Source organism: Lutjanus erythropterus, chromosome 20 (genome assembly GCF_056507025.1).
Source record: "Lutjanus erythropterus isolate fLutEry1 chromosome 20, fLutEry1.hap2, whole genome shotgun sequence".
Classification (NCBI taxonomy): domain Eukaryota; kingdom Metazoa; phylum Chordata; class Actinopteri; order Lutjaniformes; family Lutjanidae; genus Lutjanus; species Lutjanus erythropterus.
Genome location: NC_139336.1, coordinates 29,935,516 through 30,223,873, shown reverse-complemented (window position 1 = coordinate 30,223,873; position 288,358 = coordinate 29,935,516). Strand labels below are relative to the sequence as shown.

At 39.2% G+C, this 288,358-nt stretch overlaps 1 protein-coding gene across 1 annotated transcript; it reads right to left on the bottom strand.

Moving 5' to 3' along the window:
• Positions 1-107,813: 107,813 nt before the first annotated feature.
• brinp1 (bone morphogenetic protein/retinoic acid inducible neural-specific 1) lies at positions 107,814-266,957 on the bottom strand. The gene is made up of 8 exons (XM_084745831.1): positions 266,575-266,957; positions 229,113-229,380; positions 192,387-192,577; positions 175,614-175,783; positions 150,634-150,739; positions 129,419-129,655; positions 122,737-122,959; positions 107,814-110,319 (listed from the first exon to the last, which is right to left on the bottom strand). Exons 2-8 carry the CDS (start codon positions 229,328-229,330, stop codon positions 109,179-109,181), a joined length of 2,286 nt encoding a protein of 761 aa, XP_084601957.1. The 5' UTR covers positions 229,331-229,380; positions 266,575-266,957; the 3' UTR covers positions 107,814-109,178.
• Between the last annotated feature and the right edge of the window lie 21,401 nt (positions 266,958-288,358).

Genomic DNA, 288,358 nt, shown 5'->3' with positions numbered 1-288,358 from the left:
CTCCACTGCCGCTTGCAATTTAGAGTTTCCAAATCACCTAACACGCATTTTTGTGTGGGAGAAAACCCATGCAGGCACAAAGAGAACCTGCAAAAGCCCAGCATTTATGGCAGGAAATTATGGGTGCAAAATGTGAGATTTCTTTCAAAAACTGATCACCGAACCTTAGTTACTGGCTATCCATTGTTCAAATGCCTACTGTGCAAGAGGCATGCCAGAGCAGCACTCACGTCACTGCAGCTGTGATCCATGGGTGACTGGAGTTGTGTGTGTGTGTGTGTGTGTGTGTGTGTGTGTGTGTGTGGGGGGGGGGGGGGGGGGGGGGGTTAAACTGCTTTTGATAGCGCTAACATGAGCTCTCAACAGTGTGTCATACAAAGACTTATGTCTGTATTCCCTCTGTACTTGTTAACTTGTTCAGGCTGTTATGTGTCTCTGCGGCTCTGTGTGATGTGTGCTTGTGGCTCCAGCCATCCGAGTGTCTGACACCACGGCATTTAAAAAATTATGCTGTTGAAATAATTTCTAAAAGGATGAGATGCATTTGGGGTTCCACTGAAAAGACTCCGCTTCGGCTGACTGTAAAGTCTTGGACGTCAGAATATGAATGAGCCCAGGTGTCAGGGATGTGTTTTGTGTACTCTTGAAAGGGTTTGCAGGGCAGGGGGTGTTGCACCCTGTACAGACTGTAAAGCCCTCTGAGGCAAATTGTGATTTGGGAGTTTGGGCTATATAAATAAAATTTGATTGCTTGATTTTTATTTATTGAAGTGACAAATCACCACAAATTCAAAAAGGAGAACCTTTCAAAACATTCAGTTTCCATGTGTTCTCGGTCTTAATTGCGATGCATTTTCGAACCAACTCGACATATCACCTTCAGACAACCAAAGCAAATCAGGGTGGGCTGTTTTTTCTTCAAAGGAATGGTCACTTTATACAGGGCAGCGAAACAGAAAATGAAATTCATCCTCAACAACGCCGATATCACCAAGAACACATATACTTTGCTCTTCAGGGACACCTTTATATCTGCCTGAATAGCCAGCGGCAAGGTGCCAGTTCTTAACTGGGCACATAGAGACCTCTGTCTTCTCTTTAGATGAAAAGTTGGGTAAGATTCAGTGCAGGAATCTCCTTCAATTTGAATGCAGTTTCTGTTATATACAAGTTTTATTTATTCACTTTAGTAATGATGCAAAAGAAATTCTTGAAATCTTTTTACTTTAAATGATAAACTGAAAAAAGAAGTACTGTACAGAGTTCAATCAACTTAGTAACTAAAGTTTCTAAAGAAATATGATCATATTAGCAGACTTCCCAGCACTCTCTGATTGAGAGTTGAAGGTCTCTTGACATCCGTCTTCGTTACAGCTTGAAGAAATATGATGGAAACTTCCTGTGTGTCTCTAATAGACTTTAAGATAAGCCAGGTTTGCTTGTTTCCACGACTGAACCATGATGAAATTTGAAAGTATTGAATTCAGTTGACTTAAAATTTAATAAATTCAGTGGGTTCAGTTTCTCATATTTTCTTTGTGCCAGTGCTGGAACAAAGCGGCTCCAACAGGAGCAGCTGCAAGTTCATTGTGCGAAATGAAGAACTGACTTTTCAAACAGGAGGGAGAAAAAAAAGGAAATCAAATGTGTTTGAAGTGTTTGTCAGTGGGACTGAAAAGCTCTTGATTCAACTTAATATCTTAAGCTTCTTGAACATAATTTTTCAAGAATAAGTGAATTAATATCAAGTGTTTACTTTCTTCCAAAATGTTTTTTTGTTTTGAATCATTACAAAGTTACCTCAACTTTTTTTTTACAGTGTGCTATACCAATGCTCTGTGCCCCTAAACTACCCAGCAGCCATTGCTTGCATTGCTTACATAGACAGGGCTGCAAGTTGATACATTCACTTTCCATTTCTGTAGATGCAAATGCACAAATAATTTGCCGGATTTACTCAGGAAATGCAGGAGGAGCATTTTTCTTTTTGCTGATGATTTATTTTTTAATTCAGTCTTCAATCTTTCATGCCTACTCTATCTTTGAGGATTTCAAGCTATAAATTTAACGGAAACTAATCAGTCCTCCTGCCCTTTTCCAAGAAGGAGATGGACATTATAAATGTCACAAAGATAAAACACTTTAATTATCTAAGACTTAAATTAATTGCTTCATCTGTGCCAAAGAATTGCAATGTCTTCTGTTGGGATGTAGCATTGAATTTTGATAGTAGGTTAATCTGCCAGTGTCACATCAGGCCAAAGTCTTCATAATTAAAAATTAATGTGCTTCCTTGTCTACATTTCCTGTGCTCAATGCCCGCATTGGCATTTTTGAAGAAACCGGACTCATTCTTGTTCAGGTTTACTTGGCATAACACAACACCCACCATTAAAGTGTCATCTTTATAAAGATCAAGAAACTCTGTGTGCGAAGGCATATCCATCATTTGCCCTCCGGCCCCTTACAGAACTGCCCTGGTTTGCCCAGGACACACATACTTGTCCTGCGTGACATATTTTTTTTAGAAGACTGGAATTCTGTTTTAAAGTATAGTACATTAAAAAAAATTGAAAAAGGAAAGTATGTGAATGTATTCTGTGCACAATCAAGTGAGAGTAAATAAACTGCAACAGTAGTTAATATACATATTTAGAGTAAACATCAATACTGAGTTTTGAATCAATTTAGTCCTGCTGTCAGCGTGTTAGTTTTCACTGTGTTGTTTGCTAACAGGTTTGCTGCAGGTCGAAAGGATTATGTTCATAGGTCAACTTCATACATGTAAACAGCAAGCCTCTAGGCACAATTACACAAGGATAAATATTTGTATCATCTATTCATTTACAGTAGCAAATCAGCTCCCAGTATCTGCTTCATTAACTTACCAGAAAGTCACCTGTCCTTTAGAAATGATCACGGGTGGAAATGCGGTTTTTCCAACATCAAGAGTTACTATAAATGCATGTAGCTCTCTTTTAGTGGACAGTTTCAGAGTGAAACCACAAACATTAAACGTGCAGCATGTAAAATTTAAAGGGTTTTATTGGCAGAATATGCAGAAATTTAATGTAATGTTCATGAGTATATAATCACCTGAAAGACTTGAGTCCACCGCCATGTTTTTATATTTATTGTGTGAACAAAAATCCAAACGCTACTTCTGGCTATGGACTCTCACCTGTGGCGTGAGTTTTGCAGCCGCCATTAGGTTTTCCAACATGCTTGGAAAGGAGTTGGATGAGGCGTTTGCAATCTGCAAGCTCACCACTAGATGTCACTAAAACATCCAACATACTGGTCATTTGAGGCCGAACCAAGAAATACAATCCAGATGTTTAGAAACCTAAATCAAATTATTATCTCAACTGCAGTTTGTTTAAACTTTTGAGTTCTTTGTCATATTTTGTCACTGTTAATCATTTTGGTGGCTGCATTTACATAGTGTTTTAATCTATAGCGTGTACGACTTTGCAACTGTCATTCACCAGTTCACACACACTCATGGCAATGTGCGCCACTGCTAATTGCTAGCTAGTTAGCTCAGTTAGCAGTCCTGGGACACAGACACAGAGACTGACGGAGGCCAGTTTGACTACTGGGGATAGGGAACAGAGGTCTTTCAACACGACTTTGACTCCGAGGACGATGAGCTTGAGTTTGTTTTTGTTTTAAGTTATTTTTTCCTGTGTTTTGAACAACAAAACTTGTCTGACATTATATGTATATATGTATATATATATATATATATATATATATATATTCTCCTTGCTGGTTGTTTTCGTCACTTTCAGAATCATAAAAACCAGAAACATAAAATGGGAGATGACTAGTCAATTAATGACTTGAACTGATGACCACTAGTCGACTAGAAAAATCTTTAGTCAGGGGCAGCCCTGGTTGGCATACATTTTCTGTTTCCTGTATACCTTTGAGGGTCTCATCCACTTGACAAAAACATTGTGAAATAGTTTGAAAGTAGACTCTTTATTTGGCTCCTTACCATTGGATGTGTATATAACCAAAGGAGATTGAATGTGGCACAGGTTAGACAAATGTCTCCTGGATGCTCACTCTAAATCAGTTTACTCTGGTTTTCATACCCCAACAACAAAGACACTTGCAGTTATCCAGCATCTCAGCACATGTACAAAACAAATTTAGTACATGACAAGATATACAAGTCAGATAAAGTGGAAAGGCAAAACAAAACAAACCGGATGAACAAATGTGCGCGGTGCTGACAGGGCCTTTCATTTTTGGCAGGCTCTCACGCTATATCAATCGCTTAAAGTGTGAGATTTTTATTGAACTAAATGGTATGCACGAGTAACAGCTGGGGCCACTGCATCAAAATGTAATGAGTGCATAAATAAGGACAGAGATGATGATGAGAAATGCAGAGGACTGCTGGGATATTACACCTCTCCAAGGTAGCATGGCTGGATACTAACTAATGCCTGCCAAGCGTGTGTGTTGTGATTATGTAGGAGAAAGAATCATCATGTCTTTAAATCATATGGTCAACAATTCTGCTGTGAACATATAATCAGTGCAACTGTAGCTCAGGCTAAGAATGCTATTATTCAGTCCACTGGTCATGACTCATTTCAGTGGCCGTCATCCCAGTGTTTTGCATTGTGAGAGGACAAATTATATACCTTCCTCCTTAATTGAAGACAGCTGAGCCTAATCAGCAGGTGAGGACAAGGCTCGGTGCAAGGAGTGGATTGGACTGAAGTGTCATGAATACATGCACACGTGTAAGAGGTGAGCAAGTCTGAGAAACTTCCACAAACGTTCACACAAGGACCATCTGCCTTTCTTAATGCCTGCTTGGAACCTGGTGAAACAAGCCTCTGTTTACATTTTCACCGGCAAAGTCACAGTGACTAGTACATTAGACAGTCAAAATTAAGCAGGGGGAGATTTTTATTTACATCTTTTTTATTTTTAATGTTATGTTCATGTGTTTATTGTGGTGGAAGCATTTCTGCTTTCGTCCAGAGGGACCTCTAACATCGACAAAATATTTTTCCAAAAATGTACCAGTCTCTGTAATAACTTGTAGGGCTAAAAAATATTGAATATCAGATGTAGCCTATATTCTTCTGTCGTGGTTTCATTAAAAAGGTTTTTCTGGGTTTTTCAAAAATTGTGCATCACAGAGATCCTTCAGCATACAGTCATGGATATGCACAAAAAATTAAGTTGACTGATCATGCCCATGTTGTTCAGTCTTTCCTCTTCATTCAGACTTTCTGGAAGGAAACGGCAGTCATCGTCTCAAAGTCATGCGTCTTAATATTTGCACAACATTCACAACCCTTTATCTTGAAGATGTCCCAGATGGACTGAGTAAGAATGGTGCTTACCTGCTAAAGATCTTGCTGGCAGCCAACAAAAAGACCATCACAGAACACTGGATCCAGGAAAACTGCCCCAGTATAGACATTTTCAGCAACAAATGACTTACGCCATTCGACTCCCAAAAAGATCTGGGAGAAAAACAGTGGCAAAAGTGGTGTCCTTATTTAGCAAAAGAGACAGATTATTCCTAATTATTGCATGTATCAGGTTGAATTAGGCAAATTTGCCTTGATTTCCAGATCACCCCAAGGCCTCATATTGTTTGCTTCTTTTTTTTCTGTCCTTTATTTTTTTACTTTTTTGTTTTGTTCTTAGCGGGTCCTGTACTTAAAACTTGAAAATTGTTCCAAAATAAAAAGTTTTTAAAAAATTAAGTTGATGGATCCAGTAGTTGGTGAGGTTACCTGCCGACAAGCTCCGGGTCACGCCTTACACCTGGCAGAGATAATGATACACTCCTGAGTGTGGCCCTCTCTTCTCTATGTCAGTACATGTAAAAATCACTCACGCATTTATCTAGAATCTCTCTCTCTCCAAATTCATACAATACAGTGATAAACTGAGGCGGGTGTACCAGAAGAAGAGAGATGTGCATATACATGTAGAAAATGCATCTTGTATGAAAGGGCAAATAAGGATATCTTTGGTCGAAAGGAGGATGTGCGTAAATAGGGTGTTAAATATAGAGTCTGAACTGTGTAGTCACTGCTTTTACAGCTGGGTCACACTGTGTTTTTCAATGCTTTTCATTTTTCCCCTTCTTTCTCCACTCTGCCAATGATAAAATGTCTTCGAAACATCAAGAAAAGACATTATTATTATTCCCTCCAGAGTTTCCTTCCCTCCATATATAAAGCACAAAATGCATGTGATAAAAGTGGCATGATGTCTCCCTTTTGAACCATCTGGGAGATGTTTTTATATGCTTCTGAGGATACCTGATGAGGTTTGTTTGGCAGTCTTGCCCTGCTGTGGGGATATCTTGCGCGGCGGAACCTGGCCGCGGCCTTCGGGGGTGTCAAATTTGTAGCAATAATCATTAAGATTGACAGGGAGGATGGTGGGAAAGGATAAGCTGCACTCAATCTTGGTCTCACACCGACTGGAAGGCAGCACGTAATTTAATAAATTCTTCAGAGAGACTCAGGGAAAACGCGACCAGGTGTGTCCCTACAGGAGATCCGTCCCAGTCTTTTGGCAAGGTCTGGAATCCACACCTTCTGTGCAGAATAATGTAGTTTGTTTAATATAGGGTGAAGACACTCCACACTATTTGGTCTGGGAGCTCACTTTTATGATCCCTGGGGATAAAAACTTTAGTATCTCCAGAGAAAACTATAAAACTGGCGGGATTGGCTCCGCCGCCACCTTCAACAGCTCTGGTAATTTTAAGATTCTGCTGCGGACTCCCACAGTAACAGTCATTGCCATTAACAGAATATGACCATGCTGTGCCCTGCTGCAAAATACACAAACACCACCCCTCCACCACATACAGTTTTATGGATATATAACAGCGCACACACCAAACATACCCCCTCATATTGGTGACTATAGGCTTTGTGGCCCACATGGTTAGCATTGTGAAATACTTGCACGGCTCAGCAGCAATTTAGAGCACTCTGGAATTTATTTCAATAAATAAGCGCCAGAGCAAAGCACCTACCGTAAATATTTTTAATGATATGCTTGGGTGAAATGGTTTGGCAGGACATCTGTGACAGCATCCTTTAATTTCAAGTTCAAGCTGAAATAAATTTGACATTTTACATAAAAAGAGGATATGAATTGGAGTGTGCAGAGATTTTTAAAAGCGATAATAGACTCTAGAATGCAGACATTACAAAGAGCTCCAATGCTGCACACTCACACCCACACAAAACTAAATTTCAAAAAGGCTATTGATAGACTGATAGACATCCTCCACGGCCACGACAAAAGCTTAAAGAATGGGTGGCAATAGTTACGTAATGGGGGTTGCATACTTTTTTTTTTTTTTTCCGGATGCCTTTCTTGCATAATGTAATTTGAAGTGTTTATATGAACACTAAAAAAATGGAACCATCTGATTAGCCAGTGTCTGGTTTTTCAAGTGGTCTTGTACAGAGCATTTTATGAGATCCGTTATACATAAATCATCAAAAAGAGAAGGTCGCACTTTATTTTACTGATGTAACAGGCTGTACTTTGGATCAAAGCAAAAAACTGGGCATATTCTTTATTCGACCCATCCAGGTACTTTGCTCCTGCATCGTGCTTCCGCCCCTTTTTGAGCAAAAACAACCGCTCCAATTCGGCGGTCAATACAAATTCCAAGGTCTTTGCCATTTTGAACACATAAAATAAGAAAACTGTGTCACTGCTGAGCTTTGAGCAGATGAACAGCCCCTTACTTGTGTCTAAGAAAAGCTGAGCCCCCCCAGCCGATACGCACACCAAGAGAATAGTAGTTCATTTAAAAGCTTTACTGTCAAAAATTAACATCAACTGTAATTGTTTCCATTCTCAGAACCTTTACCTTTGGCAAATGTCTCCTTTCTAGTGTTTTTTTCTTTCAACAACCCTGTGTAGCTTCTACACACTCATGAGGGCTCAACAACAAGGATTGTTTGCTTGCCAGGGGCAAGTAAAATGCCATGTAGGGCAAGTATATCTATCACCTATTACAACAGAACTGAACTGTAAACTAAAGTGCATTATTTTAAACTTTTGGTAACTGCACAGACGTATTATAATAACATGATTTCATCAAAGAAGTAGCTATCAGTCTTGGCTACTCTGCCATTATATGGGACCAGACAAAGAAGGTGTGTAGCAGATATGTCAGTTCACTTTAGTTTACAGAACATACTGGAAAAAGAAATTCTTAGCGCCCTGTGTTCCTGTCCTTGTGCATATATATGAGCAATATCAATACCACTCTGGTGCTAATGTTATGACCACGTCCTTCAAGAAGGCAGCTGATGTCCTATGTAGTACATCACATCGGCTCCCCTCTTAAAGGCACTACATCAGCTGCTTTCATACAGGCTACAGCTGAAACTGAATGTTTACCTGATTGCTGCAGCCTACGCGGACCTTGCTCTTCAGGGTAAACATCTCAACTCTATAGGTGGGCTTTGTACAAAACAGGCCATTGGCAACCTTGGTAACAAAACACCCACTTTCTGTGCAGGAGTAAGGCTGATAAACACAGCAGTAAGCAGATAGAAATTATTCAGACACCGATTTATTTATTTTTCATTAATATTTTTTATATAGAAGTACAGAGCAACCACTGTTTGCACATAGCAATCGATCTTCCTTTCAGATATGGAGGAAAAAAAGTACATTCCAGGCACTGTGTGAGAAGCCAGGCTTTCCAGGACGTTATTGTTTTATAGACATGCATTAAATATTTGTTATAGTCTGACATTTGATTTGTGCAATGCATTCAGTCCAGTGTTTATACCCATTTTTTTTGTGTGATGGATAAGTTGCTGGCCATGAATTCTATGAAGGATACTTCCTGCATACTGTAATCTCTCTAAAGTTTTTGGTATTTTGTTTTAACTCAGAGTTGAGAGTCTTTTCTCTCATAGATTGTGTAGAACACAGCAAGCAACATACAGTGAAGAGGTGAAGTGGAAGTCGCTCTGATTGAGAGGAACCCACCTTGATTCTTGATTTTAACTTCCCAAAGGCAGCCTCCACTCTTGCTGTGTAGTGCAGAAGGTTGAAAAGGTTGACAAGTGTTTCACTGATGTTTCAGAGGCTTTGTTCAGACTGCAGGCAAACCACACTTCATTCTCAAATCACATCTTTAAAGCAGACTATCCGCGCTGTTATTTGCAAGCAGAGGTGTGGAAACGAGTCACATGACTTGGACTTGAGTCACAAATTTGATGACTTAACAAAATCAAAAAAGACACAACAATGACTTCTGACCTCACTCGACTTGAGCCTTTTGCATAAAAATGCTTGATACCTTACACCAAGCCTAAAGATTAAAACCATATTATTTAAAAAAGTGTGCCATAAATCAATTCATTGCCTTCATTTCCTGAATCAACTTGCATTAACATTATTCAGTCCCAACAAGTTGAGGACTTTAGTTTAGTAGAGTTTAGGACTCAAAACTCAAAGTGTAGGACTTGGGATTTGACCTGGGACTTGTCAGTGCAAAGACTTGCAGCTTGTAAAATAAGGTCTTGGTCCCACCTCTGTTTACAAGTGATCAGATCAGATTGGTGCGTCCAGACTTCTCTGATGTGGGTTTCTGTGGTATCGGCGTAGGCTCCGGTAACTATGTACGCCGACGACGTAGCTTTTCAACGTGGAAGCACGAGAAATGGAGAAGCCCTGTACTGAAGCCTCCCACAAAGCACCAGCAGGCAATTAATTTCAGGATCTGTCCACAGACTGTGTTGTCTCTGTGCTGCTTTATAGTAGCAGCAGGATTTAGGATTCTGCTCAGCAGCTCTCATACACTTCCTTCACTTTGAATTTGACAGTGTCGGTGTTGCATTGTGAGTAGGGTTGGGTATTGTTTGGTTTTTTTTTCTGACACCTGTGCTACAACAATGCTTTTAAATGTGATACCAATGCCTCAACAGTGCCTGAAGCAATTCTTGCTAAAGCAAATGGCACAACAGAACACCTCATTTCATTGCTAAGGTAAATTTGGACTTAAAATAAACAAAATGTTATCTGTTAAAATGTTTTAAGTTTAATTACATGTATAAATAAATACAAAAAACCATTAGCTAATAGCTAATGAAGGCAACTAATCAATAGACAGAAATAAGGCAATTTCTATTGGGATTCGATCTGGTAGGTCGATACTGGTCATATTGGAACTGTTGCCACTTTGGCATCACATTTTGGTACTCAACCCTAGTAACTAGTGATGCAAAAGACAATTTAAAATTTTATTTGAGCGGATGGTATATCAATCCCCTCCAAATGTGGCTTAAATCTAATATGCAAAAATCTAATTTCATGTTTTTTTTGTTGCTGTCCAGACTTTTTAAAATCAATCTGGATACAATCTGGACACGCCAAAATGGACAGCATGGGCTGGCATTCTGATCAAAGCCAAAGATGCTGGACAGTATGGCACAGAGACATAGCACAGTCAGGCATGCATGCTAGTTTCACATAGTGATACTTTTCATGTCACTCGTAAGACAGGAACAACATTCGGATTGTCTCTAACTGAGAACCTGCGGCAGCTTCAAATCTCCAGTGTGGAATAATACCTGGGCTCTACACATGAGACCTGCACTTTCCTCTTCACAACTAGGTCACGACGTGAGGACGGTAGAAATGGTAGAACTTTAACTGTTTCTGATGGTTAGTGCTTTCAAACTGGGCTCACAGGGAGCACATTTGGGTTTTTTAAATCACAACTTGGGTGCATTCATGCCAACATGATGCAATTAACACCTGGCAAAATGACCCAGACATTTGTCACAATATTTCCATGCGGGAAGACGGCATAGGAAATAGGGGGAAGACAGACAAAATGGCAGGAACAAAATGTCGGCGGTGTACCAGTGCGATGCATGAGGGAACCACTGACAGAAGAAGGCAGAGGTAGACTTTTATCACAGAGTGAAATGGTTGTCACAGTTTTACTCCATCATCTTCAGAGATAGAAATCCTCTCGGTGTTGGCACGTTTATGTGCAACACGTTGCTTCTGCAGCTGCACGTGGCACTCACACTCGCCATCCATCTGCAGCTTTCAGGGAGCTTCCATTCATGTTGAGGTGAAGAGCTCATTGTGTCATCGCCATTTTCTCTGACGAAAAAACACAATTACAGGAAACAATTACCAGAAAATTACTAAAGCAGGGGGCACCATCTCACGTTGCAACAACTGGCTGCACATGATTATGGGTTGATTTGCTCCTCAGGGGGAAGTTATAACAATTAATTCATAATTTCGAGCTCAGAGAATGGCTGCTTGGCAGGCACTTTGTGCTGCTGATGCTCAGACTGATGTGTTGATGGGTCTCAAGTAATGTGACATAACAGTGCTTCAGCCTTTAGCACATGACTCGGAGTCTGAGCAAGCCTGATTAAGCAAAAAAAGCTGGGAACTGGGTCTTCTTTTTACTATTTTTCTTCAAATCAGCATTAATCTAATGGCCGTAGCTGAGTGATGCCAATGCGGAGGTGCCTTCAGCTGCAGTCACAACATTTTTGCAACAAGAAGTTAGGCTTTCAATATTTAATTTCACTTCTTTTAATGTGTGTCTTGGGGTGCTTTGGAGAATTATTGTTTCATTAACAAGGTGTTAAAGGGAAATTCTGCTATATTTCAAAGTGGCATATTACCCATAAACGTGGCCAATGGGACTCTGTTGGTTGTGCTAACTTTGCACTCACGAGCTCCACTATAGAGAATCGAGGACATGGGAACTCTCACAAAACAACGCAAGCCTGCTTCAGCTCCCTAAATACCTGGTAGTTTGACTTTTCATATTCAAAACTAAGCAAAACTGTTCTATCTTGTGTCATGTGTGTTATATTATTTCTACTCATTCAAGGTCACGTTACTACTATTAATAATCATAATAATAATAGTCATAATAATAGGTTTTCTTAGTCTATCACACTGGACAGGAAGCAGATTGTAATGATGAGGCAGGGAAACATGACTGCTCTTCACCTTGTCCTCCTGGATAATGCTATTTTTATTAAAACATTTTCAGCTGCATTGTGTTTTTGTCTTCCTCTTCCATCCTTGTTTTTTCAATGTCCTTTTGAGTCCTTCTAAATATAGACAAGAGCATCCACTCCATCAGTGAACAGATTCATAGCGCATACTCTGAGTTTACGCTTACAAATGATGCTTATTAATAGCCCATATATGCATGTAGTCTTTTGGTTGGACTGTTCTTTAAACTGCACAGTAGAATCCCCTTATCTCTTTAATGTATTATTACCGTACCAATTTATACCTTTGTACCCAGCTGCGCCACAAAATGTCAACAGGAACAGTAATTTAGCTAGTGAGGCCTTTCTGTTATTGCAGTCGATGGGTTTAACTCAGGGTTTTGTTTATTGTGATGTGCTGTGAATTGCTCCCAAGCACAGTCGCGTTCCTTGTGTCGGGCAGAAGTTTACAAGAAGTTCCTTCACTACAGGTTCTGTTCTGGGTGTTTTCATGTAGTCTGGATACAGGAAGATGGTGACGGTCTTAGAGAAATGTTGGATGATGGTGGTGGTTGGTCCTCGCACGCGTGCAGACGTAGTCTTTTGCGATCTGGACATTTTAAACTCTTCTGGCAGTTCCTCCATTGCATAAAATTGCCCCTCAAGGAGATAACAGCACACACTCTGACATGAAACACGCCAAAAAAACTCTGTCCACACGACAACACTGAAGTCTGCAGTTTTTAAATATCGTCATCTTGGCTGGTGTTTTCCAAAAGCTTAGTTTTCAGTGATCTGAAACGCTGTTTGTGTGTTGATGAATGGCCAAAGGCCAAAATGCATAAAGAACCTGTTTAAACCACCTCCTTGTCCCTACTATGGTGCACCTATGCTGTCACAACTTCGCTCAAATATGGATTTTATATCATCAGAAATGGAAAAAGATAACAGCAAACTGTAGGCCTAATCCCAAATCCAGTCTTGAATACATTCCTTCAAAAATATATGGCTGCTATATCCATATTTTTACTCTAGTTGATGCCATAACCTAAAAACATTTATCCCAATAAACTTAACTTTTGCACAACAGTTAGGCAGTGTGTGTGTATCTGTGTGTTGTTCTCTCAGAGTGGATTCATCCTCTGACTCACTACAGCCTGTGGTGTTTTGTGTTAATGAGTCGGGTTGAGCGTGAGGTTCCTAACTTCCATGCATGCTAATAGTAGCTGAATATTTCTACTGATATGAAATCTCACTGACATGGTGCAATAATTTATGCTGTGACAGTTTTGTTTTAAATATATTCCAGGCAAGTTTTAAAAGATTGATATTTTAGTCAAAGTTTGCTTTGAGACATTAATAATCAAATAAAGATATTTTGATCTACAGGCCTATAACCCTAAATGATGTCAGCCTACTCTAAAGTGACTGGCACCTAATTAAAAAGTTATGTTGTACTTACCCCCTGTAGGACTGTCACATATTTCATCTGTCTTCACAATGCCATCTTGTGGTTATATCCTATGCAAAACATGGGCAGCATTAGAGCATTTGCTACAGCAGCTTATCCTACGATTCACCTTGTAAATTAAACCAAATTTTAATTATAACACATTACAACCAGTGTATTCCAAGGGCATTTGCCCTTGTAACATTACCTTATTGGAAATGATAGTAACATCACAGAAGGAAATGAGGGAAAAAGCTTAAATAGCCACTGTAATCCTGTGTACGGGAGGTGAGGGGGGGGGTCGTTTTTCTCTTGGAGATGTGTTATCAGCACTTAAACCTCTTTATTCCACTTTGTGTGCTCCCCTGCTGCCTATTTATAAACATTAAAGGTACAAGAGCAAAATGCCAGTTTGCATTCTGCGGTCCACAGAGAATAATCACCGCTGCTTATCAAGAAAGTCAAATAAATGAATTACAATAAAAGTAACCAAACCAAAAGAGTAAATGTCCAACTTTTTTAATACATTCTCTCGTTCTTGCACATTTTTTTTCTGTGAACTACCACAAAAGTTGTTCTTATCAAAACACTTTCTTTTTCTGTCATTTGGGCAAAAAAAAAGATTCAGTACTGTGCATACTGCTGTGCACATAAGATGGCACATATGGCAATTTCCCCGTTCACGTTTTAATAATGTAGTGATACTGTGAACAGATGATGATGCACATGAATTTTGCACCTCACTGCCATTTTTCCCTGCATATGGTGCCATCATGCTGGAGCTAACATCTGACAGCTGGTAATATGCTGGATTTTTATAGTCTACAATGTTTTTTGTCATGATTCTTCCTGTAAGTTGTTTTTTAGTAACTGAATATTAAATGCAACCAGTACTGATGAGCACAAACAGCAAAGGTACAAAGCATCTGTCAAATATACATCGGGGGGAGAAAAAAATTAATAAGGGATGAAACCCTGCATGGGACTTTTCATGCCCTGAAGTGAATTTCTCAGACAGAACTTCTTCTGAGGGGACATGGAAATCCTGCCTTCTTTGTGAGGACTGGCAGGCGCCAATGGGATCGGTATGCTCAAAGGCTTATCCAATCATTGAATACCATCTAACCCCCACCCCACCCCGACTAAAGCCTCATTCAGACCATTGCATTCTCATCCTGACTCATCACATACCAATGAAATGTCAGCTAAAGGTATCCATTGGCTGCAGTGTCTGACACAGCCAGAAAGGTGTTTTTTAAAATGTGTTAAATGCATTGAAACAGTCTTTTAACACATAATTGACACTGCTAAAGGATTGCAGTTCTGTTAGATTTAGGCACTAAAACTACATGTTTAGGTCAAGAAAAAGACCATGTTTGGGGTTACTATGACTATGAAAGTCAGGTGATGACAGTGAGGCAACTCACAACATGCAACACGTGACACGTGACACGAATCCCGGTCTCCTGGGTGAACGTCATAGATGGGTTTAGATTCAAGTCAACTGAAAAGCCTAATGCATTGGTTACAGCCACAAACAGATACCGTCCATGTCTGTATGAGTCACTAAGGGGTGGTGACATTTCATCAGTGTGGGAGTGAGACTGGGCTGTTCAAACAGAATCAGGCTTTGCGGCAGAAATGCATTTAGGCTACAGTGGTTTGGGCCACGGGGGATGCCAAAAATTTTTTAAAAAGTAGCCCGCAGTTGAAAAGCTGAGAAACAACTTTTGGAGAAATGGAACCCAGTGTCACACTGTGGGGGCCAGTCAGCTAAGCCAGCAATTAGACTGCTCCACAGCCTGAAATATCTTTGAAACCACAAGCTATCCAGGCAGTTCATGGACTAAACAATGATACTGTCCCAGCTGTGTCCTTGCTTGTTTTTTTTCATGTACCGTGCGTCAACATCTGGGTCTGGTTTGCAGATTATGTTGCAAAATAGCGACACCAAGAAGCTTCCTTTAAGTTTTTGGAGAGAGAGAGAGAGAGAGCGCAGATGTGGTTGTGAATGAAGAGAGAGACCACTGGTAGCGAGAAAGACGGTGCATTAGAAAAATAAAACGTTGTTTCACCGCAGTTATGTTCTGAGCACAAATGAACCAAACTGCTGCACAATCCTGTGGATATTCATCGCAACCCCTGATTGTGTCTGAGGACAGCCTGACACACGTACGCACATTTCTGAATTTTTAAAACTTTCCACAGCCGCTACTCCGACAAGCACCTAATGCAACCACTGGCTTGGTGTGAAGAGGCAATCGCCCTGCAGTAAACACTTTTGCCTTGGTTAGACGACACGCTGTACGAACTAGGATGTTTCCCTGGCCTTCGCCCTGACCATGGACCCGACCTCAAGCATCTGTAATCTAAAGTGTTTGATTAGTGGAGCTTATCAGATGCTGTGACAGCCCAGAAGGACAAAGAGTGTCTTTTTCCTTATTTAATCAAGTGGCATGTCCCAGAGGTTTGCGACTTTACCCACAAGACCTTGAACTGATCGTGGTTATTGGCTTATAGGCCCTGTCAACATTTACTGTGTATGCCGCATTCCTCCCAATCAAGTCTGACTGCCTGCCAAAGCTCAGTGTGACCTTTATATCATTCACATATATAATTGTGTTAATAGATACAGTATATTTGTTGCATTTCTCAGTGTGCAGATATCCTCCTCTCTTCTTTTATAACCAACCTTCTCACCTCCACCTCTTGCTGCAGGAGCTGCACGTCTCTGCTGCCTACGCCCGTCCTCCTTTTTTTTTTCCATTCACTCGACATTTCACCTTTTTTCTCGCTGCTTATAATTGCACAGCTACTGCAACAGTTTGCTGCAGGTCTAGCTCCAGAGTCTGTGTCTGGAAATGAGAATTTAGACTGCACAATTTTCTGACAGCAAAAACTCCTACACGTGTACATACATACTTGATGTGAAAGACAGGGCGAGACTACAGACTCAAGTCTGCTGTGTCCACTTCTTTTGCAAGGTGTGTTTAAAAAGGAAGAGAAATGCATCTTCACCTTATGGCAACTTTGACAAATGGGTAATAGGCTGGGAGAATCAATCAGGACCACTACTTTTTGCTTGCATTTACTGCAGCCAGCGATAGGAAGCAGAGGTTAAGAGACAAACTTGTGATGGAACAATGGGAGTGTGTCTGTACGTGTGTTCGGCTCTGACTGATCTCTGAACTCATCAGGAACTTTAGTTCTTCCTATTGATTCCAGCAGTCAAGAAGTTTTTCCTCTGATCTCTGTCGGTGTATGAAGTTGATTAATAGTCACTTTTTTTTGGTTGAGTTTGAAACATTTTAAACTTGCTCTCTCCATCGACCTCGCATGCAACTGCACTGCTTCTAAAATTCACCCCTTGTTCTACAACATACATCAACTCCACGCACACTGATTTTTTTTTTATTTGCAGTTTCATAGTCTTTCAACCCCAGTGGGACTCCATAAAAACTTGGTATTTTGCCTGGAGGGGCGTTCCTTACATCCTGCGTGACACAGAGTCTTGTGTATAGTCTTGCATTCTTGTCAGCTCGCTTTGAGTCATCTCATCACTTTCTGGATAAACTTGAAAAAATGTAGCTCGGAAAGTTGCTTTTTAACCTAGTCTTTGCCTTAATCCCAAGATTAAACTAGACGATGATACACACATTTTGGCTGCTCACTGCTGGGATGGCTGAAACAGGGAATAACATTAGACGGCCCTGATTTCAAATTGCCTTTACCTGACTGTAGATAAATTCTCAAACTGTTCATTAAAAAATATACTGGCAAATATAACTAAATCAGGGATATAGTGGTAAATGCAGTCACTTTCCCTCACTGATTAGTGCAGTTCATTTAAAATAGACAAGTAAACTCTCAGCCTCATGTCAAAGACATAGATAAACTGAGTTTACTTGGGTTTACCCCCCACTACACTCCTGAACTAAATACTTCTAAAATGTATTGACGATAGACTAAATGATGTCTAATAACAGCAATATACTAAGATGTGGGGTCTATATTCTGATAACACTGTAGTATCTTGCCCAAACAGGTTTAAAAGGCGCACAAATTTCAAATAAACTTATCTCATGCATCCATATTATTAGAAATTAAATTAATGCATACTTTGCCCATCAATCCAACTTTTTGTCGTGCACTCAGAGCACGGCCTGAGATGGTCAAAGAGCTCGCCCAAGCGCGCTGCACCTCCTGCAAATCCCGGCCCATCCGGGTGAAATACCAAGTGGTTTAGGGATTCCCCAAGTCCAACAGTCTGGTGTCACTTCCAACTTGTCACATACCGACGATTTGTCACCACCCGTCTGTGACTCATAGACACAAACACGGTACCTTTGTGCCGCTGAAAGAGACACATGTGGCTTTCAAGTGCCTTGAGATGCACTGGGCTGTCAATGTGGTATGAAAAAGGAGAAAGTCCACTGTGTAGGAGGCGGGGTGGATGGAAACACAGGACTTTCACCCGGGAGACTGGGGATGGTCTCCCATGTAAAACCAAAACATTATTAAAAGTTGTGAGGTACATAACCTTACATGCCAACAAGTTGCTTCAGTGACGTACTTATTATAACCCCCAAAATGGTCCCAATCTAAACCCATCTATATAGTTTTTGCGTCTAACCCAACCCAAACCATTTAACATTTTGGTTAAAAGGTTTTCTAGCTGAATGGTCTCATGCAGCCACTAAAGGGTACTTTTTGCATCAGTATGAGGTTCCAACGATGGCTTCAGCAGTTGATGAGCTGGATGAGAAGGGGTCGGTTCAGCTCAGCCTCTGACTGATCTCAGAACTGACCAGCAACTTTAATTCTTTCTGTTCACTCCCTTCAGTCTCTCCCTCATTTTTCATCTCTTCTCTGTATGTTTATAAAGTTGATTAACGAAGCCTTGGAGCAAGCTGACACATTTCACAGTCCTCAACCAACATTGCCTCAAGTTACACATCTTGAGACAATTCATCACACTTCACATACCTCACCCTGGAACCACAAAAGGGTTCATACAAATTTTATTCACATATGCGACACTCCCAAAGACCTGTAAACACAATCTGACTTGTAAAATCGGCACAATTCCCCTTTAGGAGACACAGCTGGGACTTTCTCCTTTTCAGGTGTAAATTTGAAAAAAAAAAGCGTTTAAAGAGTTAGATTACACATTAATTTGATACGTTAATTTTAGGCGAGGAGGTGGAAGAATTTTCAAGAACCGTGAGTGCAAGGAGACAGTCAACATGCCATATGTGTTTAAGAGAAACACACAATGCCACAATATGTTAAGATTGTTTATTGCTAACGTCTGAAGGCAGAGTCTGGCAATGCAAGCTACATAAAAATAGCATGACCAGGGCATCCTAAGACAACGAGACAAAGGATTTGCTCAAGTATGCAGTACATGTTAAATGCTTACAAAAACAACAAAGGCTAGAATGAGTATTTGAAGCCGATCCTGCCTCTCAAGAGATAGCTGTTGGCATATACTGTCATCATACATCAATATCCCACATCTCATTATTAGATGGATTGCATCGGTTTGAACAGATGAACCATGAACAGGTGGTAACTCAATACTTATAGAAGTAGAGGAATATTTTATGTGACTGCACAGACTTATTGTAATACTGCAAACAGATAATATGATTTGATCACCACTTTAGTTTACAGTACGGTTCTGCTGTAATGTGTCCCTAATTACCCTGTAATAAAGTCTAATAAGGCATTTATTACTGTGTAATAAGATCATCGTGATGGCTTGTCATGTCTTATTAGTCTATCATTTGGTGTATGGTTTCTAATTATATTATAGCCATGTTTCTTTAGTGGCTAATAAAGGACATATTATTTCTAGTTTTTGTCTAATTTAATTAAAAGTACAGCTTGTTACACCCTGTTAGTGTACAGTAAAAGAAAGTGCAACCAACATTTTAGTTCGATAGTTGTGAGAATGAGCTGCACAATGCAGAAAGAAAGAAACAAAGTAACAAAAAACATAAAGTAAATAGAAATGTCAAACATCCCAAAATCCATTTTCAACTCATGACCTCTACAACACACCATTCTCTGACATCACAGGGCCACATCTTCTGGTGTCCACAAACTGACGGTCGTGATTCTAGGAACTGCTCTGTCATTTGTAATTCTGTGGTCGAGATGTTGACAGCCAGTGCCTGGAGGTAAAATACGAGCCTGCCATGCAGCTCACGTAGCTGTTCCACTTGCAGCGCCTGATTCTCTGTAGGGAGATAGTAATACTAAAATGCTTTGTGTTGATGTGTGCACAAGGATAGACAGATTTAACTGGTGAAGTAGCTTAGCTAGTGTACTGCTCAGGGACATCATTGTGAACAGATATATAACCTATGAAAATGTCCAAGCGTGACCTCAGTTACCAAGCAACCGGTACAACTGAATTGATTACTCTCTTCCCTTAAGCCTTGAACAGATCTGGCATTTTCAGAGCTCCCACATCTATTTCTGTTTGACAAAAGGCTGGTCTCCTAGAATTTCTAAGAATGCAAAAAATGTTTTTTCATGTACAAAAAGTGTCTTCCACAATAACATGGTAATGTGAAAATGGAAACAGGCAATAGTTTGACACTGACATAGGAAAAAAGAAGTCTTGTGGTTGGAGAGGTGGGTGGCACATTTGTCCCTACATTGTGACCCGTGTTCCAGCCTCCACTCGTTACAACTTTCATGAAGGTGAACTTTTTCTTCCACAACAATGACAAAAAGCATACTCCAACACACTGATTTTTAGCCATCTATCCCTTCAATTATAAAACAATCAAGTAAAAACAGCATGCCTAATTCATGCTATTGTGATACAGTGGTCGCCAATTTGGCGTATTGTCACAAAACGCTTTTGTAGTAGAGGAGTATAATTATCACATTATATCTTATTCACAACCGCAACACACGGTCTCGCGTTTGTGAATGGGATTTGAAAAGTTCTGTGCAAATAATGTTGATTTTTATTATTGTAACGTAAGCACACAATAGTCAAATCTGAATAGAATTAAAACAAAGACAAAAATATCAAAGAGCACAAAAATTGAAAGGCGCTTTCTTACAATGCATTGTGCAGAGCAGGCAAGGAGCCATTTTCCCCATTTTTGCCTGTTAGATGATTTGGTGACTTGCTAAATAATCGAGAGGCCCAGGAGGGAGTGTCACTGGCAATCCAGTGGGGGACTTCATCTACCACCATCTTGGTGCAAGTCAACACCTCATTGCGCGTTATGTCCCTGAGTGCTGGGGTATTTTCTGCACTTAACTTGAGATTACCAGGAAAAAGACAGCATCAGTCTTTTCTTTAACTGCATATTGTGTCCTTGACAAGTGAATAATGACAGTTTTTTCTCTTAATAGCAGTCAGGACAGTTGACTGTATAAGATGTTCTGCAGGATTTTAACCCTGTCCACACCGGTTGCATTTCAGCTGCATTTTTTGATCTTCTATTTCATGGTTTTCTGACAGAGCAGAAAGACAACAAGGTTGGACAATATGTTAAAATTTCCAGCTGGTCACCGTCAGCTCAACAACCATACAGCTTCTAGATGTAAGCACAGGTAGGTTTACCTGCAGGGCATTTCTGTGTGACACACCTCCGATGGTAACATTGTGCCAGCTGCAGGGTCATCAGCCGGGAGCGACCCTTGATCTTTTGACCCTTGATTTTTTGCTCTTTTAAACCTAGAACATCTTGAGGTGGTGGAGCAGTGGCAGGGATGTCTCCCTACCATGGTAGAAGCACAAAGAGCAAGGAAAGAGGACCTAATCAACAAAATCTGAGTAAGTAAACATAATCAGGTGGGCAAAATGCTCCACTGCTGAAATGCTTCTGAAACACTGCTGGTGGGACTTGGAGCCGTGCGGAGGATGGATCAGATGTGCCACGCTCAGTGGAATCAACCGGTTAGGATCCTCATTTTTTCCACGCCTTCTCCTTTCTTTGGAGCCATAGCCAGAAGCTCCCTTGTTCTGCCTCCTCCACCAGGTCTTTCAGGGCTTTCCCTCTTCACCAGATAGAAAAATTAAACTTGGCAAAACCATCTTGATCAGTCTTTCTAGTAAATAACAATCAACAACTCTGATTTCGTCGAAATAAACCCTTCTTTTATTGTGTTTGATGTGAAAATAGTCTGGCTCTACGGGCCTCCCACTCGTCCTCCGGCTCAGTGAACTCATCCTTTGTTGTACTGTGCTGTGATCTCACCCATAAACCATTAAATTAGTTAAATAAAAGGACAGAAATCGCCCTTAAACGTCACCCCCCAAAAAAAACAACTGGGGACGGCAAAGGACGATGTATTCTTCCAGCCCCCAGCCCTAAAAAACATTAGTTCTGTTTCTGTTTATTTTCTGTATCCAACCACAAGTCAACATTTTTTTTAAGCAGGACTCTGATGATGAAGCTCCCCTAACCACAGCGAACAAGTCATTTTAATCCAAACCACAATGTTTCTCTAATTTTTTAAAGTACTTATTTTAATCTAAACAAAGCTGTTTTTGTGCCTAAACCAAACCAACCTCAAACACAGGGTTTTCACAAGATGAAACAGGTTCATTTTTCAACAGTGACTTGTAACATTTATGTGAGGCGCAAGCAAATTAAATTCAGCCGATGGGGACGTCACATCAGGAAATGTTTCTATGTGTTTTGATTTAATATACCTGTGACTATTAACTGCAAATATGGTTGTAATATAATGTTGTTCAAAGTAAAATTTCACTATATCACTCGCGGAAAACTTTTGATCTCTAAACTGTCATTACATTTCTGAAATGTGAATTTAAATTTTTGCTGTTTGTATCATATTTGGACTGATGTACCTTCAGACCTGCAACTCTGTATGTCCAGAGCGAGAATATTAGATTCCTCTCAAGAGAAGCAGCTCTGAACTCTCCGTTCCATTACCAAACTGTCAGTGCATCACGGTGGGAGAGCACTGCTTTTAAAGAGGATGAGAGGAGCCTGTTATGAAAGACAGGCTGACCCAAGCTCCTCGCTCTGGGAACCACCAGACCCTGAAAACAGCTAGCCACAAAGTACTTCAAACTCGCACACACTGTCCAACATACAGGTCAATTTACACTGGGTTTGTTTATTTGTGTTCGGACCAAGTTCGATTGTCCCCGCCTCCCCCTGCTGCTCTGCTTTCACGGCTCTTTACTGCTGTTCCAGTCTGTGGTTCATTTGCAAAGTGCTTTCATCATTAAAGCTCGGCCTAATCGTTTTTATCAAACCCTATTTTATTAAGGTGCCTGCAAACATTTCGAGATAAGTTTGTCTTTTCAGCTGCACATGTCGAAAACAATGTCGATATCTTCATAGCAAATTCTTCCCCCTGAGTAAGAAGATTTTGTGCTCCCACTATTTGTTGGCCAACTGGCCGACAGTTCTGTTTATCTTACTAATTGGACTGCAAGCTAATCTGATTTCACTGCTGTCTCCTAAGATGGTAAATGTAAGATGTGAGGTGTGAAGCATGAATTTAAACTTTAAACGAAGCACCATGAATTTTACTTTAAAGAGAGTGCAGCTGAATTTTATGGGATTTGAATTGTTGAAAATAAAAGTATAAGTAAGTCTGGAACAGAGAGGTTAATTGTAATTTTTTCTGTATATTAATACAGTGCCATAAGGTAGTTATGACAGGCCCTAGAGCATGTTAATTAGTACTAATGAAGCACACACACACACACAGCATCAGGCCAAACAATGAATGAGTTACTGGTGGCCAGGTTACTCACCAGGTAACCACGTAACTCAGGTACCCACCCAAACAAACAAACAACAACAACAAAAATGAACAAATTAGGGTATTGTATTGGGAAAGTAGCATTGGACAGCATCAACATACATATTACTCCCCAGTCGTCACTGGTTAGAGTTCAATTATAGGTTTTATAGTTTATGTAAAATAAACTTGCATTTTTGTTCTTTACTGAGAAGGACACAAGGTCCTCTTTGAGCGCAGGAGTACATCTGAAGTGAAAATCTGAATCACTCGCGAGGATCTGCTCTCCACCCACCACATTGCTGAAGGGCCATCGCTCACTATGGGACCCCCCCACTCCATGGGCTCCAGTGCAACCACACTTTCTTCGCTGACTTTTAAACCACAGTTTATATAACAGAAATGAGATAAATTTAATCCTTTCGATAAATGTGAAGCAGAGAATTGAAACTTTAAAATAACTGCGACTTGTTGTTAAAGACTTGGACCTCTAAACTACTATTTGTCCATATAGGACACAAAAACAGGACCAAAGTTCAAATGAGGAATGCAGATAAAACAGCATTGCCTTGGAATTACCTGAAGAAAGCATGCATTCCATATCATGAAACATTATGCATATGCAGGATCATAATTGCAATTGACTACATTAATATAATTCAGTTTCATAATCTAAACTTCAATAGAGCTTCATTCAAACGTCCAAAAATTGCTAATGAAGGAAAAATATCCAGTGATTGCGACACAGTGTTAAAAGTAATGATGTGGGTGGAAAAGTGCACATCATTATGTGAAAGCAATCGCTGCTGTATTTTCAAAAACCTGACCTGTGCTACCCAGAAATCTGTGACTCACTCTGAGAGATAAGCTGTACCCAAAGGAGGGTGTGCAGGACTGGCTGAAACTGATGCAACCGAGAGGTAAGCATGTGAGATAAAACGATATAACAACTGGCCATCAGATCAATCTGATTGCAGGCAATATAAAAATGACCCCAAATAAATTGAGGGCTATTTAAGTCCATGAACTTGCCAAGAAAAAACAATTTGTCTTGAGATGATAACTCATAATTTCATAATTAGTTAAATGCCCAGATGTAAAATTCTGTTTTCAAATGAGCAGATATTGTGACATTTTGCTACTGAGTGTGCCCTCTCATTTCATCACTGTCCATGTGTTAGATTTACATGTGAAATTTTTTTCTCAGAATACTCTTACAAACACACACGTCCACACAGTAACACCTGTAACATATCCAAAAAACAAAGAGTCATACAATGTACTGGTGCAGCCAAAAAATCTACATTAGCACTGAATGGAGCCATGACCATAGCTGGTGTTGCACTATTGTATGCACAAAATTAGCAACATGCATCACTTTACTTTAGGGGACACAAAAATAGCAAGTAATCATAAGGTAACAAGGTACTAATTAGTAACTGCTCAGTATTATGTATGATTTTACTTGCAGGGACACAGAAAGGGCCATAAATCATAAAGAAATTAACGACTACTTAGTAACTACTTAGTATTAGGGGACACAAGAAGGGTAAGTAATCATAAGGTAATGAGGGACTGCTCAGTATTGTGTATGACTTTACTTTAGGGGACACAAAAACAGTAAGTAATCACAAGGTAACGAGGGACTACATACAACTACTCAGAATTATGTATCACTATACACTGGCAGACACAAAAAGGTTAAGTGATCATAAAGTAATGAGGTATTACTCAGTAAGTACTCAGTATTATGCGTGTCTATACTTTAGATGACATAAAAACACTAAGTAATCACAAAGTAATGAGGGACTACATAGTAACTACTCAGTATTATGTATGACCTTACTTGCAGGGACACAAAAAGTACGTAATCACAAAGTAACGAGGGACTACTTAGTAACTACACAGTATTATGTATCGCTGTAACATAGGGGACACAAGAAGGGTAAGTAATCAAGAGTAATCAAGAGTTAGTAATCAGAAGATAATGATGGATTAATGAAGATGTAATGTAAAAGTGGTCAGTATAATATATTCACAGATATGCATTATTATATGCATTGCCTAATGATGACATAGGACACAGGATTGCCCAGTCTAGTCTAGTAGCTCATCATTATCTGCTATATAGTCCTCCATTAGGGACTATTATGGAAATATTTCATGATTCATCAATTATCACTTTGTTCCTCACCCATTTGTGTAGTCATGAGAAACTATACATTTTGATCATGAGTTACTCATTGATTAATAGTTTGTTAGCATTCAGTCCTGCATTTCCTCATCAGCTGTTGCCTGGTAACTACTCAAAATGTTGTGTGGCTTACTGTAAAGTGTTGCCCACACATATAACACTAGAACCATTTTAGGTATGCAGAAAACCTTGGCCGTTCTAGTTATAAACATGGCCATGTGTCTTATGCACTGCTTTTGTAAAGAAATTCACCAGATGCAAGGATATGGCCATTATCAAGTTTTTGGTGTAACTCTGAACCGGTTAACTTTATCAACTCCAGAATCTCAAGCTCCACTCCTTTCCCAGTCTTTTTTAAAGTGGATACTGGCCATCCCTCTCTGCCCCTGCACAGAGAGGTGAAGTTGTCCGTTCATCTAATGCTGACATGTTCGTTTTGTCTGAGGAAGGAGTTTTCATCCTGTGTGACAAGAAGCCTGATCAAGCAGATGTCTTGATGGATTAGGAGTGGCTTGCTTAATTTGGCTATCTTGCAGACATATTCACTGAAGCAAACAAGATATGCAGAACAAGGCAGGATGCACAAACAAACAGCATAACCCAGCAGGAATGAAACCTGTGCCTCATCTAGGATATCAGAGTCAAGTTGGGTCAAGTTTATGCGCATACCCTGTTCCTGACTCAGACAGGAGGAAAAACTCCAAAAACAGTAATCTCTGCTGAGATTTTTCTCTATTGGGAGACCAGTGGGGGATCATGCTGTAGTCCCAGTCATGACTATGGGTTGGATGGAGAATTTTTGTGCAGCACGGTGGCAAATGCTGCTTGACACTTTAAACTGTCTGACAAGCTCGTGAGCTTCTTTGCAATATGCTTATAGGAAAAAGGAGAAGTGAATACTGTACATTTTTACACAGCTTTGTTAAATGCTCTATCATAATTGGTCAATTGGTATCGGCCTGTAGTTTCTCGGTAGCAGACCATTGCCATGAGTAACAAACTATTGCTATGGATGCAATCGTAATCCTTTTTGTCTTTTGTGTCAAATGATTGATTTCCTTTATTAAGTAGCCATGCAATAAATAGCATAATGTACAGTAAGTGAGTCATTATTACAAAATAAACCCCTGCACCACCCTCTACATTATCCCTTACCTGTGGCTTGGTTTCTATCCAATTAATGTAATGAAGCATAATAATATTTTCTCCTGTAACACTGAAAAATAAACATTTCATGAAACAATTAACAGATGATAAGCTCTGTCTTCTTAACACCATTTTCTGAACTTTAAGAGCATCTAAATTTGTTTTACTTGTAGGAAAAAGCTTCTGATTTCAAATACCAACAACTGGCTTTTGATAAGGATTTCCTTGTGACAAAATATTACAGTCCTACAGTTTATTTTTGCCCATTTGTAATAACAAAGCAAAAGTTTAAAATGTGTGAATTTGTTTCCATTTCAAAATTATCAATTGCAGTATGTCGACATGGACGAGCTACACTTAACCTTCAGAAAAGGATTATAGCCAGAAAAGGCAGAGAACTTGGAGAAAGAGGGGATTTGCATAAAAGTGGAAAAGCTACAGTACGTCACACAGAGAAAACCAAGACATCACGGATACATATTCAAAAGCTCAGCAAGATTCAGTGCCCCCACCAACAACTGTGCTGGGTGCATGATCTGAGCAGAAGTACAACATACTGCATTTTCCACTTCTTTGACGATAAGGACATCCTGCGGGACGAAAAAATACAATATCTGTGAAAATGTATGGCCTATCTTCACCACAGAGGGCCTAACTTGTCCATTCAGGTGTGACAAATGTGGCAGGGAACAACAGGCGGCGTTAGAACCATGGGTTTCGCCTTATTACCTTCACAAAGTAGGTTTTTTAGCCATGCTTTTTGTCTGCTGGATATCGCCAAACCTTGTCAGCAGATTCCAGTAACATGTGATGTTAAGCGAGACAAACAAACAAAATATTTGTTTTTGATTGGGACGTGGATCGCACAGCATCACCTTGTAGGCTCATGTGAAAACACTGGATCACTATTCCCATTTCCGATTGCAAAATATTCCATTTTGAGTAAAAATAATATATAATCTTCCCCAAACAGTATTGGGGATGAGCACATGTAGTGACAGATTGGCCATCTGAAAACTGGGCAAATGCCAGAAGGGCTGCCCGACTACGAGCCACTTGAGCCGCTCAGGATAGATCTTCATTGCACTGATGATAACAATAATAATAATTTACACTCAGCACATTTGATTATGTAAAATTATTCATTTCCATGATATACCATAATTGTTGCTGAGTTGTTATAGGCACGATCTGTCTTAGATAAATTCTGTACTCTTGAACAAACTGTAAAATTGCAACCAGGTTTAGGGGAAAAGTGCACAAACCTCCTCCTCTGAGTGATTCTGCAAAATGTGATGACACTACAGCTTCCACAGCAACTCAAATAGTTAAATCATCTCTGTACGAAACCTCATATTCCTGACAATAATTTGAGCATTTTCCAAAAATCATGGTGGCCATCAGGTCAGCAGCATGATTACAGAGTAATATTAAGGAAGATTAAAATTCTATTAACATTTTGTGTTATGAAAACAGAATGAACGTACTGAATCACTTGTTTCCTGTCTTATGGCTGAACTCCCTACTGAATCTCAAAGAAATCTGTTAACACATTTTTGAGATATTTACAGACAAACTTCTGGGACAACAAACATAACCTGTTTGGCAGAAGGTAATATATACACTAGCAGAACGCTAGAAGGGGTGAGGAGGACTTTACTGATGGGAGGCAGGAGTTGTTGCCAATAGAAGAGGGACGCCACGCTGCAGTGAGGTTCACTGGACTGTTTATTTTTATTGGATTCTGTTCTGGATGACGGCGCCGAGTGAGCTCTTATGTGTGACAAACAAGGGACTTGAAACTCTCTTCTAAGCTTAACAAAATGAGACAAACAAGGCCAACAGAAACAGAGGAGCAGCTAAAATTTCTGAAATCAAAAACACAGTACAAAGATTATGACCTTGTTTGATAAATTTGTAGTAGACAGGCGCCTGATGATTTTGTCAAATTGATTCTTACTGTAGGAACTGAAGATTGACGGCTGACACAAGGTGGCGGATTCTCTTTGACAAAATCATGTCTCATAACACATTTTTATAGATTCACTTTAGAAATTGCTGTTCTTTTCTTTTATGCACAACTCTGAAGCAGTGTGCAACATTGATTTTTAAAGTACTGCAGCTGCTACCAGCACCGCTACAGCGACAACGACAGCAGCTACCAACAAAATTACTTGTCCCCATACCTGAATTTGGATTGAAGATGAGAAGTGGGTGTGGTTTATACAGGAAGTCACTTTAAAATGGGCAAATGTTGTATTTTCTAATCCAACATTCATTGCAGATGCAGTTGTTGCACTTTTCAAAGCTTCAGATATGAAATATATTTCCACAGTATTTTTATTTTTTAACTAAACTAAGTTTTATTAACTCTTTTTGAGTTTGTGCTTTAGTGCAGGTAACATTTTGTTTTCTCAACAAAGATGGGAAATATGAGCTCAAATGCAGAAGAATTATTAAATAACATATGCAAGTTTGCCAGACGTATTGAATAAATAGTGGGTTTTAAATGATGCATTTTAAAATGAACAAACTGATGTTATTTTGTCTTACCCAGTGAATGCTGCTATGAAGCTAATTCTCTGCCTGCTACATTTTTCTGATGACTGTCTCAGTTGGTGGTTGTGTTCATTTTTTTTGCCTGCAGGAATCAGCAGTTAAGTGCTTATGTCTCCACACTCTGTGACACTGGTGTGGCCCAACACATTTTCCACCATAGCTGTCGGTCTGGACAGATCAGCTTCTATGAATCCCAGTGCCATTTGAGTCCCGTTCCCAGCGCAGCGGTTCAATGTGGCAGACTATACCAGTGCTGCTTTTACCTCTGTGGGTGATCGTGCTAATTCCAACTTCATTTTACCTCAGTGCCGCATCTCTTTTTTCCTGTGTGGCTGCTCATGTGAATGTCATGTCCACATTACTTTGCATTGCACTGTTTTGTCTGACGCTGTTTGCTGCAGATTAGCCAGGTTTGACTGGCTGCTGTCTGTTGTATTTTGCCCAGAGGTGTTGCGCTAAGTACCTATGGCAATTCAGTCAGACGACTCACGTTTAAGAACGTTTATTGCAGCAGCAGAACATAGTTAGAGTTTGGCGTCTAGGCTCCGACTTCATCACTCCTCACAGATTATGTTTACATAGAGATATTGAGGAGTGATGAACACATATCTTTGGCCCCTCTGTCGGAGTCTGCAGGTGGATGCTGGGGTGGCGGTGGGGCCGAATGAGCAGACAGCGACGCAGTTGCAAGACAGCGATCGCACTGACAGGTGAAGGGAGAGATGGGAGGTTTTGGAAGTTAAAATAGACCACCAGATTGGAAGGGTGCGTTAGGTATATACTACAGTGTGAGGCGTGTCACATGTGTTTGCAGCCCGAGTTGACTGCCTAAACTAGCTTGCAAGCGTCGCTACATTTGTGCCTCATTTCAGGTTTAACCACAGTTCCCATGGTGGCAAGTTTACATACATGCATTAGTCAACTAGAACTGACCACACCAACAAATATTACACTGACTTAATGAGTAACTCACTAACTACTTGATAATTAATGAATCATTAATAAGTACTCCCCTAATAATTCCTAATGGAGACATATGAAGTAGATAATGATGATATATGAGAGAACAAACTTGGAGATCCTATATTAATGAATCACAAGGTAATGATTAGTACATGAATATCTGTGAATTGATTATGATGACCATTTTCTTTATGAATAGTCCCTGTTTAACCAGTTAATGGCATGAAACTAGTAATGGCTCTTAATTACTTTACTTAAAGATTACTTAACTCCTCCCTAAAGTAGAGTGATACATCATACTAAGTAGCTGCTAAGTTAGTCCTCATTAATTCACTATCAGCTTATGAATACTTTCTCTTTTTGTGGTTCCTAAAGTAAAGTGATGCAGTAATTCTGAGTAGATACTAAGCGGATACTCATTATCTTATGGTTACTTACCCTTTTTGTGTCCCTTCAAGTAAAGTTCTGCATAATACTGAGTAGTTACTGAGTACTGAATCATTACTTCAGCATCAACTAGGAATTAGTTCCTCATTTGACCTGGGTAACTCCTCAAAATGTTGTGCATCATATTGCAAACTGTTACCTGCAAAACCGTTATTCTATTTTTTCTCACTTGGACAAAATTTTGACACTAAGTAATCAATCCTAACCAGTTTAACTAACACTTTAGTTATTTTAATGCTTAATATACCTTGTGTCAAATTGTATGTATTGTAAAATAAATAAAGAAGAAAATAGTGATTTATTTCAGGTTAATTAGAAAAAGTGTCACCTTTGCAGCCTTTAATCTGAGAAGTTATACTATAGCTTAACTAATGCCCTCTAATGCTATTTAATGCGATAAAACAAAACAAATTACCTCTAGTCCTTCTCCTCAGATAAGATGTAACCTCGACACCACCAACACCACGATTAGGGTTGTGAGTGTACAAATCTTTGACAGCAGGGAGGTCTGAGGCCTCTTGGCCCCAGCAGCAGCAAGCTGTTCAAGTGCTTTGTGTGATGTTTTAAAAGGGCTGACAATGCATGCAAATCATCTCGAGTGTCTGGGATGTTAATGCGGCTGAATTACCAGAGAGCAGTATCCTGCCAAGCTGAACTTTAACCAGTGCTATACCTGTAATCACAGGGTTTACTCCCCCGGCCGTCTCATTGGAGAGAAATTAAATGCCTTGTGGGGCCTCAGCAGTCAGATTGAATGTTTGTGTTGTTACCACTGAACACACACTGTCAATCATGACAGATTGCCCAAGGTGGAAGGGCAGATTAGGAGACACTTTACGGGTTTAAATCAGCTTCTTGTCAGAAACCAGGCATCTGTGAATTAGTCTGGGGCTTTTTAATGTGTTTCTTAAGCCCTTTATTTAAAAGTGTCTCATACCTTGATTAGCAAACTTTCCACAGGGAGGACGGTTGTAATTATAAGCAGTATCTGATTGTTGCTAAAAATACCAAAAGAATTTTCTCATGCATGTAATGGCCAGTTATGCGAGTGAATCATACTGAAGCTGGGAAAATGTCACAGTTTTAAAAATTTATTGCGCTCCCAATACAGTGCAGTCTCCTTGTTCTTACTAAAAAAGTCACAAAACAAAGTTATAGCTTCTGACATGTATTGAATTGATTAAAATATGATGTTAGCATGCTGAGTGGAGACATTTTTCTCTTGCCCTTCTCTATCAAGCCCTAGTCAATATCACCTTGGGGGGATGCAGGGGTGCGGAGGTGGGCTGTATGAAGTATTTGGTTGATATATGACCGGTCTGCATCATTTGTGACTGCCTTATCGCTCAATCACTCAGCAAGATGGAGATGCACAGGCAGACTATTTTAATGACCCCAACCTCTACCCAAGTCTGAGGCAGGTTATCTCGGCCGCGTTGTATTTGCTCTCCCCTATGTCTCGCATGACGTCACAGCTATGTATGCCTGCTCTTTTTTTAATGTGTTTTCTGTGGTTTTCGAGATGATAAAACGACACATGATGTGTTTTAAAATAGGCGAGCATGTGCAAAAACGGTCACACTTTATTTTACAGTACACTGATAAAATGTAAGAAGCCGCACAATGTATCAAATTAGACAAAAACTATGAATAATGTTTTTTATTAGACCCTTTATTGCATCCTTTTGAGACTTTATTAGAGGGTAATAAGGGGCACATTACAACAAAACTCTACAGTAAACTAAAGTGTATAGTTTCCCACTGTTGAGACCCTTATTAGCCTTTTTAGAGAGTAATTAGGGATAAATTAAATAATACACACAATACTGTATATGTGACGTAAATCTACCAAGTTAAGGCCAACATTCTAGAGGTAGATAGATATTTTGTCTCAGAGTGGCTGCAATCATGTAATACTGCAGGCAGATAATGTGTTGTCTGATCAGACAAGTAGTTGTCAGTCAGTGGAAGATGTGTCTCAAGTCTCAAGCAGATATGTGATTCACAGTCACACTAAGAAATGATTCATGGCGTTCGTTAGGAGCTTTTTCAACATAAGAAATTAAGTTTGTGATGTTTTAATGAGTTAACTTATTTTAAGAAGCCTGTCAAAATCAAAATTAAGAAAATTCTTAACTCAATAATGTTTTGAGTTTGAACAAACATTTCTTAATTTACTTACCAACAGAAAGAATTAAGTTAGAGGACCTTGAATATGTCGTGAGCAAACTTAAAAAAACAAAGCACAAGGATTTGAATTTGTCTGGACTTGTTTTGCTGCCACAAGAGAAACGAGGGTGAAAGACAGGAGTTTGATTCGAAATAATAACTCATTTGTAATATATTTATTTATATTTTAGTGCTGATATGTTTATTATGGGCACAGATGATGGTCTAAAACTTGTTTTACACTGCTTTTAAAATAACAGTTTGATCATATGTGTTCTAATGTGTTCTACATTTTAACTGTTTTTCATTAATAATTCATAGTTTGTTTGTTTTTTTGTTTTTTTACATTTTTAATTGTGGCTTTATTGCTTTTTAATTCTTGTTGCCACTTTTATGTTAGTTTCTCTTTGTTTTTTTCTGTCTAAGTACTTTCATTTTTTATTGTATTACTCAGCTACATTGTAAACGAGTTAAAATAAAAGTTTAATGACTGAATGAAAAACAATGGAATTGTTATGTGTAATTTATTCTGACTGAAATGAAATAAGTTGCTAATACTCAAATAAATTAAGGTAACAATTTAAGCTGATTCAAATTAATTAAACTTGTAGACGACAAAACAAATCACGTTGGTTGTAATAAACTAGTTGAGTTGGTCGCATGGGATTTACTCAATTATGGCTGATGTTTTAATTCTGCTTGTCCTTTACTTGAATGCTCACCACAAAAATCTTTCTTCTAAAGATTAAGAAATATATATATTGCCGATCTGTTCATGACCCCAAATCATCTGCTAAATATAGTAGCTACAGTGTGCGTCAAAGTGATCGAGGCTGGGGTTTTAAATGGTGCAGTCTTTGCATGTTAAGCTTAAATCCAAAGTGTATGCCAGTCAGGTGCACCGAGCCTTATCCCTAATGCGGTTTTGAACCTCCGAATAGATATATCTGTGCATGTGTGTCTAAGCAATTTTGCTGCCTCCTCAGTATTTTTTCGTCCATAATTGCCTCCTGTCAAAATGTCTGAGTGAGCTGATTGCAGGAAATAGGACAGGACATGCATGCCCCTCATTAACCCATCAGTTGGTGCAGCAGATGTGGCAGATTGAAAGATAGGGTAACACGGGCAGATATCACCTCTGTAGCTCTTTTTTTTTTTCTAACAGTCTGTCATTATTTTTATACGTATTAAGTGAGGAGTTAAATCATGTGCTGATATGATACTTTGCTTAATTAGTGTGTTATGGAAGTTATGACATCTGTCTTTAAATACATACATATACATGTACACTCCAACCTTAGCAGTAAAATCAATGCTACTTATACTATAATTACTGTAATAGCAGAAACAGTTCTCCCTCATTTATTACAGAGAAGTTCTGGCATCCACAGCTGCTGCTTTTTTTTCTGCATACAATATATTAAGACTTTCTTTTTCACATTCAGCATGCATGTTTTCATTTGGCCTGTGGAGGAAAGCCAGATTATCCAGAGGAAACCCACAGACATGGGGGCAACACAAAGATTTCACATAAATGTATGAGGCAACCTTCAGATGAAAACCCGGGACCTTCTCTCTTCGAGGCCGAAGTTCTAACCACAGAACCGCTGTGAGATCCATGCCGAAATGTAAAGGGTTCTGTGCATGGCAGCGTTCCCTAAATGGATCTGAGCATCATATGAGATTCTAGGGGAGTACATTAAAACTACAAGGAACATACAGAGGAGAACCCAGAGGGTACATATCACCGAGATGTGGGATATACATAATGCACAAGGCAGGAGATGCCGTCGCAAGTATGGTAATAAGACGGTTGAACAGCAGGTGGAGGAGAGAGAAAGCAGCACATACACTACAGGAGGATTAAGCAGCAAAACTAGTAGACATCGAGGCAGCATAAATGATCAGACGAGTCGGAGCGAGAGAGTAAGCTTGTTAGATTATTGGGGCTGTCTTACTGACTTGTTTGAATATGACCGGTGATTGTAAGAGTCGGCAAGTACTTATCAGCTAATGGTGTGAACGACTTCAGCGCGCCGCCTGAACTCGCACAGTTCCAGTCAGACGTGTCAAAGGATGTAGAAACACTCATTTGAGCCAGACAACACTCGACTGAATGTGGCATCAGGGGCTTTGTGCTTCTGTGTACTCCCCGAATAAAACCAAGCAGCATGTGAGATTATGAGCGGAGGAAATTAAAAACCACAAATCGCAATATTGATCCTCTTTTAAGACTCGTTTTAGCAAACAAATACCCCAAAATAAAAGATCCAGCTATTATCCTAATGATACAATCATGATGCATGTTGCATTTCAGTGGAATTATACACTTTTTTGTTGATACATACAAAAAACTGTAAAAATAAATCACACAGGAATTAACTAATCTTTCCATTAACTTAATATAAATATACTTGTAGAATCGCTGAACTTGAAAAGATGAATTGAATGAATGCAAAAAAAGATCAGCATATTAGCAGACATCCCAGCATGCATTGTTGCACACTTTAAGAGCTTCATGATTCATGGTTGGAGATTCATGGTTGCTTGTTTTCACAATGATAAAAGTACAACCAAATTGATATCGAGTTTAATTGACTAGTTTATTTGTTTCGATTCAGTTCAACTCAAACTCCAAACAAAAATGTATTTCAAAAACTGTTGAGAAATTAAAGTGAATAATAATAGGAGCCAAATAATGATAGCTTACTGTGAACAAGTTTTTTGAAACCCAAAGATTGAAGTTTAACTAAAGAAGGAAGGTAAATTATTTAAACAGAAGATCATAAGCTGCCCAAACTGTGTTTAGTTTATTTCAAAACACAAGACTTTGAGTTTGATTCAAAACTCCAAAATCCAGTGAAGTCAGTTGCGTTGAAATGATGAGTTTTCTCAACTTTTTTTTTAACAGTGTGTAAGATTCTACACAGAGTTTCTTTCCCATTGTGGGCAAGTCAATCAGTCAGTCAGTCATTTGCTGACTGGCAGCCCAGACTGCAGTGTTCCAGAGGATGACAGTCCGCAGGCATACAGACAGAAATCAAATGAATTTTTAATATCAATTATTACTGTACAATGAATATTAAAGATTAAAATGAATGTTAAATCGAATATTAATACCCTCCAGTTGAATCAGCAGTATTTTTCCTGGATGCTGTGGCTTAAATTTCTAATGGCTATTCAGACTGAAACCATTTAAAAGTCATCCTCCATCGTCTCTCCAAACACACCCATTTACTCCTGCAACTGCAGCAGCCTTTTGGCCTACACAGACTTTTTGGCCTGTGGAAATCTATCCTCTCAGTCTGGAGGTAAACACTGCCAACCGGGCTTGGATGGCCTCCTTCTGCAGCCTGACAGCCTCCCTCACTGCTGGTGTCCGTGCTGCAGGGTTTGAACTACGTTCAAATGTCCCCAACCTCTGCAGTCAAACGAAAAAAAAGTTTGCTCAGAGGTGAAAGTTGAAATAATTCTCGGACGGACATGCTCTCATCAAATCCACACTGCGCACACGGTAACGCACGCTACCGTTTCCGCCGTCTGATCCAAATCACTAGCAGGTGGTGATCGGTTGACAGCTCAGCCCCTCGCTTTGCCCAGGACGTAACACCTCAAGCCTAATGAGACAGCTACAAAGTCAGTCATTGATCTTTGGCCCAGAGTGCTTCGCTTCTGCCAAACAAACCCGTTTGAGAGCTGGGCAGAGTGGCCCAGCTGATTTTGTGTTTATGCAGATCAGAGGCACAGTGCGATATTTGGTGCACATTTTGGCAAGACATTTTGTTTGCATTTCTGCCTCCTCAGACCACTTCTAATCACAAGCGCAAAGAACAGTTTCTGTGGCGGCAGTCGAAAGCGAGAACAAACAGTTCTGCTGGTCTCACATTGAAGCCAGCGAGTTAATCCTGTTTTTGTACTTTGAATTTGAGTAGTCTTGTGTTTGGATTATTGTAACGCTCACATGCCCGAGCCTCTGAGTTCTTGTGACCCAGCCACAATTCATCCATAACGATGCTACCTGATTGGACTAGGACAAATTTGCAGGCTCATTTGAGGCATAGTAAATTAAAACCTGTGTCACACTAAGTGATAATTAACAACAAGTTGATACTGATTATCAGCTGGCCATTATAAATTTATACAGTATACAGTATATTATATTTATACTGACATCATTAGTACATTTTATCCTCATCAGCAGAGCAATGTCAAAGTCAAAGGCAATGTCAGTGACTAAGGAGGATTAACCTGTTGTGTTCATCGTAAATTACTTTAAATTATTGTGTAAACAAAATACTAAATGAGTTGAATATAAATAGTGTACTGCAGTGTGTTTCTATCACTCTTCTCCTCTTCCGTCACAGTTAGTTTTTTGTGATTTAGAGACTCTGTTTGTAAAGTTTACAGCCTGTCATGCTGCTGCATTTCTCTGTGTACAATGATGCAGATAAAAAAAACACGAGCTGAAACTTGTTTGCCAGCCACTCCTTTCTCCATGTGGTCCCGAGGATATTTTTTAATAAGTGCACCAGCTAATATAAAAACATATTAATGATTTAATTCCTCACGGAAATGTTCTCCCAGTGCATTTTTGTAAGCCCCTATCTGTTTTTTTTCCCTGTAACTGATAAAGGAAAACAAAAAACGAGAAGAATCTGAGTTGACTGACAGGGGCTTCAGCTAATTCTAATGCTAATACTACTTCTGTGTTTTAAAAGGTTAGTTCGGATTCACCAAAGTCGCAAAATAACACAAACAAACTGCCAGATCAAGGCACCAGCAGACCAACATCTTCCTGAAGGTACTGATTTAGATTTAGACAGAACAAAACTTGGTTATATAACGGAGTTTTCCCTTCAGAAAAAGCTGTCTGGTGGCAAAGTAAAGCTGTAAAACGTTCTAAATATTGCATACACTTAAACTGATATTAAGTCTTGGTGCTGGTGGTGTGCTGAATGTCTGAATGCTGAACATCAGTAAGCACCTCATAGAACCCCAGTTCAGATAATCCAAAATCCCTTTAAGACAGTATGGCTTTTTTATAATCCACTGAAACTGCACAGTAACTGTGGTCATAGTAATTTTCATAGTCAACCATGTAACTGTTCACATCGAATAAGTTTCCTGTAAAACATTTAAAACTCCCAAGGAACACAATAAAGTTAATTAGGTTAAATTAACTAGCCTTAACATTTTAGAGAGAAATGTGTGAGTATAAATCACGTATATTCAAATATTCAGAGAACAAAGTGCTCTCAGCTTGCCTAATGTACCTGTCATACATCTATTTTTTTGACAAGAATGTGTGATTTGTTTATTAAGATAAAAATGCTGTCAAAAAAAGCACACGACATGTAAGTGTAACTGCACTTTATTAGCTGTTGAGGCCAGACACCTTTCCCCTATACGGTGGCAGCTAGTCAGCCAACACAAACGCACACACTGACACACCAGAGGGAGACAGACACTCGCCCAGTCTTGTCAGAACCGCCTCCAAAGCTTTGTTACCAAATGATTCAGACGTTATGGGTGCATGGGCTCAAAAACAAACACACACGCACACACACAAAAAAAACAAGGCCCCTCAGATACACGAGCCAGCTCCAATCACTCACCTCAAAGAGCCAGCTTGTTTGTGAACAAACACGCGCAATATGTGATCTAAATATTCGGAGGTTGAGGGCTGTGTTGCGCAGGATGTCACAGCTTGTCACAAAGCTTGTCCTGTTTTTAGTCAGCCCTTTATTATTTCTCTTATATATATATATATCAGTGTTTATTATATAGACTAATAACAGCCCTCGAATTAACAGATTCACCTCACACAATTAAAACACAGCCAAGAGCTGAGGATGAATATTTATGTGTTAAAGCAGAGAATCAATATGCTACAGTATTCCATTTCACAAATCCCTTCTCACCTCTACTGAGCAGATGGCTTGTAAAAGAAAAAAAAAAAGTATGCCAACCAGTAATCATATGTGCAATAAATGGTGCTGGTTATGTTCCTGTGGAGTGACTACAGATGGCGTGGTGATAGTCTTGCTTCCGAGTGCATGTGCACATTTTAGACACACCCTTTATACTGCCCCAGTGGGGACTTTTAGCACAGACCATGTCACTACCTATTGCCAAGGCAACTATCCAAAAGAGCGGTAAATCAGACGGGGAAATGACTTTTATGGACATCTCATTTTATTGGTCTTTACCAGGCCAGATGCTAACCAGTAAGTAGGGCTCATTATCTTTGGTTTATAATAAAAGTAAATAATAATAAGTTGTGGATTTATCTGTGTTTGTTTTGATAACAAGTGCAAATCCATGAAATAGACCCAGGTGAATATCAGGTAATAAATTATTTTCACATTTACATACACTTATAGTGTAGCGCACTGGGAATACTGGGAGTGCACGTAATACAGTGCAGATCTACATCAGGCAGGTGAGGTGAAGCACCTACTGCAATGCCACCACAACAGCAGAGATTTGTGAAATTTTGTCATAATTAGCATATTATTTTTTTAGTTATAACCAAAAATGTGGTCACAGTGGCCTTTTTGCCTTGACCAACAATGCTGAAGCAATTTTCCATGTTTGCCTTATTGATTCATGATCAAGTTGAGACATCATGAGTTTTCTGTGGCTAATTATGCAGATCATGTTGGGATCTTCTGTAGTGAGGTTTTTGTTGTTTGCTGTCTTGTTTGTTGTTCTTACGGTGATGGTTATTATAATCTGGTGTTGGACATTGTGATGTGATATGTAGGTCTGCCATGATAATTAATTTAGAACAGGTGAACGGCTGATCAGTGGAGTGGAAGGGCGAAGAATTTTCATCTGAACATGTGCAAACCTACAGAGTATTGCTTTATTTGCTTTGTTTCAAGTTGATTATTTTATCAGTCATCTGCTGTCCTGCATTAAAGACCTCATTATGATGTTCAGAAAGTGAGAATGCATGTTGATTTACTGACCGCTCCAAACAATCTAAGCAGGTCATTCTTGAGTCTAAGTGGACAGCTGTGCCAAGGTTGATAAAAAAAAATCCCTCCAAGCATTCCTGAGAACTCCCATTCACGGGAAAGTGACCTTTGACCTTTGGCCACCAAAATCTGATCAGATCATCCTGGAGTCCAAGTGGTCACTGAGCCATAGTTCCCTCAAGGCATTCCTTAAATATTGCATGGACGAGAACGGGACAAGACATGAGGTTGCACTGACCTTGATCTTTAACCTTTGACCACCAAAATCTTATCACTTCATCCTTTAGTTGAAGTGGTCATATGTGCCAAATTTGAAGAAATTCCCTCAAGACATTCTTGAGATATTGCATTCATAAAGAATGGGTTTTTCAGTGTTTTTCAAAACTTGTGACTCACAAAAGTCCTTGAGCATATAAAGCAATAAAATTAGGCTCCAGTGGAATGAAACATTAGCTGTGGAAAAAGGATCACAGACTCAGTCACACAGTAATGTGCACACACAACAGATCGCACCATCTTCTCCCGATCTCCTCACCACTACGCCTGGCAGAGATGATAAATGTGAAAATCTGCTGCCTCATCAGCAGCATATTTTGCTTTCTTCTGATTTGTCTGTTTACTCTTTACTTGTTTACTTGTCGCGGTAAACGCTGCAAAGTGTGCACGCAGACATAAAATCTGTCCGAATATCAGTTTACAGCTGTCTGTTGAATGCCCCTTGTTGTCTTCTGTGATTCAGACTGATTTGGGGCTCAGTTTTAAATTAGGTGACGGAAACAGGCAGCTATGGCACACTCAAGAAAGCATCCGTGCATTTAAGACGAGACAACCCACAATCACCATCTCTCACCATCAAATAAACATTTGTGTCGGGGTTATGGAACACATAGATCTCTTAAAGTGGAAAGTTTTACTGATGCTAATTTTGCTTGTATTTTCTGTGCTATTTTCTAAGTACAGTTTCCTGTAAATGTTGCCATTAATCAACATAAGTCATAATCAAACTTAAACACGATGACCTACCGACCACTTCCCTAAATGAGACATTAGTTTAGCATTTATATATTAAAATGGCAAGCAGAGCAGTTCTTGGAACTGAAAATAAATTGAGCATAGCATTAGTTTAGGGAGAGCACTGAGGTCGCACTTTTGCATTAGCTGATTAATAATAATAATGATACACTTTATTTATACAGCGCTTTAAAGTTAAGAGTTTTTGCATGGTTGAACCAGGATTAAAACCGGTTGGCATCAGCCGTTGTATTCATTCTTCACAATCACTGGCACATTCTTCAGCTGCTAACTAATCACACCCTGCTCTGCTACATAACATTCCCATAACATTCCTGGAACATTCTTATAGGTCTTTCTATTTGGCAACTTATCTACCCTCTGTGCTGGTGCCATAACATTCCCAAACCTGTCTAACAACTAGATGAAATAAATGTTTTGGGGGATCTTTTTAATAACATTCCCCTGAGGTTTCTGCTGGCAGCCTTTTCGGTAACCCTCCCGCAATGTTGTGTAAAAATGTTGCGCAAATGTACAGACTGTTAGGAATGCAACCTTTACATTAGATTTACAACATAAGGAACATCAACATTTTATGCAGGGGGAAAAACATCCTTTTAACATTCAGGCAATGTTAAGGGGGGATGTTTACGTAACCCTTCCTGAACATTCAGCTTCAGTCCTTCAAAAAATGGTCTAATAACAATAGCGTTGATTTTACATTAGAAAAAATTGGCATTTTAACATCTTGGTAACATTAATCAGAAATGTTTAATTGACATAAGTGGAACATTCAACCAACCTTTCCAGAATAGTCTGTAATGTTTTCAAGTAGCAAAAACTTGACATTATGACATTGAGGGAATGCTGAAGACAAGTAACCTTCCAGGAACATTCAACTAATCTTTCTTGAACATTCTGGAAAAGTAATAATAACTGTTTTACATCAGAAAAATGTTCCAAACATTCCCAGAATGTTTTGGAAACTAAGTTTTGCTAGTTGGGAATCATATATGTATTAACTTGACATGTGATGCACTCATGTTCATGCCATTTGCTCCAACCTCAGACATGTGCTAAATTTTTGGTATTGTTGATTTAAACAAGCAGGTGCATGTGTTCATTAGGGGGATTAGTTCCAGCAGAATCCTCTTTTCTGCCAGGTATCTGTGAAAACTCCCTTACACAGCTGACAGTTTTCCAAATCAAATCTAACTGTATGATCATTTGTTACGTACAGCCGATTCTTTGACATAAATGTCTCTGACTGAACTACATAAAGTTGCCCTCTGCTTCTTCGTAATGCTGCTCTTGTGATCAGACCTCTGCACATTACATCACAGTTCTTTTCTTTTCACTAATAATGCTCTGCACCGCTGAGCGGGTTAATGTTTGCTCTTGTCAGCTGCCTACTATGGAAAAGCTGCATGATAGCAAGGTGAACAAGAGGGCATAAAGAATTGCTGCCTCGGTACTCGGTAGCCCGGCACATCATCACCATCTGGTGCTGTTCGCTATGCTATGGAAATCTATGGACTGTCCTCCCACAACTGCTACTGCCTGGCACAGCCAATTTACTCTTAATGCTGTCTGCACAACACTGCACGTCTTCGGGTGTGTGCATAAGTCTTCGCTCAATACGCCGCAGTAGCGACGGGAACGACTGCATGTCAATGTTACTTAAGGGTAAGACCTTGATCCATGCATTTTCATCCAACCCAATACAGCTGTACTGTCTAAAGCCAGAGATGGCAACTTTCCATGTCAGGTTTGATTTGCAGCTTGTCTCTTGTGGACTTGAGAGTTGACTCACACACACTGATACATTTTTAATATTGATATGACACTGTGGGCATTCACTGTGATTTTCAAAACCCTTCCTTTATCCTCCGACACATCACATTGTGTTGCCTGCCAGCCACGAGCGTGTGACACAAAAGAATCAATATAGACAGCAAGCTGTGTCGGTCACATGTTCCTTACCCTTCTGCATGTGGATTGAGGAACTTAACATCCCTTAAGCTAAAAAAAAACATGTCTTGTACCATCTGTGGGTAAAAATAGTTGCATCCTGGTGTCTCAGCACCTGAGATGCAGGTCATCATCCTGCGACGTCTGTGATTCAGGTCCAGGCAAGGACCCTTTACCCTCTTTCATTCTCACTGTTCCCTGCTCCTCTCTGCTGTTAAATCAAAGCAGAATGAAAAGCAAATAAATAAATAAATAAACACACCAGCAACATTCTCCGACTTCTTAAGACACCTGCAATCACCTGCCAGGCGGGTCAGTTTATTGCTAATGTTAGCGCAATCCTTGATCCGCGACCAGTGCTGTTCTGGCTTTAAAGTCAGATTTGGCTTCTGTCTTGTTAACTTTATTCAAGTAGTGCTTCATTGTATGTTTGATTTTACCGTTTCAAGTGTATCTTTAGGGAGGTGCCACATCTCTTCTTTTTATTTCAGTCGTCTACTGAGACTGATGACACTGATCGTTAATCCTTTCCATTGTTGCTTCACATGGTGGTGAGATGTGAGGTGCCACAGTGCCACAGACTGATAAGGAATGATAACAGGGGTCTTTCAGTTCACAGTGATTTGACTGCTAGTTTTAGTGGAGCCGTTTCCACTCTGTGCTTTTGTAGTTTCCAATGCAGGTACAATGCTTTCAGACAGGGAGTAGTTTTGTCGCCACTTCCACTGTCTTCAATGGAAACACAGCGGGAATGTGCTGATCTTAGTTCCCTGAATGACACACCTCTTCACTGTCAGACAACAGACAGATCAGTACAGAGAAACATTCCTTGAGCAGCATCAGCTTGAAAGTTTGGGATAGATATATTAATCTATTACATAATCTTTTTCCCTGCATGGTGAGATTATACAGGAGTAATTCTATAGGTGATTATATAGGTGGATAGCAGCAGACTGTGATGTTGAGGCTGGTAGTCAGTGGCCAGTGTTGTAGTACTTCAGACTGGTCTTGTGACTGGTCTGAAGGTTACTGTTTGCAGGTCTTGGTCTTGTCTCAGAGTTAACAGCATTTTACCCAAACTCGTCTCAGCCTCAGACAAAAAGGACTCCGGACTTTCTTTCAAGACTCGTCAAAGCCAACACTGTATTGCTTATGCATTGTCTGATTTATTTGTTAACATCATGACTGTGACTGGATGTGTCAAATAGTTGTTTTTAAATGTTAAAATGTAAATTCTATGATGCTACAGTTACTGAGATGGTTGGGACCACGTCAAACTGGCGTCTGCACTTAGAAATGAAGCGTAAAAAAGTAAGCTGTAAATGTAAGTGATGCTAGCATAGCTAGCTAGCTAAGTTACGTTTTTGCTTCTGATAAACAATGACGAGACAGGCTACATAAAGCTATACCTCAATGTTAGCTAATGTCAGCTCCAGCATGTATGCTACATGCCACGGCACTGCTCCCTGACAGGACATGGTCTTGACTCGGACTTTGGTCTTTGGTCTTTCCCCGCTTCAGTACACTGTGGTCTTGACACTGTGGTCATGACTCAGTCCTGGTTTAGGCGGTCTCGCCGGGACCCACAGCACTCACTGTCTTCACTCATATGGGCTCAAAGAAGTCAACCTGGGGAAATAGTTTGCATCCATATATTTTCAGCTCTGTATCATTTTAATTACGGAGCACACAGCACATCATTTGTAAGTGCTAAGTGTTGGCTCATCAGTTCTAACTAACTGTCGGGGAGTTTGCAAGCATTTAGACCTGTGAGGGGCGTTCACTCATTAAGGTGAAATGAGGACTGCTGCTGCTGCCGCTGAATCACGTGTGACTTCTCAAGGTCGCGTGGCAGTCATGGACGTCATCATAGGCACATGAACTTAAGTGTGAATCGGCGAGAAACTGCCGAGCAAGAGACGTCAGGATGGCATCGTAAGTAGCTGATAAGTGCTGCTGCAGGCCCTCTCCTCTGTTCAGGGATGGCTGTTCATGTCTGACACAGATTTTCTCCTTCACTCCTCTTTCAAACTATCTGTCTCATCATCACCTGTCATCGGTCTCTTCCCTTCCCAGGCAGTCTGAAGCTGCCTGGGAAAAAGATGAGAGCGTGTTGTGAGCTCCAGCCCAGACAAGACGTTCTAATGCCGTTCAGCACCAGGGACAGCGCCCACTCCCATACTGCCCATCTGGGGTGAGTGTGGGAGGATCGATAGTGGATCAATACTCTCTGGATAATTTGACAAGTGCTTTCAACTCTATGTGCCCCAACCTGTGCTTTGTATCTTGATTGCTGATTAAGTGGATGTCCCCCAGGACCTGACCTGACCTGCAGGGAGGATTCAACTGCAACTTGGACTTCAGACTCAAGCCCTTGTAAGCCTGGCTATTGCCCTATTACCCTCTTGTCTCTCAGCCCATCACTTTCCCCTGAATATCATAAACGGGGTAATTCCTATCTCATTTCAAACAAAGATTCTTCTATTCATAAGTTTGTAATTGTGCATCGACCAGGCACATTGGGGCCACTGGTTTCTGCTTCACTAGGGACTTTTGAGTCATAAAATGTGACCAACCTGTGTTCCTTGTGGACTGTAGGTAATCTGGCATGCAGTGGGTGAAGACAAGGATCAGACTGAGCCAGAGGAAGAAGAAAAATGTCACTTCAAGTGTCAGTCATCTAAAATTATAACTACAACTCTCACTCATACAATATCAAGGTAGTTTATTGTCATTATGCAACACAGGGCTGCACAATGAAATGAGAGTTGTAGTTCCTTTATGCTATACACATACCTGCTTTTGCAGAAAAAAGATGGTGATGATAGTACGGTTGACATCATCACATAAAAAGTTTGACACATGGGAAACATTTTGCATCAACTTTGACTGAGTTTGAGCACCAGTTAGTATCATTGTAAACACAGAGTCCATCTCCCCTCGTCAGCCGGAGTCTTGCACGTTGCATCCTGTCAGCTCGGAACTGGTCCGGATGTGGTAGAGCAGCAACTGTCTTTGATTTCTCATTGCTTGGCCAGCCAAGGAGTCGTCTTAAGTCCAAGATGGATTAACATAGCTCTCCTCCACTGCTGCTGGGGTGGTCACACATGGCTCGGTCCAGTGATTTGGCTGGATGGTTGAAAGATGCCGTGTGCATTGTTCATCATCTCAAGGTCCGTTGCCCTTTAATCCAAATCCCACACTTCCTTTTCATGTTTCAGCAATAAAGCAGAGAAAATAAGAGAAAAGTACATTTTAAGGCGGTTCTTGGCATCTGCATGTTCCGCTCTCTGTATTTTATCTAATATAGTATCCTGATGAGATAGAAATTTATCCCTGTGCATAGAGTCCAAGAGTGGGTGTAAAATCTGTGATGATTAAATAGACATAAATCTGTAATTTTTGTAAAATATATCCAGGATGGACAGTGGCCTCACTGGGGTGCAGTCCAATAGAACATCGGATTAGGAGAACATTCTGAGAGAATAAAACTAAGACTAATATGCAGCCAAAATATATTGGATGAGACACTTTGGAATGTCCTGAGGTGGGACAACATCTGACACTTCAGTCTGAATGACATTTTATGGGTTCAGAATTTCTCTGTGTGATATTAAACGGTTTTTATTACTCACCTGTTTCAGGAATGAAAAAACTCATACAACATGTTGTTGCTATCTGAATGCTTAATCAACCCACCATGGCACTGTGACCTTTACATATTCCCATGACAACAGGAGTGTTGCCTCATGTCAGAATTCGTCATGTGCCTAATGTTGCAGCTTAGCAGCAAAGAATTGCAATACTTGCTTTTTCAGTATGACCTATACCTACCGGAGCATAAAGAATCGTCCTGCATGCCAGAAATATCACCCTGCCTCTGGCGAAATGACCTGCCTCCTTGCCATCGTTTCCATTATCTATTTTCTCATTCATTGTGTGTCCTTACAACAGGGACTGCGGGTGTCCCAAGGTCAGTCTTGAGGTGACTAAGCTTTTGCTGCCGTTCCTGCTAGTCAGCCTTCCGCAGTGAAGAAGCTAAAATGTTTTTGGAGAATGCCTTAAATCTTTCTTTTTGTCTTTTTCTTGCTCATGTGCTTTGCGCCACATACGCCCGTGTTTTAAACACATGCATCGTTTCTCTCTTCAAACTTTTCGTTTTATTTTCTTACTGCTGTAAAGTACGACTGTTTTGAGAAGAGCTATAAATAAAATCTTGTTCCGTACTTTTTAGATGGCTCTAAATCTTTTTCCTCTTTTGTTTGACCATTCAAATTTTCTGGTGTGATGGTTTGCTGCTCGGAGATATTACTGAAACTTGACGGGTGTTTCATCAAATCCTACATGTGTTTCTTTAATATGATTGCCTTTGTAGAAATGCATTTGCCTTATTCCAATGACTCAGGCTTTTGGAGACTTATATTTTATGCATGACACAGTCTCTAAAAAGGACACTATGCTATGTGCCGATCTAATTCCATTATGATCCAATTCAGATATCTGAATCTGGATGTCTACCAATACCATTACCATACCGATAACAGCATTTTTTTTCTTGATGTTCAGTCTGGAAAGCTTGTGTAGTTCATGTAATGTAAGCTGTATAATGGCATTCTTCAACCATTGTGAGACATTTCAGGCTTGCGACTTTGTGCTGAGAGAGACAGTCCACATTTGCATAATTCCCCATGATGCATTGCTGAAACAAAATGTAAATATTAGGTTTTTTTAGTATTTATGATGTATTTGTTCAGAAGCCGGTCATTTATGTTGATAATTGTCATTCTGGTGCTAGTTTATTTCTACACCATGAGTGAGGTGGCTAGTACATTTCTATACTCCAGCTGTATCGTAGCACGGCCTCTTGGACTGCTTCTCCTCTATATTACATGTGAATAAAAGTGTGGAAGTGAAAAATGCTATCCAGCTCTCATTTCATTCTGCTGAGAGTAGTGTCAACCACATGGCGTTGTGAAAATTAGATTGGAATGCAGAACTGCGATACAAGTCTGATAACTAATGGATGCCTTACACCAATATCAGGCCCTGCCAATATTGTATTGATCCCATTTCTATTTTAAATTGCAGTTGAATATTCCTTCCTTGTTTAGTATTTAATTCAGGTTCTTAAGTAAGAGGTGATATACTTCGTTCTCCAAGTCGTAGGAGCATTTTGGCATGATTTTATTTTCTCATTGAACAGTAATCCTCTGAAATCCAGAATGTCTCATTCTGTCATCCAATGCCTGTTAGTCATTGGTCTAATGATTTCAGTGCTTCTAATGTTTCTTGTTGCTGGTGCAGTTATGAGGCAAGATCAGATTAATTTTTCTGTGCAGCAATTTATTGTTTTAATGCTGTGGAGTATCTGCAAATTAGACTGCATCGATCGATCCAAAAGCTGCAGAAACTCTTGCAAATCACCTGCACAGTCACACATTTTTACAGAGATGCCGTCTCTTAAACTGTTACATTTTAATTCCACTTGCAATACATCCTGTGCTTCTATCATATTTAGTCTATCATATTTTCAAACCCTCATGTCCTGTTACCTGAATAGGAGTTTTAATCTGGATTCTCGTCAGGGGCTTGGAAAGTGTCTGATTTGGCTATTATTAAACACATTTCTTCTTATCACACTCATATTCTCCTCTTCCTCTGCCCCAGTCTTCTCATTCATACACCCTGTTTTTTTTCTTCCTACTTGCTGCCCATTTTTCTCTCCTTAATTTAATCTTATTTCAGTTTTCTCTGTAATTCTACGCCTCTGTGTGCCCTATCTGATGTGCTTGCACTCTCAGTTCAATTCCTTCATTTAAACCCATTTCATTCTCTCTTTGTAATTCTCTTCCTATCTCTTCTGCACCTTCATGTAGTTGATCACAAACCCCTCCTCCCTCCGCCGTGTAATCGGGCTATCGGCTGTGGTGTGTGACTGTGTCTCGGTGTCATTTTGTGAAATGCTCAAACAGCTTTCTATTTAATGCCTTCAATCTGTATTCATATTCTAAGTGTATTCATTGTTGGAGCTGACAAGAAGAGGGGAGGGAATAGAAGTTGTAGGTGGGGTTAGGGGTGTGGAAATAGGCGGGGCACTCATCAAAGTCTTTAGAGCTACTGATGAAAGTGGAGCCTTATTTCTCTCTAAGGAGAATTCTGACACTCAAACACTGTTTGATCAGCAGCCGATAAACTTTCCAAGTAACACCCACTGCTGTTTAACTTTCTGCCCCCACCACTGCTGCTACAAAAAGGAGCATACTGTGAAGGCCAAATGGAGCACATCCATCCCACAAAAGACGGGGGTCACATTTTTCCTCCCCAGCAGCTGTGACAAAAACTTTGTCAGAAAGATGACTAAATTATTTTGAACTGGTAACCCTGGGCAGAGAGCAAGTCTGATAAAATAACTAAAACATCTGTGTGGGCAACACAGTCCAACATCTGCAGAGACTATTCACTACATGCAAGGCACACTAATTAGAATAGTTTGAAATTTTATCAATTTGACCATGACATGCAAAAATTCAAAATTCACAGTGTATGAGTGCAACAGGCCAACTGTGTGTCCTGCTGCCTTGTCAGTAAACTGAGCAATTATTGTTCTCTACAGTAACAGATAATGTGGATAAATCTAGCCGTGTTTGATGGATAGTCATGTCACCAAACTGTCTGATAAGTTATGTGTGGAAACTTTTTGGATTCTACACCACTGATGGACAAATTATGCATAAAGATAAGACTTTTTCCTGTCTCTTATAAATGCAAGTGCTTTACAGTAACATTACAGCAACAACAAAACTGAGGTCACCTGTCAGCCTGTCACTCAAGTGAAGCAGCGGAGGCACTGCGAATGAACAGAGCTACATCAATTGCACAAGACAGTTTAGAATTACACTATGTGGGTTGTGTTTGAATTAATTTTAATAATTAAACGTTAGCTCTCTTTGGTTCAGCTTAAGAGACTTTAAAAAGTCTCTTGAAAATGTATCCAGACATGTCAGGCCTATTCAAACCCATTAATATGTTTTTCTTTCTTTTTTTTCTAATATTGATCATTTTATTTTATGTGTCAAGCATGTTCTTCTGATGTCATTTCTCACAAAAGCAGCATAACAGTTGGACCAACTGATTGTACCCACTGGATAACCTGTGCGTAATTTTGAGCACGGGTTAACAAACTCCAGAAACACTTTGTGATTCTGTTTCCGTAGGACGGAGGAGGTGAGGATGGCGTCAAAGAGGAGAAGGAGATGTAGAACGGGCGCCTGCAAAGCTGTGCCTTAAGACTGTCATTTTTCAATAACCATAACAACACAAATAAATGACAAGGAAACCTCAAGATAAATATATAATACGAACCCTAATATAAAGTGGCCGATGACACCGCAAAAAGTGCTTTGATGAAGTTTTAAAATAGTCTTTAAATATACATGTCATATTGCAGAAAATTGCATCATTATTTTTTGGGAAAGGACCCCCATGACCCCCAGAATTTAGTCATGCATGACACCCCTGAATCTACTTCCGACTCGGAATCAAGGAACCCTTTCATGAATTATACCCTATAAAAATGTGAAAATTAAAAGTGAAAAAGACAAACATATATCAAACAAATATTCAAACTATGAAACTGTCAGCATGGGACACATATACCTGATCGTCTTGATAATATACCTCGCAATGACCAGCTCTTTAATTGAATGATTAAATTGAAGTGACACTTGGATATGGCATGGATGGATATGATCCCCTGGGAAATCATTAACTTCTAACACCATTCCCAGCATCCCCAGGGAGAACAGGATGACCTCACATGATTATAACACCTGCAAACATTAACTAGTCCCCAGCATGTAATGTGTTGCCTTAAATCGCGGTCATTTAATTATCATGACCCTGGACCCCGGACATGCACAGTTATCTCCTAAAGTGAAGGAAATGGAAAAGAGACACATACTGTGATTAAAGTGTTAGAGCCAAAGTACCTTGCATGGTGAATAATTTATTCACATTTTCATAGTAAGATGGAACCAAAATGAAGTCTTTCAGATTATTCGGTTTTACTTTGGGAGGAAAACCATTTTCACATGTGTTGAGAGGAGATTATTTTAGTTCAATAAATAACATCATGTTCCCATTAGCTCAGGTCAGAGCAAATCCTTCAATTCTATCTGAACAAATCCATCCAAATATAAAGCAAGAAATCTCTCTGTCTGTCTGTCTGTCTGTCTGTCTGTCTGTCTGTATGTATGTATGTATGTATGTATGTATGTAAGTAATTTCGCTTTTCTCAAGAACCGTCCATCCAATCTACTTCAGACTTGCTGTGTGTGTTGATGGGGATTGATTGTCATTGATTACAACAATACTGCAGCTCAAACATGGCTGCACTCGGTCAAAGCATGATTGCTCTGGAGAACAAGCTGCAGCTAAAAAAAAATCCTCTAAAATCTTCTAAAGTGTGGGATTATTGTAGACAGAAGCCAAACGATGCGTTTCTCTGTAAATTCTGCAAATTGGAAAGGGCTTTTCACAGTGGCACAATCGTCCCGCATGAGCACTTGAAGGGAAAACACTGGGGTGCTTTGTCAGAGCAGCAGCGTCCTGTTTACTTTTTGTCAGCACCTAAAGCACGATATTTTAGGATTATCGCCTCGTGGAATGTGTTTCTGTCAGTATAGGCACATAAAATTGATTTTCCATGTGTCTTTGTATCGCCTCCATATTAAAAGTAATTTCCACACTGCTGCTGTGAACATAATGATCATAGCATTATCTAAAGTTGTTATTTGACCATTTGTATTTCCTGTTTACATTTATGGCCGCATATTACATTTACCTGTGAATAACTAACCGCATATTATTTCAATGACGAAATAAATCCATGTAATGAACATTTTAAGTTTAAGTAAGTATTTAAAGGGATAGTTCACCCAAATTGAAAACTCAGTCATTTTCTACTCACCCTCATGCCGATTGAGGGTCGGGTTTATTTTGTAAGTCCACAAAATACTGCCGGAGTTTCACAGGAAAACACAGGATTCAGGCTAAAAACATGGTCAACTTGGCATGCTGGGGCTTTAGGAGACTTGGATTACATCAAATCAGCAGTATGGAGGCATTTTATGTTTTTATTCTGTTGTTTCTTTACTTTTGAAAACTGGTCACTGTTCACTTCCATTGTTTGGGAGATTTTCCAGGACTGTTTTCTGTTTTGTGGACTAACCCCGACCTTCAATTAGCATGAGGGTGAGTAGACAGTGACTGAATTTGCTGAACTGTCCCTTTAAGTAAAAATACTGATTCCCAGATTCAGGGAAAGTGTTGCTATCGACTTACAGTTACTTTATCCATCTGTGTGTCTGAGTCGCCCTGGTAGTTTTACAGCATGTTGTCCCCTCTCTCCTGCCTTTTCTGTCTACCTTCAGCTTCATTCTCAAATAAAGGAACAATAATAGGAATAACAATAAAAAAAAGCAATAATAATAATGATAATAAACATCTATGTGTCAAAGCAACCCTTTTAAATTTCAGGTCCAGCATTTTTCTGATCCACCATGATGATTGGAACTTTAAGAACTTTAATAATTTATAAATTAGTGGATAGATTAAGTGACTAATCCAATAAGATTTGTTAGATTAATGCAAAAAAAGTGCAGCTCCAAACTTTATACCCAGAGGGTTCGGATTAACCTCTCCAAACAAGGTGTCGGTTAATTTTGGTTTAAAGGTTAATGTTGCGATAACGGTACGCAGTCAGCGTTGAGTGTGTTTGGATGAGCGGTTCTTGAGAAAACTGCAAGCATTAACACCAGAGGCCATGCATGTTTTTGAACAGGCAATGGACTGGTATTGCAACAAGCCAAACCAGTGCTCATTTCTAGTACAAGTATAGGAAAGCCTGCATCTTAATCTACAGTGAAAACATTAACTTTAATGCGGAGAGAAATAGCTGATAACTGATTGCCTAACACAGAGATAGAGGCATGATTTCTTCTTCTCATTTAGTCTCGCAATACTGTCCTTTTATATTTGGAGCTACCTTTAACCACAGGAGATTCCTACTTCTAAGCATAATGCCTGAGGTTGCACCACTTTTTCATCTTTTTCTAGAGGACCAGATGTGGTGCTTGAAGTTTCTTTGATGTACTCCACTCGGGGTACCAGAAGGTGAAACCCAAGGTCACACAAAGGAATTGGTGATTATAACTCCAGCAGGTTAAAAAAAGAAGCTGCTTTAAAAAGCTGAGGCTTTTTGATATACCACCATGCATGGATTTATTGTGCTGCTCTGGAGTTCTCCAGACTAATTGAAGCAAAGAAGTTTTTTTTTTTTTTTTTAGACCGGTCAGTCAGCTCTTAAATATGTGCTTTTTATTGCGGTATGCAGTGACGCCATGAATGCTAATACGCTTGATAGGCCCAAGAAATCAAAAACAGCAGCATAACAAGCAACATGTCCAATCCACCAAGCAAAACACAGCTGTCAGTTTCATTGTTAATTCACATTCTGATATTTCCAGCAACCAAAACAGCACGAAAGCAAATCTATAAATAATGTGAAAAAAATACAGATTAGTTGAGGTTCTGTTTACTTGATATTTTTTTTTTTTTTGCTAAATTCATTTGATGAAGCTTTCAGTCTATGCCAACGATATTTGTCTGCCTCTCACGGCTGGCATCAAAGCAACAACCCTTATCATCATGTCATACACTCACTGTCATTATTCATTCACATAACTGACAGCTTGCCATTTTGTTTCCATAACAATGGGAAGGGCACAGACAGACTACTTCATAGCGTGACATCTCTTACCCAATTAGATGCTGTGTCTCACCATTTGTAGTATACACTGGCCAGCAGCTTTGAAAAAAAGTGCGCATGGTATACTTGGATACAGTACATGCATATGAAGTACACTTCACACAGTTTTTACCCTTTGAAATGTGGTTTAAGCCCTTGTGATCCAGTCCGCGCAATTCCCACTCGAGCAGGGGATGCTGTTGGAAAGTTGTTATGGAAATAACGTTGCAGATCCGTTGTAGGAGGCTGCATGGAGGAATTTTTCTTTTCTTTCAATTAGCCGCATTGAAATTGTACTTGCCAACCCTCTCGATTCTCCCGGGAGGCTGTTTTCATCGCTGTCTCACGATTTCCTCATGGGGGCACAATTCTCTTATACTTCTCCCAATTTATGACACTTTATTTCTTATGGAGTTTTAAAGTTCAGCCTAATTAATATACCCTCGGGAAAAAAAAAAACATTTGTAAAATAGTCTGTTATTGTCATCAAATTTGAAACTGAACCACTAAGAAAGGCTGTATTTCCCAGCTTGTCAGATACAAGTTAGGTGCAGGCATGTTTGTAAAATAAAAAAAAAGGTATGTTAATTTTTTTTATCTGCCAATAGACAAACACCTCTTATCAATAATGCAGTAAGATAAATGTTTAAAAAGTAGTTTTTGAGAAGTTTACTTTGTACTTTTACTATTTTAACACCAGTAGTTTAACTTATAGTTGAGTATCGTTTCAGTAATGTAACAATACTTCTACCTGAGTACAGATTTTCAGTACTCTTTCCGCATCAGGCTGTACGTTTGCTCTTTAATCTGGTGCAGCTGAGCAGATAATTACCTTTCTATCCTGCAAACTAGCACGCTGCTGTCTGGCTCAGTGTGACTGTCTGCTGTCTGTTCAAATGAGGTCTCTATTTATGTAGACAGTGAATTAATGGTATTTCACTGAATTAATGCAAAACCAGGGGGCATCATGATGAAACCAAAATTCATAAAATATAAATTCTTCCTTTTGGTTTCTGATTTTTTTTCCTGAATAAAAATATGCTGTTTAATTTCTGTTAGGCTTTGAAGGAAAAGGTGGAGGTAAATCATGTGCTGGTTGGATACAATAAATCGCACAGAAATCAGGGAAATGTTAAAAGTCAAAACATTTTACATTACACGATGATAACAGAAATATTCTGTTTCTGTTTTGTGATGCATTTGCTGGATGGAATATTCACACAGTTTTATGACTGTATCATTAAAAACAAATAGATTTTTTTCTAGATGTCTTGTGCATCATTTTCACACAGTGCTTATCACAATAAATCAGTTTTTCATACATAATTTGCCAATAGCTGCATGCCTCTCACATCTGTCTGTCTGTCTGTCTGTCACCCTCCCTATCCATCAGACCCTTCCTCTTTCTGTCTGGCGCCCCTCTCGCCTGTCTGCCTATGTCCGTCTGTCTGTATGACACAGCCTGTCAGCCGGTCAGTGCCTTAATGGCGGCCCCTGTCACATCAGTCTTGGTTTAAGTTACTGGGTCCCTCTCCATCTGTCAACTGGTTGTTGTCATCAGCAACTGCCTTCTGGGAGTCTTGACCATTTTCTTGACCTGCCTTTGAATAACACACACACACACACTGCCGCGCTTTCTCCCGAGGACAGCTGTGACATGTGATGGCGATGTTCACGAAGATTGTCTTATAGCATTGTCTGGAACGGTGAAAAAATAGCAAAATGAATAGTAATGCATCTCATAGGGAAACAGGGTCTCAGTGGAAATAAAGAAGTTAAACAAACACATTGTTTCTTATGAGATGCTGATGCTGAAAAATGAAATGATCGCTGTTCTGTGATATTTTCATCATCGTATGGTGGAAGCACACCAATACAAACCTGTTAAAAATCACAGAGATCCTTTTTATGTCTGCTTTGCTTGTCCGTCTTACTTACATTATACATTCTTCAAACAGTAGACGCATCCAAATGCCCATAACAAATACAGTTTTAATCTGATTATGACGATAATGCTGGAAGGCAGAGAATGGATTATGTGAGTCTTACAGCATATGTCGTCCCCAACAGCTTGCATGTATGAGGGCCTTCCCGTTCAGTTGATTAACTCCCTTTACAGCCATCTGAAGTCAGCAGGTATGCTCCATCTGCAGCCTCTAATTTCAGTGGCGCACGTTACGCACGCCAGTTCCTCTGTGGTCACCTTAATTAAATCTCACAAACGCCACCAGGTTGTTGCAAAATAAAACCACACAAACGTCCGTGTTCTTGTGAACGTCACGCTGGTTTGTTCAGAGAAAAGTAAAAACTGTGCGTACGATTTAAGGTTCTCTCTCATCACTGCATAAATGAACTCCCTTTAGACTTGTTCCACTAATTCTCTCCCAGTTGTGTAACAGAACACTGGGTAAGTGGGGTGCCACAGCTGAGTGTGTCATCTACATTGTTCCAACGGGGCTGATAAAAGTATCTGCTGAAGAATTTCATTTTTATACACATATTAGAGGGAAGACTTGTGGCAGCCGTCAACAACATGATCATGGCTGTTCATACTGAGCCAGACAACAGTCTCATCCTAAGTTTGACAGTAGTATTCTTGGATTTAGGCACTTGCAAATATAATTGAACAGAACCTCAATTAGTTAGGTAAAAAAAAAAAACAGGTAAAATCATTCTTCATCATGAATATCGTACTTTCCTGTCGGCCTCTGTGTTGCCAGGTTTTAAGTGAGTAATTAACATATTAATTTCACAGTTTCTCTTCTTCACTCGTGCATTTTTAATAACATATTTAAACAGCATACTGGTATTTTTGCACGCTTCATTCCACTCCACTGGCACATTATCAGATGCGTAATGGTGAGTTTCTGTCCAAAAATTCAGATTAGATTCAGACTACCTTTAATAATAAGAAACACATTTCTTTTGAAATGAAAATAAACACGGAAGGTAAAAGGGCAGGGGTCAGAAATTAGCCACAACCAGGAGACAGTTTTTTTTTCAGCACTGTTTTAACAGGCTGTCAACATAGTTTTGCAGACATGATTAAGATGCAGTCCCAAATCTTATCATCTTTTCCCCTTAGAGTATGTTATTTTAGAGTTTTATTTCTTTTAAGAATAAAATTGAAATATAAAACTTGTTTTGGAGTTTAATCTGAGGGAAGATGTCATTTTTTTCCCATTAGATAGTGAGTGCTAGTGAGTATGTTACTGTAAAACTCAGTTGATGGTCGGATATCGGAAATATGTAAATTCTGCCACTAGGGTTCTCTCTCATATTAAAACAATAAGAAAAGATGACATCGTGAAGTGGTGTGGGATCATGGGAATAGTTTTCTTCACTTTTAAACAACCACCATAGCTGATGAAAATCTGTCTGACCTGACTCAGGCAGAAATCATGTTCATGCATGAGTTTTATTCACATTATGTTTACTCACTGTGATTTCCTTCCTCACTTTCTGATATATCCGACGCATCCTGTGTTTCCCCAAAAATTATAGGAGGAGGAAGTGGAAGGTTTGGCACAGGTTTCACCAACGGCAGCTTTAATTGATTTGTTTCTGCTGTGTATTAAGTGTTGCACTGCTGAGACTTTTAAATGAAACTGATGTGTTATCTACACTCAATAAACTGACAGTGGTAGAATGAAAATACTATTATTATTTTGTTGTGTTTTTGAGACATGCAGTAGATTTCAGATAAATTCAGCATGAGTTTTCAGGAAAATTATTAAAGGGAAAACTGCAGTTATTGTTTGGTGGGCCAGATATTTTTGTAGGAGGGCCAGATTTGGCCCATGGGCCCCCATTTGCCTCCCGCTGGTAAAAGGTTTCTCCATTGTTCTATTGTTTCTCACCTGTTTTTTCCTGTAAGCACCCCTGCTCTCTTTTCACTTCCTTCTTTGTCCTGATCGTTTTTGCCTTTTCTCTTTACCTCTCCTATTTCACCTTGTGTGCGGACTGTGTTGCAAAGTATATAATGATGTTGCCGTTGAATTATGAGCACGAATTAAGCTATAAAGCATGCACTTGCCAGTAAATAGACCCCCTAAATCATCAGAAGAAATGCTAACTGCCGTGCATTCTGTTGCGCTGACTTCAAGACCTTAATTTCATGAATGCAGTCGCTTGCCCCTCATCAATATCACATAGGCCAAGATGCGATAACCTATGTGAAACCATAATATGAAACGCTCTGCAATCCTCATTAAGACCTGAGAGGGAAATTGTTTTTGTCAGCATGAGAGGAAATAACGTAAGCTCTCCACTAAATGTGCTGTAATAATGTAATGGAGTGTATGCGGCAAGAGTTCATTTCTGGTGTGCGGCAGAAGAGATGGATGCGACGTACGTAGTGGGAATGAAAGAAACACCATGCTGACCTTGATCAGCCTGTGTAGTGATCAATAAATGAATTTATAAGAACCAAAGCATTCAGAATCACAGTGGCTCAGCAGTTAGCAGAGTCACCTCACATGGAGAAGGTCCCTGGGTTTGAAACGTGGCTGGGGCAAGGCCTTTCTGTATGGAGTTAGCCATCAAGATATAAATCATTAGATCCCATTAAGGTTCTGCAAAAGGTCCTGTAATGTTACTAAAGGTTCTGAAAATGTAGATAAATGGGAACGTAGTGTAGAGACCTACACTCTTAGAATTAAAGGTGCTAACTACAATCATAAAGGGGTCTTTGGCTTAACTGTTTAGGACAACCTTTTCTGATTCCTGGTAGTATTTTTTCTTAAGGTTCCACTTAGAACACTTTCAGAGAGGCCCCTTTCTACTTAATAAATTCTGGTTCTTCCACCAACTCTTGAATCAGTTCTGTTCAAGATCATTGGAGCCTTGGTTCTATCTAGTGGTTCTAACTAGCGTTGCCACCAGTTTTGAGCAGACAAAGACGTCATCAACCGAGGGTGTTGCACAATGCGCAACAACCTGTAGAATATGACATATCCAATTTGATCCCCGAGGAAAACCTGCTGTTTTCTGGTTCAAACTGGGAATTTGGGTGAAGATGCTCAGAGCGGTTTGAAATTAGGTGCTTGAGTCTTTGCATAACCAAACTGAGAGCTGCAGTGTCCATATTCTTGGCATGAAGTCCAGTAAATTTCAGTAGGTGTTCAGTGTCAAGGAGCAGCTGGGGTACGGCGAGTGCCTGGTTTGGGAACCTCAGAATCGCGCCTTTGCTTTTTTGCAGATGCTGTGGTTCTTTTGGCATCACCAGACTGTGACCTCCAGCACGCACTGGGGTGGTTTGCAACTGAGTGTGAAGCGGCTGGGATAAAAGTCGGCACCCCCGAGTCCGAGGCCATGGTTCTCTACCAGAGAGAATAGTCTGGTTCACATGGTATAATGAAGTGTGAGATCAGCGGGTGGATTGGTGTGGTGTCAGCAGTAAAGCTGGATTGCCGTGGTGAAGAGGGAGCTAAGCGAAGCCAGTCAGTCTGAACTCCAGTTCTCACCTGTTGTCATGACCTTTGGGTGGTGAGTGAAAGAAAGAGATCATGAACACAAGCGTCCAAAATCAGTTTCCTTTGTAGCCTATCTGGGCTCAGCCACAGAGATAGGCTAGAGATACACTTGCTTTTACCTTCATGTACACACGCACCTCTACACGTACGCTTCATTGCGTATCCTGCATCCATTCGGAGCGTTGGTTGTTTGCACCCTCAGAAATTAATGCTCTGCATATGCAAATGCAACCATGTGGGTACACAGCAAGTATATCTCTAGCAAGTGTGAGAAAGTCAGACGTCTGGGTGCAGCTCGGATTAGAGCCCCTACTCCTTTGCATCAAAAGAAGCCAGCTGAGGTGGCTGGATGCATGGACGGATAAGATGGACGGACAGGTGGACATCGTCACCATCCACAGGGTTACTGTACTGAGCGCACATGAGATACTGTTTTGAAACCACCACCTGTTTCAATGTCAGAACGTATAACCGTGCAGAGTGAGGATCAATGGAATTGATTTTGCACATTTTTTCTTCTGTAAATTAACTGACAAATGAAAGCATTTAACAACTTCATTGTACGAATATATATATTTATGCTGCATACCAGCATTGACATTGAATTCCTGCCCTTTTGTGAATGAGCTGGTGGCTAATTTAAATCTTTAAAGCACATATAGAAGAGAATCCAACAATTTTCATTCATTCTGTGTGTCAGTGGTTGTATGAATTTCAAACCGTTGCTGCATTATGGCAGAGACAACAGCAATGAAGGACACTCTAACACCTCCATAAATGTTTCTTTTCATAGATCAGTCACTGATTGGTTGCCAAGTTAGATTACACCTTCCCACTAGTGTTAACTGAAAGCACATGAGACGAGCACATTGTGATCTTATACACCTACTCATCATAGAGAAAACTGTTTGACAACACCAGTATGGGAAAGCATGTTTTATTCATTGTCCCCTGACATCTTCGAATGATTATTTATTGAAACAATTTGTAGGGAACATGGAAACTGGCCACAACAGGCTGAGGCCACAAATCTATAGGGGCAAAGAATTTATCCACTCACTCAGATATCCATTCATCAAGCTGTCTCGCGAGGAGTAAACGACAAAGCTGCACACCTCCCCGAGCAGGCCTCGATGAGGTCTGCTGGGTGGTTGCAGCTGACAGTGGGGGCAAACCATTAGGTCCTCGCATGCTCCCTGTCACGGTGAAAGTGACAGCACCCCCCCCGGTTTCCTCGCCATCAGCTCACCCCTATAAAACCTGGGTGAGGCAGCTGGCATGAGCCAGAGCACCTTCAGCTTCTTTTTTTCCATTCATTTTTCTCAAATCTGTGAATAAGTGCATTGTCTGTCCTTTATCACCTGCTGGCCAGCTAAAAATACAGCTTTCCCTAAAAGTTTTGCATGTGCCTTTCTCTCCAGTCTCTCAGCTATGTGAGATCAAAGCTGGGTGGCTGCATGACTGACCATTTATAAAATGTGTCTGATAATAAAATTATTAAATAGTGACAGGTGGATCATATTTCAGATCATATTTAAGATGTTCTGGACTGTTGATCACTTACAAAGTGTGTCCCTTTAGGTCTACCTTTATAAAATTCTTATCATTGTGTCTTGGACTATCCATTCTTTGTAAATTTTTATGTGCGATTTGAAGATTTTCAGCACCCATAACAATGTTGAAATACTTAAACCTATAATATGTAACATTTCTGCATTAAAATGTTATGTCATATAATTGTAGACTTGTACTTACATAATCCCAAATGTTTCCAATAATTTTCAAACGCAGAGGAAATTTATTCAAGGTAACTGCATGTGTCCTGCTAGCCGTTGCTAGTTGCTGTAACTTCTGAGAAAACGCTGAATACATGCAGATACATCTGTATGTGTCAGATACGTTGTGGGGAAGGAATTTGGTAAACGTAACTTAACATAAAGTGAACAAAACTTCAATATTAACGCATCCATGAACATGATTTTTGCCTGAGAGATGCCAGATAGATTTTCATCATTAATGGTGGTTGTTTAAAAAGTAATTTAATTTTATATAAAAAGTTCTCAAAAACTAAAAGTTTTCTTGAATGAGAAGAAAAGATGATGCATGATCAGGGGAGCTTTCACACAGGCAGTTTAGTCCCACGCATGGTAAGAGCAGTTTGCAGAGAAATTTGGAAATAATGTGGCCTTTTTTCAGTTGAGATGGAATGAAATGCACTTTCAACCCTTCTATCCCTTTTCCCCAGCCATATTTAACAATACGTGCCAAAACGCAGGCTTGAATCGACCAATAATATCATGACATCCACCAAATTAATCAATCCTAAACTTTTAGCAGCACAAAGATTTGATAGTTATTCCTCCAAACATTATGTCCTACCTGCCCATTCGGATTTCACTCTAAAATATGTCACAATACAGAAGTTAGGTGCTCTCAAAATACCATTTCATCTGGACTGCAGTTCCAGGTGTTATAACCTAAATTGTACCCAGGTGTGCTAAGATCACCTCACAATGTACTCCCATGGGGCAAAGATTCATGTGCATATGTTGTGATGTGATCAGTGGCATGTCAGTCATGAGTGGCTGAGGTTTGTTGTGAGAAAAGATATAAAACACTTTTGAATACTGCTTTTGTTGTTTGAATAGAGAATAACACCTGATACCATGTTTATGAATTCCTTTTATATGTCAAAACTTTTTTTTCTGCTTTGTTTTGTTTCCCTAGCAGTGGCAAAAACCTGCAATTTGATGACAAAAGTATCACACAAATATCAGGGATCGTAAACAACGGTAAACAAGTGTGACAGCAGAGCAGCTCTGTCTCTGTTACTGTCCCTTCAGTTCAATTTGCATTTTTTGTGTGTCTGTATTTCTGTTTTTTTAAGCCCATCAGGTCCACAAAATGAAAATAAGCTTATACTATAATTGGTATTTGTGTCAGGAACACTGGACTCTTTACTCTTGTCTGGACATTTAAGTAAATGTTTAATGAATAATAAATGAAATTACATTTTATGTCACAGTTGATAAACTTTGATATGAATGCTTTTTGAAATTTAAAAACATTTTGCCAAGTAAAACATTTTTTTCTAGTAAGCCATTGCTAGCATTGGTCTACCTGAAAAGCCTTTAGTGGTGAGTATCTTCCCTGGCATTTCAATCTGCTTATTTTTCTTTGTGCAGGAAGAAATGCACTTCAAGGAAACAAATTCCAATTCATGAAGAACCCAAGGACAGGAGCAAATATAAAAGCAATAAAAGATATCCAGGAGATAGGTCCTATCTGCAGTCATCACACTGCAAAGCATGCATCATGCTTTTGTCCTTGAGACATTTTCCTCTCTCCACCCTCCCTCTAATACTTACCCTATCATATGAAAAATGTGATTAAACTGTTCCGCAGCTGAAAAACTATAGTGATTTTCCCAGAGCCATTATTTTTTTTTGAAGCTGCAGATGTAGCTGCCTTGCTATCTACACATGGATTACACCTTCTCCCCACAGTATTTTATGTTTTTTTTATTCCTCGTTTCCACCACGTTTTCAGAAACCCAGAAGTCTTGTTCATGGTTTGAATTTCTCTGCATTTCAAACGCAAACATGTCATTATCGAATATAATCTAATATAAATGGAAGTTGTATTTAGATTAAATTCAGGCAGAAAGCTCGGAAAGGCGAGACAAACAAAGCACCCATAACAAGTAGCCCAGTGTTCAGAGCATGCCAAACAGAAAGAGAGAGCCTCTCGCATAATATTTCATTTTTGTGGGCTTATAATATAAATTACAAGATTCTAGGAATGTGAAAAATGGATTGGATCCAGTTTGTGCTCAGCTCCTCAGTTTCACTAACTCTGATGGTGCTGCAGTCTGTCAGGAGAGATGTGGAGGAGTTTTGTTTTGTGCACCTGTGGAGTTCATGAACTCTAATATTGAAATCATATAAAGAGTTGTAGTCTTGTCTTCATCATGTCAGCGCTTCTAATTCTTCTGATCTGTGCCCAACGTGAGTGATACTTAGCAAGGATCTGCCATAGTGAACAGAAAAGGTTTAGAGTCTGACGACACAAATTACAGAATTTATGAATTATGTAATGACACAAGCTGATACTAGCAAGCAAGATATTAAAATATAATTTTGATTAGTCTCAAATTTGTCTTAAACTCATATGTTTCCACTGACACATTTTCTATACTACCTTTGTTATTTGTGATGCATCTGAATCCAAATCTGTTATATGGGAAAACACATGGAAATGCATATTTCTCCTATCTGATGTTTCTAATCATTATTTGGAAAAAAAATATTCAGAAAATATAATGCAGTAAGATACTGCTGTTTATTTTCATCTAAGTACACATATTATGACATTATTATAATATATTAAACCAATATAACATGAGAGGATGAAATGATTAGCACGACCATTATGTACTATGTTTATTAATTTAATTCTTGGCATGTAATTGCTGCATAATAAACAGTAGAATCATCAGAATACATTGTCATATCTCCATTATTTACAACAGAGGACAAGACATAAATAAATATTGAAAACAGGAGTGGCCCCAGACAGCTTCCCTGAGGTACACCAGGTACTACACTACTAAAATACCCTCTGTGTTCAAGAGGAAAGATAGCTCTTCATTAGTGTAGTCGCTGAGGGACTAGAACCATAACGCTGAAGGTTTTCAATTAAAATGACATGATTGATAATACGGCACTGAAATCTAACATAATTGCTCCGGCTACTTTTGAGTTATCAGTCTCCCTTAACTAATCACCAGTCATTTGCACGAGCGCTGTACAGGTGGAGTAGCCCTTTGTCTGTGCATGTTGATATCTGGTGTTTAAGTTGTTATTGGTAAAGCAGTCTTTAAACTGAAAAGGAATAATCTACAGCTTGGCAAAGTGAAAGGTGACTTAATCGATGGAAAGGTTTGTCCCTCCGTCCACAGCCTAGGATGCACCCCAAGCAGCAGACATCTATTTAATATGTGACTTAAGGGACTGGAAATATAATCAGCAGCTATGTTTAGCTGCTTGATTTCAAGATTGTCTATGCTCTCTATCCAAATACAAATACAGAGATGGATGATTTTGTCGGTTGAACAGATACAGATACACATGGCCATGTAGATTTGAAGCCACTGCCTGGGGAAATTACATTAAAGAAACATCTGCTTGCTGGTCAACTAGCCAGAAAAAAAAGTCAGTGTTGCATTTTTCGAAATCATATTTTCCTGGTGAGCAGCAAGCAAGATGCTTCTGAGGATTTTCATGTTTCAAAGCAACTGTAAACATTCGGACAAAACTGTCACGACAGAGACTGGAAGTTGGAGGGAAAGGAGAAGTGGATGAAAGCAAAATGGGATTAAGTAAAAGGATGGAGCGAGGGAGTGATGGATGGAGGGAGGAGGGATAAAATGGAGGGAAACGGTGAGGAAGGAGGGATCGGCGGGAGACAGAAATGGATGGAGGGAGGTGTGGAATCAGGGACAGAAAGAGGCAGGAGGAATGAAAAAGCAAGAGATGAATGGCGTGATGGTGCTGTTGCCTTCCTGGCCTTAAGCTTTTATGATTGATGACATGTTTTTCTCTTCCCTTCTTGTGCGCCATGTCTGACCATCCACTGTAGGGCTGTGTTCAGGGACCACTCCAGGACACTACAGATGGCTGGGCAGTGGCCAAGAGCAGGAAAAGAAGAATCACTTTTGACCAAATGGCAATTAAACCTAGGACAAAAAGCAGAATAATAAATAACTCACCACTGAGTTAGTCCCACTGAGCTAGTCCTACTGTCATTGTTGGACTTTTATATACAAATGTGTGTGTGCGTGCTCAGATTTGAACCGCAAACCTAAGCAAAGTGTTGACTCAACACCACTTAGGGGAAATTGGGAAATTTGCCTGTCACGTTAGGTAACGTTACAAAGTGGATTATTGCTCCTGCTGCACCAGAGGAGAAAATCCTATTTAAGCCACTATCTGTTTATAGAATGCAGAAGCTGAGACAATAGGGAGAGTCACAGTGTCATCAAAGTCAAATCCTGTAAGGTCAGTTTCTTTTTTTTTTTTTTTAACAGCAAAATACACCAACACCAAAAGGATAAGAAACCATGATCCATATATTTAAATCCTTGCTAAAGAGCCATTTAGTGAGGAGAGATTATAATATAACTCTGTAAAGACCTTTTATACAGCAACCATATTGATATGAAATACTGGCGTGAGCACAGGAGTTGCCACGGATATAATTAAAGTTCCCATGACACGGCTGGTAGAGTGATTATTGCATGTTTCCTGTAAAATACATAGCCAGGGATGGATTTTTCGCAGACACTGATTGGTGTTTATGGATTCGAATAGCCCCGTGCATTAGCGTGCAGCTAAAGTGGTCTATGGAGGAGGAGTGATCCTATTAATCGAGTCGACCATGGGTACACGGACGGGACCAGAACAGCAACAGAGACCAGTTGGTTGGTTGGCAAAGGTGTTTTTTCTTACTGGGTTTGGCTTCCAGCACCCTGGGGCTGAGTCATGGCTAACCAAGCTAACAGCAGTTAGCGGTTAGTGAACTCAGTTTAGCAGGAAGAAAAGTTATCTTCGATCAGGAAGCTCTGTAAACAACCTCGGTATAGCATTCTTTGTCGGTCTGTGTTTGATCTGGTGACCAGTTGTGTTTACTTGGAGGCTGCTAGCAGGAATGGTTAGCTACTGTGGTAACAAGTTAGAAAAAGCCATCTGTGCATCAAGGAAAGCTCTGTGATTAAAATATCCAAGAGCTGAAGCCAAGCAGCTGCAGGATATCAGAGGGGAAGCCAGAAAATATTTTCTCCATAAAATATGATCCAGTTTCACCAAAATCAGCGAATAAACTTTTAAAATTGAGCTTTTACACAGCGAGGCCTGCTCCGGCGAACAGATGTATTCTCCTCCCATGCTCTGCTGCATCATAAGCAAAACAGCATGGATGCTAATTTAGTGTACGGGATCGAGTGCAGGATGAGTCATCAAGACAGTCACCACCAGAGAATATCTACAAAACAACTTTTCTGTCAACACATACAGGCATATGGGTGACATACAGCACAACACATATTTGTTTTAAAACCATTTAAACATTGATATTGACTTAATGGGAACCTTAAGGTCCTGTTCCATTAAGTGTAGCAGAGCCATTCCAGTGAGCAAACATCCACAATAGCAGCACCTTGACCTGTTACCCCACTATTTAATGTCAATATGGCTGCTTTCATTGCCATCTATTTTCTGAGGCAATTGAGTCATGATACTTCCCATGTTTCTACTGACAACCATGATTTTTTTTTTCCTACTTGTTTTTCAAGTCAGCCCCTTCTCATCATGGAACCTGGTTATACTATGAATATTTACAATGCTGTCATCTTCCGCATCAGGCTAATAAAAATGTCCAGCAGGTCTGTTCCTCCCCACAGCCACGTCCGGCCTCAGGTAAGCTCAAACCATGACAGGATCCGAATAGAAACGTATCTTTTGTCAACCTCATGATGCGGCTGTCTAGGATCTGCTGAGTGCGCATGCTGTCATCACCAATAGGGTGGCTGATTTAAGATGTCAAACTCGCTGCTCATTTCCTGCTGCTGCTACTTATGCATGTCATGCCCCACCATTGCTCAATTATCCACCTGCTGGCTCTATTTCTTCATTGTTCTCCATAGGTGGGTAACATCGATCACCTCAGTTTTCAGTTTTCTTGGCTGTAAATTATTTCTCACTTATGAACCTGGGAAAAAAACAGATAGCCTGGTTACATTTACTGTATTCACTATTAAAATGTTCATGTCCTGTTCACGAGTTGACTGACAGAACCTCCAAAAAAGAAAAGCGGATGGAAGATTTGTAATAGCTCTGGGCAAAAAAATAAGTAGAAGTGACAGGAGGACCCTGCATCAACTTTGCTTCAGTAAGTTATGAGGTTATCCCACTGAACATGTCTCCACTTCCTCCCACTATACAGAATGAAGCCAAAAAATCCTGGATACCAGTGCTGCTGTCTTGCACTGGTGATTTTTTTTTAGAGCCAGAGTGTGCACGGTAGTGATCAGGTTTGGAGCAGCGGTCAAGGTCCCACCCATGCAGCCAGCTGACTGATTTGCATGTGGAGCTCAGCTGTCAATCATGATGTGAAACCCCCTCCCCCCTTTTTTTAGCATTAGATAACAAATTAAAAGCAAAGTTATCAGAAAAATGCACTTGAACATACATGTGCGTGATAAAGGATGACACAGGAGAGGAAAATGCCTCCGGTGCTCCCTAAAATGCTAGTATTTGTATTGGCAAGTATGCAATTCTATGTACCAATCTGGAACTGCATAATTTATTAACCCAGAAATGGGACCCTGTACTTCCCAGCAGCGTCCTGTACCACATCAGATCGATGTTTTGGCTTCACTTTTGGAGAGCTGTCCATTTTTATATTAAACCCAGCTATGCATAAACAGTTCAATTAACATCCTTTTGCCACTGCATCTTGATTCTGCCTGTTACACACATTTCTTGGTTGTCATCATTCCACACTTTATATATAATCTCATATACCTTCTATAAATATTAGCCTTGTCAGACCAGACAGACCAGTCTAATACCTGCACCATTTCCACATGCACACAAGTTTGACTTGGCTAACTTAAAATAACTTGAATTTGTGTCTGGTCACTCAGACAACAAAGAGTCCAGTCCTGTCTGGATTTTTAAGGACACCCTTAAAGTGGTGACATTTTCTCTGCTCCGGATATTCAAGCAAAATCCTCAGATAGATAAAAAGCTATTCACAAAGCATCTTTGACCAAAAGACGCCACCGAAGGTGAAGAGCTGTTGAGGGAATGCATCTTGGGAGTTTCTTTTTTTTTTTTTGGTGGAGGGAGAAGTTCCCAAATGCTGAATCACGGGGATTTAGTCAAGTGCTGCGGATTAGATTGTCCCTGCACAATGTTCCTTTAGCACAGACTGTTTGCATTTCTCACTCGTTGAAGTAAAGCTTTTAGGCAATTACATGAAGCTGTTTCAGGGCTGTAATTGATTTTATTTCCATCAGACGTATGTGGCTTACGAGCCAGCAACAGCATTAATGGATATAAGAGATTTTCCCAGTGTTGTTGGACTCATTGTTGGTACACAGGTTCATGTCAGTCTTGTTCATCAAGCTTGGCAACATAGGTGAGAAATAACACTAATTAGCCAATGTCTTGAGACAATTTAAACTGCTCTTAATGTCAGATCGATCTAAATGTAATTTTTCTGCTTGTGAGTGCTGCATAATTCTTACAGTTAACCTTTTTCACTTTCAAAACTTTTACATTGCAGTACATATATATTAAAAAAGGAAGTATTTCTTTGGAAAGTATCAGTGGAGCTTATGGATTGTGTCATTACAGAGGGTGGTTTCCTGTGCACGCTGAAGACATAATTAGATATAACTAGATTGGCCAAATTTTTGAAATGGGACTGCAGGAAAGTAAAAGGCTCCAGGTCAGCACATTTCACCCAAGACTGCACCTGAAGTATCACACATATCACTGAGCAAATAATTTCAAAAGACTTATGCTAATGCTATGTTTTAAACGAGGCCATCTCAGTTTTTCAGATGTCTTTTCACTTGATTTGTCCTGGGACGTTTTGGGCTGTGCTACCTTTTTTTCAGGAACGCCTTGCTCACACTCACACAATTACACGTATCCACATCTGTTCGACAAAACAGAGCAGCTTCACTGGAGCAGAGGTGCGGCACTTCAGAGGGAGCTGCAAGTGATGCCCTTTCACTTTCCTCACCCAGATTTATTTGTATTTCACAGCTTTGCGTTGCTTTAAAGTTCTTGTGCCTTGTGTCAAATGTCATTAAAGGGTTGTCGTCAATGTGAACTGCTTTTATTTATCATGTGTGAGTGAGTGAGTGAGTGAATGAGTGAGTGAGTGATCAGCTAACACTACTGGACCAATCAGCCTAATTGTTTTGCGCAAAATCATTTTTTATACTTAATTTTAATTGCTTATAAAAAGTCACATACACACTGAAAAAAACACACCAAACAAACAACAACAACAACAAAATCTGGATTGCCTTGTCTCCACAGTTTGTTCCTGTCATCCATTTCTCCCATTTCTCTGGCCATTATTCCTCTTTATTTCTTGTGCTGAGTCAGCTGTTCCGTGACATTTTATTCACTCACCATTTTCAACCAATCATCTTGTGTTGGTGATTCAAGTTTGTACCTTCTCTTTGTGACGGTTTGTTTACAAGCTGCTAACAAGATTTTCAGCAAACATCTGTCTTCTCTTAGCACTCCATTTCCTGACGTATCGCCAAAATAAAGCACCATACATGTCCTTTGTATATAATAGCCCAGAATTTTGACAATAACCAAATATACATTTTCCCCAAACTGTACAATTTCAGGACAGAACCAAAATACATGAGAACGGTCTACATTTACGGCTCCACATTGTCTCCAACAAGCATTTGCTCTTAATTTGGGGTGTAATAAAGAATCTGACTAAATTCTTCCAACAGTAGTAGAAGACTGTTGTGTTCTCCAAATATGCAACCGTCCATCTTCAGAAATATTCACACCTAGTTCTTTCTCCCATTTGACTTTTAATGTTGTATTTTCTCTTTTCTCCACTGGGTGCTGATATAATGTAGATATGACTCTACATTTCTTTGAATTGTAGATTCCAATTACTATTCCATTTTTGTCCAAATTCACATTGTACTTTATTTCTCTGTCATAAAAGTCTCTGAAGTGGTCCTGGTTACTTAATGTATAGTTTAGTTTTATCTCCTGGAAATTTATGATATTTCCATCTTTTATCACTGTGCACAGTGCTGTTATTCCACTTGTAATCCACTGTTTAAACCTCTGGTCAAGAGCGTTTGTCATAAGCCCAAATTCATTCATTCATTCATTCATGCTGAAGGAGCTCTGTGATTCAGAATTTTTTGAAAGACCTTGAACAACACTTTTATGGATTTTATGCCTTTATGTTTATTATGGCTGGAGGGATTATGTTTCCAGGTCATCCCATCCTTGTGAAAGCGATATCTCAAGTGCGCCTTGAGGGAATTTCTTGACACAAATGTTTGCTTAAACTACAGAGAACCGATTAGATTTCGGTGGTCAAAGGTCACTTTCACCTCACTAAATACATTCTTTGCCCTAACTCAATATTTCGTAAGTTAATTATGACAAAATCACACACAAATATCTAACAGGATAAAATGATGACTGATGATTTTGATTCCAAAAGGTCAAAGGTGAACCTCACAATGACATCATAATGTTCAACTCCCCTGTAAAAATAGTGAAGAGAACATGTTTCTCACTTATTCACATAGGTGAATATCGTGGTAACATACATACATTATATGAGTCTGGGCAGACAGGCAACCTGACTGGTTCATTGAGGCTATGGAGGTAAATTAGGGTAATTTAATAAACCAGCCTCATCGCGTCTGAGACACATCCTATGTCTCCTGCTTGGCATGTAAAGCCAACTTTGTCCTGGAAATCCATTGTTAAATGTCTCACTTTCCATAAATAGACAGATGGGTATTTGCATGCTTGCAGGGTGGATGAAAGTGGGAGCGATGTGCGAGGCAAAGAGCATAAAGAGCCAGGAATCTGTAGGCACTTGTGAGATTGCTTTAGACATTCTAAAATCAGAGGGAAAATAGACAAATTGTGTTCCCGCAGAGGTTAAAGCCACGGGCTTCTGAATCAATCTAATTGAGGGAAAGGGTCTTTGCTTTAGAGTCCTGGAGCACTTTCAAACATCGCTCCAGTGCCAGCATTAAGAAGAGTGCTTCCTGCGGACTCCTCTCAAACCAATCCACTCCACCCCCTACCAAATCCCTGAGCTATGGTGATGAACTGGATTCACAGGGGCTTTAAAATGAAAGGTCACAATATTGTCAGACCGGGGGAAGAGGTAAGACTCCGTTATGTCAAATTACCTTGTGGCCTGTGGCGGGCCAAAACAAAATTACATGGAGGATGGGAGTCAGCCGAAGCCTTGGCTGCTGCAGGGCCCGTGCTTTAAAATCTAGATAAATCTGAGCAAAGGATAGAGTATGCTCAGGAAAGCAAAGAGGATGAAAACTACAGAAAATACATCTGATGGCAAAACACTACGCAATTATCCCTCTAAAACAGGTCAGCGGCTTTATTTTTTTTCAGGAAAACACAAAGTGGTAAATGCTATTTACGATATCTTATCAGTTATCACTTAATGTCAGTCAGTGTATTATCTCTGTGCACAATACGTTCACATAATTCCTGAGTACCTGAGCTAAGCAGCTATCAAGAGAAGATAAAAAAAAATTATCAAGATATCTTAAGTCTCTTTGAAGCTGTGTGGGCGATATCCACAGTCTATTGCGTTAACATTCTGTGGAAGGTCCGTACCGATTCCCAAGATTGATGCCAAAGTAAAAGATATGATCCTCAAAGGGCAACCTTCAAAGGGCGAACCTTACATGTAATTGCCCATCTCCCTCAGAGTGGGACTGAGAGGAAGATGGTCCGCGAGGTTGCTTTATCTGATTTTGCAACAGCCCGAGATTGCAGGGAACCCATTTCACTGGTTCTTGGCCTTTTTAATCATTCGATGCTAAATTATACATTACATATGGCACGGATTCATCCATGTTGAATCATGTTTCTCTTAGAGGTTCAACAAATGTTCTTGGAAATTGCATTCCTTGAACAGAATCTTGAGTTAAAATTTGCATTACAGGCACATTTTAAAGCAATCCCAGTATGTTCCCCTTGTCTCTCAGTACTTGATAGTGTACACTGATGTCCAAATGTATGTTTCAAAAGGGAAATATAGATTAAAGCACATGGACATGAATAATTGAAACATCTGAACTACTGCATGTACTTTATGGCACACCAGAAAGACGCGTTGTTAATATTTTATATCAACACTTATTTTTTAAAGTTGAAATGGCAATACCTTTAAACTTGCCATTGCAAATTTTAGGAGTAAATTAGGTTGAACTGAAATTCGTGCTATTAAAGAGACAGTCCAATCCAAAATAAAAAAAAATATGTATTTCCCCCCCCTCACCTGTAGCACTATTTATACACTTAGATTTTTCTGGTCTGAGTTACCTAGTTTTGGAGATTTTGGCTGTAGAGGTGTCTGCCTTTTCTCCAGTATAATGGAACTAGATGCCACTTAGCTTGTGATGCTCAAAGTATCAAAAACATTCATTTGAGAAAATTCAAAACTGACGTCTCTTTCCAAAAAAAAAATGTTGTGGGCAGTTTTATGTAGGAATCACTTTCTTTCTGCAGTAGAATCTACCTGAACTACTCTCAGACTGGAGCCAAGACACAAAGGACTCAGAACATAAGGTCTTTTAATGAAAAAGGGTTTGGTACACAAGTTGTCAGTCCAGGGAGAAACTAGGTAGGCTGAAACAGAGTCGGGTAAACAAAAATCAGGTCAACTCCTCTAAGAAAATCCAAGGAATAACAGCCAGAACAAACACTCAAGTAACTGAGACAATGGCGACAGACAAAGGGCAGCACAAGGACTATATACACAAGGGAGGAGGGGTAATGAGGGACAGGTGAAACCAATTAAGGCGGGGCAGGTAATCACAAAGGCAGGAGACACCAGGGGCAGGAAGTAAAGTATCTGAAACAAGAGACAAAGGTGAGTATCAAAATAAAACAGGAAATACTGACAGAAAAGTGGAAACAAGGAATACATGACCTTAACTGGGACATCAGGATGTAACAACTACTTTAGAATCGATGGGAACAACTTTCTTTTCTATCGGTATCTCCAAAACTTTGCAACTTACACATACACACACACACACAGACACACACACAAAAAGATGGATAAACAGCACTACAGGCCAGAGAGAAAATATGTATTTTTGATTTTGGGGTGAACTGTCCCTTTAAAGCTTGTCGGGACCAAATTTGTTGCATTGTTTTGTCATCCATCTTCCTGAACAGATGCTGTCCTTTCAAGCCAACACTCCTGTGCAGACAACTTCCCCACCAACTTCTACCAAAGTCTGTAAAAAACAGATGCCAGAACACTGTCGGCTTTCTCTACTTTTCTACGGACAAAAGCAACCAAACAAAAGAAAACACACCGACAACTCAACCTGTTCTGACTGTACTTTGAAATACACAACAGAAAACTAACTGAATGAAAACAGTGAGCTAGATTAACTCAGAGAGAACAACATTCATGTGCTTATCCCAACCTAACCTTGAGACGAAGGTCTTGAACAGGGAGTCCATTTTGTAATTTCCCAAGTAAGAGACTGTAAGAACAACTCTCCACCTCAGAAACCACAGGCAGACAGTGAGGCTAATGCAGGCGTTCTGACTTAGCAGCTACTAGGGAGCATCCATTAGAGAAGACACAAAAATATTCAACACAATATGAGTAGTTGTGGGGTCCCCGCTCCGTCTCTCTATCAGTGAAGGTGTCCATTACTCAAAATACATTGAAGACCCCTTCCTAAAAATCTTAAAACTTTTGCTCTTCACTTCCAAGTGATTCTTCTCTATAGTCATACCAGGGGGAAAAATGCAACCACATAGACGGTGCAGGTGGACAGAATCCACACCTGCCCTGTTTTAGTGCTGACGTCCCAGAAAATCAGCATTCTTTATTTTCTTTCTGTGACTCTCTTCCGATTTTGGCATATCCTGCTGCACCTCAGCTTCTTCTCTTGTCAGGTGACATCCGTTTGTAATCTCGCCGTTGTCACCATGCACAAGCAAAACTTTGAAAATGAAAATAATACCTAGACCTTTTATGACCCGTCGTCCCGGCACTGCAAAGCTCATACTAAAAATGTCATTGACTGGCGAGGGATAGCTGAGAGATTGACTCTGCAGGTGAGTAACGCACAATAGATTTCTGAATAGGCTGTGCAGGGCTGTTTGTACCAGAGGCGTCAAATGACGGGCAGCATATCTGGCGAAGCCGGCATTCTTTCATTCTTTCTCATTTCTTTCTTCCACTCTGACATCTCCCAGGGGAAAATAATACTATACACCGCATGCATTAGCTTTTGTATGAAACAGCCTCTGCCTCCTATAACCTTTAGAAGTTATGCGATTAGCCAACTTTCTGTCCACATTTTTTTTTTTTTTTTTTTGTAGTGATGCTAATTAAATAGGAACGTGGAAACTTTTTTTATAGCCTGATTGTTCGTAGCGTAACTTCGGTGATTCTTACTGCCTTTGATTAATTGTGATGTTAGCAGAAGTAATTCAGTCCTAAAGTTACGGACAGAATTTTAATAGAGGATAAAAGTTACTTGGAGTTACTGTATGTCTGAGTCGGGTGTACACTGAGCGATTTCAGACTGGCCTAGACAAAAGAAGACCAACGTGAAAGAGACATGACAATAACTTTGGCTGCGGCTCCAAAATGGTGGTCCTACTTACCTACCTACCAGAGACAGCCGTTCTCACAGTCATATGACCGAAACTCAGGCCCGTTCCATTTAGTGTCGCACAACCTTTCCAGTGAATCGACATGCACAATAGCAGCACACTGACTCTGACCTGAATGGAACACCTGCCTTTGCCCTACTACACACACAAACTTTTTGTTGTTCTCCCACTACACCATTTTTCCACTAAAAAACACACAGAACATTAAAAAAAAACTTAAGAAACTGCAAGGCCCAACCTTGGATTGCATTACATTGCACAGAGGCTTTTATCCTGCTTAGCCCCTACATGAGAATCTAAGAACCTGACAAAAGCTGTTGTTGACTTTGTTTTTAGAATATTCTTCCCTTTATTCATTGACCTATTTATCTCACCGGTCATGCTGTCTCTGTACCACTACAAAGTCAGCGTGGATTTTGACAAGCTGACTCCTTATCAAAGTCGGACCTGGTGATTGTTGATGTGAGACTTTATTAATTCATTTAATATAAAACAAAGAATGTGCAGGAGGTGCAAAACAGCTGCTTAAGTAGTTGCAGAGAGAAATAGGCCGTGTCGTGCAAAATGGATTGCACAGAGTCTACGACAGTATGTTTGGCGTGAGAATGCTCGATCCATACCACATTTTATGCTACCTTACCTTTTTTACACACTAAGGAACATCCCCTCACCCTGGAAATGTCGCCCCACATCTCACTGACTATCAAGAAGAAGGATGCATCATCGTGAGCCTGTATGTAAAAAGAGAGTACAAACATTTCACTGTCTGGCAGAACAAGCTTTACCCTGGTTTGTGTAAGATTCAAAACACTGAATGTTTTTTTCGGCTCAACCTCTAGTACACAACAAAACACGAATCATCACTTTGCCTTTATTATGTTTTATGCACGAACTTAAGAGGTGTTTGACTTTCCTCATTTTTCCCATGATAGCTAAGCGAGATGCAGATTGCTTTGGACATGATATGCGCTGCATTATTCTTTTTAATTAGGGGGCTGATGTTTATAAGCCCCAAACAGTAACTCTAGATAATAGTGTATTCATGTCCAGTTAATCAAAATCCTGTTGGCAGATAATGGCTGCCAGGGGCTCCACCAGGTTTGCAAAAATTTAATTAGCAAAGCCATGAATCTCCACTCTACAATGCTTGCTCAAGGGTGAAAAAGGACTGAACGCAACATTGAGTTTGTGCTTGACTGGTTTAAAAAGTTAAAAGGTCTTCTTTTATACAGATTGGTGAGACGTAATGTCTTTATTTTTAAGTGAAAAAGCAGGCACAGGAATGTAATTGCCATGTGTGCACCAGAGCTTGATTTTGTTTTTCTGTCATCATCAGATAATTAGCTCAGCTGCAGTGGCTCTGGTCGTAGATGTTTGGACTCTGAAGCAGAACTAGGAGACACGGCGGGTTGTTTCGGAAGCAGAGGTCAGCAGCGGGCAGTCAATCAGCAAAAGGGAGCAAATTCAAAGGGAGAGAAAAACACAGAACTATGAATTATGAACAGAAGCTCAGGTTGGGAAGCTACATGGCTACAGGGCCACAATAAACAGTCCGGCAGCTTATTTTGTGGGTGTTTCTACACTAAGGCACTGATGAGGGAATGAGGAGCAGGTGAGCATGCTGGTGTAGAGCTTAGGGAATGTGGAAAAAGCTGGGACACACTGGGGACAACTGCAGGACAGGGAGGAAACAGCAGTTTTGCAAAGTTACACACACACACACACAAAAAAAAAAAGCCTGGAGGGAATGAGAATCTGAGGCTGAAGGGATTGTCGAAGAGACAGAGAATGTGTCCTCCTAACATTAACTTCAAAGAGTAGGGTGGAAATTCTAAGCCAAGGCCAAACAGAAGACAGGTGTTCGACTTCAGCTGTTTGAAGACACAGAGACAGCAAAGTGTCTTTTTCAGAAAAATCATGTCCAACTGGAAATAAAATACCGAAAATACACTTGTAGATAAGCTACATCCAGTGTAAACAATTTGTATATTTGGTATGAATATTATGTCTGAAATTTTACTAAAAATGACATATATAGTGTTATAAGGCTAAAGGGCTGTGTCCACCAAAGTTTTTTGAATTATTTCCAACGGGAGCACGGCATATTTACACTCTGCTGCAAATGGCCACAGCGTAACGAACGCTGCGCTGAGTGTTTTTATTCTGGTTGCCAAGAGCAGAAAAATGTTCAACTTTACATAAAACGTGTGGCTGTCGCTGTCATTTTTCACCCTGCTGTCCAATCACAGTGGAGAAGGGGACAAATACCACAAACAAAGCAACTCCACTCAAAAAACACTCCACTCCCAGCTGAGTATTTTCAGTATTTACTGCAATATATAGTTGCATGAATATGAGTTGTAGAATAAGCTGAATAAACGGTGAATAGCCAATTAAATATAATGTACAGTATAGTCTTGATGCTCATTAAACCCAAATTTACAGTGCCTATGTAAGCACTGTGCAAGTCTGGTAAGTCCAGTGCAAGGAGAGGATTTTTTCTACCTTTTAAGATTTATATTCCCTTTTTACCTTTATCACCCATTATTGTATATACGGCCCTATACAACTATACATTACAGGGTCGATTTTGGAGCATGGTGCTCATGGGTCTTTATGTTTCTGTAGAAAAGGGAGGGTGCATACAGTTCTTTATAGGTACTGGACAGAGAGCACATAAAAAAAGGCTTCACATAAGAAAAATAATAACATCACCACAGTAATAGTATTTTGGAACACTTTGGTGCTGTTTACATCTTCTGGTTTCTATAACTCAAATTTCCTACTAACATTATTGTCTCGTAGATGTCCTCTTGAAACCTTTATTAAACTAATAATGCAATAATTCCTTGAGAATGGAGGGGAAGATTTGGCGATTTTCTGACCGCATGCTGCAAGAGATCAAATGAGTTTTGGATTCACATCTCTGCTCTCACCCAGCTGCCATCCAGACAAACAAATGGAACCATAGTCCAAGCAAAGCCTAATGCACCACGGAGAGGACATTAGAAACACATATCCTGTTTTATTAATGTGGTCAATACAGTCCATTAGGCCAGGGATTTAAAAGGCACAGAGCTCTTCCACCTCCATTAATATCTTCCTCTGACCCGTGGTAATCTTGTTTTTTAGTCGAAGAGGACCGAGTCGCTTTCCGTATTCCCCAAACAGCACTAACATAAAATTGTTCTGTTGACTGCACGTGCAGTTTGTATGGCAATGGTATGTTTTATGTTTTGGTCATGACACCTGAGATATAAATAAGGGCAGTTTTAGAGATCTGGTAAAATTTTGATGGCATCCCGCAGTCTCTAAAGTTTTATTTCCTTTTGTGGTCTGATTTGTAAAGATTTTCCTCGGTAAACAAATTCCATGTATCAGCTGAGGCTGGGGTATGCTTAAGCTTGAAGCTTTATATGCTTGAGAGGAGCAACTCTGTCCAGAAATGTAGGTTTAGTCACTGACTTTGACTAGAACGGAGCGTGCCAGATAGTTGGTGATGATGGAGAAGGTGATGTCAACACAATCAATGATCAGTGACCCCATATCTTTAAAGAACTCATTGCTCAAAGTGATACCATATGACAAGAGCAACAGTGTTATCCTTACGTGGTTAGGCTCAGTAGCAGCAGTGTGGTAGTTTTATAGCGCCCAAGATCATTCTTAGTCTCAAGACCAGTCTCAAGACCATTCTTTGAAGGTTTCGGTCTTCTGTTGACCACATTTGTCTGGTCTCGATCTCGAACAAAGAGGGCTGAGGCTTCACTAAATACCTCTGCATGATCCAAACTGTGGTACGGGGAGGAATGTCAGACATTAAAATGACATTAATCAATTTAAAAACATAATGCTATCAAAATTCCACAATATTATTGTTTCCATATCAGCTTGCAACATATCCACAGTTACTGGTGGTTACAAGGTAAACTCTGATGGCAAGATAGTAAGTGGAGCTTAAATGAAAACTGAAAATGAATGCGACAAAAACACTGCAACATTGGCTCCAAACAGGAACTATTATGAAGAGAAAATATTTTGAGCAGTTGTCTTTTAGATATTTAGATCAATGTTAGCTCATGTCAGCTCCAACATAAATGCGCTCTCCTGGGTGACAGACTCAGAGATGTAACAGCGTTTGGCCTTGCCTCTGTCTCAATGCACTCTATGGTCACCCCTCCAAGAAGAGATATTATTATGATTTTCAGCATTATCCCTCTCTGTAGTTTAGAAGGCTTCTTCCCAGACTTCATTGTTCTCAAAGGGCAGTGGCCATCGACAGCCTGAACTCATGTTGTGCTTGTGTGTTGCTGTAAAAACTATTCATTGCGTATGTAAGATTTACTAAAGACTTAAACCTTTTTGTCACAAATTGCTGAAAAGGGTTTATTCCTGATAATGTCAGAGGGCTGAAATCCTACAGAGGTACAGATGAGGGTGTGAAGAATGAAACATGGAGTCGTACTTCTGTCAGAATGCTACATAGTTACATAAGCTATGAAATCTTAATTTTAAGACTTGTATGTCCTGATCAGACAGGATTTATTCCTGAGAAACAGGCTTATTCTAATATTAGAAGATTGTCTGGTGTCATGTAATACATTAAAAATAAAGCCAAAGATGCATGTTGAGCTTAGATCAAGAGAAAGTTCTCAAAGTGAATTTATGTATCTCATCAAGTTTCCTCACAGATTTTCTTTTCCTGAAACATTTATACTTTTTTTTTAAGCTTCACAGACCCAAAAGCAGCAGTTTTAGAGAATTGTATGCTCTCGCCTGCTTTCTCTATGAACAGATGTACAGGACAAGAGTGACCACTTGTTGCAGAACCACTGAAGCTATCAGAGGTAATGAAAAAACCTCTGAGAGAAATATGCTCAAAATTGTCTTGTATGCAGATGATGTCTTGTTGTTTTTAAAATAACCCAAGCACTTCTCTACCAGAACTTATTTAAGTTATCAATATGTTTAATAGTTTTTCAAGTTATAAGATTAACTTTGGGAAGTCAGTGGCCTGACCAACGGGCAGATTAAATGAGGTTATGGTATCACATTGGTATTTTTGTCCCATATGACCTGATGCGATTAACAAAACATGTATTGTACAGGTTAGAGCCCAGATCGAAAACACTTTACAAAGATACCCTGTGCATCATATTTGTGTAGTTGTCATGACTGAATTAATTACACATAATTTCTGTTTGTATCCAGGTGCAAATGGGCACATGGCAGCTATTCAGCTATTCCCACCATATTCCCATATTTTACCTTTACACATTTACTGCATGTCAGTGGTGCCTGTTATTTCTATATTTTTTTAATTATTATTTTCATTTGTCAGTTGCAGCTTGGTTAGGTTTGGGCAACATAAGTACTTGGTTACGTCTAGGAAACAAAACTACATGGTTATATTAAGGCAACAGAATTACTTGGTGAGATTCAGGGAAAGATCATGGTTTGTCTCTACCATGTGAATGTAAATAGCCACATTGGCTATCATTTCTGATTTTAACTTATATGAGATAATATAAGTCCAAGATTTAAAAGAGTAAAACTGCAGCTGTATGTGACTGTAAGCAAATTAGATTGGAAAATATTGAACAAGACATCCAAGTTCATCTTTGATTTGTTTTCTGTGAAAATAAGTAGTTTCTCTTTTTTTTCTCTTTTTCTTTTTATCTGCCTGGAGATTACTGACACGGCACCAAGTATTTTCTGGCACCATTAGAGCATATCTGTGTCTGTGCACTATAAAGCCAAGGTTGTCGAGTTATTTCCCTCTGTAGTCCCATTCATAGCTTGTGTCAGACCACTCCCTATGACAGTAATGGTTCTTTAAAAGCTTGGCAGAGGTGTGTTCCCTTTGCTGTTTGACAAGGTTGAGCAGCGATGGTCAAAGCCCACCTCGTCCCGCACCTGCCCTCTCACAAGAACACCATTTCAGGTGTGTGTGGACGTGGAGTCTGTCCTGATTCACAGAGACACTATTCTGCACAAAGAGATTCATGGGTGCAGTGTCATGCCCTCATTCCAAGGATCTGTAGTGATCAGTCGAGAATGTTCCTCTTTTCTTTACTTCTGTATTGTATCCTGATTCCCAGGGCAGAGAGGGACAAGGCAGATAGCACAGAGAGATAAGACACAAAACCCTTTTATTCACCGGCTTGGTTTGAAACAGGGAAATTAATTCAGTCTTATTATCCGACTCTTTCAGGAGCCAGAGGGCTGAAACTTGAATGTCGTCTGCAGAGATTTTCCAGAATTGTGTTTTAATGCAGGTGCTGTGTATCATTCAATTTCCATATAAAATATGAAATTATGACTTCATTGAAATGTAACAAACTTGAAGATCTCTAAACTGGTGAAATAATGGTTTGATTTGATCTATCGGCTGCATTGATTTATTCGTTTTGGGACGGAAAGCAGCAAACGAAATGGAATTTAGGTTAAAAAATATCTCAGCATAAGCAATGTTTTGCTCTTCAGAAAGAATACAATACAATTTTGCATGCCTTCCTCAGCGCAGCTTCTGAGATGGGTAAGGTTTGACCCCAAACAGTTTCCCACAAGGTTAGCATGCCCTCCCTACCATGTTCATCTAGTAGCCCCATATATCAGCGGTGACACGGGGAAAATTAATGTCACCGAGATCCAGAGCCCAGCGATGCCACTGATGGCATCCTGCTCAGTAGCCAGATATTCAAGAGATCAGCTGAGTTCATCCTCAACTGAGCATTACATGTTAAAGTTAAAATTAAAGGAAATTATTCCAGGCTTTTATCTCTCTCTGCTTCTGTCTGAGCAGAATTTATCTTAAAAATACATGCTGATAATGAATTAAACATCAGATAAGACATATTTTCCACGATGTTAAACAGCACAAGTATGATCTTGGCTCTTTTCTATATTCAGAAAATAACTTTTTAAGGCAGGTTAAGATGTTAATATCTTCAGAGCAAAGCTGTATTTTTCATATAAAAACCGTTTGGTATGAGGTTAGAATAACTGGAGTGATAAGATGAACAGTGATCAGTGAGAGGCCCCCTGTTTTAATTATGCTATCATTAATAACGCATTATAGATCAGTCTTAGGGAGAAACAATCCATCATGTTAGTGGAAGGGTCACAAACATGATGAAGTGATTAAAAGCTAATGTTTAGTTAATGATCATTGGATTACTTTGAATTCAACAGAATCCAAGCTCTCCTTGGATATTTTGGCAGAATATTATGAAGAAGAGTGAAATGTTTAATATCTTAGTTTTCATGATAACACAAATACCTTAGCTTGCATTGATTAATATTTGGCTTGTGTGCTATGATGTGGTGTCCATTCATTCATGATAATGAATCTGCATGAATTATAAATTACTATTTGGAGTGCAGTGTCTTCAATTATATTCTAATCATCAGTACAGGTGATAACTGTGTAATCCGTGAACTTGTAATTACAGTTAACCTAAAAAAAAGAGAAAAAACAAAAATACCTTGTAATTGCTCGCAATACACTTATGTTTTACTGCATTTATTTACTACCTATTGCATATTCACCCATCTAAATAACTGCAACAATATCTAATGATATTAAAAACAAATAACAAGTAAGTGTTTGGAGTGATAACATGCCATTGGCAGCACTGGGAGTATTATTTTTGGGTGTAACTAATTACTTTTTCAAATTAAAAACGCAATGAAATATCTGAAATTTAAAAGGGCTTGTTACTTATTACTCTTATCTTACCTGAAGATAGGGCTCATAAGGATTTTATTATGTATGTGGTGGTGTGTTCTGTATACTGTGACAATTTTTCCAAAATTAAATTAAACAAGAAAAACATAAACTTGCTTACAGTATTGCAGTATACTGCAATATACTGAACCGGAACCCCTGTATCGTGACTCATCTTATTGCCAGATTCTTGTCAATATACGCAGCACTACTATAGCAATGCTTAACAATCAGAACTATCTGTGATCTTCTTCTACTACATCCTACTGTCTAAACAGGCAGTAAAAGTGTAGCTTACATGTAGGAACGCTAGTCTTTGCCGCCCTCTGTTGGACGGGAGTATTAATAACTCCTCTTAGTCATAATGGGTACAATGATAGATAAAAAACTGACATTTATCACTAAAATAATATGGATACACAAAAATAATAATGATAGCTACAAGTGCATTAATAAGATAATTGAAGACATACATTTAAAAGTAATGCAAAGTTAGCCAGTAATGAATTACTTTTAAGTGCTGTACTTGGTAAAGTAGGTGGTGACTAGTAACTATAACTAATTACTACATTTCAGTAACTTGCCCAACACTGATGTTCACTGCTTAGTTACCTGGAAATTAATGGTTCCTAATCTAATAATATTAAATATAGGTAATAACATTTTTAAATTAACAATTACTGAAGCCCCTGCAGTACGAGCTCTAACTTTTGAATCAATAACTCGAAATACAATGGTAGATTGAAAGTATACAGCAAATATCTAGTTGACTCCTGCCTTGCATTCAGAATCAAAAGAATGCAATTTGTGCTTCAAACTAATTTAAGGGGTGTCTGGTGCTACCAAGTTGATGGATGCCACTAAGTGAAACTAACCCCCTGAAAAAAAACGCATAATGATTAGCAACGACTGGCGTCTTACACAGACAGACAATATGTGCTACAAGAGACAGGGATGAGGGATACAGGGGCAGGGAGAAAGAGGGAGGAGGAGGAGGAGCAGGCAACATTCCAGCCTGCAGTAACCTTGATGACACCCTTCATTACTATGTGCAGGCTGACACCCTGACAGAGGCATGCGGCACCAGATGGAGGGGAGGGACACAGCGCCATTCCCACCCTCCGCTCGTCCTTTGTAGAGGGGCAGCGAGAAGGAAGTTGCGGGTGTGGGGAAGAAAAAGGAAGGCAGAGAAGTTGGGTTGGTGCACAGCTTGACTGACACTGCACTGGCTCAGCTCTGCAAGGCTGCCCTTGTCCTTGTGCTTTGACGGCAGGTGGCCTCAACTCTGGCCCGACCTTGCCACATCAAAAACCTCAGCCTACTACTCTGCATGAATCAGGAGGACCCCTCACTCCAACCCCTGTACGCTTCCCGAACATCCCCCATAGAGATGTCAACGCCAGTATGCCTCATCACAAATTTAAAATCACAGCAGGGGTTGAAAAGTTCCCCAACTTAAAGACGCTGCACAGCAAATTATGAGAGTGTTAAAAACTTCTTGAACAAAACACTCATTTCATATTTATGATGCTAACAGTCAGTATGAAAATCTTCATCTATGGATTAAGTGGATATTCTTGCTTTAGTCATTTAATCCAGATTTCCTCTGTGGAAACCAGCGTGCTAATGAATAATCCTAAACCAAATATCTTTGTACAGGAGGATGCTTAAAATACAATGCTCCGTTATATAAAATCACTTACACTTTTCCCTTAAATTTTCATCTAAGGCTGCTTTTGGGAAAATGAGTTGCATAAAATCACCCTAAAGAAAGAGAAAAGGTCCTCAGTGACCGTTTTCCTTCAAAAAATTTAAGGGACCCATGACATTCCCATAAAAGTGAAATAATTTGTGGAACATAAGACAATGGCTGAATTGTGGTGATTGAAGAGAAGGAGGAGATAGTAAGACACGTTTTTCAGAGCAGGGAAAACTCACTGGACATCACGAGCAATGCACCGCTTGCTAGGGAGCATAGATTCAACGTCAGCATTAGCAACTTTGCTACCTAGCTAAACTTAACACGACTCCGCCTCGTATTTTAACTTAAGCTTTTATTGAAAAATTGTAGATGTTTGGATATCTCCTCTTGCTGTCACTGTAATATTTTCATATTTCTTCATTACTTCATCAATGTTTCACTTCCTGCACTTTATATAATGACGCTGCTAAAACATCACAATATCTCAAAAAAGCAACACTTTGGAATTTCACTTGGCATGTTGCCACAGTGCCACAAGTTGCAAAAGTTGCGCTGCAGCAACTACGTTACTGGAATGATTTTATGTTAGCTGAGTGAATGCTGTGTTATGACTGTAGGTACCATGGAAGCCTTAGTTTAAACACTTAGGTAAGGAGACAACCTAAGAGGCTTTATACAACAGTCCCATGTGAACCCTTTAGCTTGGGGAAATATGTTGCTAAGAGGGCAAACCGATGTTTGAAACTTAAGGTGGTTTATCCAGCCAAGCACAGAATAATAGTGGGCAGTAAACGCAGTGGATATAAGGTGTTTTTGATGAGGGGCTACTTAAACCGACACTGTTGGTTTGAATGCCATGCTATGACACAGAAAGCTATCTAACAGTCCCAGAGCTGTGGAAAATACAGTCATGGTGGACTGATCAAAGGTGGCATTGCCAGCAAGTCCCCTTTAAGGACATTGGCAGTTAGCACAGGGCTGCCCAGCCTCTTTGTCTTCCTGGCAGCCCTTTGATGAGAGCCCCCTGGGTGATTCACTCTTACTTACAGAAGTGCACACGGCTGTTAAGAATTGGATCAAAACAGATTGAGAGGGGCTTGGATGCACAGAGAGGAAGAGTGGAGCAAAGGATTAAAAATGGGAGATAGATGGGAAGGATAGAGAAACGCTGTGTAAAAAGTAAGAGACGGAGCGCAGGCCAGACAGAGGGTGACTTAAAAGGGGGAGGATTAAAATGTTGAAATATTCAGTCCTATTCATCTGCTCATTGTTGTCAGATCGAAAGACAAAAGGTCACTGTATTTAATGGCCTTCCTGTCCTGGGGTGGGCAACATGGCTTGTGCAATCAACTCATCAATTTGAACAGTGAATCAGTCACGCTCATCTTTGCACGGTTACAAATCTGATGTAAATTTAGATGAATCCCTGCCCTACTTAACTCATCAGGCTTGACAGTTTTGCACGGACTTCGCCAGTCTTCATTAGTGTGTGTTGCCTGAGTCCTGGGGTGAATCAGAAGGGTTTTCTGTTTTATCTGTTAAATGGAGATCCCTGCAAACAATGATGTGCGGACAAAGTAGACAGGGTGCATTTCAGAATATTTCAGAATTTCAGGCTATTTAACTGGCAGCAGTGGGGCCATTTTGACATCTTTGTGTGATTCCCACAGTTCACTTCATGATATCTGACAGTAAGTTGGTGGTTACTGTACAATAACAATGGGTCAGACTGTCAATCCAGTAATGAAATTAATGCACTTTTTCAAACCTTGTCCCTTTCTCAGCGTCATCTGACCAGGACCCACCCACCAAATAAAATGTACATGTTGTTCAGTCAACATGCCTTTATACTAACTATGAAAGTACAGAATAGGTAGACTCTCAAAACGAGTGTATAAGTCACATGACATAACAGGTGATTGATGTTGTGAAACAGTTGCAGTTTGGTCAGGTTTAGGCAAAGATCATGGTTTGGGTTAAAACAATTATTTACATTATGTAAGACACATGACACGACATAAATTAAGCAACTTAAAACTTTAAATAAGTCAACATTGACTTTCGTATTCACGCCGGACACAAACACAGGACTCCATCCACCCCGACCTCCTCCCTCTGCAGACCTTCTTGCTTTTTATACCTCTCCTGTCATAATTACTATGGCTAGGGGTCGCCACCTAATGATGAATGTAAATATGGGTCGTAAAAAGCAAACAACCTACATGGTTGTTTTTCTTTTCTTCCTTTGTTCTGCTTTTCTTTTGAGGACTGACGAGTTCAGTGATAATGACCTGGTGAATTTAGTGATTCCAGGTTGCAGCAGAAAATAAAGTTGCTCAGCATTCAGCCCTATGGAGTCTTTACTTTGTGTACATTGCCACTATGTCTATTTTAAAGTTCATTGATTTCTTTGGTCAACATGGGGCAGAAAAGCATCAATATATGCTGTCAGGCACACACCACATATGATGAGATTTTATTGATTATATGTTAGCAAAAAGTATGTACTTGACAAAAGCCTCTTATAGGGATTTATGAGAGCTGCTTAGATTCACCCATACAGTAAACATACTAGGATCAAACTAAAACAATGAGCTTAAAAAGCTCTGTGGAAATTGGGTGGTTAATTCTCTGCCATCGCTACATTATGAAGGAACCTTTCTCATTCCCCGATCATATACAACATGGAACATATCTGTTTTTATGTGTATACGAAAATGCAGAACAGCCTGTCTCCTCTGCTTCTGTTTGTCAGCAGTGTAATATTTCATCCTATCATTGATTGGCAGCAGCAATGGTTCCTGGCTGTTACTGCAGCGGCAAGAGGCACATATTAGACCTGCTAAATTTTGGTGGCAGATGGCAAAACTGTGTGCTCTCCCATGGGGTGGCAGCCAGCTGGCCTCTCTTTGCCACTGTGACTAGGGTGAGCAGTAAAGTTGCAGCTTTATGTATATTGAAATATGAAACATTTTTCTGCCTCTTGCTGTGTAAGTATTGCACATTTAGGCATGTCATGGGAAGTGATTCAATATGCTTTTATTTGTCATGTGTTATTATTGTTTAATGAGGAGCACGGTTCAGTTTTATGGAGGATTAAGGGTGCCTGTGGGGGTCTTAGCATTGAAGAAGATCTATTATCATTGATACTGTTGAATCTGCATGAACAAAGGAGCTTCAAATTTCAAAATCCATCATTTTTACTCTCATTTACATAATCTCAGAATGGTAGCTCTTGTTAGAAGTGAGCCCTGACAATCCTTCCAGCCCAATAAGCCCTCGCCTTATTTGTTGTGACTGAAGAGGGTCATGCGGTAATTTCAGTTTCTATAGAATGCAAATGAAACCAAGACGGCTTCATAAATAATGCAAACATCCTAAAGACATAACACCAAAACAAATGCACATGGCTGAGGTTGCTAGGCGACAGGCTCTTTAACTATGGTGTACAGCGTGAAGGTAACACAGTAATCCCGCAGCCATTTACTGTATGGTTCAGCCGGAGAGCTTTAATAGCTGCAACAGTGTGGAGGAGCTGATGAAATTATTGCAGAGCCGCCTAAGTTTGTTTGCTGGCGCGCGAGTAAACTAAATACAACAACACGAATGGCAGAACGAGCCCTGTATTTTAGTAGGATGTGTTTGTACTTCGAGGCAGAGAGAGGGAGACGGATGCAAGAAATTTGTGATGCCAAAAAGCATCAAGTCCAAACAGAGCTACCTTAAAACGTGCTGTATCGTCTAATTGGAATAGGCCTACTACTGCAATCAATTCTCATTTCACTTGGAAAAAATTCCTTTACCAGGTTTGACAAATAAATGACCACAAACAATCTGTCGTTTGAATTTAAAGCTGGCTGAAGCATACATGACATTTGGAATAAGTTACTTTAAATTGTTTATGATAAAAAATAAAAAATAAAACAAGTATTCAAATATCAGGTGGCTTGGATTATATTCCTTTCACACAGATTAGCATAGCATCTTTCTTGCAAATTTTACTTTACTGACCTGCATAACAAATTTAAAGCTATAATATATAACATTTCCACATTAAAATGTCCATAATGCTTGAGCTTTGTTATATATTTTGCTGAGTTGTACATACATTATCACAAATGTCTCCAACTACTATTCAAATCATCAAAAACATGGGATACATTGAATACGTCAAAGAATGAGGAAGGAAGTCTGCAAACATGACTAAATGTACTGTGAAAAAAACAGAATTATTATCTCGTCCATGGAGACGATTTTTGCCCGAGTCACGTCAGACAGATTTTTATCAGCTTGTTGGGTGTTAAACTGTGAAGATAACAGCTCCCATGATTCAACACCACTTCACGACATCATCACACCACGTCTTTTATTGTTGTTCAAAAAGGGAAATTCAGTCATTATTTAGAACATTTGCATTACACCAGAAAAGCAGCATGGAGGCATTATATGTTTTTTTGTTGTCGTTTTGTCCATTTGAAAACTCATTCGCTTACATCGATTGGGACATTCTGCAATGCTGTTGTCCTGCAGCAGTGTTTTGTGGAGAAAAAAATAAACTTGGCCTTCAATCAGAAAATAATGACTACATTTTCATTTTTGGGGAAACTATCCCTTTAATGTGAGAAAAATCTCTTATGGCAAAATTTATGGATTGTGCTTTTAACTTGAGAATTAATGATCTACCCTGAAGGCTGGAAACTTTGGATCTTGATCAGACTGAATTTACATTTTGTTAAGAATTATGTAAGTCATTTTTTCTCCACACCAAAGCAGTTAGCAGTACAACTGAACAAGTGGTTAACTCAATATTTATCGCTTAGCTTTTGTTTTAGAACAGTGCTATTTGTTGTACACATGGGATGCATGTGACAAAAAGAGAGCCCTCCTGCTGATTTTGACAAATTTTTGTTCAAGTTAAAAAATCGTTAGCACTCAGCCAGTGCCATATTCTTATGCGAGTCCTCTGATGTATTCGTTGATTTTGAAACTGTAGCCTCATGTTGTTGTTATTTAGTCTTTCTGAAGCTCTTGCACGATTAAATCAACGAATTTATTTTCTGAATAGTTGTTCAGTTCATTGCATTCTGCTGCCTCACTAAAATCCTACACACTGGTCCTTTAAGTAATTTGCAACTCATCAAAAACATGATGGAAGCACTGAACACTAGTTAATGACCTGATGAGAGCTGATGGCCACCAACACATACACAAATCTACACTTCCAATGATCAGTTTCACTGTGTTATTTATAATTTAATCTTAATAGTACTGAAGAAATAGAAGTATCAACATGTAGAGCCCTGCAAAATATATAATTGGATTTTTTAAATCGTCAATTATATACATTTGTATGCCTGTGTATATTCTTTAGATATATCCATCTGCAGAAAAAATGCTTTCAAAATGACACATTTTCTCAATGGCTCGCTAGTGTGGTATCAGCGGAGACTAATTACTTGTCCTACAAATCATAATTTGTTTTGCCAAAGATTCCTCTCACTAGCATGCAAAATAAGGCCAAAGGTAATCCCATTGATTAGTGTCGTGTGAACTCCGCACCTTTCAACAATGAGGTGAGCATGCCGTCCCATTAAAATTAATTAATTACCTTTTGCCATTTGGGAACCATTTAAATTTGTAAAAATGTGCCTGGGCCAGGCAAGGTTAATTGGGCATTTAGCTCTCAGAGCTCCCCTCAACACCCAGGAGGAGCTTGTCCCTAAAACAGAAGCAGGTCCTTAATAAAAGTAGCACAGTGACCCCTCCAATAGGCAATCACTGGTTTCTTGTCTTTGACCCCACCCATCCTGATACTGATAAATGGATGCACACAAATGTGTCTACATAAGCTTACTCCACTCTACTACAATCCCTAGAAAGTATGTGGGGGAGACTAGAAAAGGTGTCCCTGGCTTGTGTTGTGAGACTGTGATCATGGTGTGTGTGTGTGTGTGTGTGTATGTCTCCCCCCCTGACAGAGACAGATGGAGTGGGAGCCACCAGATTTACCAGAGGAAGCAGTTTATAGAATATTGTCAGGGGAGAGTAGGCAGTTTCTGAAATACAGCTTTCAAGTCACAGCCATCAATCTCGCCGGTGCCTGTCTAGATCAAGCAGGCTGGGGAGCTAGTTTGTTAGTGCTCACAAAAGATGAGTGTGTTACGCTACACTATTCCGAGGCCTCAGAGACAAAACAACCGCCAGCAGCTTCATGCAAAGAACTGAGTAGTAAAGGTGAAGCTGTCGGTCATCAGTATGTAAATAAATTGCCCCATTCTGTCAATCAGACAGTGAAACTAGGGCAGTGAGACTGTAGGTCCTGTGTTAATGAACAGCCTCTCAGGACTATTTGCAGGCACATATTTGGGAGTAGCATTGGGGAGTAGCAACATGTTAAACAAATCTGACCGTCCATATTTTGACCCCGTTTTTAATCCGATGACCCTGTTAAAGGACCAGTGTCTAGGATGTGGTGGCATCTAGCAATGAAGTTGCAGATTACAACCATCTCCTTCCAAGCATGTAGTATGCACAATGGCTGCAAAACTTGCAAAACAAGGAAAAAGCTCTATCTAGAGCCAGTGTTTGGTTTGTCTGTTCGGGGCTACTGTAGAAACAATCACAGTGCAACATGGCAGACTCCATGGAAGAGGATACACACCTTGGTCTTAAGTGATGAAAAATTCTTCTTTTCATGTGACTTTACACTAATGAAAACATACTGATGAATATTATATTCAATTTCTGCCATATTCTGCCATTGGATCTACCTAAATCTTATACACTGGTCCTACACCTTCCCTGTAAAACAGACAGAGAGGGAAATTGATTGCCATTTATAGCCAATTGTGCTAAATGTACATTATGTCTCCACCATGCAGTTGAGGAGATGTAAGGGGACTGGTCATACTACCTGACTCTTCCTGGACTGAAAGCACCCACTGAACACGGCGGGACAGGGACCAAAACAGTGTCAGAGACCAACAGACGCGAGTTTGACAACAGGGAATACAGTACCGAGGTGGCTTTCTTGCCAGGTTTGGCCCCTGGCACCTCAGGGCTGAGTCATAGCTAACTAAGCTAACGTTAGCAACAAGTAAAGCTATCTTTCCATCAGGAAACGCCATAAACAACCTTGGAACTGTACTCCCCGTTAGTCACAGAGGCTGTGCTTGCGTGCTGATGAGCCTGACACTGTTATCCACTAAAGGCAGCTTCTAGTCATGGTTAGTTACTTTAGCAACTAGTAAGCTGCTAAATCTATCTGTCCATAAAGAAACTCTGTAATTAAATCACCAAAAGCTGAAGCCAAGGAACTGGAGGACATCAGAGTGAGATTCAGAAAATACTCTCTCCATAAAATATGATCCAGTTATAAAGTTATGCTTTTGTAGAGCGAGCCCCGACCCCCAGAAGCACTCAGGTCCACTCCGGTGACTGGATGTAATATTCTCCTTTCATGCTCTGGTGGTATCATCAGCGAGAGAGCGTTTCACTGGATCCAAAATTAGTAATGCCCATGAGTGTTTGATGAGTCATCAACAGTTTTTAATCATTTTCCAGGAAAAGACAAACTCTGAAGCACGATACTTGCATTTTGGGAATGTATCATAACGGACATGACGATAGCAGTTTTCTTTCAAATTTTTAACATTTCCTTATTTCACTGACAAATCACTTGAACATCAGAAGAAAAACAATATACCAGTTATTAAAATAACTAATTAATTATTAATATTTAATTGGTGAATAATGAAATAATTAATTACAAACATACCCGGGGAAGGAGGACTCATTAATTTTCTGCCACAAGGAGGAGCGCTATGACTGTTAAACTGGTTAATAGTGGGATTAACAAAGTCATAAAAATATCACATAATTAACAACACTGCAGTGAAAAACTCCAGCTCAAAAATAACAGTGACATTTTTCATGTGAATGGAAAACTGAGTATTTTATTCACTGCTGTTGTATGACTCAAAGTATGAGTCAGACTTGCATATGGAGGCACATTACAGAAAACAACATATTGCGCCATTCATTTTTCAGCAAACAAGACTCAAGGCCGCTAAAAAAAAAGAGAGAGAGTCTGATTCCTTATTAACACCAAGCTGCAAAACAGTGATCCTGGAAACACCCTCCGTGTCTCTGTTTCTTTACCACCAATGAGCTGTTAATAGATTAAACCTCAGAGTTCAATATAAAAGAAAGGTGACAGCGTTCCCTTCCAAAAAAAAAGAAGGTTTCAAATTTCATTACCACCATTACTGTTCATGTTCCTGCTGTGCAATGTCTCACTTTTGTGGGCCTCCAAATCTGATTGGACCATATGGCTTGCAAGGCTACGATGATAGAAGCTATATTGGAAATGAATGTTCGGTATATAGAATAAATGTACACTGGGGTCACAATGACATTAATAGTTCTAATACAGGAATCATGTGTTAGTAGCACTGTGTGTTTGCACAAGTGTCCAAACCTACAAAAAAGTGTATTTTCCAGCAGCACTGAGGAGCCTAGGAGCACCTTGAAAATGAGAGAAATAATATATTTTGACAAAAAGAGGAGGCGAATCAATCATAGGGAGCAAAAAAAACAAAAAACAAGAAGAACTTGAACTTGTTGAACTGAAAGAAAAGTATCCTTGCAGACAAGAAATAAAATGTTCAGAATCCCAAACATAACAGGCTGTATTGTGTACACAATAAAAAAATGTCCAAAAGCATCAATTTATCAGCACCCAATCCTAACATTTACCTCACTGTCATTGCAGTTAGCAAACGTATCATTAGTGCTACAGCTTTATGTATAGTGCTCATTACCTGGCAGGTGATAATTCAATTTTACGGAACAGGGTTCTGTCACAATTGTGAATTTGTTTCTTAAATTTGAATCCAAATAAAAAAAGAGGATGAGGTGAAAACTGATGCCTGAATCTGGCACACATGGCATCACCTTTATAAGTACCCAGGACACAGGGGAGACCGGGGAGTACTGTAACCTCAGGGGCAGCCATCTACAGCCGTGACAGTGAATGAACCCTTGTGTGTTACATGCATTTTCAGGAATACAGTCCACAGGTCACTTTAAATTGTTCACTTTATTCAAAACTGTTTATTCCTTTCATAAACTGACAGTGTTGATCTTGAATATACAAATTACGTGTCACGGTTACATCTATCCCCAGCTAGTGCGACAATTCACCCCAGTATTGGGGTAGGTTGTAACAACAGAGCTCTTCATATTTGTTATTAACTCACATTCTCTCATGCTCAAACAAAACCTGTTACTATCAACCCCAGTCTCCCCTACATATTGATATTCCACATAAGGTGCATAACAATAACAGGATTTTTTTTTTTTTTTTTCAGCAAAAGCATGATAAAACCAATTGCAGAAGAACAGACGCTGAGATATTGTGGTTACTTGTGGCTAGCTACTTACACTATATTAGCTTTAGTATGGGGCACAGCATGATATAGATAATGCTACATTTCTTTTTGTTCAGCCACAGCCATATAATAGTATATAGTAATAAAGCAGGATATTAAAACATTACTTTTCACAATATGTAAATTCTACCCCTACGGGCTTCTCACATTAAAACAATAACAGAAGATGTAGTTCCATCACACTGTCACAAGTGTTGTGGGATTATAGGAGTTGTTTTCTTCACTTTTAAAACAACCACCATAAGTGATGAAAATCTATTTGTCATAACTCGGGCAGAAATCATATTCATGGACGAGGTTATATTAAAGTTTTATTCATGTTATGTCTAGTCACGTTTGCTGACATATCCTGTTTTTCCTATAATTGTAGCAACTAGCTAGCAAGGACTAGGTTGCCTTGAATAAATTACAGATTCCTCTGCACTTGATAATGCAGGTTCACAACTCAACAAAATATGCAACTTCTGGTGTGGGAGAGGCTCTTGCGCACCAAAACAAAAGATTTGTTGAGATTAAACTGATCACAATGGAGGCTGATTTTATCGCACGCTGTGGTTTTGTTTCATGACCATTTGTTTTCTGACTTCTCAGACTTTTGGTGCAACTTTGTGCCTCGTGATTAATTGTTTTAGCCTCATGCCTTTGTATTGTCCACAAAACTGCCATGTAAGTCTCTGATTTATTGGGCTGCTGTGCTATTTTGTGCTTTTAAAGGCTGCTTTGACTCATTATTTCATGTTTTCTTTGCAAATTTGTGACTTTTTTTTTTGCTCTGCACCTTAGGGCCATCATAAATAACAGCACCGCTGAACCCAAAACATCATAATATCAAGACAGCAAGCCATGCACGAAACTGCATTAAGGTGTTTCAAGTCATTTTCCTCTAGCTGTGAGCCATATGACAACATTTCGCACCTAAAATACTTTATGCTGTTTTTTTTTTTAGTGCGTGCCTTGTCACAAATTTCACCGTGTAGAATGCCCTTAACATCGGCACTCACACATTTCTGTCATCCACAGCTGTTAACAAGATTCTAGAATAACAACAGCCTTGAGGTGTTTACGGTGTAGTGTCTTCAATTATCAGGAGAGCTACCTGCCAGGTTGTGTCTAATTCCTTGCAAGGCGAGAGTGTACACTAACAAGTGTGTTTATTCCTGTCAGCTGTTTTTCTGCCCAGAGGAAAGCACAAACTTAACAATAAGTTCACCTGTGCCTTGTTAATGGGCTTTATTTAGTTGACTTTTTTTTTTTTTAACCACGACCGGATTGTTTCCCACATTTCTCTATTATATAAGGGTATGTGTTTTCATTGTCCCACTTTTTTTTTTTATCATTCTAGTCTGCTCTCTTGTTGTTTGGGGGCTCTGAGCTTTGTGAACTTTAAGAAATATGTTTCTTTTGTCTTTTTCTCTGCTTCAAAAAATAATCAGTTCCTGTGAACCATGAGGGAGTAAGTGAAATGAAGTATGTGGGGAAAAAAAAAAAAGGAAATCAAAATCTTTTGCACTTCACATGTAAATTTCAAGTGTCTTTTTTTTTTCTCTCTCTCTCTCTTAAACCTTTTGACATACGTTGTTGCCTCCTTGTTCTGTTAAAATGAGTCACGGAGCATTGATTTTTTGCCAGACCCCCTAATGGATGCAGCGTTGTTGATAGAAGGCATCTGTTTCCTCTAGTCTTCCTGGTCCTCCTGTTCTGGTGCCAGGTATCGGCTGCTTCAGACACTGCACCCTTAAAAAAATATGTTTTAAAGACTCTAATTTAAGAATGATTTGCTTAAAATTGCAATTTGCTTTAATGTAATAAAATCAAAGACATTTTTTTTGCTGGTTTGATTAAAAGCAAAGATTTCTGTGTACTAAAGGGAGATTATTAAAAATTGTTAGTTGTAATTATGTAGTTTACATATTCAAAGGTGAGTGGATTTATTATAGAATAAATACAACTAATTAAATTCCTCTTGAGACATTACTTTAATCTTAAAGAATAAGTAATGTGCACTTGCTTTTACATGAATGTCTACACATTTAGAATATTTACAACTGGAAGCTGGATGGTTTATTATTCAATGTGGGTGGCTATTCTATATGAGTGCACAATCTGGTGTCCTGATTTTTTATTTTAAAGGACCGCTGTAAAGGATTCAGTGGCATCTTGTGGAGAGTGTGCAGATTGCAAACACCGCATTTCACAAGCCTGCTGAGGCCACAAATCTCATGTGTGTGGCAGTGTTTGGTTTTTCTGTTCTGGGCTACTGTAGAAACATGGCGGTGCAACATGGCAGCCTCTGTGGAACAGGACTTGCTCCTTCAGTAGAAAATGAAAACACAGCAATTATTATTTTCAGGTGCATACTAACATTTTAAACATCCATTTCTGCCGGTAAATCTGCACAGGTCTTACACACTGGACCTTTAAATCATGCATCATAACAAATTATTACTGAGCTAGCTGGAAAGGTAATGCAAGATTGACAAGGATGCTCACTTGAAATCATGTTACTGTAGCTGTTGCATGCAATGCACTAATTAAGATGGTAAATCATTCACTATAGACATGGAGAATATATGAGATAATTCTGAACACATTAAATTATCAGAAGAGACTTTTAACAACATTATTCCAGCAAAGAATTACACATTTAAACAGTATAACACACACACACACACACACACACACACACTCACCAAAAGAATAAATGATTCATTCCAAAGCTTTACTGTCCAAAATAAACATAAAAAAACAAGAAAAAAAACATTATTCATTAATCAGTTGTAAGCATTTTCAACTATCACCTAAGGAAAATGCACAAAATTCGCAGCTGAAAAAGGAAGTCAAGTGGACAAACTTTCTCATGTTTTCCTTTAATTTGTCACCCATAGACTTCTATCACAAAACATAATTGTGGTTGATAACAGCACAATAATATCTGATTTAATTCAAGAGAAGAAGAGGTGAAATCATCATTTTGTGAGTAAATATGTAATTTACCACAGCTTTATGGTGCTGGAAAAGCTTGATTATGCACCATGAAAATCCTTGAAAAGCGCTTGAATGTCTTTAAAAAAAAAGTGTACAAACCCTGAAATTTAGATTTTTAGTTGACATGCGCAAATCTGATTCAATAATAATGGCACCCCCATAAGAGGGGCCCGGACCTCAGGTTGGGAACCAGTGATTTAAACTACAGAGGAATGATTGATTCATATTGGCGAGTACGCCTGTATTTAATTTGTTAATATTTAACCAATATTGAGTATTAAACAGAGCTTGTCATTGTTACAGTTCAAAAGGCAACTAAGAGGAGGACCCAAATGCAGACCACAGAGAGCAGAGCGGATCCAAGAAATTTAATGATTAACAAAAAGATACAAAAACTTACACCAAATTAAGGGAGCGAGTCGCAAATAAGGCAGGCAAAAACAAACACAAAAAACTTACAAGGCAACTAGAACTGAAGGAGATGCAATAATAGAAATCCAGGGAAGAAAAACCCAAACAAATCCATCCAAGAGAAGAAACACGTGCAACCAGAATCAGACAAGAAACAAGTATGAACCAACAACTAAGGAGGACAAGACACAGGATTAAATACACTAGGGAGGGGGAGGAAAACAAGACACAGGTGAGGGCAGTCAACGACAGGTGAAAATAATTACTGATCACAAAGGGCGGGAAAACAGACAAAGACAGGAAGTAAAGCTAAAACACATGAGGGAGGAACAGAAACTACCAAAATAAAACAGGAAATAACCAACAAAATCCAACACTGTGACAGTCGTAACTTCACTGGACCCTCAAACTTTGAGAAAAACTTCATAGCTCCACCCTGACTCCATCTAAATAAATACTGTAAAAAAAAAATCTAAACTAAATTGTCAAAAACAACCATATACTGTCAGTTTTTTAATCTATCTGCACATCTATGCATCTATTGGTATCTTCCTGTACTTTTGTTCATCTGTTCTTGGTATACATGTCTATATGTATATAAAGAACTGCAGTCAAAAACTGTGAGACACTGGCAGCATCCTAAAATGAAGGCCTCCAGAGGGTTAGCTTTTTCATTAATTTGCAAAACATATAATGCTGCTCTGATGCAGTCTAGTTCGATGGACATTCCCTCAAGTTTATATGAATCCCATTATTAATGTCAGAGGTCTGAAATAAGCTTGTAATGTATGATTTAGTTAACGCCGTGGTTCAGTCACCACCTGCAAGGGAGTTCCTAACATATGAAGGAGCTCTTAATTGAATCTGGCAGGGAGTGAGCTGAACAGGTAAGACGCTGGTTTATAGCAGCATGTTCTGATGGAGAACGTGAGCCCGACTCTCACTGAGAGAACATGCTGGCGGGCACCAAAGCAGTAGGTGTGCACTCTTAGAGACCAGAGACCTCATTAAGTAAATTGGTAATTTCATGTCTGATTAGGTCAATTATTTGCGATTTGTGATCAAATGTGTTAACAAATCATTTGCGGTAAACAGGGATATGAGGACAGCAGGTGGTCACTGAGAAGACTTTAAAAAAGCCATCCTGTCAAAAATAAAGTAATGATTATCTTTATTAGCATTGACGAGTTCTGAGATACGGTGGGGAGATTATATTAGCTCTCACCCAATAGTGAAGTAATTATCATGAGTCAGTTTGTTGAGATTGTAATATTGCAAAGGAAATTAGCTTTAGGAAGCTTTAGGCAGATATACAAAACTTTCCACTTCACGAGTGTCAATGCTGTAAGAGTCGACCAGGTGTGATGTTACAGCAGTTCAAATCAGAATTAATGTTATGGGGATCAGAGGGAGGCCAGTGAGGCAAAAGTGTTACATCAGAAACAGCGATACTCCAAGCGAGGAGCAGATCCAGGGCGTTACAATAGGTCTTTTCATGAACAAAGCAAATCATGTGACAAGGAACCTTACCTCAGGGCCCATGCCAGCATCTTCTTTTGATGAGGTGACGGCGTCTGCAGCTACACACGACCGCCTAGAGAAACAGCACTGCACTCCCAGAGAAATAAATACCAAACAAATACTGTAGATACCGACGAGGCGATGCTAAACTGTGCAACAATGCAATGCAACTATGCAATGCACGGTTGTCATAGAAACACACGTGCAGTGTTTTTTTCAAGCTATGTGGACACAGGACCTAAGACACCAGGCAGAATGTATATTCTTTAAATTGGGAGTCCTCTAGTCTGCTGAAACCTTCATCAGTATCAAAGCTCTTTGTATTTTAAATTTCACTGATGCTGTGGTCTGTTTTTTTTTCCACAAGCACCCACAATTTTTAAACAATCCTTTCCATTGTACTCAAGTTCTGAATGTTCACGAGTTTTGACTGAAAATTCTGATTTAGGGGAATTGAAAGGGTTGCATAGTTCACATTCTTTGCAAAGTGGAATAAGTCAGACGTAGGCATGAGTATGAACTTGTGTAGCAACATCTTTGAATAATTAATAAATTCTCTGCATGTCTGGCTGACACACACTCAGTGGATTGCGGCACACCATGTACAACTCAACCTTGACTAAACTGAGGTGCTTTTTCTTCCAGGGAAGGCATCTTCTATTGATAACCTTCACTACCATTGAGAACTCAGTGGCGTCCGCAGCTCAGCAAGGAACCTGTGTGTGACACTAGATGACCAGCTGTCCTTCACTGACAAAACAGCTGTGATAAACCAGATTCATTCTCCATAACATCAGGAGGATATTTCCCAGAAGGCAGAGTAGTGTAGTACTGAAGTTCTCCCATGCTACATTGCTCCTCGGCACCCTGCACTAGCTAACTGCAGCTGCTCGATTCCAATTCCTGGTGTGCTGGTGCTTTCCTCCTCTGCTGCGAATGGCACAGGTTCATCCAACATCCAGGACGTGGTAAAATCATCACACCAGCCAGTCTGCTATGCTCTGCTTCTGCCAACTGGCTTGCCACTCTCTCATAACAAGGGAGGTACAGCTACCCTTCAACAAAATCACAAGTGCTGTTCTCTTGTATCCACAATTGTAAATGAATAGGGATGTGATCTTTTGTGTTTGGTGTCCTCTCTAATAATTGAGGAGATGTCAATGTTCCTGTTCGCTGCTCCGTTTTGCCGTGGATTTAATTTTGGACTGGAAACGTTTGGTCTGGCTGTGAGCATATTTTCATTTCATCCATTGCTTTTGTTGTGAAATTTTGTTTACCCAAAAACTGCTTTCCCTTTGATGGGACATCTGGATGTTGCACCAAGCAACAAAAAGTAAAGTAAAGCAAAAGTAAAGTTCACCCAAAAATGACAAATTCAGTCATTATCTACTTACCCTCAGGAAAACAATATTGCAGAATCTCCCACACAGTTTTCAAATGGACATAAATAACACAACACAAAAACTCCCTCCAAGTCTCCTAAAGCCCCGACATGCTGTTCACTTGTACGAGGTCCAATGCTTTTAAGAAGTAATTTCATTCGGTAATAAAAGTGCACAAAATGTGGGATCACTAACCACCCAACAAATACTGTAACCCCAAATAATTTTTATTCTAAAATACAAAGATCAGAAGTTACAATGTGAAATGAAAGAAATGTGATTTGCATCCAAAGTAACAGATTCAGCATTATTGTGTTGCTTGTTTCTTTGTTTGTGTTTCTTATATTTGGCTCACAGATTTCATTTGTGCCTCTTAGATTTCATTTGTTCTTCTCAGTTTTCCTTTGTGCTTCAGTTGTTCTTTATATTTCTGACTTTGGTCTTTAGCAGCTGTGCTGCTCCTCTCTTGGCCCAATAAACTGCCAGTCATATCTTTCCAGGAACTCTGAAATGTGAGCACAGAGCTCCGATGCTACTAGCATTGGGTCAGTGGCACTCCCTAAGAGTTAAAGTTAAAATTGTTTCCACTGTCGGGTTTCAATACTTTATAAAACCTCACTGCTACTGATGGACGTCCCTGTACTGTAAGATCAAGCTCAGAAACTCTCAGTTATGCTGCGAGTGCAACATATAGTGCCACTGTACTCCAACATGAGAGAGACGGCAAATGTACTAATCCTTTCGTGTCTTTCATGAGATGCTGGATTACAATAACTATTCAGTTATTCAATTAGCTAGATGGAAATGAAGAGGAGGGGACCCCGATATATTGCTCAGTGTCCATTGATTCATGGAGGACAAAAGAGCAGCCAATTGTCATGCAGTTTAGTCATAAAATTGACTTGTTCCTGGATCGTGACTTTTCTTTCTTCTTCTCTTTTGTTCAGTCTTAGAATCTCGGTTTGCCGACCGTCTCTAATGCAAAGCTCCGTGCAGCATGGTATAGAGATGGAAATATCAGTATGTGATGTAGTTATTTGAACAGCTGCTTCGCTTCTGTTGCATTTAAATCAAATTATCTTAAAAGCTTTCCTTCACTTTCTTTTCGCAAAAACCTCTCCCTTTAGTTCAAATCACAGCTTGGGACGACAGACGCATTTTCTTTGAAAAGAAAGAAGATCGGGGGAACGAAGCAATCAGTTATGCATATCAAATAAATCATTTCTCTCTTTAAAAGTATATTTACTCCTGTTTTGATTCATCTTTTGAAATTCTTACACTTATTTATCAGAAATGTACAAAAAACAAAGTGAATCTCTGTAGATTCTTCACATAATGTGATAATATAGTGTAAGACATGTTGTTAATAATAACTGCAACAAGCTCTTGGATTATTAAATCTAGCATTTTTTACTGGTGGCAGTATTTTATGTAAACAAATGTAATAACTTGACATATATCAAGTATTAATCATATTTGCCTTTGTACTTTTTGAGTTTTCATGTATTCACTTTTGAGCCTGTGCTAAAACAAAAATACCCAGAGACAAACATGGGTTTATATTCGTGAAACATGGCAGAGGAGTGTCCAGGTGGCAAACCAAGACAGAAACCTGCAGGTTCAGTTCCTGGCAGAGATTACTTTGGCTTAACCAAATCATTTTAACCAACACAACTGGCAGAGACGACCGGTGTGAAGCCAGCGAGGGAGCGTGCCCAGGTTTTAGACCAAAACATATTTTTGTAAAAATGTAGAAATGTAGACAAAATGGCGCACGAACCCAAAATCTGCTTCCCTGTGTGTCTGACAAAATCCTGAGTGTCTGAGCAGGGAAAGGTGTCTGGTAACTAGCAGCAGTTATGGTTAACCCAGTCTCACATGATCATTCTGCTATGGGATGGAGAAACACTCTGGCTTGTTTGTATTTCTTTAAACCAATCACAGTCATCTTGGGCGGAGCTAAGCCCAGGATGCACTGATAGTGCATCTGCAACATCTGCACATCAACAGTTGCTAGCTTGTTTATGTTCGTACCATTAGCAGCTCATGAGCTTATTTGCAGTTTTTAGCGAACAAGTCGCTAGTTGAAAGTTTTTAATGTTCATTCTAAACTGCAAGAATGTTTAAATTTCATTTTAACCTCTTTTTCTTTAAATCTGAAACATCTAATTTCCCATGCACCACAGCTTTTGTGATTTATCCAACTGCCATACAAGGCATTTACTAACTGTTTTCTATGAAGTAGCACTACAATGAGAAACTGACAATATGTAATCATATGAACCTTATAGTAGTAGACATTTCAGCATGAATGTAGTGATCTCTGTCTTAATGATTTTTTTTTTTTTTTTTTTTGTTAAAAACAGCTCTTCAGGAAACATATTGTGGCATTAGTGTGTTACAAGCTACAATCAGTAATTTCCAAGGCTAAATACAGTAAAATAAAAAGATTATGATGTATTAAATACTGGTGCATTAAAACAAATAGGAAAAATAAAAAATACTGGCATGACTGTCAGAATTTTTCCCTGTCCTCCACAAGCAGCATTGCCATAATCTTCATTAATAATTATTGATATAATTGTGCTAATCATTGTGAGAGTGTGCAGCAGGGGGCACTGCAGCGTTTACCAAACTAGAATGTCTGTACAGACAACTTGTGCCATTACCTGGCCCACGCAGTATTAAAAACTTAAGTGTTTTGCTGGTGCAGTTTCAACAGAGACACTGTCTTAACAGATTTACAATCAATAGATAGTCCTGTGTCTCCTCACTGAAGCCTGGAGCCTCTTGCCTCTTTGCTCCTCTGAGAATCCTTAAAACAACTGAGATGTTTTTAATGATCCATAAAACACTTGAAATGCATTCAAACATTTGATTGTTGTTTTTTACAGTATGTCAGGTCGATACATTTGGCTACAAAAGTCATAATGCTGACCTGGAAACCTTCTGCAACCCCTTCAAGTTGCTGTTTCAGCTGTCAGGTAGTTGCTCACATAATAACCCTGACATTATGGGGGGATATTTTATTGTATACATGTTAAAGACAGAAAACACTTCTGCTCTGATGCTCATACCCGTACAGCTTTTAGCCGGCGCAGTGCTGCAAAGACAAGAGCAGGGAAAGATTAAGTGGATGAATGGATTGACAGAACTATTTGGTCTGTATGTTAGGGAAATAAATACTGAATCTGGTGGTGATGAATGCTACAGCCTTACTGGATGTGGATCCTTGAGCACGAGCACCGTTTCTTTCACTGCATTCAGCAAACAATAAAATGTGAAGCTATACAAAGAACTGGTTGGCCAAGGAAGAAATCTCTGTTATCAGCAAACTTCAGAGACAGGATAATGTCTGTGCTGAGGATCTCCTATAGAACGTAAGCCTGTAGTTAAGAGAAAGTATTCTGGCAATGTTTTCTCTGTGCAGTGCACACTAAAATTAGCTGGCTCTTAGGATTTGGAAAAAACTCTACATAGACCATGTGCTGAATTGTGTGTGAACAGGTTGGGAGGGTTGCTTTAAAAATACATTCTGATACAGTTACAGTTAAATACAAGTATTACAATATTAAAATAATGTACCTTGATACCAAATATGGTGAAATTCTTTAGCCTAATATAATATACCGTGTTATGTTTACAGTTTATTAATTGTTTGTCCTTTGTTATGTGGGAATGCACATTTAGATTAATAGCGATAACCACACTTAAATGAACTTCCTATTCATACTTCACACTCAAAATTAAAGTAAACAGCCATGAATTTATTCATAGGGTTGTGTATTTATACACACACCATCCCGGTCACCAGCATCCCAACCTCCAGTCCCAACATATTTTTTTTCAGCAGCAGCATAGTTGTATATTGACAGTGTGATAAGTGTGATAATCACACTTAAATTTACTTCCTTAAGTATGCTATTCATACCTCAAACTCAAAATTACAGTAAACAGCCATAAATTTATTCATAGAGTTCATATTCATAGGGTTGTGTTTTCATGCACACACCATCCTGGTCACCAGCATCCATACCTCCAGTCCCGACATATTTTTTTTCAGCAGCAACATAGTGGTATTGACAGGTTGGCTAGCAAACTGGATTTCTGTGTCAGTAACATTGGTGGCTGGTCTTACCTTTAAATGTTTCTTGGAGTAGTAGTAGCATCGAAGTAGCATTGACAGGTCAGCTAGCTAACTATATTTCTGTGTAGACATTAGCGGTTTTCTCTTACGTGTAAATGTTTCCTGTAGCAGTGGTAGTAGTACCCTACTAGTAGTAGCAGCAGTAGTTGTAACCTAATAATGACAGGTTAGCTAGCTAACTGGATTTTTGTGAAGCTAACACTGGCGGTTGGTCTTACCTTCAAATGTAATAGCATAGTTGTAGTAGTTTTGACAGGTTAGTTACCTGGATTTTTTGTATAGCTAATGTTAGTGGTTGGTCTGTGTAGCTAACATGAGCAGTTGGTTTTACCTATAAATGTTTCTTGTAGTTGCAGCAGTAGCAGAAGCCTGACATCACTGACAGGTCAGCTAGTTAATTGTATTTCTGTGTAGCTAACATAAGCGGTTTTCTCTTACCTTGTAAATGTTTCTTGTAGCAGCAGTAGCAGTAACAGTAGGCCTAGTAGCAGTAGTAGCATAGTTGCAGTAGTAGCAATTTACAGGTTAGCTAACTAATGTTAGCAGTTGATGTGTGTAGCCAATGTTAGCTGTTGGTCTTACCTGTAAATGTTTCTCGTAGCAGTGGCAGTAGTAGCCTTGTAGTAATAGCAGCAGTAGTAGTAGTAGGCTAGTGGTAACAGGTTAGCTAGCTAAATGGATATTTGTGTAGCTAATTTTGGCAGTTGGTCTATGTAGCTACCTTAGGGGTTGACTGAATAATTACAAATATTTTCTTTAAATTATATTTCTTCACAGCTAAAGGCAGAACGTGCACTGGACTGTGGTGCTGTTCCTCTTTGCTGATTTAAAGATAAAATAATGTTGAAACTTCCACCCATGTGAAAGCAATTTTCATGAGAGGATGAATTGACTGTAAAACCGTAGCAAATAGATGTAATCCATTACTCCCCAAGCCTGTGTGCTGAATACTAATAATAGGTCGGGAAAGGGTACAAACAAGCCTTGCTCTTCTTATTAAATATAGCCTTTTAATGAGAAATAGATTATTATATGAAACATTCATTTGAAATAAGCTGATATAATGATCTCAACAGAACAGCAAAAAAGTACATAGGCAAGGTATTAGGTGTAAAAATCTTCAGACATATCCATGGATACATGTAAGCAACACTGTGGTAGCATAATGCTGTACGAGTAAATGTGCTTGTTTTATGGACCTTGCAGTGGCTCAAAACTATATTGTAATGTACAGTATGTTTCGACAATATAAAAACAGTCATAAATTGTCATGAATCTAATTAGATACATAAGACATGGGTGCCCTGTACGTTGTGCCAATGTACTCAAATGGAGGGCTCTTATGAAGTAGTCTTTGTATTCCCTTTCAATACTGTTATATTTTATAATATTGTTACTGTAGCAGAGCGTTGTTACTGTAACAGAGTTAATATTTACAGATATACTGTACAATTGGGGACAAAAAAATATCCACCATTACTTCAAGCCATCCTTTGTCTCTGTCTGGTGGTTGTTTTCCCCACATGCACAACCCCCCTTGAAGGCGTAGCTCTCAGGAGGAAATGAAAAGTGTATATTTGATCAACATTAATGGTCTTAAATTCTGAAGCTAATTCTGTGTCACTCTTCTGTGTAACATCTAAAAGTTTTCTCCAGCTCTAAACGTGTTAAAGGGATAGATAACAGGCACTTAATAATAATAATAATAATAATAACAAAAATAATAATGGTAATAATAGGATAACATTTCATTTGGATAGTCCAATGTTGATGCTGAACAATCAAGTCCCAAATTTACTGCATCCCTGTTGTTTACAGGCTTGTGGCCATCTCAGGCTTGCTTAGCTTCAGGATATCAAAATCAGCTCTACATCTGCTTTAATGAAGAATTGCTGATAGCATGCAAATGTTAAAATGCTAATGCTACCATGTTGACATTAGCATGCTAGCAAGCTCAAAAGTCACAACCTGATAAAATCACGGTTCTTTGAGACTGCTAGAAGTTAGCAGCTAACACCCAAGCAGACGCACTGGTCACGATACAGTACATTTTACCGATATCCACTGGTCCAGATACCCTCTCCCTCCTTGCTGCTGATTCTATGCAAATAGAAAAGGGGGGGTAAGCGATTCTGGAGAAAGATAGTTGATCGCCGAGTCTCGTTTCCAGGCCGTCAAATACCGAGGACTTGGGTCAATGGCTGTGACTGAGCCGCTCAACAAAACAATGATACTCAAAAATCAACTCAACCCAAACGGTCTGTGTTTTGTGGCTTTACCATTCGCTTAGCAGAGTCAAGCCAAGCTGAGCTGATTTGCATTTCTATTATCACTTTTAACGTGCCAAACTGTGCCAAGTTGCGCCTGAGATGGGCCAAGCAGGTTGTGGTGATGGCTAGCTAACTGAAGCCGATCTTTGTCGACCCCCCCCCCCCCCCCCCCTTTCCCTCTAACAAGTGAGTTGTGTGAGACTCAACTCATGTCTGAGACTAGTGATTTAAAAGTCTCTCTGTGTTTAGCTCTCAGTACTTTTGTATCTTCTAACTGAATCTCTGTGGTAGTTTAGGTTCTCTCATGTCGCTGTTTGTACTTTCAGGCGTCTGCTTCATTTTATTGTTTCATGCTTGTGTTGAGTTACTGCTGATGATAAGCCAACTTTTCCTAATTTTGCTGCTTCGTAATAGAAGCTTTTCACTTACAAAATAATTATTATTCACTGATTTATGGCTGCTGCACTCAAGAGAAGTTTAAACACACACCCTCAAGTGGGTACCCCTGTCAAAATGATAATGCAAATCCCTGTGAATAAGACTCAACAGTCAACTATCTTTCTCCAGAATGGCTTACCCAGTGTTTAACCTGACAAAGATACAGACTGATGAAAGCACTTAACTGGACAACATACAGCTGAGCCTGACAACCTGAGGCTTAGTTAACCCTGAACTGGCCACCACATATGCCCTAACCCACACATTGGAAATTGGTGAACTATTTTGCAGACTACTGAATCACCTGAAATAGGATAGGTTTGTACTGATACATTACAGGAACTTGTTAAGTGAATGTCTACATTGTTCCTTATAAAGCACTTCTCAAGCAAAGTGCTTCACAAAAATATTGACCACAGTAAAATAATACATAAGGATAGTCATCGTCACACAAAGCCAGACATGATTCAGTTATCCTAAATCATGACGAGAATGCACATCTAGAAGTGCAGAAAGATCTGCAGCTGACAAAGGTACATCCAGTGGAAATAAGTTTTGTTCCAAGGCCACAGCTATTTCTTGCTTCAGTCATTGTCCCCAATCTTGACCGCTGTTTTTAAGAGGTGTTGCACTGGTCGAGGAATTTCAAACCTGTTTTCCAGTTTCATTGTTGTTCCCACAGCATTTAAGCCATATCCCACCATGGTTGTGTCTAGATATATTACACACCTTTGCTTACAGCTGATTCCACACGACTAGTCTCATTACTATGTAAACGAACAACAAGTTGTTATAAAGAACACAAAATTAAACACAAACCAAACTATAATTACAACAAGAGAACAGACATAAAAAAGAAAAAGAATGAGAAATACTGGAAAAGTGTGGGTTTTTAGATGTTATTCTAAAATCTTGCAACTGGGCCGGCAGCTTTTATACTGGGAGGAAGTTTTTTTTTTTTTTTTTTTTTTTTTTTTTTTCCCGGAGTTTGGTTTCAATTTCTGCAAAAATGACGAGTCAAATCCATCTACAGCCAGAACTGAGGTTGTATGACATGAGTGACCTTGCCTTTGTCGTTATTAACAAACATGCAGATAAATGGACTGGACTCTTACAAAAAAGTCAGCAGCAATATCAATGTTTCAACATTAGATTACCCAAATAAAGTGTGACCAACAATACATAGGTAGTGTTTCATATTTCAGTTTGATGACTTAAGAGTGTTCAACAAAGTTGCAGCTCTGATTGATGTTTCCAGCAACATGCAAAACAAGGTTAAATTTCAAATCTGGAAAGCAACGGAAATCTTTACACGTGGTCATAAAAAGCTTACAGATTAAACACTGCCAAAAATGTATTTTAAGCTTTAATATAACCATTTTTTTCTTTTCTTTTTTTTTTTTTTCCTGTGGCACAACAGAGAAATTCAATGGCTTTACAACACGATTCTTATCCAACATAATATGCCTTCTCTGCTCATCTGTCTTTTTGCTGTGCTCTTATCTAAAAACCGAGAGAATAAAATAAAAACATACAAATGGAACACTTTTTTTTATGTCATGAAGTAAGTACTTTGTGAAACGGGGATGAAGTTTATGTCTTACTGTATGTCTACCTCAGGGAAGTGTATGGCTTTAAGTTGTCTTGCAAATGTGCCTGAATGATGAATGTTTACACTTTGCTCTTGGTGCTGAAAAGCTCCACAAATCAGCAGTCACGACATGTACATTTTGCAAAGCTGTACAAAATAGCATTGATTGTTAAATCTTCAGACCACAATATTGCACTCACGCACCAGGAGGTACTGCCTTGTGAAAAAACACAGCTTGAATTTCAAACACGGGAAGAAGCGCTCCAAATGCAAGATTTAGCTTAGACTGGAGTCAATCTCAAATGACACATTCAATTAATAACGAACAGCAATAAGCGTCAAGCCAAAAAAAGGTGTACGCACACTTGCACACGCGCACGCACACATACACACACATTCACCCACATATATATGTATATATAAACAGCTGGCTTTTGTTATTTGACATGACTATCCATTACTGCCCTGCTGTGTGCCTTATGTGTCAGAACAATGACAGAGTGCCTCATAACTCACAAAGAGCAATGCAGATTCGCTGTGGGTTTGAAATGTAATAAAGAGTCTATAAGTAATGTGTTGACTACTTACTCACTAGGGCTATTTAATCCTTACAATGTATAAACATTTTTAATATTAAACTGTCCATTATGTCGGAAATATTTTGCACATTAGCTGAAATAAAAGGATATCTGGTCTGCCCTTGTGTTATGTCATTATTCCTTTAAAAATGTTTTTCTCAGTAAAGAATGGCAGTTTCAGATATAACCTTTTTGATCCCTCGGAGTAAAATCAAGGCCTCTTTTTCACCAGTACATAGATTTAATTTTTCTTTTTTTTTTTTTCTCTCACTCTTTTGAGTTCTTTTAGGGGATGACAGACATGCTGGGACAAATATGATACAGTCCTTATAGTGGTTCCATTAATCTTCTTTATCTGCCTGAAATGCTTTCCATCTCTGCCTTTTTCCTTTTTCTCTTTAAGAATTATGCTTACAAAGTTAATATTACATCAAAAGGCAGAAAAGGTCCAAAAATGAAAAAGAGAAAACAAAATTAAGATTAATATCCCCCTCATAGTTCAATTGTTGGGTGTTTCTGTTTGCGGTCCTTATGTCAATGTTACTATGTTCAACAGAGTTTAGCAGTCAGGTGATCTGATTGTTTTAGTATCTCTGTGCTGTACATGTCCAAGGCATGGTTTACTCGAATCATCTCGCTGTTGTTGAGCTTGAGCCTATGCTTTAGCATACAAGAGAAGAGGTCCAGCTGGGGTTTGCCAGGTGCAGATGGAGGGGCGAGGCGGTTAATCCGATCCCTAATGTCCAGCAACAGGAGCATAACAGATGAGGATGAGTAGAACTGAGTTCCTTGTGTGTACGACTGGTTAACCTGCTGCACAGCACTACGGAGCAGGTCGGCATTAAAGCGCAGGCTGTAGCCGAACACTTGGATATCAGATATTTTTATGTAGATCTGGCGCTTGTTAGGGTCTGCGAGATCAACCGGACCCTGTCCTGTGTCATTGCGTAGGCCGGTTGGGATCTTGGCGCGGCTCCGCAGGTAGATGTGCACCGTCTCAAAGAAGGTCTTCCACCGATTGCCCAGCAGGAGAGTCCAGTTGAAGCACTGGGAGTTCTGCAGTCGAACCTTTTCCCAGCGTGGGTAACCATGTTCCCCAAAGGGCATGCTCCAGCCTTCCGAATGGCTTCCACTGAATGGGTTGACATAGACAAAGAACATGGGGTCAATGCTGCTATTTCGCATCTGGCAGATCTTCATTGATAAGCCGATTATCATGTGGAGGTAGTCCATCCGGTTTTTGTTACTTTTGAGAGTCAGGGACATGCGTTTACGCCATCGAGGGTCAAAGAAGGTCTCTAGCCGGATCTCGTTACTGATAAAAGTGGTGTGAATGTACAGTCGGGAATCCATTTTCTGTAACAGGTACTTGAGTTCCAGGTCCTGAAAGTCCAGATCAGTCTCAAAGCTGATGAACTGCTCACTACGTTCTGAGTCCACATTCTGGGGCTCGCAGCGGCCACGGTACAACTTGTAGCCCTTGTTGCAGGAGCCACATTGTGAGATGTTGGCCAGGCTGCACATGGCACAGCTGTTGTTGCCACCTATGACACATGGGATGGGTCGCTGGCATAGGGTTACACCTGTGTGGCACACGCATGTCCTTTGGCTCTCCAGGAAGGTCCCCCAGAACCCATTCTCATTGCAGTAGAGGAAGGACTGAACCCTGTTGAGCCACTGCATCACAGACCTAGAGAGAGAGGACAAAGAAATCAGGAGAGAACACTGATCAGATAAAAAAATTCAAAGTCTTATCATATCAGCATTATTTTGTGTATGCAACACATTACTGCTGACTGTTTTCCATCACAAAAAGTGGTATGTTGGTGCATTTTTTTACATTTTCCAGAAGAATGGCAGCTTTCATCCATCTCTGTACACTGTGACAAGAACCTTACAGAGACTTGAAACTGGCTGCGACAGGACATCTATCACCACGTGGTTTTAATTGTATTGATTTACTTTTTAACTGTGTAATAATGCACTTGGAAGCTTTGGAAAACTTTTCAAAGCATTTGACCTTTTCTGCTGTACCACTCAAAGGTGCAGCAACATACACTTACGGACAAAAATAAACCCATCACTTAGTTAACTGAGGTGGAGCAGCTACAAGTAAGCTTAAAGTCTTCCCAAGTTCATGTAACCATGCGCAAACCATAGACATCAATGGGTGGATGATATAAAACACATAAAAATCATTAAAATGATTTGTTAAAATGGTTGGCAGCAATATATACATGCAAACTATCTAGTCAGGATAGTCAGTGAAAAGGATAATCTCTTCCTTTCAAGGGGGAGGTGTTTTTTGCGTTATTTCCTTGAGGTGGAAGGCATTACTTGCTATTCTTATCTAGTCTCTCCTTTTCCCCTCAGGCATCTTTCCTTGTCATCTTGACAGTACTGGAACTTCTTTTCTGACTGTAGGAGGCGAATTCTGAATCCTGATTCTTAAGAGAGGAGGGCTGGTCAAGGTTAGCTTGACATGTTAATGAACCTAAGCATTAACTATGATGGATGACATTGCATTCTCAGCAGGCCAGAAAGCCCCCAAGCTATACCCAAAATGAGCCCGGAACAGATCACCTACAGAGGACAATGGGAAGCACGCGGTTTGATTCCACTAACTTCGGCTTCAAATTGAGGATGGGATAAAGTGAGCGTGTGCTATATTTTTCATTCATATTTAGGCTTTCGAGGCCTGCATTCATTTAGGAATTGCAAGCATCAAACTTAAGAGTGCATAGTCGATAAGACCCTTACAAAACATAATGTCAACACATTCAGAGGTCATTGAACGCCTCACTGAATACAGTTAAATGCAATCTGTACATTGTCGTGCTGCTGATTGTAATCACTGCTTGTAATATAAAGGTTGTTTCAATGCTGTCAACCAGCTGTTCATATACTCCTCAAAAATCCATCATTTTGCTGTTCCTTGATTAGTTTTTCATGCGCAGGCCCCGTGCATTCAATCCACTCTCCTCTGAGTGTGTTTTTCAAAGTTATTATTTATAGTACCGATGTTTATGGTAGTGGTTGTAGAAATGATTATCTGCACAGAAAAAAAATACTTGCCTCCATTTTCCTAACAAAAAAAAGGCCTCTCAACACTGAGTGGTCTCTCTTGTTTGGAAAGCAAGAGTAGCTCTTTGATTTCTGTTATACATCTATCAGATGGATTACCGTTCTCAAAAAATAACATTAGTGTTTCTAATAAATATTCATATTTTCCCATTCAAATGGTACTTCATCTACCACCATGGTAGATGAAGTGTTTCACCTACCTTTCACAATTAAACACCGCATAAGTCAGACAGAAATAGTGACAACTAGTTATTAAAATGGCTTGAAATTGTTCAAGGTTTGTAGTGGGAGGTATGCTGTGAGGGAACAGATTTGAAATCATGCACTCTGACATAAATACTGACATTACTCAGTAGGTTGAAAAGCTTTGAGACAGTTTGAAATGTAAAATAATAAATCATCAGCATACAATCAGACTTTGTTCATGCAGCGTCCCTCCAAAAAAGAAATGCACAAAGATCACAAGCAGCTCAACTGCAAGCATTAATGAGGGGAAACGGAATAGATAGCCTTCTCTGGGAAAACAGGATGGTGAAAATGACTAAGTTTGCCATTAGAAAATTGTAATTAACTATGGAGAAAATCCAAACCTAAACAAGGACAAAAGGATCTGGTCTGGTAAATAACTGAATGTAGGAACATGTATGTAGGTAAGCCAGTCTCCATTAAGCTCATTTAGTTGTACAATTCTGCGAATCAAGAAATTTTCATATGGATGAGTTGTAAAGTAGGGAGATTTCAAATACCACATTAAGTAACATTAAGTAGAATACAAGACATTTGATTAATGAAGTCTTGTAACACTCTGATATAGAGTATAGTGCTTCATATTGGTGTTATAAAGTGTTTTAGGTACATTCAGTATAAGTGATAAATCCTTGATGGGTTCTGAAGAATATAACTTCATATGAACCTATTTAAAGGTGTTATTTATCTCCCATAGATTAAGTGTAATCTAGATGCTGCCATTCAATTAATTTAGCAAGCCTGAGTTTTGCCAACTCTCCCACTGCCAAAATTTATGTTTTGTATTAGTCAGAAGGTTAGTTGGCTCTGTGGATAAAAGCAGATTGCATTCAGTCTGGACAGGATGTATTCCTTTTTATATTAAAGCAGAAGGAGAAACTGAATAGTGCTGATCTAATTTCAAGATTTTGTCCACGAGTTCAGTTTTGCACTCTGCAGTTCCTTGATTAAAGCGTTATGTAAGATAATATGTCTCTGAATATATACTTTCAGAGTCCTTTGAGTGTTATTATTGCTGGAGAGTTGCTATTCGTATGGTCAATATGGCTTTTAATGTGCTCAGCAAGTACAACCCTGATTCTTAAAAAGTTGAGATATTGTGTAAAATGTAAATACAAACAGAATGCAGTGATTCGCAAATACTTTTCAACTTGTATTCAATTCAATACAGCACAAAGACAAGATATTAAATGTTTAAACTGATAAACTTTGTTTTTTTTTGTAAATATACACTCATTGTGAATTTGGTGCCTCCAACACATTTTTAAAAAAAGTTGGAACAGGAGCAACGAGAGACTGGGAAAGTTGCAGAAAGTCCAAAGAACACCTTTTTGGAAAATTCAGAATGTAAACAGACCTCAGGGCAAAAGAGGAAAAGGACCATCCAGATTGTTACCAGCACAAACTTCAAAGGGGTGTGTTGGTGTATACTGCATGACTAACTATCACATCTGTGAAGGCCCCATTAATGGTGAGAGGTACATACAGGCTTTGGAGCACTATACGCTACCATCCAGATGATGTCTTCTGCAGAGACATCCTTACGTCTGTCAGCAAGACAATGCCAGGACTCATTCTGCATGTGTTACAACAGTGTGGCTTTGTAGTAAAAGAGTTCGGGTACTAGACCGGCCTTCCTGCAATCCAGACCTGTCTCCCACTGAAAATATGTGATGTATTATGGAGCGCAGAATGTGACAACAGAGACCCCAAACTGTTGAGCACCAGAAGTCGTACATCAAGCAAGAATAAGAAAGAATTTCACTTCCAAAACTTCAACAGGTCGTGTCCTCGATTACTGAGTATCACAACTGTATTGGAATATCTTCCAGACATCAAATTCTGAGTGAATGTATATTTACAAAAAACAATAAAGTTAATCAGTTTGTACATCTTGTTTTTGAACCGTATTCAATTGAATGTAGGTCAAAAGGGTTTTGCAAATCATTACATTTTATCATTACATACATCCCAGCTGTTTTGGAATTGTGGTTGTATTTCATCTTGTGCCATGCCTGGGTTGTATGTTTTGCTTTTGGTTTGGCATAATGTTTGTTTGCAACATGACAGCATAAGAAAGAGTCTGAGAGCCTCTGCCACACGCCAAACACACGCGAGCTGGCAACCCTCGAATATGACCTACCCTCAGATATTTCCTTTGGCGTCCGTTTTATCTGACCTGTGCATTTTTTTCATGTGTTTTTCTTCTACTTTTGCCACAAATTCATGTGGTCTTTCCAGCACTACAACTCAGTTTATCATGTCACCCTCTGATCTACCCATGTGTTTGTTCCACTGTCAACTTGATATGTGCCATGTGTGGAGAAGCTATTTCTTGAGTTTGTGTTCCTCTGTGCCCCAGTGTGCTGATGTCTGCCTTTGCCTCTTCCCAAGAGAAGAAATGTCTTAATCTCCTGGTGGAGGCACTGTATTTGTGATTTTATATCATTTTCCTTTGCCTCTCTGTAGTATTGCAGTTTGGCCCGGAGTGTCCTTTGAGAGACGGGTGTATCGTGTTAGCTTCCTCCAGCTTGTGTTTGCTGTCTATTCCAGTATGAATATAAAAGGAGCTACCACGCAGAGATGTGCCAGTATACCGATTTTATTATACCAAGTCACAGCAGGGCCATCTAACCGGGGTCCACATCTGTCTAGCTTTGAGCCCCGGCTGCCCAGGCCGCTACTCGTTATGTTAGCGGACCCGCTGGAGCACGGCTAGTTTGTGGATGTTGAGTCAGTGAGAGAGCATGCATTTTACATGACTGACACAAAGGAAACGCGCCGCCTCAAGATTGCGCACGTTGCGGCCTTCTTCCCTGGCGAGCCTCACCTATCCCAGCATTTGAAAAATTCATGAGTTGACTTTTGATTCTTTCACAACTATTAACACCCAAAAGAAACCAGAACATGTATGAAAACATGAACTGTACATAACACAGACGAGATGCTGAATTTAAAATAATTTTAAGTCAACTTTACTGAATTTTGAACAACCAATCTGATTTAATTTGCCCAGTTGGTTTGATCCAATCAGAGGCAATCATGGTAGTAAATATTTATCTATATCCTAGTTTCCACTGTGGTCTGTACACCACTGGTGGTGTTACACGATGTGAAAACTTTGAGAAACACTGATCTAAATCTTAGCTCTAACTGTTGCACTGAAGGAATGATTTAATGATTACCATAATTATTTGGCCACAATAATCATACACTGAAAATTTGGTACTAACACATCCCTACTAGTAAATAACAAATATCTGGAAGAAAGTATTTATTGTGAGGAAAAAACTTTCAGCTTCTAACATTTGAAAGCTTGTGTATTTTCACAGGTAATGAGGTATGGGTTTTGATATTGGAGATCAAATTTTGCATAATTCATTTTACATGTGTAACAAACAAATATTACAAATTATTTCTTGGCCAACAGGGATGTTGCACACTGTGCATCTATTAATTCAGGATATTGCAGAATAAACAACACTTTTCTTTGTTTAAAAAATAAAAATCTCTGCCTCATTTCAGAGGTGTCTCATATATAAAAGTATTCCCATTATTTTTTATTGGCTATTCATTATTGCGTTTGACACAGGCGCGGTCGTAATGATCCCTCCTTTGAATTTATTTGCAATAACTGTTGAAACATCCAGTCTGAGACACAGAACTAAAATATGTTCCATCATATAACTGCCCCCCTGAATAAGCTATTTGAGTGCACCATGTAGCTAGTTTTATTATTTGTTTCTTTGTTTCCATCTAAAGCAATGGCTTGGCTTAGATTTGCCGTGGGAAATTAAATGAAAATACACTGGAATAGATGCTGTTTGTTTTCACGAAACCGGGCATACTTCGTGCTTGTAATGGGGCATCAAACGGCCCTGCCGATCAGATGACATACATCATTGCTCTGTCCTATGTCATCGGTGCAGGAGAATGGAATCTGCCTCTGATCAAAGAAAACAGAAAAGAAAGACCAACAGATGGAGCTCGCAAATTAAAAAAAAATGGCACTAACAATAAGCAGGGTCCCAAAAAGTCTCGAAATTTGTTTGCATTACCTTGCAGTACTTTTGCATTACTTTGCATCAAGTTTTGAGATCTATACAGAAAGGCCAGGCTGTATTATGATGTAGTACAACGTAGCAAACCGTATAACCTCAGATATTCCTCTGTATTACTGCAACCAAACAGATAACTGGCGGAGCTAGCTGACTGCTGTCGAGGCTGTTTGAGACAGACTGTAGCTGTGATTATGACTAAAGCCATTGATAACATAGCTTTAGCCATTTAGCCATCACTCAGATTGTGACTGTAGCCATAGCTGTGCTTTGGTTGTTATAATTATGGAATAGATTTGATTAGTTTTAGTTACAGACTATTGACTAAAATGCCATTTGGATTGAGTCATATATTTTCGCCATCTGAATTGTTTTAGTTTTAGTCTAGTTTCAGTCGACTAAATACCATAAGATTTTAGAAATACAGAATCTACAGTAGATTTAGTCGACTAAAATGAAATGTAACGCGTTATTTAAACATTTCACTGGCATGTTCAAACTCATACTTTTGAAGGAAACAGCTATTAACCTATTATTAACATTAACATTTAGCATGCTACATTTCTGCTCCTTTCTTCATACTACACTTTGTTAAACATGAATTCTTCTTTTTGTTGCAAATTTGTTCCAAACATATGAGGACAAATTGGTGATCAATGGTTGTTTAACACATTATCTATTATAGATCCACTTCACACAATGCCCATATATTATTGTCTGAATACAAACCATGATTTTTACCGAAATGCCTGCTTACTTCTGCCTGACACTACAGATCCACCATATTTTAGAAGTGACATGTATGCCACAACATAATTATAGCTTAAAGGGATAGTTCACCCTAAAATGGAAATTCAGTCATTATCTACTCACCCTTGTGCTAACTGAGCTAACTTGTGTGTGTGGTGTGACGGTGTGCAAACGGTATGACGGGACTTTAGGAGACATAGATTATGCCACACAAGCAATATGGAGGCATTTCTGTTTTTTTCCACAATTGTTTTTTACGTTGGAAAACCGGTCACCATTCACTTCCATTGTTTGGGAGATTCTGCAGCACTGTTTTCCTGTGAAAGTCCAGCAGAGTTTTATCGACTAAGAAAATCAACCTGACCCTCAATCGGCATGCAGGTGAGTAGATAATGACAGAATTTTCATTTTTGCGTGAACTATCCCTTTAACATAATGTTGCTGGTGTATTAAGTGTAGGTTGAAAATATTCAGTACAGTGAACAGGGACAGTGCTGCAACACGCGCACAGACAGGAGGATTAAACATCCTGAGTCACACTGAGGTTTTAATCATCAATGAAAAGTGTCAATAGATTTCGTCACAGTTTTTCTCATCATAAATTTCTTTTTATTGAGCTATCGTCTTTTCATCAGTGAAACAATGAAATGATAAATGATAAAGGCTATGACGAAAATTATTAGCCAAATTAACAGTGTGTGCAACTAATGCAAGGGTTGTATGTGAGCAGTGAACTGACATGGTTGTACTGTCTGAGTGTTGTATCAAAGGTACAAAGGCTGAACTCCCGTGGCCTATTAGTAACACATCTGTCATATGTGATATTAGCACCTCACAGTGAGCGGCTGCAAACTGTCAGAACTCGGCCTTTTGAAAGGAGTAATGAGCGAGTTGCAGAATGTAAAGTGTCACATTATCTCGCCTTTCTGTGGTGTCTGCAAACTGACAGAGGATTGTAAGTGGACACACTAAACTGCTCCTATGGATCAGGGACAATGCAAAAAATAAAAAATAAAATACTGCAGTGGAGAACTTAATACATGGTAATGCAAAATTAGATCAGAAAAAATAAATCCTTCCGTGACCTTTTGGAGCCTCAGCCAGGATATCTGTCGGATCAAACAAAATGCTAAATTTTGGACGGGAAAAGTGCGAGCAAAAAACTGTTAGAAAAAGCAGTGTCACGTCAAAATCGATAGAAATTAGAGCAAAGTAATTCATCATGTGGAGGGAACGCTCATATTTGTAAATATGCTTGACTTTGAACATGAATAATTAAAGCCAATGCATACCCTAGATGCAAATGATTTGGCTGGGAGTGATGCTACTTCATATCTGTCACTATTAATCATTTATACCAAAGACAAACTGCTATGTTCATTCCACTTGAAGCAAGCTGCTCTACTCATTACAGGAAATGCAATAGCAAATCCAATATAGTTCAGCTATAAAGTTTCCACACTGTTATTGCAGTGAGGGTTCACAACAGGAATTTACGATGCTTGTAATGAATGGATTCCTTGCGGTGAGGTAAACCTAGGCAAATGATAAGGTGGTAATATTCAATTGTAATTATGGCTGGCCAACAATGGATCTAATGGCTGTCTTTCATTAGCTGATGTGTTTATTGATTGACCTCAGGTGAAACGAAATGGTGACGGAGCAACATGATTGAGGACAAAATCCCTTTTTGTATAACTTTTACTTGGTAACATAAGTTTACATCATCATAATTATAATTAGTAATAAGTAACCTCCCCTATTTAGCATCTATAATTTAATTAAACTAAAAGCGTACTAGGACTGGAATATTATGGCTGCCTGCAAGAATTATGAGATAAAATGAAACTAAAGAGGAGCTGGGTCATTGAGAATGAATCACTCTACTGTGCCGTAGTGTCAGTCAATACATTATCAGTGGATGTATATTACACCTTTACTGGTGCCTCTATTTTTAACTTAGCTGTGAATATATTGCACATTCACTCGTATTCACAATTAAGCCTGCAGTAACAGTGTGTGCATGATAACAAGGTTTATTAAGCAAGCAGTAGTTCACTAAAGTGAAGTACAGTATGCAAAACAAGATTTCCAAGCTCATCTCTATGACTGAACTAGCTTTCTTAACTAGGTTGCCAAGGCAACAAAGCATCACAAAAGCTTCTGCTCTTCTTTTTCTCCTTTTCTTTTTTTACTTTTCCAACACATTGCAAAGGACTGTGTTTGCTACCTGCATTGTCATGTTACAGCCACAGCCTTCTCAGAACCAAGTTCTTCAGTCCCCCTGTGTGTTTCATACAAAGTGTTTGCAGTTCAAATGCTGATACCACAGTTCTCGTGTTATTGTTAATAAACCTGGGGGATGAATTCAAGTGAAAAGTTCAATCATTCTGTCACCTCTCATATCTTGGTTACCTTGAGTCACTGGTAATTTGACTCTTTTGTCAGATCTATGTGTTTCTCTGCACTATGGCCCTGTTAAGACCTGGAATAAACACTTTGTCCTAGGTGATCCAATCACAAGTGGGCAGCTCTAAGTACAGGTTGAGCAAAGAGAGACTTTATAAACAACCATTTTTAACTATTTTGGCTCTTGTAAATTCAGTAAATGTCATACATGAAGTTATTTCTTTCTTTGTGGAAAAAGTATTGTGTCCGTTTGTGCCAGACCCAAGGTATTAATGGCTACTACTGTTGAGCTGCAGGTTAAAAACAACAGTGCATTTTGCTAACATGTTTATTTGCATATTGAGTGGGGAAGTGAAACGGCTGCAACAGATTCTTCATCAGAGCTGTCCACTTGTGATCGGATCGCCCGGGACTGGACAGGCTCTTTGACCAAGTTTAGGGAACGTCTGAGGATAGCGTGATTGTGAATGTTCTAAGGTTAACAAGCAAGCAAGATAATACAGCCCCTTCAGGAGCCACTGTGCTTCCCACTTGTTGGTCTGATACAGAATTGCGTAGTGGAGGCAGTGCAGGTTGTTCAGTGGTCTTGGGGTTGGTGGTTCGATCTCCAGCTCCTCCTGTCCTCATGTCAAAGTGTCCTAAGGCAAGACATTAAATCCCAAATTGCTGGGATGGTCACGACATTTGTTTTTGGATAAAAGCACTCTACAAATGCAGTCCATTTACCATTTAGTATCAAAAACTATGGTGTAAATGGGATAATCTGTGATTGCACATGCATAGCTGGGGGAAATTCTCCCAGTAGAGGATGGTGTTGAATCCACTAGGAGGCAATGAATATGGTTCTCACAGTGCCTGTCCAAGTGGGAGCATGCACAAAGAAGCAGGTGGATGACGGCGTCATCCTTCCCATTGTGGGCTTGATGTATGAACTGGAGGGGATCTAAACGGTCTCTCACACGGGATCTGGCCCACCGTCATTTAGAACCCCGGTGTGCCCATTCTTGGCCACTCGGGCCGGGCATAATGTTTTTCACATCATCATCAGCATCCTCGGCAGTCTCACTGACAGGTTGAGGATGTGCTGGAAGGCCTCCCTGAGGTGGCTGGCACACTACTTGAAAACGCTCGGGCTGATGCTTTATGGGTCTTCGGCTTTGCCTGAATTCCCTCATCCTCTGATCAGCTGTTGTACGCTGCCCAGGGGAGAGGTGAGGGTTGGAGTCCCTGTTGGTGATGGGGCACTTTACTTGAATCAAGGACAAAGGAAGAGACAGGTAGACTCTGATGGGACTATCCTGACTACACATATGCTTTTACTGTATGTCATAAAAATATAGCCTTTGAACATAGTCGCTTGTACATACATTGCAGCATTTTCACTTGCCACATACGGTCCAGTTTGATCTCAGGTTAGATACTGATGCTATTTCGTTAGCAATAAGGTAGCTAGCTTTCACAGCTGCATCGCTAATCTCTCGGCTATGACTGAAAACAAACCTGCCAAGGACTGATTTATCTTCTCAGTTGTTCTGGGAAGTTTTTGTATGTTCAGTCATGTTGAGTCTGATAGTGATGCCAAATGTTATATTCCTTGGTGGTGCATATTTTTTTCTTGGAAAACTCTGAACACTCTGTATCCACTTTTCTCTTTTTTGATGAAGACATTTTCCATCTGTGGCTCCTGCATGTACACTCACATTAACCTACACTTGACAGCGTTGTGTCAAAAGTCTGTACATAAGCGTATTAGTACACCACCCAGTGGGTGAATCGGTGCATTTGTGGAAAAAAGTGGAATTCAGTAATTCTCTGTTATTTTTTTACACTTTGCAGAAACCATCCATTAGGCTGAACTGGACCCTTTAGGGTGCCGGTTCTGGCCCACAGGCCATTCATTTGAGGACTGTGTTGGCTGCATTCACACAAAGTCTGGCATTGTGAAGAAGTGTGGGTGTGTATATTTGTGTTTTAAAATGCAACCACTGTGAAACAATCAGAAAATAATGCTGTATTTGTCTGATTCACTGCTTTGCTGCGCTCACTTGTTGAGCCGGGGAGGAGCGGCCCACTTTGAATGGTGCTTTTACAAAGAATGCTGCATATTCTACTTTAAAATATCCATCCGTCGTCAATAACAGCTCGATGGGCCGTGGGGGGTCTGGAGCTTATCCCAGCTGACACTGGGCGAGAGGCGGGGTACACCCTGTTCATCTCAGGGCTGACACACAGAGACAAACGCCCACTCACACTCATGTTTGCACCTACGGGCAGTTTAGTGTTATCAGTTAACCTATTATGCTGCATGTCTTTGGACTGTGGGAGGAAGCCGGAGTAGCTGGAGACAACCCACACGCATGCAAGAAGAACATGCAAGCTCCGCACAGAAAGGTCGTGCCCCAGCCACAAACTCCCCAGCCCCCCAAGGGGACTGGAACTCAGAACCTTCTTGCTGTGCTAACCACTGCACCAGCGTCCTGCCACCTTTAAATATTAATAAAATAACTGTTAGTTTTCATTAGACATTGACATAAGATATTAACATAGAGAGTTAATGAGACTTGGGATGAAATAAAACCATGATTTGCAGTACAGTTCACACTAATATGAAAACACAGCAGTAAAGCATAGTTTATAACCCTGTGTGAGCTATAGACCACTTATGCCCCACTCAAGCATGTATGCAAGGCGCATACACACGCACACACAGAAGTGATGAAAACAAATAAGTCCTCCATCTGATGCAAAGCTGTCTCACACAAGCAAGCAAATAAACACGTTGCTCTTATTTCCAGTGCCATCAGGCACCCTTGATGCGTACTCCATGGAAGAGGAAGCGCATACTGCGGCTCTTTGATAACACTTCAGAACAAACCTCTGCCAGCTCTCACACACAAATGTGGGTGTGCTCCTTTTCTGTCACTGACAGTTGACAACTGCTCATTTTCAGACCACTTAAATGAATATTTTACAGATTCTGTTTCCATTTATATGGTGACATCCCCTACACCGAACAGTTTTAGGGGTGTTTCATGTGGCAGCCGGGAAACTTTGCATATTTTGCAGTGTTTCCTGATATTTGCCTGAGCGGATGGGGAAATTCCTGGCATTTTCAGGCAAAGTTGACACCATGGCACATCCGCAGCAAGGCTCTTAAGCCGCAACTGCAGTAGGTGGTGACAGATGTGTGCAATGACCTATCAAGAAAACTCCCACAGCTACATTTTCTTTTCAGACTGCAATGTGAAATACAAGAGTGAGCAAGAGTGCTTTGGGCATGTGCAAGGCTCAGCACTAAGCTGACTTGATGGACAGAAACAACAGAACCATAAGTTGAAATATATAATGGATGACATCCCATGCTCCGAGAAGCAACAATCAAAATAAAACCCCTACATCATCTCAACGGAGAAATATCGCTGAAAGATGTCACTCCTCTGTGAGACACATTCTGCTTTTCCAGCACTTGGAAAAGGAAATATCCAACAGCTTTGCTTTATGTTGCTGGGCAAATCCATATCTAATTTCCATCACAATGTGGAGGTTGTATTTCTACCCACCTCTCCCTAGGCATCTGGTGGTTTGGGTTGTGGTGACAACGGATGCTGAGGCCAAAGAGCTTGCGGGCGGTGCGCTGAATCTTGAGCCGCTGGATCTCCAGGGAACTCTGAAGGAGCCTGTAGCGGGCCTGAAGGTCCCAGTCGCTGCCCCACAGGAGATGCACGCTGCTGATGGGCAGGAAGTGTGTGGAGGGCAGCCTCTTCAGGAAGGACTTGAACTCATCTGGATGACAGAGAGGGATGGAGCGAGCGACCAGGGTGCAAAACAGAGAGGTGAGGTGTGGAGACACAATGTGGTGGTGTGACAGGAAAAGAGAAAAGTTAGGGAGAGGCCACGATAAGGTAAATTGTATAATTGTAGCCTTTAACAAACCATTACATCATAATACCACATTATTACATAATGCATTGTTACAAGCCTTTTCCATTTGAGAATGTAATTAATTAATTTCACTTAACATTAATAATATTTTTGTATTGTAGTTCTTAGCCAAAATACTTGGAATAGAACATCTGAAATAAAGGAGAGGAGTTTAAGTGGATGACCAAACTTTTAAATTTAACTGATGTTGCCTTAGCAACTCAAAAAGTTTCACTGGCGTTTGTTAAACTTTGTTGAAACAGTGAAATAAAAAATATATATTTCATGCGAACAATCTTTATCTGTGCACCTACAGTACCGGTGTGTCTCCAAACAAATGCTTAGAGTGTAAACAATATCAGTGAGTGGGTTTCCTTTACAGAGACACTCGACTCAACATTTATTTGTTCAACCTTAATCAAGCTAAGCATCCTGGGTAGAATCACAAACAAGCAACAGCGAGCAACAGGATTCACACTGAGGACCGACAAAACTCGTGAATCTGTCAGTCCATCTGTGGGTTGTCCGCCTAAAATGACTGTTTACTGTAATAAAGAGCAATCCAACAGTACTAATTTATTTTAGAATTGCCACTGAACAAACAAAATTATAGTTTAGGCATTTTAAAAGAGCAGGACGCAACACAAAACTTCCTTTCACTTTGTCATAATAAACCCTCATTAACGGATGAATGAGAAAACAAATACTACTCCTACTAGAAATAATAGCAAGTGTTTTCACTTAATTAGTTTTAAGTCAAACTCTTTAAATGAACTATTTTGTGTGTGTGTGTGTGTGTGTGTGTGTGTGTGTGTGTGTGTGTGTGTGTGTGTGTGTGTGTGTGTTTTGCTGACCTGTACTCTTTTGTTGAGATAATTTACTTTTCCCTCATTAGATGAACTTAGATCTTTATGTTTCAGAAAACCCCAAATTTTGTACTTCAAAAAAACAGTTTATCATTATCAGGTGTTTGGAAATTAAATGGTCGCAAGTGAAAATATGAAATTATTAACCATTACTCACTTTCACTTCTATGAGTTTACTTGAATAAATACAGATTTTTTTGTTTCTAAAACTCTCAACAAAAGGTTATACGTCTTTTTTTGAGTTTGAGTTTGATTCAAAATTCAAGAATTTAGTGAGGACAGTTGCCTTGAAATTTTTTAGTGTTTAAATTGGTAGCATTGTCTAGAATTTAACAATCATTTTTGCTTATGGAGGAGACACTGTTGTAAGAAAGTGATTGCGAAGGATGTTGCTTTCATGTGCATGATTTTTTTTTTTCGGTTTGTAAGGTAAACAAGCATAATGTGCCGATTCAAAGTTGAGAACATTTATCCATGGTGCACTGCAGATGGATCATTAAAGGGAGACTACAGCCTTATGTTGTCAAAGAACCTTAGAGAGGAACGTTGGTTCTTGGCACCGAAAGATTCCATGTGGTCCCCAAAGCAATCATCAGTGGAAATATTGCAATTAAATTCTAACAAAGACAGTCAATATCATTTTCCTCACTATGGAATCATTATCTGGCCTTTTTCTCAAAGGGGTTACTGCAACTTTATTCACTCAATACCATACATTCTTGATGTTTATGTTGTTTTTCTTCTACTGTGGCAGATACTATTGCTGCAACCTGTATCCAGCATGCATGTTAGCTGGTTATAAGCTCACAGATCTGTGTGTCCAAACTTTAGGCGTGCCTTTTATAGAACACGTCTGACTGAGAGATCTGGCTGTTATTAGGACGTCATATCACATTTCTGTCTGGCCGACAGCAGCCTGATCGATTTCTCGTGTGACCCTTCATAAAATGCACACCCCTGCCTTAACATGCAGTTTGACATCTTTGGTTTATTTCTTTGGATTGCTTGTGTTGTGTGCATTTTGCAGAGGATTGAGACCTTCAGTGTGGCAAACACCCTCTAACCCTGTGCTCCCACACACTCGCTGAAGAGCACTGCCCAGACAAATTTGTTCCTACCAGTGGTGATGATTGTCCTTACGTTACTCCTGCTGCCTCTGATAATTCTTGCTTGTCTCCTCAGACAGCTCGAGTGCCCAGCTCTCTGACCCTTATTTTCAACACTAGTTCCAATTTTTAGCAACAGTGGGCATCAAGATGTTACTAAAACTTGAGCAGCAAACACACAATGACAAGGACTCTTTTATCTGATGTGCTAATTAAGGAAATATTGAGTCAAGAGTAGCTCATTATTGTCTTGGAAGGTAATTTTAAGCACATCATTATAAATAATGGAGTGAACATGCCTAAAATGTCTCCTTAGCAATGCCTTAGCCTAACACAAAGAGAACTGTCTCTACTCAGGGTTAATATTTCATCTCTATACTGTCACAGTTGATGCACCTGTTCTTAGAGAGAATGCAAATTTCTCTACACTCAACTCCTGAAACAGATCTCCATATTTGAGACACGCAAAGGCCTGTAGTGAAAGCCAGCACCCTCCTACAGACCCCTCCAAGACAGTTTAACAGCATTAACCACAGAGTTAAGAGCTCTTTTTCAACAACAGCCGAGAAATGTCAGAATTTCCACCACTTCCCTCCCAGGCATGTCAGAGCTCCCTTCCCCCTTTTCTTCAAAGAGGCCAGATTCCTTCTCCTCCCCTGTTTTGAACTTGCCACATTCCTCCACCCAGTTTTCAGACGTGTCAGTAACCCCCCTCGCTTGCTGGAAAAGCTGGTTGTCTCCAGCACCCGATATTGCGATTTGTCTGATTCCCTCACCGAAAAAAAAAAAAAAAAAAAAAAAAAAATCCATTGTGAAATCATTCCTTCATGCCGTCATGCCACTTCAACAGTTGCCAAGTCATTTCACACAAGCTTCAAAGCCATCAAGGATCTCTTCCTCGATGCAGCTTCCAACGGGTCCATATATGTCCCTCGATTGAGTCTTATCTCAGGTCCTCCAGCGTCTTATCTACAGATTACAGCTCTCTGAATGGAACAACACGTTACCTTTTGTCCCATTACTGAGTCCCAGATATATAATGACAAATATTTCAGCATTTCTAATGTTTCACAATATTTAGTCACTGAGATTTATGTTCTTGGTTTTGCCAGTGCAATCTAGTGTACAAACTTTAACTTGTTTGATTTTATGCTACGTGTATCGTAAGTCGTGTCTTAAGGTCTCCCTTAAGCTTATGGGCTGTTTCCTAAGGTATGTCCTCTGAAAGGTTTACCTTTAGAAGGGTGGTCTGAACAACTCGTAAGCTGTGCCTTAGTGATGCGCTCCGTTCATACCGTCACTGGTTTAGCTTTATTAGACCAATATTATGCTTTTCAAATTGACAGTTGCAATATAGCTCACGTCTAGGTTACTTGCACAAATTACATCCTCAGTTTAAAATTAACTTCATGAAAATTAATTATGAAAACAATGTTTCTGTGCAGAACAGATCAATTTGTCTGTTCTTATCATGATGATAGCCCAGTGAAACATAGGACTTCACCATAATACTAATCCAATTTTGGAAAAATTGTGGATTTTTTTCTATGTAATGGAGCTAACTGAGGATATGGCTTTTCTGACGGTCTGTACCTGAAACTGACCCTGAGAGCTGAACACTGCAAGGAAAGGAACTGACAGACCACACACGCTCACACACTACAGTTAAACATGGATATGCTGCTACAGGTGCCTATTGTATAACAACAACAGATTTTTATTAGACCTTTTGTTTGTATGAGAACGAAATCATTCACCCGTTTAGCTCTATCATTTATCCTGACCTTTCAAGAAGTCTCACACTGTGGCTCATATGTGCTGATTCAGACTCTAGGCAAAAGTCTCGTCTGGACTCTTAAATAGATTAAGCGGATAATCTTTACTAGGTGCAGCACCTTTTGTTGTAATATTAGATTGAGGTAAAATGATTATGGCAACACTTGTTATGTTAAAACATTATTTATGAGCCTTTACAAGTGCTGAATCGATGTGTGCACTGCGGTGAAACTTATGATACACCTTAGCAGCTCTTGCATAAGGACACCTGCTAAGGGATAATCTGGGAAAAAACTGGCAGGAGAAGAAGTGCCTTTGCTAAGGTACCCCTGAGAAACCTTCATAGAACACTAAGGTACATTGAAACCGGGAAACAGTCCAGATGAATTACTAGCAGACAAGAAGCAGCTCTCAGAGTAATGTCAATACTTTGACATAGTTCAGTTAAGGAACCAGGTACTGAGAACATTGATGTAAAATACAACTGGCATCATGAAATGTAACAGCTACCTCACTCATGGGTACAACTATGTACTTTTTGTACCATAAAGTATCAATATAGAATAGTTTGTTAGCTTTTCTGTTTGCTGTCCGATTCCAGCACTGACTTAGTAGTCAAAACTTAGCATTTTGATTTGCCCCCGTTTGCCCTGTTAAAATTATCGCATGACGCTCTTAAAAAAAACGCAACACTTCCCGTATCAGTTTCTCTTCAAAAGCTCTCAGTGGACAAGTGTTTCAGTGGACAGAACCCCTTCATGTCAAGTCTTTTATTGTGAAACATTTTCAGGCACATGTTGTGAACTTTTTGACTTTATTCTAATTTATAGGCTCTTACCATGTTCCCCTTAGGAGCAGCTGAGCCATGTGTGAAATTTGGTATTTTGCTTAATATCAAACGGGTTTGACTTTTCTTACTTTGGCCCAATTTTAGTACATTGTAGCGGAATTTAGGGAAATGCATGCAACATCTACAGAAATTTAGAAAAGGGTATGCAACCAAATCAACAAAACTAGCTTGTACTTTTGAGATAACCAGCAGATTTAGGATAAAATATATTACAAACTTGTATTAAATCAATGTGACATCTGAACTAACTTTTGTTTTTTTCTAAAGGATCAGCCTGTAATAGTCAAAAGGGCAAAGTAAAGCTAGCTGACATGGTTATTATTTGGACAGACGCACAATGCACATGTGCAACAAAGCTGTTGGTGGAAAATACATTATGTCTGTAAGGTAGATGGTGATATCCGTCTTGACAAATTAAATCACGTCTTTTAAAGGCAAGTGACAAGGCCAAAAAAGCGTCTCCCAAGAGGAAACGGGAGTCTTTGAAGACAAAGTACTGTGCATAATTGCTATCAGCAGAAAAAAAGTGTTTTGACAGGATATATCTCATTTACAATGTCATGTTACTTAACTAATACTAAATAGGTGTAGGTGAGAAAAGGGTGAGTCCTATATAAATTCACTATGCAGGCACATGTGACATAAACATCACTTTGGGTCTTGTACAGCACATTTATTGTTCCCTTTTGTTGTTGTTGCTCCATGTTTTTAACCAAAGACAGTGATAGTTGGAAAAAATGTTCCACACAAGCACGCTGACTCTTAGAAAGTTACTGAGTCCTTAATTTCCCTTCTGGTGAGCGTGTGAATTGCCTTTTCTTTTCTGGGTCAGTTATACATCTATATAAATCCTTTTTTTGGACTCTCCATGCGTGCTTCATTTTCAAGCACCTCTTCACAGATGCACTGCACTCAGTGACCTCCACGACTCACATTAACTTTCTTCTGTGGTACATAAATATATTTATCTGTTGCTGGCAGGTTTTATTGGGACACTTTTATATCATATTAATAATAGATAAACATGGTGCCTTGCCATGTAACAACAGGGCACGAGCTGTGCTTTTTTTCCCCCCACTGTGTCCAATATTCTACTGCCACCCTTTGTGTCTGTATTTGCATTTAATGAAAACAGAGAAATTTGTCTGGGATAGAATATTACTTGCTATGACATTTAAGCTTCTGACATATTAAAGCTTTCTTTTTTCTGTCACTCACCCTGTATAAACAACAAATCTTCATACCTAGTAACAAAATAGGTTATCTGTCAGTGCATTACCTGTCTACTGCCACAAAACCCTCGGTCTTTGTGCTCGAATAAATAAGTTACCTCGTCTGCTCGTCAATGTACTTTGACCTTTCCAACTTTATGTGTTTTAACATTGTGAAAGTTTTCAACTACTTTCTGTGGTAAACTTAAGAAAAATTAACATTCTATTATTTACTGTATGTAGATTTGGCAACAAGCAAGGTAGGACTAAGATGCCAAATTATGAAATGTGTTTTTAAATTATCTTGAAGCAAAAAGAAAATTGCGAGATTAAGCGATTACTTTAACAGCCTGAGCTCTGCGTCTGTGCCCATTGGTAACATGCATTTCAGAATTAAGATAAATAGTAATAACATCTATAAAGATTAACCTTTAATGCAATATTGCATTACAAATAATATACCATTTTCATAATTGCCTTTGAAATAAAGGTTGGAAAAATTTCCAGCTTACCAGAGTTCTCAAAGTCTTTGTAAGAGGCAGCCCAGGACTCAGACATCCCCAACAGGGTACTCTCCATAATCTGGATGTCGGTGATCGGACAGTTGCATTGGGGATACTCGTCGGCGCACTGACAGATACACTGGTTGTCATGGCACACATACTCCCCCTCTCCATTGCACATAATGTAGCTCAGAGCTGACTGGACAAATTTCTCCTGCAGGTATTCCGGGAAAATGACCTGAAGACCTGAAACAGAGATACGTGGGAGGTTTTAGTAAAACATTCAGGACGATTCAAGAAAAATTAATTCCAATCATTGGATAATTTTCTTTGTGCTGGGAATCACTGACCTTTCGTATTGTCCCACCCCTTTTTCTCTGTGCTCCAATAACAGTTGAGCAAGCTTGGTAACCAGTAGAACCTCAGCCAACTTTCTACCTTTACCGTTTCCTGTACTGTACCATGGCTCAGTTCCTCTATGTTGAAAAGGCAACCAAATTTTGAGGCTGGTTAATAAATGTTGCTGGTGGACCTGTAAAAGTGACATATCTGAAGTTAACTAATATCAGGAAAACACTGGCTAGCAATTGATGTAGATTAGCTAACTAATTATAATGTTTTGCTAACATTAGTGATCAGATGTAACTAACTTTCTAAAGAGTGATGTAGATTAGCTCGTTAGTTATGCAGTGATTTGCTAAAATTAGCTTCCAGATGTAACTAGCCAGCTGACGATTGGTGTAAATTAGCCAGATAGTTAGCCAGTGTTTTGCTGCAGATGCAACTACACCCACCGTTCATTTTATTAGGTACACCTTCCTAGAACTGGGTCGGACCCACTGTTTATCATCTTGAACCAGTCTGGCCCTTCACCTCTGACCTCTCTGTAAACTCTGTGCGTGAAAATCCCAGCAGTTCCTGAAATACTCAAACCAGCCCATCTGGCACCAAGAACCGTGCCACGTTCAAAGTCACTTAAATGCTTGGTTTGAACTTCAGCAGGTTGTCTTGACCATGTCTACATGCCTAAAAGCATTGAGTTGCTGCCATGTGATTGGCTGATCAGATATTTGTCTTAACGAGCATAAAGTGGCGGTGAGTGCATATGTTGCCTTCATAGGTCCCCCAGCAACTTTTAACCATCTTCAAAAAATCTTTTTTTCCGACACAGACGAGCCTTCCACACCAAGGATGATAACTAACTACAAACTTTGGTCTGGACTCTGTCTGTTATTGTTCTTGGTGTGGAGCACAGATGAAAAGGTGAGTTGGTGAGACTTGGTTAGGGTTAGTTAGTTGCTTTCAACAAAAGCTCAAAAATTAGATCTGATAGAATGATTATAAAAACTATCCAGAAAGCCAAAAAGTACTGAGTAACTTGAATAACATTTTTCTTTTGGCATATATTGAATGTATATTTGTGTTTCTGGTAAGAACAGAATCACATAGTAAACACATTTGTAAGAAAAAGTTACCAGACTGGGATAAGGGGCAGTGAAATGGCTGACTGCCCTCTCTAGATTGCTTTGTGTTACAGTATAAGCTCTCATTTATTTTTCTGAAGGATGTACTTCAAAGCTCGACTACGTTCAACCTGAGCTGTCTGTTCTGCTGCGGGTCACTCATGATGTGACAGTGTGTGAGAGTGATTGGTGCCTGCTCTCTTGTGCTGTGTTGGTTTATTTAGCACAGAGTTCCCTTTGTGAGTGCTGTGGACAATCTGTGCTACCATTTTTATTTGCCTGTGATTTGCGTGCCCAACTTCGCAGCATTCTGCTAATTATGCACTCATGGCTGTGGCTGAATTTGTGATCTAGAGGCCTATTTGGGGCTGAAGCTGAGAGTACCTCTTCACTCTCACCTCTGACAAGGTATTTATAATTTTTTGACTCAGAGCCAATCCATATCTCACCCTGGGGATCTCATAGAATTGAAGCCTGGACAGCAAACAGTAAAGCCTTTCTCTTCAGTCCAGGTCCAGGAAAATAAATCCCTAGCTCTACAAGCCACTGGATTGGAAAAGAACTAAATAGATTTTTTTTTTCTTTCTCGTATGAAACAGCATCTTGGTGAGGCAATATTTTCTTGATAGGTTTTACTTGAGCACAAACAGTGCTTCAGCAGAAAATATGCAACCAGGAACCAGAACATAACATGTTATTGAATGATGAATGATTGCATTAGTTTTTCCGCTCAAGTATTATTTTCACCTTTGGGTGAAAATAGGAATCCATTTATGCAAAATCAACATAACGTAGCCGGAATGAAAAGGAGAATAAGCATATAATTTCAGACTGAACACATGAATCATATTCAGGGTGCTGTCATGGAGTCAAATGGTATCTCTTGTTATGCATATGCATGTGGCAATTAACACCTTTTTTCACCCACAACATACACTAAACTAAAAACTCTGTATAAATTAGACGGAAATTAAGGTCTTATTAGGTCCCAAGATTTGTCTCTGAAACATCTCCAGCATCTGTTGTCATGGTGACAGCCTTTGAAGCAAAGTAGAACATTCTGTGGGTTCATTAGGGCCGGATATCGGTACTCAGTACCTTTAAGGTAGCGACTGAAATAACCAAGTACCAAGTGGTATTGAAACTTCCCCAATCAACAATTGCTCGCAGCCAATCGCTGCAACCATTCTTCGATTTAATGTGACGTCTGATTGAGTTGTAGCTGCTGCAGCGGTGAGCCAAACAGTCCATGGTGTGGTGAAGTGTTTGAAAGTGAGGCTGTGGCGTTGAACAAAAAAAAAAATGCACAAAATGCAGAAGGATTATTTTCCATGAAGTATACAAAAGAAGCATCAAATGAAGTACTCTATCAGGTCTGGTATCACTTTTCATTTATTCACCCTTTATGTACGAAAATAGCCATGTTTCAAACAATGTACCTGTTATGGCCCAGAAACCTTCATACATCCTTTACATTGGCTTGGATGTTTAGCAAGGCATCCACTAGAGGGCACCACTCAAGATTCAAAAGTTAAAAGTTTCAACAAGCAATCTCAGCACTGGTGGAGGTTGTAAAAATGTACCCCAGACACAAATGATATTAGGTCCTAATAATGGTCAAATCTCTTAAAAAAGGAATGGACAGAAGTGTTTGATATAGGGCACTTCAACTGTTGGTCACCCTTCTGAATAACCATGTGATGAATTGTGGGCCAATAATTTGTTGGCAATGTCCAACCATACATGCTGTGTACAGTTTGCAACGATAGTAGCAGCGAAAATACAAGAAGAACAGAATGAAGTTAAGGTAATGTAAGAAAAACAGTTCATTATCATTAACCAATGAACTATTTTGACTGGGTCCTTTCAAAATAAAGGTAAGCAAAATGGCATTAATTGTCTTTGCTAGATTTTTCATTTTCGGTATTTCCACGATGGCCTTGTGGGCCACTTGGAGTTTTTCAGTGGGCTGCATCTGAACCTCGGTCTGCATTTTGCCAAGGTCTGGTCTAAATGAGTATTCTTGCCACGTTTCTCATGATTTTTTTTTTTTTACCTTTGCATCTATTCAGCACAATAACAACTTTCATCCTACTCTTTATACCAAACAAACTTTTCCTTATAACACGTACCCCTTTTTGAATATCAGTAGGTTTCCTTCTGGTCTCCACCTCATCAGAGCCACTGCCCATCAGCGATGAAGGGAGCAGAAGGAGGGAGGGATGAAGGGAGTAAAGGGGATGGATGGATCATGTCTGACCACAAAAGAGTTGGGTTGCACAGGGCTTTTTCTCCATCAGGCCTGTCTGCGGCCCCTGGATCCAATATTCATTTAGCTTGATGTATTCCTGGGCCTGAAACTTTAATGTGATTTGTGGGAGAATCCAGATGGCAAGTTCACGGATCAACGCTGCTCACTGACAGTGCTGGTGCCAGCGGCCGGGTGCACAATAACACTGCCGAGTGCCTCAGCCCTCCCTCTTTCTCTTTTCTGTCTAAGCACACCTCATACACCCCAGCCCTACCATCGACACACACACACACACGCTCGCAATTTCTTTTTCTGATATCAAGGCGTTGGTACTGGGAGATTGCACAAGAAACCGTTCGGGATGCTGACATTCAGCTCAGCACTATCACTCTTGCGATCTCTTGTTTTCCACTCTCTTCTCTTCTTACTGTCCCTTCTCTTTCCATTCCTTTCTCTCCCTCTACCTCTTACTCCGTCTCTGTACACATCTCCTCTGTCTTACTTCATTACACTCACTCCTACTCCTGCAACACTCATGCACATGCCCCTTGACTCGTCCCCCACCATCATCCTTTGGCTCTCGTTCACTCCATCAATCACTCTCCTCATTCCTGTTTCTTCACCTCTCCTGCTCTCCTCCTTACATTCTCCTACCGAGCACGTACTCGAGTATTGGAAATTTGATGTCTTGTCCTCCCACTCCAGTGTAGAAATGATGTCATGCAATAAAAGTAAATCCATCAACATTTGTTAGTGCAGCAGGGAATGAGTAAGAGAACTGGGAGCCCTCGGGCCAAAAATGAAATGAGAAACTAATCAGAGTAAAAACATTTATCTTAGTGACTTTCGTTGCTTTTGTGTGTTCGCGCGCTAACATGTGAAAACATTGAGAATGATTGGGCTATAAAGCCGGTGTTTATTATGGCTCTCAGGCAGGTATTTGTTTCAGAAAACACTGGATATTGGAGTAGGGAGTTACACTTACTACCATTAAAAGAGCTGCCGATAAAATGAATAGGTGCATATTGGAAATTCCCGTGCAGCCATTTGATAACCTCCAACTTCATGCTCTGTCAGTGCACATAATTCCCTGCACCCCTATGCCTGGCTTCCTCTAAATAAATAGCACCTCAAAATGGCAGTTAATCTCATTGCATACATCAGAGGCTGATATATTTCCTTCACGTACGTCGGAGGATATAGGGCCCCGCAAACATTCCATGAATGCTAAAAACGGAGACTCTGCAACTGTGACTTTGCCTTTTTCATTATGTCTCTTTCTGGAGTGCTCTATTTTTACATGGTGATAGATGGGGAGTGTAGGCCGCAACTGAGGCTTGTAACTGCCTTGGCAAGCGGTTGCCTGCTTATTGCAATGCCACGCTTCGCCTCATAAGTTACAGTTTCATTAAAGATTAATTGACCATTGTGTGGCCGCAATTTCGCAAAATAATCATTACTTAATCCACTGGTGCAATAAAGTGCATTACTTCAATGGGGGCATTAAATTACCATTGGAGGTTATCGTTGCAGCCATGATACAAAACCAAAGACCTCTGAACTGGAAGATTGCCTGTTTCTCTTCAGTCCGGGCCTGCCCAGTCCGCCTTGCTGATCCTTCGATACTTAAAACGGAAGGGGCATATAGCTTTAAGATGTGCTGCGTTGGCCCATTTCACACAAGAGCTCCTCTCCTACAACTAAGAGGTAAAGGTGCGGCTAAAGTAGCTATTTATCCACTTTTCATTTCTATACATAAAGCGCTTTAGGTCTATGACAACGCGCCTGTGTGTGTTGGGCCTGACGGAGGATAACATGTTCCACTGGAGCTCCTCTCAGCTCTCAGAATATGTTAGCATTTTTTAAAGTTCTGAATGAGGTGTACTTAGCATTCAAATGGATAATGTGTTGCTGTGTCTGTGCTGAGTAGATTATCGTAGATTATCATAAGTGTCCTCAACGCACTCGACAGCGGCAGCCCCGTGTTATCAAACAGAGCGATTTTGTTTTACAAGCTTTTTTATGTCTTTGCGTGTGAGAATAATTGTTCGAGACAATTTAATCAACATCTCCATCTCAAATATCCCTTCATGTCCCACGTCAGCACGAAGGATGTTCCTTTTTTTGGATTGTTTTTCGTACATTGATTCTTAGGCACGCATATATTTGAAACGGCACAACAACAGAAATGTGGCAAATCCCATTTCCTAGAACATATTAACATACAAGTGCCTGCATATGCATATGTGATACACCTCGCTCTATCTGTGTGCAACAGAAAGACTCGCGGAGCACAATGCATTTCACACAATATCTGTAGTGTTAGCTTTGAAGAAGCTCACTTATTCATATTGTTAACACAAAGAGCAAGGAAGGATGCAGGAGCAGTAATCACTGTAAAAGCATGAATTACATATAAAAATGGTCTTGGCATTCAGGGCTTGCTGCTCCTGCCTCATGGAAAAAGGGAACTGCTGAAATTGCATGTTGAAGCAATTGGCGGATTGAAGAGGGCAGGCGGTCTGGAGAGGTAGATGAGCTCTCCATGGTCCTGAGTTATTGCCAGTTGTGCTGCACACTGGACACAGACACACAAATCCAGTCAGAAAGTAAGTTTGTGATTATTGTTTTTTTTCTCCTTTTCCCATATGTAAGATCAAAGTGTGGTGAATGCAATTTTGTATTTTTTGTTTTTTAGGAGTAATACTGTCAACACACACACACACACACACACACACACACACACACACACACACAAAAAAAAAACAAACAAAAAAATCATACAGGAATATAGTAGCAATCTTTTCTCATTAAATTAACATAATTCTACAAGTTTTATTTATGCAAGTTAAAGCTACTGCAAGGATTTTTTTTAACTGGTTATTTTTACTGATGCCTCTATATGACCTACATCCTTACACCTATCATCAGTGAGAAGACCGGGTCTGATTCTCTTTGAAATGAGACGGAGCAAGCATGCGTCTCAGACAAAGTTACAGTGAGTTTCATGTCAGCCAGTTAAAAAGAAAGAAAAGATTTTTCTTCAGAAATCTGATATTATATTTTGTGGTTATGAAGGTACAAACTCCAGTACTGATTTTGTCCACAGGAGCTGCCAAAATCAACTAAAAATGTTCCTTGAAAGTTCCTTGTGCTTTTTTGTTCACGTTTATTGAACTTAAAATCTAGAGTTTGTGTCCAGAACACCTCAGAACTTCTAACTTGAAGTATTCTGACTTGAAATTATGATTTGAATGAATGTACTGTGTAGCGTTCAATCAACTCATTAAATTAAGTTTCTAAAGAAACAGCAGACTTCCCAGCATGCATTGTTGGAGACTTAAAACTCCCCTGAAACCCTTTTTTAATAGTTTGAAGAATATTTGATGAAAGCTGTGCGACTCTAAAACACTTTTAAATAGGTCATGGTTGTTGGTTTTCACAATAATGAACATCCTGCAAACCATGATGAAGGTTAGTATTGAATTCAGTTTCTGCCCTCTTGCGCTTAGAATTTAATAAATTTGGTGGGAGCAGTTTCACGTTTTGTCTTTGTGCCAGTGCTGAAACAAAGTAGCTCCAACAAGAGCAGCTGAAATTTAAGTTCTTTGTGTGAAATGAAGAACTGACTTACAGAGAAAATGTGACTGGAAATCTAATTTGTTTGTAATGAGTTTTTGGTTCAAGCTAATATCTTAATCTTACTGAACATGTTTTCTCACGTACAACTGAATTAGTGTCAGTTTTTTTTGACTAGAAAATTCCCTCAACCTATCTTTTCAAATTCAGTCAACATGGCAATTTAAGGCAGCCTGCAAGAGAATAATTTCAGACACTGAATATTATATCAAAATTTGTGGTCGCTGTTGGCTCCTCGTGCACCGTTCAAGCTGTTCCGTCATGTGCTACCATGTGTCCCCGCACAGCAGTAGCAGTAGGGCCTCGGCTGGTGAAATATCGCTCTAATGTCACACGCTTGCGTGCACGCACACACACACAGAGACGCGCGGGCCCGTGCCCGGGCGCACGCACACGCCCTTCGCAGGCTCTTGCAGAAATCACATGTTTTACAAGAACCCCGGAGAGGGGGAGGAGAGACACATGACAAGCTCTGACATTTCCATTTCAGCTCTAAAAGATACAACTGCCCTCAAAGTGTCAAGATGTGCTGTGTACGTCTCAGATCAAAAGCCCAGATTTATCACAGAAATTACATCAAACATCCCTTAACACAGAAATAATGCTAATCTATTTGTATTGGGAGGCGCACATTTGCTTTACACAAACAATCTGCTGATTCATAAACAAACTGTTGTGTAGTAACACGCAGCTGAGAGCCAGAGTTCAAACTTTTTTAGGGTTGCTTAATTTGTTAATTTAATATTCGACTTTTCAAGAGGTAACATGATACTTGAACTGTCAATATAACACTGTGCATCATCTTACTGGCAACATAAACATAAAATCTTTCCTAAAATCTAAGTACATTATAATGTGTTAATATTATGGTGTGTGAGTCCACTGTAATATTTTTAATAATGGCCTCATAATAGTATTAATGTGTTTTTAATTACATGTAACATTTTTATGCATGCACACATTATAACTGAGAATTAAAGCAACATGTTGCACAAAGTGTTGGTAAAAAAATAAACAGTTCAATACAGCAAGGGCCCTTCTCAATAGAAAAGAAGAAAAGTAAAGAAACCTCCAATCAATAGATGAAACTCAGTCTGTCAGAGAGAGAAGAAAGACTGAGTGGAAAACCATGGCACTTGCTGAAATGGCAGCCTGCAGCTGGCAAGGGCGAGCAAGGAAAAAAAAAAAAAAAAAAAGGAGATTTATGGTCATGCTGGCCCAAATGGAAACTCACTCTTGATTGACCACTTCCAATTGAAAGCTGACCTCCAGGTCAACATGGAAAGATTTCATCAGGTACTGGGGTTTCAGCGCGTTAGAGAGAAGTGAAAAAAAAAAATGTGCGTGGCCATCTATCTTGATGGAAATGATCCTGTGTTATCAGTTCCGTGGGCAAAAAGGACACATGTGCTCATAACAGAAACAGTTGTCTCGGTCCAACGCGTTGACCTGTCCGAGAGGTTGTTCAATACCTCAGAGCACTTCTGTGACAATCCATGAAATGCAGTTGCCTAAGTGAGCCCATGATTTCGAAGTTAAAATAATATTTTCACCCGTGCAGTTAGTAACAACATATTAATATATAAGGACCATGTTGTAATGCAAAGAATTATTACTTTTCTACCAAATTAATCTCCTTTTTCTGGGGCTAAACATAACAAAAGTTATGAAACTTGGTATTTGTGTCAAAAATGTTGCACACGCCATATGGGCTTGGCAAAAGCCATCATGCGTACGCGAAACACGTAGTTAGAAGCAAGTATATCTCTGTCCTTATAGTCACGACACCACCTACTGGCACCATGAAGTAAGCCTTGTGTTTAAATTTTCTAAATGTACATTCTCTCGTGCAGTGATTTCCAAAGTGTGGGGCGAGGCCCACTGGTTGGCCGTGAAGGCCCTGCAGGTTGTCCTTGAGAGGTCTTTAAAAATAAATAAAATGTTTAAAATAAACAGAAAATATTTATAATTAATCAGAATGAATAAAGCAAAACCATGGGATTTAATTTACGTGTTATTCTTCATTAATCTGATGCATCAGCATTTTTAAGTTAAGGAATGTCACAGGAAATGACACTGAACACATGAAAATTCTGACCAGTCAGCTGGTTGTCTTTGTGTGTGTGTGTGTGTGTGTGTGTGTGTGTGTGTGTGTGTGTGTGTCCAGGTTTCAGAAATTAAAAAGTATATCAAAGGTTAAAGTCAAGCCTATGTTATGTCTGAGTGTATTGAGACAGATGCAAAGCAAGAGAGAGCACATCTGGGTTGTAAAGAAAAAGAGGATGATGAAAATGCCTCTGTGTGTTTATTGTTGTGCTCATCCCAACATTTGCTCTCCATGTTTTGCATCAAAGATTTGCCTTCAGTAAATTATTCTCTGGTAACCAAGGACACTGTGTTTACTGATATACTTTAGTGTCCAAATCAATTTTTCAACAAGTCTGTCATCAAAAACAACTTAATTGATTTGTATGTTTGTTTGTCTTCCCCATAGTGTTTGCAGCGTTGAAAAGAGGGACAGGCATCGAGCGACAGAGCAATGAGTATCTAATTCATCACTCTCCGCACGACTTGCCTACAGGGCCAGTTTAATTTATTTTCACTTCACCACTTTGAAAACTGTTGGCTCAGGCTATTCTAACATATTCATAAATCTTCCCAGATAGGCTCATGGCTCTTCCAAGATAGGCTGTTGAGGAAACCGGAGAAAAGAGAAAAGGGAGAAAGCACGCGGTGGGGATTGAAAGAAGCAAATTAGTTTGCTTTTGTTTTGGTGCTAATTTATGACAGCCATATTGGAGGTGATTGGGTCCTTGCAAGGTAATGGCTTGTGGAGGTTCCAGGGCCTTTTTATCTTTCCTTGGCCCAGTTAATATATGTAACCAATTTGCTATTTTCAACCCCCAGTCCGTGCTTTCTCTATTTGTGCTGGATATCAAATTACACCAACAATATTCCAATCTTCTGCTTAATATACTGAAACTCCCTGCTGTTTTGCTATTTAAAAAATACCACTGCTTCAAACAAGGTAATCAATGATAAATACCAACAGATGGCTGGAAATTAGGATATTAAAATAAAAATAAAAACATGACTACTTTCTCTCCACCACCTCAAACATACTGCCTAATAAGAGTTTAAGTAAGCAATGAAAATCCTGACCATTTAACCACCACATGCTAATTCCCTCTTTAGTTTAATTCTCACCCCTCAATAAACTATTTTTACTTTTATGTCTCAGTGGACGCAGAAAGTGAGAATCCAGCCAAAACCAATATCATCGGGTTTCTAAGCTTTAGCCTGGAGAGAGGACAAACAAACAGAGAACAAATTAATGTGGGAGAACAAAAGTGTATTTAAATCCCAACTGCAGTAAAGCTAAATAGTGTGGATCTTTCATTGAGATTGTACTTAAGAGAACAAACAAATGGTGTTCTTAAAAACATGTATGTTCTAATGAATCATTCGATTCGACAATGGCTTCTGCTATTTTGGCCGAGCTGGTAACTGTAATCCCTGATAGATTGATTACACTGTAAAAAATAAATTTGTTTTGGCTTTAATAATAAAGTTAGTGTCCAGGCTGCATGATTGAATTTGAAAAAACAAAAGAACAAAAGACAGAAATGTTTCAAAACAAAGAACTGTTTCCAGTCAAATAAAATTCAATCCAGTTGTAATAATGAAAACATGTTCAGTGAACTTAAGAAATATAAAAAAAAAAAAAAAAAAAAAAAAAAAAAAAAAAATTACAAATAAATTGTCTTTCCTTTAAGAAAGAAAATAACAGCAGATCTTGTCAGAGCTACAAACCAGTGTTCCAGCGTTGGCACAAAGACAATATGTGAAGCTGTTCCCAGTGAATTTATTAAATTTTAAGTGGAGGGGTGTGCGACTGAATCCGATACTAACCTTCATCATGGTTGGCAGCATCATCGTAAAGTTTTTTTAGAGACAGTGGATTTTTATCACACGTTTTCTTTGAGCAATGAAAAAAGAAGTGTCAGCTCTCAATTGTCAACCCTTATTCTTGTTAAATTACAATGTTACACTGCAGAGTCCCTGCAGCCTGCTTGAGCCTGCGTGTCCTCGAGTCTGGTGGAGGAGCAGGCGGGAGGAAAAGCTCGCTTCAACCACAGATCGTATATTAAATAGGAATTCAACCTACACAATCTGTGGCTCCAACTTGCAATTTGCACTGCTATACTCATTTTTGCATGCTGCATATTGCTCCTTTAATTTCCTTAAATTTAGGTGATTGCCCTCAGTATATTACTTACACTCATTATTTCAAGTCAGAAGACAAGTTGGAAGAACTCGTTTGTAAGCTCTGAAGTGTTCTGAAAATAAATAGTAGATATTTTAGGCTTAATTAGCTTAATTAAATAAATAACATATGCACGGTTATACTGTCATTAATGCTGGGTGACAGACTGGGTCAGGATCAATGAGTTCATTGTGCATATCCACAAATAGCCTCTGCTAATAACATCTCCCGTTGCCCTCTTGTGCCGTGTTTAGCTGCCAACGAAGCTGTGCATGTACGCACTGAGGCGCTAAACATGCCAAAAACCGAACCCCCCCGCGGTCACGTTAAGTTTAAGCAACGCAAACTTTCATGTGTGATAGATCAAAGCTTTGTTAAGTCATGCATGAAATCTAATGTGAAAAAATCGTTCCAGTGCCATCTCTAATTCTGATGATTGTCAGGGGGAGGAAAAAGGGAAAAAATAAGGAAAGAAAGCAGAAGGTGTTGGTTAATTTCCCAAATATTCTACAAAGCAAAACTGCAGGAGAGAAGAGGACTGAGTTTAGGCTTTGATAGGTAGCTCCCCTTGATGTCAGAGTCCACTACAGCATTCTAATCTAAATCTAAGTGAAAGCAGAGGGAATATCCAGGGAGTGTCATATCCGCATTGTGTTATCTGTAGCTCGCAGCCCCACCGGCTCACAAAGAGCAGACCACAGGGGTGAGGAGGCGAGAAAGAAAAAAAAAAAAACACATTCCCTTTAAAAAAATTCTTTTATTTTGGAAAGACGGTCAAAAGTGTCTCCAGGAGAAAATTTGACCGCAAATTCACTAGCTTGCTTCTTTCCCCCCCACCTCCTCAAAAGCCAATTCCACCAAAGCAAATCACTCAAAAGGCAGTAAGAAATGTTTGGTTACAGGTTTGTCATAATTTTCTTGTGTATATTTTGTCACAAAGTTTTGCAGCTACATTTATGCCCGAAGGTAGATAAAGTGCTGAGGTTTGGAGAGAAAAAATAGAAGTGAGAGGGGAAAAAAAAGGCATGATTAAAAGTTTAATTAGAAGAATGAAATGGAGTGGGTTTTCTATTACTGCATCCTTGTTGTAACTCTCATGGTGCTGCATACTAATATGATCCCCTTATTTAATTCATAAGCAATTAAAATAGCTGGTCTAAATTAAGTTTATTCATTTCCAAAAGATGGAGAGGGTGCAGTGGTGTTACACATAACGGATTTGTGTTCAACATTTGACAGTTGGTCAAAAATAAGTATCCAAATAAAAAAAAAAAGTACAATTTCTTTTATTCATATGCTAAACATCTGCGAATTGCAAAGAGCTAAACCTGAAGCCAGTGAACTCACACGTGACAAATGCAAAGCTGGACCACTAAATGTATCAAGGATAATAAGGAAGGAGAAAGAATGAGAACAAAATAGGAACAATTTGGAGCACAACAAGAAAATATTTGTTTTGTACTGTCTATCTTGTCCCTGACAGAATCAAAACAGAGTCTCTGAGCGTAAGAATGAAATTAGAAAAGTGAGTTTGGATCGTGGCTGATCATTTTTATAACAGTAATAGAAATAACCATCAGGTTGAAGGCCTAGAAACCATCAAAAAAGACATTTTGGGTGGTGAGTGACTGATATTATTATTTAATCTGAATACTGCCAACTGAATGAAGGCTTTTTAACTTTTTTTTTTCAGAGGAGCATTGGTCCTTGTTTTCTTTTATCAACCTTTTTATTCCCTTCAAAAGCACACCTTCATTGCTTTTGTTTGAACCTCTGAGCACTTCTCTTTTTTGCAAAAAAAACCCAAACATGTTTGGATTATTAAAGAGTATTATTAGAGAGTAACAAACATGGAAAAAAGAAGAAAATGATAGAGAAAAGATTAGGAAAAATAATTTCCACAGGTTCCAAAAGTCCAATTTTAGCATCACAAAAAAAATACGGTTCAGACTGCTTATCTTCATCAGGAATGACTCCAGTAGTGCAGAAGATCACACAAACAGATGTGCAACAATGTATGATTAAATCCTCTAAATGTAGAATTCATTCTTCTTTACCTTGGTGTTAATGACAGCTGTCTCAAAATGACTTTCTCATCCATATTCATCAGGAGCAGAGGTGAAAGTACACTGAATTTCTTGCCATACTGCTACCTCAACCTTCAATACGCTTGTTGCCCCTACAGTTTATACAGAAATTCTACACAGTGACAGTAGCAATGATTTATTTAAATGGTGCAGCCAAGTACCGCAATTACAACTAAATTTATCAGAAACAGGAAAAGTACAGGAACAGTAAGTCACGTGCATCCACACACACGCTTAAATTGTAGACTGCTTTATAACACTGACCACACAATCAGTGTTAGACTGCCTTTATATGTAATGTCATCATGTTGAGAATATTATGCAGCAGTCTATCCACATGAGTCTGCCTCTCTTGTCGTCTGTAGGGTGCATATAGTCTGGAGAATGCAACTGGAAAAAGACGCCTCCGACTACAAAAACTGCGCTCTGTCAAGGCCGTGCACTTTAGTGATGATTGGCTCTTCAAGCGCTTAAAAAGAATGGATTATGCAAACTGCAAATATTATTTTTACTCTCCTGGGAGGAAAAAAAAAAAAAGTTGCAGAGTGTTGTTCTGATGCGCTTCAGCAGTAACTAAACAGTTTTGGGAAGGCAGCAGGGTCCCCTTCAGCACGGATTAAAAACCCACACCTCTGGACTGGGCACAAACAGGCCGGAACAATTTAGAAGCAGTTTGTAAGAGAACTGACTGTTGTGCACTGGACACTGTCCCCTCGGCCTTCACCGAATCTTTTAATGGTACAGTGTACGGGACCGTACCACCCTACTTTCACCCCCTGAATCAGAACCTAAATTTATGTTAAGTCAGTCAGACTATTCTTTACGCTTGATTCTTACTCAGCCAGCGTTACGCAGCATGTTGTGTCCCAGCTACACTGGCTAATCTCTCTAATTTCTGTTAGCCAGTGAATATTTTAGTCAGCCAGAGGCCGTCTTCAGCTTGAGATCGCACTGAAGAAGCCTCGAGCTAAAACATTTGTACTGCTTTATTTTCCCTGTGCTGATAAATGAGGGGGAAAAAAAATGAGTCTTTGGACCAATTTTGTGAGTACAGACCTTCTTTTGTACTTTATGTCACAAATGGTTTGGCTAAACACGGCAAAGCAAAGAGAACAGAGACGCACTTTTATAGCTTAGATGCAATCTTCATATTGTATGAATCAACATTTTCCTTCTCCAGATCAAAACTATAAATCATCTGAATGACGTGTTATGGCTGTGAAAACCGTGTATCTCCATGATGTCATGACTGTTCATGCTCTACAGAAATAAAAGTATTGTTTTCAGACAATGCATTATTCAGCTCAGTGGAGTTTTTGCCAGTGGAACAGGTTGGAACATTTCCACAAATCATAAAGGGGTCCCTCAGTTTATCTGAAAAGTGTAATTGCCAAATGTGGGAAAAGATGCTTTACAGGCCAAATCCCAATGTCCCCCCTAAAGCCTCAAGCCATGAACCCTTACGGACTTAGCTGACGTAACGTGATAGTGCTTGAGTGCAACAGGGTGCAGGGGCCCGAAATGGTATAAATAGGAATGGGACAGCACTTTGTGACATATTCAGTCTGAGGTTTCAAAGAAAAACCTTTTATAATGTTTCAGAATTGTTTTAACTGTTGTTTGAGTGATTTGAAAGGAAAGTCCATTTGAGAACAACAGATCTAGTAGTGATTTTGTGAATAAAAACTTTTGCATATAGACTAATTAAATTAATCAGATATTCAAGAGCGCCGTCACCTACAAACTGTTTAAAACACTTCTGGGAACTCTGCGAATGTTTAACGTCACAATCCTACAACTTCAGGCAAAATCTGCAGAGATGTGGACTTAGAGAAAGTGGGCATAAAGTCTCAAAAGAGAGCGATCATGGCCCTCGCAGACTTAACGGGAATGCGCCTCAAAGTCTTTAAGTTTGCGAGGGTGGACATTAGGATTGGGCTGGAGTGTGCAGCACAGATTATTCAAATGAGTGAACTCACAAGGCCATCAAAACAAACAGAAATAGAGTTCATAAGGAGGTCATTAATTAAAGACAGGCCTCTGAATACATAATGTCCACACTGTACAAAGAAGCAAATACAAAATGAAAAGAAAATACACTGAAGTCAGGAAGTAGAAAAACATCCAAGCAGCAATTCTACAAAAGAATAGAAAGAACTACATGAATGCATCTCCATTAAAATAGCATGAATTTAGATTTAAAAAGGCATGTGGGATAAGTATAGCAGACAGTTTGACAAAAGCAAGTAGAAACAATATGACAAAACTTTGCTCTGTTTTTATTTAACCCTAAATTTTGTTTTTCTCTGCAGACTCACTGCTTAATTTACTTATACGTCCAGTTGGTTTTGAAATGGCTGATTCTTAAGATGTGGACATATGGATGTTGGAAGCCTGAACAATCTTTCTACGATGCTGCCTTCACTGATTTGAAGAACGCGCTCACAGTGTCGAACACTAGCCAGATACCTGTCATACACGCTACACGTGTCACTCAGAAGATGTGCACGGCAGAGGACTTAAAAATAAAATGATTGCATCAGAGTTAAAAGTGTGTCTCTCTCCTCTTTTCTTTGGCGTCCGTCTGTGAGCCATTACCTCACGAGAATAGGCCGGCGCATTTCCCTTAAGTTTCCTATCGATTGAACACGCCGAACGTTCAGAATGGCGAGGAGTTTGAGCACCGTGGGCTTGAGTTCAGTGTGTTTGTTTGAACCTCATTCTTTGTCCCAAAAGTCATTCCTGTAAATCTTGAATCAAGTCGTACCCGTGTGGAAGAGTAAACAGGCAGAAACCACCACACAGAAAAATCGGCAGTAACTCCATGTCCTCGTTCAGTCTTTCTTTGGAGGAATATTCACATTGCGGTAACCTCTTTCTAAGATCTGGCTAAAAAAAAAAACTGTTTTCAGTGATTACTGCTAAACCTAAAACTCTATTTTGACTAAAATCTTGCAGGATGTGAATATTTTGCATATTACACAGTGCTCTCAGTGGTCTGTGATCTTCCACATCGGCCTAATGTGACTCCTCCCCACAGTTTAAATGCCAAAAGTTTGCATTTTAGCTAATTGCCTGGTAAAAGGTCAATAGGCATTTGAGAATGAGACACATGGTGGGTGTTCATTAGATGTGCTGAGAGCTGCTAGTGCTTATAAGAGCAGTCCTGGGCCCAGCCAGTGTCTTTTCTCCTCAAGGGATAGTTTGTGAAGTCCATTTATGGCGCGTTGTCAAAGAACGGGACAATGCTGTCAAAGCTGTTTGGGGTTGTTTTTTTTTTTTGGTTTTTTTTGTTTGGGCAGCGACTGTAAAGGCCGACCAGTGGACGCAGTAAATCTGTGTTTTGTATGAATAAAAGGAGATCAAGCTGCTTTTGGAAACGCTATGAAGTTCACAAGTCGCTCCAAATGGCTCAACTATTAACTTGCAATTTTCTACATATCCAATTATTCTAAGCGCACGCAGATACAGGAAAATCATTTAAACACATGCTGCTGAGATGGTGCTTTATACCTTTCTTCTGCGAGTGTGTATTTTTCCTAATTGCACTCAGAATTACCTTAGCAATAACTCCAAGTACTCCTGCAATCATAGAGCAGACGCCTGACAGCACACTAAAATAGCCAGAGACACTGTAGCAACCATGTACTGCAACCCTATTGGCTGCGCAAAACACCTTGGCGTCTGGAGATGCACAGTATGGATTTTTTTTTGAGTTGATACTGATAACTGATAATTACTTGCTTTTCATGCAGCATGATTTGAGGCCCCGTTGATTACTGTAGAGGGTTTTATATCATTAAAATTTAGGATTATATTGATTTTTTTAGGTGTGTTGCTGTTTTTAACTTACGATGTAAACATACCCCTGTCAGCCTCCTTCCAAATGAAACCTGCAATATTTGCGTATGGAACATTTATTGGTAATTTGTATATTTGTTGTGAATGTGGTGTATCATTTATGTAGGGGATCCATTTGATTGTGCTTTATATTTTTGCTGTCTCTGTTTGGGATACTGTTGTGTGTTTCAATAACCCATTGATCATTTTGTCCCTTTTTTTGCACATGGGGAATGTGATTGGTTGTGGACAGACAGCCAATCCCTATTTAAGATGGCTTCTCATGGAAAGCAACTGTTTGCCTGATGAAGGTCTAGTACTGAAATGTCACAAATAAATGATATATTGCAAGTTAGACAGTGTGTGGGAGTCCTTTGTGTACATTTTTGTATTTTAAAAATAACCTCACATAACCTGCACTTCGTGCCACCTACCAACAACTTTGCAACGTATCTGAACAACAAGAAAATATCTGTCAACATCCTGTCAGCCACTTAGCAACCATGCATGAACATTTAGACATGCTTAGGCATAGCTTAAACATTGATGTTAATGCTGCCTCCCAGCGCATTTGTTTGGTAAAACATGGACGCCCGCAGCAAACTGAGGTTTGCACACATTAAAAGAGACAGGAGGAGCAGGCTAGTACCGCACGCTCACAGACGATCAAGCACAAACCAACTAAAGTAAATATGGAAATGGCAACTGAAGAAAATGTGTTGGAGGTCTAAGTTCCAAGTATAATAGATTACAGCATAACACTGTTTTTTTTATGTCTGAAACTAGAAGATTTGTTCTTTCTTTTGATATATTCCATGTTATAATGTTCACAGAACTGAATATTCTGTGGGTGTTGAAAAAAAAAAATGCTGGCAGGGAAAGAGTTATAGAAAACAGAAAAAAAAACCCTGCCACAAATCTTTACATGCATCACAATATCGCGATACATCGTTTTTGGGAATCAATAGCATCACCAAACATAATACTGCAATACTCAAGTTTATCAATACTTTCTTACACCCCTAGCTGATATATTTTGCTTCCACCATCAACGATTAAAGGAAATGCATCCTCCTCTAGCTATTGAAAGAATCCATTCCATTATTCATTTCTTTTGTTAATCAATACATAATTTAAAATATGCACAAACACCCACCAATGTTTCATGACTGAGATCTTTCAACTCTGTGTCGTTTTGAAATATCAAATGTTGTTAGATGCTGGGAGTGCTGATAAACATATCAAAGTGAAGAAAGTCTCTGTGTTTCTCTGTCATCTGCTTGTGTTTGTTGACACTGAGGAAAAATGGCCCACGGACATCGCCTCATGTATCTTAATGTAAGAGTGCATATCTTTCAAAAATAGAGAACTGTAGTGAACTATAAGAACGTGTATTAGCTTTATATTGCTCTTTCCAGTCGAGTCAGAAAAAAAAAAAAAAGACATTAGTTTGAAGCTGATTGAATTGCCCGGGAACTAAAAGTCAGAGGCATTAATCCTACCAACATGGGACTGCAGAGCCTGTGACCCAAGTGAATGACGAGGTTTAATCTGTGATGATTTTTATATATGCAGGGGGGGAGGGACAAAAAAAAATAAAAGCGTATGGCTGTCTTGATCTGAGAGGAACGTAAGGTCCCCGGTGTTCATGGCAGAAGGAAAACTGTAGGACGAATTAAACGATTGGATCTCATTATAAATATATTTGAGCGGCATAGACGTTAAAAGCTCTCCATTGACTATATGCCTCTCCATCCTGTGTGAAGTGCTATCGCTTTGAAGAGCACTATGATTGTTGAAGAAGTTACACCATCAGCTGTCTTTCTAATTAAAGGCAGAGACGATAATTGCTCTTAAAAGAACGCATTTTCAGGAGAACGCTCAACACCTCCCCTCACCCTTCGCCCACACACAAAATGCCTGAACACACACACACACACACACACACCAATATAATTTGGCCTAATACAAAACTCTAAGCCAGAAACGAATCAGAAAAGCTCCTCCATTCTTTCGGGGTTATTATCAAGCCAAAAGAAAGAATCTTTCCGAGGCCTGTCATCTATCAATTGAGTAAAAAAAAAAAAAAAAAAAAACAGTCTTCAAAGCACAAGGCTAATACATTTGGTGCATGACAATAAAGCTTTTCCAAAAACCTATAGAGTCCTTTGAGTAAGTGGCAGTGGAAGACTTAAAAGTGTTTCTTTGACAAACCACTTAGTTCTCTGATTTTAGAGGACGAGTAATGATCCCTCTCTGAAAAGGAAAGGGGGGGGAGTGTGGGCTGGATTGAAAATAAGCCTCTGTGATTCTCAAACTGGTTTTAATAACCTGCGTAAACTCGAATAAATCAAAAGGACCAATCACTCTATTCAAACACTTGACCGCAGTTACACAGTCTTTCATCAGTCTTTTCCCCCAGGGTGGCTGTCACTGCAAGCGATTCCTTCTCTTAGGCTAATTATTAGGTGTGTCAATGTTTAAGACGGAAGTATTTTCACTTAAAAGAACATTGTCATTAATGAGTAGAAGTTGCTATTTGTATCCACTGATGTATGAGTGACATGCCAGTAGACTGATTTTCTAATAGCAAGGAAGCCTAAAAATAAATCGTGATTTGATGCTTATATTGATTAGTATAGCAATGCATTTGCAGGCTGTAAAAATTGTCTAATTACACATTATAGTATGGACAGAGCTAGTTTTTGCTCTCATGTCTGAATAGTCTGTTCATCCAACTGTTTTGGGTTTTGCCCAGTCTTCAAATAATGCTTTAAAGGGCCTACCTGAAAAAAAAAACTATATCAGTTTAAGTGTATGCTATGTTTAGAAAATCTGTCTGCTTCACTTTGCCGTGAGACGGCCTTTTCTGATGGGAAACATCGCTCTCTCCAAAGCAACCAAACTCCACAGGCAAAATCAGTATTTTTACCTCGCAGAACACAGGAGTTGCTGGTCTGTTGCTTACTTGATCTGTAAGTTTGTTTGTGTTCTCGCGTGACTTTGGTGAATCCGAACTATCCTTTTTAAGCATCACAATGGCACAACCAAACTGCAGATTGAGGCAGTAGTGACGCAAGTCTGGTGCTCTGTGTGGTAAAATGACTGATTTCGCCTATGGAGTTTGGTTTGGAAAAAGTGATATCTGGCTTATATAATGGTGGATTCCTGTCAAAAAAAGGCTGTCTGATGGCAAAGTAAAGCGGAGAAAATATTCTAAATATTGTGCACACTCAAACAAGCTTTTGCTGCCCTGATCCACAGAAGTACATTGCATAGATTCCATACCGGTGTTCCTCTCTGCTTCTCCACAGTGGGGGCATGCCACCCACTCTCCACTGTAGGTAAAATACTGGCTATGAACTGTCCCTTTAAGAGCAGAGACTCCACATAGACAACACAGACATTGGAAACCACAGAGAATCATATTGCAATCCCCAGAGGGTTTTGGGGGAGCAAATCTATCTCGGTCCCAATTAAAAAAGTGCACTGACATTCAACTTTCGACAAGGCACAAACTGTTTCCCTTGTCCTCCAAAGAGCATTTCATGTATGGGTATGGATCCTCGTCCTTTCATTTTAGAGGCCAAAAACGGAGTTTGACCCCGCTGGCCCTGTGATGTCCGACATCACGGGGCAGCATATGAAAAAAATATTGATATGCTGGGTCTGTTTACCTTGCAGATGAAGCTTGCTCTCAGGGCTCTGCAGGAGGATTGAGCTAACCGAGTCCAGATTGTCATAGCTACTGCATCCCAGTGGCCCTGTCCGTGTCTCTGTCACCTGCAACAGAATTAAATTTAAAATTAGAGACATATATAAGAGAAAGCAAATGCACCTATGGCATGTGTGTAAATATGTGTGTGCATGTCTGTGTTGGTGCAGACATCTGCATTACAGCTGGACAATATTGTAGGGATGACTATTGGTGCGATCACAAAGTATTAACACAATGAGATTTTTGATAAATACTTGAGGTGAAATTAGGTGAAATTCAATTTTAATCCATCAATTTGCATATTTCAGAATATATTGCAGAGCACAGTGAAGTATCCTTTGGATTACTCTCTTCTTCTTCAGTTGTATTAAAGAAACTGATGCTTAAACATTGGAGATCCACATTTGTTCCTACACTACTAAAATTGGGGAAAAAAAGAAATATTTTATAAATTGAATATGGGGAAGACAATAGACATTGAAAACAGTTTGAAATCATATGGGGGGAAATATTACTGTAACAACTCTGGAAGGCTTAGACTCAGGTGCAAAGAAACACACAGGAGGCAGAGTGAGGTTCAAACAAAAATCAGTCTTTACTTGAGTCCAAAAAGGCAAACCAAACAGACAGGGAATAGGCACAATCCTACAATCCAATAAACGGACAAAGTCCAAACAATCCAGGGAGCCTAACACAGCGAAAGCTAGAAGTAAAGTCACTGAGAACAAAGACAATCTGGCAAAGACATGTGGAGCTGGTGGGGGTATATATACACAGGGGTGGTAAGGAGGGTAATCAGGGGCAGGTGAGTAAGTGGCCTCAGGTGTGGTTAATGAGAGGCGGGAAAACACAGGAAACTGAAATGACAGCATTACAAAATAAAACAGGAAATAACATGAAAAAATCCAGAATGTTACAATTACAAGCATTGACTGCATAAAATGGCCTCTGTACTTTAACCTGGTTTGAGGTTTTGTTTCTTGTTTTTGTTTTGGGAATGTAGGACAGGATAAAAGATACAGGTACTCAGTAAAGAGGAATGATATTCAAGTTTTATGTTATATGTGTATAGTTCCATTTAACATATTCAATTGAAACTGATCACATGTAGATACAGATGTTGAGCTGTGTGATTATGTGTCTTGTTTTGTCTTCTGTTTTGTTTTTGACTAATGATTTGTTTTGCCATTAAGATTGTGGGTCTTTGGTCTTTCAGAGAAAAAATGATATCTTATTTAGAAATATTGGGGTTTTGATTAAAAAAGGAAAAATCATCAGCAGGGGCAGATCTGGAGAAATATTAATGGGGTGGTGAGAGGGCAGCATGGAGACTTTAAGGAGTGGCAAAAATAAATATTTGTTTAATAGCAAACAATCACATATATCAATACTTAGATGGAAAGTCCCCAGATGAAGACATTTTAAGTCAAAAACATGACATTATTGTTGCACATAAGTAAAGCAGAAACATCTAAAAGTTGTATCAGAAATGAATAGATTATTTTAATTCCAAATCTTCATACATCACTTCATTGAAAATGTTCAGAGCAGCTCATTACATTATATGTGTCAATTTATACTTTTTACCAAATAATTTTAAAAAATTGCCTTATCTAAATGAATGTCTTAAATTTGACACATTATATACAGATACATGTGGACGTGTTGCAGCTGGGATCAGGAGAGAGAATACTTGCTGCTGTTAGCGCAGCCTGCTAACAGCAAAATCTAGGCAGGCATCATCTATTGGTGCATTTATTTGTGCTCCGACAACGGAGGTTCGCTGGCAAATTTCCAGCCAGACACAGCGTTTTATATAGGCTAATATATTTTTGAATTTTTACTTTAATGCAGCCTTTGAACTGGAAAAAACACATCAGGATATAATGGTTTCCACTAAAGACGATATCCAGCTTCATGTCACAGTATTGTTAAAACATCAGTATACTGCCCAGCCCTAATTTGCATGTGTATTAAGTGCATTTTTGCATCTTTTGTCTTCACAGTATAATTTCTGTCAGTACTCTGTTCTGATATATTCTTGTTACAGTGCTCAACACAACACTTAAAGACAACATGTGCAAAGTTAGGGATCACAAGGCCCACCAGCCATTAACAGCTGGTAGTGAGACGTTAACACCTGTTCATGACTGCTGTCAGTGGATAATGTAACTGTCATGAGGCAATTTCCTTTTCTGAGACTTTCACACTAATATATTTAACACCCTGTGGCCCACAGACAAAGGAATATTGTTCAGGGACAAAATGTATCAAGACAAGCTCTCACACAAGAAACGTGTTGTGTAATCTTTGCATTTTTTTTCCCCAGCAACTATAACGCGAGGGCTAATTGACTCAACGCTCAAAAGAAGGCTTATTGAATTCTAAACAACACTTTTACACAATGCAACATTAGTGTAGCAGCTGATGACTTGTCCAACTTGTTGCAAAGAGGTGCTACTTTTTAGAGTTGCTTTAAAAACACTTCTTTTAGGGAGAAACATCAATGGCCGCTTTCCTGGAACCATGTCCTTGTTCCATTCCCAACAAAAGCCCTGAGACTGCAGCAGTGGTTCTTGTTGCCCATCCCAAACCACCATCACAGGAAGTAATAACGCTATTCAGATGTGAAAAGGCTGCTTTAAAATATACAGCCTCCACATTTGAGACCTTGAGGGGTCTGCTCTTGAAAAGAAAAGGAGGAGTGAAATCTCTCCTCTTTTCAGTTGCCTTTGCTCATTAAGTCCTTCCAGTGGTTCCTAATAGTATTTTTCTTTTTTACAATGTTCCAAGAAGCCAAATGAGGTAGTACTCAGCAAAGGAGATTAAGGGAGAGACAAGATGAATCTCGCTAAAATCCCCAAGTGTTTTTTTTTTTTTTCTAGTGGGTCTTTGTTGAGCACAAAAATAGAAATGCCTTGCAGACCTTGAACAATCTGAACAAGCCTGACAATGAATCATATGTTTAAATTATTTGGCAGCTGTTTTATTTAGATCAAGTTCAGAAATAAAAAAAAAAACACAAGACAAACACATTTGCACCTTTTTAAGGAGAAATGTGTCAAATATTTAATGCACTAAATAACCTTTATACATCATCAGAGATTGAGGAAACATCTTAAATTGAAATGCTGACTCCTCTGATGGAAAATGCTGCAGCTGGCATGTTTTCATCCTGGGTCAGAAACTCGCCTGTTTCAAGTTTAATGTAGTGATGCCTGCGAGCTACTTAGACGTGACACGCCTCACTCTCTGAGGTACATACCAAACGCACCCTTCTAATCTGGCGGTCTATTTAAACCGCTAAAATCTCCCATCTCCCCCTCTGCCTGTCAGTGCCATCGCTGACTTGCATCAGCATCAGTGCCTGTTCATTCAGCCTCATCACCACCCCATCATCCACCTCCAGGCTCCAACAGAGGGTCTAAGATACGTGTTCATCACTCCTCAATATCTCTGTGTAAACATAATCTGCGAGGAGTGATGAGGTTGGAGCCTAGACGTCTAGACAAGTGTCTGGTCATGATTGTAAGAAATCATCAATAATCTTTTAAAAGGAGTAGATGTCCGTAATGGAGTTATATGTTAATGGAGTTTGGTGGGCAGTCACTGAAGTCCAACTCCAGAGTGTGTATTTTTGGAGCAGTGGGCTTTTGTTTTGAAGATAACAAGCTCAACTTCGCACTGACAGACAACTGACGGTTCTAAATAGCTCTTCAACTTATAGTGAAGGACTCATTGCCGTTTGTCAGTGTCAAATTCTTACACTTCTGCTCAGTGTCTCTGCAGCTTGAAGGCAACCTGGCTGAGCTTCCAGTCAAAACAACTCAACTCCTATATTAAATATGGAATATTGAAACTATACCATTTACTATTTGGACTGCAATATTCTTTGCAGAATGCTAGGACTCCTCACATATTTCTCCTTTAAGATGATGTTGTGAATTTGTTGGCAAAAAGTTGTTTACCTACAGCAGATTCTGAGCGATATTAGCATTCGTTCGGGGTCGTGTTTCTGGCCACCTGGCGAATGTGAGTCCAATATGCGCTTTCACTTCAGCTGTTTTTGATCTCCGCCAGCTCCTGAGGGAAATATCTGGCTCTTTAGCTGCTAAAACAGCTGCCTGCTGAGGCTGAAAATGATGCTGATGAGGCCAGTGAGACTGAACCAGACGACAAAGATGCAGGCCGGGAAGCCAAAACAACGACTTAAAGATGCTAGAAAGCTCCAAACTGCAGAGAGAGGGTGATCTTTTTCACTGGGTTTGTAACTATGAGTGACTCATTGCACATACAAGTTGTCATTGTTATTAAGAAACATTAATTATAGCTGCTTTAAATAAGAGCATTGACAGGGAAAATGGATAGCATAAAAAAGATAAAGAAAAGAAGTAGAGAATAAATTGAATGCAGTACCACTAATGGTCCTAAAAGGATGTGTTTTAAAAACATTTTTAAGCTTTGTAAAGGAAATTACCATCATATTAATACGATTAGAAGGCTTGGATACAGTTGAAGGGCGTTTCAAGCTGATCCACAGGATTGGGAATGGGGCCAATTTGGACATGCCTGATGAGTTTCTAAATACTTTGCTTGTGTTCTCTGTACAACAACACTTAAAATCAACCCTTCATACTAAGTTAAAACACCAAATCCTCCTATGCCACTTGTACAAAAGTAATCGCTGAAATGTGCTCAAGACCAACATTATTTGGTAAACAAAGATGGCCAATTTGTTTGTAAGATTGTCACCACCTAAGGCATCCCTAACTTGTGAATTCAACAAAAGTGTGTGTGCTTGTGTGTGTGTGTGTGTGTGTGTGTGTGTGTGTGTGTGTGTGTGTGTGTGTGTGTGTGTGTGTGTGTGTGTCTGTGTGTGTGTGTGTGATTGACAGTGTGATACCATTTTTCCTGTCTTTAATGTTGATACCGCACCAGATGGTGGGCTGACAAGCAAGAAATTAGACAGATGTATATCTTGGCATCATGCTGTTGGGGGAAAAAATGCAAAATCATGGGGAGACAGACAGGGACAGACTCTGTAGGAGAACTATACGGTCGTACTAGTCAATGGCTTTGCTCTTGAATAAATTTTCATCATCCTAAGATACTTGACATTCACAGCACAAAGCTGTAACATGACTGCTGAAAGCACTGTATAATTTAACCCCTCTTACTGTTAAGGAACGTCTGAATGCACTGCACTGAAAAATCCTGCTAGTATATTACAGTATGTTTCTGTTGCACTGTTCATGTCTGGGTGTTAACAACAGGTGACTATTAATAAATTTAATGTGAAGTGTTAATGTGGACAGATAAACATCATTAGCTACGATAGAACTGTTTTAATATACTAAACTATAAACTATACAAACATAAATGTTAAGGTCGGCGTCTTTATGCTATCAGCACTCTTTAATAACGTCCCGTTGTGCAACATGCTGTTCTTCAGCACACAAACTGAACCAAGACACTGTAAAGTCAATCAAGTATACCCTGTTTAATTTTGTTTCTATAAAAAACTCTCTTCTACATCCTAGAGAGATAATGCAATCCAAATAATCCAACACAATATCAAGACTTGACTTACTAATGTTGAGTTAACTTGCATTTTTCAAACAGTCTTGTAATTTAACATGGAATTACAGCTTCTGACAGGATAAAATTGAGTTTGATGCTTCACAGAATTAAAAAGCTACTGTATAAAAATTTAAATGATCACATTTAAAGGTGTCATGGATCAGTTTATTATATATTTAGATTATATCAGATGATTTGCAGTGGATTTTACCCTCTGGGTCCTCAGGTACAGGGCTGCTAAATGGCCATCTTTGTATGCCCACGGGCTTTTGCATTGGTTGGTTTTTATACAAAAATTAATCCTTGGCCTGGTTCCTCCTCATCTCGACAAAAATTCTTTCGAAAATGTTGCTCATTTGTCCTGTTATACTCTACAGAAGATCTCAGAGCTGATCACTATGGGGGAATTGAAGTTGACTTTAAAGGACTGGGGAAAATAGCTCCCTTGGTGAACGCAACTGTTCCTAAATTTTTACCTGAATCATTTCAGAAATCATACCCACATCATATTTGTTTTTGATCCTGACCCTGTATTCCATGTTAATTGGATTAAGTGTTTTTTTTCACTCATTTGATGTGTGTGACAGTTGTATATGTTCTGTTTGTACTGCTGTAACTTGTAACGATGTTTTCTGGTGCCCTGTCCACTTTTGAAAAAGAGATATTTTTTTTTATCTCAATGAGGCTTCTACCTGATTAAATAAAGGAAATAAATAATAAAAATGTTTTGACTTGTCTAGAGGCCACTGGATCGACGCAGGCTTGGGTGAAATGACAACTTAGTATGCAGGGTTTTACTTGGATTTTTTTTAGACAAAGGAGGCAAAAGCTGGAGAATGTGCGTGGCATGAACGGCGTAAACAGCTTGGGCAAGCACCTTTTACAGCATCCTCCACTTACATGGACTAATTCTATGTATATCCATGCGCTTTGAGCTCAAGAAAAAATAGCTGATTTTTAGTATTATCAGACTGCAAATTGACCACATGTTATGAATAATGACTAACAGGTAGAGACAGGACGAAGAGGAGGCGTCTTGCACAGTAATGGCTCGGGGCTTATTACTGTGGGATTGCTGTTACACCATTTTAATGGACTTAATGAACTGACAAAGTACACGGAGTAGGATACAAGCACAGCAGTTTGAACAGATTTTGACCTGTTAATCGGGGGAAAAATACCCACCCCGACATGCATACATGTTTTCTAAATGATCTTTCAAGTACCGGCGCTCAAAAAGTAGGCTACTGGAGCTGATATCTCGTCCTATTTACTTCTGTAACTTAAGCTAACCCAGCTTTCATTGCAAACACACATTTGTTTGCCTCACGATTACCTTGATCACACAGAAACTGTGAATGTATCCCCGTTCTAAGGTACCTTAAGACTTGAATGCTGCGTGTAATGCATCAAAGCAGTTGCTGGTAAAACGCAAAATAATTTTGGCTTAAAAAAAACTGTACATTTTGCAAGAAAGTTGGCAGCCAATAATACAGAACTTCTATTTCCACCTCTGTACGTAAAAGCAATCATTTGTTGCTAATAAAAATGAATGTTTACCGCTCTATCGAGATCTATGTCACTCCAGTTTTCCAGTCAGTTTTATTAAAACTGGGAACTATTTTAATAATCATCTAATTGTTTTTTTTAAGGATTTCAAAGTATGTTCCTTTTTTCCTTCTAGGTAAGCATTGCACTTTGAAATGCACTGCATGGCCTTGCATAAAGTGCAAGCGTAGATTGATTACAGAGCTAGACTTGCCTATCATACTCCACCATCTTGATGGCTGCTGACAGTGCACTTTTTTCCTCCTTTTTTTTTGGTGTGCTTATCGCTGAATGAATTACTTCCTTCAGAAGGTTGTGTTGCATGATCCATGGTGACTGAGCAAAGTGAATATCTGTCCTCTGTCGCCGTCGGACATGTTCCCAGGTGGCAGCGCGGACGTATGCACGAGCTGGCTCAGGCACATTTACATTAGGAGTTACACACAAATCACACACCCACGCACACTCTGGATGGATGGGTGTGCATAAACATGAGCACAGCTTGCCACATCCAGTTTACCATACAGTAATTTTTCCTCCAAGAATTATTATTCCAAGTTGGAAACAGACATACCCAGCTTTATGGATTAGAGACTGACCCTTGTAATCTGAATGACTTTAGAAGAGGAGTATGCAGCACTTGTTAGGCTCTGTCTTTTCTTTCTCCCCAGCACGCGCCATAAGAGTGCTGTGCACCAGATTATGAAAATGGAGTATAACGTAATAAAAATACAAGGAGCAATCAAAGGACTGAAGTGGGCCGAGGGGGACTTAGAGGATTTGGATTATTAAGCAGAACACAACAGTAGAATCCCACTGGGCCCAGACTATATCACAGGCAACAGTCAGAAACCACGGTTCTGGAACATCCCCTCTAATTGTCATCTGTCATCAAGAAAATCATCTAACCAAGTAAATAAGAGATGATGCACATGAGATCCTAAGTTCCTTGTATTTCTGTGTTTTAAATGTACATGTGCTATTCCCCAAGTCCCAGATGTCAAAAAAACAAGTTTCTTCCTGTCTGTGCAAACTTCTTTGTTTTCTTCAAAATGTAAAATTCATCCCGGCGACATACATAAAATGCAGCTACAGTATATCAGGTGTGTGTAGGCGAATCTGTGGGTTTTGGATGCGTGTTTTAGTGTTGAGACTCAATCTGCTTCTTCCTTTTCATATTACAGTGAATCCTATGTGATTGCCGTGAAGTACGCCAACCAAACATTTTGATCTTGAGCAGATTCTTACATGATATGATTACATGATTTAAAGAGCTGTCAGCAACATCAGGGTTTACGGTAGACCACAAGCATCTCAGACCAAACAAGTGCACACTACATTTACTCAATGACGTTAAAAACAGCAACTGAACACACATGATGTTACTACATTTTCTATTTCTCACCAAAAATGTTTTCGGAAACAGTACGCAATAGTTTAGCGTACTGCAGTGATTTTGTGCCATGTTTGGAAACAAACCCTCGCTGTCAAACTAGGTAGTACTGATCAAATAGAGATCAATATTATATTACTACGTTGTCTAATTATCGCTCAAATTGTTCTCAGAAAAACATTTTAGCTAATAAGAGAAATGGTGCTTCCCAGCGGCTCTCAAAAACTCACATCACACTGTCAAACCAGGCAGTGCTGCACAAATATGTGTCAGTATTATGTTACTACATTGCCTACAACTCACTTAAATATTTTTCAGAAATATATTTTAGTGTACCATTTAGCTGAGACAGATTTTAACCAGGCTGTCTCACACGCACCGACATCACAAATAGTTGTTAGTTGACATCTAGTGAGGCTGAAAGTTTTATCTTGCACCTTTAAATCTGAAGCAATTTGCTGCTTATACATATCCTAACATTAGAAAAAAAAAATGTTTGGCACTATTTTAATTGGAAGTTGCTTAGTTAACCGTACTCTAATTAGGCACCTGCAGCAAATAACTGATGCCAGCACAGTCCATGTGTTTTCAGCACACAGGCCTTGTGCAGTTGACCTTTCCATTGCACCTGCCTTTAGCACTGATTCAACATCTCATTAGGAACCTGGGAGGCCAAGGTTGGCTCATGACAGAGCAAACACATGGTAGTATTGTACTGAGCAATGCAAATATTCTTTCAGAAAGCACTTGCAAAATATCTTTACGTAATCATGGAGCTCTGTGAATTATCACAGATAATTGCAGGCCTCTCAGAGCATCAGCTGAAAGATGAATGTCAAAGGAATCGCTCAGGCCTAATTAGAGTGATTGAGAAGTAGGTCATTTTCAATCAAATAAAAGGTCTCTTTAATCTCTTCCTAGCAATGTACATATCAGAGAATGTTTCATTGTTTACATTTTGCTATCATTTTTAAGGAATAGTTCAGATATTTGAAGCAGCGTTGTAGGAGGTACTTATTGACAGTCAGTGTATTACCTACAGTAAATGCTGATATTAAGCCAAAGCCAATTTTTGTTATATAAGCCAAATTTCACTTTCTCCAAAGCAACCAAACTCCATAGGCAAAATCAGCAATTTCACCTTGCAGAACAACAGAGTTGCTGGTCTACTGTTGCCTGATCTGTTAGTTTCTTTGTGTCATTGTGTGACTTTGATGTTTGAAAAGGCTAGTTCGGATTCACTGAAGTCACACAATAATGCAAAAAAAAAAACAAAAAACCCTAAGAGATTGTGGCTGCAGCTGACAAGCAGGTCCCGTTATCTGTGAGGTAAAATTACTGGTTTCACCTATGGAGTTTGGTTGTTTTGGAGAGAGCGATATTTGGCTTATGTTACATTGTTTTCCTGTCAGAAAAGGCTGCTGGCAGCAAAGTAAAGTGGTGAAAATATTCTAAATATAGCATACACTTAAAATGATACAGATTTTTTTTCTAGGTGGACCTCTTTTATGCGACTATAACTAGAATACCTTTTGTTGCTGACCCTGTCCACAGCAATTCATTGCTGTGTGGCATCTATTGTAGGTAATACACTGACTATCAACAACCCCACTTCAAATTATCAAGCACTCTTTAAGGTATATAACAATAAAAAATATACTTAGAGTGTTATTTTCAATTAAATAATATTGTACTATGGTGTACTGAATGAAATCAAAAGGCACTCCATCTCAGTACACTTGATCAGTATTAGCTTTTCAGCCCTGTGAGGATGGAGAAGGAGAACTCATACGCGTTACATGTCACTCTTGGATATATATCGACTGATTCAGTTGAGCAATAAAATCACTTTCCACCAATTCCATTAAAATTATCACAGCATATGGAGCTCTCATTATTTCCATAATTCCTGTTACTTGTCACGGGAGCAGTGCGTTGTCGCTCCTGTTTTTGAAACCACACGAAGAGGAGTATATTTCCCAGAAACCAAACCTCACGTTATACTTTGTCCCTGGTTGCATTTCAACTTGAAAGCACGAGGAAAATAAAAAAGGCAGTTTGAAGCAATGCGAGATAAGGGGAAACAAGGGATGAAGGCAGTAAGATGGGTGAGTGGGACAGGAAAGAATACTGTAAAGGCTGAACTGTCTTCATTACACATCGCCTCTGCTGAGCCTTCCTAATATGCCCATCACCTGCCATTCTCTTAATGACTTGCTATTTCTGGATACATAGAAATGAAGAGACGTGCTCCTCTGTAATTCTCAAAGCCTGGTAGTGGAAGATCTCAGAGGACATTTTTTTTTCTGTCTTGTTCATATCATATAACATGTGGCTACAGTGTTACTGAAAGTCACATCCTGATTGTTCATGTAAGAGCACAATTCTTCGCTGTATCTATACCATTCCTTGTATGAACATTTAAATTAGCATTCTTTGGAAAATGCAAAATAGGCCATTTTTAATGTAAGTCATTTGTTTGAAATTAAACAGAGAAAATGACCAACTTTGGGGCATTTCTAATTATAACTGTGGCACTCTAAAGTGCGCAACTCAAGCAACACTGCATATAAAATCTGTCATGCTTGCCTGTGCCGAATGCAAATTAGATGTAAACTGCTCCAAACTTGGCTACCGCCGTCAACAAAAATCTGGGTCATATTGAATGCATGTTAAATTTCTCTTACCTCACACATGAGGCTCACATGACTCGACTGTGATATGAGAAACAGGATAGTGTAGCTGTAGCTGTGGCTGCTACACGACCACCACCACCACCGCCACAGCACTGCAGCATCATCAGGAAATATGCATATTGAACGCTGGTGTAAATCAGTCCGGGGTAACTGTATGGATAGGTGACCTTGTGAGGGATGCGGTAAGCACACTCCCCAGCAGGAATGCACACTTGCACACTTCATGCATGAATGGATATACAGTACACGCGCCGCAGACAGACGCCCCGACACACGCACACACTCCTTTACAGTCGTGATGGCACGCGAGCACGTATGCACTCAGCTCCTAATCGCACTTCTTCCTGCATAATCACACTTTTCCTCAGGAAGACACTCACTCGTAAAACTGACATTTTCTTTCCATTAAAACACTCCATTGGGTATCTTATTTTCATTCCTAAATGACCCTCCCTCCCCACTGGAGTCCTAGCTCGCAGCAATCAGACTCAGCCACACAAAGACAAACAACCACGTGTCATTTATTTCTATCAGCAAGGTGGGATATTGTTCACTGTGGGAAGAGAACTCTCTTTGCGTTGACTATATATATGTTTTCAGCTTGTTTTGGAACCCAGCTGACATAAATCTGGAGAAATATAGTCATGTCCCTATTATTATAGGTTTTCTTTTTTGGATTGTCTATTTGTACCTAGGTAGAAATAGGCAGTTCTTCAGCTATTCGTACCCAATCCCCTTATTTCAGCCATAAAGAGCGAAAAAATTCACTGCTGTAAAGCGGCTGTGGTGAATAATTGGCTAAAGTGTAACGCTTTTCTGTCAGTGAGTGGGGTTCAAATCCTGCTCTGGGGGAGTAACAGCTGACAGCAGCTGGAAATTGCATGTCAGTGGTACCTGTTATTTGAAGTTTTTAAAAAATATTTTCAGTTGCACTTTAGTTCATTTCAGGCAGCAAAAACCACATGGTTCGGTTCAGCTAACTAAACTACTTGCTTAGGTTTAGACAGCAAAACTATTTGGTTAGGTTTCGGCAACAGAACTGCTTAGGTTTAAGCAACAAACTGCTTGGTTAGGTTTGACAGCAAAGCTCTTTGATTAGGTTTGGCAACAAATTACTTGGTTCGGTTATGACAACCAAACTATTTGGTTAAGATTCTGCAACAAAATAACTTAGGTTGAGGCAACAAAGCTATTTGGTTAGGTTTGAGAACAAACTACTTGGTAAGGTTTCGGCCACAAAACTACTCAGTTAGGTTTAGGCAACCAAATTACTTTGTTTGGTTTAAGCAACAAAACTACTTGATTAGGTTTATTGCTTTGTTTCTGCCATGCTGGTGTAAATAACCACATTGGCTATTACACCTCAGATGCAAATAGCCACTTTGGATATTTCAAATGCATGGGTGCAAAAAGCCACACTGGTTATTCCAACCCAGGTGCAAATAGCATCTGCCTTGTTAAAGTAGTAGAAAAGGCCTGAGTGCTGTGCAGCATAGTGGTTTAGTATAGTTGGGAAAGAAGTGAATATGATGATGAATACAGCTTTTGACACAAGAAGGAACAAAAATGATTTATGAATCAGTACAAATGGATAATACCTCCATGTTAAATGGATCCTGCTATTTCTTCTTCTGTTTAATAAAACAGCTGCAATACATTCATGGAGATAAATGATGTACAGCAGGAATCTCCCATACTGTACGATCTCATTACACCGTAACCCCAGGCTAGCTTGTTCAGTACTGTGGGTCTAATGTCTGCTTGTTTGTTTGTTTGTCTGTGTGTATGCTTGCATGCCACCAAAGCTTTAGCCATAGCTTTAAAGAAAAAAACTGCCAATGTAAGAGACAAAATTTATTTCACAGTCATTACTCATGCTGTTATTCTTTTTAGTTACATGCACATTTATTCTTTACTTTTGTTTCAATTTTTATCTTCATCACACAGCTGTGGTTTAGGGTGTATTTTTCACCGCGCATGGAAGAGAAGGGAAAGAAAAAAGCATTTGTTTTAGCTGATGCATTTCTGGATAGGTGGGTCTCAGGTAAATAACAAGGCTGAGATTCTGCTGAGGGCGCCAGCAGCACAGTGGGGATATGTCTTGGTTTTGATTAACGTTCACATGTAGCTAAGACCTCTTAAGCAGTGCAAAGGCTCAGGGAGACAGAACGGGGTATCAAGGATGAAAGCTTTGATAAATTCAGCCAGCCACTATGCACGTAGTCTATCAGTCCACACATTTAGAAGCAGGCAATTGGATATAGTCTGCACAAAGGAGACGCACACAGAGAGAGAAAAAGCTATTCCTTGGTGTTTAAACCATCTCATGTTTGACACTTTGGTTGTCACTGATTTCGATCACTAGTGAAAAAAAAATCTATATGATTCCAACAATGAAATCAGTTTAGAGACCAATTTGCACATGCTCTTAAAATCACTCTATAATGTGTTTTCACTCTTCAAACCGTTGCAGCGTGCACAGCGTGTGCTACCTGTAGGAGTCCAATAACAATCAAACAATTGTTTGTATTTCTCGCTGATGAAAAGACGACTGAGTTTCTAATGAGAAAGCTCGGCATTAGCCTGCACAGATGTCTGATGTCATCAAAGACTGATTGTTATATTTCCTGCTGGCTGCCCTGATGTTCACGTAGTGTTCTGCCACCTCATTAGTAGTCTGATAATGACACAGTTAATCAAATAAAGCTTGGGGAAAAAAAATCCGCACAGCATCCATTTTTTTTTTCTACCAAAAATACACATTTCAGTCCAAATAAAATTAAAATGCACTGTTTTTGTCGTCTACAGCACACACATCTGCTCTGAGAATCATTTCATCGCCTGCACCCTCCTTTGTGAAAAGATTGGATAAATTTATATTTTAGGGGAGACTGGGGAGTGTTGTAACACCAGGCTAGTTGTAACGCTGAGCTGAGATGATGTCATCAATATCATATGCACCCATTTCCTTTTTGAGCTTACAGGAGAATGTCATGGCATTTACATTTTACAATCACAATATATATTTGGAGCTAAGAAAGTAAAATTTTCTAATTAAGATTATTTTCCTTGCATTCATTGTATTTATTTAAAACTATCTATACTTTATATCATTTTTGATGCTTTTTGTTAAAATGTAAAATATCCTGTCAGCCACTTTTTAGGGAAAACGTGTTATTATGCATATATTCATAATAAAAGAATAATATATTGATATTAGAGACCTTATTTTAATACAACTAACCAAATCTTTCATAAAGCAGTCATGTCACAGTTCTATTACAGGCAGAACAGACGTCACACTGAGCCAGACAGCAGCCTGCACCACAACACAAGAGCCACAGACTCTGAACAACAACCACATTAACTCTCCTGTTAAAGTCTCCTTCTCATCCAATTTGCAAACATGAACGTACATCTTGTCCTGCGCCTTGCCTTGCTGAACGAGCCACCAGACGAACATTCGCCAGAGAAAAGTGCACTGCTAATGTCAGTCTACATGCTAGATGCCGTAGCTAATTAGCTGCTCAGCTGCGGCGCATTAAACAGCATGTAAACATACCTGCATATGGCAGTTCTGTCTGGCTAGACGCTGGTGTGGTCTTTGCTCTTCAACACCACTGACAACACGCTGTCTGCCCATGACATGTACTGTAGGCTACGACGTTTGTTTACTATGTCTCTGGCTGCCTACGGCGGTGGTGGTCTGGGGAGCAGGAGTGGGAAAAAATTTTAAAAAAGGCACGACCAGTGTGCAGAGAGTAGTGATGCAGCCTGTATGGCACTTTTCATGTGTTCTTCCACACTGAGCCTCTGCAGAGGGCACTTTATCATGTTTTATCTACCATATGGGCACTTTTGCAGCAAACACAGACACGCCCCTCCAGCCGGCTGAGATGAAAAGGACAATTTCTGACATTTCTCCAGAGCCATTTCCTCCTTTTAATCATTTCTGAATGCAAAAATAGATGATTTTATTTGGACATTAAATCATATTTCAAGTGTAAATCTGTGCAGTTTTTTTTTAGATCTGAACGCGTTTTGTTTGGTTACAACAACTATCGCTACACTTCACTTGTATGAGTCACTGGGCACAACGCGTGACAGATTTTTGGTTTTCCGATTTGCCATATGTGAATTTACCGCATCTCACATGAGCAACCAAACCTGTGCGTCGCATATCCTGAGGGGAGTGTAACAGATTTGGTTACTGTTTTGTTTTGGTTCTAGGAATAGCCTACTGCTATCCATCATAGGAAACAGTTCTGTGATATCAGGCGAAGAGCCAAGGAAAAGTTGGCGGCAAACCCATTTGGGACGTTTTGCAGAAGGGAGGGTGCACCCACCAGCTTGTCCCTGACATCTGCACAATATGCAGCCTCTTTTCTCCTCCAAATCAAATGCAATTGTGGCCGCCGTTTTGTAAAACTACTTTTCAAGAGGATTTTATTTTATTTTTTGCTTTATTGGCTAATGGGCGCTCCCTGAGTAACAAAGGTTTAATCAACAAGGTTTTCTGACCGCATTTGTTTGCTTGATATTGAAGTCCCCTCTGTTGTACCTTGTTACAGGCGGTGCGAGGAAATATACACGGAGCACAAGAGACAGGCATTAAGTGTAAGAGGCAATGAAAAGTCATTGATTTGCAGGCATATTTCATAATAAAATGTAGTTTATAGCTATTTTGACTTTGTATTTTTCCTCAGCCAGCCAACTCGGGTTTTTAAACGAATCTGTGTAGATGGTTTGATGAGGCTAACTGACCTAAAGCTTTTTGAATCAGTAATTGTAATTCTTATACATTTCGAACGTGTTTATCAGAAATAAGTAAGACATTTATTTATTTATTTATTTTGCATTTACTTGTTATAGTTACCATGCAGCCTGTGTTTGTACCTGTTTCTGTTTTGTTTGAATTATTTTAGCATTTTGCATCTATCAACAATATTTATGTTTTAATTGTTTTATGTATTTATTGTATCTCATCCTTGTTCTTTTACAAATTAAATGAATTTATGAGTTTTACTTATAATGGATTAAAAAAAATAAGACTATGGTATCTCTACTTTCACTTGGTAAAGGATCTCTGTACTTCTCCTACCACTGCAGCCACCACTGTGTTCACTGATGTTTGCCTCAGGCTGATAATTATCATGGCTGGAAATCCATCTTTGATGGAATAGAACATATTTAATGTCAGGAAAAAATATCAGATAATCAGCAGTTTTATTCATTGCATCAGTAGTTTTGTATTATTCCATCTGCATACATTTGCTTTTTAATTTCAGGCCATTCATAAATACAGAATAAACGATGGCTTTCCTCTCATTGACCCTTGGGGATCAAGAAAAAGAAAAGCAGAATATTTGCTCAGTATATCCATTATTATTATTATTACTATTATTTTTATTAGAGTGCAAGTAATGAATATAATAATCATATATACATACATAATAATTCAAGTGAAAGCATTTGTGTCGCTCAGTACATGCAAACTACTGTTGGTAAAAGAGCTAATCATAAATAAATTAATGAACAGAGGCCAAAGTTCCCAAAAAACATATTAAAGTGGAACAAAGCGAACCTGATGTTTAACCTGCTTACCTGCAGACAGGAAATGTCTAAAACATTTCTGCTGTATTGACACGTGTTTTTCATCCTGATTGTAAGTTTGCACTCCAAAGCAGGTCTCACAGCCATACTGAATCAATATTGGAGGAGCAAAGCCCTTGTTCTCTGTGTTTATAGATCCATGCCTTCTGCTGGACTTTGCTTTCTCTGCACATTCTGATCACTGTCTGTCTGCTGCCAACGTGACCGGAGGACTGCAATTTATGCTGCCTTTATTTATAGTCGAGAGACACAAGAACGCAAGATCGGCTTCGGATGATTTTGGTTATATGTTTCAACATAGATCTGATGGTTGTGGACAATTTTTAATACTATTCAAATGCTTTATATTTCCACAAAACATGTTGCACATTATCTGTTGCTATCGTAAGCTCTTTAAACCCTCATTTCACAGATATGTTATTTAATGTAAGACTATCTAAAGACATAAAGATCACCATGTGCATGAATACATCTGTCCATTAGCTCCATGTTTTCTCTTTTGTGCACATTATATCAATGCATACGCCACTCAAGTTTTATGCAATGCAAATGATAGTATAGAGGACAGGAGACAGTTTTCTTTGGAGAGAAGGTGCCCTGGACTCTATTAGAAAACTGTCTGCTGAGATGAGAGGAGTTAATGTGATTGGTCATTACTGAGGGCTGCACCAACTCTATTCTCTGATAATATATTCCTGAACAATGTATTTATTCCCATTTCACCTTCTACCCTTTTTTCCACATTACTGGTCGGCCCGTAATGGTGAAAATTACAATAAATTGTTGGTTATACCAATGCGTGTGCCCTGAAATTTCATTGAAATACATATTAAGCCTTTGGTGTGCTTTTTAGTTTGATTTTTGCTGATTAGTTTGATTAAACATATACTTATGTAGCAAAATGCATCATTTAAGCACAATACAATTTAACTGATTTTTGACCCTTGGCCTCTCTGCAAGACTTAAGATGATATAATAATTTACTTATCTTAAGGCACTTATCATTGATTTTGTTAATCAAATCACCACAGAGCAATTACATACAGTGAACTTGTAGCTTTAAGGGACCTATCCTAAAACTGTGCATTATAACACAGACATTTTGAAAAAAAACTAGTATGCAAAAACTCCATCCTAATCCTAATGCAGGATGAAATATTTCAATTCAGTTGATATCAATAAATAATGATTTTTTGAATAGAGACCAGAAGAAAAAAGGCTGAACGTAACCACCTTACTTTGACTTCAGCCACTTTATTTATCGAGGCACACAAGAGATAGACATAAGCTGAGCTGACCTGTCATTTTTATTGACAATTTCCTCACTGTCTGCACTCATTTTTCTCACTCCACACCGTTTCTGGTCTTGTGTCCAGGGCTGGGTATCGTTTAAATTTCCAGGACCAATACCCATGCCCTTAAAGTGATAGCTCCACTAGTGGAGTACTTCATTCGACACCTTTTTCTTTTCACTTTCAAACATTTTGTCCCGTTGTATTCTGGCATGCAGAACTGTCAGCTCTGTCAACTAAACCATGCTCCACCTTACCACCACAGATTATATGTAGATCTGAGTACAAAAAGGACTGAATGCATTTATTGCTTGACTGGAGAAGTTTCAATACTATTTGGTACTGGGTAATTGAAACCTTAAGGGTACTGAGTACCAATACACAGCACTAGATCTGTCACAGGTCGATAGTTCAACTGAACAACACACCTGTTACAGTTAGTGATCATGTCACTGATAATATCCTCTGTTAACAAAGGACATGACAGAATGTTTATGAGACGTACGAGGCGTGTTGGTTATGTGCTTTCATGGTGGTTTGCACTTAACGCATTTAAAAACTACATATTTTCCTCCGAGCTATTTTTCCATCTAAGTTTCTTTGGTGTGAGTTGCTGAGTTTTGGAGATATTGGTCACAGAGATTTCTGCCATCCCTGCAATATAATGGGACTAAATTACACTCGGCTTGTGGTGCTCAAAACACCAAAAAGTACATTTGAAAAACTGCAAGAGGGGTGCCATTAAGTCCCATTATATTTGAGAGAAGGCAGACATCTCTATGGCATATATCTCTAATATATCCAAAACTGTAACACACACCAAAACTATCTACAGGGATGGATAGCACTAAAAGCATGTAAAAAAAACATGTATTTTTCGGTTTGGGGTATTATTTGATTGCCCAGGCCTACACTGTACCAAAAAAAACACACCAAACACTATAAGAGCTCGGCCGTTCCCACTGTACACCACTTTCCACTTTCTTTATGCCCTACAGTACAGTGTGTACACAGCCATGTTTGTTTCACTTGACAGAGCAAGCCTATTAAGCCGTTATTTTATCCCGTTAGAAGAATAAATAGACTTCCATAGTGAGTTTCAAATAAGTCATTATTAACTCTCAGAGGATGCAGCACCTGATAGGCGAAAGACAAGCTATCCTGCATGCCTGCATTCCCATTAACCAACTCACAAACTCACTCAATCACCAATCCATTCGGAGCCCTTTTCCACACTCAGACGAAGCCTCACCTCTTGACATATGCTACAGGTCCATCAGTCTTGATCATCGGACATGCAGTCCACTCAGGTATGCAGTAACTTTGTGCGTGTGTGTGTGTGTGTGTGTGTGTGTGTATGGATACTCTCTCTCCTCTCATCGCCTCCTGCCTTCCCTTCCTGAGAAACTGACTCAGCAGCCACTGTCAGGTCTGCTTAATTTTGTCATGGTTGACTTCCTGCTACCTGGAGTCTCATCTGCCAGAGCCCCTTAATCCACTTGTCACTCACGACAACAAAAAGCCAGGAAGGTGCTCCTTGAATAAAGACAGGGAGGTGGAGCATTGGTGGGTGTACAGGAGAGTTGGATTGGAGGGAGGGGGGTTTGGGCAGGTGGCGCGGGCACAGGTGCACGATAGCAGCTGTGAGAGATTCAAACTTATGTCAAATTTCAGCACTGTTCTGAAACTATGCAGAGAAGAACCCAATAAATCCTTCGAAACAAATAAAAATACATCTTTCTACAGTGCAAGCAACTTTTATGCACAATAGGAAACATTACTTCAAGAAGACTAAATGAAAAAAAATGATTAAAGGAGCAATACGTAACAACTGCGCATCCAAAAAAGCGTACTATAATCAAAATAGGAGCCATATACTATATATTAAATAGGTTAAGTTTCCCCGTGCCCCCCTCTTCCCCAGACTCGAAGAAGCTCAGGCAGGTTGCACAAATGCTGCAGGAACACAAGACAGTTTTATATAATTATAGTTTGACAATAACATGCCATGCCGAGTCCTACACTATAAGTTGATCAGCTGTTTATAACTGTCAGTGCAAAACTAAACCTGTTATCTTGAAAACAAAAGTCCACTGCTCTGAAAATCTGTATACGCTCACTCATAAACAAACACTAACTCATCTGACGAGGTTTCCTCAATTTCTGATAATATATCATTGTCATTTTATGATTAATTATAGTAAACACATTACAGATTACACATTACACTTTTGAAGACTTATTTTTTTATCAAAAGTCTTCCTTTTTTAATTTATATCTTACCTATTGAGTTACACTGAGCACTGCTTTTCATTTTTAAAGTTTTATTGCACATTTTCATATTATCATTGGTATTTTATTTATGGTCTTTATGGTTTCATTGTTTTTTTTATTCCTCATGCCTACTTGTTTATTCATACATAACTGTGTAAATTGTCAAAGTGCATTTTATGTTAGACTTTATATAAATGGTAAAAAAATAAGGATAATTTCAGTGAGCGTATAATACAATGACAATACTGATAAAGTCACCAGCTGTGCAAATGAAACAGTAACTTGTCACCCTTTTCATCACCATCAAATGTAGTCACAACGTTTAAGCAGTGGTTCTGCTGTTTGACATCTCTCAGGTTGTTACAATTTTTTTTTTTTTTTTAAAAAAGCATTTTTATCACTGCTACTTTTGCCAGACCCACTGGCAAGAAGGGCATCAGGCTGGAGTTTTTGCATCCCACTAACCCTGGATGAAGACATGGAAAGAGGATTGGCAGGAATGGGCAGTCCTGAGGATGTTTGGTGATGTAGAGAGGAGAGATAAGTTTAAATTAGTTTTCATGGATCTCTGTAGTCTGTGTGCGTCCAATACGCCTCCAGGATGCCTACCGTTGATCTGCTCTGCAAAAACCAGCAGCCTGGTTAGAACACCTACAATAACCGGGGTTTGATGTGCACAAACGTTTGTGTGGTTATTTTGTGAGAGCCTGGTGCTGATTATGCATTATTTAAATAAGCTGGCCACAATGGATTAAAGTTTTGTAACTGCACTTTGCTTTGATAATGTGCTTTTTTTCAAATATATGCAACTTTCAAATTTAATATCTGTTGCCCCCAGACAGCTAAATTCAATCAAATGTAAAATAAAAACTTAAAAATAACCTACATGCAGTTATGGATGAATAATATATCCCATTAATCTTTAGCTCAGATGAGAATTTACTGGCATTATTACCATACTGACATTAAAATTGTGTTTTTGATGTTGATGCTTACAGTGTGCAACACATTTAAGGAGAAATATGTAAAATATTTACTGTAATAAATCCTAAAATGATCATGACATGTCATCAGAATGTAAGGAAACATGTTATGCTGACATACTGGCTTCTCTGACAAAAATGCATTAATTAAAATTGCATAACTAATAATGTTATAAGAAAGTAATACGTTAATATTTTGCTATGATGGATGTTTCTTACCCTATAGTTTTTTATTCTTTGGGGCTCCAGTGAGACCAGTTGGTCGTTCTTGTATGTTAAATATGGGAGGATGAGGATTAACCACACGCCAAAATATTATTCAGCTCACAGATTACAATATGTAATGTGTTTTTCATCAATGTTTCTTTAAAAAATAAATGCAGACACACCTTTTGTGATCAGTCTCAACTGAGATTTTGCTGGATCCATCTTATAAGACGGTGGCTCACAAATTGTAGCGTATAGGGGTATTTTAAGAGGTCCCCAGAAAAATGGAGACTTTGTCTTGTTAACAACATCTTTTCAAATGTGGCTTTAGAGTCTGACTTCAGTATTTAAGTTCTGATGGTCCTCATCGATATTTACAGGAGGTAAATGCTGCTGCAGTATCAAAATCTATACGATTGTGTGACATTCCAATTTCTGTGTGGCGGAGCCTATTTTCTCATCTGCAATCTGGTTCCCGCTAAGAATTGTGTGATTGCAGACCCATGGAAAACCAAAGAAGTCTAAATAATTACAATCACCTGGGCTTGAAATTAACACCAGCTTATTCGTTCGGCGCAGGTAAAAATCTGACTGTGGCGGGTAACGAAAATAAATGCGGCTTTGTTGGTGGAGGTCCTCTCCCCCTGTCTTCATACAAACATGACGTTCCTGCAGCACCGAGGCTTCAAAAGTGTGCGCTTTTATGTTTTCTCTGCCACCTACTTGTTTCAAAATCAACATTTTCATTTTACTGCACAGCTGCAGTGAAGTTCATAAAGCGGTATGTTTATCTACAGCACGGTAGTTGTTTCATTTTAGCAAAAGTGAATGTTAATCGGGAATAATTGCGGAGAACTACATTTGCATACCAAGTGTGTTGGTTTTGTCACTTTATAGCTGTAATCACGTGATTTTTGTGTGTATTTTGCCTTATATTTTGCATACATACGTAGAGGTAATCAGTGCTTAGGTTCTTTGGGTTATAAGGGTCCTTAAAAACATCCCAGAAATGATGCTGCACACTCATTATGGCATATACTGTATGCATTGCCTTGCAAGCAAGGCACATATGAGCAAGGTCAGAGCAGTCAGGGAATGTTGTCCTGAGCCCCTGGGCAGTATTATTTATTTGTTATATACAGTAGGTATACACACATGGAATTATAATGCTTATCACTGCCTGTTTGGTACAGGACTGAACCACCGTCAGACACTAGCTGTTGTGGCCAAGCTTACTTTTAATACTTTGTTTCTCTTGCAATAAAGCTGTCAATTCAGAGCGCATTAGATTAAATTTATGGACAAGAAAGACAAAACTGTCGAAGTCATTACAATTCTGATATTAGCTTTGCAACTCCGCGTGTAATAATGAGCTGTCGAAAATACGTTGATTTGTGTGTTTACGTGCCATTTGATAATGTGACAACAAGGGCGACTCCACTAAATGGAAATTTTCTGAATGAAACAAAACGCCAAGCCCTGTCCAGTGTTATCATTATTAATATTAACAATTAATCAAGACCAAGAGAGCAAGTCTTTTGGTGTTTAGTTTTTGTTTTAGTTTTAAAATTAAATCTTGGCTCCCTCTTCACCTGAGACGTGACTGAACATTTGGGCTAATTACTGGAACGTGCTCATGAGGGAGGGGTATCCCAAAACTCTGGCCTATTTGGTTTGACTTGATGTTATTTATATTCCGTATTTTACAGTTGCCCTCAGCAGCCCCCCTCTCCTCAGTCTCCCTGGGTGAATGAGCGTGTGAATGACCACAACTGGTGAGCAGTTGCAGGGAGCAGGATCACACACGGCTCAAAATCCCATTCTCCTCTTTTTTTTTTTTTTTTTTAATCAGATGTCTGATGGCCAAAACAGACCGGAAAGAAAGAGGAGACTGTCCTCCCCAGAAAAAAACAAGATCGGGTCATTTGTTCAAATGCCAAAACCAATCTTATGTGCCCTGTTCTATTGGATTAATGTTCATTTTTAGCTTGATTTCAGCACATTCTAATGTTGTAATCCTATAAAACTGATCTGATATGACCCTGACATGTGTAAGCAAATATATGCCGTCTGCATCAGTTTATTTTCATCACACCTTCTCTTCCATGCATACTGAGAGAGCAGCTTATCTGTATGATGCTGACTTACATTTGTAAATGTAAATTCATAGGTATGCACTTTCTTTGTATCTCCGTTTTTCAGTTTCATTTATTTGTATTAAACACCATCTGTAAGGTATTTTCCCGACTATTAAATCACATGTTAACATGTTCCTGACAGGCAACCTCTTTCTAATAACTGTTTGCTCACATTAGCAAAGGTGCGAGCACAACCTCAAAAAGGTCAGGTAAGAGCAAGAGTGTGACTGAGATGCAATCTGAAAGTGATCTCTCCCTAACTTCAACCAAAAGGACACTATCTCTATTCTCTCAATAATGTCTACATACATTAGTCAACTATAACTGACCAAACGAGCAAATGTTAGACTGACTTTCTGAATAGTTTCATGGTGTTGAGAATTATTAATCATTGCAGTCAGGGACACAGGAAGTGCAGCCATAGCAACTGCTATTTTTCCTGGGGTCCATTCTCTCAATAATGTAGTTTATTACATCTATGGGGATTATTATAGCTAATAATTATTAACAAAAAAAATCCAATTTGAGGATGTTTTACATAGCAGACAGCCAACAAACTGTTTGTCAAAGCAGCGACAGCAACAACAGTCAACACTAAGGAACTAAGGCATTACAACTGTTGAAGATGAAGAGAGAGAGACGGCACCTGGACATGGACAAGAGTCCATCATATTCTCTGATACTGCAGCACTGCGAGGATACAGACGTTTCATAGAGGAGACGATCTGTCTGTCTGTCACTGTTTACAGAGACTCTTGTCTGCAGCGCAGTTCATACACTCCACTGATAAACTGCACTGTAACATCAGGCTTCCTGACTAAAGAAAGTTTTTATATCACATCTGTACCACTTTTTTTATCAATCGAATGTCAATATGACAACTTTGACCATTCCATGTTTTTACTGGCCCTTTTCCATGACACACTTTATATTGGTGAATGGATCTTCAAGCCCTTAAAAAACTGGCAGCAGCAGCACTACACCTACGGCTATATAATGGTAATAAATGCTAGTTTTTAAGAGAAAAGACAATGTAATTTTATTTACTCTGAAATCCAGCGGTCAGGTGCATGTTTAAAATGTGCTGAATGTACTGTTTACTGTATTTACACTGCATATGACAACAAATAGTATTCCTCAGGTTTCATTATACATACTGTATTGACATGACTGAATAAACATGTGTTTGTATGTGCATGTTCAATATGAACTGACCTTGATGGCATTGGTGGATATTTGGATCTCATGCAGCTTCCTCATCGTGCCGTCACGGTCAATGAAGTAGGACGAGGCCAGCTGATGAAGGGCTTCCACGTTCTGAGTAGCGTTGGCAAGCTTCCTGTCCAGCTTGTTTTTGGCCAGGTACATAGTCAGCGCTTCCTCTCCTGCAGGTAGCATAAGGAAATGGAAATATGATCATGATTACCCTGAATGTATTTAATGCCTTGGATTAAGGTCTCAGTCACTTAAATGTAAGGGGAACTGAATAAATAATGTGACTGTACTGTAGATATCTTCATTTGTGAGAATTGTCCAATCCAGGCTTATCTCAGCTGCCAATAAAGCTCTTAACAGAGAGATAAGTCAGAGGTCTGAATACCAAGGCAAGCAGTTTTAGCTAGAGAAACCAGATGCCCCAGTTTTCCAGGAACAGTCTCAGTATTTGCTGCTTTATCCCCAGCTGGCACCATCCCCAGAAATGTCCCCGGATTTACCCCTATTGGGATGGCATTATTTCCATGAGAGGTCTGGTGATATAGAATCCCCCCCGCCCCCAATACCACAGGAATCCTATCCCATGGAGAACAAATATATCACATCCGGTATCACTCTCTCTCTCTTTTTTTTTTCGCTACTCCAGGAAGGGGAAAGACAAATCGAAAATAAACACACGCAAATAGAAAATAACTTAGCCAATTGCAGAGATTTAATTAGTGCCAAGAAAGTTAGAAAAATAGAGATGAGCACAGGAGCTGCTGCAGCTGGTGTTAGAACCATGTGGAGCCACTTGAGGAGGATTGTACCCCGGTAGATTTTTTTCTCATGTGCATGGTTAAATCAACTCACTGACCCTGTCTGGTGATCCTAACACACTGCATGGAGATGCATTAAATCATTTGTTTCTATTTCCCATACTTATCACAGATAGGGTCCTCTCTTCTTCTCAACAATGCTTTTAAACTACTACTACTTAGAACATCTTACATCGCTGACTTTTCTCTTAAATCAACAACAATCAGCTCACAACACAAATAGCTTACAGCTATGAAAAGAACTGAGGTGTTGACAGCTTCTCATCTGATTTTAGGATTTGGTGGGTGTCTTTTCTGACAAAACTGTCTGCCAGAATTAAGCTGAACACTCCTACCGATGAGCCGTTTTTGTTGTTGTTGTTGTTGTTGGTGTCGCTCCTGAGATGGTTCAAAGGTAGACTCAGGTCAGCCTGAAATCCTTACTCGTTTTCTGAGGTAAAGAGGTAGAGTTCCCACCTCTGGCGTGATTTGAATTTAAAACCCCTGCCACTGTAATAAGGTCACAACTGCTGCGAATATAAAACTGATTATGCACACAAGAAATCAGCATGTCTCTAATCCCTCTCCATAAATGCAGTCCTGTGCCCAGAATTAAAATTAAAGAGGTGAGAAGTGGAAACCCAAAACATCCCCATCCTTCACCATATGTGCGTACAGTACCGAATGTCAAGTTTTAACACCCGCAGGAAAATTGGGAGGATTGTATTTAACCTTTCCAACTGTGCAGGGGTGTCCACACGACCGGCCAGAAGCTGTTTAACAATGTCATGCTAGCTTGTTATAAAGTTGGCTAAATAAAGCACCAAATTTAGTCTAAAGTTTGGCAAGGGAAAAACTGGCATGGCGATTTTCAAAGGGTTCCATTAATGTCTCGTCTCATCTGAATGAAACAGGTTCTATGGGCAGATTATATGTGTTAGAATCACAAGATAAAATATACAGACGGAACAGACATAAGGCAAAAGATTAAAACATAAAATACCACATGCTACTCGAATGCTTGTCTGAAATTATTTCAATTTTCAGTTTCTTAAAGAGTCCACAGCATTAGAAGATCTCAAGCTTATTCCAACTATTCCAAAGCTCAGTCGCTGCCATGTGGAAAGAATCTCTGTGAGTCTTAAAATGTGTCTGAGTTTCAAATAGAAAACCCCGGGTGGAGGACCGAAGAGCTCGGCTCTTGCATGTTGGGGCGCAGAGGGTCTGTAACATAATTTGGAGCTGTTGCTGGGCTCTGTAAGCGGGCACCAAGATTTTAAAATTAATTGTAAAATTAGCAGGAAGCCTGTGCAAAAAGGGTAAAATAGGTGTAATTTGTGGCCATTTGTTGGACTGGGTTAAGAGCCTAGCAGCAGCACTTTTGTACGGATGGTGTAAGGAGTCCGGTGAAAAGAGAATTACAGTAATCTGAGCGAGATGAGATAAATGCATGAGTATCTCCATTTCTTTTTGTGACACAACAGGCCAAAGTTTGGCGATGTTCCTTAAGTGAAACACGCACGGTCGAGTCAGCATCCTAATGTAAGTATCAGAACTCATTGATTAGTCAAAAAACAAAATTATATTGTACACTTGTGCACCTGTTTCTGAGAAATCCTCAGAACAGAAGTGCTACCAATTAACAGAATTAATTTTTTTGGGTTCCTCGAGGCCTTATGTGGTATTTTGAAGGGATTTTTGACCATTTTTATCAATTCTCGAGTGGCAAAAAATGATTCAATTTTGCACCAACAACAACCTATGATATGCAATAGTGCACAGGAATGGTCATCGTGTTCTTACATCATACAGGTCGAGGCTTCTCAAAGGTCCAGATGTTGAGTGAATGCCACGTCCAGTTTTAATGTAGCTTCCCTTTTGTCCCTAGATTGTTGTCATGGTAAAATTAAAGGGATAGTTCACCCAAAAATTAAAATTCAGTCATTATCTTCTCACCCTCATATTGATTTAAGGTCAGGTTTATTTTTTTTAGACAACAAAACACTGCTGGAGTTTCACAGGAAAACAGTATTGCAGAATCTCCCAAACAATGGAGGAGATTGGTAAAAAAAAAAAAAAACAAAATACAACAGAACAAAAACATAAAATGCCTCCATACTCCTCGTCTGGTGTAATCCAAGTCTCCTAAAGTCCCAACATGCAAAGTTCATTAAAAAAAGTTATTTATAGCCTTATAGCCATTCACTGTAGATCCTCAGCTTGGAGCCGTGTTCATGTGCACATGCACACTGTCTGAACTGGGTGTGTGTGTTGTCACGGTGTGCAAACAGCATGTTGAGACTTTGGGAGATTTGGATAATGCCAGACAAACATAAAGGAGGTATTTTGTGTGTTTTTGTTTTTTTTTCCAGTTGTCTTTTGAAAACTGGTCACCATTCACTTCCATTGTTTGGGGGATTCTGCAACGCTGTTTTCCTGTGAAACTCCAGCAGCGTTTTGCAGACTAACAAAATAAACCCCCCACTGTCAATTGGCATGAGGGTGAGAAGATAATGACTGGATTTTCCATTTAGGGTGAAATATGCCTTTAACTGCTTAAGAGCGCTACATGATGTTGAGTCAAGCATTAAATTTACACCAGAGAATTTTCTTTAAGGATTTTAAGAATTTTCTTTTTCTCTCCCTCTGATTTTGACTGTCTTGAACTTGAATGTATGCTGCTTAAAATGTATAAATGAGTTGGTTAAATGTTTATTTTGTTATCGACAATCATTCCAGACTTCTGGCTGTAAATGAAAATCAGATGCAGACCTTTGAATAATACAATGTTCAAAGCCCTTATGCAATTTCCAAATTTGAATAGACGCCAAAAGAAAGCATAATGTTTATGATAGATTTATGACTGGAGAAATTTGACCCACAGTGCTGATCTGTCAGGTTAGATCATATATACCACTTCTATGTGGCATAATACTCTTGTCCTGCTATCTCTCCCTAAAGATCCCTATTCTCCCACAAAAAAATGACAAAAATACGGTATATGGTGGGGAAGGAGGGAGCGGTTAAAATGAAACCAGTGACCTTTCAAAAAGCATCTGCACACCACAATGGGAAAGAACATGAACGCTTACAGCGGTAACAGGGGCAAATATTTACCGAGCACCAGACAATCTCTCCAATTTGCATGTCATATGTTTGTTTGTTGACACACTATGAAGGGTTGAGCTGCTCATTCTATACACATCGCATTTTTCCATCTCCCGTTCCTACGAGCAGAAACAGACGCATAAAAAGCAAACAAGCAAACAACCAATTCATTTCCGCGAGCTCACACAAACTCGCCTTCGAAGATTACTGTTCAAACGGCAAAACCATATGCCTGGAACTCGCACAAGAGCGCGTCACATATGTTCACGTTCCCAGTGATGTGAACGGTTATTCGGCCCCCGGCGATGCATTGGAGTTGGTCACTTAACTTGTGGTGACCGTGACTAGGGGTGGGTAGCAGTCAGGGCCAATGTCTCATGCCTGGTTAGAGTACAAGCACGGAGGGGAAGAGGCCCTCTTTCTCTGATGCTACCATGCTCTCGCTCCCTCGGGGGTTAGCAAAGTTACTTACACACACTTGACTTACACTACTGCACAAGAATAATGGTCCCGCATTAAGCCGTTGATACGCCCTTTTTTTTTTATCTCTATTGCAACTTAGTGTGGCATAAAGGAGCTCTTCTGTACATAAATATTTTGTGGTTATTGCTGCTGGTCAGGCAAAATCATTACCTCCGAGGCTTTAAAAAATTCATCCGTGTGCACCTCTCTGTAAGTAATACATTGTGTTACATTATTACAGAGCACCTCACTGGAGCGCTGCCAGAATTAATCAGCTCATGCAGAGCTTATGTGTTTACAGCTGAGAGGTATTTAAAAACAATGTACGGTTTCACCTCGAAATCAGCAAGAGCATGCATGCATCTACGACATGTGATTTGTGTGTGTGTGTGTGCGTGCATGGGAATGTCGATGAGGGTTGCAAGTTCAAGTACGGTTTTAAAGTAATGGAATAGCTGGGAGTGCTCCATTTGGTGTTAATGGTACATATGTGGGTCACTTTATGGAGAACATTAAACTATACTGCTTTCTACAGTGCAGAGGTAAGAAGCTAATGGATTTTTTTTTGTTGCTTTGTTTTTTTCAAATACTTTCATAAACCCTATGGATTCACAGTGCATACACAGATACAGTTGAACACATCCTGCTTTGTTCTTTTATGCATTCAAGTTGTGGCAAAATTTGCGACTCAGACCCTTCATAATAATTATCTCTTGCTCATTTTGTTCTGTCTTTAAAATAAGGTGTGGATATTCTAGATATGCCAACAAAGAGCACAGCAGAGAGCAAACATTAAAGGTGCGGTATAAAACATTTACTTCCTTGGAGGGACAAAGGTATCATCTGAACACACTGCTGACAAAACTAAGTGCTCATAAATACAGATCGGGATTATCCTTCTACAGTTCTGATTTTCTCACCGGTATTTTCGTTCACTATTTAGCTGTAATAGAAGTAATCTTGTAAAAAGGTGGCCCTGGTTTCCAGTGAAGACACCCAAAACTCAGATGAAACTGTGAAAACAGGCAGTGCTGATAAAATATGCATTAAGATTGTGTAACATTGCCTATTTCTCTTTTAAAATGCATTTTAGTGTGTTGTTTAGCTGTAATACAAGAAATATTGTAACCAGCTGGCTGCCATTTTGGCTCTGGTTTCCAGCAGAGTCTCACAAAACTCAGATAAAACAATGAAACTCAGCAGCGCTGATAAAATATGGATGAAGATTGTTGCTAGTGCTTATTTGTCACCCTCAGTGTTTTCAGAAAAATATTTTAGTGTACCGTTTGGCTGTAAGGAAAGATATATTGTGACCAAGCAGCCGCCATTTTGGCTTTGGTTTCCAGTGACGACTCCTGAAATTCAGATCAAACATGGATCAAGATTATGTGACTTCATTGCCTTTTTCTCACCTAAAATGCTTTAAGAAACATGTTTTTAGTGAACTGTTCAGCTGTGATATCAGAAAGTTACTCATATAAATAGAGAGGCTTGGATGACAACACACTTACAAAAGTGTGACTTCATTCTCTGCTCAAAATGCCAGAACTCCACTATATTTTTACACAGCAAATTTAGTTTGCTGACATCAACTGAAGCTGAATGTTGTGTATTGCACCTTTAATCAAGAAAATGTGATTAACATAATGAATACAAAGCCATGATGCATTTTATCCTTAAAAACCAGTGGACAGACTTTCTAAAATAAAATACATAATAAATGCACTCACACAATATATTCAAATAAGTCAAGGAATGAATTGAACCAATTTTCTATTCAACTATAACAAGATTGTCCTCGCTTTATGCAAGAGATATTTTGAAAGTGGGACTGTTGCTTTGAGATAGCCACGCTCCCAATGCCCAATTATGCCCTGTACTTTTTTATGTTAGCTGGCAGCAGAACAACAGCAACTACAAAAAGTTTCAAGCATGATGTGGCAAAAGGTAGTTATGACAGCTTTCGCCGGGCAGCCTTCTTCCACGACCCAGGGCGCAGCCCAGCCGGAGCTCTGCATATGAACTCTAGCCTCAGGGTTCAGCGACCACAAGTCATTTCAATAAACTACTCCTCCTGTTCGGCGCTGAACGCATAAGACTGTTGCACTGAAAAGGTCTCTGATCCAGTCATACAGGTTGTGTATTCACTAGAGAGTAGGAGGGCACATGAGTCTGCACGGCCAGGATAGAGTCTCTCCTACGTTTGAAATCTTTATGCAGCGGCTCATCACTCAGGAGTTATGTCAACCTTTCTTGATCTGGAGTAGCTTATGGTGGATAATGTTAGCTAATCTCAGCTAAAATTGAAGTTGACATTGCTGTGTTGCAGTGTGTCCACTGACTCATCGACTCGTCTCTTTATGTGGTTACACATCTCACTTTAAAGGGATGGTTCGACTTATTTAAAGTGGGGTTGAATGAGGTACTAATTGAAAATCAGCGTGTTACTTGCGGTAGATGGCCGTTGGCATGCCACCACCAGCATGGAACCTAAGCAACATTCTGCTGGGGACAGGGTCAGCAGCAAGCCGTTTATAGCCACCTAAAAACAGTCCATTTGAAAAGATCCATATTTCTATGCCAGATTTAGAATATTTTCACTGCTTTACCTTGCCCTCAGACAGCCTCGTTTACAACAGGAAGCTGCTGTTTTATAAGCCAAATCTCACTCTCCAAACCAACCAAACTCCATGAGCAAAATTGCTAATTTTACCTTGCAGAAAACAGAAGTTGCTGGTCTGCTGCTGCCTCAGTCTGTTGGTTAGTTTGTGTTATTGAGTGACTTTGGTGAATCCTAACTTATCTTTTAAAACACCAAAGTCACATAAGTAACTCAAACAAACTAATCGATTGAGGCAGCAGAAGACCAGCAACCCCCATGTTCTGCAGGGTAAAATTATTGATTTTGTCAATGTGGCCTGGTGTGTTTGGAGAGAGCAAAATAGGCTTAATTTAGGTGGCTAAAATACCTTTTGCTGCTGACCCTGTCCATAGCAGTTGCTAACAGATTGCTCAGCTTCTTCTGTGCGTTGACTGCTATCTACTGTGGGCATTACACTGACAATTGATAAGAACCTCACACAACCCCACTTAAAATAATCCGAACTATCCCGTTAGGAGTTGGGGGTGGTTTTTTTGCCCTCTTTAGCGCAGTGTGCAGGACAATGACCTTTTCAAAAAATGTAGTGATAGTGAATTCAGCTGTCTGGTTTGTCTTCCTACGCTCTCACAAACACTTTCATATCTTCTCTGTCTCAACTCGAATGCCCTCAACCTCTCCGTACAAACACAGGCAGAATCCATGGTGAAACGGCAGCGCTCTCTCTCAAGGACGAAAACTGATTTTGAACATATGAGGGAGTGGGAACGACAGATGTGGTGAAATATGCCCCTCGCAGCAGCTTTAGCGAAATGCAAATCTCTTCTTCACACTTTCACCGATAGCAACACCTTCCACTAACACTGATACACAGCCTTATAGACAGCAGTGATTCTGTCACCATTCCAACGCCTTTGAAACCAGAAGTTTTGATTCCTTTGTCAATAAACATACTCCACCTACAGTATTGTTCTTAGTAGCTGCAGGCAAACCAGCGATGTTAAGCATCTATGTCAAACTGTTTTGAAGCGTTTTCCAGTCTCGGTCTCAGAACCTCTGTTAAATTCTGGAGCGTTCGACTCACACTGGTGGTGTCTTTTGTTGGTGAGTCTGAAATGTGTTTGCTCTGTTCAAACTTCAAGTCTCCCACGCGCAGTGTGCACCCGGGATGCAGTCGGGTCATATGTTGCACTTCAAAACACGCATCCCTTGATGCCTCCTTTAAAGAAACCGCGTATGCCAGAAACTCAGCTTCAGGTGGTATGTGGAAGTTGAAATGTTAAAACAGTAGAAAGGCAGCAGGTAATTGGTAATTATTTCCCAAGACGTCTTCAGCAGACGCTGTCAGTGGTGTTTAAAGAAATTGACAATCCTGCTCTCTTAAATGCTTGTTAGCACAGAGCTTAACCTGCCATTACTACAGTACACTGTTAACAAACATTTACTAACTCCGAGAGCTAAAGTTTTTAATTAGCATGACCCAATTTTTAGTTAAAATAAGTATTATCATTATTATTACTGTCATTGTTATATTATTTCTAAATAAATCAAATATGATCAGCTCCCTAAACATTCCTTTAACCTATAAAATCTGATTAATCTTTTAAGTGTAATAACCACAGCACAATTAGTGAGTCATTTTCTCGCTGCACCCTGGGCCAATACTCCTCCTCAGGCAACAGAAAATTTAAGCCTTTATATTCAGTAGAAAGTGTCTCCATGAATCCAGACAAAAACAAAGGGTATTGTCACAAACAGTTTTTTGTTCTCCAAGTGCTGCATGGGTGTTGCTGCCCAGCGCTTCCAGGCACCATTGTTTCTGCCATGAAAAGAAGCCAAGGGACAATAAAATACAAAAAAAATAAACAAATAAATAAATTGAGGGGGGAAAGGGTTGCATTTTATTTGTAGAATCCAGTGGTAATACTGTCCTAAACTTAGGTTTTACGTTTTAAAGGTGGGATAAAGGATGGGGTTATAAATGAGGAAAAACAGCATCAGTGATCAGTTGTTCAGTCACCGGCAGAAGGGTTCATTTCCAATAACAGATGTCCCCAGTTTGATTTATTTTCCGAAATTACATTTTTTATTACTGTTTGTTTTTTGTGCCCCTAGGGAATATCAATCAAACTGGTGCTTAGTTGTTTTGATAGGATACATCAAAAATTTTAATTTTCCTAAATCAATTTTTTTTTTTTTTTTAGTGCTGCGCTGAAGGGAATATCAATCAGACTGGTATTGCTTTATTAATTTTAAGAATGTTTTTGCAAATGAGCTCATCTTTTACTGTGTTACAAAGTCTTATTGAAGAGAAAAGTGTGGATGGCTGGACATAAGAAGTGATTTAGAAGAGATTGTGTTATTTCTCTCCTTACCACAACATGTTAGTATTTGTGTCTTTGGAGGACTTTCCTCACACTTCAAGCATGTTCTTTCTCTAACCAAGTAGTTTAAAGGTCCAGTATATAAGATTTACAGAGATCTTTGTTACCTTAGAAAGGGCCCGTTATATCTACAGAGGAGATAGGAGACAAACCAAACACTGGCTTTAGACAGGGTGTTTTGCATTTTCTGTAAGTTTCACTGCTAATATAGGCTCTCCTGCGCACTTGGAAGCTGATAATGGGATGAGGTGTTTGCAGTCTCCAAGCTAACTGCTATAAATGCTGCTAAGTCCTACACACTGGTCCTTTAATGTTTCTTTGAAGGCCACATTTCCCCAATCCTCAAAGGGATAGTTCATCACTCAAAATTCAGACATTATCTACCCACCCTCATGCCAATTGAAAGTCTGGGTTTATTTTGTTCGTCCGCAAAACACTGCTGGAGGAAAACAGTGTGGACTAAAAAACTAAACTTGACCTTCATTCGGCGCGAGGGTGAGTAGATAACAATTATAATCCAATGCTCTTTCTTTAACCATGTAATTTAAGTTTATTTGACCACTTCTTAAAGGTACCCTGTTGATTTTTTTTTTCATGTGGATCCTTGAGGTCTGACAAATGTGTTGAGTGCTTTTTGGTTCCTCATGACATTTCCAAAGCTGTTAATTTAATTTTCTGAATTATGCATTGTTTACATCAGTGCGTGCCAGCTTGCAGTCTTGGCCCTTTGCTCTGTTTTAATTTTATCTACATTTTGTCTTGCTTTTTATTGACCTTTACTGTTTTGGCTTAGCCTCTGGGTATCCTGCTTTGCTTTGCCTGTCAAAGCACTTAGTAAACTATGTCTTTAAAAGTGTTATATAAGTAAAATTATAACACTTTAATTAAAATTATATCCTTCACTACCTTTGTGGGTGCATGTCGGTTAGCAGAATGCCATGAAAATGCAACCAGGACTGTGCAACATTGTGCATCCTTGGCTTTGCATGTGCACAATACAAACAAATGGGCCCACTCCACTACTGCGTAGATGCTCAACAGGGTATCTTTAACTGAAGGGGCGCCAGATGAGAAAACACCTGCGTAAGAGGTTTCGAAAGAGTCATATGAGCCATTTTGAAGCACACTAGCAACTGAAATGTTTTGTAGAGTGAAATGCATGTGACTGTGTATTTGTCACTTCAGTTTCAAGCCGCTATCAAGATTAATTTTAGTGAGATATTGAAAAAATTACAATAAAATAAGATAAAATGTAAGATGGCTTTTCTCTTATCAAATATGATGCTTCTCATATATGTCCATAAAGGTGAGCATTTTCAGAGCTATTTCACTATTCCAGGAAGTGAAGGTCACCATAATGATGTCCATTTTCTGCGTTGCACAACCAGAATGCTCATAAGGAGAAAAAAGAAAAAAAAGCAAGGTGACATAACAGCTTTTGTGCGTATGCATTGTAACCATTTCTATTCAGTTCAGGGGAGGAGACCTATAATGGGGCTCTTTAGACTTGACCACTCAACTCTAAGTTGCGTGTGAGATTAGAAGGAATTCGCTTCTTCCCTCTGAAGTGTATAATGACTCTTGAGACCACCAAGTGTAGGTGGCTAAAGAGAAAGAGCCTGTTCTTCGTGCTTTATCACCAGCCTGGTGTGAACATTTATCGGCTCATATAACTGTGGTCTTTAATAGGCAATCCCAAGATTGACATAAGAGTGTGCTGACCCATAACTCGAAATAAAACGGCCTCAAGGTTAAATATAACATGCTGATAACTCGGATGTAGAGAAGAGAAGCCAGAGGTTAAATCATAATAAAAGGCTAGAAATGTAAAGAGAAAGAGGAAGGAAAGGTGATGCAATATGATGAGAATAAGAAGGATGCTGCGGTTGAAAACAATACTGTGATTGTTTCTGTGACCATTTTAGCCACCTGGTGAATTGGTGGCAGTGTCCTTCGTCCCAGCTTGGACACGCTTAATTACATTTTACCATCATATAATGTTTCAGTCCGATATTGTATTTCCAATTTCCAAAATTAGTCTCTCAACATGAATCACCTTACAGTGTGGTGCATGCGATATTGCAACTCTAACCCTTTACACCTGATATTTCTCTGCACAGTTTAGCTAAATTATTAAAGCCCACTGTTTGGCATTAAGTGGACTGCAAAAGAAATAAAAATAAAATGAAACAAGTCTCCTATCAGATTTCTCCTCAGTGCATCAGTGGTTCTGGCTGAAAGACTGGTGCTGACACACAAAAACTGTTTGAATATGTTCTGTAATTAGACAAAATGACTGGACAATAAGGGCCGGATCAGCCTTCTCCTTAGTGATGGCAGCCTATTTCTGCAGATTATAACAACTTCAAATTACATCCTGTTCCCTTAAGCTGCTATTCTTATTTCTGTGTGTTAAGTTTCTCTTTTGTATATCCGACATCATGACGTCCCTGCAGTTGAGCCACCATTTCCTCCTGGTGACTCATAAAGACAGTTAAGTCTAACGCAAGACAAAATTACATTCTGTGATCAAATAATGTATTGTGTTAGATATAAAATGGTCCGCCCAAACTGGTTAAACTGAGTTGTCACTGAATAAAACTATTGCTAAAGCTAATGTTGACTAATGCTAACATTAGCATTTATATTCTTTATATTGACCAAAGTGAAAAAAGACACTAAGGTTACTTAAGAAAATACTTTTCGTGACACCATGATATCAGGTTGTTAAGAAGCAGCATTTTACTTTTGGGTAAAACAAATAATTGAGTTGGACGAATGGAAACTTTGAAGTTGACTTGTCTAAAATGTGGGTTGTACTGTACTGTTGATTTGAAACCATACATCTGACTCAAAACTAAAAAAAAAGCATCTATGCATTTTTTATAGGTTCATTAGATGCCTGCCAAATTTAGCATAGCATTTTTATATATTTTGCTAAATGTTTAAATAAATATACCTAAATAAAACCAAGATACATTGTAATTCGATTTCCTTTTACTCTCAAACAATGCATGCTGGGAAGTCTGCTAATATGTTGATTGTGTTTCTTTTGAAACTTAATTTAATGAGTTGATTGGACTCTGTACAGTGTATTCAAGTTAGTGGAACTAATGTTTATAAGTTCTGTAGTCTTTTGAAAATAAATACTTGAAATCCTAACTCGAATAAATAAACTTGTATATTTAGGTTCACGAGAAAAGATTCTACTAAATTCCTGTATGATTTTTTTTTTGAGTGTAGAACGTGTTAAGTTTAAAAATCCAAGTATGTGTATGCAGTGTTAATAAGGAGAGAAAAAAACATGACAAAAGTATCATGGATATTTCTCAAAGGCATTTGATTATGAGATTACACAGCGACATCGTTTTGCACAACTGGAGCGACTTCTTGGCAATGTTTCATGCATACAATTATATAATACAGGGTTTGGGTGAAAGAGCGGATTATCTTGCTAATTATATCTTTGAAATGCAATTGGCAAAGTAATCACGGTTAGCTGCCTTCATGCGTCTCTCAGAGCTCGAGATAAGATAAGAGATTCAAGGGAGATGCCATTTGGTATATTTAGACTTGGACAGCAGGGGTGCTTAACTTTTATTTTGGGAGGCATATCCAAAATACTGACGTCATCCATTAGAGCCATTTATTCTTCTTTTTTTTTTTTTTCTATAGCAAGCTTTTGGAATTTGAAGTGACTTTACAAACATATTTGCTTACAATTGCAAGATTGGCAGGGGAATGGTTTATTATTGTCAGATAAAAATAGAAGGCCTTGAAAACAGAGTTTATAAAATAACAACTTTTTTTTTCTGTACATGGTAATTTCTGAGAGCGCTTCTCTATAGGTTACCTGAAATGTGTTTCGCATTCCGGTTATCCATCTTTAGTAAGTCAGTGCTTATAGATAAATCATGCCAAACCATATGACAATCATCCTTACCCAGTTCTGTGAAAGGTCCATAAGTACAAATGTTTATGAAGAAGATTATCTTTAGGTTAAATCTGGCATGTACATTAAAATGCAGTTACCATATATCTGGCTGTAATGGTCTTGGGGTTGTGAATAAAATCAAAGCTTTGCTGACAGATCCTTCTCCATTAATGTGGACGTTTCAGAAGATGAATTTCTTTCTAAGTCTCCTGAAATCGGCCCATTATCATAATCGGTCCACCTACCTATTTTGGAATAACAACATTGCGCGGACGTAAAAAGTCAAACTACTAAACACCTCATGTTCCTGTTTGCATGTTGCTTGGGGCAGTAAACAAGGCTGAGTGAAAATTTCTCTGAGTTCTAGCAGGAGGTCAACATACACTGAAAGCGTTTTAGGGTTGCAAACCCTTCATATATCCTGTGGGAAAATGTCAGTTTTGATTTTGGATGAATGGCCCTCGACTGGTCAGGAGCCGAAATAGCCACTGGATATGTGTGCAGAGTTAAAAATATTATGCAACAGTCAACCTTACATTTTAATACGGATCACCTGGGTCATCACATCTGTATTTTCATAATGTTTCCTTCAACTTGTGCTCTTCAGCCAGAGAGTGATTTACCATAATGCTGAGGGTGGCAGGTGCCCTGGGCACCAAGCTAGCAAGGGCCGCATAAAATGGCTCATAAACTTTTGGCTAAGAAAGTTTTTATTTGTTTGTTTGTAATTTCACGTCTTTCTAAAAAGACATACGCTAAAATGGCATCATTGTGAGTGTCTCAGAGCTAGCTCCTGTAAACAAATAGCTGAGCAGGGTCATGTATAGGCTGTTAAAAAATGAGGCGAAGCTACCCCAGCGGTGCTGAAATAGAGGTAGTGGGATGACACAGTATCTGCCACCGTACCACCACACTAAAGAAAAGCTTCTTTAGAATTCATCCTCCGCACTATGAATAAAAATTAAAGTTTATTTATTATAGTTTTATTTATTGAAGGATTGAAAAAAAGGGGAAATAAGTTATGTAGAGGGCCCCATGTGTTAGCCTTCAGCCCCAAAATGAGTAAATACGCCCCTGTCTTTAGCAAAAAATGCACATTTGGTTGATGTAAGTATCTTCCACATGCATAAGATGCTGCGTATGTACTGATTTAGATACTGTACAGACTAATCACTTGTCATAGAAGAAAAGTATTCATTAAAAAGTTGTGTAGTATATTTGGTAGGCTGACTCCTTCCAGCTGACAGCCACACTTTGCCTCCACACTACTGAAGATGGTCAGAATTCACCTTATTTTTATGATGTTACGGTGTGTTTTGACTTTTCACTTATCAAATGTTTCCACATGTCTTCAGTGTGGATGGAGTTTGGCGACTGTGAATATAAGATAGTACTGTCGTGGCTTTGATGCAAGTTTTGCGTCACTGTCCAGCTGCAAAATCCTGTTAAGCCAGACGAGATGGAATACCTGCACAGAATAGAGTGGTACGTGTCTTAGGTCAGCGTGGAGTCGATCCTGTCACCAATCCCGGACGACTGACAAATCCACATAAAGCACCTGAATCTAGCCTTCACTATATATTTAAATTGGCGGGGCGTAGAGTCCCTGCAGGTGGGGCAGAGGACGGCCGGTGGAAAATCCTGGAGTGAAACTAGGTTGAAAGAGTATGATTTATGTAGGAAAAACATACAAACAAGAGACTGCTGGTGCTATTGTGCTGACCTTTATTTCACTAAGATTCAACTTGAATCCTTTTTTTATCGCTTGCATCCCCTATAATTGTCAATGATTGATCAAAAAAAATGTCAGGTGTCAACTTCTTGACAACTTGTGAAGTGAGGCATGCCACAAAAAGTTGCAAAGTTTATTTTCATTGACTCTCAAATCTTACGGTCGCTTGGCTAAATACTAAATGTTCAGACGCACTTTGTTGTCAAAGAACTTGATTACGAACTTGCTACTCATTCTGCAGCGCTATTATTTGCTCATTCGGTCGTGCCGTGTGTATCCCAGCGCTGCTCTGGCACAAAGATGTCTCATGAAACGCTTCAGTAAGTCCGCTGGCCTTTCGCCGTGGTCAAGTTTGCCCGAATATGACTTTAGAAGAAAGTCATTTGGTTTGCTTTGTCCTGCCCTCTTGTGATGTAGCTGCAGTTTTGCTGTGGGAGAGTTTTTCAGCACCCGGGAGAACAACTTGACCCCAAACTGCTTCACTGAGTATTTTTGACATTGTTGCAAACAGGCAGATGAATAATCCTGGACACTGTGGTGCTGCAGTTTCATCCGTGATATTTATTTGTACAAATGGGTAGAGAAATATTTCTTCATGTTTGTAATGTCTTGAAAAGGTTATGTCCTGTTTTAGTTTGTAGCATGTATTATTTAGCATTATGATCCTGAATTTAATGAAAAATTAATCTGCTTTAAAATTATAGATATTCCATATTGTTAATGAATACAGTCCACATTAAACATTTATGCAGAAGTAGCAGTTTAGTACCTTAACACAACTTTTCTGCATAGATATGCCAAAGTATTCCTCCTCCTATTACCCACCATAGGAACAAGTCTTCACCTCTCTATATTTCACACTCACTTTCACTGCTCTACTGATGTTCACACCCCATCCTCTCAGTATATTTTGTGTTTATTAGTTTCTCCTACATATTCTTTCTGTTATTTGCCTTCAGTCACCCTCGTTTTTGTCTTGACTCGAGTGTGTCTGCTGAGAGTCAACCTTTTAAATTATTTAAAATACCTCTGAATGAAGCTGTTGTTGTATTGTGTGGAGAGCCCAGTTGTCCCCCTTGATCACACCTATACCCATCCTCCTCTTTTAATCTGCGACTGACAACACAAGTTGCATCCGTCTCGATGTCGAGAACCCACTGCTACTGTAATTACACAGACTTTCACATTCCTCAGACGCACTCCCACTGGTTTATCACCTAGTTCACATTTGGGTTCAGGAAGCTTCTTTCCATCCGTCTGGTGGATTTTGGAGTTTATTGTGATTTCCTGTAAAACTGTACATAACCTGACAAACAACCCTGCCGCAGCAGACAGCGTTATGCCACCGTGTTGTGAGGCCGTCTCCGCTGTGCAGTGGATAAAGCTCATCTTGAACCAGCCAAAGATTTTGGAGCTGAAAGAATCTTTTCTTCAACATTTCAGAGCCACGCCGTGACAAGCTGGGGCCTCGTCCTTGATGCATATATTTGGGTACAACACTTATATGTATGTTGCAGCCCTAATGATCATTTAAATACCTGTGGTAATATTTGAACCATGATTAACCCAAGTCATATTTGCAGCCTACAACACTTGGTTTCTCAAAGGAGCCTTCCAAACCTTACACAAACGTAATTTCATTGACATGAAGCATGTAAACAAACCTTAAACCGGGAGTAAAAAGGCATTTAAAACAGTGTGTAAAAAAATTAATCAAGCGTGAAAGCGAGCAAATGAAACCATTGAGCCTCTCTTACCTCCCAGGGTGGCTGAGATGAGAATGTGGGTTCCATATTTCTTAATGATGGTGTCGATGAACTGCTGAGTAGTGGGTCTGCGGCCCAGCAAGCGTACGCTGCGCTGGAACTCAGGCATGAGTGGCACCGGGTTCCGGATCAGGTCCCGTCTCTCGATCGCTGTGTTCCTCACCTTCCAACGTGCAAATTCCCTGACAGTGACAGGAAAAACAACTGCTCACACCAAAAAATTCTTACCACCACACTATCAATGATATAATAATAATAAAAGAAAAAACATTACTAATGACAGTGTGGTAACACATTAATTAGCCCAACTCCATCTCATCAAATGCATTTGTGGGAAAACAACACACATCTGGAAGTGCACACTGTGGTCTGATCTGTCACATAATTAAGGCAATTAAACAAGACTGGAGTATTTTAATATTTAATAAAGCACTTCCATCTAAAAATCCACATTAAAGTTAATTTGAAGACAGAAAAGTACAATAGCATGGATATCTTAGGAGTGTGATGATGAAGAAGCTTTCACTCTGACGTACAGTAAATATCAAAATGATTGTTTTTTATGTTTTTTCGACCACTGTCCTGTGATGCTCATCTGGGTATGTTTTCATTTAAATCGCCAAGGGTCCTTTTCTCTGAGTAATGCTCCAACTTAAAAAAAAAAAAGATAGAGTCCAACAAGGGATTATATAAACCAACAGTACAACTCGCAAAACCGCACATCACTCTAGCCTTGTTGTTTTCGACTAGTTCACAGCCTAAATATTAAAAAAGATTCAGTAAAATATTTGTGGGGATGTTCGTGATGTTTGCTTCTGCACCCGCTGAGACACACATCAAGAAAACATTTCCACAGACAGACATTACAGGAATCTCTGTTACTCTGAGGGCTACAAAAAACCAAATATCCCTGCCCCGAGGATAAAAACACCAGGTTTTCTTCAGCTGTCTGAAATGCAAAAGAAGGCAAACTGTTGTCGAGTCAGTGGCCTAATGCCTACTAGCATATCCAGGAACTGAAAGTCAGTGATTCGGCATTCATGTAAGTAGTTTCTTTGTGTAGTAAAACTGTCGACATAGAGAGTTGCATACGAATGTAGATGTTATTGTGATAAAACAAGCAGCTCATATATTCAGCATTTTTTTTTTTGTCTGAGAAAAGGCACAGGAAAAGAGGCTTTCTGATGTATTTGTTCATTCTATATCATTTCGATGCAAATTATTTCGGAAGCTGTGATTTCCATCGCCATCTGTTCTTTCTGTCAGTCACAGGAATGCTTCTATTTCCATATGGATTATGCACATTCTAAAACGCCACGATCAAACATACATGTATGTGCATGTTGATCTGTCATCAGGATTGGATGTGATATGTGTGCGCACACTTCCACCAAAAATGTGTGAGTATGCAAAGCATAGACACTCCTACACCGCTGAGATAAGCACAAAACTAATTCTTCTTCGTCTATAGGGGGACAGGAGGGAAATGTAATTTCCTAATTACCGACTGATAGTTTTAAAAGCATTTCCTCAGAATTAGATTTAAATTGAATTCAGATATATTTAATGATGCAAACTTTAGTATATGAATGATGATCCCAATTACAGTAAGTGTGCAACAAAAGCTCCATCCGATCAAGCACAAACAAGGCTTCATCTTCTCAATAATGTATCCCTAAAAGCCTTCTCTAATTGAAATCTGAGTTACGCTCAATAAATGCAATATAAAAAAAAAAATCAACCAACAAACAGATGAATAAAAAAATGCAAACGCACACCACAATCTAAAGCCAACCAAGATTTTAGCTACTCTTTCGGCTTTTTGGATATTGCATTTTAATCTTGCTAAAACATAAATCAGTGTTGAAGAAATCAAACGGGAACAGAATACACTTAATTATATTAGAAGCACTTCCACAACCCTAAGTTTGATGAGATTAGCTCCCTGAATCAGTTAGCTGAATTTGTTCATTTCTCTTGTGATAAATACCGCTTGTTAGCATAGATTCCATGTCTGCATGAGCTGAACTCATTAAGAACAATTCTACATTTTATTTGTGTCGCCATATTTCAAGGCACTTTAGACTCAACTTTTAAAACGAAAAGCCATTCAGTGTATTTACATTCAATAATTACCTCTATCTATATGTTCTCATTGTCGGTAGCATGGTCCGCTATTCATGCTCTGGACTGCCTACCTGCACAGGGGACCATGCATTTATGTAATCCAGTATTTCTGTTTTATGTCAATCATTTCTGTCTCACTACTGTTCACACTGTAACACAGCTATATTACTTACTATGTTCCTGCTAATGCAACCCAAACATTTTCTACTGACGCTGCTTAAAAGTGTTCAACTGGGAGACACGCAGTGGCTTTTATTGTGAAACAGTCAAAGGAAAATGCAATGTGTTTGTCACCGAGGTTAGTGCTGACCATGCGTGTTCATCAAAAAAAGTGTCTACAAAAGAAGAAAACTCAGATTTTCTGCATTTTCCTTCAGCGGATCCATTTAACTATTGCAAGGAGTAACAGAAGAAGATGGATCAACCCACAGTGAGCTGTGACGTGAGGAGGTGCACAACACCGACTTCTAAGCGAGGTTACTGACTCCTTTACTGTGTGCTGCTGCTGTGTGGGAAATTACTCCTACCGTATGCAACACAAAATCAGATTTCTGTCAGTTTGTTTGGCTGCACTGTAAACAGAAATATAAAATGTGGCAGCACAGTTGTTCTTGTGTTGTATTTTTTTGACAAAGCTTCCTACTTGTTGGTAACTGTTTTTTTAATCACAAATCTGGAGTAGTATTAGGTCCTCCTATGATCATTGTTGATGCACAGTCTAGCACCACACCTTTGGTTTTATTATCAGTTTGTATCTATTTGTGTTTTTTTTTTTCACTATGAGCAACAACCAGAAGGTGCTCGCTCTCATGTGGTTCTTTTCCATACACGTGTATTGGCTTGCTTTCATTTTCATCTAATGCGCCATGATACGGACTCATCTTGAGTCGAGTGGCTTTAAAACTACATTTCATGTTGTATAAATTCTTCACAATAAAACTCCCCCAGTTTTTTGTTATCTAAATGTTTTTATTTTAAAGCAGCAAAATCAGGAAATGTTTGTTTTATGTAAGCAGAAACTCAGAACGACTCCTATCCAACTGAAAGTGAACATGAAACTGTAAAATAAGACAGATACCTGGAAGTACAAACAGCGACGCAGGAGGGTAACTAAACTTAAAACCACAGAGATTCAGCTAGAAGTCACAAAAGTACTGAGAGCTGAACACACAGGTGTCTTTCTCTTTGCTCTCATGCACAGACTTGAGTTCATGAGTTAAGTCTTGGCTCTTTGACGCACAGCAGAAAAAACACTGAAAGGCAAACTCTCTAATGTATATGACCGGCTGCCTGAAAAGAGATTTTCAACAATAAGTGCTTGGAGTGGCCACATAAAAATGTCTTGGTGGCTGCGTGCTGCTGCAGATCCTCATTGGGAATGATTGAAAAAAATGGAAAAGGTACTCAGAAAAAAAAAAAAAAAACAGCATGTGGATGTAGATCCTTACTGTAAATTTAAACCTTTAAGGGGTATATTTAAATCCTACATAAGCTCTTAGTCACTCTGCAAACTATTACTCCCACATACAAACACCCTGCCATTAATGATATGTTAGATAACTCTTTCAATGAAGCTCAAAATGTATGATACATTATGTATCCCCTCAAAGTGCATTATCCTGCAAACACTGTATAAATCACTGTAACTCTTTACAGTGATAATTGCTTGGACGGTTATTGCTTTACTCAGTTTGCATGAGCTATAAGGTGATATAAATATCATGGTTTCTGTGCAAGAATAGGATCTTGTTGAGAGGTGCTGGTGACAGGTGTCTACACTCGCACTGAGCAACTTCTAAAATGTGAGAAAAAAAAAACTTCTGCACACTGTCTCGATTGCAATCGCAACAAGGCAGGAAACACACAAAAGGCTACAGTAAAAGAAGCAACGCAGGAGCTGCTTTAGCCTTTCACAATATCATGGACTTGTCAAGTTGATGTGTCGCTAAGTGAATGCCACTAAAAAAAAACACCGTAATATTGTAAAGGTTTGTAAAGACTGTTTTATGACCCGACAGTGCTTCTGTCACCCTATAAAAATTATTTTTTAATTGAAAAACCAAGCAGTGAGGATAAAAGCTCCATCGCAGTGCTTCATAACATCTTCATCCGAAGCTTCCGAGTCTTTTACTCACAGCTCTCGAGGGCTCCTCATAATGATTTAGCCATGAATAGGTGGGTCCCCTCAAATTGATCGTCGGGTTACTTCGTTTGAATTCTCTGACACACAGTCAGCGATGTGTCAGTCTGCCAGAGCATTGCTTGATGGCAGCACTTTTTAATGCTCTATTCAGCACTCTATATTAGCATTTAAAGTTGAATTCCTCCCTGCCAGCGGACTGTTACGTAATCACACAACTTCAGGATGTAGCCAACGTTTCAAAGGTAATATCTTGACAACTCTCTCAGAGACGAGGCAATTTTACACATTAGGTTCTATCAAAGAGCAGTAAGAAGTGAACATGTAGTCTCAGAGTGAGTGAAGGAATGCTTCCATAATGACAATTTAGGCTCCCACTCTACGCCGCTTTTTTCTCTGCCTCTAATCACAGACAGCATCAAGTAACGTTTTCCCAACCAGATATTCAGTAAGTGCTTTTTGGCAGATTTGCAGAAGTCTCACTTTTGACAAAGTTGCAAAGACACAAGTTCTGGCGGGACAGGTCTCACCGCTCATTCGAGTACAAGCTGATTCAGCTTCCCCTCCTGTTCCGTGATTTAGCTGTATAAGAGGTACACGTTGCTGTTATTTCTGAAATCTGGAGCAAACATTCAAGCTGACAGAGAGAGACGTTCAGATTTGCAGCAGATGTACCCAAATCTCTCCCTTTTCATTCTCTGCCCGGCTCTCTCGCCGTATCCCTCGCTGCTCCTGCTATTTCCCTCAGATATCAATTCATTTTCACTGAATCCTCCTCATGGTCCGTCACTGCCAATTATTATACAAAACTTTATATGGCAGCCATATGTACTTGGGGCCTTCTGCCCCAGATTAGGCATGCCAGCAGATGGAACCTGTGACATGATTCAGTGCTTTACCTCACAGCTCCAAGACCGGTTTAATGACCTATCAAAGGAAGTTAAGAGGAGATAAATGGCATTGCAGCTGCATAGGAGGAAAATGGGAACGTAGGTGATTATTGCTTTATGGTGTTCAAGTAACTCGCGTAGGAGGGGTGGTACATTACAGCTGCCTGTGTAGAAGTGTCTGTGACCTACAGAATATACAGGAGACATATAGAGATCCATAAATAAATACTTCATTAAAAGAGCAATGTGTAACAAAATGAGTACCGCAGTCTGAATAGTGAGTTGGAGCCATGTGTATTAAATAGGTTGAAATCTAATTTAAGACACAGCCTATGGTTGAAGTGAATTTTTTTTTTTTTCAGACTCAAGGAGGCTCAGGCAGGCTGCAGAAACACTGCAGGATTGCAAGACGAGTGCAACATTATAATTAGAAAATAACACAACGTTTAAAATGTGAATTTAAGCCTGAAAACAAAAACCCGCCGCTCTGAAAATACACACTGGAGTTTGGGTTCAGCGATCACCTGCCTTCACCAGACTCCATTAACATATCGCTGATTTTAACCGTTATAAACATCTAAGATTATTAATGATTTATCACGACTCATAAACAGACGCTTACTTGTTCGGTGGACATTCGGCATTAATTTGAATTCTAATTAATGTGAAACGGCGGCGCAATAACACAAGTTACACGGTGGGATGGAAATTTCAAACGAGGACACTGCAGCTGTAGCGTTGTTGTCAGAGAGGAGTGTTTCAGCATAGCATGCTTTCTAAATGTCTGATGATGCATCATGGTCATTTTATGATTTATTACACATTTCGCACACATATATACTGTGTGGTGGATCCTTATGCATTGATAATGTACTGTCATTGTTCCCACACACTTCATTGTGTTCATTCTAACAAGAAACATTTTGAACAAAGACTCAATGATAGAGGAGTTCAGTTTTTTATTTATTTTTTTCTTTGAAGAATCAGCTAAAGTCGGTTAATCCCCCATTGCCCTCACTGAGATCACCATTTCATCCAATTCCTCTCCAATGTTTGCCTCTGCACAGTTTAGTCAAGTAGACATGAACAGCGGTTGCTAGGAAATACATAATTGTAATCAAACAGCCAGCCTCCTCGCCTCACATGCTGTAGATCAGAAGGAGAATGTTTTTCCACCAGAGATCATTTGCTGTAATGAATGTACCGGTGGCTCCAACATGTGTGCTTCTATTTTAGACCTTCGTCACGAAGCCTGGAGAAAAGTGATGTTCGGAGCACATCGATTGTGATGAAATGAAAGAGCTTTGAGGGAACTCAACGCAGGTCTGTCAAAGTCAACACCTGAGTAATAAGGCCAGTAAAAGTAGCTTTGATTTGCTTTCTCGTATGAAATATTAATATGAGTTGTGCACAGCTCCTTCTGTCAATGATACTGTCTGTCCCTGTTAGAGCCAGTTTACAGAGAATGCTCATGAAGACACTTGAAAGTCATGTTTTGAGGATCAACTGGATGAAAAATGTAATGTAAAACTGAGTTGGCAAGACGAAAACAAATTAAAAATTTAACAGAATGCATTAACACATTTCTGCCAGTGTCCCTGTTTTATTATTTGGGTTTAATTGATGTTTACAAGGGGTGTAACGATTCATTCATCGCACCAATGCATCAACTGTAAATTATGCCAATTCAACTGCAATAATCTGCAAAAGGAAATAAACATTAAGAATTACTCTAACTTCAGTAATGATCCACTTCAAATGCTTTGAAGCAAACTTTTTGTGCTTTCAAATAGTTGATCACGCTTGTGACCAAAAGTTCTAATGCATAAGACATTTTCATGAAATCAAACCTCGTTTTTGATACAATCAGGTCAGCATTTTTTATGCAATAGTCACTCACTATATTTAAATGCTGTAATTACCTCTCTATGTTTTGATTCTTAGTGGCAGGGTCCATCATTCATACTCCAGACTGCCTACCCATGCATGAGGGATTTACTGACAATGAATTTATGTAATCCAGCTTCACTGTTTTATTTCAGTGATATTAGTCTCACTGTTTAGGTTGGCTTTCCATGATAAAACTCTCACACAACTAGGTGTAGGTTGCAAATTGCATGAGACATAATTTGCCTGCAACTTGGCAGTTACACAGAGCAATTCAGAAATATCAAAGTCACAAGTGAAAAGTTAATTGCACTAGAATCTAGATTTGATCGCGTGGGAAGTGTTATTGTTCTTCTTGCTGGATCATATCAATTTGGAAGTGTTGTGTTCTCCTCCTTTTGGCGCTGAAAATTTCATGTACAGTATATACACAGAATCGAACCCACGGCCGCTGCGGAGGACCCAGCCCCCGCGTCTGGGCGCCTAGGCACCCCAAGGTCCATTTTAAAGGGTGACTGCATTCATTCTGCTTTTTGTAATGACAGAGTTTTCATTTGAAAAACCTGGAAAAGAACAGCAGTGCAGTTGCCCCTTAAATATTGCAGGGAGTAATGGAACATGATGGACAAAGCCACAGGGAGCTGTGACATGAAAAGGTACAGGCGACAATCTGCAGAACTCCAACATCTCAGCAAGGTGACCAACACCTTTACTGTACTTTGCTGTTGCATTGAACTTAGTACTTTCCTGTCAGTTTGTTTGGCTGCACTGTAAACAAACAAACAAAAAAACAACTGTAGCAACAGTTTTTTCTTCTGCATTTTTGACAAAGCTTCTTAGTTGTTGGATTTTTTCAGTATTACTGTAACTTTAAATCTTTAAGTATATTTAAGTGACCTTTATCACTCTTAGTCACTCAGCAAACTACAACTCCCACACACAAACACCCTGCCAGTAATGAAATGTTATGCAACTTTCTCTTTCTATAAAGCCCAGATGTAAAATACAATGTATACTGTGTCTTCAAAGTGTGTTATCATGCATAAAGCATTTAAAAGCATTTAAAAGCATTTAAATCTTTACAATAAAAATTATGTCACTTGAAAGCCATTACAAACATGATAATCTTTTCTTTAAGCATTATTTTGTATTACTATATAATTGTTTAGACAGTAAGTGTTTCACTCAGTTTGCATGAGTTATAAGGTGTTGTGAATATCATGGTGCTCTCTGTAACTATAATGGATGGAAAGTGTGGCTGTGGCATGTCACAGCACCTTCCAGGCAGCATGTTGTCTGTTTCAATTAGAGTCGCGCTGTATTGACATCCTGTGAATATTCCCCAAAGCTCTGACAGGGGCAGGAAACGACCATCATACAGTGTGTCACCGCAGGCACTTTGTTGATCCTGGTGCTAGAACCCAGATTAAAAAAAAAAAAACCCTGTGAGTGCATGACAGACATTCAAAGTGGAAGTGTGGCAGCACAGAGGAGCGGGAGGAACAGTTTAGCAGAAAGAAAATCTCTAATTAATTGAGTGGGAAACTGGCTCAGCAAGACCTGGAGACAACATGTTCTTGGACACCTCATAAATGACACCAGGAAACAATAAAAGCAGGGGTGTCAGTAAATTACCGAACTTGTCGTGCTTGGCTTCTTATTTACCTCTGTCCTCCTCTCATGCTGTATCAAAGTCTTAACAGTCAAATGCATATTCAGAAGGATATGTTGTTCAGCTACATCTTGACCTTTGTCACACCGCGCTTAAAAAAAAACAGGAAAAAAAAACATGAATATCTGACAAAAAAAAGCCTGTGCCAGTTTCTCTTCACTTGAGGCACACAAACAACCATTTATGATGAAACAAACCAAATAAAAATGTTACACCTAGCTATAAACATGTTAGCAGTATCAAAACAGCCTGGCTTTATTTGAAGCAGACAAGATGTTGTCATAAAGGGCAACAGTGTGGCACTCAGCATTTTACAGGGAAGATTTAAAGGATGCACCTGCTTTAGAAAAAATAACGCAAGAACAAAAAGAGGCCAAAATAAATCATGCAATGTTTTTTTTGTGTGTGTGAGCTGAAGTACTTTGTGCACATCTCCTTGAGTGACTGCAGACAATGTAGTGTTTAATAAGAAATCAGGGCAATGGTAATAAAGCAGTGTTAGATGGACCTTTGCATCTGCATTAAACATAGCGTGTTATTTGTTCTGTTCAAGTGCAAAACGTGCTAAATTTTGCATAACCTAATATGGAGCATAATGTACTTAAATGCCCAGGGTGTAATATTTACAGGGATTTACTGTCAGAATCTGGCAGAAATGGAATATAATACTCATAAGTATGTTTTCATTAGTGTACAATCACCTGAAAAGAAAGATTATTCACAAACAGACAGGAAAATGCAAAGCTTCTTTGTATTCTTAGATTAGAAGTAGCTTACTGTTTCATTCATTTTGACTCTACTAAATTCGCTTTGCTTAAACAGCTTGACTTAAAACATTTGAAACTAATAAGTAAGAAATAAGATTTGATCTTCTAATAAACTTAGAATGTTAGCACATAATAAAATCACAATTATATCTTTATAAAATTCAGGAATACCTTAAATGCAAAATGTTAATCTTCGTACAGGACTTTTTTTGTACAACTTTTTGAAAAACGCAATGTGTGATGAGCAGTACAACATACAGTGGATGAGACGGCATGGAGAATCTTGTGTAATGTACGTTCAGTTCATAATGATTATTTATATACAGCCTGTGTCAGAGAGGTGATGATTCAACTCTGTGTCATTTCTGTAGCGGCAGTTTATGCTTATGTTGTACTGAGTTACATCGTATTTTAATGGTACTAGGAGTGTTTATAGTATAGTAATCCATTTGGCACAATGGAAAATAACCTCACAATTTTTATTGACGTTCTTTTAAAAGTGTAATATTTAGTCTGCTTTGATACTGCAAGAAAACAGGAATAGTGGGTGTAGAAGAGACGCAAAATCTGAAATAACAACAAAGTCACATCTGTTTACTGACATTTTCAAAGAGTGAGGAGGGATTTCAGCATCTGTTTGGCATTGTTCCAACAGTGTTAATTATTGATTATTTAGAAATAGACATTTAATTATAGGAACTCCAATCATTAAGATACCTCATATTAATGAAATGAAAAGGTGCGATTATTATTAATTACAGATTAGTGTGACAGGTAAAGGACAAAATAAAATCTAAAGGCTTTTTGGTGCAAAAAACATCCTCGTAAGACGTTTATTCATTTATAGCCTCAGGGTTTTAATTTATAAATAAAGATGCAATATTCATCATGCTGTCTTACTATATACAAGGATACAATATTTATTCTGCTGAAGTCACACCAGATGATTAATTTAGAGTGACATTATTTTGTAAACCCTGTTGTTTTTGCTGTAGTGTCCACTGAAAGCCTCCGCAGCCGTGCGGCTAACCACACTTGGTAGTTGCTCCGGCTTCCCTCGCATTCCCTCTGCAGGCATCCAGTTCAGCATATCACCTTTCACGCAATACATGTTTTACATCTGGTGAGTCAGTTATTCCTGCTATTCTCGCCCTTATTCCCATGGTACATATTTGAATTTTAAAAGGACTAAATAAGAGAAGAACTCATTGCTGCAGAATGGATGGTTGAGGGAGAGTGGAGGGAAAGTGGGATTTACTGAGAGGACGCTCGATAAACCTGAAAAAAAACAACTTTTGTTTGCAGTTTTTAGTCATTTCTGTCATCAGTAAATTTAAGTTGGCTGAATAAACATATTGAGAGACTGAACTCTGTATTAAAAATAAGCACAGGCTCTCTGAGGCCCCTCTCACCCCTTACAAAAAGTGCAAAATGGTTTAGTCCACCCCCTGCGTGAGGATTGGTCTGTAAACACGGATAATTGAGCTGAATGACTGCTGATGCTGGAGCACCAGTGTGCACTGTGAGTCATTACATTGTCTGAAAAGAGAAAGTGGGGTGCAAAAAAAGAAAAGACATAAAACAAAACAAAGAATGGTTTAAGATGACATCAGGGGTTATTTTTTTTTTAGATTTAAGGCAGTGAGAGTTTTGTGGATCAAGAGAGGAAGGGGGACCACAGAGACCGCTTGTGTGTAGGGCCCAGAATTTTGTGCAACACCCCTAGCCACAGGTTAATTGCTATCAGGACTTTCTATGATATGTTAAATGATACATACAAATGTAGTGGACAGAAATGATAGAAGCTTCATCTAAAACAAAGCCATTAATTAACATTTTTTCCCAACTTAACTGAGGAATTTGTTTCTGCTTCAAAGACTGCAGTTGTTTTCATGGTTCCTGTGAAACTCAGAACTTCATGGAATAAGCTCCGAGTGTGTTTGGCGCCACTGATGTGGTAGCGTTTGCTCCCCCTGATGTAAGAAGGAACAGACAGCACCAGTTTTCATGCTTTGATGAAGGATGAACCTTTCATTTTTAGTAATTTGTTCCACTACTTGTTTGTAAGGGATGGCTTCACTAATACTTCAGTTGCTGGCTGAAAAAGGATACAACACAAAAGCATCATTTTGAACAATCTGCTTTAGTCAAATTTATTGTCACATAACAAAATACTCCAGAGGGTAACTGTCCATTTCCAACGACCAATCAAAGGAGTGGAAACAGCGACTGCTGCCTATCTAATCCCTGCTGTAAAAGTCTAAATCAGCTCCAGCTGAGCTTAAGTTTGCATGCATGGCAGCTTCATGCTAACAAGACTGTAAAAAAAAAGCTTCCTAGAGGGTTGTGACACTTGCTTACAGTTCTGTGAGGTCATTTACCAGATCCATGTTATCCGTATTTATAAAACTATTTTAACATAATATTGTGGCACAGAAGCAGTGCTTATGCTGATGGGCTCCTGCACTGATTAGCATAATGATCCATCAAAACAATCATTAAAAAAAAAAAAAAAGGAAAACGACAGAAATAGCAGCAGGCTCTTTATCTGCTCTCTAATCTCTCCGAGAAAGCAGAGTATGACGAGTGGGTCCGTGATCATTTTTGGTTTTCAGCAAAGTCGAAAATGGATGCTTAAACCGAGACACAGGTTGTGGTACGGATGTGTCGTATTTACTTGCTCTGCTCTCTTAAATTTGTGTCACTGATTTTGTCATGATGAAAGTATGAGAGAGCAGTGAGGATGTTAGAGATGCAACTGCTAAAAAGCTGTGGATAATTCTTGTGCTGTGGACAGAATTATTGTCTCCACAAACAAATCAAGCTGCAGTTTGCACGCATGAAGACTTTGATGGAATTTTAATGAAGGGTATCAAGTTGTAATGATGTATGATTTCGAGTAAGAAACATGCTGTCTTCACATATTTTTACAGAGGGGTACAGAGGAGCTTCAAATGTTTTTGTTGAACATTATGTCACAATGAAGCTGAGATTTGACCTTTTGGATATAAAATGTGATCTCCTCATCATTTTATCCCATTAAACAGTTGTGTGAAATGTTGTCACAGTAGCATAAGAATTCTTGAGTCATGGCCAAAAACATGTTTTGTCAGGTCACCTTTGACCTCTACATTCCAATCAGTTCATGCTTGAGTCCGAGTGGACTTATTTGAAGAATTTCCGTCGAGGCGTTCTTGCAATATTGCACTCAGAAGAATGGGACAGACAGATGTATGTAAGTATGTACGGACAGACAACCCGAAAAGATAATGATAATGCTGATAATGCCTCTGGCCTCAGCTGGCAGCACAACCCGAACTTTTTTAGAAATGATAAGGGCTTGGTAAGCCAGTATGAGCCAAATAACTGGGGGCGGGGGGGGATCATCTTCACTGTGATGATCTCATTTGTTTCTGGCTATAATACCACCTTATTAAAATTAATTAGTAAATGATCCTACACATGGAGATTTTTGCATTATAGCTTCTTACATTATTAACAAAAGACCATTAAAGATTCCATATACATCACTGATTGAATCTTTGCCACGCTGTTCTTGATGGAGTGATGCTCAGCTGACTGATCGGGGTGCACCAGGAGGGCCTCAACAGAAACGCTGGCAAGCTGCGAGGACTCGGGGAGACTTTGATCCAATAATGGTAATTCCCCCATGAATGACTTTGTGAAGCGATTTTGTCTTCCCACACAGTATTGACTTATTCCCTTTCATTCCTTACATGGTGTTCCCACACAGAAACAGTTCCGCATGATCTCATCTACTTGGATATAATACATTTTCAGGGATGTAGGATAAATGTTATTACATCTAGACCATCGTGTACCCCAGCAGGGTTTATGACCGTCCATATGTGTTGCATTTCTGGCGCCGTGTCCTTTGGAGAAAAACTTGTCGAGGCCACCAACAAGGGGCTTCCGTGATTTACATCTTACAGCGGTGTTTTCATTTGTCCGGTGTTCATGTGATTTACCAGTGATACAGTACATGAGCCCCTGAGGGCAAACACCTGGCAAATAAAACTTCATTCAGGCTGTCCTCGACCTTGCAAGGACAGACTGCATGACTGATACATGGCACTGATCCTGGCATACTAAGAACTGCCAAGGATACACTGCTTTCTGGTAAGATAGTGAAAGTAGCACAATTGATTCTTGCAAATCAAAGTCAAATCTCAAGTCTCAAGTTGTGTTTATAATGAGCATTTTATCATCTACTAATCTGATTTATTACTAATCTTTATTACACAGAACCATCTGCTAAGTTGTTCTTAGAAAGCATTGGGAAAAGGGCAGGCGCTTTGAAAACAACACTTGGCAGGTGCTTGGCTGAACCACCTACATCCACATCTAACATAGGCTAACTAACTAGCTAACTAGCTAACTCTTGCCAAAGACGGCCAGTGCCGTTCTTCGCTTCACTTTCAACGACTGTCTAGATCTGATGCTATCTCAAAATCTACGCTAACCTCTTCAGGAGCCGCCATTGCTTGTTCGGGATGAGTCTCTTCCATGGACGCTTCTCGCTGTGGTCACACCTAAAACCACGTCACTGACAGGCGGCTTGTAGCCCAGCAAAAGATGGATTCTTGTGTGATCTCACAAATCCAGTTGCCTGGCAAGGTAAATCACCCACTGCATGCCATCTGGTCGGCTTAGAACACTAATAGCATAGCAAATCTTCACTTTTCTCCAGCTTCTCAAACCCAGAGAAATGGTAAATAAAGGCTCTTTTACAGTGGACAAAAAAAAACACTAACACCCACTAATGTCTGGCTTTTTTCTTGAATGGGAAAGAGTATAATCAGCATTCACTCACACTTATTTTAGCAAGTTTACCAGTGTTTAAAAAGCGTTTATGTGTTAATTTTGGTGTAAAAACTGTATAATAAACCTGCAACATCACCTGCCTGTAGCTGACGGAAATAATTAACATGGTCTTTCTCTCACTTTAATGTTAGCCTTTAGATGGTGGCAGCAGAACACAGATTATTAAGTTACCCAACCATTTGTACAGTCATGGCAAAGAAGCACTTTGCGTTAACAAGTGTGGCAACCAAACAAACACTGTTTGCATTGTTCAGAGGGGAAGGATATGTTATTTTGTTGTGTACTAACCAATCAGTAGCAAGTGACATAAACTCCCTGCTGACATCACTTTTGTATGACTTAAAGTTGCACTGATAGTTAAGGCTTTAGCTTGTAGGGTTTAGGGGCATCTAGTATTTATTTTTCTGACTACATTTTACTTTTACTCCCCACATTTCAACACATATATCTGTGCTTTCTACTCCTGTCCCATGTAGGAGAACCTACGTAGCTTTGAAACTTGCAAAAACAAAAAAAATCTCTATAGCCAGTGCAACATGGTGGTCTCCATGGAAGAGAATCCGCTCACTAAGCAGATAAAAATGGCTCTTTCTAAGGTAACGAAAACACAATGATTCTTAATTTGTGGTGGTTATAAACGAATGAAAACATACTTAAGAGTATTATACTCCATTACTGCCATATTCTGCCAATTCTCTGACCATTGTTTTTGGAATTTCCTAGGTGGCAAGCTAGCTATGCAGGAAAATGGCAAAAATGTCAAATATGGGATGCGGGCACTGATTAAGAGGTCTGGAACTAGGCTAGCATTTTCTACCACAGTGCACGTTTTAGGTCATGTTGCTCGGTCAGGATTTTATTCTGATCCAGTTTCAAAAGCAGAAGCAATACAATATATGGGCAGAAAAACATGGCCTCAAACGTTTCATCTCTGTGATCTGACTAAGCCAGAGTCGACTGAGCTATTTCTAAACAAATCAGAATACTCTCATCATCTATATTGCATTACACTGCAGATTTGCATGTTCATGTTCCTTGGGGGCCAAGATTAACCGTCATTTCTTCGGGGAAGGCCCCCACGTAATCTGGAACCTTCTAACCCTTGCTCCTGTGCTGCCACAGCATTATGCAGCAGCTTGACGGACTGAGAGAAAAAAAAAGAAAAAAAGAAAAAACAGGCCTTTCATGGTAATAAGGAAGCAGAGCCCAGTAATAAATCAAACAGACAGAGATACAATTGAAATCCTGCATGAATTGCAACCACCAAGAACCATTCAAAATATTATAGAATGAAACTTAATCCTATGCTCCAGTGCACAGTGAAGGGCTACGTGGAAAGAGGTGGGATATTATTTTGGTGGGCTGAACTGTTTGCTTGGGCTTGTTTTATTTATTTTTTACTTTGGTACTGACATGGACCAAATTTCTAAACATAGCAGTGTAAATAGTGCAGGAAATCAGAGGGGCTATTTTGAAAATTCTGTTATAGTGCTGCTAAAAAAAAAAAAAAGTAGATACCATCAACCGAGAGGCCAAGTAAAAATATCCGCGCAACCGTTCCGAGCTAATGGGTTTAGATAAAATTAGGTACGTGTTAACAGTAAATCACTTTTGACTCACTGTCAATGTTCCCACATGTCTGTGTCAAGCTAATGATTATACTGTACACGCCGTCAAACAAAGACGCTGGCAGATTTTTCATCAAGTATAGAAACATCCAGTGAGTCAACTGACACCCTGAAGGTGTTATTATATGCATTTTAAATATGTCATCTAGTACAGAAGCTATTCTTTTATGGTAGAGCTGATAGAAGTGATAGTTTTAAGGTTGTGAGGCATTTAAAGTACAAGCTATTTGATGGGCTGTTGACTCTGATCAGAGATGGGCAAACAAAGAGCTTTAAGAGCTTGTATTTGTGTATTTGAAATACTTAAAATACATTATTGAATATGTAATTTTATGTCAAATAAGACATATTTTTCCCCCAGATACAAACTGTAAGGAGAAAAACCCTTCAGTTGTGTTCCTCATGAATACTCATACCTAACTGACAGAATAGGTTGAATATTGAAGGTATACCAGACCTTAAGCATGTTAAAATTCTTAAGTTGCATCACTTACAAAACTGGCTTTCTTGTCCTTTTTTCTGCTCCCATCATTTCATTATTACTATGGCCACTAGAGGTCACTACCTATCAATGCACGTGAATAAGCTGCTTGCACAGGTGACCTATACGACCATTTTTCAGGTGAGGATGGGATGAAACCACCCAGCATGCACCCCTGAATTTGCAGCGTCCCACCTACAAGATACGCTGAGTGGCCACTTCGAATTAATGTTGTGGGAATATTAGCAGAGATCATCTCTCAGAGGCTGCCTAAAATGTGACAACATCCATTTATAAAGAATAAATATTTGTATATTAAAATTGCAAATCAGTTGGATTCTAATTAAAGACAGTTTATGTGTTTGTAACCATCTCTGGCTATAATAGTGTTGCTAATCCTGGCAGAATGATGCATGCAAACTGTTAAGGAATATTGCAAAAAATTGCTTTTTCCACCCTCAACAGTTGTTTCACAAAATGCAACAACATCCCTCCAAGTCGTGATGTCATGCAGCACGCCTGATGCCTGCAGAGTCCATCTGTGTAAAATGGTGGCATTAGGCCGGTAATGACCATACTGTTGTCAGCACGGAGGAAGTGAAGGACGGATAGAGAAATAATCGGTTGTGTAGAAAGGATTACTTCAAGGTTACTGTGGTGTACAAGAGCAACATGCAGAAGTCTGTTTTTAATCTTACTGTGTGTGAGGCTTAGTTTGGGTAGATTTTTTTTTTATTATTTCTTCTGCCTGCTTTTGTGAGAGCTGACAAAAGTCTATTTCAGTACCTCTTTTGTAAAGTTAGACTGGTTTATTCAGCGGAGCTAGTTGAGGAGAAAGAAATACAGAAGCCTTCATAAATGAATCTGTGAATGAATTTTCTGTCCAGTAACTGCACTGCTGTTGAGATACGGTCTTTCTGAAAGACTTTTGGCTGGATCGTCATTTTATTTAATTTTGTGTCTGCAGAAAATGGAACGACCTCAGAAGAAATCCTCAACAGACGAGCAAGGCAAAGGGGAAATAAACGTGAATCTAATTTGTTTACTACAATAATGACACAGTTAATGCAATAAAGTAGCTCAGTGGTAACATGGCACAAACTTATAACTGAGTTATTCTCAGAGTTGATATACACTGTAAAAAAACAGACAATTTGTTTTATCTTAAAAAAAGAGCTGCCTAAAAATTTTAAGTCGACTGAATTTGAGAAGACAAGTTGAAGTAATTTTGCATTGATTTGAATAAACATTTCTAGTCAAATAACGTTATTGATTCAGTTTTGCATGCTCAGTAACCTTAAGTTATTATGTTGAACCAACAACTGTTCAGTCACTGACGAACACTGCAAACAAACTGGATTTCTTTTCACATTTTCTCAGTTCAAGGAGTCGATTCCAGCACAAAGACAGAACTGTCAGACTTCTCCCACAGACTTTATTAAGTTAAGAATTCAATGCTAACTTTTTGCAGTGTTCTCATTATTGTAAGAACAAACAACCATGACCTATATTACAATGTATTAGGCACATAGCAAGTTTCCGTCACATATATTTTCTTCAAACTATAAAAAAAGAAGGGTCTCAGGAGATGTTTAACTGTCGCACAATGCATGCTGGGATATGGCGATCAGGTTTCTTCAGAATCTTAATGAGTTGAATGAGTTCTGTACAGTACATTTATTGAACTCATCATTTCAAGTCAAAATACTTCAGGTTATAAGTTTAACTGACTTGAATAAATAAAATATTTATGTTAACACAGTTGATTCCACAAGATTTCCATATAATTTTTTTTACAGTGCATGTTGGAAATTTTTATCAACACAGTGAAAATGTTCAGCAAAATAACAACTGTACTTCATCCACAAATATTTGAGAAATTATTAGACACCTAAAATGATTCTACTAACTCCATATCCGCACATAAGCATCTTAGTTATTAACCATTAATTGGAGCATATCAGCAAATGGAACGTGATTGCCTAAATGGAATATGATTGCTGGCATAATCGCTTTGTTAGTGCACTCTGTAATTGTGATGAGGCAATGAAACGAAAATGGATCTAATCAAAAACAATCTCTTAATTCACTTTAATCTCAAGAATTTGATGGGACATGGTGCCGGAAGCGAACGCACGGGTGACTGACATGAGCATGTGTTTGAATCTAATTAACTGTGTAATGTGAGAAGTTCTGCTGATGAACTATTCTGACTGACTGTGTAGGCAAGAACTGCATGGAAATCATTAGGAGATTGCACAACAAATAATAGAAAGGGGGACTTAGTCGCATGCATGTGAAGCCTAGAATCATATGGAATTTCAAAATATCTTGATAGGCTTTTCTTGCAGAGGGAAGGCCGTGTGGCTGAATGATCACCTCGAAGGAAAAAAAAAAACTGCTTACGCTGCATTCACAAGTGCCAGCGCAAATTATTTCATCTTATCCTATATGCTTCCATCTCACAAGTAAAGTCTTCCTGTAGACCGTGTGCTGTTTACAGTTGATGAAACACCTCATCACCTTCTGTGTCCTGTAATGAAATCACCAACTATTCTCTCGCCTCTGTACATATAACAAAAAACCTACCAAGGTCAAGGCATTCATGCAGTAAAACCAAACGACTGCTATTGTCGGTGCCCTAGATGCGGCTTATTGTATCCCATCCATTTGCCACTGAACTCGATTTGACCTGCAATAACTGTCACTCACACCCCAAATAAAATGCCATTATGTTGATGATTTCTATGTATTATTTTCCGTTGGTGTAATGGATAAAATAAAAAACAGCTCTTTCAATTCAGTAATCCTGTTATCATTTTATCTATACTGGAAACAAAGCTCCTCACAATATTCTTCACTCTCTTTAATTCAAGGATATCCAAATGACTTCTGTGGTGTCATACAGCTGATACTATACTGTATATGGTAATGATATCAAGTCAGAAAAAAATATGTTAAAAATTCTCTGGCAACCGGATGGATGGGAAAGGATGTGTTTTGTCAACTTGTTGAGAATTTGCGAACAAACTGTGAAGAGAGCCGAAGCAAGTAAGATATTTGAGGACATTTTTCAGCACCTTGGGCAGTAATAGTTCCCTCACAAAAATACAAAAAAATAAGAAAGAAAAAAAGAAAAGAAACAACTTTGGATGCAGGTCAAATTGAAGAAAACCAATACAATTGTTATTCAGGGGAATATTGTTTGCAAGCTGTATTGAAAAACACCTCTCAAAAAAAAAAAAAAAAAAAGATGCCAGTTTCCAGTTTAATATTTGCTGTATGCTTATTGTCACACGCTCAGGAGCTATGTGTTTTTTTTTTCATTCAATCTCAAGTCAAATGAATACGGAAGCAAGGGCGTAAATTAAGGGGGGGGGGGGGGTCAAAGACCCACTTCCTTTCTGGGAAAACTTTTGATATATAATTTTACATAATAATATGCTCTGGAAGCTCTAGCCCTAATTTTAGACTAAAAACAATGTGTTTTTAAGTTTAGAAAGATTGCCCCCTTTATGCTAGACAATGGTTTGGTCCACTACCTACCATCCTCATGCATTAACCCTCGGTTTGAGACGAGTGTCTGTGCCGCTAAGTGTGAAAGTGGAAGTGGTGGCTGGCCTCCAGAGAGTAACTACTTTGCAAGGCTTAACTTAAAAGATTAACTGTGTCAGACGTTTTTTTTTATTCCTGTATTTCTACCACTCAGTAGAATAAAACACAGTCACAGACTGCATGTTGTTTGCTCAATTACCTCGCAGGTCATCCTGACTTGCTTAAAAATGTTAGATGTCTATGTATGATCCAGGATACTTGGTTAAATTAAAATTGCTGTTTTTTAAAACCAAAATACTTTGCTTTATAGATGGTAACAGTAACATTTCTAAAACATAATATTTAAGATAGATTTTTCCTACCTAATCAGATTCTAAACATGTTATTATCTATCTATTATTAGTCACAGACTTAATTATTAAAGACAAGACATAATTACAGCAAATATTATGTTAAAATATTAAGTTTCTGGCAGGCTTTGTAGTGTTCTGGAATTTTACATGTTCACCAGTACTTTGGGAAACACTTCTTTAGTCCCCTTCAGCGACAGCTCTTGAAAAATTCTGTTTATTTTCCCCCTAACAGTGAAATTAAATATTTGTACAGAAGGCCAGACAGGATGTAAGTCTGACCTTTTTGTTTTTTCTTCCTTGCGAGCACAAAATAATTTTTAAAGGAAAGTGCCGGATCTGTAGGTTACACTGTAACCATTGTTCTTGTTGTTAGTATGTCAAAACCAATAGTGCATTTGAATATGCAAGGCCATAAAGACAGGTCTGGCATAATGTCAATTACTGTTCAATCAATAAATGTAAGTAAGGTTTCGCTTTGCTAGGCATAATATATTTTTTTAATTAGTTCTTTATTGGCACTGGTTACCATGGTTATGTTCCAAGGTCAAGAATTAACTGTTCTGACAGGTTTTCCCAGAACAGTTTTGTTAATATGACTAAATGGAAAACTGTTTTATTTAATGATTTTTATTCAGACAACCAGTTTGGTATACTGATGATGTTACGCAGAATAAAGAAAATCATTTGCAGTGTCCTCTCTGTCCTTCCGTAGATGTTTTTGACTTTAATTGCCAATCGCGTTTCCAGAATATTTGCTTGTGTTTTTGCAGACACCGTGTCAGAATTGTTATAGCGGACACAAGCATGAACAAGTCAGCGGTAATCTATAACATCAGTGCTGCTTCACTGCTTCAAGTCTGAAAATGAGAAACATGTCATTACTTGTTAAACCCACTAATCAGGCCTTTGCTGCACGATCCCCAGGAGATCAGAACAACCTTCCTAAGGATATCAGGCCGGCCAACTCAGTGCTCTCTTTCTCAAACTCCCAAATGAAAAAATGTGCATAAGAAATATATTTTTCAACCTGAATCTCTATAGCATTGGCTTATGTGGCTCTAACATGTAAAACAAGACATTTGTCTCAAGCACACATGTGACATGTTTATGTCTGCAAACTGATGTTCCACTGGGTCAGTTTGACCTGAAAAATATCTTATTTTTTTTAGATACAGCAGATTGGTGGATATTCTTCCATTCCAATTCTCCAGATTGCAGAGAGAGAGAGAGACAGGCAGAGAACCTGCAGGTATTTCTAATATTCGCCCCCCATTAATGAATGTGAATGTGGGAGAACATTAGAAATACCTTTAATAAAGAGGCACAGACTATAGCCAAATAGATTAGAAATTTACTGAGCAGCTGTTGTTTAATGTTTAATACGCCTAACACAGTGCATATTTGATGTTTTATGTTCCCAAAGTCCAATATCCATATTTTATGTGTATCTTGTCTGTATGTCAGATCGGGTTGGGTGATTTGACAAATATATTCCATCGCTCAGCAACAGACCGATTTAACCAAGTATCACAAAGAGGTCGGCAAAGACAGACAATGAATATTTTCACGTCTGTGTGAGATAGGGTTTATTTTGACCAAAACAGAACTGATGATTGTTGGAACAATGGAAAGACCAACGAAGACAGTTTTATTTTGCCTCTGTCGAGTCAGCTAACAAGGCAATTAAGATAGTCTTGGTTTGGTGAGAGAGAGAAACTTGAATTCAGAAGGTCTTTCGTTGTATTTTTCTGTTTAATAAGAATAAAAAATGTGTATAAATATTTCGCCTCATGACATGTTTGTTTGTTTCTTTATTAGAATAAAAAAAAAATCTAAGGGAACTTTTGAAATGGAGCAAACTCACCGCTCTCCCAGCTGAAACTTTCAGTCCTTGGACCTTCACCAAAAAACTGACATGTCGGTACCACGAAAAGTGGCAAAATCTAGTTTTCAAAGCACATTTTTGAAAACTTTGTATGACTGCAATGAATATTTTTGTATAACCATTGCTCAGTAAGTTTGTCACTGCTTCATAACATTTTTAGGACATTTCTTAATGCTTAACTATAAAATGTTCAATATCATTTTTCATTCTTGACTTTCATTGCAGCTCGATTGTGTGTCTAAAGTCGAGTTGAACATAACATAACATGATTAATGTTTAAGCACATCATATCCTTTATCATTTTATGAGAGTGGCAGCTGCAAACAATACAAATCCACTGTCATAAATGAACCATATATGTTACTTATGGATTGAAAATTACATAAAGTTTCTGTATTGCTTTTAAAGCCTATAGAAATCTTGAGAACATGTGTTACAGTAAAACCTTATCATATCCAAAATATAAATCTTTAAAGTTATAATCCTTTCATTAAAAGCATTTTTATTCAGTGAAAACCTCAATTTATAGGTAAGCTTTTCATTTATCAGCAGTAGTCTTTCAATGTACAACTTTTGCTTACATATGCTAGTTTGTTTGGCTGCACTATAAGCAGATATGCCAGTCGCTCCGCTGTTGTATTTCTGACAAAGAAGCTCCTGGAGTGTTTCTTAGTCTCAGAATAGTAGGATCTGTAGTATTAAACAGCACTTGGATTAACCAGGATTATAACTTCACATAACTGTGACTTCATCCTTCAACTAATCCTGAAAAACAGCTAATTAGGCAAAGAAAAACCAGTGGTCATGTATCCACTGGATCACCACGCAATCAGGTAAAAATATATGCTGACATATCGAGTGAGATATCAAATAAAAGCCGTGTTGAAATTAACTTTTGACAAGCAACCTTTCTGAATTCCTGCAGCGTAGGAGACCTTGTCAGGCGGTAGATTTCTAGCACAGCTAGGATAACATCCCCAACATTTTTTAGTGTTTTGCTGGAAGTGAACTGACTCAGATGTTCCGCGGGAGGCCAAGAATAAACCTCTTTGTGTTTGTGTAGGTCACACAAACCACCGAAGCTGTGCACTGACTGCAGGACAGAGAAGTAAGAGAGTACAGACACACCACTGCTGAGGCGCTCAGCAGAGACTGAACTCGCTGACTCTGGGACTCAACATATTCTGAGCTTATTTATTTTTAGACCCTTAAAGAATACTTGCGAATCTGTAAACACCTAAAACCACATTTTAACTTATTGGGAAATTAACATAAACTGTAAAAAAAATATTTGTTTTAACTTTTAAAAGCATCCATATGGCCTTAAAATGTTAAGTTGACTGAACTTGTAGATAATTTTGTAATGAATCAAACCAAACAGTCTTTTGTAGCAAATAAACATGATATCAGTTCAGCTGTACTTGAGAAATGTTCATTAAGCTAAAGATATTTAGTTTAACAGGTCACCATGACAGACAATTAAATTTCTTTTTACATTTTCTCAGTCTTCATTTCACACAAACAACTTCAGCCTGCTCCCGTTGGAGCTACTTTGTTCCAGCATTGGCTCAAAGACAATATGTGAAACTGCTCCCTGTGAATTTATTCAATTCTAAGTGTAAAGGAGGCCGGGATTAAATTCAATACCAACATTTGTTTGTAGTTTTTTTCATTACAGTGAAAACAATCAGCCACAACTTATCTTGTGTGTGTCTTGTGTGTATGTTTTCCCCAAGCTATAAAAGAAGGGTCTGGGGAGGGTTGTAATTAATTAATTTTAATAATTACTATCAAACAATGCATTCTGGGAAGTCTGCTAATTATGCTGATCTTGCTTCTTTAGAAACTTAATTGAATGACTTGTTTGAACTCTGTACACTACATTCATTCAACTCATCATTGCAAGTTAAAAGATTAGAAGAGCTGAAAACTAGAAGTTCTGAAAACAAATACTAGGATTTTTAAGTTTAATTAACTTAAATAAATTAAACTTAAGTTAATGAATAAAGAACGTTGATTCCGCTAATCAGCCATGTGAAATATACATTAAAATTACTGGCTTATCCTCAGTTGAAGTAAGCGATGTCCAATCATAGTCATGCAGGTGTGTAATCTGACCAAATGAATACCGCTTGCCTCACCCTCCCCTTCCAAGCATGCAGGAGAACCTACTATCAAGGACAAGTGTTTCGTTTGTTGGTTTTGGGCCACTGTAGAAAAATGCAACATGGAAAAGGCCTCTGTAAATATAAAGAGCTCGTTCGAAGGTAATGAAAATACAACAATTCTTATTTTCAGGTGATTATATGCTAATGAAAATATACTTTATATTCCATTTCTGCCAAAAACTACCCCTAAATCTTACACAATGGTCACTAACAGTTAATATTCATGTGATGTAAAGTCCCCTCAAACAAGATGCCCTTTTCTATTGAATATAGCTGTAAAACCTTGCTCCAAAGTGCCAGTTCTTTGTCTCTTTTCCCTGGACTGTGAAATATTTGTACAATTCATGCTTGACTGACATCTCCCTGACCCCTCTGTGTTATTTGTTTTGTTAGGGCAACACAACCAAAATCTTTATTTATTTACTTTTTTTTTTTTTTTTTTTATGAATATATGGGGTTCAGGGACTTCAGACCTCAGCTCTGCCTAACCTTAACCTGAAACACAGTCTAATAATCAGCTAAAATGAAAACACCTACATGGGTTGACAAATGTAAAATATGAAAAATAGAATCTTAGAAGCTGCAGGGCGCAATAGGTGAGTCCTTGGGCTTTATGTTTGTGGATTTAAATTAAAAAAACATCATGAATGGCACATAATTCATAAATTCCAAGGACAGCATTGTGCTGCCAAGTATTGTTTAATTTTATCATCATAATATGCACCTTACTGATAGTTGTTTTTGACAATGTAGTGGAATATTTAGCGTGATTTGGCAGCTTGGATCACTACATTACAGTCATGGTAATACGAGACATGGCTGCTCCACTATCTTCTCTTCGGAGCTTGCAGCTCTTGTGGTGATGCTGTACTGCCAGTCTCAAGGGAGGGTGGCGCAGGCGTCCCACGCATTGAATTAGTCAGTACTTAACCCTGACAGTTTCTTCTAGCCTCCTGTTTCTCCTCTAATTACCATCCCTTCCTTGCCAGTAATTAAGTTGTCCCACAGCGGGGGCTTTTTACCACTAGGTAGAAGAAGGGAAGTGGCATGGACTCCCTCCCAAGATCAACCCCTGTAGATTCTCCCAAACTTACGCAGCTGAGAAATGCAGATCAAGTCCCAGTATCAGCACTGCTCCATTGATTGTAATTGCAGTGTAGCCCCAGGATAACATTACGTTTTGTGTATTTGTGTCTGTCTCTGTCTCAAAGTGTGTAAAAGAGGAAGATACTGAGATAAGATGTAAACCCAATTGGAAGCAAATTTGTAATCTTGCACAAATCCCGCTACATTAATGAAGTTGGATCTGAAATTCATGTCATCATGTCTGTGATATTTTCCGTGTCCAACATGCAGCAAACAATGCTGACAGCCTTTAGGTCCGTCATGTAAAAAGAACGTTTGAGAAGGAAAAAAAAAAAAAAGCCAATTGATGCACAACAGCACAAGCTGTGCTGGAATTTCAGCTTGCCTCACTGGCCGAGGCGAATGTTCGAAATCCAACTGTTGGAAGCGGTTTCCGCTTGAGTCAGCAAATGGGAATTCACGTCTGCTGCCAGAGCGCGAGGTGACAGCCAACATCCTCGATGGTGACAGCATGTTCATGACTCATCTAATGTAAATTTTCACAATCACCTCGAAACAGAAACACTTAGAAAATGCACAAGCAAATGTCTCTGCCATGATAACATCGATTTTTCATAAAATGCTGGTTGAGGTCGGCACGTCAGGCAACACTTCTGTGAATACATGTGCTGAGTTCAAGGGCTGGTGGGAAGATCTGACATTCTTGACTTCAAGTTGACTGTTTGTATTTTAAGTGGGATTGTATGAAGTACTTGTAGTCGGCATATTACGTACAGGAGACGCCGACGGTCGACACACATCCAGTTTAAAGAAGCACTTTAAAAGAGACCCACCTAAAAAATAAAGGGCAGTGTCTGTTTAAGTGTAAGCTATATTTTGAATATTTTCACCATTTCTGTTGCCTTTTCTAATGAAAAAAACACAGTTATATAAGCCAAATATTGCTCTTTCTTGCTCAACCAGACTCCACTGAAGATATCAATTATTTAACCTGGCAGAGGACAAGAGTTACTGGTCTTTTTCTGCTTTGATCTGTTAGTTTGTGACTTTGATCCCATGTTTTGTGAGGTCAAATTACTGATTTTGCAAATGGAGTCTGGTTGAGAGAGAGAAAGCAATATTTTGTTTAACCTAAAGGTGGTTTCCTGTCAGGAAAAGTCTGTCACAGGAAAGCCATGAAAATATTCAAAATATAGTGTACACTTAAAATTATTTTTTAGGTGGCTAAATACATTTTGCTGCTGACCCTGTCCACAGTGGTGCATTGCTTAGCTTCCTACTCGTGCTGCCATGTCAACCGCCATCCACTTACTATTGATAAGTACCTCACACAACCCCACTTCAAATAATCCAAACTATCCCTTTAAAAACATTCAATACATTTGCAAGTGTCATTATTAATGTAATTGTCATCACCTCTATTGTTATTCAGAATTTATCCTGACTTCACCGCAGGGTTCATTCTCAAGAGACTGCCTCTGGTACCTTCTCTGCTGAGAGGAAAAAAAAACAAATAAATAAAATGATGTTGTGTCACCCACTGACTATAAGTACATGGATGAATAAAAATAGTTTTGATTTTGTTGTGGTGCCCAGAATCCTGTCTTGTCAAAGTCTGGGATGTTATTAAAAACGCTTTGACAGATGATGAACACGTGGTTTTCTAAGCGCAGCTGTGATGAGATGCAGAGAAGGCTTTAATAATAGATGGCTTTTGTTGTTTTGTTTTTTTTGTTTGCGAAAGAGAGGTGCATTCGGGTACATGGTATTTGTGAGTCATCTGAGCCCCTCCGATGCCTCTGTTAGGCAGCTCATCCTCACCTTGACTGTGACCTCACTGCCAGCGTTACCTGTCTACTCCTCCTTGCCTTGTTTTGATACTGAACTCGCTGGACCCCCTTCCATGTCTCTACCACTTACATACGTTCTTTTTTCATCACACACTTTTAGCGCCTTCCTGTCTCACTGCTTAATGGCATCTTAGACCCCTCGACGTCTCTGTCCTCTTTCTAGAGTCTGTTTCATCCCCACCCTGACTTCCTGACTGCCTCTCTCCTCTTCTTCCTTTGGCTACCGCCTGCTGAATTAAACATCGCCACAGCCTCTCGCAGCAAATCTGCCGACTACATCAAATCCGCCTTCCCTCGCTCTATCCAATTACAGATGGCTCATCCAAACTAATTCAAGACCTGAGTCGGACAAATGTTACACCTTGTTTCTGTTTAAAACAAATCGGGTCCAGATCAGCACCGACAGACACATCCATGCTGAACACACGAAGAGGCTCCATGTTTTGTTTTTTTTTTGGTCAGTGTGCATCGGATGATGATATTCTCATAATTCTCAAACGAAAATGTGCATTAAAAATCTGGAATAAAAGCTGGAGTGAGTCTCAAAATGCAGGGCTATCTGCCTGATGAACAGTTCAGAATAAAAGAAGTTGTTTGCACATGCAAATTAGAGCTGCAAATTATTCATTCAAGGTTTAGTGCTGATCAAGTGGTTGTCAGTGGACTGATTATAGTTAGGAATAATTAAGATCATGAAGGAAATGTTCAGAAATATGCATAATGTGCTTGCATTAAATATAGCCATGTCAAAGCCGTCAAACAATGCATTAAGCACTGGTTTGATGTAGGTGTGGAGCTAGCTGGAGGACAAAGTTATATGTATCATATCATGACAATAATCATACGTTCAATGCAAATACATGTTTTATGATCTGATAGATGAGAATTAAAGAACGACTGGTTATCTCAAACATCAAAAGACGCATCTACAAGAATGGAATATGTGGAAATAAGCTGGAAAATCATCTTGCCTGTCATTGTGGGCAAGTTAGCTAGTAGTTCTTCATTAGCAAATCAAGTTTGAATAAGCAAGCTACCACTCTCTCCAACCAGCCTGTTTATGTGACTTTGTGTCAAGCAAAACTTCACTTTTTGTCTGCAGCAAAATTACATAAAAAAAAGGATACCTGAAACAGCAATAAGGTCTAAGGACGAAACATCCTGTTCCAGCGCAATGTCACTTTTACAGTGAGATGTTGCCCTCATTTGCATTAACAGAACATTTTCAACTTTCGACCCCTCCCTTCATTTTGCATCACCTGCTTTCCCACAATGCTTTGAAGGAGAAAGGAGATCGTACAAATTAGAACAAACAAGATAGAATGTGTTATTGAGTGAGCCCCAAGTCCCCCTCTTTCCAGTCTTTATGCTAAGCTAAGCTAACCTGCTACTGGCAGCACACTGCGAAAAATGACACTGGAATTAACTTAATGTGAAAGCAACTTATTAACATTCATCTTTTTGACTTGACATGATGAGCTCAACTTTTCTGTTCAAACTCATCCAACTGGATACAAACTTCAATATATTTTTACAGTGTAGCTTTATAATTACTGTACAGACATGAGAGTGGTGTCAATCTTATTATCCAACTCTCTGCAAGAACACAAATGAGTGCATTTCCCAAACTGTCAAACTATTTCTCTAAATTTCCATCCGGCTTGGAATACATTATCGACCACGCAGAACAAACGCTCTTTTTGTGAACTGACCAAATAGAACGAGAAAATCCACTGGTGCAAAAAATACAAATGAAAATTAGTTTCTTTATCATGAAAGACCTCAATCACCCCGACAACAGAGCTTCTCTCCGCTGCGGTCAGGGAGGTGTTACCGCCGCCTGAAGGCCGAGACAGAGAGGAGGAGGAGGAGTTTCTTCCCTCAGGCTGTTTGAGTCCTGAACCAATGACTTCATACACACAAATAATTTATAATCTGTCCACCTTCCATGCATCACTGCCGCACCGATGTCACCTTATATTGCATATATTATTATGCACTGCTTCATTTTTCTGAAACTTACTAGTAGTTGTATACAGTCTGTTTTTATTGTTTCACTTTTCTGAAACACCCACTCAGCATTGAAAATCATTACTCATTTAATTGTTCATTACTCACATATTCATAATCATTTTGTAAGATTCATCTAAGAACTGCAGACATGGCAATACGTTGCACTGTGTTTGATTGTGTATATTTCATTTTTTTCTCTAGTGCTCCCTTAAAGGAGGAGGATGCAATTCAAATCTCGCTTTTTTCAAAATCAGCAAATTCCTCCTCACAGTCCACTAGCTGTCTGCTTTCTGTGTGCTAGAGGTGCAAGGAGAAAGCATTATTTGAATCTGTAGCTGTTCAGAAAGTGGGTGTGGTTTATAGCGAAAGTAGGGAATAATGTAATATCAGTGATTGATTAAGGTATATGGACCCTTTTTAACTATTCTGAGGTAATCATGGGATAGAATATTTGGATGGAAGAAATATCCATTTCCATTGCATTATTTGCGCTTTCAAATGAAGTATTCGGATTCAGGTGCATCCCAACACAGCCCTGGCTCTGCAAACTGGATATGAAAAGTCACACAAAGCTTTTGTGTTTTGTGTCTGTGCACAGGACATTGTCATGGAAAAGGGGAGAGGGAGAGGAGGAGGGGAGAAGGGGGGGAGCGAGAGGGATGTTAAATCTTCTGAAGGATCACTGAAGGGGGGATGTATTTGTTTGGCTTCTGAAATCAAATATCAACAATCTTTCTCCAGAAATTCACACTCTACCTTTAATTGACTAATTAGAAATGCTATTAAAGATCTCTCTTTCTAACACTTTATTGAACATGACTGAAATATTAAAACACAATATGCCTGTGTTTTTTGTGTGTGATATCTGTTGTATCCATTTGTTTTAAAACCGTCATTTTTAGCACAGCTCAGAAGCAGCAGCTTGCCACGGCAGTCACCAAGAGGCTGTTTAACTTCTTAGCTTGTTAGCTATTAGCTTCAGAAACCGTGTAATGTTTAGTTTTGTATTGGGAAATCAGTTGATGCAACATTACTCATGTAAAAAGCAGCTTTTACTGCCGTACCGTCCTGAGAGACCGCGATGGAATACAGTGAGACCGAAATAAATACCAGCTGAAATGAACTGAGATATTACTGAAGTTAATTTTTCCTAGAATCTGAAGAGAGGCAAGTGCTTGATAATAAATAATATCAAATGGATTTTTTTTCCTTTGAGCAGACGTATAGCTGTTTTAGTGGCATATGTGCTGTATGTGCAAGTAATCTCCAATGGTTTTAATGACTCTGTAATTCAGCATAGCGATAACAGATATTTTACTGGCTTTGCAATTATCTTCAGCAGTGCAGTAAAACATACAATGGCTCAATTTCCCTTTTTAAATGAGTCTGCCACTTGGTTTATACATTAGAGTATCATCATATCATACAGAGTGCGCATATTTTAACTGATTCTGTCACAGCTCTGCCAGAATGAATCTCAACAAGAACATTTTTTTTTTGCTTGCACTTGTTAATCATAGACCAAAAATATTGTTTTGTTATTGTTATTAACAAGCGCAACATGTCCGTTTTAATTTCATTTCTGATAATTATTTTTCATGGAAATCCTTGGATGAATTTCCGAGGTCGTGATGAGTCTCGGTCCGATGACAAGAGTAGCTCTATCAAGCCTCTATTCATTCACTTCGGCATGGCTTTTTCAAAGTGTGATCAATCAGAGGTATTCATTTTCATAAATATTTTTATTCTAAATAACAACCCCCCCCCATCCCGCTTCTTTGATTACAGTGCAATTCTGATTTGAGGCCTTTAAAATGCATTAATGGCTACCAGATTTGCATTTATATTGGTTTTTCACTCAGGCACACAAGAACCTGAGATAGAGCTCCGCGAACAAAGACCAAAGAGCGAACACGCATCATCTGAAACACATTCGACCCCATAATAGAGTACAAGCAACAGAACCAGAGATGCTAGTGTGAGCAAAACAGGCCATCGAATTTCCCCACTAACTGAGGCACACACTGATACACGTTTTTCAGCTGCAGGTCGGATACCAGAGCGGTAAAGCAGCCAGCGGTGAAAGTGGCTTTTCTTGTGAGTGATGAATACCATACAGGAAATGTACACTTATGCATACGATAACGGGAAAGGAAGAAAAGGAATCCGGTTTGAGGATTGCAATCAGAGGTGACACGGTGGCGATGCTCTCTCACACAAAACACGCTCCAATAATTTCTTTAAGAGACATAAGTCTAGAGGGAGAGGATAATTGGTGCCTTGTGGTGTGTCTTTCTCCTTCAAGCGACTGTGACCTTTTCAGAGCACTAGACAAGAGGCTGGCACTTCCTAAATCTGTGTTTATCCTTCAAATTAGGCGGAGTGCCCATGTTATTAAAGATGGGGCAGATTTGTTTGTTGCTGATCAGGTTGGCATTGTCCACGCAGCGTGCCTCCGAGGTAATCTCTCTTGATAAGAGAACCCGAAAGGAATGGATGCTTTGTCTCTCCGCAAATCTGATTCAACCACTTTCCACCACTAAATCGTCGAGGCAGAGAAAGTCCCCGGGGAAATTTACAAAGCGATTCAGTTCTCATTGCTGGTTAGAGTAGAGCACGGCTGGGCAATCATGTGCCGAGGAGGACCGAGGGTATGTATGATTTCATTCCAGCCAAACACTACACCAGCTGATGTCACTGATTTCCTCCCCCCCCTCTCCGGCTGAAGATGTACTAATCACTGAAATTAACTGGTGGTCCAGGATGGAATGAAAATCCTTGGAAACCACTTGGACCTCTGAGGGAATGTTTCACACCTTTGACTCAAACGCTGTATATGATTATTCACTAAATATCTATTCCCTGCTCAAAAGCCTCTTTCATTTAGTCGACTTCAGTACACTGCACTGTACTTCTGGCTGGGCGATAAAGCTTATGAATATCTCAGTATTTTTAGTCTGTTCTTCACCATACATCTCAATATACACATTTTCTCTAAAATAACATACTGTGAATTCTTTAATAGTGCAAATATAGTGCATGGCTGTAGATTAAACTACCCAACAAAGTTTGCTTAAGTTTAAACTTAAACCAGCAGTAAATGCAACATGCTGCATATTTATTCAAAAACATTATATTTTGACATTTGAACGAGTCCTACGCTGTAAGTTGATCAGCTGTTTGTAACTGTCAGATGGCCGTTGATGTCAAGTTACGACCGTTTTACTGCTCTGAAAATACATACTAGTTTGAGTTCAGTTACTGCCTGCCAGACTCCATTAACATATTGCTCAATTTAACCGTTATAAATATCTACTCCTTCTAAAAGATTATTGATGATTTTTTTTACAACTCATAAACAGACACTAACTCATTTGGCGAACATTCGGCATTGACTTTAATTCATTTGAATGAAGAACGTACTGGTTGTTGCAATGTTGTCAGAGAAGCAAATATGTATCCTTAATCTCTTGTGCTATATCGTGGTCATTTTATGGTTTAGTACATATGTATTATATATTTCTCCTTTAAATAATAGGTCTGAATACTTCTTCAACTACACTTTTGTGTTCCTGGCTGCACCTTTTCCTTTAAGTACATTAAAGAGAGGTTTGCTCATAGACTTATGATAGAACTAGACAGGGCATTGCCAGTTTTTCCTGGTGGCCACTTGCAGTACTGCAGTAAAAAAAAAATCTCCACCTGGAACTTCAAACAAGCACAGTTATGAGTCTTTCTATTATAATTTTTTGATTCATGTAGGTTTAATATTTGTGAAACGCTCCTCATGCCGAAAATAGTTTAATAAGTCTATGCTCTCAGCCGAAATTTACAGGTAAGGGACTGAAAAACGACTGTGCAAATTCAGTGGGAACCAGGAAGTAAACCTGGAGGCTAGAAAACTTTTCTGGCCCTTTGCATACTGTATCTAGTTCCTTGGAATATATCTATGGGTTTGCTATGACAGTGATCTAGCTAGTTAGCAACTACAAGTCAGGCTAAAGATGAATAAATTAACCTAAAACCAGAGGTCTCCCATATGTTTTGGAGGTGGCTGCTTCAAGTAGAATAACAAATGTAATCAGATAAGCAATTGCATTTTCTCTTGTGTTTTTTTCTTTCTGACACTGTGAAAAGAATCAAAATAATCCGTTACGTATTATCCGTAACTAGCTACGTTAGGTTTTCATGAACCAACTCTGCTGTGAGGAATACAAGAAGACGCCATTAAAATATCACATTAAGAAGGTCTTTTCTGTGGCAGCAAACAACACACAGCCTTTCAGTAAACATTATACCTCAGTCTGAGCTTTTCTACCCACTTTCTGGTTGTAACTACCACATTAATTCATACTTGAATATGCTGAATATGTTTGATAAATTGGCCAGTGTTTGTGCATTATAATACTGAATATGCTCAGAGTCATTATTTGAGGGAAATCACTCAGAACAGAGCAACAAAAGTAAAAATAATCTATCAAACTTTGCTCCGTCTGACACGTCTGCAGATGTCTGACAGATGCGAATGTGGTTTGTTGATTGTTGATATTACATTTTTAATGAGAAATACTCTTCACATGCTTAATGCAAGAATTCGCTGTGTCGTCACGAGGAGAGGGGACATCTAGCACTGATGGGTGAATTTGATGCCACTAATGGTCTGTTAAGCGGGAGAAACAACAGGAGCCACCTGGGCCCAGCAACACTCCCAGCAGCACCCAACATGCAAACACACACTCCCGGTTTTAATAAATCACCGCAGCATCACAGACAGCGCTCGACGGCTGCACAGTGTCTGTGGGAAGCGGCTTCTGAAGTTCTGCCTCTGAGATTCATGTCTCTGTGCAACATCCCGCTCTGTCAAGTTACACATTATGCAAATACATTGTTTACTGTTCATGTGACAATATCAAGGCACGAAAGCCAGTGGGGACCGGGGGCTGTGGCAAGTTACCAAGAGAGACGGAGGCGGGAAAGAGGGAAAAGAACAAACTCTGTGAAAGAACTGCCAAAGGAATGTGGCAAATGACTCTCTTACTCCGTCTCAGTCTTTCCGTATTTCCGGCTTAGCAGACTGTAGAGGGGATGCAAGGAAATCAAAGCACATCATTCTGAGAAAGAGGTTCTCGAGCCATCTAATTTCTCTGCATTTACCTCCGTATGTGACGTATGAGCGGATGAACGCAAAGCAAAATATAAGTTGGAAAAAATAGACCATGCTGCAATTTTTGGATTTCAAACTGCATTATTTGGTCAAAAGTACAAAAATAATTCAGCATCGATCAGTTTATATGAAAAATTAAAAAGCAGGGCAAAGGCTGAATCAGACTGCCCCTTGTTGCTTTATGTGACTAAATGTATTTTGGGCCCTGAACCCTTTTATTTTCTTAGAAGCGAATCATTTAGCACAACCTATTTGGTTAATCAAAACCCAGTTAAAATAGTCAGGAGTGTCCATTTTGGCAATGTGAAACTCATTGTTTGACTTATAAAAAGCAAATGTAAACGTGCTGTATACGAATGCTAAATAGTGTCTCCTCTCCAAGGTTTTTTCACGCTCGGAAAACTGACCTTCAGTGGGCGGCCCCGAACTGGCCGAGGGACATTGTTGTTTGCATGATCCTGTTTAAATTGATCTAAAATAAATTTTTAAAAAAAGCAGCAGAAAGCTAAGACTCCTGTCCTTCATGCCACCATGTTATACAGTCATGATGCTGTTATTACATTTCATTATGTGCCGTACAAAATATGGTAACAACACAAGGTGGCAGGAGGAGGATTGACCCAAAATGGCAGCATGAGATTGTTGTTTGCATGATCCTGTTTAAATTGATCTAAAATAAGAAAGATAATAGCTAGAGAATGGATTGTTTTGCAGCAGAAAGCCAAGACTTTAGTCTTTTGTGTAATTGAATTGTATGCTTGTGATTATGTCATTATGTCACATGCAGTACAAAACGAGGTGTCAACACAAGGTGACGCTTTGAAGTGGCGCCAGCGGAGGAGCAGAAATGCAAGTCGATACTTCATTTCAGAGAGAGAGAGAAATGAGATGAAGTTAATAGTTTTGAGCTTAGGCTGTACATACTTCAGGAATAGAAAGTTATTTAAGATAATTTAGCAAATGACATCACAATAAGCAAAAATACGAACGTAGACACTGGGGAAATATTTCTATTGCAAATGAAAATATGAAATGCTGTTGCTCTCCATCAGCCTCAGTCTCAAAAACTAAACTTTTGTTCACATTTCAACATTTAGAAATATTCTGGATCCATATATTTTGTGTGTTTAATAATATGTGTGATCAATAATTAATTTTTGGATTGCTTTTATTTATTTATGACACTATCAATACTTGTATCATTTATTGTGGTTTGTTGACTTACAAAACCTTTTAGCTTAGGTTGCACAGATTTAGGGATGAAGAATTTGAAGATACTCTAAGAAATCACATTAAGGACAAATACCAGTTTAGGCTCTGGAGTTCAAAGGGTTAAATGGGCACTAAACCAGATTTACAAATTATGTTCAACTTTACCTGTGAAAAAATTTTACCTGTGAAAAGTCTTTCCAACATCTGAAAAAATGACCCTGGTGCAGGATCAAGTATTTTGATCCATGAAGTCAGTTTCCTGTCTCTGCTTCCCTGATTCTGACCTTTCTTTTTCAAATCTGCCTCTTGCAAGTTTCCCAACTTTACTGAGGCGCAATATTTAATCGCAAGATTAAATCCTTTAAAAGGCCACTACTCTAATGAATATTATATTCTGTTTCTGCTATATTCTGCCAATTAAGTCCTGTAAACCTCACACACTGGACCTATAACTGTTTAAATTTATATATATATCGAGCCATTGTAATTTTTTCACCAGTTTACCACTTTCATATTTCATATGTAACTCCAAACACAATATCTGTCACTAACAAGCTGCCTAATGCTGCTCCAGTGTGCAAATATTTAGGCTGTTATTCTATGATAAGATCCTAAAGCTAATGTCTTTCTGTTTGTTTTTGTTTTTGTTTTATCTTAAAGAGACAATGAAATCAAGAGAAAGTGAAGCTATATTGTGGTTATTATTTTTATATTGCATGTGACAAGGGGAATCAAATTGTTCCAAAGAAAGACTTGAGCAACGGCAAAGGGGAGTGAAAGTGCTGGTACTTCATCAATATAATAAAAAGATGCCCACAGTGCCGAGAGCGGCTGCGAGTAAATATAAAAAATGCAGACTTAATAGGTTAAAAATGTACACAGCGCAGCTTTTTGCAACTCAGATCTCAAAAAAGAAAAGCCATTAAAACAGACTCTTAAAAAAAAAAAAAAAAAGCCCATGCGGCATCAGTACACAGGCTGAAAGTGAACTCACCTATAAATTTTATATCTGGTCGTAAATCCTTGGCGGAATTTTTCCACAAAGGACAGATAACTCCGAGAGTGGTGGAAAGGTCCACGGTCAGAGATGAGCCAGTCATATTGCTTGGTGACATGTTGTTCAGTGGCCAACGGGTCCTGGCGGGAAGACTGAACTGTTATATGGTCCCATATAAACAGGAAGCAGATGACCTCAATAAACCTCCAGTTCATGCTTTTTTTTAAGCCGCTCTCTGTTCATTCTCGCTCCATTATGTGGAGACCTGATGGGAGAGAAGAGAAGAGGGGAGGAGGGGGGGGAAAGGAGAGCTGTTACATGACACAGTCTGTTTTGGCAATACAAGAAGATGTCACAGAGTTAGGTTAATTGTGTTGTACTGAACAAATAAGATAGCGCCCTTGTCATTGTCACTTTACTGTGACATGATGTGTATTTATTTTCTGCTCCCTCTCAGATTGTTCACCCTTCATGCCTCCCTGGAGTTTTCTAGAAAGCCACACAGACTGGGCCTCTCCAAACGTGGACCGTTACCCTTTTGCAGATGAGCATGAAGTACATCCTCTGTGCTGTGTGGCTGTCTTTTTTTTTTGTTTTAAAGCTAATTGGTGTCATGATAAGTTCTGACAAGGTTAGAAGACTGTTTTATGATATGTTATGACACCTAGCCGCTAATGTGGAAGAATACCATCTCCCTTTACCCAGTGGTGTCAATTACTGCTGGAGGAAACTTTCAACTATTGACTCGCGACTTCATGAATTGAATAAAGAAAATTGTGTTTAAAAACGTTGTGTTTTTCATCAAAAACAAATAGGAACTCAATTTGGCTCCACTACAACTGCTAGGGACAGTTAGTATTACTGTATTATTGTCCTTACAATTACACAATGGCATATAATAATAAATATGACACTGTTGTATGAATATTTGGTGGCAATTTATTTTACAGTGCACTAATAAGACAAGCTATACTTTTTTTTAAATTAAATCAGACAAAAACTATAAATAATATGCTCTTTTTTAGACTGTAGTTATGCCCTAACATACATATGCTTATAAGACATAGCAAGCTCTAGTTTGTATTAAAATATATGGAAATCAGAAACAATATGTTCTTTATTAAACAGAATTAGACCTCCAATTAGACCCCCTTATTAGACTTTATTACAGACACATTACAACAGACTTGTGCTCTCAACTAAAGTGAATAATTACTCTTTAATAAAGTATAATAAGGGCCTAAAAAAGGGTTTAGTACTTGCAATAAAAAGAGCTTTTCTTTTTGGGTCTAATTTTATACATCTTGTCAGTGTACCATTAGGCGTACGGTGTCTAATTAGGGTATAGCTGTCTTCGTTTGCTGACTAATAAACTCCATATTATGTCTTGTTTTTTGTCTAATTTAATTCAAAGCACAGCTTGTTATGTTTTATGAGTGCGCTGTAAAATAAAGTGCAACCGAATACTGTAGACTGGACACACAGATCAGCAAAGTAGCAGTCTGTAGGAACAGGACAGATTTATGGTGTTTCTTTATTTAAAAATCCTAGAGGCAGCAGATAATATACACAGAACGCTGCCCGGATTGGGTAATTTATAGTCGGCGTCATGCTAAGAATATAGTAGTATGACTAATATTCTGATATATTATACGACACAGCATAATCTCCCTGTTGCAATAATCTTTAAGTCAATAATCTTAAAAGCCACAACTCCATTACACTGCTGAAAAATACAACATTAACATCCCACATCCTGCTTAATGGAAAAAAACTGAAAAAAAAAATCTTGAAAACATTTTAACATTTCAAAGAGAACATTAAAATGACACATTCCCTCATTGTGCATTGACTGGGAACATTATTATCCACTTGGCAGTGAAATTATGTCTCTTAGTTACTGATAAGAAAACGATTTTCATCAGTAATTGCATTTAAGAACTTTGGCCCCTGGCCGTGGAGCACCCAACAGCGTGCTATCAGCTGCTACTGTATGCAAAAAATTCTTCCCCCCTTTCATGGTTTATTAGACAATAACACATCATAAAAGAGCAGGGAAAATTTAATGGGCCTAATCTTTTCCTGTTAAATAGATGATGAACTACTTGATTGCAAAAGTTAAAGAAATCACACTTAAAGGGAGATTTGTCTTTTTCTGTCACATCATAGTTAAAATTAGAGTGTCAGTTTCTTGTGACACCTTAAATTAATTCTGTATTTTATTATTTAAACACAGATTCACCTCCTTGCCAAAAGAGCCTGAATAATCTGGGTGTAATTGAAATATCTCGACTTGTGTAACTAATTGTAATTACACTGCCATATTTGAAGTATAATCACTCTTTGAGCTGATTGCAATGAAATTTCAACTATCAACTGAGAATGCTGCATTTCGGCTAATTGCATATTTGACGGATGGAAAACAAGGCTTCTTTTTCACCCCGTCAGCCAGACACTCTGTGACAATGTCAAAATATGACAGTATGCTTAACAGGCCTGTTTTAGGCTAATTACATAAGACTAATTTGAGCTGGGCTGTCAAAATGAAACAATACATGATCTGATAGAGAGGGATGATCCTGAGCTGGAGATTGATGATGATATGCCTTTGTTCAAAACGGGATGTGATTGTTTGTGAATTTTGAAAATAGGAAAAACTAAGCAAATGTGTCACTGAATAAATATGTCTAGAAATGATAACAGATGGGTGCTTCGTTTCGTTTATACAGCAATAAATGTTTTATAGAAAATAAAAAATTAACATTAACACGCATAAGATGGCAGGTGGCATGCTGAGCCATTTTCAAACCACGACTTTTATAAATTTGGTGAGAAATGTCGATATTAGCACCACCATTAACGTGTTTCATCAGTCATATCATTTCGTTTAAGGCTCAAAAAGCACATTTAAGTGTGTGGTGCTGTTTTTAAAATAAAAGCAGCTCCAAATTAAGCAAATTAGCACAACATTGAGCACTAAATGCCCACATGAAAGCAAGAGAACACCTTGTCTTCTTAGCATTTATAAACCTGAGTAGATTTACTTAAAGCAGTAGAAGTGACTGTGGTTTACTGACGTGCGTATGTGGCTACATAATTATGTGTGCATGCATTATCCATGTCAGCACTTAATACTGGACACTTTTAAAGTGCAGCAGCGACTCTGAGCTGCACTTCACTTAGTTTGTTGATAAACTGATTGCAGTGAATTACCTCACTCATAAACACTCAGTACAAAATCATATTTGTACCTTTTGTCGGCATGTCGCAACCAGTACTTAAAAGGGTGAACGTGGCTTTCTCTGCTCTTAATGAAAATGTTTAGAAATACAGAAGGAACCATCATTATTCATGACTATATGATATAAAATATAATATTAAAAACAGATTTAAAAAATGTAATATCAGAATTGATATTTATAGGACATAAAATACACATTTTCACCAGGTTTTAGTTACTAGCACACTTGGTGTTGCTTCTGCATCCTGTGTTCTCCTTTGAGTTACATCAACAACTTATTGTTTTCTGTAAATGTACCCTATTCTGAATTTCATGCCTGCAGCATGTTTCCAAAAAAACAAAAAAACTCATGACTTGGGCATGTTTACCACTGTGTTGCATCACCTTTTCTTTTAACAACACTCAGTAAGCATTTGGGAACTGAAGACACTGATTGCTGAAGTTTTGGAAGTGAAATTCTTTCCCATCGTGGCTTCATATAAGACTCAGGAGCTCAACAGTCCGTGGTCTCCGTTTTGTGCTTCATAATGAGCCACAAATTTTCAGTGGGAGACAGATCTGGACTGCAGGGAGGTCAGTCTAGTACCCAACTATTTTACAACAAAACCAAGCTATTGTAACGCGAGCAGAATGTGTCTTGGCGTTGTGTTGCTGAAATAAACAGAGGAAACATCTGGATGGCAGCATATGTTGCTCCAAAACTTCTATGTACCTTTCAGCATTAATGAAGCATTTGTAGATGCAGCAACAAACTGAGTTACCAGCAAGGTAGTAATATCCTAGCGTTCAATGTTAGTTTTCAGCCTTGCCTCTTACATGCCCAGAACTATCTGGATTCTCTTTGCAACTGTGTGCAGAGCCTCCCCTAATCCTTGCTTGTTGATGACTGAGCCTTTTTCGAGGATGCTCCTTTCACACCAAGTCATGACACTTATTTCCAGTTCACCTTTGAAATATTCCAAACAGGTGTTTTTTTTTGGTTTTTTTTCGTGCTATCCACAACTTCTCCCAGTCTTTTGTAGCCCCTGTCACAACTTTTCTCAGAATGTGTTGCAGGCATCAAATTCAGAGTGAGTGTATATTAACAAAAAACAAGCAGTTTGAACATTAAATATCTCGTCTCTGCCAAAGACAAAAAAGGATTTTTAACATTCTTTTTAGGTTTGAGGTGGTGCAACAAAACAATTTTGGTCAAATTTTCAAAAGGCCTCAAAATATATGTAGTGTTGCATGTTTTTGGCATGACTGCATGATTGTTGTCTGTTGTTTGATGAGTAATTGTTGCACATGACCACAAAATTTTGTGCAAAGCCTCAGTTCAAAGCTGAGGTTTTGAACAGTAATGAACAGTCCACCTTATTTATTCGAGGCAGGAGAAAACAAATAAGGTTACGATGTAAAAAACACAACTGTCTTAGACACAATTGACATGCCCTTAAACACTCTCCGATTTATTACATTCATTACCGAACCCCTGATCTTCACATTTACAGCTGCACACTGGAGCTTAACCCTTAAGTTAGTTTGTGTGTACTCTCGACCGTGAAAATCTGTTAACCCAGAGGCTTAGTCATCTCCACCACCTGAGGTGTCACCACTGTCTGAATACCCGACACCTCCTGCAGTGAGTACATTTACATTAATACAGCCACATGATGACAGGAAATTCTCAGTGCTTCTTTGTATAACCCTCGTTTCTATTCACATATTAAGATTTGTTTATCTTGTACTGACATGAAATGCTAGATTTTCTGCTCGCTTGCCTTTTGGGTTTAGCAACTGAACATTATCACACTTTAAACTAAACTTTATTTCTAGACAAAAGTGACTCTGATTCATCAAACAGCACCAAGGGGTGAAGATAAAGATATAAAGGATTACTGGACAAATATGTGTCATTGTGGTCACTTGTATCACAAGACAACATGGTGGTTGTCATCTTTTTTAAGATAAAGAAAGATCTAATTTGTCTTGATAATGAGAAGAGCTTTTTATGATAAATAAAGATCATTTAACAAGCAAAGATAACGGCGAAAAATGCGAGGACAGACTTTTTTGAAGTGATAAAACGTGCTATTATTGGAAGAAAGGCTGATGGATTGATCAAAACAAATGAAGTCCATGCCCACATCATGATCTGAGGGCCTTTACTGAAACAACCAGCTCAAAACACTGTCCACATGGGGTGGGATGATGGACTTCTGGTATTTTGGGGGTTGGAGCCATGTGGTGCAGTGCACCAGCTGCACAGCTGGAGACGGCTGCGATTAGAAACCAGATACACGCTTATTCTTCTCTTTAGAGGATGCAGACTCTACGCCACGCTGCTCTTTCGGTTTAAATAAGGGAGCTACAGAAAACAGTTGGGAGCAAAAGTTTCTCTCAAAAATAAACTGATGTTCACGTGCAAGAAGCGCTGACTCACCAGGAGCAAATATGCAGCAGTGTTAATAAGCCACGGAGGGCAGATGATGTTAAATTGGCTTGGGAGGAGATAACGCATTTGGTTAATAATTGTTGCCCAGGTCCTGTGAGAACTGTTGTCCGATGTAGGAAACAGTTCAATGCCATCACAAGGAGAGCCAAATAATTTGGCTGAGAACCACAGGGGACAGTTTGACAACTGGATGGGGGCCATCCACCATGCCAGTCCCTCACTGGTACTGAGATTGTGACTGCAGCTGCAAACCCAGCTCAAAGTGTTAAAGAGTGGAGATTGGCATTTAAAGTTTTAGTCACACTCGCGTTTCAGGAACACTTTGATTTGCCTTGTTGATGTTTTGGGAGGAAATACAGGGACTATTACCAAAATCAGCTATTTTAACTTTCAGCAAAGCGCAAATAAGTTATAGTGACAAAATATCCCGGATTTGACAACACTTTTTAAAGTTGTGCTGATGTTGTACAATTTTTAAAAGCTGCTCACAAAGAGAAAAGATGTTTTTGATGTACTGTCAAATAAATCGAACTAAAGAACTATCCCTTGTCTCAGTGAATCCCCTTTTTTTGAATCAAATTTTAGGTATGAATATAAAAAAGTCTTTATAGTCATTCAAAGATCAAACTAGGATCACTATTAATTACAGCTGATCAAAATGTCCAACAGTGTTTCTTCCAACTTTCAAAAAAACGAGATAAAAGTTCAATTATTCTATCCCACCCCCCAAGGATGCCTGGTGGTCCCCGGACCCCGGATTGAAAAACACCGGCCAAGGTTACTGAAACAGGAGCAGCACTGCGGTTTTGAAAGGATGATGGCGCCCTGCTTTTCCCCTGATCTTCACTGAAGTGGGTTTGATATGTTCAAAAAGGAAATGACTTCCTTGAGTGGGATGCTCAGAGTCCGACCAAAATTAAATTGCTTTTTTTTTTTTTTTGTCTGCTACAGCGCACATACAGTATCTGTTCTGAGTCACTCGTCCTGTGTTCTCCTTTGAGAAAATTTCAGAATGCAAAAGGGAGAGCTGTCTATTTTTCGATTTCTTGCAAAGAGCAGTAACGTCAGCGTTCTATCAAAGGCGAAATTGAGCCAGACGGCAGCCAGCTACACAACACAAGAGCCCAATTTGAACAACAACCACTTTGGCTTAACTGCTAGTCTCCTTTTTATCTATCTTACAGATATGAACACGTCTTGTAGTGCACCCTAGCTTGTTGAATAAGCCACCAGGCAATTCACCAGAGAAACTGCTAATGTCAGTTTACAGGCTAAATAGGTAATTAGCTGCTCAGCTGCAGCACCTTAAACACCATGTAAACATACCTGCAAATGTCGTTTCTGTCCAGTTATTGGTTCGGGTCTTATTGACAACACTCTGTCTGCCTATGACATTAGCTTCTCTGCTATAGTCTCCTTCTTATCTAACTTATCTTATCAAACACGAACACGTCTTTTAATGTACCTCAGCTTGTTGCATAAGATAAAGTTGCCAAACAAACATTCACTGGGGAAAAGTGCACTGCTAATGTTAGTCTGCAGGCTGGATTGCTAATTAGCTTCTCAGGTGCAGCACATTAAACAGCATATAAGCACACCTGTTTGAGTCTGGTTACATGTTAGCCTGGTATCACCAGACTAATTAACAAATGTGTGTCTGCCAAAGCAAATGAAAGCATTAGCCCACAGATTCGTCTGGTTCCCAGCGTAATTTGATGCTGGCGTGGTCCTTCAGTGACACACAGGCTGCAGCACAAAGTTATTTATTAAGAGAGATCAAATTATTTGTATGTTTAGTTGACTTTATGCTTATTATTACATTATTTATATGCTTTGTTTTTGTTATTTTCATATTATGTTAAGCATTCTATGCATTATTTTTATATTATTTTGTAACTATTATTATCAAGTGGGCTTTATTTCCCATCCTTAACACTGGAATTATGGCATTCTAATCTGTTTTTAGGTTAATTCTGTTTTTTTAATATGTGAAGCCCTTGGTGGATGTAATTTTGTTGTTGTAAAGCACTTGGAGCCGCATTTCTTGTAGGAATGGTGCTATGTAAATAAAATTTATTGTTATGATATCTCCCCAAAGACCTTTTTTTCCTTTTAATAATAAAAAAATATATTTACTATAAATCTAAAAAAAAATGACATTGTATTTTACTACAAAAAGGGATGAGTGAATGCAATTTCATCTGGGCTTTAAGGTCGACTTCACTATGATGGAGAGGGATACACACAGGAGCCTGTTGCAGTAAGAAAAAATGTTAGACAGCAGAGGCTGCAGAGCAAACAACCAACATCTCCCAGGGGATCTACCCTACCATCTCATGCCAAGTAAACTTAATGTTATTTTTTTTACCATGAAAATTGCACATTTCATCAGAAAATACAGTTACCCTACCCAGAACCTTACACACTAATTAAATGTATTGACCACCCTGCGATCAGGCTGGTCTAATCAATCTCTTTTAATGCATTAGTTCTAACAAACAACACTTTTTCTACATTTCAAGAGTGCTTTGATTACTCAACAAAAGGCAATGCACCAAATATCGTTGACTTCACTTCACTTCACTCAAAGCAACATGTGATGCTTCAAACTCTCTTTCCATCCTGGGGTATTTGAATCCTGTTGCCGCCGCCTGAGATCATAACTCCCCCAGATCACAAATCTCACATGCATTCCACAAATTTGTTTGGTGGTGCACGTCAAAAAAAAATATTCCCCCGTCTTCTGTTATTTGCAGATTACTGTTATTTGCGGAGTGGATTAGTGAAACAGAGAGAGGAAGAGACAGAGAGTGGATCACGTTACCCTTGAATAAGCAGGGTAAAAAGGGGAGGATGTCTGCTTCAGGAAATCACAAGACAGGACAAGGGAGGCTTGTTTTCTCCATCCTCTTTTTAAACAGCCTTATTCATGCCGCAACTCCTCCTCCATTCTGGTTCATTCAAGGGGATTCAATCTCCATTCTGGTCCCGTCACTGGCTTTGCCAATCAATTCCTCTCTCCCCTGTGTGGGGCCCTAAGTGTCCCTCTTTATTCTATAAAGTTCATAAGAATGGGGAGGCTTGTTCTCCTTATTTGTATTCTAAATCCCAGAGAGGCAAGAGATCAGGGTAGAATGAAGGCTTTTGCAGAGACACAGGTAGACTCAAGGGAATGAGACCAGATATGGTATTTCTACTATCCGTCTATCCATTTCTTGTACCTGACATCTGGTCACCAATATGTAATATTCATTTTCTACATTATTTATCGATGGAGCTGTATGGATGTAAGCAGATGGAGTTCTCTCTGAACTGTTATCAGCATGGCTGCCTCAGAGCGAATTAATTCCCAGTGATATGGGTATAATGCGCGTAGTGAAGCAAAACCTTTGACTTAAGGTAATGGATGGATGGCAGCCTAAAAATGAATTTTTATACTCCTCTGGGTTATTTTAGCTTCACAGTTCATATTAATATGACCTCAATGGAAGCAAAGGGTTATGTGAGACTGATGCAAGGGAATGACAGAATGAGGAGACAGCAAAGAGAGCAGAGTTGCATCTAAATATGCCAAACCAGTGTCATGTGAATTCAGAGAATTATTATTGCACAGCTCACAGCCATGTCTGCAAAGGCGTGGTAATGGTCTGCCACTTGCAATTGCTGGGAAGCGACAGAGGAATGGGGAAGGCCGGCCATGGCTAACTTCGTTTGTACTGGATTTTTTTTTTCGCCCCCTCTGAATCTCTCGCCTCGGTCCCGTCGTTTTTCTAAAAAGGACTGCAGTGGCACCCTGACCTTCAGAAAACATGGCTGAGCAAGCAACACTCTGTTTGATAATTAAATTCTCTGGTTGGTCAGCAACCAATCAGCTCAGCTCGGGGATCAATGGCTGATTTTAAAGAGCAAACTAATTCACTAATGGTCAGAGTTATTCCAATTTACCTGGCTGCTGAATTATTGTGTCCAAATCTATTCTGGGAGGGGAAGGATCAATGCGAGCCGGGGGGAGAGCGGCAACGGCAGAGGGGGGGGGGTTGCATCTGTCATGTGGAGCAGTGCGAGGAGAGCGCTGTGAGGTTTATTTGATAGCTGCCCAGATGAAGCAGCAATGCGGGGGCGGTTTATGAGATGGCCCTAAACAGGGACTGTCTCTGTCATAAAGCAAACTAATTAATAAGGTTTCAGAGTGAGCATGAGAGCAAACACTGTGGAATGTAATGGTGTAAGATTTTTGGATGTGTGATTTGGATAAATTAAGCACACTGGCTGACCAAATGTGCCAATTAAAGGAGAAATAAGAGGAAATATGTAACAATTGCATCTTCAAGAATGAGTACTGCAATCCAAATAGCAAGTTGGAGCCATAGATGGTATAAATAGTTTGAAATCCTTTTTACTACACAGCCTATGGTTGAAGCAACTCCTCTCCAGGCTCGAGGAAGCTCAGGCAGGCTGTAGGAACGCTGCAGAAGCACAAGGCTAGTGCAACATTGTAATTTGACCACAATAAGCAATGACAAGTCCTCCACTGTAAGTAAGCCCATTATCCTGAAAACAAAAGCCCACAGCTCCGAAGACACACACTGGAGTTGGAGTTCAGTGACTGTCTGCTTTCCTGCCTGCCAAACTCCATTAGTAAATTGCTCAATTTAACCGTTATAAACATCTACACTTTCTAAAAGATTACGAATGACTTCTTTCAACTCATAAACAGACACTAACTCATCTGGCAAACATTCAGCATTAATTTGAACAAGTTTTATTAGGCCAAAATAGAAATTTCAAAGGAGGACACTACAGCTGTAGCATTATCATCAGAGAGGCAAATATCGAAATATCATTGTCATTTTAGGATGTATTGTAGTAAATTTATTACAGATTGCTCCTTTAAAATTAGCATGAGATAAAAAATGAAATTAATTTGCCTCATGAGGCATTTATGCAGCAAAGAAAATAAGAACAATTTGACAGTTGAATTATTTTCAGCTTTATTTTCTCTCCAATTGGTTATTTTAATACACAGAGCTCACCTTATTTTTTTAAATTAAAATTATGAATGGCAGCGCTGGATTGATTATCAAGAACATATGTCTCTTAAAGACACTGAGGGAAAAAGAGCACAGCGGCAGTGATCTGCTCATATGTTCATCTTATTCCAGGAGAAGGTGTTTTGAGCTGATAGCAAAAACAGAAGGATTCTACCTCCTCTGGCTGGCATCAGAGCCTTTCACCAAAAGAGAATGAGATGCTAGCTAGCACAGGCAAGCCATTTGTCACCACATCCACTGCTGCCGCTTTATGCTACTGTGGCTGCGTTACAGATGAAGATTGATCATTTGTCAACTCGCAAATTGGCTTTCAAGTGCTTTCTCTAATTACTCTGTGGTTTTATTGATGAGAAACCACTGACTGTTTTCCTTCGATTTACCTCGCCGGGCGCGGTCTTTGTTTTGAATGTGTCGTCTCTCACCTTCCTCTCCAAAGGCATCAGAGGGGGCAAATAAAAAAATGGGGCAAAACGCTCCAACCTGAGGTGATCTTGCATGCTCGCTACCTCTCGTTCTGAACGTTCCACTGAAACAATGTAAGATTAAAGGCGAAAAATGCCAGAGCGAATTCCATTCCCTCAGCTGGTCACACTGAAAATGCACCCAGAGGAGCCCCTGACATGAATAAGAGGCGGAATAGGAGTTGCTGGGAGGATGTAAATGACACTGTTCGCACTGCAGTTCCTCCTTGCTCATGCATGTAAATGTCAAGTGATGTTATCCACTGTATGGTTTCCACTGAATAGACCCAAAAGGTCTACACCGAAGGAAAGGATGAACAGGGAGGAAGAGAATGCCTCGGTGGGGGTCTAAATGTGTTTATCTTCTACAGAGAGCACGTAAGATAAGTGTAACATAAATACACCCAAGGTGCTTTCCTTCTTTCCTCTGAAGTGTCTGCATGTATACACACTTTTGTGGCATTTGCAGCTACTTCTCAGTCAAAAAAAAAAAGGCTGCACTTTATTTTACAGTACACTAATGAGATGAAACAATCTTTGCATCAAATCTGAGAAAAAACAGAAATATGTGTATCTTCATTAGACAGTATTAGACCCAAATTAGACACATTAGACACATTACAAGCCATAAACTAAAAATAATTAAAAATAGACAGTATACCCTTTACTGGACCATTATTAGACTTTCTTAGGGGGTAATTAGGGACACATTTCCCTTTAGTTTACAGTACAGATGAAGACTTTCCCTGTTACTGTCTAAAAATTAACATATTGTTTTCATTTAATTTCATACAAAGTACTTTTTACTGTAGTACTGTACACAAAAGTGCAACCAAAAATCACATAACAGGCATTTATGGCTCACCTCAGACCTCATTAATATGTTTAGTTTTACTTTTTTTTTTTTTTTTTTGTGTAATTACTCGAATTTAACAGCAGCCTCCTTCCTGTTTTCTCCCTTCTGCGACTGATCTGTCATAATTGCTTGTGTCTGTAACATTTTATTCAAATCTCACGATCAGAGAGCCAGGGTAGGGTGTGATGAAGTGTTGTTGCGAGGCAACTGTGAGACTGCAATTGGATTTCAGAGGCGCATTTTATTTTCGAGACATATGTGAGGAATGTATCACCTTATCAGGGTTTGGGGTGGGGGTTGGTGGAGGGGAGGTGGAGAGCATGATTTGCTCATCCTATTTCGTCGTCTGAGGTGCAGGACTCTGGTGGGAGGGGGGAAGAAATGCTTCTTGTTTTGTCTCTTCCTGGATCGTATCGGCGCGTGCACGAGCCGGAGCCCCGAAACAAAATGATGTGTTTCACTCTCAATCCCGTCCCTCCCAGCTTGCACTCCTAACGACCGTCACACTTGAGCAGTTTCTACTGCCAGATGTTTCTATATCACAGAAAAAAGTCTGAGGACAAAAAAAAATAATAAAGGAAAATGTTTTGCCAGCACATTTCTGAGCGTTAATGCTGCTTCACCTAACCTTTTCATGACAACCTTCCACTTTTGCACTTTTTTTTTTAGGCGGGGGTGGTTCTCTGACAGAAATACATAACAGCTGCTGCCCTCTCAGGAGACTGGACCACTGGCATTATGTGCAGAGAGGTTTTGTCCAGCTGCAGTGGGTTATTTTTGTTCGCCTTTGCTACCCCCCTTTTGCTCCACGCACTCTGATGCAATGCCATCCCTGAATTTACTGACCTCATTTTCTCCCCCAATTTGATGTTTACTTCCCAATTCACCCCTTGACGAATTGCTAATCACGGGACTTTGGCAAGAGTTTCCTATCTGACCAACAGCCTCGCTCTCCGGCAGCAGAAGGAATGGGGTGTTAAGGCGATGGTCACTGCTCCTATTGTTCCTAATTCAAAGCTATAAATTTGCGAAATGGAAGGAAAGCACAGGAGCAAGCACAGACTCAGTGGGTTCCATAAATCAGCAAAATCTGCAGAGACGCAGAGCAGATGGTGAAAATGAAAAAAAAAAGTGCTCCCATCTCAATTCCTTGCAGATTAAGCATCGCAAAGCTAAACTGTTCTGTATTACGTATGCCTCGTGCCAGTGCTGTGCATGAATATCAATATTCTAGGGGTGTTTTGTTCCGTGCCAGGCTCAATCTCCCTCACAGTTAGAGTGAACTTACTCTGTGTCAACTGGAATTTAGTGTCATCTATTAACCTACAGTATGTCACTTGCAATTTAGTGCTGTAATGCACATTACAGCCTCAATACCACAAAGACATGCATAGAATATCGCTATACTTGCCTTTTTTATATTCAGAACTACACTGTATCTGTGACACACTGTCTATACTGTCACAAGCTGAAATATGACCTTTTTAAATCTGAAACAAGCACTTTTTTAATCTGAAACATTGACTTTTAAATCTGAAATATGCCATTTTTAAGCTAAAACATTCCATTCTAACGTGCTACTTAGGCTACTGTTTACAAATATTACAGTATGCAAGCAGTGAACACCATGCTGGTAAATAAATCCCACAATGCACTGCAGTGGGGACTACAACAGCAACAACATAACAGACGGAGGCTGACAGTAATCGCATCAGCTCAGTGTAATATCAGTAACACTTCCATTCAAATGTAAGTGAGGTTTCACTTTCCTAGGCAGAATATATTTACAAGTAACCATGGTTACGTGGCTTTAATTGATGAGGAGGCTCTCAGGAAGGGACGTGCACCCAAAAAGAATCATACTACTGCTTATTTACGCAAAAAAATATGCAGAACAATAGTACACTTTTGGGTTATATAGTATATAATATGTGATTTCGGACACAGCAACGGACTGTTTAAAGTGAAACATGCAATTTTTAAACTGAAACATGGGCTGTGAGATTTTTTAGTCTGTCCAAAATCTTAGTTTGAAATTAATAGTATGCAAGGTGCATGGTATTTCCGGGTAAATATTACAGTATGCAAGTACAGGACAGTACAGGACTCTGCGCAGGCAAATATACTCTGCAGCAGTCATGACAACAGCTAGCTGTAATGTACTTTTCAAAATAAGTTCATTGTTGGCATTGGTTACTGTGGTTATGCAAGGAAGCTCTCAGGAAGTGATGTTACATACGCATACTACAAAAAAAAAAAAGAATAGCAAAAATAAGGAAATACAGGCAGAGGGCAGGGTCTCTGCAGATACAGACACAACCAGACACTTCTACTGGGTCACAAGTGATGATTTAAAGGAATTATGTTTGTATGAGTCCATGCATTGTTTATTCAGGAAAATGTTATATGCTTCAGATGTATTGCTGCTGTTCTTTTAAAGATATATATATATATATATATATATATATATATATATATATATATATATATATATATATATATATATATATACTCCATGAGCTGGGAGGAACAGCAATTTGTTTCTTCTTGTGTATGCAAATACACAAGAAAATGACTGTAAACTAAATGTTGAATCTTGTATAAGGAAGAGTCTTTAAAGGATGGGTTGTTTTATTTCCTTGTAGGCTCCAGATGAATTGGATGCATCTGCCATTTAGCCCTGGGAGCATTCTTAGTGATTACCCTGCAGTGCCAAGGACAACGACAATTAAGTCTCACAATGGATGGAAATAGTTCACTTGGATGTATTTGCAAGAGTTTGTCACTGTCTAATTGCAGATGCAAATATGATTAGCCGATGAGTCCAAAAGATACGTCACAGTACAATTATGTTAAAAAATGGAGGTCACAGCTTTTTCATCACAGCTTCTTTTTTCAACAGCTGTGGTGGTAAATGTTGTCATGTCATGACTTTCAGTGAGTTTTACTGAGCGCCTCAAATAAGAAGTGATTCATTGTATCTTCGAGGAGAGATGAAGTGAAAAGGCTACCGCTTTGGGGAGATGCTCTGTCATATACACACATGCACGCACATAGCCATAAAGCACATAGATCCACATGCGCAAAGGCATCCTGAGCAGACATTTTCAGGCCTGATATGACTAAAAGGATTGTGATTTTTTGCTGAGAAAAGCTCTTTCTTTTCTGCACCATATTTCGTCTCTCCTCTCCCTGGGAGGTTATCGTTTGCAAAAACGTGCCCTTGATATGGGTTATAGCAGCCAACTTGTACCCATTCCCCATGTTAAGATTGAAAATAGAGTGCTCTTGACCCCTTGCCTTTGAAATTCTCCCACTGTCGCTGTATTCCTCCCCTAAGCTGTCCTCTTTTTATGCCGTAGCTCAGAGGCTTTTGCCACAAGGCTAGCACTTTCATTTCCCATGCTCCAGCATTTTTTTTGACCTCCTTCCTTTCTCAGACGTAAGTAAACTGAGTCATAAGCCATGTAAAATGCATGTCCTTATACAGAGATTCAAGTCATCTGTGGTTATAAGCACCAAGTGAAACCTCAATGCATGATAGCCAACAGCAACATGCATATAACTCCTTCATAATTCACAGACCAAATTTTGAAATTGTGTGCTGTGAGCCACAGCAGTACAGAGGTGATTGATGATTGAAATAACAATAAAGACATTAACTTGTTTGCAGATGAGTACACAATTTCTTAATTTTGTGGTATAGGTAGCGTACAGGTAATCCTTCCTTTCTCTGGAGTATAAAATATTTACCGTGCACATCAATGCCACCATCGAAGAAGAGGCAGGTAAATGGAGGAGGAGTGAGATCCCTCCAGAATCATGAGAATAATAAACAATGCAGATGAAGTGCCAAACACTAACCTAATATCTACTGTTCTTTGCGGCTGCTCACCTACACTCTTAGACAAAAAGTTGCGAACTCAAACCGTAAACGTTTCTTCAGCTTGTCCCCGTAGGAGAACCATATTTGGTTCCCAATAGAGCATTTTCTACTTGGAACTTCACTTTCAGATAGTTCTACCTGGAACCCAACATGAAGGGTTACACCTGGTACCATCTGTGAATGTTTTCGCCTTGAAACCCCCCTATGAGAGGTTCTAAAGGAGAACCCTTCTATGGCGCAATAGTTCCGCCCAGAACACTCTCCGGGGTTTCTATCCAGACTCTATCCAGGTTTTCATGCACTGTATATTGTTTTTATTCTATGGGTTAGTTTTGTTTTATATTGTAAAATGTATATTATAATTGGAAGGTTCATTTTATTTTTATTAGGATGATGTTCCAGGTATTTCTGATGCATTTGGGATCAGTGTATTTTTCTGTCTTAACTATACATTAAAACATTCATCAGTTAATATTGCTGTGCTGTGATTGAGCTTTCTTTTCAAACAAAATTGTGTTTGTTTAGAAGCTGCCAGCAGCCCATCAGCTGTCTTTTCATGTTGCTCCCTCAGCACCTCCTACAAGCCAGCCTACCACCCACCTCACCCAAAAAAAGGACCAGAATGGAAATAAGCCTTAAGGCTTTTTGTGTTTTTATCCTTTTGATGGTTTTTGTATCTGGAGCGTTTGGAGCCCTTTAGGGGCCATGTATATATTATTGATCAATAAAGAAGTTCAACCAATCAATTTCAATAACAGAAAGAGGCTCCTGCTCATAAATAGATCAGCATCTGCATAGCAGAACAAATCTCCAATCTCATTTTCTTTATTTTGTTTTCCAGTGATGGCAGCTTTTCACCGATTTGCAATAAACTTGTTGCTGTGAAGACGTTTTTCAGACCACGTGATTCATTGTGTGTTCAGTGAGGTCAATATATTTTTTTTAGGGGGCAAGCTAGTGTGTGGATTCCATGGTGAATTTCTGGACTGTTGCCTAATTTTCTGTTAATATTTAGCAGTTGGTGTGTGTCTGCACATTCTTGAGTAGGCTCATGGAGGTCATCAGAGATCAAAGACTGATTTGCTTGGGTTTTTAAAAGAGCAAATGTGGAGAAAACTGGTATCAGTTCACAGTAACGCTGTGCTGTTTAAGGAAATCATGCCTAAGCGAGGCTCCCACTGGGAGAACCATCTTTTTCTGCTCTGGAAATAAGCTTTGTTAATCCATTTCCTCTTTTGTGACAAGGCTCTGGCTTGGAATCATTGTTTTTGCACATGTGTGCTGTGCATCTGGTACAACTTGTGATAAGGGTGGCAAGTGCCAAAAGCTCGACTGAAGGCATCAGTAAGCAGTGAGCCTCAGAAGCAGTTGAATGGGTTAATAAAGAGCAGGCTGATTAGTGATTAGCTCCCATGTGGCTAGGCAAGAAGGAGAGAATTTTAGACTTTATTTGATTGGAAGATGAACTGAGAGGAGGATGCCTCTTGAATTTTAAACCGGTATCATAATGGAGGGAGGGAGGAATCGAAGGAATACAGCCAAGAGGCGTGGCTTGGAAGGAGTAATGAATGAAAGAATAGCCTAGAGGTGAAAGAATTAAAAATGAAGTAGTCTTCCTTATTAAACTTTCGCTAAGCTCAATTACAATGATAAAAGACTTCTCTGATGAACCATTCGAACAAAAGAACATTGGATCAGAGCATCAAAGAACAAGCACATTTTGTGGAATCTCTCCTGAGCTCTATAGTACGCTGGCAGAATATAATCTGGTGTCACTATCCGTGTCTCTTTTAAAAGTGATCTGTTTGCAGAATCACTGTTCCTTGAATGTAGCCAGACTGTTATCCAGCCAAAGGCTACTACCAAAGCAGTCTTCTTCTTTTTTTTTTGTTTCTGCTCACCATTGTGACTTGAATGTGCCGCGTTGCCTCCTCTCTGCCCTACATCGGTGTCACGCTGGTGTGCTGAGCCTGCAAAAAGCACCACAGAGGATACTGCTCAGGCTAGCTTCACCTGGACTGGCCTCTCCATCATTAAAACTAACAACGCCAGCTCCATCAGCGAGGCAGCGCAGAGGTCTTTGGGGACGGTACACGTGTTTGTTTGTGTGTGCATGTATGTGTGTGCTTTGTGAACATGTGCGTGTAATATGTAAATGTGTACCGGTCCTTGTCCCATAAGATTCAATCAATGATGTTTTTCTGTTTGCATTACATGGCACACACAGTCCTGTATATGTATTTACTTGGCTGAGTGAGCATCAATACAAAATCAATGAACAGGATCAATGAAACATACATTGGTACAGTAATGTGTCATATTTTACTGAAGGCTAACATACTGTACTGTAGGTCACGCATGGCATGAGTGTGGTAGTGACGTGAGAATAACAATCCTTTTTTCCATTCAGATGAAGCATCTTCTTTCCGGCACCAACCACAGTGTGGAGGCAGGCCCTTGGTCGAGGACATCGTCCAGAGTATCATAATTCAAAATCGGCGGAAACATTTGGGGGTAAATAAAATTACTGAAGCAGCGAACACTGAAACTCCACACAGAGGACCAAGGCCAAGATTCCAAACCAGGACCTTCTTAGGACTAAACGTTAGCTACGCATACAGATACAAACGGATCCTTCTGTCCATAGTCTGCGTTCATTCTGTCCATATTTCTGCATGTTTTCTGAAAGGTTCGGGATACGGATGAAATGGAGCAGGACTACCAGTAGTTGTAGGGGACAGGGTAGCCAATAGGTCAAGCGAGGCACGACCAAAGGAATCAATGAAGAAGTTCACGTGTCACAATGTATATGACAAGTAGATCTATAATGTGGGACTGCAACTAATAATTATTTTCATTGTTGATTAATCTTTTGATTGTTTTGTTGATGAATTGATTAGTTGTTTGGTCTACAATATGTCAGAAAATGGTGAAAAATGTCTCAGATGATTCCCTGATGATGCATTAAATGGCTGCACAAACACAGCCTTCTGTCACGCTGCCTCCACTTTTGCTTCTTTTCATGAGGTATATTATTACAACCTCTTCCAGCATTGCCATCTAATGTATCTGACTTATCCTGTTATAGCAACTAGCTAGCAACAGCTACCAAGGAAACGTGTCCTTACCTTGAGTAAATAGCTAATTTCTCTGCATTTGTTTTGGAATGTAAGTACAAAATTCAACAAAATGCATAACATGTCTAGTGATTTTATACATTTCAATGCCGAAATGATAAATATTCTAGCTTTATAGGTGGCATAAATTAGCTTTTACTGACAGGCAACAGTGCTAAAACACCAGGCAACTGCCAGCAAAACGTATTTTGACAAAATCCTTCCAAGCATTATCTTAAACAATGATGTAACATTACAGTATGCAGAGTACCCGCATCATTGGGTAGCATTACATCCATAATTCATTTCTTGGAATTAAATATAGCAGAATATGTTCACAGTAAATCACAGCATTCTGTGGCTGATTAAATCATATATGAGATGCTTCTGAATTTACAGTGCAAACCGTGCATCTTCTCCCAGTCAGCGCACTGTCAGCAGTTTGATTCAAACACAAATCTGACTGAAACACAAATCTTTTCCCTGTCTGGCTCAGGCATGCTTGTCGGATTTTGTAGGGTTTTCGTGCTAAAACGGCATTTTGGCGTAGCAAATAGGCCCACTGTGGGCTGATTTGTGATACTTTATTCATGGTTCAAACACTTAGGATGTGTCTGTGTGTGTCTTCTCTGTGCAAAGAACAACATATAAAACGGATCGAAATAATCTTGGCACGTGGTGATTTCATGTTACTCCAAAATTAGGAGAGGACTGTTAATGAAGTGAGGTGCAAGTTGGCACAGCGCTGGCGGCACTGCACTTGGTTGAGAAAACAAATTATTCATGTTAAGAGACTCAATCATTGTGTATTTCCAATGCCTCGGCCGTTTAGAAGGCAACAAGTGTGTCATCCACTGAAGTGTTTCAGTATTAATTAAATTGGAAAGAGTTTGATGTATTATTTCCTGCATATGGATTGACTTGGTAAGGGTATCCAGTTTTACCCAATTAAGATAGAACGATCATACAAAGAGTGAACTGCGTCTCTTTGACATCATGGGTCTGCATGTTCTGTGTCCATGAAAAGACTGCAGTAAAATCAGCGAGATAAAAGATAAGGCGATTACTGAGGTGTTCAGTCTGTTTTGGCTGCCAGATATGAACTCAAATCAAAACGGTTATTGAAACATAACATTCTTGCGCCTTGGTTGCATCTCCATCAGCTGATTTATATCATCTGATTCACGATCGTCCCAAAGCATGATATAATTACCCCCGACGTTTTCTTGATTGTGGTTGACTCAGTGCAAAGCAAGCCTAGAGGGAGCAGCGTAAAGACCTGTTCTGCTTTACAACTGAATTTCACATTATTACAGCTGTTTTAGTTCATCTCAGAAATCAAATTAGTTCATGTGTCCTTTGGCAAGTCTTTGTTTTTTTTTTACATACTAGACAAAAGCCTGCAGAATTTTTCTGCATTGGTGGACTCAGGGAGGGTCGCCCCCTCTCCATGTCCCCATATAGCCATATAGGTTGCCCTGTATGTTCAAAAATTTGTTGACCTCTACATGCCTCTAAATGGTTAAATAGTTAAAAGTTCCCTGTATGTTTTTATTAGAGAGGTGTAGTAGTTGTTCTGCTTCAAGTCACATAAGAAAACTAGGGATTGGAACAGTTTCATCATAAATGCATCGTAACTTTCAGTGCACTGGTGCCCCTAACTTTTTTTTTTTTGCCCCGGCCCTCCAACAGCCTGAGTCCACCACTGATTCCCTGGATGTTCCTCTTAACCCCACTCCCTTTACAAAGCCTCTTGAGTTTTGACAACCAGTTCCATAATTGTCCTCACTGGCTCAACCTCCATCTCTCAACCCCTTCTTCCTTCCTCCCCTCCCTCGTGTATCCCCATACCCGCCATCTCTGTCACCCCAACTCCCCTAAAAGAGGATCAGGAGAAAGGCCCCCTCCAATTTCTCTCCACCTCTAATAGGCACTTCCTTGTGTTACATGATCACCGGGTGTCAAGATTAAAGAATGGCTACTGCTTCCCAGGGCAGACGTAGATAGGAGACAGAGAAAATAGCACTCCATAATTACTGATAAATCGAGCACACTGCCTCCTTCTCCTTCCACTTCCTCCCCATCCACCTGGCCCTGATGTCAATGTGAGGGGCTGTGCGAGTTAAGCCGAGAAAAAAGTTGACCACGCCAGCCACTTTTTTTTTTTTTTTTTTTTGCACTGCTGATATTGCAGTTAAGTTCGGGCAATTCAGGGCCAATTGACTGACTTGGAGCTTTTATTCACCCTCCAATCGTCTCCTCTTTGAAGTGGGACTCTCAGTACTCGACTCACATAAGGCAGCTGCAGCCTGAGCACAATGGCACCGGCTTACACTGCTCGAAACTATACCATAATATTTTCTCTGCACTGGTAAGCTGGCATTATAAACATACAGCACAAGTCTCGCCTCCAGTCTCTGACAGGGTTATAACCTACAGAAGATGATGGATGCACAACAGAGCAAGCATCCCTTTCTACTGAACGCTACACACACCTAGTGTAAGGGATAGCGGCTGGCACCAGCGGCAAAGAATGGCCAGCTGGTTGGGTCTCCTCCCTCCACCAGGCAATCGCAATAGGTTGCCAGGTGCCAACCCACTGCCATTGTTTATTAGTAATCCCAACAGCCTTCATGGAAACCAAAGTAGAAGCAAATGGAGTCCAACAGTGCATGAAAGCCTCTGCTGCAGTGAGACTGTTTTGTTCCATCCTGTCACATAACAGAATTTGAAGGTTCAGTTGCAAGCAACCAGGTGGTGATGAGGCCTCACAAGGAGTCATACCTTTGAAATAATGAGGTTAATATATGTAATCTATATGCTGGAAAGCTTCATCTTGGATGGCGTAGACGAGCTAAAGTGAGCCCAATAAACGTGCCATGTGTACGTAGTGTATTAGCATGGTAATCAGACATAATTGTTATTTGGTTTCAGTTCATTCAGTCTGGCATCAGCCCTGTCTCCTAGAAATTACATTTATATATAACAAATTTGGAACAGCAAATACGTTTCGAGGGAAACGTAATGCCGAACAAAATGTATTCTATTAATATAATGAGGAAATTAAAGCACCTGACAAGTTACAAAAAAATGTTTCTATGGAACACATCAGTAAAATGTTCACAGATAACATATTAGATTTGTTTTCCGTCAAAATAAGCAATGTTGCAAGACACCATCCAGACTTAGTGACTACGGCTTTGTTCAGAAGTCAGCACTGACTTGAGATTTACTTCATGTTTAACCAAATTGACAATCTTTCCCTAACCGTTTGTTGTTTAAACCTACCCAAAATCCTGATATTTCTTTACCTGAACCTTGTTGCAGTAGTATGAATGCAAACCCGGGACTGTGGTGTTAAAGTTGGTAGTTTGTACGGCTGCTATCCACCCCAGCCACAGTCTTGTGAACCCAGCTTGTTCATGTAATGTATTGTTTCAAAGAAACGTTGTCTTTGAACATAATCCATGCAGGAATTATGTTGTCCCCTCAAGGTAATTATGAAAACAATTTAGTAATATACAAACTGTCTAGGAGACAGGTTGTTGACTTTGTTTTTTTGTTAGGCAGTTTCTGTTTGTTTCTGTTTGTTTATTCTTTTTTTAAGTTGGGGTTTCTGTGGATACAAAACCATCTGGGAAGTCGTCCTTAGAAACTGTTTTGAAAAGGGCGAGCACTTTCCAAAATACTTGGCAGGTGATTGGATGAACCATCTGCTGAAACCGGTTGAGAGAAGAGAGAAAACATCCTGTCCATCAAAAAAAAAAAAAAAAGCCTTCAGTGCCATCTTTTCAATGAAGAAATACTCTCCAGTCCTGATGTAACTGATACTTTCACAGTATCTATGCTAACCTCTTCAGGAGCTGCCATTGTTTGTTCAATACAAATCGTTTCCATTGACGCTTCTCGCTGTCATGACACCTTAAACCTCGCCTGTAGCTGCTAGTAGCCCCTACTACGACACCGATTGGCTGCACCACATTTGGTGCAAACACAAACGGACAACTCGAAGCCTGGCAAGATGGATTCTTCCCTGATCTTGTGATATTGCAAATCCAGGTGCCTTGCAAAGTAATTCGAAATTTTTACTCACACAATAACACTTGTTTAAGATCATTTCAGAATGCACACTAGTGTTCACAATATTATTGTTAGGATTGTTTTGTGATTAAAAAAAGTCATGTTGTGATAATAGCAATATTATGACTTGTTATGACAGCATGATGTCATACCTTTACACAGAACAACAACAAGCATGGCTGAAAATGAAAGTAATGTTGCTCCCAACTCGATGGGGAACTTCAGTATTGTGGAAATGCTTTGAAAGACTGTAACAGCACAATGAGGCAAAACAACAAACTAATTTCACCACCTCAAAAGCAAAAGCCCCCAATTTAGCCCAGAGGGAACCGAAAATCCTGCGAGGAAAGCTCAACAGCCACTGTGAGTTTTACACCAAAAATATCTTTCAGTATTTTGTCACACCATCAAGAATACTGTTTTCACTGAAATACCGCTGTGATATTTTAGGGGCCATATCATCCCCAATACACGCATGGTAACTTTGTGTAAGGAAACTGCCATAGTTTCAGATTGTTTGCAGCATAACATTGAATGTGTTATGAACACCGTAAACTGATGACATTTTTCTTGATATTAAAAACCAGATCCAGTACTGAGTACAGACAATAGCAATTTATCTTAGAATTCAATATGAGGATGCCTCTATGACACTGAACAGCGCAGCAGCCACCTCAAACCAAATTTCTGTTTATTAACACTTTGATTTTATTGTTAAGAACTTTCATGGGCAAAAAATAATAAAAATCATTAAGCAAAGTGATTAAGATTCAGGAAATCTGGTATTAAGTCCCCAGTCTGTCCCCAGTTTGTCCAACTAAGTTTCCAATTAATTTGTTATAACGTTTTGTCTGTTTTTTAGTTCTCTGGTCACAGTCCTCTTTCTACTTTTAAATATGCTACGCTTGATCCTCTTTTCTGAAACCATGCTGACAGTTGACCTAACCCTCTTTCCTGCAAACTATGAGCGCTTTTGTAGATTGACCTTTTTCATCCAGGATTAAAAGGACAAAACTTTTTAACAACACAGCTGGTATTCTTTATGGGTGAAAATAATATCTATGCTGTTAACTGCTCTAAAATGAGACCGGGGTCATTCAAGGAAACGCTTCTCTGAAGTGTCCCCAGTACTGAGCAGTGATCTTACTTTATTGGGGAATCAAAGTTATGGTTATGTCTCTGAATTTTACAGTACGGTCATCAATGTTGTAATACGTGGTTCTCCAGTAGATTTCTTCATTAGAGTTGATCTAAGATACAACGTTCCATCTGCTTCAGGGTTTTTCAGTCAACATCTGCTTGTTTGTTTCATCTTCAGTGGACACAACATGTGGGATTTGGCAGGGTTCTGTTTTAGTTCTTGCTCTGTTGAGATTTTTAATCCCAGTTCACTCCCTTTCAGCTGAAAAATACTTAAAAAGTGAAAAGTGGGGAAGGGCTGAGAACACAATAGCAGAGACTGCAGACCACATAAGGCTTGCGCAATATTTGTTTTTTCGTATATTTTTTTCCTGTTTCAGTGAAACTTGTGTAAAACGGGTCAACCCTTTTCCACTCTTTTTTGGAAGGCTACATCTACTTCATTTTCTGCTGCAATACTACACAGTAGTCCCCTCAATGTTGGCGTAACTGCTCGTCATAATGACGCTATTCCCGCGGTTGGAAAACAACACACCTTTGGGAGCTTTGCTTTACCCTGATAAACCCAAACCTAAACTGTACATTTACTGCCAGACTGACAACTTCACCACTCAGCTTTTCCTCCCGCCAGCACACATTTGGCGTCACTCTCTGACACTCACTCTGTCTCACACGCTGTCTGACTGCAGTACTCTGATCAGTTGGCTCAGCTGTGCTGCCTCGTCCATCAATAGAGAGACTGACCTCTGGTGGCATGTGCTGCACACTACATCACCTCAATACCACCTCTCTGTATCCGTTTAATAGAAACAGGAGAGATAAACCCACCTTTACATTTATTGCCTGTTAGTTTCATAATAATTCCATAATTTCCCATCTTTCCCCTTTGAAAGCACATGCAGCTTTAATAACTTAAAGCCATGTTCAAGTAGGTGGAAGCCCCTCAAGCTGGTCCCCTGTCTACACATTCCAAAATGTGAATTAAAAACAACTAATTTGAATTGTTTCCATCAAACCTAAAAATATTAACACGATGGTTACATGCCATGAATGCACATAATAATTTGTAGTTCAACTAGAATCATAAACAGAATTTTAGACATTTGCCAGAGCATAAAGGCCATTTAGAGGCCAAGCAATAACCCTTGAAGTGAAATAATATTTTATTTATTATCTTTTAATCATATTCTTCATCCTGAGGCAAATCTATTTTATATTCAATAATGTCCAGAACAATATTACAGCCTCAAGGTGTAAATTTTCCTTTCAAACACAAGTACTCATGAAAATCCAACTACACCAGTGAATCCACATCACTTGAAAAGACAGGTCATTATGAAACTCAGTTAATATTTTCTTCTCATCATTCATTCATTGAGCAAATTAAAAAATAATGATTGCTTGAATGATGCAGGAACACCAGTTGAAGACGTGATACAAGGTTACAAGGGTTCCCATGGCAACAGCCCTGAATGCAATGTCAAATGATCACAAATATGCACGGACTTCCAATCAATCGGTGCTCCTCGGGCTCCATGTGACAGGATGCGGTGCTTAGGCAGTAAAACTCACACCAGAAATGCAAATGCACTAATGGTTCACCCATCGGGACATGTAGGATTGACATTAGTGAACATGAAGGATCTATGTTTAGAATTCTAATTAATATACATGTCTGCTGTCGTGGCAGATTTTCAGCCTCAGACGCTCAAAGGATGCTCCAAGCGCACGCATCAGGCACAGGCAAGGTCAGGTACATAAAATCTATAGGTTGGTACTTCTGTGAAAGTGCTGTGTCAGGTCATTCATGTGCTACTTCTGGAGTCAGTGGCACAATGCCTCTTACAGCGCTGACGTTGTTGCAGAAAAAGAATGCTGCGCTAATCAACTGTATTTCCTGCAAATTAGACCCATTCTGCTTTACAGTTTAGGGGAAACAGGTTGCTGCCTGGATTATGTTTCCTTCTATAGATTAGTCAAAATATGTAGCACTGTATTGTACTGACAAAACATCCAGTCTGCCAGAGATTTAAGACTGACCCAACAATATGCATTCATGCAGCTGAATAAGTTATAAAAGACAGTGATTATGTTTAGACTTTAAAAAAAGTGACTTCTGGTATTAGCCGGGCTGTATTTTGATTCCTTGAATTTTGTGAAATAAGCACATTAAAATGCAATGCTGTTTATGAAAGTGAAGAAATAGAGGAAATATTTTATTTATTGGAAAGGAGTTGAAAATCTATGCAAACTCCAGCAGGGGTTTAACCCTTCAAGATATGGAGTGCAGCACATGCTTGAGTTTTTATCTGCCTATATATGAAGTGCTGACTTTTTTCTGATATAATATTTGTCCAAGCTCTCTCACGTTTTTCTAATTGGACAACACCACTGACATGATGACATTGTTTGTCTGGATCTTCTAAAACTGTTACAATACCCTGCTGCAAGTAAAATAAATCTTTTCTATGATGTGACAGCACTATAGTTAGGATTTGGTTAGGTTTAGGCACAAAAATCGTATTATGTTCAGGGAGAAATCAAATTTGTACTTTTGTTAAGACTAACAAAGGTAATTCCAGTTTTTTAAACCCAGGCCCATTTTGTTTTGTTGTTTAAATGACTAATAGGTATACAGCTTTTGGAATTTGTCCAATAGATCACCTCAGCAAGCAGGCGTGAAAACACCACAGTCACGCGTTAATACAGGCAAACTAACTGAGCCAGGCCAGCAGTGGACCAGCAACTCCTGTGTTCTACAATGTAAAATCACTGTTATTTCTGGTGGCTCTTAAGCGAGAGACATAACTGCTTCAGTTCGACATCAGAATGCGGCTGTCTGAAAAGATCTATCTCTGTAGCGCTCCTTTCCATAACGTTGTCAGACACTTAAAGTGTTAGCGGCATGTTTTTTGGCTGCTGGCTGAGGTGATCTACTAGCCCAATTCAAAAACTTTTTGCACAATTTAGACCCTAAAATATATTTAAAAAATAGGGCCCAGGTTGGGGGAATCAGCCTTTAAATTTAATAAACACGTGGCTATGGTTAGGGAACGATCGTGGTCCTGTGTAAAAACATCCTCCCCAACTTCCTCCTCCCACAGACTTTGCTTTTCATGATGTCATCTGTCGTCTCCAGTCGTAATTATTACAGCTGCAGGAGGCCTTTGTCACTTTAACATGAACATAAGTTATTCTGGGCCACCTGAAACGACTGATGGGTTAGTGGGTCACTCTTCTTAGAGGACAGTCTCCTTCCTCAGACATAAATAGGTGCATGTCTGAAAGCGGCTTTGAACAGTTCACAATAGTCAGAAATTCCAGTATGTGGTAAAGAAAAGTAAATTTACATAATTGGTGGCCACAGCTTGTAATCAGTGTCAGGGTACGTTCTAATTTCACAATTAGAGTACAAGTGCGGCCACGAATTGCTAGTAATAGACAAAAGAAATCCACGTGCATACTGATCCATCAGCAACATGTGTGCCTTAAGAAAGTTTAAGTTGTTGAGTAAATGTTTCTCTTCCTGTAAGAGCTTATCCATATCCATCCAGCACCTGACAATATTATCTCACTCCAATCTGAATATTCAAATCAGTCATTTGCTGCATTGTGGGCTGCTGCTGCCCTGAGCTGCAAAATAGGTCAGTGATGCTGAGAGCCGCTGGCATGAGCCGGCAGTGCCTTGACTCACCAGCATCACATCGGTCACTGGTCAGCCCATGAATCTGCCCGCCCCCCCCCCCCGCCTCTCCCAGATGAACGCTCGACTGTTTAATTTTTCAAAATTGAGACATACTGTATGTGCTGAAAATAGAAGCCTCTCATCTCGTTCCCGGCGTCATATTATAAATCCCAGACTATTTAGAATGTTTTAGCAAATGTTTCTCTATTCTTAAGGAATAATTGGGGGGTACCTCAAATGTTCCAGTGGGGAGTGCTTCTCGCTCGCTACTCAGCACTAGGAAGATTGGAGAAGATTAAAACCTTCTCTGTGAGAGGCCTAATTAAAATTTTTCAGACAGATTATCGTCCCATGATTGTTCACATCTGAAAATGAGGCTTTTTACACAGGCAGCCACTTAGCTGAGTCATAGTAATGAGTAATGCTTTAGATTTGTTAATAAACTTTAACAGTCAGTCCAGGATTCGACAAATTTCTAAATCTATTTCTAATTATGAAAAGCACATTATTAAAAATTAAGTCATATCGAATTTGCTTGTGATGGAAAATATTCAAATTGTAATTGAATTTGTCGATGGATTACAGATGATGAGAACTGGGATTGTTTGAAGGCAAATAAATAAATGTAAAATAAAATTTACTTATCTTAAGACTGCATCTTAAAAAGATTTATATATGCATTTTGGTTTCAATTTGCATGGAAAATTTGAATATAAATTTAAAAAAAATAAATTAAAACTTAGGGATGCACTGATCAACTGGCCAGAGACTGGAACCAGCTGAATCCTGCGAGATTCCATGAGCTCGCAAGATCACGTTCCCCCTATTCATAATCTTAATATAAAACTATAATAAAGCCTGGGTAACCTGGAGGACTTGGGAGAAAATTTAAAATAGTATTTAATGAATAACAGTGTTTTATTATGAACATCCAATTTAATTTTTACAAGAAAAGTTGCAAAAATGTTTGTGAATGCTGTCGATTCTAGATCTTAGATCTTAGCCAAGAAAATTTAAATCGCTGCATCTCTATTAAAAATTGCTTTTTCTCTTTAGGTCTTTCAGTCTTGAGGATAGTCAGCCTTTATTATTCATGGAACAAGCGCCGGGGTAAGTTTGTGGCTCTAGTGCACTTACACATGACCATCAACACCAACACAACCACATTTATTTTGTCATTTTGAGGCCAATCAAACCTGATCCTCTCATTCCTTTCAGAAGCCACTGTTGTGTTCCCTGCTACAAAACACCCACAGTCATACAGAGAAGTCCAAAACAACTGCTTTTTAAGATTGGCTCAATTATCTCAAAATGAAACACCCATTACAGCCATGTCCATTATGACCTAAACCAGTTATCAAAGATGGAGATTCACACAGTACGGTTAAAACGTTGGCCTCATTTGTTGCTTGCCTGTAATTTGCTTTCCACATTACATCCCAAAGGCTGCATTCAGTGGATGAATGGGTATATTAACATGCATGTAATAATGCACTCATGGCTAAGAATTGGAGGTAAGGCAGGCGTGATGGAACTGACAACTCTATGCCATAAGGCTTAAGCACTGTGACTTTTCACTTGTCGGTTTGGGCTAAATCAGTCAGCAAATTATCAGCCATTTTTGTCACAGCACCCTACCACTACCAAACTTAAACTTTGTGAAGACAGAGAGATAACACGTGCCACAGATGCTCCACTGAAACAGTGTTTTTGATGGGAACACAGAGTTACTATCCTGAAAATCTTCGGTGTATCTGTGAGAGCTATTGTTTTGGATGTGTAGCCTGGAAATCACCGTCAGAGCTGTGGCAACTGCACTGCAGAACCCTGGAAGCTGTGAATAACACAAAAATACTGAGCCAGAAGGCATGAGGCTAGAAGGAAATCATTCTCACATGGTGCCCAGAGTGGATTGGATATGTATTACTGTTTTGAAAAGATGTGTTTTGATTCTGCAGTTCTGCAGCAATTTTGATCAATGGCTGGTAACTGGACTGGTTCTTTCTTTAACCTCTATACAGCATGATGAGCTGGGATCACGACCAATGATGTTTACATGCAACCACTGTGATTTCCAATGTTCGTTCGCCAGTGCACATGGACACAGAGAACGAGTGCCCAGCCAAAAAAAAAGAAAAAAAAAAGAAATGGACGAAATGGGACTCAGGCTGGCCGAGTGACGGGAAACCAGAGAGTGTTGTGCCCACATCTTACAGAGTCACCACAACATCCCAGATCAAGATGTCGCACTTGATGGCCGGCCCAAGATCCGAGCCGATGGGATGCAACAAGCGAGTCGAGAGGAGGCGTACTCTGCATTTATACTGATGTCCCAGTTGATGGACAATGTTTGCCAGATATCACACTTTTTATGTGAAGATGTGAACCATATTATCATCATCAAGGCAAATTGCACTACAGAATTATTCTTGAGTGTCTACATGTATAAGTATGTAAATAACTTTCATGTTTTTTTATTCTATATGTGTATGAAGAGACTAAAACTTTCTTTTCACTTTGCAATCCTGTGTTCTCTAAAGATAATACAGTGCCTTGATACCTTCATAAGTCTACAAAAACTTGGTTTAACTTTCAGACAGTTGTCGAATCCAACCATGACTACAATATTCCCCTAATCTAATACTAATCTAATCTAACCTAATCTAATCTAATCTAATCTAATCTAATCTAATCTAATTTGGTCACTTGAGTGCATCAGAACAAACTGCAACACTGACATATTATCATCTTACAAAGTTGGTACAGAAAACTATGTCAGAACTATGCACACTTATTTAGCAGACACAGAGCAACATTTGTTTGGCGTCATGTTTGTGTCCACTTGAAGAACATACGTTTAATATTTACTCTCTTGGCTCCGTTTTGGTCTCCACCAGCTGCTGTTAAATTCTCCACTATATTCACTTTTTCCTTTAGTGCTGGGGGAGCAAATAGAGTTTGGGGTTTTTTTGTCTGTGATGATGCATCTGCAAGCAACAAAAGCGAACAAGAACAGTAAAGTTCTGGGCACTAAAGCCAAACAATGAGCCTGTGTAATCGGTGTAATTCTCTGTGGGCTCATCACTACTAGCAACCGCCTTCACATTATAAATCATTTGATCCTTTGTTAATATGAATTATTGATTAAAGCAGCTTTAACAATGCCTTAATTATGCTTCAGTTGCCACAAGTGGATACTGTAGAATGTAACACCGACAAATGTCCACAGTGAGCATTATACAAACATATGTTGGAAACATATATATGGAACATAATCCACACAGCTTTACATTTGCCCTAAAATGTATTTACTCCATGGCTCTGCACAAAATGGCCAAATAGATAAAGGTGGGAAAGAAAATCTTCACAACAAAATTGCCACTTGCCAAATCCTGGTCACAGCTGCACTTCATCTCCATACAAATTGGGGCTGTGAGATATTTTACCACCGAGAAGACTGTATTTTGTTTAAAATACCTCAGACACAACTCCTAGACGGGAGCAGATCAAATTATATTGCTGGAGGGAACATGGGAGGCAACAGTGAAGCAAATTAAGTTAAAGGTTCTATGTGTAATCGCCGGCCAGTGCAGACCTTCTATTGTTCAGTGATGTGAGAGACCACAGCACATCAAAACATCTCTCTCCCTCTCCTACAGACAGTAACACGGGGCAGAAAACTCGAATAGATGTACAACCAGAGCTTTCGCCAAGCCAACAAAGACCGAGGCAGTGTCAAGCAAGATAAATTACTGTAGTTATTACTGTGTTGTCAGAGTTATCATATTTTTAAGGAGTAATAACTGAGCTCCCTGGCAGTGCTTAATGACTCAAGGGTCAGGTTTGTAGAGGCTCAATTTAGCATTACTTTTCTGTCTGGTGTCTCCTACCTGGCAACCACCAAATGTTAGGTCAAGATGCAGAGTTTGCAGAGGACTGTGTGTGTTAATCAAATATGCAGGGTCTGCTTTTGCATATTTGAAAGCAGAAATCTTCAGAGCGAGTATGGAAGTAGGATTTTCTTTTCACCTAGTTGAAAGAATATTTCATTCATGCTTCAAAGCCGGGTTATTGTGTCAGTAAATTGGCCAGTGCCACCAAAATGAAAGGTTGTTTTGCCATTATGTGAGCCACACTGCTCAAAATGCTCATGTTGGTTTTTTTTCACCATAGTAGCCAACCCTGGAAATGTTTCTTATACACAAACTTTTTTTTTTTTGCTGACACTGACTGCTTACTGTGCTATAATGTAAGTTTTTTCGTCTACCTGAATGGTACTGTGTATCACACGGAGCTTTTTATATTCAAACTTGAACAGTAGGTAAAAGTTTACTGGGAAAAGTCAATACTGTACAGCTCTATGATACACAGAAACAGCCGTGCACATTTGTATGCATACAGTAAATTACTTGTGTAGCAATGTGTTACGTGTACTGTAAACAGAAAATCACCTGATTCTGACGGTGCATTATGCTTCCACACTTGATTGTGATTGGTTGATTGTGATTCCTAGTTCATTACTGCCACCTGTCAGGTCATTTACCCCTTCTTGCACTAATGTTAGCAAAATGCAAGCTAACTAGCTAACTAATTATTGGATAGCTAGTTAGCTAGCATTTTACTAACATTAACTAACTTAAGATGTGAATGTGCAATATTTATATTACTTTGCAATATCAGAGGCTATATAATGTTCTTTATCATATGCAATACTACACTGTTTAATGTCACAGGTTAATACACTGTCCAATATTACTTTCACTATCATTATCATTCATTATTATCATGTACAGTTACATTCAAAATGTGCTATCATACATTCATTATCTGGTGCAATATACCTTTTTATTTACTACCTTTCCATCAAACTGCTAATATTACTTTCAAGTATTTGCCATGACTACTTTTTTTTAGCTATTTAGCTATATTGTTATTCTATAAGGCACTGTTCTTTGCATTTACTCCTTATACACGTTATATATTATGTTTATGTTTCACTTATTTGTTGCTCTGTTGTCAACAAAGACAAGCCTGGTACATAGCATATCTAAATATAAGAATGGAGAAAGATGACAGAGGCACCAAGCTCACTCAGCTGTAACATATAGATATTTATGGAGTATGTGTGTCTGACAGATTTTCATAACTGAATGGATCATTTTGAATGATTCACTTATAGAGTTAACTCATCAGTTTTGATCAGCAAGTCATGTGCCAGTGGTTAATGTACAATTTGTAGACAACAGTGCTTGTGTCACAGTCAGAAATTTTAACTTACTGTTTTGAACTTATTGAACTTATTTAAACTTCCTGAAATTCTCATTCAAGTTAAACAAGGAAAACCGTAATAACATCAAAGTCTTCAGCTGATACTATAGCAGATTATATTTTTTTCATGACCAATGCTAAACTGAAAACACAAGAAAAATTTAATTCCAATGCAAATCTCTATGCCTGCCACTCCTGCAAATAAACTCAATATTTAATTACTTTTTCCATAACATCATATTCAGGTTTATCAGCAGTCAGGAAGTAAGCCACAATATGCATTGCTTTCAGTGCATATATACATATATATTTGTCTGATTAATAATAGATTTCTGTTTGTTTGCTAGCTTTTGATGTGCAATTTATTTCTTGATTGCGTGATAAAATGGTGCTTGTGTGTCAGACTCTGGTCTCCCGCTGTGAAGGAAGAGAGGAAGAGAAAGAGAGAGATGCAAAGAGACTGGACAGAGGCCGCTGCATTCAAATGAAGAAGTGTGTGAACTGAATGCCTAAACAGGTTTTTTTTTTTTTTAACAACAAAATTGTCACTGTTTGAGGACGCTGAGGATTTTCCGCGCCGGCTCTCAGCTCCCCTGAGGCTTCTCGCAAAATTTTGTGGCTCCAGTGACTGACAAAGATGGCGAGGAGCGGTGGGTCCAACTATGAATTTCAAAATGGTCCTTCATAAAACTGTGGTTGCCTTCCCGGACAATAAGTCATTATTTTTCTACAGTGAGCTGTGCATGGGGGGTTAGGGGTGTCACTCCACATAAATGTTCATATGAAGGGTTTTTAAAGGGCCATTGTGAAAAACTCAAACAAAATTCCCTTCTGGAATTGTTAATCAAGGCTTAACGTGGTTTGAATTTTATGCCGTGCAAGAATGCAATTAACCACTTATGATCAGCTACCAACCCTTTAATTATGAGCCTGCAGGGTGAGAATTCTTCTTTCAACATCACTGTAGAAGCATAGTTAGAACCATGCGGTCTTACGGGACTGATAGCAGCAGTGCATAGGTCAGACAGCCCCTAGTGGAGGTCAAATGATTCAGCTGCCTCTCCGAAATATTGTAAGCTCACCAACATTTCTGTGAGATTTTGTCACATGTCATTACGTGACCCTGTTGTTTGTTTCCGATAAAAACAGCTTTTTTTTTCTCCAAACCTCTTAGGAGGCAGCCTTCTGGCCGCTACAGCTGCAGCCAGCACCCACATAAAAACAATGCTGTGCCAACTGCAAGAATACAAACAGAGAAACAGAGAGGGAGAGAGACAGAGCCGGTGGGTTCTGCCAATACAAGTCTAGTACTGTTCTCTGCCTAACACAAAGGCAGTTTGCACATAATATCCTTATACACAAGATGCCATACATAAACCAGCTCTGTCTGTAAAAGGTGAATGCATTACTTTCACTCTCAATTCCTTCTAATGTTTATGGGTGTTTGTTTCTTTGCCTTTTATGAAATACAGCCACACACTCAGGCATGAGAAGTAATGGATTACATGTAATGGAGTTACGTAGTTAGGATTTAAAAAGGATTAGTGTATTCCATTACAGTTACAGGAGAAAAGACGTAATCAAATTAAAGATACTAGTGAGAAAATGCTTTAACAGGATGGAAATTTTGCCATTATTTTGTCTTTAAAGAAGAACAGCATCACAGTACAGTTCTGCCTTCTAGTAATAAGAGCTGACCCTCCATAAGTCCAGCCCCTTTTTGCTCTGGTCTCCAATAACAGTCGAGCAAGGTTGGCACCTTGGTCAACTTTCTCCTTTCCTTTAAAAGTTAGCAAAATACTTGTTAAGTAGAAGGTTAACATTTGATGCAAATTAGCCAGCTACATAGCTGTCATTAGCTAATGTTAGCAAGCAAAACAGTATAGCAAGCTAGTTAATAATTGATGTACATGAGCTAACCAGTTTGCTAGCATTTTGCGAACACTAGCTAACTTAAGATGTGAATCTATGTTGCTATTCCAGGTCCCCCACCTACATCTTAACCATCTTCAAAATTTGCTTTTCTTCTCAGCGTAGGTTAGCCTAGCACATAGCATATCTAAGTACAGGAAACAGAACAGGAGACAGTTGACTGAGGTACACACAACACAACTCCCGGGGTTGGCTGTTTACTTTAAGTTTTACCGTAAAGTGTTAAAGGCATACTCAACAAAGTATATTTAAATTTGCCGGTATTAATCTAAAAATGCATTCACACATAACAAAGGAAGGAATAGCTGGACAAACAGTTAATAAACCTAACAACGAACATAAAACATTATATTGGGTTTGTGCTTATTTCTTTGCCACATGTTTTGCAGACAATTCATCAGTAAGTTACACTGCCAAGATCTGCAAAGGGACCTCTGCTGCTGAATGCTGTCTTTTTGGTCCTTGAAAGCATCATCAACATTGGGTCATCTAAAGCCATGACACAAATATAGCTTTAAGCCACTGCTGGCATTTTCATTTTGGCAATGTGATGTGGAATGCTTTGCCTCTGAAAATGATTACATGTTGCCAGCGTTTTGCCATTGAAAAGGCCAACAGATTGAATGAGGCACACTGACTGAATAAGGCAGCTTTTCTTCCGCAATTTCCGCTGCCAGTGCAATTTTCTGCGCTGCGTTTGGAGAAGGGGACAGAACAATAATCCAGGATGTATTGACTTGCTGTCAATATGATATTTATTTCAAACATTAAATCTTGACTTAAAGTTCACATTCCGTATGCATGATCAGTCAGAGCTGGGTGCCACAAAGACTATTTTTCAGCTTGCTCTTCACATTGTTCATTGTGGCCCATTCATACTTCTAGCACGTATTAACTTGAGCTCTACACCTGGCAATCATGAATGCATAAAGTGCCTTTTTTTGCAGATATATTCCATAATACTACATGAATGTAACTGATTAGGCCCACATTCCAAAAAAGACACAATGACAAACAAACCAAGAATTGCAGTGGCAGTCATGGAAGTGCAGATAAATGCTTCCGGACCAATTTCAAACAGAAGCCACTTCTCTAATTTCATAGAGTTGGTATCAGTCTCATACACAGTTATCTTGCCTTTGGCCACATAATGACACCTCGTGTAAAAGAGCATGAGCTCCCCTCGCAGTTAGTCAGTGGAACAGCAATCAAAGCAACTTGAGGGAGCACGGAACGGCAACTTTGCCTCACTGGTGACACACGCACACACTCACACACACACACACACACACACACACACACACACACGCATACATACAACAAAACAAGCATGTACGTGCTTCCACGCTTCCATGGACGCGCACTCTCATGCGCTCAGAGCCACGTACGTATAACACGGACCGGCACGTACACATAAACACAGATCCAGCAGACTATCTGCTTTCACAGAATTCATTACAGGCAGTAATTCATCCACAACATGGAATCTGCAAAATATAATAACAGGAAGCACGACCGCAACTCATTCCACATCCAATATCCAGACTGGGATGACACTCACTTTTAGTGAACGGATAATGCAGTTTCCAGGATGAATTGATTAACATGGATTTAAGAAAAAATAAAAAAGGAAGCCACGACTGGACTGCAAACGGAATTAGCTTGAATACAAATATTGATGTCGACTGCACAGTGATCTGTAGGCCTGCAAATACACCTTCACTCTGAATGTTATGCCATTCATTCAAGCCGCGGCAGGTCTGCGTAATATGCGAACACCCCCCCTCCAAAAAAAAAAAAAAACTAAAAAAAAAAAAACCCTGAGATCATTTGTTTCTCCCTGTGTTTTCTGGCCGCTTTTATGTCCGCACTTCTGCAGCATCACCTCGGCAAGATGCTGTCTCACAGCGTGCAGAGAGGACGCAGTCGAGCGCACACAATCGAGAGGATAACTCATTTGCATACTGTTAGGAGATGATGGGTTTATGAGATTATAAGACTCATGGTGTTATTTGTAATAGCCTCGGAACGGCTCCGTCGACATTCATCCCGGGCGGAGCTTGAAGGCACTCGCACACCGTTGATTTGAGAAAGGTAGCTTTTCACAGTGAGAAGAACAAACTGCCTCCATCCTCAGAAGGACACCACCGGCCACCCCGGTAACATGCTGACCACGCAACATCGCCATAATTGTGCCACAATATAGCCCTGCCTACCCGACCACTACCTCGTGGTCAGTGATGAACAGAGAAAAAATATATATAAGATATTATGTTAGAGGTCCATGCCGGGATAGCCGTACTTACCTAAAACTGACTCTCCCCTCTTAGCTGTATCTGTGGTCCAAGATTTGTTAGTTCTCTAGCCAACAACTTCTGCTGGAGCATATGTATCCAGTGCTCATGCTGGTGGCTCAGTCGGTGATGTTGGATTGCGGATGATTTGGCAATCCTTTTCATGCTCAAGGGAAAAAAATCCTTCGTTTCGGCGTGGTCTCGGGCATTGGCGCGCAGAGGAATAAAGTAATGAAGTCCGTCAGGAGGAGGGAAAGGAGAAAAAGGGAGCTCTGGATGTGAGATTTATGCCGACGTGTTTGAAACTGTTCTGTTCTCTCTCTGCTTTTTTTTTCTCACCGTAGGAGCTGTTTGCGGGTGGAGAGGTGTGGGATGGATATCTAGGAAGGGAGGCTGGGATGCACAGACTGAGGGCGAGAAAGGGGAGGTACAAAGAATACAGTCTCATATTGTAGAGGACGGTCATGGCAGACAGTAAGGGGTGGGTCTGGACTGTATGAGGCGTAAGGCGAGGGAACTGAGGGTGGATGAGGATAAAAAGCCCGAGGCTGGATGAGGATAAGAAGTCGTGTCGTGACTTTTCTCTGCTGATAGGTACATGTTTACACCATGTCTGTGGGTTGACCATCACAGATAGGTTTGACCGTTGCTAATTGAGGGGGGCAAAATTGTGGAAAATGAAAGCTGTGGGTGCAGAAGGATTTAACAGGCGGGGGAGAGATTTTGAGAAAAGTAAAAAAACAAAAAACAAAAAAAAAACAAAGTGAGAAGGCGGTGAGTTGCACAGAAGGTGCCACACTATGCCACGTGTGGGCTGTGCACTTTGCATAAAATACAACGTGACTGTATGACTGTGTTAATGTAAACTTGAAATGACTGCCTTGAAAGTCTCGCTTCTGAAAATCCCCCAGAGGCCAGGCTCTCTGGAGTCTGCTTAACTTTACCTAAAAGTGAAACACTGGTGGTTTCTGTCCATGGTGCTGAAACACAATGTTGAGCGTATAAACTCTGGTAGTTGCTGTCCAATGTGCTGAAATACACTTTCTGAGGATAAATTCTGGCAGTTGCTGTCCATGGTGCTGAAACACAATCTAAGACACCACAAGTTTTCTGATATTTTACGTTAAGATATGCAAATGCAGCACCATCTAATTAAATATGCACAGATTTCTATGCATTTCAGAACAGAAATATGAACTTAAATATACACCAAAAACTTTTGTTTTTACCTGTAATATCTTGCTTGGTGTTTGGTGGGGTTTGTTTTGTTTTGTTTAAATTTTTTGTTTGTTTTTCTGGTCATCAAGAATTAAAAGATGTTCAGCTTTGGGTAAAACAGGGTGGGCATCACTCTTACTTTTTTACCCAAACCATCCAGTCATATGGAGGAACATCAGGACAAATACCGAAGAACAACTGTCGACAACAATGGAAGAGAACTTAATTCTGCTGGTCTCTGAGATGACAAACCCACACTACTACTTAATGAATATGAAGAATAATGCTTGCGGGAGCATTTCACTCACCATGGGTTTGTGTTAGTGTCCTCTCTCCTGCAATTTCTCTACGTCCCTTTTTTTTAAAGCTTTTATTTAACCAGGTTTGTCCCATTGCGATCGAGGATCTCTTTTTACAAGGGAGACCTGGCCAAGAATAGCAGTAACACAGTTTCAACAGTAAATTCCAGGCAGACACACAGAATTTCAGTCTTCTCTTAATCTAGAGCAAGAGTCAGAGCAACTACTCTATCTCTATCTATTTTTTTTTCCATTCAGCGTTCGTTGATGACACAAACTATCTTCACAATTCTGTACTTGCAATCCAGGTTTCTGTGGATATTCTGTATCATGGAAACGAAAAGTGTCTCGGCTGAATAAAAGCTGCACCTCCAAAGCGCTCTCAAGTGCTCCCAGCTGGGCATTTTTAGAAGAGCGCCCGGCGTTTTCAACATGAAAGACAAAGCTTTGGACACAGCCCCTAAAAGTATAATTCTAATAGTTGCTGTCCATGGTGCTGAAATGTAATTTAAGGCACTGAAATGCAATGTAACAACATAATTCTAGTGGTGGTGAAACATGACTAATAACATATAATTCTGGTGGCTGCTGTCCATGGTGCTGAAAAACAGCATAGTACATTCTACAGTTACATTTAAATTTAGCGCTGTATTTTTGATATTCCTGCAGTCCATATTCTCAAATTTGACAGTTTTAGGGCAAAGACATAATTACAATAAAGGGATTCTGTTCACCAGATTATATTCTTGGTATTTTTGGTAAGTAAACACTTTAAAAAGCATTTAGGCAGATATGTTTTTTTTTTTGTTTTTTGTTTTTTGCAGAAAATATATTTAAACAGTTAAACATAGAAAATGTGCGGCTAAATCAAATTTGTTAGGATGGCGGTGTCACAGAACCCCTGACATTCATTATTTTTAACATCCTGGCTACAGCCCTGATGACTTCATATCAGCAATTTATGAATCATGCATTCATCATTGATTTATTTCTTCATAATATGCACGCTATCAGCTTGTTAGTGGCTTAGTCATTAAATAACACTTGCTTTGCTCAGGATGTCGAGCTCGCAGGGTGGCAATATCATAACAATATTTTCTCCCTCTATTGCACTTTTAAGTAACTTAAATCCATATAAATCAAGACACAAAACTAGAAGCCCCACTAACTTCAGTTCTTGTGGGAGTAAAATTACTGTCATCATTCTAAAGTGAAGTCAAACTCAAAGCCCACACACTGTGCTTGACTCTTGTTTTTTTTTTTTTTTCTTTTTTTTTTACTATTCTTAAGTTACTACACCTCACCTTTTGTAAATGCATGACAACAGGCTACAGCACACGAGAATTGTTAGTCTGACACCAATACATGTGCATTTTGTATTTTGAAGGCATGTGTGTTTGGGAGGGTGAGTGTATGCCCTGAGTGAATCTGTTGTTATCCCCTTTGGTACGTAAAATGGTGAATAAGAGTGCACGCTGTCACTTTCTATTAAATATTTACTTAATGTGTTGTGTAACAAATCCTCCTCAGGTAATTATATATCACTCTAAGTTTAGTCCTAGTACCACCTGCTCCTTTGCTTTGACACTGAATACTCGAGGTACTATATTCCGCAGCTGTGCTGTGTTATGAAACTGTAATAAAATATATGGATGAAAACTCAACTTAATATCAGGCCAGTAGCACAGCAGCTGAAACTTTGCCTCAAACCATTTTCGGTCAGGTTAACGAAGGTTGCTTGAAATGTAAGGCTCCTCCTGGGAGGTTTAGGAGTTATGAAGTTTAAAAGTTGTGTTAGTTTGGAGGTATCACGCTGATAAAGAGAAACAACACAGCGTACCCTTATGAAAAAATGGGATTATGTTAGTGGAAATTGGTTGAGCTCACCCAATGTCTCATTTAAGTTTTCTTAGAGTAATTTGTTTCAGAAATACAATACAGAGACTAGCATGAAACAATGTGATAAAAAGAACATGCTGTATAGTACAGCTTCATGGATTACAACGCGCCCCGGTGTGTTATTTTACACCACACGTTATCAGAGAAACCCATTTCCCATCTATAACCTATCATTTGATGAGTATATGCGACAGCACCCGGTGGTTATAGGTTCATGCAGATTAAAGTCCAAGCATGTAGAAATGATAACTTTTGAATTGATTTCGACACCACCATATCCATTGTGGTCGCAGGCAGCTTTGCTCGCTCAGCTCTCCAACGGTCCACTTGCAGTCAAGTGTTTGAAGCATCCACCAACGGGCAAAGAACCTGGCGGGACCAGCATTGCAGAGAACTCAATGAGGCTAAATGGATAAATGGGGCCATTACAGAGTCATTAGCCTGGAAGTGGTGGTGACACGTGACACGTTGCCTTTGCAATAGTCGACATAAAACACTCCTGGGATCACTGCAGTGATTACATTTAATAATTCCATTGGTCGTAGCTTTTAATTTGAAACTTCCCTTTAACTTCGTTCATTAGGATGTTCCGAGATTTACTGTCGCTGAGCGAAAGGGAGGTTTCCTAATACATTCAGCGTGGATTCTAACATGCTGCTCTGCAGACATACAGACATGTAACAAACAATTCTCGAGTCGCTGTCAGCCTATCTATGATACATGAGCCATAAGGACAGACTGAATTTTCAGTGAGACTGAATATGTCAGTCAAGACTTCATCAAACACACCAAAGAAAGCAACTTTCCATGTGTTACGGTGGCTGTTTCAGAAGTACTGGGGATAAATGTTGCGTGCATGCTGGTCATGAATGCCATAGTGAACCATCAATACCACTGTTGCAATGGGTACGCCTGTCTGAAGCAATGTGTAGTTTGTGTGTGTGTGTGTGTGTGTGTGTGTGTGTGTGTGTGTGTGTGTGTGTGGTTGGGTGATGACAAGCAGAGTGTTGCTGGGATGCATATTTCAGATTTCTCCATCTCCAGAGGGGGGGAAGTGCTGGTGAGGTTCTGTTGGCAAACTGAGAAGAAAAAGGAGGATTATAAGAAAAGGCAAACAGGCTGGAAAGAAAGAAAAAAAAAACTTGGCAAGAAAGGAAGGTTTATTAATTATTTGAAAAATGTGATTTGAATACTATTGTGTACCACTTAACCACACGAAATAGCTTGTGTTTCGAGGCCACTAAAGCCCCCCACGAACAGGTAAATACGGAGCTAAAGATCTACCAATTTGATTTGTTTGTGCTTGTCGATTGTTGGACAGAGACCTGGTGAGCAAACAGACTTCCTGGGCATTTGGCGTAGCAGGTATTAGAGATAAAATGGGGTGTGCTGTTGTTCAGATTCTACATCACCTCTCAGACAAATAAATTCAGGGAAAGGGTTCCCCAGGCAGAGCTGACAGGGCGGCACTTTTACAGATATATGAAGGTCTTATTGGTGAATTTGGATGAAGACTAAAATTAAACTCTTGAAGCCCAATCTAAAGTAGTCAGCAATGGTATTTTCTGCGACACATTACATATTTGCTCTGAAAATTACACGCCCCTTTAAGAGTGGGGTCTAACTATTTTGGAATAATGTGTGAAAGCTTCCAGGACAGACTTACGGGACGATTTCCCGTTCTTTCTGCTCTGACACAATTTTTTGCCAGAATGGCTAGATAACTAAAACCTAGTCAGCTGGAGCATATTGAACAGCTTTAAAATCTCTGCTTCAAACGTCAGCATTGGCCAGTTTATATGCCAAACAGTGTGTTCCTTATTCTTCAGTGCCACCGCTAACAAACACTGTTTGTCTTTCATTTGTAAGCTTGCATTACTGTTTACATTGTGTCTCAGTGTCCTCACCTGTCCCCTCAGAGGCTTGGAGGCTGAAGGACTGTTTTTCCCCTTTCAGTATTAAACTAATTAGAAATTACTCTGGTAATACTTTGACTGTAAAAAGGAGAGTTTTTGTGATTTCAGTTGTATTTTAAGCAGAGGTGGGACTTCATTACTGTGCTTAAGTAGAGTTTTCAGGTATCTGAACTTCCTATTTTCAAAACAGGCTTGTTACTTTAGTTTTGAGGCATTTATGAGGAATTATTGATTCATTTCATTTTGCATCATTGCACTTTGCCTTCACAACATCAAGACCGATTTCAACCTGAATGGATCACACATGGGAGTAACACAGAAAAGAAAATTCCTCTGTGCATCCATCAGTGCATAACATGCCTGACAAATGCAACAAGAAGAAACAGACGACAGTGCGACGGACAGCTGAGAAAAGCTGAGGTTCAGTTAGCATTTCACAGAAACAGTGTCCTTCACACTTTTTACTTTTATACTTTGAGTGCATTTAAGAGCCTGTACTTTTTCACTTGTACCTGAAGAAAGACTACTTTGATTTTTACCATGGTGGAAAGAGGAGTGAAAATCTGTAGTCAAGTACAAGTACTGTTACATTCCTAAAATATTACTCAATTACAAGTAACAGTACTGGTGTTAGAAATAGTACAAAGTATTTGTCTGAAAAACTACTCAGAGTATTAGTTACTTTATTGTTTACTTTATTATTTTGTGCATTTTCCTGAACCTGTAGTTGAAAATGCTAACAGCTGATTATTCACTTATAATTCATAAGATACAAAACACATTTTTCCTAATATTCTGTTTTCTTTTTTTGTCATTTTTTTCTCATTTTATTCAACAAATAAATAAATTCTTAATGGCAATTAATCAATTAATGATCAATCAGTTGTATGTCTTTGATTTCACTGGTTCGTTTGTGATCAGATCACCTGATTAGCTACAAAAATGCAGATGAAAGGTCTGGATATTGATTCAAACTGTACTCAGTACTCAACTATGACTCTGAAGGTAACTAAATAATTTGCATGGTGAACTGAATACTTAAGTACAAGTAAAAGTACGGACTTGAAAATCAGTACCCCCAAAAAACGACTTAATTAGAGTAATTTGAATATTTGTAATTAGTTACTTCCAGGCATCTGTTCTTCCACTTGAACAAAGAACATGTGTATTTTTCCCACCTCTGATTTTTAACAGCCATGATTGTTTATAGAATCCCTTAAAGATGCACTGAACTTCAACAGACTTGGTGATATTTGCAATCAAGTGTTTGAACACTGAAACAAATAAACAGTCATATGTCAAAGGACTACTTAAAATGAATCACGCAGTGCTGGAGTTCTTCGGCGAGAAATAAAATGCACGCGTGACATGTCTTGCTCAATTAGCGCCTCTTTAGATACGTTCAATTATTTCGAGTCTTTCCCGGGTAGAGTATGAGTTTGTCAGACGTAACACCTTATTAGCCCCATAGCTTACTGTGCAAAGCATACTAAGAACCTCATTTATGCGCATCACCTTCCTTAATTACTTCTTGTAAGGAGAATTAAGGAGAGATGTGCTAACACGCATGCCATTCAGCATCTCATTACTGGTCAGCATATGTTCCTTTATGTCAAATATTACCAAAGTTTGCAACTCACAGCCTTCTGGGAATACCACTGTCAAGTGAAAATGTACTTTTATTCTGTGCAGATTTGACTCCATTAGCCACATAACTACAGTAATTGTGCCATATTCAACGCCCGCCCACACACAATGCCCTTACAGGAGCTAAATTTATCTGGACTGTAATGATCTCGTGTCTACCTCCTTGTTGGAAGCCATAGGCTGAATCTTCCTCCTAGCTGCCCAGAAGACTGTTAGCGCTGGCTAGATTGACAACCTACTAATGGCTGATCTCTAAGGCTTAGGCCACAGAGATGGTTCTACCCGGTGTTAGTACACGCTGTTGCGGAAGCCTGTCACACTGTACCCAGACCTCTCCCTGCCAGGGCTATGAAGGAGAAGACAGATGTCCAAATAGCCAGCAGGTCCATCAGTCATGAGGATTTTTTCTCTCGCAAGGCGAGGGAGGGAGGGTCAAGTGGGAGAAACACAGATGAATGGAGATGACACCATTTCAGCCTCTCTGCTGCTCTAATGAAAAACAAACTCATTTTCAGGAAGTTTTCTGGGTAATAAGACAGTCAGCCAGCCACATCCAGACAACAACTTTTTAAAAGTATCACCTTACTATTGAGGCCACCGCATGAATCTTCCATTTCAAGCCAAAGTACAACTCCTGAGTATTAGGGGGAAAAAAAACCCATTTAATTGTGAAACCTTTTCATCAGGTGATGTGGTTGTACTTGTTGACCAATGTTTTAAAGCCAATAAAACAAATCATTATCAAATAAATGTCCAAAAAGGAAATGATCAAGAAAAACAACAAGGCGTCTAAATTAAATGACAAAATATGTATTTTGTTCATCTCCTCTGGGAGGATGCAAGAGTCTTCTGATCTGACGTCCCTGTCGGCAGGACGACATCAAGTGTCTGTAACTTCCAAAAGCAAATCACTTTTGAAAAATAACTTGGTAAAGTTTAGCCACTTAGTTCGAGCTAGAGGCCTGCAAGCCCATCAGGCCCCACGCTGAGTCCATTAAGGCCAGACTTAGGCCTTTCTTTTATTTTGGTTTAAAATAAAACAGGCTTGGGTTGGACTCTCCTTTCATTGTGCCCATATGCCCAGAGCACCACTGTATGGAATATTGTCATAAATTTTATTTTAAATAGTATACATGCCATTCTGTTCATGTACATGTAATACACATTAACGAGCATCAGGGAGAAATTGGAGTTTGGGGAGTTTCTTAATTCTTCGGCTGCATTTTGGATTTCATTAACGCTGCAAACAATAAGCCTGTGCAGAGCTCTATTTTGGGTTAAAAATGACTTTGCTGAGGGAAGGAGAGATGTGTTGTCATGGTGACAATAATAAACACAAACAATGACTCTGATTGTCGGGAAACGAGAGACAGCTGTCTCCCGTGTTACAGACAAACATTTTATTTGCCGATCCATCGACCCCGACCTCCTCCGTACACAGGCTTTGTTGATCTTTAATGCTGTCACCGGACTCAGCTCCCATCATGACATAATATCACTTCAGCATAAACTTACAGAAAAGAGGAGATGCAGGAGTGGAAGTAACAGTGATGCGCTATATTTTATAGGTGTGTATGCCAGATGCATTCTGATACGGTGTTAATTCAGCAGCGACACATGGGGGGCTGCACTGCACCCTATAGCTCAACCATGATTTCCAACTGATGACACTTTGGATGAGGTGTAGCCTTCATGTTGCGCATCCTTATGAGACCGCTTAAGGTGTGACATTGACAGATACATAACAGTATCTGATTCAGACTTAAACTTATCCTCATGGATCAAATGTTCAAATGTTCTGGCAGTAAACTTTACTTCAGATGATTTTTTTTTTCCTTTTCTTTTAGTCAGGCTCTGCTGTTTCAAATCACACATTAATAATCTGTGTATGTTAATAATACATGTACCTTTTGAGGAAAGGCCCACAGCACATTTGGTTTCTTTAGGAAGCGGAATCTTGAAACAGTCTCAAACTATTGATCTCAGACATATGCAGCATTTATTGCCGAGAGGGTCTCGTAAAATGGTTTAAACAAAATATGCATATCAAGATGTATTGTAAAAGAACTGAAGTACAATAAAAGAATAGAATTGGTGAACACATTATGCCTCTGTAGAAGCTTCCTAAGGACATAATAACGTTGTGACTAAACTGTTTAATAACCGCCGTAACACATTTACAGATGTCAGCTTGTTGCCCGTGCAATGTACAGAAAGTTTGACGCTCAGTGACATGGACATGGAATGAGGTGTACAATATGAGTGGTGTTACAGGTAATCTCGCCGCATGTGGCAATGTTGCAGCCAGTGTGTGGGTGGCTGCTCAGCATGCAATAACCATATTTCTAATTGCCCATCTGGCACAAAAGCAAAGGACTGAGCACGCCGCGGGTGCACACCATGTCACAAAGTTTAGCAAGGCATAAAAAGAAACAAGCCTTCCTTCAAAACATTCCTGAGTGCTTGCTGAGACTCGACTATCTGCCACTGTTTTTGAATGACTTTGCTGAATTCTTAAAGGAGGAGAGCACTTGACCGTTGGAGTGCTGCCTCTCAGGGTTCACTTCAACTTCACCATCAAAATACTGTTTCTGAGTATCATCACATCCCCTTTTCTTTGGTAACCTCTCCTTAAAAGTTAGTTTGTGAGGTAACTTGAAACACAAAGGATAAATAAAATGCAGGTTATATGGATGTGACGCTGTTGAAAGTCAGGTGAAGTCTTAACCCGGGTCTTTACAAGGAAGCCGTCTCCTTTTGATGTATTATACGGTTAGTTTCATCAGACGTTGTAGATCTTGGACTGACAAATACATCTTATTTTCTTGATATCATTTATTTATAGCGAAGATGTGGGACAAGAGGAATTTTGAAAGTGCGGATGCAGATGTCCTGTGTACCTTGGTAGTAACTCATAGAGCTACTAGCATGGCTGCTGACTCGTGGCAGGTGGTCAGACCAGAAACAGCCCTGCATTAAAGCGACACACGGGGCTGTGTTGCATATGTGGAACTCTAAAAAGTTACCACAGTGACGATAATTTAATCTTTTCTGCTCTTAAGGTCATGCGAGGTGAACCGTAGAAATATGGCATTCACAGTACGTAATGATCCAGAATCCAGGGGAGCCTTTTTTTTTTATTTTGCTAGAACCCCTACTGTGTTTCTGGGCTGAAAGGCCCTGTATTTTTCAACGCCGGGAAAAAGCCAGTATGAATGCGGCCTTATCTGTGTAACACTATTCTCAACTTTTTACTCTGCATTCTGTGAATTTGATAAGCTAGCCTGTTTTGTTTTGTTGGAGGGATTTTATATTTTTAGAAGAACCAGACAAGTTCATTTAATTGTTCATTTGAGTCTATAGTGAATGGTGAAATAATGAAATTGCCATTTAATGAACAAAAAGTGGAATGTAACCATTCAGCAGAAAAAAAACTATTATATTATAGGTCAATTTAGCTATTTCCATGACCTCATTCCATCTGAAGACACTGACTGGATGAATTTATGCTGTCATATGCATATCTTGAGCCATTTGACAGGCCAGATAAAAAGGAAGTTATATTATTTATACATTTATAGTGGTGGACAGTAACATTTACTTGAGTACTGTACTTGTAGCAAATGTAGTGGAGTGGAAGTTATAAGTTTCCAAAAAAAGAAATACTCAAGTAAAGTACAAACATTGTACTTTTGACTCCACTACATTTCTAGGAAGGTTGTTGTTACTCGTCACTTTTAGGCTAAGCAGAGCTTTGAAGTCAGCTGTTGCTGATTCGTTACAGAAGGAAACCAATCACAGTACCCGCTCTCAACTGGGACTGATGTAAAAGCGGAAATATGTCATCCAGACGCAAGCAAGCTCTCCCTCCTTCGTTCAAACAAAACTCAGTAATGGCAACAGCAGGAGAAAGACACAATTAAATCTCAAGATGTTATTACAATTGCAAAAAGAGAAATAACTCCAGGCAGGCTTTTAATGTTGGATTATTTTTATCGGGGTGAAAAAATACCACATAATTAATGTATATACTGCTCCTGAAGCCAGAAAGAAATCTGTTATTTAACTGACTTAGAGAACTTAGAGAACTCCTTACAATCAGCTTCAATCTGTGATTTTAATAGTTACAAATTGACAACAGGTGTCCTTTTTGTTCTTGATTGCGTTTCTATGCTGAAGTTTTTATAGGTGTTTCTATAGTCTTTATGTAGCAGAGTGGTTCTACAAACAAGTCAGTGCTTCATTAGGTGGTTTCAGAGAGTTACAAGGTTCAGTAAATGCATCGTGAAAACAATACAGCAATATTAGAAAATGTAGTTTGTAATTTGTACTCTTGAATACTTAAGTATTTAGTATGCATTAAGTATTTAAAAGCAAGTACCCTAGAAGTTTAACTTGAGTAAAATTTTGACTGAGCAACTTTCGCTTGTAGTTGAGTAATATTTGATCAGGAGTATTTATACTTTGACTCAAGTACTGGGGTTGAGTACTTTGTACACCAACGGTGCATAGTTTATAAAAAAGTTATTTGTGTCTATAACCTATGAAGCCATTGTAAATAGTATACCCAGTGGATCATTGCAACATTATTCCAACACCATTAGAAAAAGAAAAGGTTCAGGAGCTGCTTATGTAAAGCCTGTCACAGACAAAAAAAAAAAAAACAGTCATTGTAACTTTGGTGCTTTGTAAAAAAAGATACTGGGTTATGGCAGAGGTATTATTATGAGCACCGTAGTGCAGAGTGTTTAAGGATAATTCAACTATGAATCACAGAGGACAGAAACCTGCTGTTGCACTGCTCTCTGTAGGTTCAAACTTTGAAAGTAGGTTGAAAGTCACAGCAGGTATTTCTCTATCAAGAGATAATTATAGAACATTTATTTTACCTGTTGTTGGAAACTGTTAACCATTTATCCGCCCACGTGATGCGAGACACGAACAATTATCACGTGGAATCTCTAGTAAAAAAAAAAAAAGTGGGCCAAATTAAGGAAGAATCCAACTCTTGTAAGTGCTGACAGCGCGGAGTTCTCTCTCCGCTTATTGCTCGTGGCAAACTATGCAATTTAAACAAAAAAAAAAATGTGGGCTTTGTTTGTTTTTTGCTCCAGACAGAAGAAAAGAATAAACATATGCAATAGGATTACAATGGAAAAGAAAACAAAGCAGCCTTGAGAGCAGTTGTTCAGTCTAAATAATTAAGCAGTGATTAGGACGTGGCCAAAGGCTGTCTGATGGGCTCAGTGGCATGCTGTGGACTGGGCTAAAGCTCTCCATTCGCAAAAAATGCCTGGTCGTAGCCAGCAGTGAAGAAATCTCATGCCTCCCACTTTTCCATTTTCCACTTGACAGCAACTCTTACTGTCCTTAGCATTCTCTTTTTTCCCTCTAACTCTCTATCCGCATGTCTTTCTTCATTCTTTTTTCAGATTGTAGTTTGCTCCTCTGCCTTTTTCATGTTTCTACCCACTCATCATTCATGCATTCGACGTGGCGCCACGAAGACTCAGCTCAGGGCACTTTTTTGAAGCATATTACACTTAGGATACTTTGTTTTCACATTCGTTTAATCATTTTGACGTTTCATTTCATGCCCTGCTCTTTCATTTGTTAAAAACCTGTGTGTTTTTGTTTGCAGAGTGTCCTGGCTACTCCATTGTGAAATAACTGGTTTTGCTAATGAAGTGCTAATTTAAGCTGTGATGATATTTTAATCACCCTGAGCAGAAGGAGAGCGTCTAGATGCCTGAGCCTGGCAGGAGTTTAGCACATTATTGAAGCCTAAGCCCCAAGTATATAATAGTTTTAGTAGATTTGCAAGTAAGGATATATCTACAATTCCCTGTGTCTATGTACCTGTGTCTATTTCCAAAACACCATGTACACCTGTGTCTCATTATGAATCGCAGTGTGAAAGCAATCAGCAGAATTGTGCATTTGAGAAGGGAACGTGAAGGCGACACAAGTGTGGACAGTGAAGAGGAACTGCAACATTACTGACTGCGAGGCTGAACCCAAATGAAATTGAGAGAAGGGAAAAACAATATTGTTTGGAGGATAGAGTTCAGGGATCTCTGATAAAATACACTGCAGAGTGACAGAAGGTCAGTGAGACTGCGGATTCTGTACGTCCACAGTTGTGTACTTATAACAAGGTAAATACAACACTGTCTGATTATAGCAAGGCTGGAAAACTCAAAGAAAGTTGGGAGGGTGCACAAACTGTTTCCAATAGATCCTTTTCCCAGTAGCCATTAGAAGCACTTTACAATAAGACTGCTCTTAGCCCATAAATGATTCATAAATGGCTCATAATTAGGTTATTAATTAGACTGTAAACACTTCATAAACTAGAATTACCACCTTGTGAATGTATGCCTCCACCAACCAGTCAATTTGCAGTTTACATTCATGTCTGTCCAAACATGAAGTGAAGACATTGAAGGGATTTAATATAGTAAGTAAGTGAGTATTTTCTGGTAGCAACTTACTGTATTGACATGTCTGATTCCAGTAAATAATTTCCAGTGAGAAGGTTGAGGTTGAAGCTTTAGGAGATTTGCATTACACCAGAGAAGCAGCATGGAGGCATCTTATATTTTTATTCTGTTGGTTTTTTTACATTTGAAAACTGGTCGCCATTCACTTCCATTGTTTGGGAAATTCTGCAACACCGTTGTCCCTTGAAATTCCAGTTTTTTTGTGGACTAAAAAAACTAAACCAGACCTTCAATCAGCATCAGGGTGTGTAGATAATAACAGAATTTTAATTTTTGGGTGAACCATCCCTTTAACCATACAGATAAATACAGGCTCACTATTTGCAAGCAGCAGGACACTATCACCCTTTTCATCTAATGTGTTGAAACAGCTTATTAATGATTTATAAAGTGTTTACAATCATCTCTAAGGGTAGTCAAGCCATTTGTGAAACAGATCTATTTGACATGAGATAGTAGCGTAAACACAGGCGTTACCAAGGATACTAATCAAGGTTCAATTCCATTCAGGTCAAACAGAGGCAGGGTGCTGCTAGTGTGCACGTCGGCTCACTGGAAAGGTTCTGCGACACTCAATGGAACAAGACCTTAATTAGTATCATTAGCAACACCTGTGGTTACCCTGCTATTCTAGAACAATATGGCAGCCATGAAGAAGGTCTGCTGTGCAAAGCATTGTCAGTGGAGTTGCATCTGAAATAAGGCTTGAAACAAAGGCCCACATGCAGGTGGAGTCCGTCAGGTGATTTCATGCCAAGTCGATTTTAAACATAAATCAAAAAGATGGCATTGTTCTACAGTGTAAAATATATTAAGCCTTTGATTTAATTTATGACTATAGGTAAACTGAAGAAGTTGTGGGCGCCACAGCGCAGGAAACCTGCCTTCCCGGCTGCCAGCAAATGTCCCGGTCCACATGGACAGATTTATAACAGATGCACTGTAGAGGATGCAACAACACGAGCACTGGTGAAGCATCAAGGCAACGCCATCTCCCTCACGGTCTGTTCAACTACAGAACAAGCAATATGGCTTGGACTGTGGTGTGTTTACTGCGTGGGCTGAGGGTCCGCCGCTCGAGTGCAGAAGTACGTGAATGGGGCTGGAAGATAAAACTGACCCCAGGCATTAATAAACCTGCAGCTGTAAATCTTTTATAGTCGCAGCAAGTCATCAGACACAACTGCACCTTTAAGTCTCTACCTCATAGTGTCTTTTTTTTCTAAAGAATCAATACATAATGCTTTGATCTGTGCCTTAAGAGCATCTTGGAACTGGAAGGTTTGATCGCGCGGACCGTCAAGTAAAATCTGGGTGGGGTAAGTGAAAGAGCCCTATTACCTAAGTAATTAAGGCCCTTAAGCCCTAGATTAAGACAGATCTGACTGTGCTTGCACTTTGAGGCTTCCAGGTGTAGGTCCCCGAGGTCGGGCGATGTTAGATCATAGATCGTGGAACAGGATGCATTTGTCTGCTACACCTGCTGTCCTCTTCTACTGTTTTCAGGTAGGAAATGTGACAAGCAGTGAGCCCATGTAAATTTTACTCACTGTAACTGCATTATTAATTCAAGAAAAATAAATAGTCAACCTTTGTTTTAACTCAGAGATTCATTGAGGTTTAAAATTAAAATGTACAGCAGCCAAGTAAATAAAAGCACAGACACAGAAAACACCAGGGAGAAACTTATATAAAAGTGGCTAAAAGAAGTAAAAAGCAATAAAAGGCACAAAAATTTAAAAATTAATAAAAGCGACAATAATAAATAAAAACAGTTAAAATGTAGGGGACATTAATCAGCTAAAACAGGAACACCTGGAGGTAAAATGTGATGCAGTTAAAGATTTAAATTGCCCTATGGATAAGAATGTGGAAAGCTTTAAACTGTTCTGCATGTTGCTTCACGTTGCAAGTGCACAACACAAAAAAATGGATTTTCCAAGTTCTGTAAAAAACAGCCGGCCGATCCCTGCTCTGTTGTAGTTAAAAACAACCAAGATCTCAAAAGTGTGCCATAAAAAGGTCATTCAAAACTATATAAAAACTCAGTTTTGGCAGGACATTTTGGCAGAGAGACACAACGCCGACGCTGACACATCTAGTTACAAAGAGTAATGCACTACAAAGTAACATGTTACTGGTCAAAAAGTGGTCAGAAAATGTTCCTCATACAGACATGCAATTCCTCCCATGAGCCTAAGTTTATGATACTGATGACATCACTGCAGATCTTTTCTAATTGGTCAGTGTGGCAACTAATCTGGTGTTACAACACGCCCCTGTCTCCCCTAAATGTGTAAGTATGAACAGGGCCTTCCTGAAAAAGAAAGCATTGCTCTCAAGGAACCTTCCCTGGACAAATAACAGTTAAAAAAAAAAGAAAGAAATATCATTACCTGTACAGATTATACTGAAAGAGAAATAAAATATTCGCCTCTAATTAATTTGAATTCACCGGCTTTCTAGTTTCTCCTGATGACACTCCAGTATGTAATGTGGATGTGCAAATATCTGAAGCAGATGTCTGGAGGAGAAAGAGTTCACACGTACCAGATAGCAAACAACATGTCATAAATATTGACATCTCATTGTGACAGCTGCAAACTCCTAAGTTCCTGTCTGTACCCCCTCAGCAAACACAGACAAACACACAGACGTAGACAAACACACGCATGCACGCACGCACACGCACGCACACACAAATACCCTTTTGTGTCAACAGAAGATTCTGACTTGTGTTGAAAGCTTGTACAGTAGTAAGAGCGACACTCTGTCTTCTAGGGAAAATACTGACTGCCACAAAGAGATGCCGGATTTACTTTCTGGGACCTGTTTGAGCTGCCTGGTACTCCTGTAGCACGCCGTGGCGAGCATCTGGAGCAGAATATAGTGCAGAATATACACAGAACGATTTTTGCATGCATGTTATAAAGCTATTTATATAGCATGGGAGAAAAGTTTGGTAGCACTTCATTTTACCTCACATTAATAAGATGTAACAAGCTGCACTTTGTATTAAATCAGATGAAAACTAGAAATAATATGTTATTTTATTAGACAGTATTAGGCTCTTCATTAGACCCTTATTAGACTTAATAAGAGGGTAGGGACACATTACAACAGAACTGTACTGTAAACTGACATGTATTGTTTCCCACTGTTCGATTCGATTTCCCCTATAGTTTTCAGTACAGTGCTGTTGTGATGTGTCCCTAATTACTCTCAAATAAAGTGTACTTAAGAGTTTAACAGTGGGAAATAACTCACTTTAGTTTACAATGCAGTTCTGTCCCTAAATTTGCCTCTAATAAAGTGTAATAAGAGTCTAATAAAATATCTAATTCTGTCAAATAACGAGCGTATTATTTCTGGGTTTTGTCTAGTTTGAAACAGAGTACCGCTTGTTGCATCTTATTAATGTACTGTGAAATAAAGTGCGACTCAAAATTTGCAGTGTGAAATGGGAAAATCTACTTTTTCACAGTGTCTGTTTGTTGCGGAAATGTGCAAAAGACAATCCACAGGCGTGATGTTCTTGTTAGGTGTCTATTTTTCACCTGATCTTTGACTAATTTGATTAACTCTCCTGCCGCCTCGCCGCACCACTTGTGTCGGCAAGGGTCTCTAACATAGAGACTGAAGCGGCATCTTTAAATGTGAGCGATGTCCGGATGACAGCTCAATCGCATAAACAACTGGGACGGGCCTGAAGTTATTGAGCACGGTCGGTGAGGCTGTGAGTGGCCAAATCACTTCATCACACGTGCCAATCTTCCCTCAGCTCTAATGTAATTAGTGTGGATCTCCTCTGCCTGCTCTGGCCTTTTGTTGTTTGATAAATGTAATTAGATAAAATGAGCATCAGTAAGCTAAGGCCCCGGTAGTCTGAAAAATGTGACAAGAAAGCTATTGTCATTAACAAAGTGGCTGAAAATACGCTCGGCCTGCTTCTCCTTGAAGTGAGGTCAAAACCGCACACACACACACACACACGCACACACATTCTCTGTCTCACACACTCAGGGTTATTCTCTGGTTTCAAAGATTTCAAACATGAAAATTTTAAAGGGACATAAATAAGGCAATTTTCTTTTGAAACACAAGGTCTTAGGTAATTGGGACAATTAATCTCAAAAATATATTGACAATATGTCACATTTTTATTCACGTTCCACCAAACAAGTCCTTGAAAAACCTAATTAAAGCAGCTATTGGATTTTTTTTTACATAAATATATTAATTTTATTTTACCTTCTTAAATATATTTCATGGGAACCTGACATATTTTCAAAGTTATGCTGCAAAACTATTAACAAGACTTGTAAATTCTCCACACAAATTGAAAAGTAAAACATTATTAGTTAATTAAATGATTAATCTCTCAATTAGGACCTGTTTTGGTAATTATATGTTCTGGAAGTGATGCTAATAATTTCGTTAATTTTCTTGCATTCATCAAAATAATCTAACATGACACACACGCACACACACACACATCCAAATGGTTCCTTATGGTTGACAGAAAATGTGAGCGTGCACCAAAACAAAATTATCAGTGTGCAAAAGCTAAAGGTTGTTGAAACATGGCCTGTCTAGCTCCTAATTCCTACTATTTTAACCCTTTGTGAGAAAAGAAGCACATCTTATTGGCCACTCAATCACCTTTTACCGTAACCTTCATTAAACCGGAATTAACTTTTTTTGGGGGCCACTGGTGGGCAGCAGAAACTAGCAATAAACACAACACTGACATATCACCTTGCACATAAGTTGGCAAAAATGTTAAACAGTTACTTTTACACATGCAGCTGATACGGAGCAACATTAACTTTCATTTGCAGACGTGTTTCCCACCAGTTCTCCCTTTTTTGCTCCGTGCTCCAATAACGATAATGATACGATAATGATAATGTTAGCAAAACACTTACTTGTTAGCTAATCTGTAGCGCTCATTAGCCAGCTAGTTTATTAGCTGGCTTGCTAGCATTTTGCTAACATACAATGTGACAAAACTATAGGTATGTATCACTTTAACAGGTCCCCGAGAAATACATTTTTAACAAAAACGAAATTTGGTTCTCCTTTCAGCATACCCTAACACAACTGAGCAAAACTTACTTGATAAATGTAAGTCACATATCTAACTCTTTAGCTTTTAAATACTGTTAACAGCTAAGAGTAAACTTTGTGGTTCTGGGCTGCTGGTGTTCAGTATTTTGAAAACAGTTGCCTGCTTTGTCTAGGAACAATACTGTGAGAGCAGTCAGTATGGATCAAAACAGTTTAATACAAAAAAATTTAGCTCAAAATGCTAAAACGCTGTGAAGAGCTGAGGGTGATATTTCTGTGTGGTTTCATCACTATGAGTGACCCCTTTCAGATAAGGCACACACATATGATAAATTTTTTATGTAAAGAAAAAAAAAAACGTCAATTACAGCTCTAAAGTTTAATATTTCAAATCTCCAACAAAAATGATTTAACGCCTTGTGTACTTCCCAAACAACAACATCAGCAACCCTCATTAGCTCAATTTCTTCTCTAGGTTTTTTGGCCTGCCATGCCATTTTAATGACTTTATGCAACCCCATTCACGCCTTGTATAAATGCTCTATTTTTTGTGTTCTCAACTTAGTGTTCTTTACTTCTTTTCTAACTTTTTCTTTTCACTTTTTACCAGGGCTAAGTTTTTTTGTTGTTTTTTTAGAAGAATAAAGATATCCCAGGTTTACCATCTGCATCAGATAGCTGAGGGAAAAACAGAACATTTATTAGAAAGCTAAACGTTGCCAGGCTATTGCATTAAATTTGAGTCTCTGCTTTGACGGGAGTAAACTTGTGCACTCGGCTGATGGTCAGTTCAAACCCGGTGGGGGGCCCCTGGGCTAAAATCAGGCGTGGGTCAGCTCACAGGACAGACACAGTTTCAGAGTAACTCGTTTTGTCAGTTGGTCCACATTCAAACCAAGTTGAAAAACTACATTTTGTGGATGCGGTGTAACAGAGGGGTTAGGAAAGCAGTATGACTTAACTGAAAACACTCACAAGAAGGAGGACTTCTGGATTATTCAACTACAGAATCCATCAGGATCCATTAGGAGGCAGCATATTTGAAAGAAATCAATAAAATACAGAAATGCTGTTGAACATTTGTCTTCAACCATGAATCCTTGTGCAATCATGTGAGCTAGCTAACCTACTAAATCACTGTGCTGCACCTATCCACAACAGCAAACTAGTCAACTACATATTATTAAAACAATGGTATTATTATCCCAGACATTGTGAGCCACATGAAGGCTCTGACACACCCGTCACCTCAGAAAACAAAGCCAAAAATGCAGAGTGAAGCTGATGCACCATCGTACCTGACTTAGCGGCTACAGATAAGCGCAACTGAGACAAAACTCTTGAAAACAGTTAAAGACCCACGCTGTAGAGGAAGATCATCTGACTCAACTGGTTGCATTTGTTGAGGAAAACCATCTAAACGTTCGACTTGAATGAACAACAGAAGCTGGAAGGTTGTCTGATCACAATGAAATCAAGCTTGTGTAAGAAAAGTTGCATAAGCTGTTATGTCGAGCCGTAAAGGGCTGTATTTTTATTGCTTTCTTGAGTGAAGTGAGTGGTAAAAAATGAAGTAAATGATTATAAAACAGATTAACTCAATTTTGAAATTTATCACCACTTGCATAAAGAGGTGGAATTGACTCCAAGAGTAAGTCAAGTGGTGTTAGAGTTATTGATGTGCATGGCACTATTAGTTAGCTAAAATATGGGTCTGGCCACATGCAGTATTATGAGGCAGGAGGGTCTACTGGGAAGTGTGCACCTCGCAGTAATTTACACTATATAAAACCATATGGAGAGAACAGGCACTCTGAGAAATGAGTGAAAAACCATATGGGTAGCTAATGTATCTTTTGTCTCTAAATTAGTGCCAACAGGAGTCTGTTATTTCCCTCTGAATGACATTTTTCTTATGTGCATGTGCCAAATCCAGCCGTGATACGCTACATTCAAAGCTGTTCCTGAGGATTAATTTGACTGGGTGGATAAACCTGACTGTGCAGTTGCACAGATAGCCAGCAGTGATGTTGGAGGGTAAACAGTGTGTGAGGGATGAACTCAAAATGATCCCCAAGTTAGATAGCACAATTACATCCCATCAGAAATAATGCTATGCAGGGATTAAGCTAAAAAAAAAAAAAAAGGTTTATTCTTCAGTCTAACACAAGCAGAGCTACATGATTAGCATTTCTGTGATCTCTCTATTAATACCTTTTATTTTCTTTTTTAAAAAAATTCTATATATTCTAGATATTTGCTTATCAGGATTCACACTGGAATTGGCAAAGTAGCAGAAAGCAAATAACTCTGTCAAGGCTTATGGGCAAGACCACATCCAATTTAAGCAAACCTGTCAAGAAAGAACACCTTTTGCTTTTTTTTTTTTAACTCTCAAATTGCAGGTTGGTAAGCACTTCTGTCTGGCTTTAAAGAAACTAAAGTAGCACACACCTACTGTGGTTGTGTTTGACTGAGTGGAATCTAGGATCTGAGTGCAATGCTTTGTCTCAGCCCTAATGAAGCTAGCATGTAAGGGAAAACATTGGAACTCATATTCAATTATATATCGTGTGCGACCATCTTTTACTTTGAACTTCTTTAGTATGTATATTTTTTTTTTCAAAGCCAATTTGGATCCTTACTTGAAGTAAACACCTTTTTTTTGTGATATTCCTTGAGGCACTGCACACAATTTATACCACTAACAAGCATGAATTACACAGGGGACTAAAAACCATTTGGCTCTCCATGAATTCCTGCTTTTGCAGTTTTGAAAAGAGGAAATTGCAGGAGCATTTTCCCTTAGTCATTTTGCATTTTGAAAGGTAACACTCAAGCATGCCAACACCGTCGGCATCAAAAGGCTGAGACTGGGAATGTTGAATAGTCACATATGAGACACATCATTTCGATTCTCCACAAATAATGTGCGTGACAAGAGTGACGGATAATTCTCCATCTTCTGGAAGTCCTTCATGGGAAGACGCTTAGTCAGACCTAGCATTTAACCAATCCAGTGGCAGGGTGATGAAAGAGGAGGAGGCAGCAGGCTAAAACGGTCAAAACGACAGAGTTGAAAAGTTGGGTCACGCTTTATTTCATAATACACTAGTAAGACATAACAAGTCGTACTTTATATCAAATTAGACAAGAAACAGAAATAAGATGTTCTTTTTTAGACAGTTGTTATACTCTAAATAAACACATACAGTTAACGTATGTTGTATCAAATTAGATGAAA

Bases quoted from the DNA above. Each gene is read 5' to 3' on its own strand.
- brinp1 (XM_084745831.1), bottom strand. From the start codon at position 229,330: ATGAACTGGAGGTTTATTGAGGTCATCTGCTTCCTGTTTATATGGGAC. The intron at 150,740-175,613 runs GTCAGTTCATAT...ATTCTGTTGCAG, and splicing joins TATCCACCAATGCCATCAAG to GTGACAGAGACACGGACAGG. The intron at 110,320-122,736 runs GTGGGTAGAAAT...CTCTCTCTCTAG, and splicing joins CACCAGATGCCTAGGGAGAG to GTCTGTGATGCAGTGGCTCA.